Consider the following 211571-nt stretch of genomic DNA (forward strand, 5'->3'; position numbering starts at 1 on the left):
GTCGGGAAGTGCGGCCTAGGGAGCGTCTGAGGGACAGTCATGTTCTCAACCACGTGCAGAGACAGTCACATACACACCGACAGCTTCACCCTTTCTCTGCCCTCCACTCGTGCACACTCGCGCGCAGGCGTCACCAACATCTCAGTCAACAGGGCGGCCTAGGGAAGACCTCACGGCTGAATCAAATGCTGGTGAATGCTGCTGCTTTTATTACACCAAAAGTCTTAACATTTATTTGGAGAGGAACACAAAACTTGGCGTACTGGCATGCATTCTCTACAGCACGGCTTCAGAGGAGCTCAAGACCACCACGGTCCGCTCAGGAGGACTGCGCGGAAGGGGATGGTGATCGGGGGGTGGGGTTGGGGAAGGGGGGACCACAGGTCCTTGATCGCTGGAGTCAGCAGACCACAGGCGCTTCACCACCACAGAAGTCGAGGAACCACGTGTGTTGGGAAGGGGTGTTTCCAACAGCTAAATAGGTGTGACAAGGGATCCGGGTGTGAGTGAGTCCCTAACAGGTACAGCCTAGAATATTTGGGGGAGGGCAAGAATATTCTCCTCCCCAAATGGGCAGCACTGACTACAGTGGGAGGGGGGCATGCTTAGCACTGCATCTGAGCTCGGTGAAGCAAGCAGTTGTCCTCGGTGAAGGGCACCCTGGTTTCACAAGGGAGAGTAAGACATGATGGCGCTATCACAGTAAGGCCACTAAAGTCACAGCAGACGGGGACCTCAGACGAAACTCTCACGACTATGGGAAAGGGGGCTCGACCCTCTCTGACGCCAGGTGCCCCTTGCTGATTAGGCACCTTGCCCTGAGACCGTCACCTGGTTCCTTTGCTGGGCTGTACCACACCACTGAGCACAACGGAGCGGAGGAAGGGGCCACACACGTCAAGGGCACGGGACATCACCACCCAGTGTGGCGGCCGGTTGCTGGCAAGTGTCTCAGACGCCTTTCCCAGTTGGGCCGGGGGCCCCCTGTGTGTCTGCAGAGCTAATCTGAAAAGAGGCTGGCAAAGGACTTCCTCAAGCTCCGGATGGTCTCTGCTTTGGCTTCATCTTCACTGGCTGAAGAGCGCAAGAAGGAAGATTCAGAGAAGCTGAAGGCATTGGTCAGGGACTGCGACTTGCTTGAAGAAGATAAAAACCAGAGAGAATGTGAGATGGTGGTGTTCCAGGAGAGGAAGGGAGGGAAGGTGACACGGGGATACAACAATGGGAGCGCACACTCCCGCCCCAGGGAGACCGGGAGCCAGAGGAGAGAGCCAGCGTGGGGAGGGCTCCCAGCCCTGGGAGGCCCCACCTTCTCTTCCCCTGCAGCGCTGCTGGAGCAGGAAAGGACGGGGCCGCGGGGGAGACAGGGAGAAGAGAGGGGCTTGAGGCTCTTTCTTTTCCTTAATGCTAAAGCACCAACTGGGTGGGTACCAATCCAGGAACCCCACACCCTCGCCCGCTCTCGGATGAAATGCAGGAATGGGGGTCAGTGGGCTCATGTGCTCCCTCTCCCACCAACCGTCCGGGAGCGAGTGGAGCCGGTGTTGGAAGACCTGGATCAAAGTCTTGGTTCCAGCCCTCACTCACTCTTGACCTTGGGAAGCCACGTGCCTCTCTCAGAGTCTTGTTTGCTTTCTTAATTGTGTTCTATTGATGTCTGATAAAATGATCTCTAGGCCTTTTCAGCTGTTTCTAGTTTGCTTTTCTTTCTCTGATTCCTAAAGAACTTCCGGACTTGGCACAAACTCTAACGCCTCCATGGACCACCCTTCAAGTGGACATAATGGCCCTCCCAGGCTTCCTCGGGGAAGAGTTGTGAGGTGCAGGGCGTCTGGGGGCCACAGAACTAGATATCGGGCCCACATGAGGTTACTGGGTAGTTTCCTCAGGAGAAAAAAGCCCGAATTACACACATTTTAGGGACCGACTTTCCCCCGAGACACCAGTGATTCAGAGAGAAAAGCTGTGAAGGCCACAGGTAGAGGGGAAGGCCAGGCCCAGCGCTTAGGAGGGGACACGTGGTCTGGTGTCCCCGTGGCCATGTGCTCTCCTTCTTGACTTCAGCTTGTCTCTTTCCTGCTCGCCTCTGCCTCCAGAACTCCTTTCCCAGAGTCTCAGCACTCCCAGCCCTCTCCTGAACTCAGGCGCTGCCCCAGAAACCACCCTCTACACGAGTGTGAGCCCATCTCTTCTCCCATAGTGACTGGACGGGCACCCTGCCTTTCACTGGATAGGGATGAGCCCCAATACGCCAGCCGCTGGGCAGCGGGGACTCCTCTGCACACACGGGCCGAGGGCACCGGGACCAGCCTCCCACTTGTCTGGCTCAGCCCAGAGGCAGTGACAAACCCAGAGATTTGCCCTCAGACTGGGGCCAGAGTCAGCTCAAGAGTAGGAGGGAGAGATTAAAAGGCTCGCAAGCAGAACATGACTAGGTTGAGGGGAGGCTGTGGGGCAGGCGAGATGTGGAAAGTGCCTGTGTCCCGGGCTGGGGAGCTGGACTGGGGGATGGCCTGCCCATTGTACAGGATTGAAAGACTCAGAGAGGGCAGTCATCGACCACCGGAGCCCTCACCCGGCTCTGTCACTGATGAGCAGAAGGGCTTCAACAAAGAAACGCAGAGCTCTGAGCAGGGTTTTCCCGTCTCTGTACTGACTAGACTGTCTCTGAGTGGCTCAGCGGAGCCCCAGACTCTGCAGCCCCTGTCCTCCGTCCCCGAGAGTCTCATCTCTTTACTAAGATGCCCTCACGGACCACTCCCACTGCCCCGGGCGGTGGGGTCTGAGCTGACAGTGATGACAGAGGTCTGCATTTGGGCTGCTGGAGAGACACATCCCGGGCCTAGGGGAGGCAGGACTGAGTCCTCTGGTGCTACCCCCCCATATGTATCTGTGCTGTTTCCCAGGGGCCCCCGGTTCTGTTTTCTGAGGCCAGACAGTGTGGTGGGAGTCTCTGGGGTCACTGTTGGGAATGAGGGAACCCAAGAGGATGGAGTCCCTCGGGGTCTGTATGTGGGCCTCTCCTTTGATGACCACACCAGAAGCCAACCTCCTTCTGACCAAGCTGAAGGTAAAAAGTTGAGATGGATCTAACTACTTCTCCCTTTTCTTTCTGGGCAGCCTTGCTGATTGGCATACCATGAACTGTGAGTCAGAGGCAGAAAAGAGAACTTTTTTCTTTTTTTAAAGAAAGAGAGAGAGACATACACACAGAGAGAAAAGGAATGGAAAAAAAGAGGGGGAAAGAGGATTAAAAAAAAACAAAACCCAAAACGCAAACCCTAAGTTAGTACAAGAATGGGAGAGGGGGTAGTAACTGTCTTAATTATCTGTCACTCCCCAGGAAGAAAGGGGAGGGTTTGAGTTTCTAGCTAGACCTTAGACTTTCACTTCCCTCTTTCTTACCCTCCCCAGCCAACCCGACCATGCCCCCCTAAAAAACAAAACAAAACAACAAAACAAAAAAAAAACCCCATCGAAACCCAAACCCCCAAAAACCCCCCACAAAAGGGTCTGTGGGCGGAGGTCTGACTGAAGGTGCTTCCTAGCAGCTCGGGAGCCCCAGGAAGAGGGGAGGCGGGGAGCGGCTGAGCTGTCTCTTACTTGAGCTGTGGGTGAGGCTGGGGCTTCTGCGGTGGAGCAGCCGGGGGTGGTTGGGCCTCTGCCAGGGAGCTGCTGCTGGAAGGCGCATCTCCGTGGGTGGTGGGGCCGCCCGGCCGCGGAGGAGCCGAGGAGGAGGAAGAGGAGGAGGATGAGGAGGAAGAGGAAGGTGGCACTGATGGTCCTGGGGGGAGCCGGCGTGGAGGCAGCACCTTGCCTGGGGGTTGCATTCCTTGGGGTTGCCCAGGGCCCCCTAGGTTCAGTACAAGAAAAACTTCATAATTTAACCATATCAAAGGGTTTCCTTATTAGAATCTACGTCTCGAAGGGTGTGGTTATTTAATTACCAGAGGATAAACTCTGTCACAGGAAGCTGCTGGAGCCCTTCAGAGCCACCCCTGGAGGCTGAAGTCCCTGGTTACCCCAAGGACATGGTTCTACGTGTGCCTTCTCAGACGCACGACAAAGCGGTCACAGTGGAAGTGGGAACACAGGGCAGAAACTAGGGGATGAGCAGCCCTTTCAGGGGTGAGCTCTGCTAGAGAAAGCCCCCAGACCACACACAGGGACCACCCCTCCCCCGCAGAGCTTCCTCAGGTGCAGGCCAACCCGGCCCATGGGGTACTAGGGGGTCTCAAGTTCCACATGGCACGCACTGCGTAGGGTGGTGGAAAGAGTCCTGGCCTGGGGATCAGAAAACCCAGACACAGTCTATCAGCAAGTCCTTGAGCAAGTCAGCTGACTTCTCTGGAGCTCAGTGTTTCCAACCAGAAAACTGTGAACAATTAAGACCCAGTCTTAGTTATCTTTCAAGAGGGTAGTGTGTCAAAGATGACAATGGACAAGAACATTCTTCAGAAAGTATTCTGTGCCTTACAACCATCACTGACTTACACTGTGTTGTTTTAGAGTTGGCCTTTGTCCCAACCCACTCCATGCCTGGGTGTCTGGTTGCCACAGCCCCAACAGGGCTTTCTTTTAGCGTCAACTCACGCCCATGACTAGGAACTTCCATGTCTAGGCAATTCTTCTCCCTCTTAGTACCATCCTTAGGGGCTCCTGTCCCTCCCAGGTGTGTGTGGTGAAATTCTCCAAAAATCAAGTCCCATTCTCTCCTGGAGATGTTGTCGGCACCATTTGGCAAAGTAGCCCCCCCCCCACCCCATCTCCCACCGCCCACAGAAAAGGACCAAGATCCCCTTTCTCCCAGAATGAGACAGAAAACAGTCTGGCAACCTGGAGATCTCATTTCTTAGTCTCAGTCCCAGAGTACCCGTACATGTGCCCGCTGGAAGGAGTGTGCTCACAGAAACTCAATGGACAGCTAAGACTTGTAACTTAGTTTTCCAGAAACACAGGGATACCTGTGGCCTCAGGACAGGCAGAATCATACATCTATACCACTGTACATCCACGATTGTAAGCCGGTTTCCCCTCTACATGATACAGATTGATTCCACTTTATCATAAATGACCAATTCATACCAGGGTTAGTTACACATAAACAAGTAAATAAATAAATGGGATTTTGCACGTTGAAGAAGCTCTAGGTTCAAATCAGATAACTAGTAAAGATGACAGATTAGCAGATCATTTCACGTGAACCCGTTTTTGCCTTTTCCAAAGCTTGGCATCGTTTGTACCAGCATTTTCTTGTCAAGTACCACAGGTTGAGAGCTCAGTCTCTTGGACCAGACACCTGAGAGCTTTCCCACCTGTACAGAGATGCTTGAACAGCCAGAAACTACAACTTAACACTGAAGACAGATAAAACTTTTCCTTTATTGCACATTAAGCTGTACAAGAGTCACAAAAAAAGAGGTACTTCAATCACACTTCCAGCATTAAATGAGGTTCTCCCAGCTGGATTGGTACAAAAAAAGGGGGACAACATCAAGAAAAGCAATGGGTACAAAACACCTCAACTGCACTTTTACTGTGATACGGATGCCTCAGGCCACAGCGTTGTCCTTAGCATGCTGCCCGAGGGCACAGGACAGTCAGGGTACGCAGTCAGCTCGCGTCTGACAGCGGGAGGGAGCCCTGGTTCTCCTCTTTCCCACCTGACAAGACCGTGGCTGACACCGCCCTGCAGTCCGACTGAATTCAAATGGCAACTGTGTGTTTGTGGCTCACGAATGTCACATGAAAAGCACCTGGATGTTCACACTGATCACATGCAAAGAAGCAACACCATCATCAGCTCACTGCTTGAACAAAAATAAAATTAAAAAAATAAAATGTATCCCTCCATCCTAGGAAATGTTTCTTTATTCCTTTCTATCATTTCGTCAGATTGGGAGGTATTCTAAGGACCTGATTCTTAGGCAACCCACCTGGGAGCGCATACAATATATGTATCTATTTTACAGCACACTGACTACCCTCGGCATCCACATCCGCTAAGGGAGGAATCGCAATCGAGAACACTCACACTCAGTGCATTTCCCTGCAGTTCAGAACCTGCCAGCAGCCAAGACGGGAAGCAGGGCACGGACCCCTGGACACAGGAACCATGTCACGCACCACCATCACCAGCGATCCTCAGACCTGGCCATCCGGAAAGGCGACATGTCGTGGCGGCATTGAGGGGGAATGTGGAAATAGGGCTCGAAGCACTTCTAAAAGGCAAACAGCTGGCGTGAGACCCCTCGGCCCACGGGCCTAGAGGAAGCAACCCCTCGGCCCACGGGCCTAGAGGAGGCCACTCGGTGCCCCGTCCCGGCCTGGCCAGGAGACGGCAAGAGGAGACACTGACCCGAGGCCTTGTGTAGGAACTGCCGCCTCCCTGCCCAGGAGATGCGTGTCAGAGGAGAGAGGACAAGATGGGTGAGGGCTCTCCCAGAGCCCCGGCCCCGGACACACACAGGGCTAAAATCTGAGACAATCTTTCCTAGGGAAGACGAAGCTCTTCAGTCTCTGGACTCAGGAGGGCTCCTGGAACAGCTGAAAACTAAAGCAGGTGCCCACCTCGGAGTTCAGGAGGCAGTGTACCCTGCTCATGGGAAACGGGACAGTTCCGATTCGCTCCCAAGTTGCCATGCCTCGAAAGAGGCCAAAGGCAGCGCAACCGAGTCCTTCCCAGACTTTCAGCAGCTCCCAAATCGCTAAGGAATCACCACTGTATATGGGTCAAGCTCTGGGGAAAACGAAGCAGCCTCGTTTCCACAGAAGCGCACAGATGGCCAATTCAGAAACAATTTAGGGGGACTGAGATGAACACAGAAAAAATACTCACAAAGTCACTTTGATATTGCACGTCAGCGGCCCCATTTGTTTTTTGTCTAATCTCATAGCTAATTAGTTAATAATAAAACGAAAGGTACACTGGGATGTCGAATACAGAACACACTCCTGGAGATAAGCTTGTTCTTTATAGTTTATGTCATCACTAGAAAACACAAGAGCTCCACGGGCACAGCCAGCCTATTCACAGAAACTCAAATGCACCAAAGTTTAGCAAATGGAGAAAAAGAGAGACGCCTTCAGATTCAACGGATGAAGCGATGGAAACGAGACTTTGGAAATCTCGTAAACTTCTAGCTATTTACCCGAGTCATGCAGAAAGGAAGCGAAAAGCACTGAAGATCCCAAGCACACTCATGGAGGTAAGCAGGGGGTTGGGGGGGAGAGGGGCGGTTTATCTGAGTCTGGGGGAAGAAGGAGGGGAGTCAGGTTTGATCTTGTGGTCTTTGTTTCTCCCCTGTCCACCTCACCCAACCCCCAGGCCTATTGCACCCCGCATTGTGTAATACTTAAAAAAGAAAAGACTACCAAACCACCCAGAGGATAGTCGCACTGAACTTGGGAGAGGCACAATTCTTTTGTACACTGTTGACAAACAGCCCTGGATTCACAAGTTATACAGAGAAACGTTAAGTGAGTGTTACAAGCACGAACAGGAACAGGTGAACAGCCAGACAGAGGCGCGGACACTGCATCGGAAGAACAGAGTCCAGTCAGCACTGAAAGAACGCAGAAACGGCACCAGTGGGAGGGTCCGCTGCTTCCCTCCCCGCTTTCCTTTCTTTCCTTGTTTATTTTTGGCTTAAAATTTCTGCTTTGAAAAAAATTAACTACCCATCGCTTTAAGAAGCTTGGACCTGTTTGGGCCCTACTGCAATGCCATTACAGTCGAGAATATACTGTAAACAACCTTGGGGGGCTGGCCGCTGAGGCGGGGTCTTGCTTGAGTCCGGATCCTTAAGTGTTCCACTCTGGAAGACAAAAATGCAAAAGAGATAAAAAACGAAACTCCAGGCAGATTCCCAAGAGAAACCCTGTGGCTCTGTGGCGGGGCTGCAGTGGGATCCACTGGGACCTGGCCCAAGGGCTTCACCAGTTCTGCAAACACCTCAAGGGGGTTCTCAGCCTTTGGCGTATTGCTGGGACTTAAGTGAAGGCAATCTGGGGCTGAGAACCACTTTGGCGGGTAGTGTCCGAGACCCTTACCCCCTTTTCCTTTCCCTTCCTTCTAGACCCTTTCTAGAAACTTCCAAGAGCATCTGGCTTCTTCTCTGGGGGCTGCCTGAGGGCCAGCTACCCTGGGACTCACCGCCGGCTTCTGGGGGAAGGATCAGCCCCAGCACCAGCGGGGGCTGGGCCAGGTGACGGCTTAAAGCTTCGCGCTAACTCCCGCAGAGTTGGCTGACTCAGGGGTCACAGCCACTCTTTGGGCTGGGCTGGAACTCCCGCAGGGAGAGACCTGAAGGAAGGGGGCCGTCTTTTGTTTCCCAGGACCCTCCTTACCCAGAGGGAAGGAGTAAGACCTTAATGTTTGTAAAAGTGCTCAAGGCCAAGCTGTTTTTCCCTGTCTTAACAGCATAATTGCATTTTATCCAGCACCATGGCTCCACTCCCAGGCTTCCTCTCCTCCCAGCTGTGATTCTGATTATGCCCCGACAGGAGCAGAGACGCCTGTGACTTCAGTTTATCTATGGTTTGCACTGAAGGCAGGGAGCATGTGGAGCCTGAATTCAGCTCAGGGTAGATGCTCCACGAGGCGGGGGCTGCCAAGTGTGCTGACGGTGATGTCAAAGCCCGAGCTTTGGAGGCGAGGCCGGGAGAGGCCCTGCAAGTCCTCAGCATCCCCACTTCCTCTTTCAGTGCTCCTCTCCCTTGTGACAGCCCCCACCCCCCAGCCCTACTCCCACATTAAAACTGTTCCCCATTTCCATGGGCCCCTGATCTGGCCTCCTATCTCCCTTCCTGCTGCTGCAGGCCTGTTTTCAGCTCCACTACTAGGAGAGCAAAAGGGCCACTCTCGCCAGGGTCACGGTCTTTCAACGGCAGCATTGCCTACAGCTGTTCTACCAAGAGGATTTCAGGCAGTAGAAGGCAGGGAGACCCTCTGAAATGTCTTTGGTGCCACTGCCCCAGAGGGTGTCCATTCTATCCACAATCCCGATATCGTACAGATCACAGCAAGAACGCTCACACTTCCCTTTCCCTTCTTTCAAGACTTTCATGGGGCCTTCAAGGTGGGTCTCACCCCTGACCCTGAAATCCTCATACCCAACCAGCTAGAGCCCACACCTTCCAATCAGCCATCAAGACCCACCAGGTTTTCCGTCTTGGCATCCAAGATTCACTATTTCCTCTTGACCAACTCTGGTCAGGTCTGTATCATTTCTTGTTTAAACTACTAGAATAGTCTCTCAATTCTTTAGTCTCCTTTCCAATCCATCTTCTGGATACCTATTATCCTCTTAAACTCCTTCTCTAATTGTTTCACTTTACTGCTCTAAATGGGCTTCCCTTGTGGCTCAGATGATAAAGAATCTGCCTGCAATGCAGAAGACCTGGGTTCTATCCCTGGGTCAGGAAGATCCCCTAGAAAAAGAAATGGCTACCCACTCCAGTATTCTCGCCTGGAGAATTCCCTGGACAGAGGAGCCCAGCAGGCTACAGTCCACGGGGTCGTAAAGACTCAGATACAACTGAGCAAGTAACATTTTCACTGCTCTAAATAATTTACAGCTAACACTATACACATGCCAGGCAACATGATGAACAATGTTATGCAGTATTTCCCTTAAGCCTCACAGCAGCTCTCCAAGGTATCCACATCCCTGATTTTTAGATAAGGAAGCTGAGGCCCAGCTAAGTCAGGTATTACAGAGGCAGCTGGCACGCGAGCCCAGGCAGTCTGACCTCTTCCCGTCGCCCACAGGATGACGTCTGCATTCTTCAGGCTGACACCAGAAACTTGCTTCGTCATGGCTGGACTGGCCCCTTGAGCCTCTGTTCCTCATGTTCTAAACATGCCTGCTCCTTCCAGCCTGACCCTTCACTGCTTGTTCTCTAATCTAGGCCACTCCAGTGTTTATGATAAGTACCCTCCAGAAACACCTTCTCTCCTTTTCAACCAATCCAATCCCACACATCCTGGAGGTCTGAGTCAAATTATACCTCATGTGTGAAATCTCTCTTCTGATTGCCCCCTTTGATTGTGGTTTCCTCTCTGAAATGCTATAACAGCACTTAACAGACTGTCTTGTTATCATCTTGAAGACTGGGATGATGTTTCTATCACCAGATCCTTGACAGCAAGGACGATGAGTCTTCACCTTCTCATGAATTCCTAACAGTTACAGTGCCCATTTTTTCTAAAGAAAAATTGGGATGTATGGCTTGATTTGGTAATTATTTATTTAAAAGGTAAAATAGTTAAGATTGGGACTATTTTGGAAAGTTTAAGACTATTGTCATTCTATCAATGTCACCAAGCACAGGACTGAGCACATAAGAGGTCCTTAATGACTACTTATTAGATAAATAACCACGCGACAACAGTAAAGTCCAAAATGAAGTAGGGTATAAGTCTTTGAAGAGAAAGACGTCATTAAACCATAGATGTCAAACCACCCCGTATCTGGGATCAACTCTGATCAACAGCTCCGAAAATGCTCAGGTTAGAGAATTAGAACATGAGGCTGGCTACCCGTGCCTGCCCGCTCGGTGCAGAAGGGAAATTCAATACAATCCTCAAAGAAGCAGAAATGATCTCCATCAAGACTGCGTAATCCAGTCAAGTTAGTGACACTTCAGGCCCCAGAGTTCTTTCCCACCGTGAGCTCTTCCTCCCCCTGGCCTGGCTGCCAGTTGGAAGAGGAGACTATAGGATGGTGTGTGTGGTAATGGACACACGGGACACCAGGGCTGCCTTTTTAGCCGAGCGGCCTATCAACCCTACCGCCCAACACACACACGCGCGCGCCCGCACACACACACGCACACACACACACACACACCACACTCACACACACACACTCCATTGGGTCCCCGACAGTAAGTCTTTAAGACTGGGCAGCACAGTGGAATTTGGGCCTTGGGGTTAGGAAGACGTTGGGTTTAAACCTAAATCTCCCACTTACTAGCTTGGTGGCCTTGGGCAAACTATTTTCCCCCTCTGCATCTATCTTTCTTCCAATGGTTTCTATGATATAAAGGGATATTATCCACCAGTCGATCTACTACCTATGCATCTGTCTATTGAGATATCTACGAGTATCTGTCCCTGGCAGGTGCTACATAAGACACGACAGATGGCGGTAACAGTGAGACCGATGGGGTCCTTCCTTCTGATGCTCTGTCATCTCTCAGGTCTCACTCTCATTATGGAATACCCCCTTTGGCGTGCTCCTGTTTCTGGGCTTTGGGAAACTTGACTCAGCTGTGATGGTACAGTCTCCTCTGAGCTCCCTGACATGCCACTGGTGTCACAGTCTCACTGCCTGAGATGGAGTGTTGTTGTTCAGTCGCTCAGTCGTGTCTGACTCTTTGTGACCCCTGGACTGCAGCACGCCAGGCTTCCCTGTCCTTCACCATCTCCCAGAGTTTGCTCAAACTCATGTCCATTGAGTTGGTGACGCCATCCAATCATCTCGTCCTCTGTCGTCCCCTTCTTCTCCTGACTTCGATCTTTCCCAGCCTGAGATGGATACTCAGATGAAAGACAGAGAAACTCATGCAGTTTGTGGAACCAGTAGCCTGGCTCTTGATGGTCCCCTCCCCCAGGGCCTCACCTTGTACCCCTGACAGCTGCCCATGAAACACCTCAGACTCTGCTCAGAGCAGCTTAAGATGCTCTCCTCCCAGAGAATTGCTATTTTCAGAGAAAGTTATGGAAGACCACAGGGCACAAGGGCAGAATCAGGGCCAGTGGGCAAAAGCTCTGCAAGGTGGACTTTCAATGACAGGAAGAGCCTCCTATTGTAGAAACAGTGGAAGAGGCATCTTGGGAGGGTGGGCGTGTTCACGCAGAGGCTGGAAAACTACCCGACAGATACAGCAGGGAGTACACCTCTATGGGACACGAGATAGGTTAGATGAACACTACGCTTCATCTTTCAACTCTGAGAACATATGATTCCAGGAAAAACGAAAACTCCCACGGATTAGATTAAGCTCTGATGGTAAAACTCAGAGCATGAGCTGCCAGGGTAATGACACCATGAAGCCTGGCCCTGCCTCTCCTCTCTGTAGCCTCAGAATTATACGACCGAGACCCCCAATGGTGACCTGAGCCCACAAGTTCCCTTCCAAAGGCTGCAGAGGAAGAACTCCCAGGAGCTGTCCTTCACGCTGGAGCCTGGGAATGTGCCTGCGCCACCCTGGTCTGGCGCCTGGGGAGCTTCTCTGGCCCCCGCCCCATGGAGCTTGTGGACTGAAGACTTCCCAGGGGTGATGGGAGGAGGGAGCAGAGTCCCCCAGGACCGGCCCTTGCCAGGCTGAGACTCTCTGGCCCCACCCACAAGCCTTCTGTCTGCTGGGGCTGAGGGCCTGCTCCCTGTGGGGTTTGGCTACCACGGAATCTGTCTCCAGTCACCAAGAGCCGCCTGGGATGCCGAATTCCACAGAAGTCTGGCCACTCTGGCGTCACTGCCAAAGCCTGGCCTGTGGCCAGCCCACAGCAGGAACTCGGGGCCAGACTGAGCAGCAGCATTTCCCTCAGGAAACTGGGTTGACTCAAACAGGTAAGAATGCGAGGTCCAGCGCTTGTGCCCAGCTGCACACAAAGAAGGAGGATAAATGGCCTTGCAGCAGCACAAGGAAAACCCCCAAACAAGCCTGGGCTGACAGAAAGACAAGAGGCTCAGAGGGTGTCAGTGGGCAACGCTGCAGCTGGAGGCGCATCAGTGTCCCAACAAAGGGAGGCCACCAGTCCACTGCTCTTTGGATGGATAAGCCTCACGACAGAGCAGTGATCACCAGGTCTGGGTGCCTCTTTTAAAGGTGGACACCAGCGCAATAAAATGGGTACGTGGAGCAGACAGGATGGTGAGAAGTGTGAAATGACATCTCCCCTCATGTGACTCTGGGCAAGTTACTTAATCTCTTGAGTCTCAGTTTCCCAAATGAGCCAAGTCTAAAGGAGTAAATGTGGTAACTGGGGAAACCCCGAGGACCAGGTAGAAGCTCAAAGTCACTCAGACGTGAATTTGATCAAGGTCAAGGGCTGGCGTGGGCAGGAGTGAGCCTCCTGGCAGCAGTGTTCAAAAGAGCCTGGACAAACTCCTGTCCGAGGAGCGGGGTGGGGGGTAGAGGGGCGGGTGGAGGTGGGGTTCTGCAGTCACAGGCTGTGGCGACTTCTACAGGCTCTGGGCTCCCAATTAGGTCCTCTGTGTACTTTTTTGAGGTATGAGCCAAGCCTTTCTTAGCTGTGGAGGCTTGAGCCCAGCAAGAAGCCAAGGCTACAGGGTGTGAGCAGAGGAGTCCTGCAGGCGCAGGGTTTGAGGAGAGTGGGCTGCTGCTCCCCATCCAAGCCGACTGGGCTCGGGTTCCACTGTGCTTGAGGCCACCAGCGCTGGTGACCAGGGAAGCCAGGGAGGGGACAGCAAGAGAGAGCTGGTCAAGTGTGGAGGTGCCTCCAGGTTGGAAGGTTCAGTGTGGGGCTGAGGAGGAGGAGGGCAAGGGCTCCCCCTGCACAGGGTCCCCAGGGCCAGCTCCCCCACTTCTCACCGTCCCTGAGCTCTAGAGGAGCATCCAAAGGGCACGAAGCAGGGCACTGCAGAACGTCTGTGGAACTGGGGGCCAGAAGACCCGCTCTCCTGCCTAAAAACCTTGGACAGATCGTTTGCACTCTGCTGATATGTAAAACAGAGACAGGAACACCAGCTTAAGGCATCTCACAGAAAGGCTGTGAGGCTCAGAATAATGGCTGTGCTTTGTAAACCTCAAAGTGCCAGGTAAAGTAATGATCTGAGCATCATTACTATTATTTGAATAATAATAAATTATCAGTCCAGAGGAGTGAAGCTTTAATGGTAGGATTTCACGCATCAGTGGAGAAGACACTGCTGGCGGTTTTCTGTCAGCTGCACAAGCAGTGCACAGTAGTTCAGGGTGGGCCGGGTAGGGTGTGGACTCGGGGCTGGGCTGCCCTCTGTGTATCACTGACGTGTTCCAGCAAGGCCTCTGAAGATGCAGTAAAGTCATTTCAAAAACAGTAAATGTTAGCTCCTGAGCTGACTGGAAAGGAAATCACTAGTCTGGGAGAGAAACCAAGTCCATGGAAGAGAATTTGTGGGGTTGTGCCAAAGGCACCCTTCATTCGCCCGCCTGTGGCTTTCAGCAGACAAGCTGTGAGAGAGGAGCTCCTATCGGAGGTCCCAGCAGGCTGGAGAGCTGAGGAAGGAAAGACACTGAGTGACTCAACTCTTAAGGGTTGCTGGCCAGAGTCCAGCGGCCCCCACCACGGAGGAAAGCCTGTGCTTGCTCAGCATATCTGAGACAGGAAATTGGGAAAGGGTCTCAGGGTCTGGCCCCAGGAAAGAGGCCAGGCCAAGCTTCTTGCTGGACACGCCACCGAGCTATTCTGATCAGCTCCCCAGGCCCTGCTCCCCCGGTCCAGGACCCCAGGGGGAATGAGGCAGCAGGAAGGAATGTGGTCGGGAGGTTGTAGGTTCAGCCGGAGCAAAGGGGACGGCATGTTTCCAGGCACCTTGGGACCTTTCTAGGATCACTCCTGCAGTCCCTAGAGCCCACCTTCCTTCTGCTGAGAGGTTACAAAAAGCACCCAGGGACCTGCTCCTCCTCCTTGTGTGAGGGGAGCTGCTGCTCTGAGGGCTGAGGCATGTCCTGGACTGCAGTCCTCCCATGATCAGTGATTTCCTATGGACACAAGAAAGGTCCCGTGGGGTGGTCCATGAGACCTAAGGGGGCCCCGAGGGCTGGGTCACCCGAGGTCAGAATGTCAGCGACAAGTGATTAAAGATGTCCCTTACAAGTTAAGACAGCCTCAAAATAGTCAGTTTCCCTGAATAGTCTGTTAAGGGATCTGGTCACTAGTGACTTTATATGAACCTGCCTCAAATCTCACATTTTCAGCTTACACTCACTGGGGAAAAAATTCCCTAAAGCAGTCTGACTGTGGGAAGCAGGAAGGCCTTTCTTTGCCTGAAATTTACTTTTTCTGAGCTGAGTGAAGCCCTCTGAGGCCTGTGTTTGGGGTCTGAGTTGTGTCTCCTCCCTAACCGCCTAGCCCTTTAGATTCCAATCTTGGACCCCTTCTCAATCTCGGGTCCCCTTGTACTCGAGAGACTTCAGAGCCCTTTGCAGCTGGAAAGGCCTAGCTGGAAACATTTCTGAGTATCTCTCTAGGCCAGAGAATCAGTGAAAAAGGACTTGCATAATGCCCCACCAGAAGCCCAAGGACAGAGGTTATCGGGCCCCAGTCCTTCAATTTGGGACACTCATCATTGCTTTTCCCAGGTCTCTAGCTAGCACACGGCCTGGATCACAGTGTCTCAGACCTGGAAGGAGATTGTTAAGAGCTGCCTGTTAAAACAGCCCTAGCCTCCAGCCCAGCCTTTCACCATGTGCCTGAAGAGTGGCTTGGACATCAGCAGTGATGTGGCAGCCACGTACCGCTTCCCCGAGCAGCCATTTCCTTTCTCAGCATCAGAGACTTTACTCACATCTTCCAATAGGCTTGCTTTTGGCACCTGATCTGCCCCATGACAGCTGTCAGAGAGCTGAGGATATGGAGTCACGGGCTCCTTGAGAATTCTGCTGCTCCACAGCAGCCCTTTTAACTTCTGCTCACAGAACAGATCTACCAAATGCCCCAACCTCTGGGTCTCTCTCCTCTGAGCACCTGCCTTGCTGTGACTCCCGGATGGGAAGCGACATTGGAGGTGTGCTGTGATCAGCTCAAGGTCGAGGCAGAGCCTCATGTTCTTCTTGGACACATTATGTGCATTCATGTTTCCAAAGGCTGAATCTTAGCATCTTAGACCCTCAGGGGTCTAACCCACAGCCAGATAGAAAGACCAGGGGTGTCTGAAATCCCTTCATGAGCAATTCAGTCCTCTGGCTCTGGAAGGTTTTATTGGGGAATAAAAAGGAGAGCCATGTGATGAAATGACAACAACTAGACACATGAGTAAGAGCCCCAGGACACCTTCTCTGCGGGCGTGACCCGAATGGTCTGTCCCCCTGCAGCTCTGCCCCTGTGGTTCCTGGGACCTCAGGAGCAGACCCCCTCCAGGGACCCAGGATGTGATGAGGCCCAGCTCAGATCCCTGCACAGGGAGTGAGAAGGGGAGAGGAGAGCAGGCCTGAGCGGGCAGGCTCTGAAGGCATTTAGCCTGGAGGTTTTGGCCGGCACTGGCCACCAGGTGTCACTGCCACCTTGAGAACAGCACTCCAAGCAGAGGGTCTCTCAGGGCAGCCCTGAAGCTGGCAGGCCAGCCAGGGCGAGGCCAGGATGATAAGGGTTTGCCACTTACTCCTGCTCTCAGCGACTTCGTGCCTCTGACACCCCTGCCCCTATTCCTCTCAACTGGGCCTGGCAGCTGGCCTGGGCCCAGCCCCATGACTTTGCTCTCTGCTTCTTACAATTACTCCATTTAGGTGGCTGGCTGACAAGGTAAGGGAGGCCCTCTGCTCACCTCCCCCACCTCTAACCTTCTTCAGGCTATTTTTTAGAGTCATGGAAACAAACAAAAGCTCTAATGGGGGAGCTGTAGGCAAGGAGAGGAAGGGAGAAAGGGAGAAAGGTCAACAACGGCTAGTCGTAAGTCATGGGACGACAGAGGATGAAATGGTTGGATGGCATCACTGACTCGATGGAGATGAATTTGAGCAAGCTCCAGGAGTTGGTGATGGACAGGGAAGCCTGGTGTGCTGCAGTCCAAACAGTCAGACACGACTGAGCGACTGAACTGAACAGAAGTCTGTCCTGGTCTTGACCTAGAATATGGGCAAGCAGGAGCATCTGCGGCTTATGACACAGGTCAGAGGCTCTCGCAGCCTGAGCTGCCAGAGCCATGGAAGAAAGAGGCCAGGACTGGGAAGCCTGATGGTGAGGAGCGGACAAGAGTTAGTGGCAGCACCCATGGGCTCAGATTGCCATTCAAAGCCCTGGCTGAGGCCCAAGTAAACTCGCTTTGGTTTGCATCTCTTCCATTTGGACTCTACCAAATTAATTCAGAAGATCTCCACCCCAAGTCCAGTGCACTGCTAGGGCTGTTAAAGACACTTATTCCAACCGGGAATTCGTCCAACAAGTATGTATTACACTGGCAGATCAAGGGAGAAGTAAGTGGGAGTGGTTTATCACTGTCATTTATATAGAATGGCTACCACGTAGTGATAATAAAAAAGCAGACAGACTTGGTTTTGTTATTGTCATTGGACTTTTCTACCCACGACTGACTGTACTCTGCAGAGCACACATGCACCGCTCCTTAGTGCAGCCAGGATGCCTCTGCCAGACCTGAGACACAGCAGTTGAGAAAGAATCAGTTATATGATCACAAAGGAGCCAGCCATGCAGAAACAGAAAGAGCACGTCAGAGAGAGGATGCAGCTAACACAAAAGCCCGTACCAGTGTGGTGAGGGCATGGTGGGCATGAGCTAGGACGGTACGAAGATGTTGCATTTATCCCTGTCGCCCCAAGTCTACTAATTTTAAGCACATAGTTTGGCCTAGGCCTACGCTGGTCAGAGAAAACACGGACAAATAAGGCTTGAAAGTATTTGAGAGACATTTGCTAAATTAATTTAATTATGTATGCAGTAAAGAATTTGGCCTTGCCCAAAGAAAGATCTGGCCCGTATTCACAATCCCCCTCCCTGCCTAGGGAAGTAGCCTCTACACTCTTTGGAATTTCCTGAGTGGCAGCAGTGTCTTTGTTATTCAAGGTGGGGGCCCCCTCAGACCACCCTTGATGGTGCATGATAATGAGGTGACTCAGGGTGGGCCCTCAGGCCCTGTGGTATTAGACTGACCTCTAGGGAGGGGAAAGTTGGAGACGCCAGTGTTCAAGGAGATGATCAATCAATCAAGCAAGCTTATGAAATGAAACCCCCAAAACCCCTGAACACTGGAATTCAGGTGAGCTTCCCTGGTTGGCAACACTCCCTGTGCCGTATCAGTGATAGAGGCCAGAGACTAACACATCCTAAGGACAAAAGAGGCTCTGGGTTTGGAACTCTCCTAAACTCTGCCCTAGGCAGCCTTCTTGGGCCTTTATTTTTGCATCTGTGCCCTTTCCCATAATGCACCTGTGAGTACAGTGGCTTTCAGGAAGTTCTGTGAGTCTTTCCAGAGAATTCTCGAACCTGAGGGTGGTTTGGGGGAGTGTCTAAACTTTCTGCTCGTGGCAGGAGTAAGGGCGGTCTGTGGAGGACTTGCCTTTGGATTTCACAGGTGGGCTGACCTCAGGTTTCACGTGACCTCAGAACTGAAAGGGATCTAAAGATCATCTATCCCAGTTCCATTTTACAGGTGAGGAAGCAGGTCCAGAGGTGGGAAGTGACTCACCCACAGTCACGTAACGTCCTGGCAGCCCAGGGAGACTGGCCCCTGAGTGTCTTGACTCCCAACACACTGTGCTTTCTGCAATATCCTGTTGTAACTTCAACTGTGAAGCTCAGTGGAGAAAAACTCACCCTGAAGCCACAAGGGCTTTGCTATAAGGAATTTTTACAGGCGCCCCTGTGTTTAGGGAAGCTCATTCCTTACCAGGTTTCCTGCCTTGACTCTGAAGGCTTTCTCTTTAAAATATTTAAGTTGAAGTATTTAATGTTCACAAAGTAAGGGAATCACATGAAAGAAGAATCAATGCTTTCATTGGGTGAAAACACTTTTTTAGGGAGAAAGTCTTTCTTTGTTACTAAAATTTTATAATTTTCAAATAATTAAATTTTATTGCTAGAAAAGATCTTAGTGAATTTCTTGGTTCAACCCTTCCTTTTACACACAGAGATGCTGAGACGGAGAAAGAAAAGGAAATCTATCCAAGGCGACCTCATGAGTCAGTGGCAAGGAGACCTCAACTCAGGTCTCCTGACCTAGCCTTCAGTCTAGTCAGAATGATTTTGCTGTAGGAGCCAAGAGAGTGTGCACATGTATATAAAAGTCCTGAAGGGACCCTCACAGGGCCCCAGAGCAGCCCATTTTTGTTTATCTTGCCTGGGCAACATTGGCTGTCTTACTCTGTCATAAAGTCTTTAAGCAGCTACCAGATACTCTGTTTCTCAGGGGGTCAGGGGGAAAGGGGACTCTTGTCAGTCTTAGAGGGCAGGAATGAGCAACCATCTGCCAATCCCATCACTGAGACAGCTAGGACCAGAAGACACCTTGATGCCATCAGATTTACTAAATCATAAAATCTACTGCAGGCCTGATATTATTTCAACCAGGAAAATCTTTCTATTACCTCTAGTTAAGCACAATATGTAAATAATGGGCTTGTATCTCTAACAAGCAACTAAGGTGTGTTACCCTAATTACCCTATATAATTATCTAGTGATTATATTCCTAAAGCACAGGAACAGATTTTTGTACTTGTTTAGAGGTCCCCACAGTGTGAGCCATCTAAGAAGTGAAAGTGTTAGTGGCTCAGTGTGTCTGACTCTGCCATCCATGGAGATGGATGCCCGCCAGGCTCCTCTGTCCATGGAATTCTCCAGGCAAGAATACTGGAGCGGATAGCCATTCCCTTCCCCATGGGATCTTCCTGACCCAGGGACTGAACCCTGATCTCCTCCACTGCAGGCAGATTCTTTACCATCTAAGCCACCAGCGAAGCCCTATAGAAGGTGTGTAACACACACAAAAGCTAATCTATGGCAACATCCTGCCTCATGGGGCTACTCTCAACTTGGGCACAAAGACAGCACAGACATACGTTAGTCCATAAGCTCTCATCAGTCAGGATGGAAGGAGAATTCTACTCAAAGAGATCTTTAAAGCTCAAAGGTATTTAGATATCATCTTGTATTAATAGGGGGTGGAGAAAGGGCGGAGGAGACAGATTGAGAGAGGGTACTGACTTACCGTTTGCCATGTTGTTTTATCATAGTCATTTTCTACAGAAACACTTCTTATGCGTTATGTTTCTGGCCTTCTTAACCAGAGTGTGAAACAGCGACTAAAATGCAATCCTTTCCTGAGGGTTCAGGTCCATTGTTATGACTGTAAACTATGTTTCTATGCTATGATCCTGTGATGTTCAAATGATGAGAAGAAAAATGTGGGGGTAATTTGCTTCTATACTAAATAAACCAGACAAGTTTATACTTTTTTTCCTCCTTCTTTTCTTCTTTCTTACCATATGATTTCAAGAATCCAATTACTTGGCTCCTGATTGCAGCATAATCCCAGGAAAGCCCTGATCTTTAGAAAAGGGAGAGATGATCTCAAAGCCGAACACTGGAGGGAAGCCACACCCAGAGGCTGCCTGCTTACGTAATAACACGGGTAGCCTTTATTGAGCATTTATGATATGCTATGCCATAGTTTGTGTTCTTTACTTCATTTGATCCTTATAACAACCCTAGAATACAGATGCTATTGTTCAGATCTCTCCTGAGTCAGAGATACAGTCCTTGCTCAGGGTCACAAAGCCAGTAAACTATCAAACTTGGAGAGTTCTTGCATCAAAGCCCACATTCTGAGTTCGACTCCACCTCCTTAAATGTTTGAAGTAGGATCTTGAAAGCAAGATTGCTGCGAGATTTTCATTTACAAGTGATAAAACCCGAACCCTAGAAAGGGTAGTAACTTCCCCCCAAAGTCACACAGCCGTTTGGAGCTAAACTAGGACTCAGTTCTTGGATTCACTGTTCCAAGGTGTTACAACTCTATCACACAGTGGAGGGAAGAGTTTGGCAATATTTTTGAAAAAGGAGCTACATCCTCGAGGGACCAAAGGCCCTCAGGCCCAGGGTCCCTGCCTTTCTTTGGCCCATTCTAGAGCCACAGAGCTTGAGGTTCCACCAAAGCTTCAGTGTGGATCTCCCACTAGACCTGTGGCTGGAGTACTGTCATTGGGGATGTGACTGACTTGAGTCACACACCACAGGCAACTAGGAAGTTGTCTCGTCTCCCCTAGGGAGGAAAGCAGAGTTCTTATTTGAGTTCTACCTGTTACTCTCTCCCAGAATGAGGGACCCGACTCTCCCCCTCTCCAGACCAGCAGGTGTCTCAGAAACACCCTTCTTTCTCTACAAGTGTGACAGACCTCTCAGGCACTGAGCAGCTAATGAGACCTGACCCAGCCCTTCCTCAAAGAACTCCAGGTTACAAGTCCCAGAGGGAACAGGGTCTGGTTCCCTGGAGTCCTCAAGTTCAGAGGGGAGGGATCTGATACTCCATCTCTGGACAGTTATAAAGCTGATCCTGCATATTGCTAATGAGAAGGTTTGTATTAGGGGTGATGGAAGATAATCAGGTGTCCAGAGGGGAGGGAAGGGAAAGAGAGGGAGAAGGAAAAGACTCCAGAGAGCCCATCCAGACCTGTGGGCATCTGACCTCTGCTCCGTCCTAGAGCCACTGCCGTCTGGAGCAGCAGGCTAGGCAAGGGTTCGTGGCTGCCTTTGTGTCTCCTCCCTGCTTACCTGTGGCTGCTGGGTGGTTAAGGGTCTCTGAGGAGAGAGGATAGGGGTCCTCGACAGCAGCTGGTTCATCTTGCTGACGACCAGCTCAGTGATGAGTTGTCTGTCCTCCACCTGGTGCTCCCCGATCAGCGGCATACTACAGTCCATGACCTGGGGGAGGAAGGGAACTCGGTTAGGAAAGGAGACATCCACGGCCTGGGACAGTCTTTCAGAACGAGCAGGACTTAAGCCAGCAGAGGTAGGTTGGGGTGAAGTGGGTGCTTGTGTCTTCCGTTGGAGGCATGCTCCTTTGCATGCCTCCGTTCCCTTCTCCTGCAGCCTTGGCCTTGGGCCTCCCCAGACTTCATGCAGGTCAGGGCTCAGTGGGACTTCAGTCTGGCGACTGAGGGTGGCGGGGAGAGGCAGAGGGCAGGCAGACAGTCCAGCCCCGGGCTCTGAGGCTGGCAGACAGGGGAGCAGGAACACGGAAGGCCAGGCCCTTAACTCCGGTTAGAAGGCAGTTCTCTCCTCTGTGACTCTTCTCCCACACAACCTCTGTCCCCACTGATACTCTGCCCATTAAACGACTGGCTTCCTGCCTTTGCTCATGACCTGAGATGCCGTCACTTTCGCCACCGAGCCAATTCCTCCTGTATGTCAAGGTCCAGATCAATGTTTTCCTCCTTTAGGAAGTGTCTGCCTGCCCAGGATCACAGACTCCATAGTTCAACTCTCTCATTCAGGGATAAGAAAACCAAGGCCCACCAAGAGGAGGGTAGTATGACCACGTAGAAGTTACATGCTGAGCAGGCCATGGAGTAGATTCTGAAGCCCACTTTGGGCTCCAGACATGAATCCTCCGTAAATACTGCCAACACCTGGCAAGGAGCCTCTTCTGCTCCCAGGAAGACTGGACAGGAATGTGTGTGAAGGACACATATGGCCACTGTCTCTCCCTTTAACATGGGAAAAGGGTCAGCAAGGTTGTGCCAGAGGCCCAGACTCAGTCAAGTGTCTCCAGGGCTCAGAGAAGGGCTAAGAAGAATCTCCTGCATCCAGGAGACCTGAGTTCTAGCCAGGCTGAGACACCGACTCACAGTGTGGCTTTGCTTGCGGCATCAGGCCTCCATTCTCTCACTGGCAGAGCAGACTGGATCCAATGATTCCCAAGGCCAGCTTCCTGAGACTAAGAATGGCAAAACCACTGAAGGCTTCCCGGAGGAGTGGCAGGCTAGGACCCAGGAACGCGGGTCTGGCATCTCTCACCAATGGTGTGGGTCAGCCGGGCTGGTTAGAAACCACAGCTCTACTGGCAGCTGTTTGGCTCTGCACGCTCCCCAGCTGTGTCACTCGGGAACCTTCCCGTGGCTCAGGAGACTCTAACCTAACTGCAGTCCATGCGCCCGTGCAGCTCTCAAGCCAAGAGCTTGGCCTCCAGCCCTAGGGCTCGTCTCTTACTGATATACTCTTTGGGCCAGACTTACCTCAAAAATATAGTCTTTGCCATCTTTGCCATGCACAGCTTTGACAGCACAGATGTCGAGGCCACCAAAGATCTCAGAGCAGGTGTCCACCCACAGCTTGTACCTGGAGTGGGGTGGGGGAAAGTGTCCTGAGGCTGGGGCACTAGCTCCCACCTAGCCCGCTTGTGGTCATGCGATCCTGGCGGCCTCTACCTCTCCTGGCTGCACCCCCCAGACCTCCCCCCATCAATCAAGCACACTGCCTTATCTACTGCACCCTCTTGCTTTGCTCTCTAGACCCTCTCCACCTTCCCAAGCTTAGAGCAGGTCTCATCTACTCTACACAGCCTCCCTCAGCTGTTCAGCCCACAGTAACTCCTCCTGCCCTGGAGCATCTATGGCAAGTCCAGTCTTTATCTCCATCATTCTCATCATATCTCCAGTCCTGCCTGATCTTCTTACTGGGTGTTTGGGCCTTTGTGTTCCATCTGTCTGGCTAGATTAGAGGCTCCCTTTGGGCAGGACTCATTTCTTACACCTCCTCTTCTATGGAAGCTGCCCTCACCAGACAGGGGCGCTGCACCCCTCCCCTCACTCACCGGTCTGACATGGCGATCTGCTCCAGCATTGCAGAGCCAGTGTTTGTCTTCCAGTTCCCTGAGATTGACGTCCTCCTGCAACAAGGCCCCACCAAGTGACAGCTCATGGTCGCTGTCCCCACCTATCTCCCTCACCCAGAGCCTGGGGGCCTGTCTGCTGACCCGAGAGCCTGGCTTCCGCTGCCAACCCCCCAACCGTAATGCTCTCCTCCTTTCTACAAGGGTCCAGCCCAGGTTGCCCTGGTGCCCTGGAGTCTTCCCTGATCTTTTCAACCTGATGAGCACTTGCTCTCCTTACAATTCCTAGAGGACTTTGCCTCCACCTCTCTTCAAATCCTGTGTCTACTTTTTACTTTAGTTATCTGAGCTAAGTCTTCTGTCCACAAATCTATTAACCACTTGAGGATATATATTGTGTCTTGTACTTTGGCCACCTGATGGGAAGAGTTGACTCATTGGAAAAGACCTTGGTGCTGGGAAAGACTGAGGGGAGGAGGACAAGACGGTAGCAGAGGGTGAGATGGTTGGATGGCGTCACTGACTCAATGGACATGAGTTGGGCAAACTCCGGGAGATAGTGAAGGACAGGGAAGCCTGGCATGCTGCAGTCCACGGGATTGCAGAGTCAGACACAACTGAGCAACTAAACAACGACAACAAATTGGGTCTAGTATTCCCATCAGCCCACCCACTTGGTATCTGGGCTGCCTTGGTATGCACAAGCTGAATTCTGTTGGTGCTGGAAACACCCTCCAGGCTCCAGTGAGTATCTTCCCGTGGCTTCCTTACTAGCTCACTTATTCTTTCAACAGTTAACACTGAGGGCCTACAGTATCAGCACTGTGGCTCTGGAGAAGCCGGCTGGCCTCTTCAGGCTTAAGCTGCCTCATCCCTCACGTGGAGCCCATGGAGTCAAGTCCCCAAGGCTTCTCTTCCGTGCCCTGTGTCCTCCATCTGTGGCCACACGTTACATAGACTCAATTGGTGTTGGACTAAGGAGGAGGCAATTGACCTGGTTTCTGGTTCTGGATTTGCTCTTGACTGGCTGGGTGACCTTGGGTGAATCACCTCACCTCTCTGAGCCTTATTTATCCTTGTGTAAACACAGGGTTGCCATGAGGACCAAATTATACAGGTTTTAAGTAAACTGTAAATTAGTCTTCACTGAGACAAAGTCAAGAGGAAGGGGATGGCCCAGGGACAGAAAAGCCACGCTCATCCACTGACAGAGCCCAGTCACTCCCTACACAGGCCGGCCTTGTCACTCACTATGACTGGAGACTGATGATGTGCTTCTCTGCTCAGCAGTTCTCAGGAGTCTCCTCCCTGGAGATCCGATACCAGACACTGGGAACCAAGACATGTGGCAGGTTCTTCAGAGCCCTGCGCCAGCCTAGAGAGCCGAGCCCAACGCCTCACATCTGTACAGTGCTGATTCCCTTGCAAGGCTGCTCCATCCCAAATCCCTTACCAGAGCCTCACTGAAAATTCCCTGGTGTGAGTAGGCTGCAGTTTTTGCCCCACTTTACAGATGAGGAGATTGAGACTCAGAAAGGTTAGCTGACTCGTCCAAGATTGTATATCTAGTCAAACTAGGTTCACATGCTAGCAAGGTAATGTTCAAAATCCTTCAAGCTAGGCTTCAGCAGAACATGAACTTTCAGATGTACAAGCTGGATTTAGAAAAGGCAGAGGAACCAGAAACCAAATTGTCAACATCTGTTGGATCATAGAAAAAGCAAGGGAATTCCAGAAAAACATCTACTTCTACATTATTGGCTACGCTAAAGCCTTTGACTGTGTGGATCACAACAAACTGTGGAAAATTCTTAAAGAGATGGGAATACCAGACCATCTTACCTGTCTTCTGAGAAACCTGTATGCAGGTCAAGAAGCAACAGTTAAAACCGGACATGGAACAACAGACTGGTTCCAAATTGGGAAAGGAGTACATCAAGGCTGTATGTCACCCTGTTTATTTAATTTATATGCAGAGTACATCATGTGAAATGCCAGGCTGGATGAATCACAAGCTGGAATCTAGATTGCTGGGAGAAATATCAACAACCTCAGATATGCAGATGACACCACTCTAATGGCAGAAAATGAAGAGGAACCAAAGAGCCTCTTGATGAGGATGAAAGAAGAGAGTGAAAAAGCTGGCTTAAAATTCAACATTGAAAAAACTAAGGTCATGGCATCCAGCTCCATTACTTCATGGCAAGTAGATGGGGAAAAGTGGAAACAGTGACAGATTTTCTTCTCTTGGGCTCCAAAATCACTGTGGATGGTGACTGCAGCCATGAAATTAAAAGATGCTTTCTCCTTGGAAGAAAAGCTATGACAAACCTAGACAGCATATCAAAAAAGCAGAGACATTACTTTGCTGACAAAGGTCCGTACATCAAGGTGTGTATGTATGGATGTAGTCTTGTATGGATGTGAGAGTTGGTCCATAAAGAAGGCTGTGTGCCAAGAATTGATGCTTTCCAACTGTGGTGCTGGAGAAGACTCTTGAGAGTCCCTTGGACTACAAGGAGATCAAATCAGTCAATCCTAAAAGAAATCAACCCTGAATATTCATTGGAAGGACTGGTGCTGACACTGAAGCTCCAATCCTTCGACTACCTGATGCAAAGAGGCAACTCATTGGAAAAGACCTTGATACCGGGAAAGACTGAAGGCAAGAGGATAAACAGGCAGCAGAGGATGAGATGCTTGGATGGCATCAACAACTCAAAGGACATAAGTCTGAGCAAATTCCAGGAGGTAGTGAAGGACAGGGAAGCCTGGCGTGCAGCAGTTCCTGGAGTCGCAGAGTTGAACACGACTTAGTGACTAAACAACAAGCCCAGGACTCTTGGTGCCCTCACTGGGTTTCGCTTTCCCCTACACCCCACAGCCTAGTTCAGAAAAGATGAACAACTCACAGTTGAGTGGCTTGCTCTATGTGAACAGAAACACAAAGACAGATCAGAGAAAAAATAATGCTGTCTTCCTAGCACTGGTGCTTCATAGGTGTGCTCCTGTGACCAGGCTGGGCAGAGTCCCTCACTTCCTTGTCTGCAGCACAAGGCCATGGTCCATAATAGGGTGTCAGAAACTTTTGAGTGAGTAATAGTAAAGCCCCTTATACTTCACACCTTTCTCTAACAATGGGATGCCAGGCACAGATCCATGAAGGCTACCTGGGGCACACGGGAGCAGAGGGGAACCTGAGAAGCCATTCAGGGACAGCTCAATGGCCATTCAGGACTCACAGGCCATCCGACGTCCATAGAGGGACCCACATTATTGCTGACTGACAGACAGCAGGGGCGGTGCACTCTTCCCACCAAGCCTAGCCATCTCCTGGTCTCTAGGTGAGGGCTTGGGCAGAAGGGAAGAATCTCAAAACTTACCCTGGCTACTGTCAGGTCAGTTCCTTCTTCTGAGAGCAAGAAGATGGCCAAAAGTTTGGGGAAGAGGAGCTGAGAGAACCTAAACATTTGCCCAAATAACTGACAGTCCCTCACAAGTAAAAGTGAGTATTTTCTAAAGCTGCTCTCGTCGCTTACCCCTCATCAGTGGTTGGGGATTCTCTTTTCTTATGCTCCATTTAAGTTGTTTTCAGGAACCTCAATTTTTAAAAATGTGGTTCCTCCTTTTAAGGATCAAGACCCTCTTGCTCTACCATCGTCGATGCTTTTTTGTTTATTTATGGGATTTTAAAATTAAAGGATAGGAAATCTGCTTTCATCAGTACCAAAATCATGGCTTTTCCTACTACTTTTAGCTAGTTTTTATAACGGTCTTTTAAATTGTGCTAAGTCGTGTCCAACTCTTTGCAACCCCATGGACTGTACCCCATCAGGCTCCTCTGTCCTTGGGATTTCCCAGTCAAGAATACTGGAGTGGGTTGCTATTTCTTCCTCCAGGGGATTTTCCTGACCCAGGGATTGAACCTGCATCTTCCTGTCTTATATTGTGCATACTTCCTTATTGTATTTATTTATTTACTTGGCCATGCACAGCACTTGGGATCTTAGTTCTCTGACCAGGGATGGAACCCGGGCCTTCAGGAGTGAGAGTGCAGAGTCCTAACCACTGGACCACAGGGAAGTCCCACATTGTGTGTACTCTTAAAGCAACCTTAAATTCCTTTCTGAAGCAGAATAGCTTTAAATAAAAAACGATAAACTCAGAAAGTAGGAATCTGGCCAATAAAGTTGTAAAAAGGATTTGGTGCCTAAGTTCCCCACAAGGCTTCTCTCTGCATATTCGTTGGGTGCCTCCTAGAAGTCTGCTGCTGCACCAGGAAGCAGGCTGACCAGGAAGCAGGCTGCGCAATGACTCTGTCATTACCACCCAGAGAGCTCAGAGGAGCGCCGTACAAAGGCCCGTGTGCGAAGAGTGCTCAGCTAGAGGTGTGCGAGGGGTTACAAGAAGGGCGCACAGGGACGGGCTCCTAACTCTCTCGAGGGGCAGGGAGTATAAACCCTAAAAAGAAAGACGAGGGAAGAAAAATGAAAATAGGTGGGTGAAGGGGAGGGAAGCTGCTCCACCCTGATGGGAGCTCAAGTCCAGTGTGGCAAAGGTCACATTCATAGATTGTGATGTTCTTTCTTTGTGAAGAAAAATACCACCTTAAATTTTTTTGAAGTGTGAGGTTGAAGTGAAAGTGAAAGTCGCTCAGTCGTGTCCGACTCTTTGTGACCCCATGTCCATGGAATTCTCCAGGCCAGAATACTGGAATGGGTAGCTTTTCCCTTTTCCAGGGATATTCCCAACCTAGGAATTGAACTGCGGTCTCCTGCACTGCAGGCAGGTTCTTTACCAACTGAGTTATCGGGGAAAATGTGAAGTTACTATTTCCAAAATTGGACTTGTAAGCCATTTGTGTTTGGATGTATATTTCAGAAGATCGGGTAGTCTTGAAATCTTTTCTTTTTCTCAATTCTATCGCAGGAAGCCTTTCCCTTCTCATTTTGGCAAATGGACCCAGTTACATGGAACAGTCACCTATTCTCATAACCACAATGCTTTTCACATTCTGTAGTGTCTACAGGGCTACATATTTATAGTTTCTTAGCTTTTTCTGTGCTCTGGCAGCCTCGTGAAGCCTACAGATTCCTTTCGATGTATGAAATACTGAAGATGTATAAGTGTAAAATAAAATACACAGGACAGCAGAAGAACTCAATGATTTAAAGTAATTATCAAAAAAGTTATCAAAAACAATAACTCTCTGATTAGTGTAAAAATATATGTCTTTTTCTATAAATAACAAATGTATTTACAGGTATGAATGTAGCTGCAAGTCTAACTCCCATGACTTGTAAGTAGTGATAAAAGCAATTGGTATTTAAAGGTATTTGCCACAAGCATATGTGACACAAAAACCTCTGTGATGACCGCTGGTGACAAACCACACGTCTGTGTACTAACTACTGCGGTTACTCCAGTCTGCTCACAACTGCGGAGAGCGTCGGGTTTCACTTACAGGCGAATGAAAATAAATATTCATTTTCTGCCTCCTGTCAGTTTGGGAACCCCTCCTCTGCCTTGAAAGGAAGCCAGGCCAAGACGCCCCGATATGCATGGCGCCCTCGCTGTGTTCTCTACCTTGTGGGGCCAGGGGAGGCCAAACTGAGAGCTGGCTGCTGCCTGGAGGCTGAGCATTGTCCCTGAGCTGAGGAGACAGTGACGGGTGTCTGGGGGCCCCCACCTCACTCACATGTAAGCCTTGTAGTTGGTGCCAATCTTTTGGACCCGGATGTCATACTTGGCATCAATGAAAGGCTCTGCAGTGGCGTAGGTCTGGGTGAGGGCCACCACGCTGGCAATGTCCTGGAAATCGTAGTGGTTTTCCACTTTGACCTAATGGTGGAGGAAAGCAGAGAGGCAGAAAGGGAGGTACGCGTGCGCGCACAGTCTCACACACACACACACACACACACACACACACACACACACATACTGAGAGTCACAAGAGCCCTGGGCCCCCAGGCTCATCACGATGCTCGCACCCAGAGGCAAACCTGAGTGCCACATCTCCTTAGGAGGTCCCCACTCTTGAGCTTCCCTTCCCAGGGCTGGGGAGCCACATTTGCTGCAAAGAGCACAGGGACAGTCTGGTGGCCTACACTCTGCTTGCTGCAAGAGGCCTGCCTGGGTAACACTCATGGTTTTAGAGGGGCCATATCATCTTCACCTCGGAAAGAATTCATCAGCAACTGAGGCAGAAGAACAGTCCACAACCGGGCTCCCGGAAAAGCTCCCATTGTGGCCTCAACCCCAGAGCACAGCGGCCCTGGCCTTACCTTGCCCATGCCCGAGTGAGCGTGGCCGATCTTCACCACCACAGGGAACGTGGGCAGAGTCAGCTGAAAACAGAGAAAGGATTGAATTGGTCAGAGTGTACCTGTCTCTCTGGGGAAACCTACAAATATTTTTCTTGGGAACACCCTTGGAAGGGCTCTTTAAAGAACCAGTGCACCCTATTTGCATCAGAAATTTAAGAATTTAAAAACAGAGTGACAGTGACTTGCCTTAGGTCAGAGCATATTACTGGCAGAACTACAAGGAGCCCGTTTTCCTGTTTGGTATTCTCTGCATCTTTAAGACTCATTGCGTCACCCTTCATGTGTCCAGCTTTCCTGCACTGAACCTGGCTTTTCTCCCCTCTTACACTCTCTTCCTTGCTCACCAACACCTCAAACTCAGCATCAAACACAGCTCAGAATGCAAAGGCATATTTCTGCCCAGTTTGGGTTGGAAGACAGCTAACATAAGAATTCAGCATGTTTACCATTCAAAAGAGAAGCTTAAGAGAGTAAATGCTACCTTGTTGTTCAGTGGCTCAGTCGTGTCTGACTCTTTGCGACCCCATGGGGGTGACACACCAGACCTACCTGTCCTTCACCACTACCTCGAGATAGCCGTATTTTAACAGAGAAACCACAAAGACTTAAAAGAAGAAAAGCCACCCCCCAAAGGCAGGATTTCAAGCTGTTACACAATGGCCAAGGGAGAAATAACGTGGTAGAGGGGACCAGACGTCAGGAGACCTGCATCCCAGTCTCTCCGCAACGCCTCCCTGGGCCTCAGCCTTCATATCCGCCAAGGGCAGAGGCCAAACGGGAGGCTTTCGAGAGCCTGTCCAATCCCACATCAGACTGCACTCTGGCTGGGGTTGCACGAAGATCCAACCCGGACGCCAAATCTGGTCCTTTCTAAGTCAGGTCAGTGCTCTCTCAGCTGCCTTCTTTGCAAACATCATGACCACCTCGAGATGAAAAGAAGTCTTTCAGAGGATACACTACTGACTCTGACGAAAAGTCAGATTCCTGTGGGAATCCTGAGTGTGACCAGATACTGGGAGTGCCTGACCTGAGGATTTCAGCACTCCTGGCTGCGGCCAGCTGAGGCTGGGGCAAGGAGCTTCAAGTTCAGTTCGAGGCAAGGGTGTGAAGCGCCTGAGGGAGAGAAGCGGCACCCAGCCTCCTACTGTCCTGTGCAAGACTGTGGAGACTCCCTCCAACCACCCCGAGGGTCTCTACTCGCAGCCTCGGAGCACTACGCTCCCTGTCAAACAGCACAGGCGTCAGTCCACGAGTGCCTCACTCGTTTTCAAAGCGGCCCCGCCCTCTATAACAAGACGCAGTCTCTCGGCTGAGTGGGGCCCTGAGACAGGACATCAGGGTGGCCAAGAGCAGAGAAAGGGCTTTGAGGGCCCAGGTTTGCCCCGAGTGATGGGCCACCCCATGCTCTGAGCCCCTCAAAGAGCACTGTCCTCACGCCATCTGCATGGGCTCGGGGAACGCAAAAGGGTTTCTAAGGCACCGGCTGCTTTCTCCGCTGTCTCTCCCCACCCCCCAGCCAATAGAGCCAAGACACACACACACACACACACACCCCAACTTTCCCTGTCCTGTTCCATTACTGTTTGCTGTTGCTTTGGAGCCTCATAAATAGGGCATTCAAAACACTTCCTGCAGCTGAAAGAAGCCCTGAGGAGCTTGTCTCATTCCCAGTGTGCAGCTCAGCAAGAGGTCCGGCCTTCTCTGTCGCTGTCTCTCTTGCCTGTTGTAATTCTGTCTGCCTCTCTCTGACTCTGCCTGTCTCACTCTTTCTGTTTGAGCCTCTCCGCACTCTTGCTCCTTTTGTCTGAGTCACAGACCCTTGGTCTCTGTGCTCCCCAAGCATCTGTCTCTGTGGCCCTGTCCTTCTGTCCTGACGCCATCCCCTTTCCCGGTGCCTTCCCTCTACTTCGAGAAGGTTCAGGCAGGGAAACAGCACGGGGACTCTCGCGGCTCTCCCCTGCGCCTTACTGAGCCTGCCGGCCAGGAGGGCCGCGGGTCGGCCGCCCGAGGGTGGCCTGCGGCCAAGGGAGGGCGGAGCCCACTGGGGCGGGATTGGCTCTAGGTCCACCTCATAAAGCCAAGGGCGAGGGGCGCGCCGCGCTCTGGAGAAGCCGTGGAGGGGCAGTGTGGTCTGACAGTCCCCGCAGGATCAGTCGCAGCCCTGCGGAGACATGCCCCAGAGTCCCCGGCCCGTGCCGAGCTGGGCGCTGCTGCTGCGGTTGCTGGCGCTGCTGCGGCCGCCGGGGCTGGGCGAGGCGTGCAGCTGCGCCCCTGCGCACCCCCAGCAGCACGTCTGCCACTCGGCGCTCGGTGAGTCCGGGGGAGCCCTCGAGGGCCCCAGCAGTGGGTGGGGGTCTGTGGGGTCGAGGTGGGGCCGCGCCGCGGACTTGGAGTCTCGAGGGAAGGGGTGGAGCTCAAATCCCGCCCCAGTTGCCTCCTGCTGCGACCGGTGGGTTGGGCCGGGCCGGCGCCATAGCAACCATGCAAACGCAGAGACCCGCTGACTTGCCAGAGAATCAAAGACAGTGTAGGGCTTCCCAGGTGGCGCAGTAGTAAAGAACCCAATTGCCAATGCAGGAGACTCAAGAGACAAGGGTTCGATCCCTGGGTCGGGAAAATCCCCTGGAGAAGGGCATGGCAACCCAGTCCAATATTCTTGCCTAGGAAATCCCATGGACAGAGGAGCCTGGTGGGCTACAGTCTATGGGGTTGCAAAGAGTCAGCTACAACTGAGAGAATGAGCCCAAAGACAGTGTAAAGGGCTCCAGAGCGATCCCCTCTCCCCTGCCTACTGCAGTTATGGGATGTCACTGAATAACAAGTCTCCGGAACTATCCAGTGATTATTCTGATCCATTGGTTAGGGGGGTTGGGGGGGAGGGGGTTCAGAGGGTTGGGCTTTCATGATAAACATCCCTCTGTATCCAAGACTATAACTGAGGTTGTCATCACGGCCCCACCCCAACACACACCCTTTACCCTTTCTCTCTGCCTGGAATGCCCTTCTTCAAAAACCCTTAACTTCCTGGCAAACTCCTATTCATCCTTCAAAACCAGTGAGTCTCCTCTTCTCTGAAGGCTTCCTGACTCCTGGTGCTACCACAACATCTCCAACATCTCTGTGCTCCTAGTGTGCTGTGCTGTTGGTCTTTGTAAGAGTGTTCTCCACTAAACCAAGAGTTCTGCAAGGTGGGGGCCCTTCCCTAACCGTGCTTGTGGGCCTAGGACCCAGTGTTAGACCAGGCACCGAGGAAGAACTTCATAAACAGGTTTTGATTACTACCCGAACAACAAAGAGATGAACTACCTCTGTGCACAGTCAGGATATTTATTAATTCAATAAACATTTGCCAACGTCAGCTCGGTCGGGCTCTCTCTGAGGTCCTGGGCTATAGCAGTGGATGACTGCACACTGACTGCCCTCATGTGGCTCCTTGGCCCTGCCCATCTCCACCCGCCTTAGTCTGGGCTACAGAGAACTGGACTCCCCAGAGCAGCAGGCAGAGCGGAGAGACTCGAGGACCTGGTAGGTCCGAGGGGTTTGGAAGTTCCAGGGATTGTAGAATCTTCCTCGCAACCCACCGAGACCTAAACCCAGAACCCCCCTTCAGAATTCTCCAGAGGGCCACAGGTCACCCAGATCCCAGGAGGATCACTCTCACCGGCTGCTGAAGGTCCCCTCTTTTCTCTTCCTGTGCAGCTATCCGGGCCAAGATCTCCAGTGAGAAGGTAGTTCCTGCCAGCACAGACCCTGCTGACCCTCAAAAAATGATCCGGTATGAAATCAAACAGATAAAGGTACATGGGGGCAGGACAGGGCGTCACCCCCTTGGGCTGTTAGGAGGAGGTGGGGGCTGTGACCTGGGAGGGGTGGGGCTGTGGGGCTGGTGGTTCGGGCGGCCTGGCTCAGTGATGCTAGGGGTATAGATACTGAAGCAGAGTGGATGACATGTAGAAGGCAGGCCATAGGAGCCAGAGGACAGTGCAGGACAGGCCCTCTGTGCTTGTGCGTGGGGCTGCTAGAGGAGCCTCCCTTCTCACTGGAATAAACCAAGGTTTAAATATTTTAGGGAGATAAGACCCAGCGGTGCCATCTGTGCGCAACAAGTCCTGAACTAGACTTTCACTTAACTTTTTTAGATTAAGAAAAAGTTTTTCCTGTTAAGATATAAAGTACACTTACTGACTCAATATTGCTCTTTCGTAATTACCTTTCAGATGTTCAAAGGGTTTGAGAAAGTCAACGATATTCAGTATATTTATACGCCTTTTGATTCCTCCCTCTGTGGGGTGAAACTAGAAGCTAACAGCCAGAAGCAGTATCTCCTGACTGGTAAGTTAAAGACCAGCAGCGGCCCTATGAGTCTCTGCCCTAGGAAGGCAGGCAGGGAGGAGCCAGGCTGACCCTGGGCAGCAAGCTGAGCCGTTTTCTTGGGCACAAGCAGCTGCGTTACTCAAGGCAGCCTGAGTTGGGAGAAGCCTTGGTAACCTCCCTGTCAGTGCCACTGCCTTTCTAGTTCACAGGCTGCTGTCCCAGCCTAGGGCAGCTGGTTCTGTTTCCAAACAGCTTTAAATGATGTAAGATTTTTGGTGTGTGCATGCTCAGTCGTGTCTGACTCTTTTTCAACCCCCATAGACTGTAGCCCACCAGGCTCCTCTGTCCATGGGGTTTCCCAGCCAAGGATACTAGAGCGGGTTGCCATTTCCTCCTCCAGGGGATCTTCCTGATCCAAGGATCGAACCCGCTTCTCTTGCATGTTCTGCATTGGCAGGCAGATTCTTTACCACTGAGCCATCTGGGAAGCCTGAGGTTTTTGGTATCTTGAGCCAAATTATGCCACTCTGAAACTGCCCCTGGTGGGTTCAGCTTTGCCCTCTGTTCCAGGATGACCCTTCAGAGGCCTGAGGACAATAGATACATGCACTCTAGCTCCAGGTTCTGCTGGCCGTGATCCCCAGACCCCTTCCTGTCCTGGCCACTTTCAGCGGGATAGAGCCTGTCCCCGTCCCTCCCCAGCACTGGGCCCTGAACCGGGGACCACACTGCAGGGAGGTCTGAGTCACACAGAACAAAGGAGGATTGTACACTCGCAACCTCACCCCACATATACACAACACACACATAACAGTCACTGTAGCCTACGATAGCATCAGCTTTAGGCGGCCATGACGGGTCACACTCTTGGTTCGTGACTGACTCATACCCAAGGCCTTATTCTGGAAGTGCAGTAAAGCACAGGCCCTAATAGCAGCCTTGATTCTAATATGATTCTGTCTCCAAGACCTTGGGCCCAGGCAGATCTCCTCATCCTCCACTGACTGGGATAAAATAGTTAAAGTACCTCAAAAGAATCTAATCCATAACTGAATGAATGCAATACTGAATTATTTTGTTGTTCAGGGAAGGTATCTGTGTGGTTGTAGACAGGGAAGCCTCACTGTGTAAAGTGAAAGTAAAAGTGTAGTCGCTCAGTCGTGTCTGACTCTTGGAGACCACATGGACTGTAGCCCACCAGGCTCCTCTGTCCACGGGATTCTCCAGACAAGAATACTGGAGTGGGTAGCCATTTCCTTCTCCAGGGGATCTTCCCAGCCCAGGGACTAAACCCAGGTCTTCCACATTGCAGGCAGATTCTTTACCATCTGAGCCACTAGGGAAGCCTTCATTGTGTAAGTGGGATCTAAATTTTCCCTAAAGGATAAAACATATTTAGAAAGAAGGCCAGGAAAAGAGAAACACAGCTGGTGGGGAGAACAGAAGGAGGAATTCCACTCTCTGTCCATCCCTTCAGCAATGAGTGACCACCTCCTCACTGCCTGGCCTGGGGCAGGCAAGTGGAGATGCACTAAACATGCCACAGTCTTCAAGGAGCTCCTTCACAGTTCAAATTTCTAAGAAGTCACAGGTGTTGGAGGCCACGCAGGTGGAGGGCCCCAGGTCTGAGGAATCAAGGAGCTCCTTCACAGTTCAGATTTCTAAGAAGGCACAGGTGTTGGAGGCCACGCAGGTGGAGGGCCCCAGGTCTGAGGACGTGGACTGTGCTGGACCGGGCACCTCTGGATGGGAGAGCAGGGGCAGAACAGGCCCCTGGCATCTCCAGGTCCCGGGACTAGCTGATGGGGCCACCTCCTTCCTGAGCACCTGCCCCCTGCTAGGGGCTGAAGTGCATCAGGGATGCAGACACGCGCTGGCTGCCTCAGGGAGGTCAAGTCCACCCGGAGGTGGGGTTAAGTGACAAAGCACAGGCTTACTGAAAACTCATCCTGGTGCCCATACTCTGCAGCAGCAGATGCAGCCCTTCTGCCTAATACCCTCTGAGAGCAGACCCGCTGACCTCCCCAGCCCTGCCTCCTGTCACTGCTCAGTGGCCGTTCCCAGCCCTTCATTTCCCCTGGGGCTTAAACTACTTGCAGTTGCAAAAGGTATTCTGCAGGGCTGTGTCCGTCCGTCCCAGTGTCCAGAAGTCCTTCCCCAACTTGTCTGGCAGCTGAACTCCTACCCATCCTTTCAACGCCCAACCCAAGTATCATCTTAGACACCCTTCTTGCCCCCACCCCTTCCACAGACAGAGATAACTGTGTTTCCTTTGTTCTTATACCACATCCTGTATAGAATCATACAACGGTATCATTTTCTGCTTGTTTGTCAACCTTGAGTATTCACGGGAAGGACTGATGCTGAAGCTGATGCTGCACTGCTTTGGCCACCTGACGCAAAGAGCTGACTCACTGGAAAAGACCCTGATGCTGGGAAAGATTGTGGGCAGGAGGAGAAGGGAAGGGGATGACAGAGGATGAGGTGGTTGGACGGCATCACCAACTCAATGGACTTGAGTTTGAGCAAACTCTGGGAGATAGTGAAGGACAGGGAAGCCTGGCATGCTGCAGTCCATGGAGTCGAAAAGAACTGGACACAACTGAGCAACTGAACAACAACAATTTGTCTTCCCTACTAGTTTTTAGCTCCTTAGGGGTAGAAATCCTGTCGTGTTTATTTCCTGTATTCCTGGCACCAGGCCATAGTAGTTGCTCAGCCAGTAAATGACTGAATGACTGACCTTCTAAGAGAGGTGAGGGCTAGTATGGCCAGGGATGGCTTTGCAGACAAGGTGGTACTAAAAAGGGTATTTGTAAAATAGGAAAGAGTGTGATATGTAAAGAAGGGGAAGGGGACAGACTCACCAAGATATCACTGGAGCAGGAGAAAGGTTGGAAAAGGTTGAAAAGGAAGAGAGACCTACTAAGTATCGAACATCTTCTATGGGTATTCTCTCATTTAATGTTGCCAATAACCTTATTATTCTCATCTTTCAGCTGAGAAGTTACATGGCTTTCTTATGGTCACACACTAGTAAATGATAGAAAAGAAGGGATTTCCACCAAGATTCTGACTTAAAGCCCACATCCCTCTGTCTGCACCATGCTAATGGAAAGCCCTTTGCCCTACAACTCTCCCTCATACAAACATCATCTGGTAATGGCTTTGATATAAAGACAGTAGAGGTTTTTCTGGCTCCTTCACTGAGCCCCATGTCACCACTTCCACCACAAGATACCGAGGAGGCTGTGATTCTGGGCTCCCTCAAGAACTCCTAGAGCTCCACAAGCAGACTCCTCATGTTGGCTCTCCTCTATCTCTCCTTTAAGGTCAGATCCTCAGTGATGGCAAAGTCTTTGTCCATCTTTGCAACTACATTGAGCCCTGGGAGAACCTGTCCTTTCTGCAGAGAGAAAGTCTGAATCACCACTACCATCTGAACTGTGGCTGCCAAGTAAGGACTGTCCATTTCCAAGGTCTTCGGGGGTGGGGGAAGGGCCATGCAGCCTCACCCTTCGTGTATTCCTTCCTTCCCGTGTGTGTGATCTATTCACTTGCTGTACTATACTTGAGGTTTGTGATGGATCAGGCATCGTTCAAAGCTGGGGGTGGGAAAGCAACAAGGCCCATAGTCCCTGATCTCAATGTACTTGCATTCTGGCTGAGAAGGCAGCCATCATATAAGACACACTGGGATAATACACTACCACTTAAAGAGTCTAGTCTTTTTGTCAGGACCTGTAATGGTTAATTTATTTAAGATATTTAGTCTTTAAAACAAATTTATGAAGAGTTAAGATTTCCATTTTATGGGGAAGAAATTCATGTTATAGGAAGTGAAGTGACTTGCTTAGGTCAGTGGTAGAGTAAGGGCCTTCGGGCCTTTTGGGAGGCAATACTGTATGTGGAGAGTACAGAGGAAAGAGAACTAAGGGAGAAATTTGGAGACTTGCAAGGGCCTTATACGCCAGGGGGCATTTGAGCTAGGCTGTAAGAACATGTAGGAGTCTGAAAGGCAAGAATAGAAAAAGGACACCCTACTCACCTGGATGTTGTGTGGCTATGGCTCTAGATCACCACCTGCTATGCGGTGCCCTGCACCATCTCGGCTCCCAATGAGTGCCTCTGGACAGACTGGCTATTGGAACGGAAGCTCTACGGGTACCAGGCCCAGCATTATGTCTGCATGAAGCATGTTGATGGCAGCTGTAGCTGGTACCAGGGACGCCTGCCCCTCAGGAAGGAGTTTGTTGACATCATCCAGCCCTAGGACGGATCGCCACAACCCTTTGAGAGTCCCGAAGACCAAGCCCTTTTCCTTCCTGGCAGGGCGCTGGCTGTCCCCACGTGCTTCATGGATGCCAGACAAGGGGAAGTACCAGGTGGACGGTGTGGCCAGCATGAGGGCAGGGATGGGGCATGTGGCAGCTTGTGTCCAGGACCCCAGTCCAGAACACGTCGGGCCAAGGACTAGGGAAAGCAGCAGGACTTTTCTCTCCCACCCTCAGCCCTTTATCCCTGCCTCCGAACCTTCTAGTTGAGCTGGTATTTGTTGCTGATTCTGGCTTAGTTTCTTTTTTCAAAGCTAGGACTATTCCTTTTTCTCCCCAGATAAATGTGTTTTCTTTTTATCTTAACTGATCTGACAGGGGAGAAATGATGACTGTTATACATATGGGATGGGGTGGGCTTGTGAGATATAAGAGCAGAACGTGGGTGACAGTATCATAAACAGGCTGATTTGGAGAAATGAAAAGAACAACATCCTCTGGCTGTGTTTCATCTACTCCTCCTGTCTCAACTCATTCTGATCCTCAGATATACTTTCAATCTGTTTAGGGGGGTGACAAAGGGGGACAAGGAGTCGTTCAATGTGAAGCCTACAGTGTAATCCCCTCTATACCATTCTTGGCACAGGGCCTGGCCCAGTTAGCAAGAATAGACTTGGGTATTGTCTCTCCAGGTTAACTATACTTAATGTCCTCAACTGCTGTCCAAAAGGCTTCTTCTCTGTCTCCTTTAGAAAGTCCTTCTCTACTAGATTACTAATGTTTTCATTACTACTTCAAAATCTTTTTTAAGCTTAAAAAAAAAAAAAAGCCTTTCTCTTATAGAGTTGAAATTCCCTCTTCAAGCCTCACAGAGATCTTAGGGGTGAGGGGTGGGTGTCCTCTCTTGAGAGCAAATTTTAGGCTACAGGACAGGAGAAAAAGAACACAAGGGCCCTTGGGGGAGAGGATGTAGGTGAGAAATATACTTTGCAAGTGTTACAGTTCAAGTGGTCAGCCTGCTAGATGCTACAGCAGGACGAAGCCAGCTTCGAGAGCTCCTCGCCCAGCCTTCTGCTCAGTCCTCTCTTGGATGCCCTGAAATCTACAAGCACAGTCCCTGAGGGTTCCTCTGCCTCTACAAGCCTTCCTGACTTGTCCTGAAAGGGAAAGCCCTGATGGAGGTCTTAAGGATTTATCAGGGACAAGTGCTTAAAGTTCCACGGCCTCTCCTGGGGAAGCTCTGGCAAAGATGGAGAAGGTAGTTCTTTCCAAGGCCCCAAAGTTCTATACGGCTTGCTGATAAGCTGGGGCATGCACAAAACACCAGAAGAAGATTCCACAGAAATGGTGCAAATGGAGAGTCCTGGAGATCTCTGTCCTGGAACACAAGACTTGGAAAGCTAAGGCAGAGAGTCTCCACTGGTGGGTTAAGTAGGATTACCCACTGACCACGCAGGCCTGGGGCAGAGAACGTGGGGCCAGAGATGAAGAAGGGGTATAAACATTAGAGGCAGCCTCCGTACCAACCATCTATCCCATCATTCTGCTCCTTCTGCCATCCTGGGATGGCCTCAGAGAAGGTAGAGTGAAAAGCAGAGTGAAACCCTTATCTGAATTTTGAGGAAGCCCAGGGAATGGAAGGGCTGGTAAATAATATCAGGAACAAAAGCTTACATCTGAGGAGCACTCCACACTCCTCACAGACTATTTGCTTAAAGAATCTCACTGAAACCATGCAAGTGTCATATTAGCTATCCTGGCCAGGAATCATTAAGCCCACTCGCCTTTCGGATTGGGATGCTGACACGTGGTGAGGGAATGTAACCGTCTGTGACTTGTGGCTAGAACTGCAAGCAGCAGGATCTTCTGACTGTTGATCCATCTAGGTTGTTACTCTCAGCTTTTGATAAAACGCCCCTGTTTCTGCTCTTTCCTATTCTGTCTCCAAGTTTCGGAGATAGAGGGCTGTCAGCTAAAACCCAGACACTGTGGCCTCACAAAGCAGGTCTGCAGTTCAACCTCAATAGCTTCTCTGGGGTTGAGAGGCTGAGGCACACCTCAGAGGCCCACAGCCAGCACACGGCTAAGCTCAGAGTGCAGACAGCAGAGACTGATGGCCCCTCTCAGTCACCTACCATTTCTTTGTGGTTGGGGTAGTAAGTCTGCTCAATGAGCGGGAACTTTTCTCCTCCCAGTGTCTTGTAGATGGCCACCAGCTGGGCAAACTGCAAAAGAGAAGCAAAGGTTTCAGTTTACCCAGACAGCTTCTGGAACAGACAAAATGGCAATCCATTGAACAAATATTTATTCTGCATTTGCTCCACTGAGGGCTTTGTGCAAAGTGCTCTGAGGATATAAAAGAGGTGTCCCACCCTCTATGTCCCACCCTCTATTCTCCAGGAACATATGCTTCTGTTGGGGAAGGGAAAGAGTGAGCTACTATTCATTCAGTGCCTACTCAGTGTTAATGATATTTCATTTAATCCTCATATCGAACTGATGAGCTAGGGTCTTTATCATCTTCATTTTACATATGAGGCTCAGGAAGGGTAGGTGACTGCCTGAAGCCACAGTGCTGCGAAGAAAGGGATAGCTGGGGTTGCAATTTGGGTCTGTATAACTTTAACCACCATCATCTCTAGAGATGGCAAGTGATGAAGCTGGATGGGGGAACAAGGGGCCCAGTCTTGGAAATTTGAATGCCAAGGAAAAGAAATCATGGAATGTAGCAAAGACAGACGCTGTCTTCTGGACTCACTGCTCATCTAAGAACTGAACTCACTGGATCCTTCACCTATGAGAAGCCCCAGCAGCTCCGGGGAGGAGGGGTGAAGTGCACGTACTTAAGTGTCAGGGTCTGCCTTTGGCGAACATGTAGCGTCCCTGGTGTCCCCTGCCCACCCCTCTGCTTTGTAAGTGGAGAAACTGAGGCCCAGAGAGGTTGTTCACTCAAGGTCACAAAGTAGTTGAGCCAGACTCATAGCCAGACCCCTTTAGTCCTAACCCGTAACTCTTCCTTCTCCTCCATGCAGCTGCCTTTCAGGCTCTAAAGAGACCATGCTCTTCCCACAGGAAACTTTCCAGTTCAGTCCGTTCACACTCATTCCCCACCTCCACACACACCCACCCCAGAGCACTAGCAGCGGCAGTGATCCAGCATCTTCTCTCTGGTGCTACTGGGTTCACACTCTAAGCCACTGATACCTGGAACTGCTGGAAGGAAGAGTTGCCAGATCAAACCGACCTTCTGTTTACTAAGGAAGGGAAAGATAGAACATGTTTCAAAAGCCCAGTTCCTGTTTTCAATCAGTGATGTTAGCACGTGTGTTGGTACGGGGAGACAATAAAAGCCAGAACTGGGTTGTTAGAAAACCAGAGTCTTCTGATTCTTCTTGTTCTGCCTTGAACTTGCTTGTCCTTGGGCAAATTATGTCGCTTCTCTATGCCTCATTTTCTTCATATATAAAATAGACAACTGAATTTGGTCAGTTCTTCAGACTTTTTAACCACGCCAAAAAAAAAAAAAATCTTTTCATTGTATTTCCTCCTAAATTTCATGATGAGACTGCTGTTTAGTGATCATTGGCTGTGGTCCTTTTGTGAGTAGAGACAGAATCTGTTATTTTTGAAATGCTGAGAAACATTGGCGTTTCTGGGTCACTTTCCTCAGTGACATGCCGTTGGTGGCTCTAGATCTCCAAGGCCTCCTCTGGGGCTGCAAGTATGATTGATGGACCCCCAAGGCCCTAAGATTTTATTATTGGAAGAGACTTCAGAGAGTCTCTAGACCAGACATCTCATCTTACAAATGAGGAGACCAAGGCCAGAGAAGCAAAGGGGAGCACAGGCTCCCACGTCGTGCGTGGAGTCGGGGCTGTGCTGGGACAGGGCCCGGGTCCCATCCTGCCCAGTGCGCTCTTCACTGTACCCTGCCATCCCTGCTGGTGTTCTCTGGTTCTTCCACATTCTCTGACTGTCAAGACCACCTCTCAGACCTTTCCTGCATTCTCCAATTCCCTCCACTACCTCACCTTTAGGTCCTGGCTGGCCACTTGGAATGACTGGACTCCTGTTCAGTGTCTGGATACCTCCCTGAGCTCCCGAGGCCTTCCAGCCTCCCCCGCCAGCTGATGCCAGCTCTGCCTCACAACCTTTGTCCTGCTGCAGCCCACGCCCTGGCACAGCACCAAGGCATGTGGGGCCCTATCTTCCCAGCATGTGGCAGAGTTACACAGACACCACGCTGATGCCAAGAAGGCCCCCGGCGGGTTCCCAGAGTCCTGGCACAGTCAAGACTAAGATGGCAGCCAGTTCCCATGCACTAAGCTGGTTCCCCTGGAGCTCACGCTGCCCTCCTCCACCTTCTGTAGTCCCTTCTGCTCAGAGCACTAGACTTGGCATCTAACCCCTGCCTCCTTGGAAGCTCATCCTCAGTCACAAGCACACAGTCATCAATTAAACAAAAGTAATATCTGATAAGGGTCATTTCCTCTCCACATAGACAAAAGAATGCATTTGGAGCTGGGGGTGGTATTGGCAATGAATAGGAAGATAATGCTCAGCATAACCATTTATCCAATATATCAGGAAAGATTTCTCAGATGAAATGGGATTTCAAGATCGGTCTGAATTTAATGTTACCCTTATCCCTCCTGGAAATAAAATGCTTCAACTCTTGTGCATTTGCCTCTAAAAAAACCCCACATACAGTGACAGGATTTTCAGATAAATCTGCAGCAATATGGCAGGCAGAACTCTTGCTCTCCCTGGAATGCTGCTTTCACTGATAGGTCTTACTTCTGCTTCCAAACTCCCCGTGTGCCTGCCCTGGGCAATCTATGAAATAGCCGATGTGCTCAGAGGCAAGGTGGAGCCTTCACAACACGGCTGAGGCCTCTCCTCATGCCAGGAGCAGCCACAGTAGAGACATTTAGAAAACACACACCAAAGTCATCGTCTCAGAGGGAAGCCCCCTTCACAGTCACCAGATTTGTTCATCCCCATGAACAATATATAAAATGCCATTAGTGTGGCAGCTGCTTAGTGAAAATGAAGGGAGAACTTGGTATGTGGCCAGGGAGCCCTGCTGTTCCCCTGTGACGCCAACGGCAATGTGCTGGAACTGTGAACGGGTGAGAATGTGAACCCTCACCAGATCCCAGATCCCAGGAGGGGCAAAGCCCCAGCCCAGGCTCTCTGACCCGCCCCTCCCTGGCCACTGGCACAGTTCTGGAACATGCAGCGCAGAAGAAGTTTCTTTCTGATCCCCAACACTGGGGGCTATAACACCAGGCTGGCAGACTGGTGGCAGGTACTGTGATTACTCCTTGTTTCATGCTTATGCTCAGTCGTGTCTGACTCTTTGTGACCGCCACCACCCCCCCTCCCCCCATGGACTGTAACCCACCAGGCGCCTCTGTCCACGGGATTTTCCAAGCAAGGATACTGGAGTGGGTTGCCATTTCCTTCTCCAGGGGATCTTCCCAACCCAGGGATCAAATCTGCATCTTCTGCATTGGCAGGCAGATTCTTTTATCACTGAGCCACTGGGGAAGCCTCCACTCCTAGTTTACAGACAAAGAAACCAGGGCACAGAGTGGTTTAGGAGGCTGATTAGTGAGATTGCCCAGAAGAAAAGCCGATACTAGCAGAACCACCCTGTGTGGCTATGAGGGAGCCAAATTCTAGCAAGTATTGAAGGGGTGAGGGAGGAAAGGGCTAGGGATGAGTGCAGCACGGAAGGCCGTGTGACTAAGGGGAAACTCGTTGACGGCCTCATACGCGCTCTCCTATGATCAGCAACCCATTCAAATCACATAACTCCGGCAGCTGGTTTGTGCAGAACTCTCGGACTCCAAGTCCTCAGGCCAGACAGAGGGAAAGGCTGAATGAGGGGCCACTACAGCAGCTCCCAGATCTTTCGACTCCTCGCTCACTGGTCTTCCTCTCACACTGTCAGGTCTCCCTGGCTTCCAAGGAAATAGGAAGACTGAGTTCAGGTGTAAGAGCAGAGGTGATGGGTCCTTTTGGCTAAAAAAAAAAAAAACAAACACCCCTGTTCCAGCTCCCTGAGTGGGAGAAGCTTGGGGTCTGGGAACTCCACAATCAGCCACCAGTGCCATGACCCTTGGCAAGCCAGTGTGTGAGAGCTGAAATAACTCTTGAAAAACAAGAAGAGAAGGATGTGACTAGGGGCAGGTGTTTCCTTCTGAGAGGAGCAGCCTGGAGCAGCAGAGTTCTAGGAGCTGGATCCCCTTGGCAGTCAGAGGGAGGCTGGGGCAGCCTAGATCCATCTCAGGCCACTTCCTCTCCCAGCTGCACTCTTCTCTCTGCTCAAAGGCTTCCACTGCCTCCAAGATTTCCAGACTAGCCCAGGAAGAGAACACCAGACCAGCTTCTTCCTCACATGGTAACCCAGCTTATGCCAGGGATGGTGTGAGAGAAATCCTGGCTCTGAAACTTTGGTGAGTTACTGAATCCTCTCTGGGTCTCATTTCTCTGTAAAAAGTGATAATAATGATAATAACACCTTCCTTGTAAAGCTATTATGAGGATTAAATGAAGTTCATGTAGGAAAATCTCTGAAGCTGGCATCACATCATAAGTGGTCTTATACTCCTTACCTTCCTTCTGAAAATGGTCACGTTTCTGCCATGAAGGAATGAGAGCTGATTATCTCAGAGGGCACTTCCAGAGCATAAAAGCGTCTGATTTGGTATGTGTGTGGATGAATCTCATTTTAAGTTTGCTGAGACACTTGGTAGGACTCTGACACTGACATCCCTCTGAAGTGCACCATCCCCTTGGTCCCCACTGGCCTCAGGCCTTTCCAATGGTTAAATCTTTCGGAGGCAAGAAGTAGGTGTTTTTATTGCTGTATCTGATGGCTGCAGACCTGGAAGGGCTCCTTCACAGAATCTTTGTGTGACTCTGCTGTGAGGCCAAAGGTCCTTTCTGCAGCAGAGGCAGCCCAGCCAGTGACAACAAAGTCCTACTGTGAGAGCCTGCTCCACCCCGTGCCCCAGCTGAAGCTCCTCCCACATCTTCTCAGCTGGCCCCTCATGGTGTCTGGATCAACAGAGGTCCTTCTAGGGACCCGGAGACAGAGGATCAGGATGCTGCCCTTTTACCTGAGGGAAGAGGGACTCACTCACCACCCACGGCTTGTCACAGAAGTTGTAAATGGACTCCAGAGAGTTGATGCTGGGGAGGCCTGCGTACTGCATGCCAATGATCAGGTGGCGGAAGTCCTCATTCTCTGCCATACCGAACGCATGCTGCCGGATGAGCACAAAGTCTGGCCGGAAGGACCTGGAAAGAATGCAGAAGCAAGTCTGCCACCAACCAGCACCTCAGGTCACGTATCCTCTTGTCTCCCATCTCCAAAGCCCAAGACAGGGAAGGGGTTCCCTGAGCCAAGACCCTCATTTTGTCATGACTGTTTTCTTATGGACTAGGAAATGCTGTTTTATGTCGGCATTCCTCAAAGGAGATTTGAACAGATTTCTGAAATTCCTTTCCTCTGGAAAAGACCCTGATGCTGAGAAAGATTGAGGGTGGGAGGAGGAGAGGGTGACAGAGGATGAAATGGTTGGATGCCATCACTGACTCAAAGGACATGAGTTTGAGCAAACTCCGGGAAATGGTGAAGGACAGGTGAGCATGGCATGCTGCAGTCCATGGGGTCACTAAGAGTCGGACATGACTTAGCAACTGGACAATTCCTCTAGGTTAAGCACTGACTTTTTCTAAGGTGCAGAAGCCCTCAGGGAGCGGGGAAGAAACACATTTAGACTGCCACACCTTAAGTCAACAACAATTTTCCGTGTCCCTGTGGATGAGAGTGGAAGCTCCTGTGGCTCTGGAGTTGGCACCCCGAGGGGGCCCCAGCAGACTCTGAAGATACTACACTTGGCTGACTTCACTGCCCTGCCCCAAAGATCCCTGACCTCAGCATCCTGCTCTGACTCCTCAAGCTGCTCTTTAAAGATGCCATGCCCTCAGCAACTCCCCAGGTGAGCCAGGGTCCAGGCTGGCTGAGAACAGATGCCAGACACCCCAGTTTTATTCCTCCAAAGCAGATTTAGGGAGGGGCACAAATGTTTCCACAGAGCTGAGGTTGAGCAACTGGCTACAGAAAGCTGAGAGTACAGTGTTCCCAGGCACAGGAAGGCTCCCTGTGTTTCACCTCCAGACAGCAGAGGTCCACAGGATCAGGGCCCCGACTTCATGCCCTGACTCCTGAGGAACCTCACCTTCCCAGACAGTCGGTTCTGTGGCAGCATCTCCCCTCAAGGTTCCAGGCTTTGGCCATTTCACACACGTGCAGTGACAGACCTGGTTCTCTGCCCTGGGACCCACCCAATTCCTGCCTACTGCTCCAGCCCCACCTGGGCTCAGAGATCAGTCTTTCAAAGTAGAGGTGGGAGGACCCCTCCTCAGTCACTCAGGAGAGTGAGCATCAAGTCAGATGGCGTGTGTGCCAACCTCCTTGTGCCCGAGTTCTGGGAAACTGGCTCCGTCTATATGCCTGAGACCAAACCTTATATCCCGGTTACTGAAACTGAGCTCCAGGCTTGCAGTAAGCGTCGGGTCCCCACACTGGTAATGGGAAAGGCCTGCCTTGATTTTGCCAGATCCGTCCCAGCACGCTGATACGGGCCCTCTTGTTGCCACCCATTTGTGTCATGGATCCCTATGACCTACTCTACTTGCAGCTGGGGGAGCCCATCATTGTCTCTAGAAGAAGCTTCCTGAGTGCTCCCCAACCGTGGGTGGGCAGCTCTTTTCTGTCCTCCTCAGTCTCCAGGATGGATGAGCTCACACTCCCTGACATTTGGCTCCAGACACCTGAGTTCCGCCTTCCCTGTCACAGACCAGGTCTGGTTGGATGCTGGTGGCCTCGGGGTCAGGGCAGTGCAGGTTGAAAAAGGGAAAAGGGTGAAGTGAGGACTCTTTCTGGAGCAAGACCCTAATGCCTGGAACCCTGAGGCCACGCTGAGTCCTGGGAAAGAATAACAATGTGGAAACCATGCTCCCTCATCTGGAATCTTCATCACCTCCCACACAGAATTGTTGTATTACAATTGATGACGTCTACACGTCACCTAGCACCTCACCTGCAGCATAAGTGCTTTGTAATTACAAATTTTCTTCCACTCACAGTCAATATCCCTCTGACCCAGGCTTTCCTATCAAGACTTAGGAGTTCCCAGAAATTTGGAATATAGCAGAACACTGGGAAGGGCGTTAAGAGAATTCACATAGTACACAGGGCTCTGCTGCCAACTCACTGAGTGAATGGAAGCAAATCCATGTAAAATGGGAGGCTGGACCAGAGCAGAGATTTTTAAACTCCCCCCCGGGCCCTTTTCTTTTAAAGCAATGGAACCATGTTTTCCAGGGGAAATACACTGAGAGATGAAAGTCCAGAGCTGCACTGGCTAAAGTGGGGCTGGAGTCCTCCAACACCTCTGACGGGAACCATCCAGTGACTGCAAAGTGAGCTCTGCGTCCACGGAGCTTCCTTTACCATGGAACTAAGACATCTCTAAGGGCCAGAGCCAGCGTTCTCTGCTCCTTCCACCACCGCCACACAGCACATCATCAAGGTCGGTACACTACACACGGCACGCCCGAGACGGTGGCAGTGACCCCGAAGACAGAAAGGACCTTACCGGACCACCTTTGTGCCATTCCGGAGCACCTGCATATCCACGGCGTAGGTACCATCCGCATGGGCCACCAGGTTGAGCTCTGAAAATTCTGCCTGGAAAATAACAGGAGGGGATTAAGAGCGTGGATTTCACCTTATGTGTTTCTTACTATGATAGAACATAACTAAATAAAATTAGCAGTAGGGGAGTGAGCCCTACAGTCCTGACTCTGAGAGCGCCCCCCCATAAAGCAGCAGCAGCAGTATCTTTTCCACCAAACATGTATTTACAGTTTGCAAAGCATTTTCCCAAACTGATCCCATCTACTCTCATAGCCATTCTATGAGGCAGGAGGGACAGAAATATTATCCTTATTTACCAAAGGAGCAGTTAAGTGACTTTTCTGGACAAACAAAGCTTACTGTTGGCCGAGACAGGAGCAAAACTCAGGGCTTCCGACTCCCCACCCAGCATCTTTTGTGCTGCCTCTCTGCAGAGCAGGAATGCAAACTGAGGCAAATATGCCCTTTCTCAGTCTCAACACAAAAGCACTAAGTTTTCATTTAGGAAATCGGGTTTCGGTACTGCTCTGGCTCAATGAGATGCATAAGATGTTCAGGCAAGTTACTTATTCTCTCTGGGTGGACAGTTTCTCCCATCAATAAGATGGAAATAATTTTTATCAACCTTGCCTAACAAGTTATTTTAAGAACTGAATGCAGCAATGGATAGAAAGAGTAAATCTGTAAATCCCAGTACACTGTGTAAGGAATGATGAGTAGCTTCTATCGTTACAAAGAAAATACATGTTCTGTGTAAACTGGACATCCCCCCTCCCGCTGACTCAAATGGACCTAATCCCTACTTATCATGAAGCAAAGGGAAGATAAAAAAAATGAGCCTTTCAGGACTTCACTGCATTAAAACCAGGAGGTGCTCTTTGTTCAGTTCTCTCTGAAGTGCAGCCTTGGGCACAGAGGAGGCCTCATTGGAGGCTGCACACCTGAGTGGCAGACATGTATCTACCAAGCAAGGCCTTGCCACCACAGTGGAGGTGTGGCCGTGTCCTCAGAAGACGCTCCTCTACAGTGTTCCTCAGCCCGAGGACCTTGCACCCCCAGAGGCCCTAAGAGCTACACTGCTTGCCTCCCTAGAGACCCCAGAGCCATGAAGAGAAGTCAGGGGAGTTGAAAGATGCAGGCTTCAAGACCGGGTCTCATAGAGAGAGAAATCCTGGAAAGGGTAGGGGGAGGAGGTAGAGAGCCTAGAAGCTAGTGATAGACCCTGATCTTTCCACTTGGCAGCACCAGATTGTTCACTCCAGAGTGTCAAGTGGGCCCCACGATGATGCAGATGCAATCCTGGGCTCCAGGGTGGTTACCTGTTCCACTTTGATATCATAATCTCCAAGGATTTTTTTGCCCCGAAAGCACTTGGCCCTGGAAAAAAAGGAAAAAAAACAAACAAACAAACCCACGCCTATTAGTTTTGTACAGGTGTTTGTCATCAGAAATTCACTTTCACAAAGATGAGGAGGCCGACGGCACACAGAATCCCAGAATGAGAGTCAAGAGACTTGGGTCAGTGTTAGACCTTAGTCTGCTACCGGATCACCATGAGAGAGCCTCCAGGCAAACCATGGCCTTTCCTTTCTAAAATAAACCAAAAGGCCTCTCACTCTCAGGCTGTCCGCTTCTATGAAAACAGTTGCTGTCATGTTTTGGCTACAAGTGAAGTCCAGGAGTAGGATTTCCTGGTGAGACTCCTGGTACAAACCAGGTCAGTTTATGCCTCACTGTAGTCTCCTTATCTTTTTCCCCATCCTGCGTTTCACTCTGGTTTTCTAGTTGGTTTCTACCCTTGGAATTTTAGTTTCTGAAGAAACTAAAACTATTTTACCCCTTCATACCCATACTTCCAGAAAGGATTTGAGGTAATTGATAATTTAAAAAGCAAATATAACCAATAAAACAAGGAGGAAAGGACAGTCAATGAATGAAGCAGAGTTAATTATACCAGAAAAATAGTGTGGGGGCGGGGCGGGGGGGCGGAGAGGCTTCGGAAAAGTACTGTAATTGAACACAAAACCTCTCCTGTGTTTCTGAACAGTCAAGGGGATGAGTCAAGCCTAGATAAACCGTACTTATTGTCTTCCCATTTTGTCACAAGCCAGAGGAACCTCACAGTCCAGCTGCTGGTAAGAGGACTGAGTTTGTGCTTGTATTTATAGCCAGTGCTACTCTGCCCTTCACCTACCCTTCCTCTCATGAGAGTTTCTTATCTGCCTTTTTAGGCTGCTTCTCCATCTGTCAAAAGGGCCTTTCCACCCCGTACCTAGGTTGGCCTTGCTTTCCCAGTGCTTGAAATTTCAAATCAGCACGTCTCACTGGAGGTTTTCTTAAGTCCCTCTCCGAAACAAAGGGCTAAACTAACATTTACTAGGAATCATATTCTAGGAATTATATGTTAGTTGCTTTCAAGAACATCTCATTTAACTCTCATAACTACTTTTGAGATGGGAAGAAGGGCATTCATTTTTGAGATGAGGAAACAGAGACTCAGAGGAAAAACTGGCGTATTCAAGGTCATACAGCAAGTGAGTGACAGAAGCAATAATCACGCGCTAGTCTGAACCCAGAGCTGTCGGCCCTGCACAGCACTGTCTCCCTCTGCTCGTTCATTCTTGCCATCTTCATTCCCACCATTACGAAAACTGACTTGACGTGTATGCTGCGTCACAAGTTTCTTGTCCCATTTTCCTTCTTCCACTGAGAAAGCGCGTGAAGTTGTGAGCGCTAGTTCCATTTCAAATACTTCCCGCCCCAGTTCCTGTGAACTGCCCAGGATGGGGCCAGGCTATTTCCTTTCCTCTCTGGTCCTGGAACAGTCTGTTCCAGGAAGTTGTCATTTGTCCTGTCCAAGTCCCTAGCTACCCTCAAATTGCTCCTCAGAGGCACTCAGCCATCCTAGAACTGGATCACCGAAGTTCATCTCCGTACCTCTGCCCCAGTTCCTTACTGTGCTTCATCAGCTTGCTTCCAGAGCCCCGCTCAACATTCATAGCTCAGCAAGCCCCTCAGGCAAAGGACATGTAGCACATCTTATTTGTGGGTTTAAGTAATAGTCTACGCACTGCTCTATCACTGCTCTGGGGATCTTGTGGACTCTGTAGGTCTTTGTCCACGACTCTAAACAGAAGTAACTGGAATAAAAAATGATCCCATGAGGGTCCTCGCTTGTGTTGGTGAGCTGTTTCTACCTTGCTACCAGCAATGTTTTCCTGATGCTTCCTCCCAGCTTCCCATCTCTAAATACCTGCCACCCCAGTCTTAACCAGTGGTGGAAGAATGGTCTCAGAACTGCTCGTCTCAGAACTGCTTATTTCAGTTTAACAGTAAAAGACTGGTTAATGATAACAATGCATCGTAAACCCTTCAGCAGGAAAGGAGAATAAATGTTTTGCGGACCATTTGTTTTGTGTGTGGCAGTTTTTAGTTTTTAAAAATCAGTACTATTTAATGGAAACAACTTGAAAAAAAATCTGTCACAGAATTTGAGATCCAATTAAAAAAAAGTTTAATGAGAAAAGAGGTCTCCTTCTGTGAGGTATGTCCCAGAGGCATAGACAATAACCTCTCATTTGGTACGACGTCTTGCATTTTCAAAGCACATCTCTTGCCTTATATGTTCCTTACAACTCTGTGAAGTGGCCAGGATAGACTGTGCTGTCCATTTGACTAATGGGGAAAGAAAGCCAGAGCAGCTAAATAATATGCTCGAAATCACAGAGAAGTTCACAGGAGCTAAGCCTAACACTAGTAGTTTATATCTAGGTACTTAGATGCTGCCAAGTTTTTAAATTCACTCATTTATTTTGTGGGTTTTGAACATTGATATTGAAGGTATAATTATAGATTCTGGCTGTGTTTATCTGCCACTTCCTGCACCTGCCCGTTGACCAAGTTGGCTAATGACCCTGTTTTCATGCCTTCTCCCCACCCCCACCTCTCCAATTATCTTAATGTCTTTTCCTGAAGGTAATTTGCCCTGTTGGAAATCTCAGTTTGTGTTTCCTGGCTCCAGGTCACTGACCTCTCTTGGCTGTGCCACGTCCTACAGAACAGAAGCCAAGGTGGCAGGCAATGGAGCAGGCTTTGGTGGCAGCCAAGGTGGCAGGCAACAGAGCCTTCTTGAGGATGAGCACATTCTCCCAGGTGTCTTTGTGGAAAATTTTTTGTAGTTTACAAACAAGTGACAGAATTACTTCCTGATCCTAAGAGAGCACTGTTAGGAAGCAGTGGGCTAGGATCCAGAGGGCTCTGGATCACAGGGCCTAGAATCACAGTTCAGGTGGGAATCCTAGCTGTGCACTTTTTTGGTTCTGTGACTTCTGGCAAGTGGCTTAAATGAAAAAAAAAAAAAAAAGTATGTCAGATGGCTAAACCAAAAACTCTATTTTCAAAAGAACTTAAAAGTATAAGATGAAAAACACATTTTCCCCCTCCCATTCCTCTTATCCATACCCCTCATTACCCCTTGCAAGTATATCCTTCCAGTGTGGGGAAAATGTATGCATATATTTGCCTTCATGTATGCTTCGAACATACACATGGCATCATGCTATATACATTCTTCTTTCTTGCCCCATAATTTTTTTATTGCATTTAAAAATATATCAGTCCTTTGGGGTAGCATATATATTTTAAAATACTAATTCTTCCAATCCATGAATGTGGGATATCTTTTCATTTACTACCTTATAATAACTTTGTATAGAGTATAATTGAAAAAAATACTGAATTAATATGTTGTATGCATGAAACTAATATTGCAAGTCAGTTCTACTTCAATTAAAAAAAAAACAACAAATCTTAGTGATATGCTTTTAGCACATATTGATAAGACTTCTTTCTTTGTAATAGTTCAATTCCATTTCCAGTGTTTGGACTGTTTTTGCTATTACAAACAGAGCTACAATGGCTGACAACTAAAACTATACTTATAAGATTATTTTTTCCAGCTTTACTAAGGAATCATTGACAAATAAAATTGTACTATTTTCAGTGTTCACCGTGATGACTTGATATATGTATGCTTTGTGAAATGGGATAACCACAATCGGGTTAACTGCCACACCCATCACCTCACATTATCACCCTGTGTGTGTGTGTGTGTGTCCGTGAGCGTGCACTGAGAACACTTCAGATCTACTCTCTTAGCAAATTTCAAGTATATGATACAGTATTGGTAACTGCAGTCACCCCATTGTACATTAGAAGGATAATTTACTGTAGAAGTGCTGGTGCAGGGAATAGACAGAAATTTTACTGATGTCAGCACACTGCCTCCCACCCAAGAAAAAGATTATACCACACTCCACAGTGTTTGAGCATCTGGGAAAGTTACTTCACCTCCCTTAATTACTCCCCTCAGTCCCTTGCTTACGTTGGGCAAAGAGAAGGGTCTCAGTAAGGACTTTCTGACTGCCAGTCTTGTCAAATCAATCCAGTTCACTCCCTCATGCTCAATCTAAACAGAAACCAAGATGTACATCCTTGAAGCACAGACTAAAAATATCTATGGTGCCTGGGTTGTCAATTTCCCCCTATTGTCACATTTTCTTAACAAGCCTACCAGCTGAGGATCTATGTGAGTTTAATGGCCTGCAGCTTCCTTGAGGGACGAGGCAATGAACCATCTCCCCTCACTGCTAAAATGAGTAGAGGCTTCTAGATTTAACTCTTCTTACTCAAGGCACAGAACACACTCAGGAATTCCCATCCACCAGCCAACTAGGGCTCATAAGGCTGAGGAGACCTCATCAGAGATGATTCCGCTAAGGCCACCTCAAAACTTGGCCCAACTTTGGCAAGCCCGGCTTAAATACTCCCTCTTTGCGCATGGGAAAATGGAGAAAGGTCTAGAAACAGGAGTTGAGTTCAGGCCTATTTCTACCACTTCTCAGCTGTGTGACTTTGGGCAAGTAACAGCCTTTCTGAGCCTCAGATTTGTCAAGTATAAAATAGGGCTAATAATGATTTTCATAATGATAGTAAACATTCACTACATACTAACCACTATTCTAAGAAGCCCCAAATATTCTATGTATTTTACCTCATTTAATAATACCAGGCTGTTGTGAAGATTTAATGAAGCCAGATAAAAATAAATGACATGAAAGTGTTTTGGAAACTCTGAAATATTATGCAAATATAAAGTTGTTGTTGTTCAGTCACTCTGTCGTGGCCGACTCTTTGAGACCTCACGGACTGCAACAAGCCAGGCTTCCCTGTCCTTCACTATCTCCTAGAGTTTGCTCAAACTCATGTCCATTGAGTTGATCATGCTACCCAACCATCTCATCCTCTGTTGACCCCTTTTCCTCCTGCCCTCAATCTTTCCCAACATCAAGGTCTTTTCCAATGAGTCGGCTCTTCACATCAGTTGGCCAAAGTATTGGAGCTTCAGCTTCAGCATCAGTACTTCCAGTGAATATTCAGGGTTGATTTCTTTTAGGATTGACTATTGGCAAAATGCAACAAACATTCACATACCAGGGATTATTGCTGTCTCACCACAGCCAACAGGATTCTTTCTCTTCTGAACTTTTGTCTCATTTATCATCTACTCATGATATTTGGCTCATGGCCTCATCATCTGATATTACCTTTCAAACTCAGTTATCTAATAACCTGTGTCATCACTCCCCAACTCCAGCCTCAGACCACTAGATTATAGAGCAATACTTCAAAGCAAGGAATATGAATACAAACCTGGATTTTTCATCATCTTGGATTTTAAATATTGATTATGTTCTTCTGTCATATTATGTGCTCTGAGTTAAGGCCTGTACAAATAGAATCGTCCTATCTATAGATTTCCAACTCCTTCCAACTCCTCCTTATTCACAATCAGGGCTTGTTTCTTCACTGGAGATGTTAGGAGTGATGGTGTTGGCTGGAGAGATGTAGAAAGCCAGAACAGGCCGCCTCAGGACTGAGTGGACTGTGTCTCTACAGGTCCAGCCGTTTCCTCCTTTCTTCTCGCATGTGCACATCCCAGGGTGTCATGTTCTTTCTTCCCTCTTCTTCCCCACATGAAAATCTGTTCTCAGTTTCCATCCACACTGGAACTAAAGGATCTAAAAACAGTCTGGAGTGTAAATCCCCCCAGGGTGCCTAAAGTTCTTACAGGGATCAAAACTTCAAGCTAGAAGATGAGAGCACTAATGAAGTACCTAGGGCTTCCCAGGTGGCTCAGTGGTAAAGAATCTGCCTGTCATTGCAGGGGATACGGGTTCGATTTCTGGGTCAGGAAGATCCCCGGAGAAGGAAATGGCAACCCACTCCAGTGTTCTTGCCTGGAATATCCCTGGACAGAGGAGCCAGGTGCGCTACAGTCCATGGGGTCACAAAAGAGCAGGACACGACTGAGTGACTAAAACAAACAGTGTGCTCAGTAGCGCCTGGCACTGATCTGGACATTTAACTCTAACAAGACGCTTAGTTTCTGGCTCTTACTGTCTCTAACTCGGGCCCTATTCTTTTGGCCAAGCATCTCAAGGCATCAAGAAGTTAGAAAATAAACTAGGAATAGTAGAGGAGGCCATCTCCCACCCTACACTCAAAGGCTGACTCAGGCCTGCCCATCTTGGAGAGTCTGTGAGTGCCTGCCGCCACCCCCTGGCAGCAAGTGTACTGCAGACGTGCCTCACTCCCAGCGCAGCCACCCACTGAGTCAGCTCCTCTGGCCCAGTGACAGCCCTTCAGGTGCTTATTTGCTGCCCTGACAAACCATGTCTGAAAATTCACCGTTTCTGCTAAAAAGTGTGTGTCCACACACCCCAAGCTAGAGAGTTGGCTTTCTGCCATCTGTAGAAAGAAAGGATGTGATCTGTGAGTAAATTCAGCAACAATGCACTGAACACCCAGTGGTAGGTACTGGAAATGTAAAAACGCATCAGTAGTTGCCAAGTAGAGAAAGCACAGTCTAGAAAGAGACCGATATTCCTATGGGTAATCGCTAAGGACCCTTTCAACTTTTAAGGTTTATAATGAATATTCACATCCCCGCCGTCCAATCTTTTCCTTTAAAAATATTTAGTGCAGACAACTAAAACAACAGCAATGAAAGCTTCCCATAGCTCAGGAAGACGCACACTGAAAAGGACGCTTCCTCTATTTTCATGAAGCTTGCGGGTTAGCGGGGAACAGAAGCATGAATAAAAGGTGATAATACGTGGTATAAGCAAGCGGTCACAGCGGTGCAGACAAGGCGCTGTGGGAACCCGAAGGAGGAGTTCTCTTTGCCTGCAGGAGCCTGGGAAGGCTCCAGGATGCAGCTGAGCCTTAAAGAATGAGGAGGGCTTTGCCACACAAGAAGCAGAGAGCACAGTGGTTGCCTGCGCACAGAGCTCTGCAGTGCCTAGCTGCCTGGGGGCAGGGCAGGCAGGCTGAGAAGCAAGAGTTGAGGCTCCTTGAAAAAGGGAAGGCCATTAAAGGACTTTAGACTTCAGGCTGAGAAATTAGGATGTAAGAGCTAGCCTCCAAAAGACCTTTTTAAAAATTTTGTATATAAAATTAAAAAAAAATTTTTTTATTATGGAAAATTCTATCTTCGGTAACTAACATTTGGCCAATTTTTTTCATTTATCACCTTGACTGTTGTTGTTGGGACTACTGTTTGAGTGCTCTTTGTTTGTTCTTAATATTTTGTCTGTGCAGTGCAGCAGGTGGGATCTTAGTTCCCAGATCAGGGATTGAACCCACGCTCTCTGCAGTGGAAGTCTGGAGTCTTGACCACTGGACCACCAGGGAACTCTCTGTTTAAGTGTTTTAAGACAAATCCCAAATATCATGTTATTTTTCTTGCAAAGTTTTAAGTAATATCTCTAACTGGTAATGGCTTAAAAACTTTTTTTTCCCCCTGTGGCAAAATACATATACATAACAAAATTTGCCATCTTAACCATTTTCAAGTGTACAATTAGTGGCATTGAGTGTATTCAGTGTTGTGCAACCAAAATCACTATTTCCAAAATGTTTTCATCATCCAAAATAGAAACTCTGCTGCCATTAAGCAGCAACTGTCCATCCCTCACCCCTTCCCAACTCCACAGTCTCTGGTCACATCTAATTTACCTTTTTTTTTTTTTTAATAGATTTGCCTATCTTAGGGTAACAACTTTTTAAATAACAATCAGTATTTAATAATTAATAATAATTTAAAGCATCTCTGTGCTTCGTCGCTCAGTTGTATCTGTCTCTTTGTGACCCCATGGACTGTAGCCCACCTCTGTCCATGGGGATTCTCTAGGCAAGAATACTGGAGTGTATTGCCATTTCCTTCTCCAGGGGATCTTTCCAACCCAGGAACTCTGGTCTCCTTCATTGCAGGCGGATTCTTTATGGTCTGAGCCACAAGAGAAGCCCAAAAATACTTGAGTGGGTAGCCTATCCTTTCTCCAGGGGATCTTCCCGACCCAAGAATCGAACCGGGGTCTCTGAGACAACGCGGCTTCTCAGATCTTACGCACATCTGATTGTGTCACCTCTCTGCTTACAATCTTTGGCAGTGTCTTGGGAGACAGTTGGGAAAACTTGAATATTATGTGTCTTTTCTGAGTCTATATTCAAGTTTTCACAACTATCTCCCAAGACACTGCCAAAGCTTTTAAGCAGAGGTGACATGATCAGATGTGCCTACGATCTGAGAGGCCACATTGTCTGGGACGCAGAAGAGATGGGAGGGAGCCAACCAAGGCTCCAGATCATTTGGGAAGCAGCCGCAGTAATGAGATGTCAAGATTTGCTGTCTTCCTGGTACACGGCAAACCAACAGCTACTGCACAACACTCATCAGGCAACTCAATGGAGCATCTGATTGATTAGGCCTAGGAACTTAGAAGCCAGCTGGCAAACAACACTGATGTTAAGAAATAGGATTTAATTATGTGACAGAAAGTGGTACAGGACAGACACCTCATACAGATGTTCTGGAACAAAGACATAAATGAGAAGTAAAATAGGTGGTAAAGAAAGAAAAGAAAGTGAAGTCGCTCAGTCATGTCCGACTCTTCACGACCCCATGGACTGTAGCCTACCAGGTTCCCCTGTCCATGGGATTTTGCAGGCAAGAATACTGGAGTGGGTTGCCATTTCCTTCTCCAGGAGATCTTCTGGACCCAGGGACTGAACCTGGGTCTCCCACATTGTAGGCAGACACTTTACCATCTAAGCCACCAGGGAAGTCACTTAGTTGGTAAAGTGAAAGTGAAGTCGCTCAGTCGTGTCCGACTCTTTGCGACCCTGTGGACTGTAGCCCACCAAGCTCCTCTGTCCATGGGATTCTCCAGGCAAGAATACTGGAATGGGTTGCCATTTCCTTCTCCAGGGGATCTTCCCAACCCAGGGAAAGGGGTTCTTAAATCCAATTTGGATTTGTAATCTAATTCATAAGTCATAAAACTCTTTTAGTACATGGAAAAACATCTGTTATGGGTAATTGGTTTAGGAATAAGAAAAAAATAGGAAAAAGTGAATAGTTTTCTGGATAAAGGCAATGTTCTGCAGCTGGTCCTTGGTATTATTATTAACTCAGTGATTAAGTAGTTAAATCAAAATCTCTGCAACTTCCTAGATGGAAAGCAAGCTGCATGGTGTTTTCGTTAACAATCATATAAATGATCTGGGAAAGAATGCAATGCCAAGTTTGCAGATGGCATTCAGCTCTTCCAGGGATTAAAATGCCAAGTCGATTAGGGATAAAGTGAAAGAAGATGTGGACGTGGGCAGTAAAGTGGCAGAGGAGTTTTAATGTGACTAACTGTAAGAAAACATATTCAGTGGAAAATGATTTTATCAGGGGATCATGAGTGTTCAACTACGATTCAAAAAAAGAACCTGAAATAACAGAAAACTGTTTCCTTAAGACACTGGTCCTATGAGATGTAAGAGAAAAACACAGAAAGACAGAGATTGAAAGGTAAAAAAAATGTTGATCATCATTAGAAAGTTTATTGGAAACTCAGCATAAAGGGTTTCTTTTACGCTGACTTCATCTTGTACAAGTCACAGTACTTTCATACTTGTGATACGGCATATCAGGTCCACTTGTCTAAACACAAATGACATGAGGGAAGTAGAAATGGCCCAGAGAAAAAGAAAACAAAATGAAAAGTCTCTGGTTTTAGGAAGGGCTGATAGAATGAGTCTTCTTCAGTCTGTAAAGGTCCAAAGGGGACAGAAGGGTCTAAAGGAGGGAAAGAGACCTTGAGAGATGACATACTATGCATCATTTATCCCAGACAACCAAAGTAATCTCCCAATATTTCATGCCTTACAGGAACTCATTTCAATGTTATTGGTTTTGTAGGAAAATGAAGATCAGGTAAATGAAGTGACTTGCTTAAAAGCAGCAGTTAGTAGGAGGCAGAGCTAATAAAATTAAATTTCAGCACTTGGGATGACCAAGTTTAGAAACTATATATTCCTTTATATGGGAATTGTGCATGCTAAGTAGCTTCAGTCATATTCAACTCTTTGCAACCCTACGGACTGTGGCCCGCCAGGCTCCTCCTCTTCAGGCAAGAATACTGGCATGGGTTGCCATGCCCTCCTCCAGGGGATCTTCCCAACCCGGGGATTGAACCCACGACTCTTAGATCTCCTGCACTGGCAGGTGGGTTCTTTACCACTAGTGCCACCTGGGAAGCCCAAGATTTATTTATATTGGCTGTGGAGCACAGCATGTAGGATCTTAGTGCTCTGACCAGGGATCAAACCCGTGCCCCCTGGAGTGGAAACATGGAATCTTAACCACTGGACTGCCAGGGAAATCCCCTGGACATCCATGGGAACTGTGCTCCACTCATTTTTGTGGCCTCAATGCCTGTCCGACTCTTGGACACACCGTAGATGCTCAGGAGACGTTTATGGAGTTATTGGAATGAATACAGCTAGACATTTGGAGGTTAATAGCAGAGACAGAGTAACCATGCTCAGTCTGACAAGAGTCCTGGGCTTGTAGATCTCTGAGGACACCTATTGAGTTCTTCTCTGGAGTTTATAAAATTCCCTCCAGAGACGTGCAGGAAGGCTTTAACCGACTTAGATGGCAGATGAGATCCCTTCAGGAAAAAAAGCCAAGTTCTGAAAATGACTAATTCCTGAGTAAACACACCAGCTGTGACCAGTTGGGAACAGAAAATCACTTTCTCTGAGCAGATTTTCTGAAGATCTCTATTTTTGGGGATAATTAAATGATGCAGTATCACAAGATAACGAGATTATCAAACACTGGTGCGGGGGGGAGGAACAGAATCCTGTAACTCACGACGACACGTGATGGGAAGATTAGACGCATTTGTCTGTGATTACAGTGGAGCTACAGACAGAATGCTTTGGAGTCATAGGACAGTCCTGACCAGCTTATAAAATTAAATCAGGCTGATTTGATACTAAAGTAGGTCGGTACTAATGTATGCTCTGGAGAAAACTTCAAGCAAATATAATTTTGAAAGATGTGATTGTTTTTATACCAGAAAAACAGGGATCCTGGCCTTGACAAATACCCAGGTTTAACTCTAGTGTCAGGTCAAAACTTATACCCATGATCACCACTACCATCAAAGCCATCTATTTCTAGATACACAGACGGGTCCTCCCTGATCTGGCCCCATTCTTCTATGCTAAACTAATCTCTCGGTGTTTCCCTCCTGCAAGATGGCCCCAGAGTCTGCGTGAATTAGGAAAAGGCATTCCTTCCTCCAGTTGGACACTCCTGCTTCAGGGTACGCAGCTTGGCAGGTAGAATGTGCGTTTCACCCCTGTCTCCTTGGTCAGATGCCCTTGTCAGTCAATACCCTGCATGAACACATGCAGCTGCCCTGTCTCGCCGTCGTTCACACACTGAATGCCACCAGTAGGCCAATCTGCCACTCACAGTTTCCCAACCACCTCCTGTCAAACTACCGCTTCTGTGTGTTGGTCCATTTAGAGATCACCCTTTTCTCAGAGTATCCAGTATATGGAAGCAAACTAAATGCCCACCAACAAACAAATGGATAAAGAAAATGTGATATACTGATTCAGCCATTTTTTTAAAAAGGGAAATACTGCCATTTGCAGCAACATGGATGAACCTGGAGGACAGTACGCTAAGCGAAATAAGGCAGACACAGAAAGATAAACACTGCATGATCTCACATGTGGAATCTAAAATAGTCAGACTGAGAAGCAGAGGATAGAATGGTGGTTGTCAGGGGCTGGGGGTTTGGGGGAATGAAGAGATGTCGATCAAAGAGTTCAGAGTTCCAATTATGCGAGGTGAATGAGTTCTGGAGAGCTGATGGACAGCATGAGAGTAAGCAATACTGTATTGGAAAACTTGAAATCTGCTAGGAGTTCCCGCCAAAGAAGACAAAGAAGAATGGGAAGAGGAAGAGCAAGGAAGAAGAGGAGAAAAAGTGGAAAGAGAAGAAGAAGGTAATCTCAAAGGCTGTGCTTTTCTTCTTACATTTGCTGTATGGTGAGACACACTGATTGATATTCAAATGTTACCTGAAACTTGAGTTCTGGGAGGAACTGCATTGGGTCATGACACATGATCCTTTTTATGTATCATATTTGCTAAATGCTGTTTAGCAAAATGTTTAGAAATCCAATTTGCTAAAATGCTGTTAAGAATTGTTGCAACTATGTTTATTGAGGATTTGGGGTTGTGGTTTTCTATTTTTTGTGGTGTCTTTGGTGTCAGAGTAATAATTCTGGCTTCATGGAGGGAGTTGGGAAATAAGAATTTTTGTGGAACTTGTATTATCGCTACCATAAATGTTTGGGAGTGTTCATCTGTAAAGCAATCATAGACTTTCTACTTTGGGTCCAGGAATAAATATTACTTTATCATATATTGTGCTTTTTAATACCTAACTGGATGCAATTAGTTAACCTATTACAAAGAGTGAATGCATCTAGATTTTTTAAGTGCACTGAGACAAATATAATTTTCTCACTGCTCTGATGCAAATTATCGTCAAGGTTATCCTTGCCTTAAGAAAACTGGATGGAGAGGCTTCCATTTTCTTTTCTGGTACAAATTTTATGAATTATTATACCATGTATCCTAAAGCTTGTTTTGTAGTTGTTTTTCAGTTGCTAAGTCATATCTGACTCTTTGAGACCTCATGGACTGCAGCACGCCAGGCTTCCCTGTCCTTCACTATCTCCTAGAGTTTGCTCAAACTCATGTCCATTGAGTCAGTGATGCCATCCAACCATCTCATCCTCTGCCACCCTCTTCTCCTTCTGTCTTCAATCTTTCTCAGCATCAGGGTCTTTTCCAATGAGTCAGCTCTTTGCATCAGGTGGCCAAAGTACTGGAGTTTCAGCTTCGGCATCAGTCCTTTCAATGAATATTCAGGACTGATTTCCTTTAGGATTGACTGGTTGGATCTCCTTGTAGTCCAAGGGACTCTCAAGAGTCTTCCCTAACACCACAGTTCAAAAGCATAAATTTCTGGGGCTCAACCTTCTTTATGGTCCAACTCTCACATCAGTACATGACTACTGGAAAAACCATAGCTTTGACTAGACAGACCTTTGTCAACCAAGTGATATCTCTGCTTTTTAATATGCTGTTTAGGTTGGTCATAGCTCTCCTTCCAAGGAGAAGCATCTTTTAATTTCATGGCTGCAGTTACCATCTGTAGTGATTTTAGAGCCCAAGAAAATAAAGTCTGTCACTGTTTACATTTTTTCCCTACCTATAGACTGGATGCCATGATTTTAGTTTTTGAATGTTGAATTTTAAGCCAGCTTTTTCACTTTCCTCTTTCACCTTCATCAAGAGGCTCTTTAGTTCCTCATCACAGATGTTATTTTAAAATCACCTTGACTATTTATTACTCATCTCCCCAACCAAAATGTAACTTTTCTGAGAGCAGAGATCTTGCTGGTGTAATAACTGCAGTGTCAGTCATCTGTCCAGCTCTATTATAATGCCTGGTACATGTTAGGTACCCAGTAATATTTGTGGAAAGAATTAATTAGTATGTTAAGTAACTAGCACAGTACCCATTCACACATTTTACATCCTTTTCTTCCCTTTTTTTTGTAAAAATCCCTAGGTTAAACAATGTGCCTGTGTGAGTCCTTTGAAATGAAGAGCATTTCAACAAAATGAATTCACTGAATGCTGCTCAGGCATTTATAAATATAGACAGAAATATGGTCATTTATAGGATATTATAGAATTTGAGGACTTGATTTCCATTCCAAGTGCTTCAAGTACAATAAAGAATATAAACAGCCAAGCATTAGAGAGGGATTCCCTGGTGGCTCAGACGGTAAAGAATCTGCCTGTCAATGTAGGACACACAGGAAATGCAGGTTCGATCTGGGAAGATCCCCTGAAGAAGGAAATGGCAACCCACTCCAGTGCCTGGGAAACCCCATGGACAGAGGAACCCGGTCGGTTACAGTCCATGGAGTTGCAAAGAGTCGGACACAACTGAGCGACTAACACTTTCACTTTTACTTCAAGCATCACAGAAGCATAATAAAGTTTTAATTTTTATCACTTTGCTGATGCATTAATTCTGTCTGTGATACTACATCACTGGTGCACAGTTCACACAGCAGACTGAAGGAAATAAGAACACAGCTTTCTCTTCATTCTGCTCTCACTAGCAAAGGAGACTTGACCCTCTTTTCTCAGTCCAAGTGCAAACTGCCACGACTGGTATTATCAGCCTACTCACCACTGTGGCTGGGCAGAAACATCCTTGTACCTCAAGGCAACAACACTTTGGATTTCCAAATTCAAACCCAGGTGGCACATTCCATTCTACAATTTTCCAACTGGCACCAATTCAGGAGGAGATATTATTCACCAGAATGGGCACTGACGACTGAATTTTGGCAGGCTGGGAGAACTGTCGCTGTCCTGGAAGACACATGCCACGGGCTCCCAGGTGCACCAGGGCTTAGTAACATGGAACCAAAGGTGCTTTGAACGGAGAAACAGACCTCAGATGCTGCATTCTCATTTTTATAGGTGAAGAACCTGAGGCTTAAGGGGAAAGGTGGGCCAAGGTCACGAGTGGGAACCCGGTGGGAACTCTGATCTCGTCTCAACAGAGCTCTTTTTGTTATACCAAGTTTAGCTTAGGGTGGATTTGGACAGAAGCTCATGCCTTAGTATCGAAGTATTACTATAACGGTGCTCTCCAGGCTCTCTCCTCTGCAGTGAATTTGTCCCTCCTCTCAACCACCTCTAATGAGTCACTGAGGATACACGGCCCTTACATTCAACAAGTCCAAAGGATAGTTTTAAAAACCAATAATTGTATCCTTAGTGTCTCCATACATTCCTTTGAAATAGTCTACCATCCAGTTTTTATAATGAAATATATTCTATAAACCTTTAAAAATATTTTCATTATTTATTCATTTAACAACGATTTATCAACGTGGGTACCTACTATTTTTCCAGCAGTATGCAAAGCAGTGGGTGAAGGGTAGGAGAATGAAAGACTATAGACCCAGACTTTACCCAGCTCTGCCACAAAGAATTAAAACAGTGTTAACAGAAGTACAGGAGATTATTTATCCCAAAGTCCGAGTATCAGAATTATATCAACTATAGTAAAATTGATACCAGCTAAGCTCAAATACTTTGTCCACCTGATACAAAGAACTGACTCATTGGAAAAGACCTTAATGCTGGGAAAGATTGAAGGCAGGAGGAGAAGGGGACAACAGATGATGAGATGGTTGGATGGTATCACCGACTTGATGGATATGAGTTAGAGCGAGCTCCGGGAGTTGGTGATGGACAGGGAAGCCTGGGCAATGGCACCCCACTCCAGTACTCTTGCCTGGGGAATCCCATGGATGGAGGAGCCTGGTAGGCTTCAGTCCATGGGGTCCCTAAGAGTCGGACACAACTGAGTGACTTCACTTTCACTTTTCACTTTCATGCACTGGAGAAGGAAATGGCAACCCACCCAAGTCTTCTTGCCTGGAGAATCCCAGGGACGGGGCAGCCTGGTGGGCTGCCGTCTATGGGGTCACACAGAGTTGGACACGACTGAAGCGACTTAGCAGCAGCAGTAGCAGCAGGGAAGCCTAGTGTGCTGCACAGTTCATGGCATCGCAAAGAGGCTGACATGACTGAGTGACTGAACTGAACTGAAGCACTAATTACTGACTAGTGACTTTACTCACCTTATTCAATTAACCCTCATATCAGTTATATAAGACAGTTAGCATTATCTCCTAATCGTACAGATAAGATAACCGAGGCACAGAGAATAATTAACTTGTTCAAGGACATATAACTACTTAATGGTTGGATTCAGGATTTGAGATCAGGCAAACTGACTCCAGAGCAGATCTTAATCATTGTTTCACGCTACTTCTAAAATATGGAATTATTTTAAAAACCATAAAAAGAGAATTTAGATTTTTAAATGCTTTTAAGAGGATTTAGATTTTCATGCATGATTTTCTATTTTAGTTTCAAAATAAAAATTTGTAATAAAAGCAATTAAGAGTAACAATTCCTATTACTATTTTTAAATGGCTTCTTGGGAAGTATAATTTTTGTAATAAAAATATAGCCTAAAAAATGGAAAATGAATACAGGATAGTACAGACAACCAACATCTTTAGGTACAGGTTTGTAACCTTCTCACTAATAATCAACCATTGTAAGTATTAATCCCCTTCTTTTTTCCCATAGTGGCATTCAAGAGAAAAATCTATAATTCTTGAAACTGAACTTTCAGTTTTGCTTTTTAGTTAAGACATATATATGTTAAAGCTCTTTTATTTCTTTTATCACATCTTACAGGAAGAAACATCTCTTTATAATTTCTTATGCTCAGTGGGGACTTGGTGATTGATGGATATAAAGATTTTGTTTTGCAAGATGAAAGAGTTCTGGAAGTCGATTGCATAACAACATGAATATGCTTAATAGTACTAAACTGTACATTAAAAATGGTTAGGATGGTAATGTTTACATTACATGTACTTTACCACAATTAAAAATGAAAATTTCTTGTGCTCTTTTAGAATTATAATACTTAAACTTCAATTGCTAACTTTGGACAAATAAAGTCCCAGACATTCCACATATGTGACTTTCTGTTTGTGTTATAGTACAGAGAAAGAAGTGATAAGTTTTTATTACAGGGTGAATAACAGAAATTTTGTGTAGCTTAGGAATTCATCTGAATTGTATTTTCTTCATATGTAATTGATGGGGAAACAGTGGAAACAGTGTCAGACTTTATTTTGGGGGGCTCCAAAATCACTGCAGTTGCTGACTGCAGCCATGAAATTAAAAGATGCTTACTCCTTGGAAGGAAAGTTATGACCAACCTAGATAGCATATTCAAAAGCAGAGATATTACTTTGACAACAAAGGTCCGTCTAGTCAAGGCTATGGTTTTTCCAGTGGTCATGTATGGATGTGAGAGTTGGACTGTGAAGAAAGCTGAGTGTCAAAGAATTGATGCTTTTGAACTGTGGTGTTGGAAAAGACTCTTGCAGGTCCCTTGGACTGCAAGGAGATCCAACCAGTCCATTCTGAAGGAGATCAGTCCTGGGTGTTCATTGGAAGGACTGATGCTGAGGCTGAAACTCCAGTACTTTGGCCACCTCATGCAAAGAGCTGACTCACTGGAAAAGACCCTGATGCTGGGAGGGATTGGGGCAGGAGGAGAAGGGGACAACAGAGGATGAGATGGCTGGATGGCATCACTGACTCAATGCACATGAGTTTGAGTGAACTCTGGGAGTTGGTGATGGACAGGGAGGCCTGGTGTGCTGCGATTCATGGGGTCGCAAAGAGTCGGACACAACTGAGCGACTGAACTGAACTGAACCACATGGTTTCTTTCTTTTTTTAAATTGAAGTATAGTTGATTTACAATGTTATATTAGTTTGGGGTGTACAACACAGTAATTCAATATTTTTATAGATTATGTTCTATTTAAAGTTATAATATTATAGTTTTATATCTATTTTACACCTCCTAGCCAGTACCTCTCAATCCCCTTCCCTCCTCTTGCCCCTCCTTTAAGCACACAGTTTCCAAAGGCATTTTTAGGCTCTGACAGTCTGGGAGTTGGTAGAATTTCAATATGTAACGTGGAAAGGACACTTCAAAAAGAAAACTGACTTAAACAAAAGTATTGCAGCATGAAAGTGTAATTCACAAAGCTCTGCTAAGTGGTGGCGTTGTGATGGTATAATCAGGATATACATACGCCAGAAGGGCTGTGAGGATAAGGTTGAAAGGTAGGATGGAACCAGTTCCTTGCTTCCTGGTTTGCCAATAACCAGGAGAGGAACCGCTGAAGACCCGTGAAGCTAACAATTTGGAATCTTGGGAATGATGAAACAGAAACCTTAAGACACATACTCTGGAAGAGAGATATCTACTTAAATGTTATTTCCCAGGTTCTTGATTTTGTATTATACTTTGGGGATTTTTTTCCAGGATAAAGAGGAAATCCTGAGGCCAAATTAGTTTCCCTCTTCGTGTCAACAGTTCTGATATGTGTCTATGTTCACTTGAATGACTTAAAGACTTAAAAGCCTGTCTCTCTATTATTTATGTGTAGGAAATATAAAACTAGGTCATCAAACCCCACCTCCCATCCCAATGCAGGAATCTATACTATAACGTTCATAACAAGGGGTCAACAGAAAAATTACTATTTTTCAAGTTTCTTTTGTTTTGTTTTCCTTTTCAGGCAGCTGATGGGACAACATTTATTTGAGGACCTTATATAAGTTGTGCTATTCTATATCTGCCTTTAAGTGGCCTTTTTCCAGTTAACCTTATAATTATGACATGTTTTCATGGTAATACATAAAACCTTGGCTCATTTATTATCATTGTGTGACTATATCACAATTTACTTATCTTTTTTCACAATGATGGATACTTAGGTTATTCTGAATGTTATTATAAATTATGCAGAGTTTATCTTTCTTTTAAATGGGGTCCTTTGTGCAAGTCTTTTTCCTTTAATTGTCTGGCAATTACACATTTCTATCCTTGGTGTGGTTACCACCAACTTTTTTTTTTTAAACATGCACATTTTATTTATCAAGTTTAAATTTAATCAGTAGCTTTACTATCCTCCCAAGTTTTAGTATATTTCAAGACTGATCACAGTTCTTCTCTCTTTACTCTCTTTACTCCCTGTCACATATTATTGCCTGATATCTTAATTTCACCTTATTTCCATGCTCTCTAAATTAATCATTATTTTTGTTGTTATTCTGTACTGTCATTTTTTTCTATTTTGATTTGTTTTAGATTTACTCACATGTATACCTATTTCTCTGGGCTTCCCTGATAGCTCAGTTGGTAAAGAATCCGCCTGCAATGCAGGAGATCTGGGTTCAATTCCTGGGTTGGGAAGATTCCCCTGGAGAAGGAAAAGGCTACCCACTCCAGTATTTTGGCCTGGAGAACTCCATGGACTGTACAGTCCATGGGGCCGTAAAGAGTCAGACGTGACCGAGTGACTTTCCCTTTCTTTCACTTTACCTATTTCTCTAGTCTCTATTGTTTTCTTCATGTCACTACTTCCTTTTGTGTTCAATTTCCTCAATTTCCTGCTTCTTCTTTTGTTTAAATATTTATTTATTTGTTCTTTTACTTATGTGGCTGTGCCAGGTCTTTGGTTGTGGCACTTGGGATCTTTGATCTTCATTGATGGATGCAAGGCATGTGGGATCTAGTTCCCTGACCAGGGATCGAACCTAGACCCCTGTGGAGACTTAGCCACTGGATCAGCAGGGAAGTCCTCAATTTCCTGCTTCATGAAGAATATCCATTTTTATTAGTCCTTTTAGAAATTATCTCTGAGATGTAAATTTGATATCTTTATCTGTCTAAAGTTGTCTCTATTTTACCCTCACTCTTGAACAAAGGTCTAACTAGATGGAAAAGTCTAGATTGGGTGGGATTTCTTTTTTCTCTAAGCTTTTGAGGGCATTATTCTTTTGTTTATTTTGCCACTGTTCTTGGCTCAATTGTGATTTCCTGTAGGATATCTCTTTTATCTTTGGATGTTCTTAATACCTACTTTTAATCTTCGCTGCCATGCAGTTTCACCACAGTATTTCTAGAACTGGCTTTATTTCTATTTATCCTTTGGAACTCAGTGTGCTTCCTAACTGAGGTCTTTCATCAGTTTTGGAAAAGTTTCAACCATTACCTCTGAGTATTGTCTCTTTTCCATTCTTTCTATTCTCTCTTTCTAGAACTATTATTAGACACGTATTACATCTTCTCATTCTATCCTGCATGTCTCTTAACTTTGCTTTCATATTTTTCTTTTCTTTTTCTCCTTGAGAGGCATTGTGGGTTATTTCTACCTCATCTTCCAGTTTACCAGTTTTTCTCTTTAGCAGTGTCTAATCTCCTGTTTAAACTCTACTTGTCATATCTACCTTATATTATTCATGGTGTGTGTGTATTAGTTGCTTAGTCATGTCCGACTCTTTGCGACCTCATGGACTATAGCCTGCCAGGCTCCTCTGTCTATGGGATTCTCCAAACAAGAATACTGGAGTGGGTTGCCATTCCCTTATTCAGGGTATCTTCTCAACCCAGGGATCAAACTCGGATCTCTTGCATTGCAGGCAGATTCTTTACCATCTGAGTCACCTGGGAAGCCCCATTATTCCTGGTATCCATTTCTAAACTCATATTCTTAATTTTTTATTTGTTCTTAATTGTTTAAATATATTAATTTTATGTATTAAAAAAATCATCTTATAGTTTTAGATCTTTTATCACCTTAAGAGGGTTTTTTGTTTTATTCTGCTAGGTACCTCAGGGTATATCACTGGCTGAGTATAATTTTTATGTTAATTAATCAACTTTCAGGATCCATATCACATAGGTAGTAGAAATATAAACTCTGAACCCAACTTCAAACAGACCTATCATTTTGAATTCTGAGACAGACTTTTTTCTTCTCAGAGACTAGGCTGAGAAAGACAACTTTCTTGTGTCTATGTATCAAGGAGATTTTTTTTCTAACCACCATGTTACTGAAAGTCCCATCTCACTTGTGGGTTTCAGCTTTAATGCTCGTCTTATGAAGACTCAAGTCTTCATTTTCTCTTCCTGTGTGTGTATTTAAATCCAAGTTCCAAGGTTACCAACACAGATATCTCAAGAGGCCCAATACAGCATCATGTGACACACTTACAGCTCAGTTTGTCTTCATTTTCAGCCGCGGAGAGTCCCTTACTTTCCTGCAAGTTCAGCTATGTATTAGAATGTTGTTACTTTTTATTCAGAGCTGTTAGGAGTTTAGTGGTAAAAGATTTGGGGGTTTGAGTCCAAATTACTGCTGTAAACAGAATTAAGATCATTCTGTTTTTCTGAGCTTCAGATAAGAAGTTGAAAAGTAGACTTCAATTCAGCAAACATTTATTGGTCACTTACCTGATGATGAAATTTTTATGTGTCAACTTGGCTAGGCTCTTGTGCCCTGCTGTTTGGTTAAACACTAGTTTAGCTGTTGCTATGAAAGTATTAGGTAGATGTGATTAAAATTCACAATCAGTTGACTTTAAGCAAAGGAGATTATACTTGATAATGTGTGTGGAACTCACCCAATCAGTTAAAAGCCTTAAAAGCAAAAACCCAGGTTTCCCAGAGAAGGAATTCTGCCTCAAGAGTAACAGAAAAATCTCTCCTGAGTTTCCAGCCTGCTGGCCTGCTCTACAAATTTCAAACTTAAGTGTGCAAAGTCAACTCTTGCCCGAGTTCCTAGCCTGTAGCTTGCCCCACAGATTTTGCCTTGCCAGCCGCCACAACCACATGAACCAATTCCTTAAAATCAATATACACATCTATATATCTCCTATTGGATCTGTTTCTCCACAGAAACCTAACTGATGTATTCATTGTGAATAAGGCCCTGTGATGGACAAAAAGATGAATAAGATTCAATCACTTTCCTTGCCCTCGCAGAACATATAATCTAGTGATAGACAAATAGTTACCCCCCAAAATAAAGTGCATGTTAAGTCACTTCAGTCGTGTGTGACTCTGAGACCCTATGAACTATAGCCTGCCAGGCTCCTCAGTCCATGGGATTCTCCAGGCAAGAATATTGGAGTGGGTTGCCATACCCTTTTCCAGGGGATCTTCCTGATCCAGGGATTGAACCTGTGTCTCCTGCATTGGCAGGCAGGTTCTTTATCACTAGGCTACCTGAGATAACTCAAACCATTATAAAGTTTAAAGGTTTAAGCCTTTAAACCTTTACAAATTTAAAGGTCATATTATAGTTTAAAGGTTATTTGTTCACCTATTCCATAAACATTTATTAAGCATCTGTTGTTAGTGGGATGCTGCTAGTTGCCAGAGATAGAAAATGTAAAGCACATATATCTCCCTTGGAACATTGTCTAGTGTGGGAGTCAGGTACAGATAGATAAAATATAGCATGTAAGTACAAAGGTAGAGACAGGTAGATTCTATTATGTGAGTAGCCGAACTCAGCATGGAGGGTCGGGGAAGTCACCCTGGAAGAGGTGATGCCTGATAGCCCATCCTAAATTTAAATGGGACTTGTCCAGTTAGTCATGTCCAACTCTCTGTGACCCCATGGACTGCAGCATGCCAGGCTTCCCTGTCCTTCACCATTTCTGGAGTCAGGTCAAACTCATGTCCATTGAGTTGGTGACACCAACCAACCATCTCATCCTTTGTTTTCCCCTTCTCCTCCTTCCTTGAATCTTTCCCAGCATCAGGGGACTCAGCTAGGCAAAAGTGAGGTATGGATTCTAGGCAAATGGACAGCATTAGCAAAGAAATGGAAGTAGAAAATAACAGGTTGCAAAGTTCCTGCATATAAAATATGAGGGAGGAAATGGTGGGAGACGGGGCTAAGAAATAATACGATGGAAGGAGGGAGCATAATGTTGAAGGTTTCTTGAAGTGGTGTTTCAACTTGATGGAAAAATGAGTAATATTTTAATAGGTGAAGATGAGGAGAGAAGGAAGAAAACATAGTATTCTGGGAGAAAACACAGGATGCATGAAGGGGACGCTGGAAAATAAGAATACAGAGGTAGATTATGGCCAGACTAGAGAGCTCTGCCTGCCTGATGACTCCCAGAGAAGAGGCTTAAATGTACTCCCTCAGGTAGTGGCTAGAGGCCTGTGACAAACAGAAGCTAATCAGGAAATTGCGGTTATAAACACCTACCACCTCCAAGGGCTTGGAAGGCCCTGAAAGACACACCTGGCCGTGGCATTCAGCTCCCTCGGAACGACCAGGAAACATCTGTGCCACCGTGACCTGCCTGAATCCGCTCTCTCCCCATCCTTCTTGGCACTGCAAAAACTGGGAACAGAACAAAGGCTAAGGCAAGCCCCAGCCTGGGTTCTAGAGAAAAACAATAACAAGAGGGGGGCCAACCTGATTTATTAGCGGAGAAGAAGAGGTGGACCCTGTCAGGTCTCATCAAGGAGAATATAATAAAAGACTCATTGTTACTGTTTTCTACCCTTGTGAAATGGGGCTCTCGACAGTAAACTGTGATTGAATGAACACTGGCCTGGAAAGGAAACCTGGGTTCTAGTCCAGATTCTATCACTAGCTTGCTGTGTGGATTAGACAAATTGTTTCACTTCTGTGGGTCTCTGTTTCCCCATTTACTGTGGCTACTAGAAAAGTTAAAATTTTACATAAGGCTCACATTTGCCATCTGCATTATATTTCTACTGGACAGTGTTGATTTAAACCTCTGCCATGCCCAGCAAAGAAGGTGACAGTATATCTCTTTGACCAATATCTTTAGGATAAAACATGGACCCCTAAACTTCCTCACACTCTACCAAAACACACTTTATTTGGTGCCAACAGCATATGGATTACTTAGAGTTCTTGCAGTGGACAAAGTCTACAAGTGAGGGAGACAAATGAAGAAAGTCATTCTATTTTGTACTTAAATAATGGAGTGCTGTTTCATAGAAGCAAATGAGACTTTCAGCAAGGTTTTTCATCTCTATGCCAGTTTCCCCTACTGTAAAATGAGATAACCCTTTCCACTTTGCTTTTCAATTGGCATTTCCCAAAGCTTCTCATACAATATCTCACTCAACATTTACAACCACTTAGAGATTTAGATTGGAGAAGGCAATGGCACCCCACTCCAGTACTCCTGCCTGGTGGACCCTGGTGGGCCTCCGTCCATGGGGTCGCTAAGAGTAGGACACGACTGAGCAACTTCACTTTCACTTTTCACTTTCATGCATTGGAGAAGGAAATGGCAACCCATTCCAGTGTTCTTGCCTGGAGAATCCCAGGGACGGGGGAGCCTGGTGGGCTGCCATCTATGGGGTCGCACAGAGTCGGACACGACTGAAGCAACTTAGCAGCAGCAGCAGCAGCAGCAGAGATTTAGACAGAGTAGAGATCATTCTCTCCACTTTATAGATGAGTAAACTAAGTCAAGAAAAGGTTCATTTGGTCATGCACATAAAACTGAGCCTTTGAACTTGGGTATTCCAACTGTAAAGTCACTGCTGTCTCCATTACTTGGTGCTACCTGTCACTGCACAAAATTCACTTGTCTTAATGCTCTTCCTCACTATTTAGCTCTTCCTCTGTACCTCCATCTCCTTAACCAGACTACGTTCTTCAAATGTACTACCCATGCCATGTTCACGTCTGAAGCCACAATACGATCTAATGCCCATCATCAGTAGGAACTCAGAATTGAGACTAAGTCAAGTGACTCAGAGGGTAAAGAATCCACCTGCAATGAGAGAGACCTGGGTTTTATCCCTGGCTCAGGAAGATTCCCTGGAGAAGGAAACGGCAACCCACCAATATTCTTGCCTGGAGAATTCCATGAACAGAGGAACCTGGTGGACTACAGTCCACGGGGTCACAAAGAGTCAGACACAACTGAGCAACTAACACAAACACTTAAAATGTGGTACAGAGGGCCAAGACAGGAAGAGCTGGGTGGGAATCCCTGTTTCCCAACACACTGCAGGAAGGCTGAAGCTTGCCTCTAGAGAAGATGCTACAGATTGCTAGGCAGGAGGTTCAGTCCTTTTAAAGAAGGGCAAAAGGCAGGAGAGGATTTAGCTCTGACTAACTGCAACCTCAAGGCAGAGTTTTTAGCAGGTTATATAACAGATTCTGGCACTATCTGCTTATGTCATCCAGAGTGCTGCTGATTCCAGTCCCTGATGTTGTTCAGGGAGGGTGGGCTGGGGAGTAGTTCTCTGTCTCTCAGGGCCTTTGTACACAATGAATAATGAGATCTTATAGAGTCAGCACTGAATGGTACAAAATCCAGAGCAGCACATCTTCAGTAATTTCCAGCATTTCTTTGTAGATTTTGAGATGAGATTTAAACAAAACAGGAGAGTCCTTTTCCTAAAGATTGCACCTTGGTAAGATATAATTTAGGGACTAAATCCACCTTTCTCAACGTTGAATCCAAAGCTGTCACTCAAAAATTATATGCTGAATGACTCAGTAGTAATTATTGAAAGAATGTGCTTTGTAGTTTTCCCTAGGAATAAAAACTGGGTCCAATGATGCTATATTTGGAAGCTTGTGAGCAAGGAGAAATCATGGCGCTGGTACATTTTAAGTGAGTCCTTTTACATATCCATGAAGGTAGGAAAGGGGCATGTGGTTGTAACTAACTGCATTGACTTCATGTAACTACCAGGAAATATATTCACTTTACAGAAAATTCTTGGGTGACACTGAAGCTTCAACGGGTCTTTTCCAATTAGTCAGATCTTCGCATCAGGTGGCCAAAGTACTGGAGTTTCAGCTTCAGCATCAGTCTTTCCAATGAGTATTCAGGACTGATCTCCTTTAGGATGGATTGGTTGGATCTCCTTGCAGTCCAAGGGACTCCCAAGAGTCTTCTCCAACACCACAGTTCAAAAGCATCAATTCTTCGGCACTCAGCTTTCTTTATAGTCCAACTCTCACACCCATACGTGACCACTGGAAAAACAATAGCTTTGACTAGACGGACCTTTGTTGGCAAAGTAACATCTCTGCTTTTTAATATGCTGTCTAGGTTTCTCACAGATTTTCTTCCAAGGAGCAAGTGTCTTTTAATTTCATGGCTGCAGTCACCATCTGCAGAGATTTTGGAGCTCAAAAAAAATAACGTCTGTCACTGTTTTCCCATCTATTTCCCATGAAGTGATGGGACCGGATACCATGATCTTCGTTTTCTGAATGTGGACTTTTAAGCCAACTTTTTTCACTCTCCTCTTTCACTTTCAACAAGAGGCTCTTTAGTTCGTCTTTGCTTTCTGCCATAAGGGTGGTGTCATCTGTGTATCTGAGATTAATGATATTTCTCATGGCAATCTTGATTCCAACTTGTGCTTCATCCAGCGCAGCATTTTGCATGATGTATTCAGCATATAAGTTAAATAAGCGGGGTGACAATATACAGCCTCAACATACTCCTTACCCGACTAGGAACCAGTCTGTTGTTCCATGTCCAGTTCTAACTGTTGCTTCTTGACCTGCATACAGATTTCTCAGGAGGCAGGTAAGGTGGTCTGATATTCCCATCTCTTGAAGAATTTACCACAGATCGTTGTGATCCACACAGTCAAATGCTTTGGCGTAGTCAATAAAGAAGAAGATGTTTTTCTGGAACTCTCTTGCTTTTTTGATGATCCAGCGGATGTTGGCAATTTGATCTCTGGTTCCTCTGCCTTTTCTAAATCCAGCTTGAACATCTGGAATTTCACAGTTCACATACTGTTGAAGCCTGGCTTGGAGAATTTTGAGCATTACTTTGTTAGCGTGTGAGATGAGTACAATTGTGTGGTAGTTTGAACATTCTTTGGCACTGTCTTTCTTTGGCATTGGAATAAAAACTGACCTTTTCCAGCCCTGTGGCCATTGCTGAGTTTTCCAAATTTGCTGACATATTGAGTGCAGCACTTTCATAGCATCATCTTTTAGGATTTGAAATAGCTTAACTGGAATTCCATCACCTCCACTAGCTTTGTTCGTAGTGATGTTTCCTAAAGCCCACTTGACTTCACATTCCAGGATGTCTGGCTCTAGGTGAGTGATCACACCATTGTGGTTATCTTGGTCATGAAGATCTTTTTTGTACAGTTCTTCTGTGTATTCTTGCCACCTCTTCTTAATATCTTCTGCTTCTGTTAGGTCCATAGCATTTCTGTCCTTTATTGTGCCCATCTTTGCATGAAATGTTCTCTTGGTATCTCTAATTTTCTTGAAGAGATCTCCAGTCTTTCCCATTCTATTGATTTCCTCTAAGTCTTTGCATTGATCACTTTAGAAGGCTTTCTTATCTCTCCTCACTATTCTTTGGAACTCTGCATTCAGTTTGGTATATCTTTCCTTTTCTCTTTTGCCTTTAGCTTCTCTTCTTTTCTCAGCTATTTGTAAAGCCTCCTCAGACAACCATTTTGCCATTTTGCATTTCTTTTTCTTGGGGATGGTCTCGATCACTGCCTCCTGTACAATGTCACAAACCTCCGTCCATAGTTCTTCAGGCACTCAGTCTATCAGATCTAATCCCTTGAATCTATTTGTCACTTCCACTGTATAATCGCAAGGGATTTGATTTAGGTCATACCTGGATGGTCTAGTGATTTTACCTACTTTCTTCAATTTAAATCTGAAAATGGCAAAAAGGAGTTCATGATCTGAGCCACAATCAGCTCCCGGTCTTGTTTTTGCTGAGGTAGAGAGCTTCCCCATCTTTGGCTGCAAAGAATGTAATCAATATTGATTTCAGTATTGACCATCTGGTGATGTTCATGTGTAGAGTTTTCTCTTGTGTTGTTGGAAGAGGGTGTTTGTTATGACCAGTGCGTTCTCTTGGCAAAACTCTATTAGCCTTTGCCCTGCTTTGTTTTGTACTCCAAGGCCAAATTTGCCTGCTACTCCAGGTATCTCTTGACTTCCTACTTTTGCATTCCAGTCCCCTATAATGAAAAGGACATCTTTTTTGGGTATTAGTTCTAGAAGGTCTTGTAGGTCTTCATAGAACTGTTCAACTTCAGCTTTTTCAGTATTTATTACTGGTTCAGGCATACTTGGATTACTGTGATAGTGAATGGTTTGCCTTGAAAACAAACAGAGATCATTTTGTGGTTTTTGAGAGTGTACCCAAGAACTGCATTTCTGACTCTTTTGTTGACTATGAGGGCTACTCCATTTCTTCTAAGGGATTCTTGCCCACAGTAGTAGATATAGTGGTCACCTGAGTTAAATTTGCCCATTCCAGTCCATTTTAGTTCACTGATTCCTAAAATGTCAATGTTCATTCTTGCCATCTCCTGTTTGACCACTTCTCATTTACCTTGATCCATGGACCTAACATTCCAGGTTCCTATGCAATATTGTTCTTTACAGCATGGGACTTTACTTCCATCACCAGTCACATCCACAGCTGGACATTGTTTTTGCTTTGGTTCCGTCTCTTAATTCTTTTTCTGTTAATTCCTTTTCTTTCTTAGTTATTTCTCCACACTTCTCCAGTAGCATATTGGGCACCTACCAACCTGGGGAGTTCATCTTTCAGTGTCCTATATTTTTGCCTTTTCATACTTTTCATGGGGTTCTCAAGGCAAGAATACTGAAGTGGTTTGCCATTCCCTTCTCCAGTGGACCACATTTTGTCAGAACTCTTTGCCATGACCCGTCCATCTTGGGTGGCCCTACATGGCATGCCTCATACTTTCATTGAGTTAGACAAGGCTAGAATAGCCTTTCCAATAAATGGTGCCGAGACAACTGGATATCCACACATAAAAAAGTACAGTTGAACCCTTACCTCACATTGTATTCAAAACTAACTCAAAATGGATCATAGCCTTAGTGTAAGACAAAAGCTGTAAAACTCTTATTTTCTTTTAAGAGATACAGAGGGATAAATTTTCATGACCTTGGGTTAGGCAATATATTTTTTTAAGATATGCACCAAAAGCTTAAGTAACCAAAAAAAAAAAAAGGCTTCATGAAGACCTTTTGCGCATCAAAGGACATCATCAAAAAAGTAAAAAGACAACCCATAGAAGGAGAGAGAATATCTGCAAATCATGTATCTGATAAGGGCCTAGGGCCAGATTATAAAAAGAACTCTTGCAACACAACAACAAAAAGACAACCCATTTTTTAAGGGCAAAGGACTTGAATAGACATTTCTCCAAAGAAGACATATAAAGGGCCAACAAGTATATGAAAAGATTTTCAACATCATTAGTCATTAGGGCAATGAAAATCGAAACCACTATGAGATACCTCTTCATACCCACTAGGATGGCTGTAATAAAAAAAGACAGACAGTAAGTGTTGGCAAGCTTGTGGAGATATGGAAACTCTCATATATTGCTGGTGGAAATGTAAAATGGTGCAGCCACTTTGGAAAACAGTTTGACAGTACCTCACAAATTTAACATAGAGTTACCATATGACTCAGTAATTCTACTGCTTGGTATACACCCAAAAGAATTGCAAACAGGTATTTAAACAAATATTTTACATGAATGTCATAGCAGCACTATTTCAATTGGAAAAAGATAGTAACAGTCCCAAAGTTCATCAACCAATGAATGAATAAATAAAATGTGCTATATCCAAACAATAAAATATTATTCAGTGATAAAAAATAATGAAGTACCAATACATACGACAATATGAATGAACCTTGAAAACATGCTAGGCGAAATGAGTTAGACACAAAAGACCACACTGGAGGATTTCATTTATATTATATATCCAAAATAAGCAAATTCATAGAAAAAAGGTTAATGGTTGTGAGGGTTAGGAAATGGGGAGATGTAAAGCAAATGCTTAATGGTGCAGGGTTTTCTTTTGGGGTGGTGAGATGTCCTGGAGTTAGACAGTGGCAATGATGAACAACATTGTAAATGTCAAGGATTTTCTGATTCTTCAACAGTGAACAGTAGTCAATATCCCAGAGACAAATGACTCAATGGAGTGAATCATCACTAAAAAGTTCCAGATTTCTCTTTCTTTAAAAAAAAAAAAAAAAGCCCACTAACTAGGACTACTTGGTAGACTGGTAAAGTGGGCAATAAATTGACACCAAAAGCAAATTCAAAGCTTTTGAGTTAAAGTCCCATTTAAGATGAAGATAAAGATCAGAAAAAAGAAGACCTACTAAAAGAGGAAGATGACTTTCTCTGAGGTATTCTATAGGGCTGCTTAGGAATTGCCAGTTCTTTAAAAGTTCATTTAGGGTTGTCTAAGGACAATAACCTCAGATATGCAGAGGACACCACCCTTATGACAGAAAGTGAAGAGGAACTTAAAAGCCTCTTGATGAAAGTGAAAGTGGAGAGTGAAAAAGTTGGCTTAAAGCTCAACATTCAGAAAACGAAGATCATGGCATCCGGTCCCATCACTTCATGGGAAATAGATGGGGAAACAATGGAAACAGTGTCAGACTTTATTTTTTTTGGCTCCAAAATCACTGCAGATGGTGACTGCAGCCATGAAATTAAAAGACGCTTACTCCTTGGAAGGAAAGTTATGACCAACCTAGATAGCATATTCAAAAGCAGAGACATTACTTTGCCAAAAAAGGTCCGTCTAGTCAAGGCTATGGTTTTTCCTGTGGTCATGTATGGATGTGAGAGTTGGACTGTGAAGAAGGCTGAGCACCAAAGAATTGATGCCTTTGAACTGTGGTGTTGGAGAAGACTCTTGAGAGTCCCTTGGACTGCAAGGAGATCCAACCAGTCCATTCTGAAGGAGATCAGCCCTGGGATTTCTTTGGAAGGAATGATGCTAAAGCTGAAACTCCAGTCCTTTGGCCACCTCATGCAAAGAGTTGACTCATTGGAAAAGACTCTGATGCTGGGAGGAATTGGGGGCAGGAGGAGAAGGGGACGACAGAGGATGAGATGGCTGGATGGCATCACTGACTCAATGGACGTGAGTCTGAGTGAACTCCAGGAGTTGGTGATGGACAGGGAGGCCTGGCGTGCTGCGATTCATGGGGTTGAGAAGAGTTGGACACGACTGAGCGACTGAACTGAACTGAAGGACATGAAGGAGACCCGGATGGGATGATGATAATAACAACAATGGCAACTAACATCTATTTTGGCATCATAATGTGCCAAATAGTATGCTAAGTATATACACACCACAACTTATCATAGGTGTTATAATTATTGCTTCCCTGGTGGCTCAGTGGTAAAAGAATCTGCCTGCCAACACAGGAGACGCATGTTTGATCCCTGGGTTGGAAAGATCCTCTGGAGAAGGAAATGGCAACTCACTCCAGTATTCTTGCCTGGGAAAAGGAAAAACAGAAGTTTCATCAAGATAACTTGCCTTAGCTTGCTCAGCTAGTAAATGATAGGAGCCAGGATACAAATTCATATCTCAATCTTTCCCAAGGTTGAGTCTTTAATCTATACACTTTGTGACCTCTTACAGAACACTTAGATAGGCAGAACTGACCTCTCTCATCTCATATGTACCTCAAACCCTGGAGGTGAGTTGCCCGTATCATTGGGTCTTATTCTCTTCATTACAGAGAAAAAAGACAGTACCAGGAAAAAAGATCAAGACGTTTGGCCACAGGAAAGGAAGGATGGGAGAGATGAAAAGAGAACTAACTGACCATTGAGCAAATATCAGGCACTTCATATATTTCCTTTTACATTAAAACAAAAGTATATTTATTGATTTTCTGATACTATATAATTATCATAAAAATCTCAAGCAAAAAGGAGAAAGTAAAAAACTTTCTCAATCTCATTTCCCAAAGACAAATTCTAACTGGTTTGATGAATATAAAAAATAATGTAATACTATTGATATAATAAACACTTGTACTTTGATTTCTGTAATCTTCATAATCCCGAAGATAGGTAGTATTCTTCATTTTAGAGACAGATAAAAGCCTAGGGAGATTAAATACCTTGTCCAAGGTGGACAAGGTTCAAAACCAGAAAGCATGGTGACTTTAAAGTCCCGGTAACTTTTCAGTACTGTGCCTCTGGCAACTGTATCTTCCGTGCAGGTTCCCTGCCTAACACTTCTCCAAGTTCCCAGACCCCCAGTTTTGTTCCTATCCTGCCTCCATCCTACTCCAATCCAATAAAATACTCCCTTAATTTCTGATAATGGCACTTTCTGATAAGAGAAAACAAGAATGAAAAATCTTCAGCATGTAAAGCTATTCAGGGATGGAATTACAGGCTATAAGCAGGAACAACCTGCAAACATTATTGGGTCTCTGTGGCTTTTTTCAGTTGAACACCTCAATATTAGAAACAGAAGTTGTTGCATTTTCTCCATATAATCTCTCCCCCAACACTTTGCATCTATTTCCTCTCTCTCTCTTTTAACTAGATGGTCAGCAAGAGCTCTGGGAAAATCGGTTTCTAAATGGATTGTATCTTAAAAAAAAAAAAAAAACCTAAGCAAATAAACTAACAACAACAAAACCAAACACTAAAGTATGAAGAGTGCAAGTTTCCACTCATAACACGCAGTACTATAGTGCAGAAGTTAGAAAAGAAGATGGCTGGAGTCTGATAACTTAATAACAGTTTACTCCTGAATGGAGAAGGGAAGATAAGAAGGTTTTACTTAAGACAAGGGTTCTGCACATAAAAAGAATGGAACTAGAGTTGAAAAGAGCTATTTCATAACATTTTTTTTAAGAATGGCAATTCTTTTTTTTTAGAGGAATAACATTTTAAAAACATATTTATTTAGTTATTTGGCTGCCTTGGGTCCCAGTTGCAGCATGAGGGATCTTTCTTGCAGTGCTCAGGTTCAGTAGTTGTGGCCCGAGGGCTTAGCTGTGCTGCACCATGTGGGATCTTAATTCCCTGACCAGGGATTGAACCCACATCCCCTGTATTGCAAGGTGAATTCGTTACCACTGGACCACCAAGAAAGTCCCTTGTGACATTCTTTAAAAAACAAAAACTTCAGTATATTCTTTTAGTCAAAGCCCTCTTCCCAATCCTACCCCCAAACTGAAGCCCAGTCAATGTTAAAGGTATGGTCATCTTTAGCAAAAAAGGGGTTACGGCTCACAGTTGTTAGGCTTATCAGTTTGTTTTAAAATGCATCCTAGTAAGAAAAGCGCAGAAATGAGAGACAAGACATTTGGATTGTTTTCATCCCAGCTTTGCCACCAATTTTCTTGGATAAGTTTCTTCAATCCTCCAGAAACTCAGATTCTCCAGTTGTAATATGGTGCTGTCTGCTGTGCTTGGTCATTCAGTCATGTCTGACTCTTTATGACCCCATGGACTGTAGCCTGCCAGGCTCCTCTGTCCAGCCAAGAATACTGCTGTGGATTGCCATGCCCGCCTCTAGAAGATCTTCCCAAACCAAGGATCAAACCCAGGTTTCCGGCATTGCAGGTGGATTCTTTACTGTCTGAGCCACTAGGGAAGCCCTGTAATATGGTAATTCAACCAAATGACATCTAAAGCTACTTCTAAAAAAGTGCTCTATAACGCTCTAGAGTTAGTCTTAGAGTCTTAGATTATAAAAAAATCAGCCTTTCCCAAGCTGTGTTCTATGAAATTTATTAGGTGTTAGGTGGAAGCTCTTCTGTAGTCAAATGATTTTAGGAAACGCTGGTTTAAGATCCATCCTGCACTGAAAAAGCAGAGATGATGAAAAAGGCATAATTTTCCTCCTTACATGGTATTCTCTGAAATACAGTGTTGTGTTCCAGAAGCCTCCGCGTGAGTCATCTCAAATGGGAACAACCTCTGTGGATGACGATTAGCAACTAATCTAAGCAGAAAATTACATTACCCAGTCTGATTACAGTGACATCATTATACAGATAAGTTCTCTGATAGAATAAGTATTCACTAATCCATTTTTTAAACAGATAATCAATAAGGGCTGAGCTAATATCATTAAATTGCAACAATAATACCCATCACTCAAAACTATAGATTAGAAAGCTACTCAAGCAGGAAGGAAAACATTTACATTTAGAGAGTCCCAGGGTAATAGAATTTCAATTCCAAAGATAAATGTGTCTTGGAACATATTGTTGGCAGCCATCTGGATGCTGGAAGGAAATGGTTAATCCTTCTGATACCTAACTTCAAGTATTTCTTTCTTTACTTGGAATACTTTTGCTGGGTATCTGAAATCGAAATGTTTAAGGCACAGAGTTATGTAAACTATTATGTTTGAATAGTATATGCAATAGTAGAACTGGACAGTGGAATGTAAAAGATTATCCAAGCCAAACTGTCCCCACACTTAGAACATATGCACACACCCGCTACCTATTTCTAGTTAGAGGTAGGGTCAAGATCTAAATCTAACTTTCATTTCCCATTCCAGTGCTCATCACTTTATCAGGAAAAAAATATAGAAGATATTTTTGTGAAAGAGCAATTTTCAAAGTTTTGCTTTTAAAATAGCAATTAAAAATATCAATAAGACTCTATCTGTACTCTATCAATTCATTAAAACTACAAAAATATAACAAATTGGATTACACATGATTTTAGGAAAATATATCATGCTACATAATAACCAGAAGTGTTCATAGCCCTGAATTATACAATTAGTTATTCATTCTTTCATTACTTCATCTAAATATTTGCCAAAATGCTAAAAGTGTTGGTTGCTCAGTTATATCCGACTCTTGTGACCCCATAGACTCCAGCTCACCAGGCTCTTCGGTTCATGGGATTTTCCAGGCAAGAATACTGGAGTGGGTTGCCATTCACTTCTCCAGGGGATCTTCCCCACCCAAGAATGTGCTTTTAAACCCAGGTCTCCTGCATTGTAGGCAGATGCTTTATTATCTGAGCCATATAGTTAAATCATACACTATGTCAGATACTAGGGATTTAAACATGAATAAGATTATAAATCTCATACACAACTTCTAATATTAATTTTTAGTCACTGCTGATGTGAATATCAGTATTTACTAAGCATTATTATTGCAAGGCATTAACTTGTCCTCAAGACTCTTAGGACCTAATAAATGAGATAAAACACATATGAATGTGGTAGGCAGAATTCTAAGATGGCCCCAGCTTTCCCAGGATTCTTGAATATGATGGATTTTATTTCCATGAATAGGTTATTATATAGCACAACTGACTTTAATATAGGGAATTTACTCTGGTGGACCTAATTTAACCACACAAGCCCTTTAAAAGCATAGTTTTCTCCAGCTGGTGGCAGAAGAAGTAGTCAGAGATTTGAAACACAGTTAAGATTTGATGTGCCATTGCTGGATTAAGATTGAGAAGGCCACATGTTAAGAAATCCAAGCGGACACTAGGAGCTGAGAGTGGCCTGTGGCTGTTTGGCAAGGAAACAAGGAGCTCTAAGGCCTACAACTACAAGGAACTGAATTCTGCCAACAAGAATGAGAAAAAAAGCAGATTTCTCCAGATGAGAACTCAGCCCAGCCAGACACTTCGATTTTGACCTTTTAATACCCTAAGCAGAGAACCTAGCTACCCTGTCAGACAGACTACTGACCTACAGAACTGTGAACTAATCAATGGTGTTACACAGCAATAGGAGATTAACACAACAAACCATTACCAAGTACAGGAGTGTGTGAGTGCAGAGCATCTGCTAAGGTGGCGAGGTAGGTCTGGAATAATAATACATAACTGTGTGTGCGTGTGTGTTAGTCATTCAGTTGTGTCTGACTCTTTCCAACCCCATGGACTACAGCCCACCAGAAGTTCCTCTGTCCATGGAATTTTCCAGGCAAGAATGCTGGAGTGGGTTGCCATTTCCTTCTCCAGGAGATCTTCCTGATCCAGGGATTGAATCCAGGTCTCCTGCACTGCAGGCAGACTCTACCATCTGAGCCATCGCATGCTATAATAATAATAATAATAGTAATAATAATAATATATAGTCTCCCTTCAAACCAGGCTAGAAAAGTTTCCTTGTACTATAACAGAGCCCATGTGTTCTCTAGAAATATTGAGAGAAAACTCTCAAGTGTGGCTATATGAATTCTATAGCTAAAGGTCTTGGAGAATATTATAGACTGTTTCACTAGAAGCTTCTGATGCTTTCCCCTTCTTTATGAAGCACAAGATTCGCCCTAGAGCAAGCCTCTTTTCTGCCAAGTCAGGTTTCCTTTCCTTTCCTGGACTATCTGCAACAAAACCTCCTCCTGGAAAGCACGGATCTTCTTTCTCCCTCTTTCCCTTCTATTTTCTCTTTCAAACATTTGTTAGCTGACCACTTTGTGCCAAACACTGTGCATAGATAAAAGACTGCAGTGATTCAGAAGAGATGGAGATTACTTCTGGCTACCTGGGGATGGGGTATATTGGAAAGGTCAAAAATTACTCTACTGGGCTTTTGCATAAGCAAAGAAGTCACAATTCAGGAATCAAGAATGCTGAAGGAAGGGCAGTACACCCAAAATTCGAAAATCTCTATTCCTCTCATTCTTGTTACTGGATGCAAAGCCCTTGTCTAACACTGCAGCTGCTGCATGAGTTGGCATTCTCCTAATTTAAGCCTGATGAACAGAGGAAATCAGATTGCTCATACAATTCAATTATGTTGTCAAAGACACAAGCAGCTCCCTCTCAATTCACAGCAGTGTCTGCAAATTTAAAATAGAGATGAGTTTCACAGGGATGAGCAAGGCTTCAGAACCAGTGATTACATGTATTGTGCTCACTTAGTGCTAGAAATGCTCAAAATAAAGATTTAAAAAGAAAATCGTTAAAAGCCCATCTTATCTGTATTACAAGGAGATCAAACCAGTCAGTCCTCAAGGAAATCAACCCTGAATATTCATTGGAAGGACTTAAAGCTCCAATACTTTGGCCACCTGATGACAACTCATTAGAAAAGGCCCTGATGCTGGGAAAGATTGAAAGCAGAAGGGGACAACAGAGGACAAGATGGTTGGATGGCATCACTGACTCAATGGACATGAGTTTGAGCAAGCTCCCGGAGTTGGTGATGGATAGGGAAGCCTGGAGTGCTTCAGTCCATGGAGTCGCAAAGAGTCAGACACGACTGAGCGACTAAACTGCACTATCTGTATTACACTTACCTGCATCACCAATCTCTTCCTTCTTAGTTGTTTCAAGCTTTGTTTTGTTTTGAAAAAATGTTTCATATGTGCTTTAAGAAGGATGTCTAGTTGACTGTGGAAAAGCATGGTGGGTAAGAGCGTCAATCCTTCGACTCCCTAGCTCAGGGGAAAATCTTTAAATAATACTGTCAGCCTTCCAGACTGAATCCAAGGTTCCACATCTGAGGATTCAACCAACCAGAGCAGTACTTGTGTGTGTGTGGGTGTGTGCTGTGTGTGTGTGCACGTGTGCTCAGCCACTGTCATGTCCAACTCTTTGTGACCCCATGAACTATAGCCCATCAGGCTCCTCTGTCCATGGGGTTTCCCAGACAAGAATACTTGAGTGGGTTGCCATTTCCTCCTCCAGGGTATGTTCCCAACCCAGTGATCCAGCCTGCATCTCCTACATTGGCAGGTGGGTTCTTTACTGCTGAGCCACCAAGGAAGCCTGTTACTTCAAATGTCCCCATTTAGATCCACATGCTATTGCTGTCTGGGATTTTTGTTGTCTTTTTAAAATTCCATAATTATACATCATTCTTATAAAATGTTCATTTAGACTTAAAGAGGAAAGTTTATTCATTTATTTGCTCACCTCTCTTCCCTAGCACTTAGTGAGGTTTGGTATCTTTTCGTGTGCCTATTGGAGATATGTATATCTTCTTTGGAAAAATGTCTATTCATCTCTTCTGTCCATTTTTAAATTGGGTCATTTTTTGTTGTTGAGTATGAATTCTGTATATTTGAAGCATTAATCTCTTATCAGATATATCATTTGCAAATATCTTCTCCAATCTGGTAGGTTGTCCTTGACTGATGGTTTTCTCTGTTGTGCAAAAGCTTTTCAGTTTGAGGTAATCCCATTTGCTTATTTTTGCTTTTGTTTCTCTAGCCTGAACAGACATACCTAGAATGATATTGCTAAGAGCAATGTCAAAGAGCATACTGCCTTTAGGAGGTTTATGGTTTCAGGTCTTTTATTCAAGTCTTTGATCCATTTTGAGTTAATTGTGTATGGTGTAAGACAGTGGTTTTCTTCCTTCCTTCCTTTCTGAGTCAGGAATTTTTCCCTTCTCTTTCATTTTTTGGACAGTTTGAGAAGGATAGGTATTACATGTTCTTTGAACGTGTGGTAGAATTCACCTGGGAAGCAATCTGGTCCTGGACTTTAGTGTTTGGGGGGCTTTCTGATTACTGTTTCAATCTCTGTACTAGTGAGTGGTCTTCAGACTTTCTTTTTTTTTTTTTTTTCAGACTTTCTATTTCTTCCTGATTAGGTCTTGGAAAGTTGTATGATTCTAAGAATTTGTCCATTTCTTATCGATTGCCCAATTTGTGGGTGTATAGCAGCAGCTGTTAATAATATTCTCTTATAATTCTATTTCTGTGGTGTATATTGTTATTTCTTCTCTTTCACTTCTGATTTATCAGGGTCCTCTACTTCTTCTTAGTTAATTTTGCCAATGGTTCGTCAATCTCGTTGATTTTTTCAAAGAACCAGTTTTTAGTTTCATTGAGCTTTTCTACTGTCTTCTATTCTGTTTCATTTATTTCTGCTCTGATCTTTATTATTTTCTTCCTTCTACTAACTTTCCTCTTTGCTTGTTCTTTCCTTACTAGTTTCCTTAGGTGTAAGGTTAGATTATTTATTTGAAGTTTTTCTTATTTCTTGAGATGGACCTCTATTGCTATAAACTTTCCTTAGTACCACTTTTGCTGTATCCTATAAATTTTGGTATGTCATATTTTCATTATCTTCAGATAATTTTTTAATTTCTCCCTTGATTTCTTTGTTGAGTAAAGTTATTTAATAGCATGTTTCTCAGTCTCCACAGATTTGTGATTTTTCCAGTTTTCTTCTTGTGGTTGATTTCCAATTTCATTCCACCACTCTTTTTTCTTTTTCCCAATTCATTTTGCACTCATTTTATATTTCCTTTTTTTTTTTTAATTCATGGAGGGATATGAATGAGGGAAGTTTAGAGACTTCCTTTATGTTTTTGAGGGCCTAGCAATGATTAAAAATGATACTTTAACTGTAGTTTATCAAGGACCTAGTTATATAATGGGAAGGATCTTTAAAATCTGCTGTACCAAGCTGACATCACAGTAAAAATTCTTCCACATTCCCCACCACTGTCCCTTCTATCCCACTCCTGTCCCTAAAGGCAACCAATGTTTTCAGCTTCTTTGCCTCTTTCCAGAGATATTCTATACTTATGTTGTTGTGGTTTAGTTGCTAAGTCATGTCCGACTTCGCATGACCCCATGGACTGCAGTGTACCAGGCTTCCCTATCCTTCACTATCTCCTGGAGTTTGCTCAAACTCATGTCCGTTGAGTCGGTGATGCCATCCAACCATCTTATCCCTCTGTCACCCTCTTTTCCTCCTGCCCTTGATCTTTCCTAGCATTGGGGTCTTTTCCAATGAGTCGGCTCTTTGCATCAGGTGGCCAAAGTATTGAAGCTTCAGCTTCAGCATCAGTCCTTTTAATGAATATTCATGGTTGATTTTCTTTGGATTGACTGGTTTGATATTGCTGACCCAGGGGTTGAACCAGGGTCTCCTGCACTGCAGGCAGATTCTTTACCATCTGAGTCACTAGGAAAGTTCATACTTATGTAGATAACTGAATTTATAATTTTTCTTCTTTTATGCAAATGGTAACAGACTGTATACACTTTGTACTTCATCTCTTTTTTTAATTTAAAAAGATCTTAGAAATTGTTCCATATCAGTACAAAAAGAGCTTCTTCATCTTCTTTATGGCTTCATTTTAAACCAATTTAACAGGCCATCTAAACTCTCACCTGTTCCCTCAGTGCTCTTTACTCCTTCAGGACTATGTCCTCATGAGACTTTTCATCTACTTATTGGTCATGTGTTTATGTTCTTTAGAGAACCATCTTTTCAAATCCCTTGACCATTTCTTTCATTAAGTTGTCTTTTCATTTTTGAATTTTACAAGTTCTTTTCATATTCTATTGATTAGATGCTTATCAGATACATAATTTGTAAATTTTTTGTACCATTTTGTGTTTTCACTTTATTGATAGTGTCCTGTGAAACACAAACATTCTTAATCTTGATGAAATTTATCAGTTTTTTTCTTTTACTGCTTGCTCTTTTGACATAGTATCTAAAAACAGAAACAAAAAAATGCCCATTGTCCAATCCAAGGTTACAAAGACTGACATCTATATTTTCTCCTAAGAATGGTGTGTGTGTGTGTGTGTGTGTGTGCGTGCGCGCGCACGTGCGTGCTCAGTCTCTCAGTCATGGCCAACTCTTTGAAACCCCATGGGCTATAGCTCACCAGGCTCCTCTGTCCATGGGATTTTTCTGGCAAGAATACTGGAGTAGGTTGCCATTTCCCTCTCCAGGGGATCTTCCCTAACTAGCAACTGAACCCATATCTCCTGCTTGGCAGACAGATTCTTTACCACTGTGCCACGTGGGAAACTTATAACTATTGTCAGCAATTAATTCTCTCATTTTTGTTTACCTGGGAATATTGTATTTTCCCCATTTTTGAAGAATAATGTTGTTGGATATTGAGTTCTTGATTGACAATGTTTTAAGTATTTTGAATGTGTCATCCCACTGCCTTGTGCCACTGCCTTCATCATTTCTGATGAAAAATAAGCTGATAATCCTTTTAAAGATTCCTTATAAATGATATGAGACACTTCTCTTTCGCCATTTTCAGACTGCCTTTGGGTTTGGCTTTCAACAAAACTGAATTATGATGTGTCTAGGTATGGATCTCTTTTGAGCTTATCCTACACTTGGAATTTTTTGAGCTTCTTGAATATATAAAATCATGTATTTCATCAAATTTGAGAAGTTTTCTGGCTTTATTTCTCTAGATATTCTTTCTTTTTCCTGGCTTTATTTCTTCAAATATTCTTTCCTTTTTCTGTCACCTTTAAGAACTCCTATTATGTTTACATTGGTATGCTTGTTGATGTGCCAGAAGACTCTGAGGTTCTGTTTTTCTTCTTTTTTATTTCAGTTCCCCAGATTGTATATAATTTCAGTTGACCAATCTTCAAGTTCACTGATTTTATGCCTGCTTAGATCTGCTACTGTACCTCTCTAGTGAATTCTCATTTCTGTTATTGTACTGTAGAATTTCTTTGTATGTGTACACATACACACATATATGCACACAAATTTTCTTTTTATTATTCTCTACCTGGGGAGACATCATACTCATATTTTCCTTTAATTCTTTATATACCATTTGCTTTAATTATTTAAACATATTTAAAATAGCTAACTAAAGGGCTTGTCTATTAAATGTCCCACAATTGGAGTCTTCAGAGACAGTTTCTATTGAGTATCTTTTTTTTTCCTCCATGTATGGGCCATACTTTTCTGCTTATTTGCATGTCTTGCAAGTTTTTTTGAAAAGTAGACATTTTAAGTCATATAATTTGCAACTCTGGAGGTCAGGATCTCTCAGGTATTCAGGTTAGTTGTTGTTCCTGCTGCTGTTTTTTTCCATTTGTTTGTTTAGTGATTTTGATGAACAAGTGCCTGCACTCTTTATTTTTTCATTCATGAAGTTTTTAAAAAGTTTTTTCTAACATTTTCTTTTATAGTAGAGAATAGCTGATTAACAATGTTGTGATAGTTTCGGGTAGACAGCAAAGGGACTCAGCCATACATATACACATATCCATTCTCCCCCAACTCCCCTCCCATCCACGCTGCCACATACCATTGAGCAGAGCTCCCTGTGCTATACAGTTGGACTCTGTTATGTTACCAACCTAAAATACAGTAGGACTCTGTTATGTTACCAATCTAAAATATATCAGTGTGTACATATGGATCCCAAACTCCCTATCCCTTCTCCCCATCCTTCCCCTCTGGCAACCATAAATTCATTCTCTAACTCTGTGAGTCTGTTTCTGTTTTATAAATAAGTTCATTTGTATCATTTCTTTTTTGTACTCTTTGTTTTGTGTGGTCAGTAAAGTCACTGCTTGGTTAGCTCAGTGGTCTCCTAATGACTGGAAATTTCTTTAAATGCCTGGGACCAGTAAGTCTCCTAGACTTTGCTGAGGGTCTGTGTGTGTTGGGCAAGGACTTTGAAACTCAGCCATGCAGTTCACAACTCTGATTTAGCCTATAAACCCTCCGTATACTAAGGCTCGTGTTAGTCAGAGGTGAGAGACTGGGGTCTTATCAGGTGTTTCTGGTATATGCACACAGTCCTGCATATGTGCATGGCCTTCTGTGCTGTGCTTAGTTGGTCAGTCGTGTCCAACTCTTGGCAACCCCATGGACTGTAGCCTGCTAGGCTCCTCTGTCCATGGGGATTCTCCAGGCAAGAATACTGCAGTGGATTGCCATGCCCTCCTCTCGGACATCTTCCCAACCCAGGGATAGAACCCAGCTTCCATATTGCAGGCAGATTTTTTACCATCTGAAGGAATGGTAAAAAGGAAGCCCACATACATTCCCAGAAATGTATCATACAGAAAAGTATGGAGCTTTTTAAAGTCCTCTATAGACATCTCATTCCCTAATGTCTCCCTTTGTTTCACCTCAGGCGGTCATAATGTTAAACAACTGCCACTGATTGCTTTCAATAAATACTCCCAGAGAAAAGGGTTTTCTTACTGGGCAATTTTCCAGTCAGTCAAGCCTTGCAAGTGAAGTCTTACAGGGAACCGTAAGACAAGTCAAGTAATGACAATTCTCTGGCAATGTGGCTTCAAAGGAACTCCATCCTCATTCTACCCATCCAGTGGCTGACAGTCTGCTGGTTCTAATGGTGATTGTAGGCTACTGGTTTTCAAGGCTACAGTGGAGCTGAGGTGTGAGGACTTGAATAGGGCAAGGTACAACACAACAAGATTTTTTGTTCTTATTGAGATTTAGCCATTTTTAAAATGCTCTCTGCATTGCCGTAAGCCTTTAGTTCATATCCATAGTTCTGACTAAGTTGATTCTGACAATCTTTGCCAGTACCCTCATTGCTTTTATGGAGAGGACTGTCAGAGGTCTTTACTCCATCATTCTCACTGAGGCAACTCTTAATTTCCTTCCTGACTTAGGCAATTCTTCTTAACTTGACCCACTCTTCATTTTCTTTATTCCTGTTTCCTCACACTATCTTCTGGTGCATAATTTCTTTCCTCTTGAATCTACAGTCACTGTGCACTTTTATGAGACATTTCCACGTCATCCTCTGATGTATTCTTAAATCTGTGGTCATGTTCTGTTCCTAAATACCCTCTTCCTATTATAGCAAACTCTGGTTCATTCTTATGATCTAGTTCAAATATCAACTCTTCTGTTAGGTCCTCCTCACTCCATCTAGCAATGAACAAAATCAGTCATCCCTGCCCCTCTTCCTATAGCCCTCTTTATATGCATCTATTTATTATAGCTGATATTTAATGTATCCTGTTTCCTTTGTTGTTGTTGTTGTTTGGTCATTAAGTCATATCCGACTCTTTGTAAGCTCATGGACTGCAGCATGCTAGGCTCCTCCATCCTCCACTATTTCCCAGTGTTTGTTCAAATTCACGTCCATTGAGTTGGTGATGCTATCTAACCATCTCATCCTGTCTCCTTTACTAGACTGCAAATCTTTCAGGACAGATACTATACCTTTTCATCTTTGTACACTTAAAATCTCATACAGAGAAGGCACTGAGAAAATGTTTTTTGAACTGATTCTCAGTAAAGAAGTTACCACTCTACTGGCAATAAAAACCAATCTCATCAAAGGCATTGAGTCCTCAGATGAAAGCAGAAGCTGATGGTCACAACTGAATTTTATCATACAAATCTAATAAAAAAAAAAGTCTTATAGTTAACAGAATAAACAGAAAAGTCATGTAATTCCTTTTTATTTAACTTTGAGAAAACATCACTTGGAATCAGATTAGTGAGAACGTCCTTCTGGTGCTCTGGACTGATTCTCTGGACACCTGGGTTCTCTTTCAATCCACCTTCTAACCTGCTGTAGGATTCTGAAGGAGCCAAAAAGAATCTGCCCTTTAATGTGGAAGTGATTAATTTCATCTTTGACCCATACATGCTCTATCAAATTTCTATTTTTTAAGAGCTCTCTTTCCTGTATGGTGTATGGAAAAAGCATTACAAGAAGACAAAGAGGAAGCAGGACAAGTAGATAGGAAGCTACTTCAAAAGTTTAAGGGAAAACTGATGGCAACCTGAACCAAAGTGAAATGAGATGATACGAGAAATTCTGGAGACAGAAAATATTTGATTTGGTGTCAGGCTGAAAGTGAAAAGTGAAGGGGCTTCCCTGCTAGGTCAGACGGTAAAGAATCTACCTGCAATGTAGGAGATGCAAGTTTGATCCCTGGGTTGGAAGATCCCCTGGAGAAGGAAATGGAAACCTGCTCCAGTATTCTTGCCTGGAGAATTCTGTGCGCAGAGGAGCCTGGTGCGCTACAGTCCATGGGGTTGCAAAGAGTCGGACACGACTGAGTAACAATTTCACTTTTTCCCTTTCACTTTTCTTAGATGTGAAGAATAAGGGGAAAGGAGTCAAAGCTCATTATAGGTTGAATGGTTATATTGCAGTATTAATATTATTTATTAAGATGGGGGAAAGTGTTGAGGAGGAGATGGGTTTCAAAGGGAAAATATTTAACGGCCCTGTTTTTGGTCATGAATATAAGACATTAAGTGGAGATGTCATGCAGATAATTGAAACTCAAAGGACAGATATTAAAAATTTGGAAGTTATAAGATCAAGACAGCTATAAAATCTACAGCATTGGTTGAGATAACCTAAGAAAATAATTAACAGAGAGAGAAAAGAGATACGGGTTCACTTTTGAGCCCTGAGGAATCCCAACATTTAGGGATCAGGTAGAGGGGGAATAACGAGGAAATCTACTAAAAAAGAACAGCCACTGAGGTAAGAGAAAGAAATAGGGAGTGGCCAGCTGTGCTGAATGTTGCTGACAGAGCAATTTCAACGAGGACAGAGAAATGCCCACTGTATTTGTCCAGCTAGGAGTGCTGGTCCTTTTAAAGGCGTCTTTTCAGTGCAGTTGAAGGGGATGGTGTAGAAGCCAGACTGTTCTGAGCTGATGAATAAATGGAAGGTGAGAAAGAGATGACTTCATGTACAGACAAATTTCTTGCAATGTTTGTTTCCCCTTGACTTCAGTGACACTATACTTTCCTGATTCTTCAACCTATCTGGCTGCCTTTTTTTGGTCATCTTTGCTGAGTTAGCCTCTACTTACCTTTAAATGTTGAAGTTCTTCAGAATTTAGGTCATCTAATGCTGTTCCCTCCCTTCCACCTAACAGCTTCAGTTACCACATGCAAGCCAGTGACTCCCAGATTTTACACTGGATCTTTGTTTCAGATCTCCCCTCTGAGCTCTAGAATTGCATATTCAATTGCCTGTTCAAGATCTCGAAATTAACCTCCATATTCCCCTTCCATACCTGTTTTTCTTCTAGTGTGTCAAATTCTCTGCAAATTTTATCATTATCTTCTCAGTAGTTCAAGACAGACACCTGGCAGTCATGGTTCATTTTTTTCTCTCCCCATGTACCACACCCAATCCAACAGAAAGTCCTGTTTATTCTACTTTCACATGTGTCTCATTTACAGACTGTCTATGGGCCGAATAGTCAAAGACTCTTCATCTACGTTATCTTTCTCATTAAGGGTCACGAATACCCAGTAGAGCAGGTATTATCCCCATCTTGAAACTGAAGCTTAGAAAGCATAAGAAATTTATTGTGATAGTAAATGGCAGACAAAGAGGGATTCAAGACTAAATACTGTAACTCCACACTACCTCTGGCCCTACCACTCAACCTTTCTGAGGCCAAGTCTCTTCAGGAGTAAAATGGAGCTAATACTAAAAAACCTCTTGATGAAAGTGAAAGAGGAGAGTGAAAAAGTTGGCTTAAAGCTCAACATTCAGAAAATGAAGATCATGGCATCTGGTCCCATCACTTCATGGGAAATAGATGGGGAAACAGTGCAAACAGTGTCAGACTTTATTTTTGGGGGCTCCAAAATCACTGCAGATGGTGACTGCAGCCATGAAATTAAAAGACGCTTACTCCTTGGAAGGAAAGTTATGACCAACCTAGATAACATATTCAAAAGCAGAGACATTACTTTGCCAACAAAGGTCCGTCTAGTCAAGGCTATGGTTTTTCCAGTGGTCATGTATGGATGTGAGAGTTGGACTGTGAAGAAAGCTGAGCGCCAAAGAATTGATGTTTTTGAACTGTGGTGTTGGAGAAGACTCTTGAGAGTCCCTCGGACAGCAAGGAGATCCAACCAGTCCATCCTAAAGGAGATCAGCCCTGGGTGTTCTTTGGAAGGAATGATGCTAAAGCTGAAACTCCAGTACTTTGGCCACCTCGTGCGTAGAGTTGACTCATTGGAAAAGACTCTGATGCTGGGAGGGATTGGGGGCAGGAAGAAAAGGGACGACAGAGGATGAGATGGCTGGATGGCATCACCGACTCGATGGACGTGAGTCTCAGTGAACTCCAGGAGTTGGTGATGGACAGTGAGGCCTGGCATGCTGTGATTCATGGGGTTGCAAAGAGTTGGACATGACTGAGTGACTGAACTGAACTGAATACTTTCCATCTTTAGGCTATTATTTTAAAATTTTAAATAAACTATAAGTTACACATACCTAGTACTGGGTATCAGTTCAATAAATAAGTTCCTTTACAGCCTTTTACTCCTTCTTCTATACATTTTTTTCTGGGGCAAATTCAGCAATATTAGGATTACACAGCTGAACTAAGATTGCTCCTTGCTTTCAAGAAGCCAATATTTTAAGAAGACAAAATGAAAAAAACATAAAACAATGAGACAATAGTATAAGACAGTAGATAACTAAGCATTACATTGCATAGCAGAGTCTTTTTATAATAAAATTTCAGAGAAAGGGGAAAGGGCAGTTGGGGGGAGGGGATGGGAGTGGGCTTCTGCAAAGGTCTATTAGGACAGGAAGGATGTATATTAAGGATATCAGCAAAGAGGGGCAGGACACTCAGAAAATAAAGTTACAGATGTGGAAATGAGAAAAACATGCTCAGAATCAATGATGAGAGCAAACTGATTTCAGCAAGAGGTACTTACTTTTCCCCACATCAAAGTATTTTACTACTAAGTTTCCTTGAAACTATTTAAGTTCCCAATGGAACAAAGGAAAATTTGAGCCCATTATTAAGATCAAATATCTTGGCGGGCAAAGCCATCATTAAACCATCTGCCCACCTTCCCAGGGAAGAGGAACAAGCCCCAGATTCTGACCCACAGGAGACAAAAATAACTCATATGCTGTAGTGTGTTCTGAGAACAACATTACGCTGTCAAAAGGGGCTAATGACATCAATCACATCTTCCTAGCTTGCATCTCTCAGTTGACAGCAAGCAACCAAGACAGCATTCCTTTGTCTAAAGTTTCCTTGGATTAAAAACCCACAGAGACCACTAATACTAATATACCCAGTACATCTGAGGCCTGAATTAATGTTTTAATTATCCAGGGGGCTGTTCAATAAACCAATTTGGCTTCTATGACAATGAAATGGTGATATATAATTTGCTCCACCATTCAGCAAAGCTTCTGGACAATGGCATCATAGAATATTAGAGTTGGAAAGAAAGTTAAAGATTTCTTTGGTTTTATTTTACTAATGAAGACACAGGAGCCCAAAGGGGATAAGTGATAAGTTCAAAGTCAAAGGGACCCTGAAGGAGAGAAGGTCATTGGGATGGCAAACAGATCCTGAAGAAGGAGAGTCACATAGGGCCCCTGGTGAAAAAAGTAATGAAAATGAAGGGAAAGGAAAAATACAGAGCTACTCTCAGAGCACCAATGGTTCTTCAGTACTGATCAAGAAACATAAAAGATTATTCTGAAGTCACCTCAAATTCTGGCTCAACAATCTCTCTTCCCAGTTCCCCATAAGCTGCTGCCTTGCATCTATTTGATGGTCAAGTCCTCTATTCCAATGATCGGCAAGCAGAGATGTCAAGTCATGGGCAAATTATAGAGGCTAGACCACTGTTAAGTTTCCACTAAATCTTGAGATTTCATTATTTTGACAGAAGTAAATATATAGCAGAAATAATACCCATAATCCAGAATTAAATCAGTCAAAATTCAGGTCTTCTGATTTCTAATCCAGTGCTATTTTCCAGTGTAATAAGGGACTAACATATGGAACAAAGAACCTACAAAATAACATATATTATGGGACTACAAAAGTCCCCAGACTTATAGAGCAGCAATGGATATATCTCCTCTTCCCAACCCAGGGACTGAACCTGCATCTCCTGCACTGGCAGGCAGATTCTTTACCACTGAACCACCAGGGAAGCACATTCTTTCCTTGTAGGGCCTAGAATTATGTATATGCTAAGCAGAAGGTGCCTACGTGACCAGCCCAAGGGAAAACTTGGGGTGCTGAGTCTCTAGTGAGCTTTCTTGGAAGACACCATTTCTATTTGTCACAACTGGTGCTGGAGGAATTAAGTATATCCTGTGTGACCCCACCAAGGAGGACTCCTGGAAGCTTATACACAGTTTTCTCCATGCTTCATCTTGTACATCTTTTCCCTTCGCTGACATTGCTTTGTATCCTTTTGCTATGATAAATCTTAGCTGTGAGGATGACTATATGCTGAGGCCTGAGAATCTTCCCTCCTAGCAAATCACCAAAACTGAGGGTTGTTTTAGGGACTCCTGACACACAGATGGAGCCTTTTTCTCCCTTCCTTAGTTTCTGCCCCTTGGTCCTTCAGGTCTACATCTTAGAACAAATGCTAAGTTAATGACAAACCAAGAACCAAACAGAGAACAGCAATGAGCCATAGGAAAGCTCGTTAGAGGAAATAATACCTGTGTTGGGCCTTAAGTAATGAGTAGCATGTAAATAGGTGGAAAATAAATTACAAATCCATCCATTTAGATAATAGGGTAAGCACTTCGACACAGGATAAAGCAGAAGATTGTGGGAGAGGGGCATATTTGGAGGCAGAAGGATGGCTCAGGTGGCTATTAAGGAAAAAAGTCTGAGATTCTCACTCTCTTAATTTTTGAGCACTGTTACAAATCATCAATTTAATTGCAGAACCTTTCCTAATTCAGAAATGTACAAAACACATTCTTTGGGTCTATTACAAAGGATTGTGTGTGTGCTCAGTCATGTCATGTCCTACTCTTTGCAACCCCATGGACTGTAGCCCACCAGACTCCTCTGTCCATGGAATTTTCCAGGCAAGAATACTGGAGAGGGTTGACATTTTCTTCTCCAGGGGATCTTCCTGACCCAGGGATCAAACCCGCATCTTTATGTCTCCTGCATTGGCAGGGAGATTGTTTACCACTCGCACCACCTGGGAAGCCTTATAAAGGACTGATCATTACCAAATTGTCTCAAGTATTCTTTCTGTGATTTGCATTGGTAACAAAAAAAAAAAAAAAAAAGGTAAATTAAGGGAAGAAGCTAGAAGTCCAAATAGCTAAAATGAACAATCTGATAATATGCACTAAAACGTTGTTGTTCAGTCACCCAGTTGTGTCTGATTCTTTGCAACCCCATGGACTGTAGCATGCCAGGCCTCCTGTCCCTCACAATCTCCTGGAGTTTGCCCAAGTTAATGTTCATTGCACTGGTGATGCCATCCAGGCATCTCATCTTCTGATACCCTCTTCTCTTTCTGCCCTTGATCTTTCCCAGCATCATGGACTTTTCCAATGAGTCGTCTGTACACATCAGATAACCAAAATACTGGAGCTTCAGCTTCTCCTTCCAGTAAATATTCAGGGCTGATCTCCCTTAAGATTGACTGGTTTGATCTCCTTGCTGTCCAAGGGACTTTCAGGAGTCTTCTCCAGCACCACAGTCCAAAGCCATCAATTCTTTACTGTCTGCCTTCTTTAGGGTCCAGTTCTCACAACCATACATGACCACTGGGAACACCACAGCCTTGACCATATATACCGTTGTCAGCAGAGTAATATCTCTGCTTTTCAACATACTGTCTAGGTTTGTCATTGCTTTCCTGCCAAGAAGCAATTGCACTCATCTCTCATGCTAGTAAGGTCATGCTTAAAAGCATGCACTAAAATGAGGAATGCTAAAAAAGCAAATCATCTTTCAGCTATATTTTTATTGTAGAAATGCAAAATATCTGGAACAATGGCCCATTCCTTCAGAAACCAACAGAAGGTAACATTACTTATTCCATTTTCCTTTCAAGAAGTTCTTTTTGTGATTTGATATTATGGACATACTTACAGCACTGCATTTGAAAAGACAATTGTGTGTGCTTAAATAAAAGTCAGCTTTTCACTTGTTTATTCAATGAGCATTCATTAAGCATTTATATGCCAAGCACTACCAAGCTAACAGTGCAGATTAACCTTTGACTAAACTTTGTTGTTTACTGGCTAAAAATGCTCTAAAATCCAGATGTGATAAATCCTCTCATCAGCGAAAATACACTAACAGATGATGCTATTTACTTTCTTCACACTATTCAAAAATGTAATTATCTTTCCTCTAAACTATCAACCTTCATATTCTTATAGTTGAACATTTTTCTTCCACCACAATTAAGATGGTAGAAAACCCTAAAACACTTTAAGCTGATTTTGTTTGAAATCTGTAGCCATGTTTGAAGGGTATTCCTACATGAATATTCCTGGGACTGAACTCATCTCTCCCTGGGCCGTAAGGGTGAAGCCACTGTGTTTCCAGAGCAGTGTAAAGGGATGCTCAAGGGCTTTGTAATGACAGAGGTGAAGGCTCAAAGTGCAGCTCTGCTACTAAGGAGCCATGTGATATTTAGACAAGGTATTAAACCTTTCTTAGTCTTGGCGGGAAATAATCCCTCTCCAATAGGATTCTTGTGAGGATTAATCAATACCAGTAAAATACTTGGCATAGTGTCTGGCACCTAGTAATGACTCTTAGCATTATTCCCTGGAAATAATTTTTTCCTTTAGCCTCACTTCTCATGGTGATCATGTTATCATAATATAAAAATATTGGTACACATGGTCTGAATTAAAAAAATATATATATTACTTCTAGGTTCAAAAATCAACCTGAGAAATATACTTTACATGCCCAAACACTGGATTTTGCCAAATATTTTCATGGCTCATGGGACAAGGAGACTATCTGAAATCAGCATCGAGAAAATTCAAGAGCTGTGGTATCACAGGCACTTATTACCTCACACGGGCATTACTTCGTTAGCTTCCTATGAGCCTGCTTTTTCTCACCTTGGAAGGCACCACAGCATAATGAGAACAGCATGCACTTAGAGCATCAGACCTGTATTTCAGTCCTGGCTCCATGACTACCTAGTCATGTGACTTCAGCCTTAGTGACTACATCAGTGGCTGTCTATAGCTGAGAAGGTGAGGAGAGACAGGATGGATGCTAATGGGTACAGAGTTTCTTTTAGGGATGATGAGAAAGAATATATTCTAAGACCGAATAGTGTTGGCTGCACAGCTCTGTGGAAACACTAGGAACCACTGAAATGTATGATTTAAATGGGAAGTTTTTTTAAGAGAAAAAGTAAAATATTGCTGGAAAAAAGGTAGGAAGGTTGGAAGAAAAGTTGAGGAGACCTTCTGAAAGATCCATTTTTAAAAAGCTCAAAGATGGAAAACAGAAGAGAAGAAAATTAAGAAAATTAGCCAAGTGGTTCAGAAGGTTCAACAGTAGCTCCAGAAAGAGAGATGAGAAAAATACGGGTTGGAAATGAACAAAGAAATAATTCAAGAGAATGAATTCAAGATCAAAGGACTTGTTTTCCCAACTGAAAATGCTCCCGAGAGCCCAGCACAAAGAAGGAAAATAGATTCTAATGAAGGTTCAACATTATAAATTTCAGAAGAGCAAGCCAAAGAGAAAATACTTAAAGCTTTTAAGGAAGAGCGATGGGAACAGATCACATAGAAAAGACCAGGAATAAAGATCAGCAATCAAAGTGGCTTTGAACTTCTCAGGAACAATACTGGAATCTAAAAGATAATGCCTTCAACATTCTAAGGGAAAAAGACTTCCAATCTAGAACTCCAAAGCCAGGTAACTATCAATTAAGCACTAGGGTAGTATTTTCGGACATGAAAAACAGAACTTAGGCTGCACCTGTGTGATTCCATATAAACTTTCCCGTGTACAGTTGCAAAATACCTGAAGTGAATCTATCCGGGAGGTAACAGTGCCTCAAGCGCTAGAGGTGATTGTACAAATTATCAAGGAGAAAATCTGGATTCCCTCAGTGCTCTAGGCTCAAGTTACGAGTGTGACTGTGAACTTTTATCACCCATCAGGGGTTTCAGGCAAAGCCTATCATCTTCAAGCACTTAAGCCATACAAGTTCTGGAATGTTCACTCTGGGAAAGGACTGCAAGAATCATCTTGTCCAACTCCTCAGTGTGAAGATGAAGAGTCTAAAGACCTCAGAGGTATAGTGATTTTCCAAAGTTTACAAGAAAGTAAAAAAAGAAAAAGAAAAATCTGTGTAAAATTATTTGGGACCAATAATGTTGGGATTATATTTTTAAAAACCAACTTTATTGTTTCAAAAATAAAAATCAAAGGCAGAGCCAGAACCAGAACTTAGAACTCAGTTTAGTTCTCTTACATGTCCTTCTATCTGCCTTTCATCAATGATAAGACCTTTGTATCTGAGAGAGATAGAAGGGACTTGCTATCTCTTCCCAGAAAGCCTGACATTAATGTCTGCTACAGAGGTTACAGTATCTCAGTTTTGATAAACGGGCCAAATGGAACATCAATGATATGGGACAAGTGCAGCCACTTACTTGCCCTGCAGAAAGCCCCAGGGTATGTGCAAACAGTTCATAATGCCTGCAGCACAGAAAAGTCTGCACTCTGCAGTATTCTGTGAAATAAATCGACCTCCTCATCTGTTAATAAAAATTAGTGGGGTATCAACTTGAAAATATAACCATGACTCCATACACAGAACAGTGCCTGGAAAAATGTTTGATTAAAAAATTTTTGTATTAATATCCCAACAGGTACTCTGCCTTATGTATGACACTCTGCAAGATACAAGAGACGAAGGACAGTTGCTGCTGTCAGAGACTTTCACATAGTGGGATGAGACTGACATACATATTTATTTCTAATGTTCATTTGTTTGTTTATTTACTTGGCTGTGGGTCGGATCTTAGTTGCAGCACACAGGATCTTCACTGTAGCACACGGACTCTCTAAGTTGTGGTGGGCAGGCTTAGTTGCCCTGCAGCATGTGGGATCTTAGTTCCTCAACCAGGGATGAAACCCATGTCCCCTGCACTGGAAGGCAGATTCTTAACCACTGGACCACCAGGGAAGTCCCACGAATTTTGTATCACAAAATGTCCTTAGAAATTGTATAAGATAGTATTCGTTCATATTGCAAGTGGCAAAATGGAAGCTAGGAAATGCAAATAACTAGTTAATGTACCAGATCACTGAGAACCCAAGTCTACTGACTTGCTAATTACTGTTCTCACCATACCAGCTATAATAACCACACACCCACAAGTAATTTTAATGTTTAAACCCTTTTACAAAGGATTTATGAGTGCTTCCTAACATACATACAATAGAGAGAAATGCAAAATAAATTACTGATAGTGTTAAGGCAAGGAAAATCTCTGAGTTTGAAGATTCCCCTGGTGAAGGGAATGGCTACCCACTCCAGCATTCTTACCTGGAGAATTCCATGGACAGAGGAGTCTGACAGGCTACATACAGTTCACAGGGTTACAAAGAGTCGGACACGACTGAGTGACTATGCACACACACATACAACCTAGCTACATCTCACGTGCGTGCTAAGTCACTTCAGTCGTGTCCTACTCTTCATGACGTTATGGACTATAGTCTGCCAGGCTCCTCTGTCCATGGGATTTTCCAGGCAAGAATACTGGAGTGGGTTGCCATTTCCTACTCCAGGGGATCTTCCCAACCCAGGGATAAAACCCTCATCTCCTGTGTCTCCTGTATTGGAAAGCAGGTTCTTTACCACTAGCGCCACCTCCAAAGCCCAACTACATCTCACAATCAGAACTAAAATGAACTTCCTCCCACTGATTCTCACAAAAAGGAAACATGTCATACATGATATGCAATGTCCCAAATAATCAGACTATATATAAGTACTTAAGAGCCAAAGTAGTGACATCAATTGTAGTTAGAGCAATTCAACAGAGACATAATAAGGACTAGAGAGAAACAGAGGTTTCATAGAAGACATGGTCTTGGAGGATGGAAAGAATTTCACAAGGGAAGATCAGACAGTCGAAACAATAAAGGAACAACATTCCTTTTTTATCACTGAACACAACTTGAAGTACATTTTGACATGGATCTGTTCTTTTCCTTTCCCTTGCTACAATTTGCATCTGTCCTTTCTCCCCTAGAGACAAATTTCACAAAACTGGTGAAGAGATTCTGGAAACAGAATATAGTGCTTTACCTTCCAAACGTCTCTACCACATCACCCTGTGATATCAGGGCTCCAGCATATTTATTTCCATATCCAACATGCTATAAACATATTAGTATATAAGTACAGAAATGTTGGGGGGAGAGAGGGACATGTTTGGGCTGAAAAACTCAGTAGTTATGCCAGTACGATGTCCAATTTGCATAAGAATCAGCTGGACTTTCTACGAATGGCCCCAGGAGTTTTGGTGAACATCCTCAATCCATCCTTCACAGTGATTAGGTTTTTCTCTCCCTCTAAATCTTTTTCTTTTTTCAAAAACAACTGACTCCAACTATTCCTGCTTTCATAAGTGAGATTTTGTTTTCACTTCTGATGTTGAAACAGCTGCTTTCCTGTTTTAAAACCAACTCTGTTTTTTAGGACAATTTTAGATCAAAAGTTCTCAAAACCCCCAAGCCTAGCTCTATTAACATTTACATTTGTATGATACACTTATCAAAATTAATAAATTATTTTATTCATTATTATTAACTAAAGTACAAACATTATTCAGATTTGTTTTTTTTCCTTAGTTTACTGAGATATGATTCACATAAGATAAAATTCACCATTTTAAGGTGTACGATTTAGAAGGCAATGGCACCCCACTCCAGTTCTTTTGCCTGGAGAATCCCAGGGACGGGGGAGCCTGGTGGGCTGCCGTCTATGGGGTCACACAGAGTCGGACACGACTGACGCGACTCAGCAGAAGCAGCAGTGTATTCAGAAGGTTGTGCAAATGTCACCAACTATCTAATACTAGACCGTTGGCTGTAATCCAGTTATTATATCAGAGTCCTATTAATGGGGTGGTAAGATAAGGGAGAAGGAAGAGTTCTATAGTCTTATGAGTATATCTCAGTCTTTTAGTAGGATTCTGTCCCTGGACTATGACCTTCACCAGTGTTTCTCAACTTCTTTCTCCTCTCCTCACTTAGGTGAGACAATAAGACATGAGGGGCTGGAGTCAGAGAAATGTCCTTTCCACAGGTGGAACAGGGCTCTGGCCAAGTCTTTTCCCCTGGGAAGCAGACCTTTGTTACAGAGAAGGTTCCAGGTACATTTCATAATAGTTACTCTCTTCTTCTTGCCAGAATCAAGATGGGGTCTTTCTTGGCTCTTCACAGTGAGAACCTGATAAGGTTCTTGGGTGTAAAACCTATGAAAATGTGGGACATGTCTAAGATTGTGGCCCCAGGAGTTTCGCACTCTCCAGCTAGCCTACACTCAGCCTGCAGCAACTCATCTAAATTACCATCTAGGTGTTCCTACCAGTTTATGACTGCAGAAGCTTCTGCCCCAAGTAAGCAGATCTCAACTGTTTTTCTGGATAAGTCTCTCCATACTTGGGGGCAGCAACCTCAGCTCTCTGATAAGAAAACTTACTCATCACTGATTTCCTACTGCTCAAGAAAAGTTACTAGTTTTCATTTTGCTCAGTTGTTTCTTGTGTGAGGATGGGTGTGATGACTTCTAAGCTCTTTGTATATGGGAACTGACACCTGCTGCTTGCATTTTCATCCATATGGTTTAATCAACTGCCCTCTTGAGAAACCACCTGGCAACATAATACTTGAGATGCATGTAACCAGAGAGATAGATTTAAATATGCCTTCTCATCCAAACTGATGGTGACTTAGAGCTCAAGTGCTACCATTAGAGAATTGTTTTATAAGATGAGAAAGTAGTTGGAACCAGCATGGAACTGAAATGAGAAGGGACTCTCAGGGTGTGGGGTGGCATGGGAGATAATAAAGGTAAGTGCTCCTTTTGGAAGCCATTCTCAGCACCTTATGACACTCCAACAGAATCTTTTAACTAGGTCAGGGAAAGTGAAATAATCAAATAGATCTCCAGCGCCCATGTTCCTTTCTGGGCTTTTCTCTGCCCAGGCTGCTGTTCCTGTTTCAGCACTGCCTTCATATTCCCTTCCCCAATACTTTTATCTTGACTCATTCACTGGGTCCACTTTGACAGGCTAGAGCTTAATCATTATCAGAAGAACTGATCCTAGAATAAGTGGAAATAATAGAGGCAAATTGTCCTTCATGGCAAGGAACAGTTTGCTTCAGGAAAGAGCTTCCTGCCTCTGACATATTTAAAGAGAAAGGGAACAACTGCTTGTCAGGAAAAGAAGTAAATTACTGTTATCTTAAGCCACACAGACATACAAAGGTTAATAATGACTGCAATAACTGACACTCGTTCTGGAAAAAGAAATCCTGAGTCTTTATTCCTTTTTTAGTCTATACACAAAGCCTAATAACATTTTAATTTAATGTCTTTGATAATGCAGCTGGGAATCATTCACAAATCATATATTATCATTAAAGAGATCATTAATTTGTTGGAAAGAAAATGTATTTATGCTCTCAATATCTTCCACTTACATCACAAATCTATAAAGTCAACCTGCAGGTGGTCTATTGATATCTATAAGTCATTAAAGACATTATAGGTAAGAAATACGGAAATTGAGAAAAGGATGAAAATCAAATTCTAAACGCATGCACTCATTTAGAAATGCAGAGATCCTGATTCAGAAGGGTTGGAGAAGGACCTATGGAGTATGCTTTTACAATCATGAGCATGCTGGGGCTTTTGACGCAGGCAGGCAGAGTATCACACTTTGACAAGCCATGCTCTAAAATGATTAAAACCGTCAATATATTTCAGGTATATTTATATAACTATTTTTAGTTTTAACATTCTTTTAAAATTAAAACCAGCTCAATTTATATGCTTGATTTAAGCATTTCACAAAATCTCCCCTGATTGTCTTATAGTAACAATAAAGGCATGATAAGGGAATAGAAAGGGCGTCTGGTGGCTCAGTGGTAAAGAATCTGCCTGCCGATGCAGCATATGCAGGTTTGAGCCCTCTGTTGGGAAAACCCCTTGGAGGAGGAAATGGCAACCCACTCCAGTATTCTTGCCTGGGAAATCCCATTGACAGAGGAGCCTGGCAGGCTACATTCCATGGGGTCACAAAGAATTGGACAAAACTGAGCAACTAAACAACAGCAACATGGGAAAGGAAAAGTAGGACAACAGAGAGTAGAAGAGATCAGTTTCCTGTAAACTAAGAGTACAAATAAAGTTATCAACAGATAAAATGCTAAGAGAAATAAATCTAGGTCAAAATTAAATACAAAATAAACTTTAGAAAATCAATCTGGAGTCAGAAAAATAACAGTTTTAATTTTTGTCAATCTATTGGCAAGTCTAATCCAAGTTTATATAGTGTTGAGGGCTAAAATCAACACAAAATGTTAAAAACAATATCTCCCCCAATACACATATTTCTATATGTATAAGACTGTTCTGGCACTGTTCAGAAACTAGACTATATTTGTAACTCATTCCTATCTTTTTTCCATGTTTCACTAGAAAATCAATTCCCCTAAAAAAAGGATATTTAAAGGTAATACTGTATTTTCTTATCTTATGGTATCTTCTTAGAACTATCATTTTTTTCTGTTAGAATGAATAATATAATGAGACATTCTGTATTGATCAGCTGGAGAAAGAGAATTTAGCATACATGTTTCCACAAAATTTTTCATATACACAAAATACTAATTGAAGGACCAACACAATAGAGAATGAATTTAGAGAGAAATCGGTGTACTCCCCACATTTCTGCTTGCCAATATCAAATCAATGGGAAAAACAGAAGTAATCTGTACTTTGGAACCAGGTCAAGTTTGGGCTTTAACTTCTACTCTGCTAACTCACTATAATGATCAAGTTATTTAACCTCTATAAGACTCAGTAAAACAGGGATAGTGGGTTTTGAATATTAAGATACTATCTGTGAAATGCCCTAGCACAGAGACCAGCATAGAGTAGTAAAAAAAAATTAAAAAAAAAAAAAACTTTTTCTTATACAGCTCCCTTGTTTTCTCCACTAATCCTCTTGCTCATTAGTTCAGATCACAGAAAATATGTATAGAAGCTCCAATACTTTGACCGCCTGATGCGAAGAGCCGACTCATTGGGAAAGACCCTGATGCTGGGAAAGATTGAAGGCGGGAGGAGAAAGGGACGACAGAGGATGAGATGGTTGGATGGCATCACTGACTCGATGGACATGAGTTTGAGTAAACTCTGGGAGTTGGTGATGGACAGGGAAGCCTGGAGTGCTGCAGACCATGGGGTCACAAAGAGTCTGACACAACTGAGCAAATGAACTGAACTGAACTAATACCTAGATACATTAATTCACTAGGCATTGCAAAATGATAATATTCTAGTTTTGTCTTTTTTTTTTTTACAAAAATTTACTTGTTTCTATGTGCCAGCAGTCAGTAAATAAAAAATGAATTTCAAAGAATAATGCCATTTATAATAGCAGAAAAAAACCACCAAACACCCAGGGATAAAGGTAATGAAATATGCAAAAGTCTCCACACTGAAAAACTACAAAATGAAATTTAGAGAAGTTACAGAAGCAACACATAAATGGTGGGATACATCATGTTTATGAACTAGAAGACTCATAATTGCAAAGATGTCATTTCTTCCAAAACTGGTCCACAGAGTCATTACAATCACAAAATCTCAACAGGTCTTTTCTGTGTGTATGGAAATCCATTATTTTTTATGTGCTTCTTTTTTCCTTTCAGCTTATTCTCCTCATTTCCTAACTTCATAAAACAGTTCATTCATTTTAAAGATTTCTTACCTAATTTATGTATTTAAAATATGTTTTCCTCAAAACTCTACCTTTGCTTTATCCTTCAAATATTGCTATGTAATATTTTCATTTTCATTCAGTTCTAGGCATCTTAAATTTATGTTACTTATTTGGCAATATGCCTTTCAAAAATTTTTTACTTTATATTAGAATACAGTTGATTAATAATGTGTTAATAATGGATAATTCCAAAGAAAATGCATTTTCCCCATAGTGTTCAGAACTAAAATTCTACTGAAATCTTGTTTCTAAATCAATAGTATATTCAGTGGTGTCACATGGGTAATGGGTAAATATGTTCTGCATATGAAATGAAAAAAAAGTTACAGTCTGCACTCATAGAAATGTGAAGCACTTAAAATGTGAATTTTATTAGACAATTTTTTAAAATGTCAAAAAATAACCTCACAATATTGTGTTAGTTTCAGGTGTACAGCAAAGTGATTCAGTTATACATACACATGTATCTATTCTTTTTCAAATTCTTTTCCCATTTAGGTTATTACAGAATACTGAACAGATTTACCCTGTGCTATATACAGTAGGTTAGCTATACGCTTTTAAATTTTCAACATAAAGAATTTAAACATTTATGTTTTTTGTATTAACTTCTAATTTTGTTAAGTTTGTAGTCAAAGATCATTCTTTATAATTTCTATTTCTGAAACCTTATGTGTTCTTTATGACTCGTTCATATTAATTTTTATAAATGTTCCACGTATATTCTTAAATTGTTTGATACAGAAATCTGTATCACCAAAAGTTCAAGCATTGAGCTTTTCGATTTTCAATTGTGCCTTCTTAACCTATCAGTTGGAGAAGGCAATGGCACCCCACTCCAGTACTCTTGCCTGGAAAATCGCATGGATGGAGGAGCCTGGTAGGCTGCAGACCATGGGGTTGAGACTTCACTTTCACTTTTCCCTTTCATGCATTGGAGATCTCAAAGTAAAATGAGATGCTGTTAAGAAAGAAACAATAATTTTCTAAATTTGGGAGAAAATTACTATTTTCAATCTATAATTCTGTATTCGACAAAGCTGTAAGCCAAATGTATGAGTACAAAAACAATCTTTTTGAACATGCAATTCTCAGAAGACTCATCTCTTAGGCCTCTTTCTTAAAACCTCCTGGAGTATGTGCTCCTGAAGAATGAGGATATAAAAGTAAAGAAAAAAAGCTGAATCCATAAAATAGTGTCTAATCCCCAGGAGAGTATTGAAAGAAAAAGCAAAATCCCAGGATGCAATAGGCCTAGATAGCAAATAATAGATTGAAACAGAACAGAGGGTTCTGGGAGGGAGATCTTCACACAGGAGATGGGAGAAGAGAGTATTAGCAAGTTCAAAACAGCATTTTGGGGTCAAAGGAAGAGAAGAGGGATACGAGGAGTTCAAAGTCACTAAATTACCACTTCTTTGAAGGCTAAACTGCAGGGGTAAAGCTAAGAATTTCAAAAACGCTATGATCCTTTGTATTAAAAAAAAAAATCTCTTTTCTCTTATAACTTCAAAGACATGGCCAGGCCTGGCCCCTGTGGGTAATCTAGATTAAAACAATTTCCTAGTTTGTGTTTCAGCCTCTAATCTCTTTTCCCACTAATCCCTCTAGTTAGTTTAACATTCCTAACCTAACTCTTTCTCATCTTATCCACAGATCAGGAACCTATAATGGCTCCAGATCCCTCAATTTAGTTTCTATCTTCTCATCAGTAAATTGTATTTGTTTCTTTGGTCCACTCTGATTTTTCTTGCTCTCTTCTAACAGATCAACTTATTTTTTTTTCCTTGGGAGTATAACCAACAATTAACTCTTAACCTTGATTAAAGTTTACAGTATCTTTACAAATCTTGACTCCCTCAGACACTGCATGAGTGCCAAAGAACAGCAAACGTGTCTTTTACTTCTCCTAAGTGCTAAGAACAATTCTAATCAGGTGATAGGTATAAAAAAGAAAGAAAGAAAGAAAAAAAAAAAAAAGAATGGAATCGAAGTTATTTAATTTCTTTGAGCTTCTAGTTTCTCTTTCCCAAAATGTGGATAAAACTTGACACTTTTAAAAATGGTATATGCTATACTATGCTAAGTCACTTCAGTCGTGTCCGACTCTGTGTGACCCCATAGATGGCAGCCCACCAGGCTCCCCCGTCCCTGGGATTCTCCAGGCAAGAACACTGGAGTGGGTTGCCATTTCCTTCTCCAATGCATGAAAGTGAAAAGTGAAAGTGAAGTCGCTCAGTCGTGTCCGACTCTTAGCGACCCCATGGACTGCAGCCTACCAGGCTCCTCCATCCATGGGATTTTCCAGGCAAAAGTACTGGAGTGGGGTGCCATTGCCTTCTCTGAAAATGGTATATATGAGAGCATGTAGCTAACATTCATAAATGTTTGCTAAGTCTATATACTAAAATGTGTATAATATATATCTCATATAATTGGTGGGAGGATTAAATAAGGATGTGTCAACAATTTTAAAACTGAAACACCTCAAAGGCAAAGAATCATCATCATTAAAAAGTACAACATAAAGAAACAGAATGGAAGAGGAAACCAGCAGAAAGCCAGCCCAGAGGCAGTAACCCGTATGGGAAATAGAGAGTGAACTTCATAAGAAAATATAGAGTGGACTAAAAAGCTTCTTTCGCGGAGAAGTCAAATGAGTATCTGAGAAAGTTTTTGCCTGAAGACATGCTACCCTATCACCTCAGGCCAGATGCTGTTTCAGGGTGTGCTTCAAAAGAGGTTCTCTGCAACTGACCTATTTAAGGTATATTCCTCTGGTTCAGAAAAGATCTCTGGTAAGCCATTTCCAAGTAGGTCAATGTAAGAACAAGCCTGAGTGTTCAATTTCAGAGCCCCTGAGATACACTTAAAGTTGGAGAGAAGCTCAGAACTAAAAGTACTCCATTAAATTAAGGAGGTAGACCTTAGGTAAGACCCTTCAGCTCTGACATTTGGGTATCTATTTGTACTAAGGAAACTTACTAGAGCAGCAGCAATGTGAAGAACAGACCACAACCACCCTACACTATAAGACCAGTAGCAGCTCTGCAGAAGAAATGATCAGAGCTTGTGCCTCTTCCAGCAGAAAAGGAAATGGCAACCCACTCCAGTGTTCTTGCCTGGAGAATCCCAGGGATGGGGGAGCCTGGGGGGCTGCCGTCTATGGGATCGCACAGAGTTGGACATGAATGAAGTGACTGAGCAGCAGCAGCAGCAGCAGTGCCTCTTCCAGAGATGTAGAACAATGCAGCAATTCACCTCTCAGCACAATACCCTCTGTTTATGTTCCAGTAATAAAAAAGAATATTCTCCACTGAAAGACACCAAGAGTATCTAAAGAAACTGACACTATATATCCCTTAGCTGTAGTACTATGAGGTCATCTTAAACCCTGATTCACTCAGAAAACTATAAGTTCTTGCTACAAATACTGTGTAAGATTTACTACTTCCTTTATTCTTATAATCCGAACTGGTTTTATTAAGAGGACACTTAAAGACAGGTGGCTCCATCACCACACATGAAGCACTGGCCTGTGAGTCAAAAGACTGGATTCTTGTCCAGACCACTTATCCTTTTGCTATTCTCATTCTGGGTCTCTGTTTTCTCTATATTTAAAATTAAGACGTTAGTGAGATGATCCCAAAGATCTTTCCAAGTCTACAAACTTATGAAATAAGTTCAAACTGGAGCCATCATTTTCAAGGAATCTATAGTAAATGAAGGGCATAACTTCAGGATCTGTTAACGTTCTAAGATTCTTGCAGAGAATTACCATCATTGACAGCCTAAGGACTGGTTTGTTTTTGGATCACATGCCCACTTGGAGCTCTCCAGGGTACTGATTCTACCTCTGGCTTATATCTGCCCTCCAGTCCTCTGCACACAAGCATGTTTCCAAATTCATCAGTCACCTAGGCAGAGGTGTGGAACAAACATATACACTGCCCAATGGGCCCAATGGATGTATGAATAAGCAAAAGAGAAGAATTTCATAATAGAAAATATCACAGAACTGTAAAACAAAATTAGTTCCAAACCATGGTTTTCATTCAGCAAGTTCTAGCCAGTTCACAGGAAGTACTGTACCATTTCTGATAAAACCCCCAACCCATCTATAGCACTCTGGTACCAGACTAGAACCTAGATCTCTCAAGCTGCACTCTAATCTTCTTCCCACAATTTATCTCTGCTTCTGTTTTGAGCTCCAATGTTAAAATCTCTAAGTTATGCTAAACCAGTAAGAATTCAGACTGTCTTCCTTAGAACATACTTAGCACAATGTCCTTACAAACCCTAAGTTTTCAATAAGTTTTTGTTGAATATATGATAAAGATGGGGCCGTGAACATTTCTTAACTTCAAGTGCCTCCAGTCTCATCTGCATATTCATAAACCCTGACAATCCCATCTTATATAGAACTCAAAAGAATGACACACAAGCTCCTGGAGCTTAAGTCTGCAGGTGATTGCAAAATTAATAAGGCAGCTGACTCAATGACTAACAGAAGACACTACTATGTTGACTGCTGCAATTCTAGTCTAGTGATTATGAACAGGGGTATGGAATTGGATAACCCTGGATTTGAACCCTAGCTATCACACAGATACTGCCTGACTTGGGCCTATTGCTTACCTAAGCCTTACTTAACTTATTTGTAAAATAGGGGGAATGTAGTGTATACCTTCCTAAGACTACTGAAAGGATTAAGTGAAACATATAAAAACACTAAGTAGGCACTTCCTTGGATTGCCCTGTTTACTGTATAACTGGGACAGTGACTGGCACACAATTAATGCTCAATAAATGTTAGCCATCGTCACCATTATAATAAATCACCAAATTCTATAACTAAAATGAAGACTTTTATTATATGTGAAAAAGTGTCAAAAGTACAAAAAAAAGTTTTTATTTAAAAAAAATAATGAAATCTCATACTCTCTTCATGGGGAAGCAAAACAATGCAAACATTGATTGCCTCATTTTAAAAAGGCACAGAGAGGTTAAATCTTTCATTAGGAATCACAGAAAAAGCTCGATCCACTAGAGACAAATAATGAGCACTTTGCCTGTAAGTCAGAGCAAAAGGCTGGAATACACAAAGTATGTAACCTGTATGTAATCAGGAACCTAGGAAACGAAAGTATTCTTATACCAAGAATTACTTGCTGATTTATTGAGCCACCTTAAATCTGAATGCCTTACTGCAAAAAAAAAAAAAAAAAAAAAAGCATGTTAATAGCTCTCTTCGAATTAAAGAGAATGTTCACATGCTGCCTCCTTATACTCTACAACAATCAAATGAAAAAGGCATCAGAACTTATCCTCCTGTTTTACAAATGAATGCAACTTATGTCTTAACAAATCCTCCAAATGATTCTGATGCACACTAAAGTTTGAGTGCCACTCTCTCCCTCCATTGCTCCTTTCCTATCATCTTCTACCTTTCCACTCAACTTGGATTCCATGACCCAGTATTTCCATAGCCTATATTTCCTTTGCCTTTCATCCTCTCTACCTGGTAAAACTTCAAAACCCCTTGATAAGCTCAATTACCCACCTTCTCCAAATATGTCCCCAAGTTGCTGAGGAATGCCAAAACACCCACATATAACCAGCAGAAAGGACCTCAACAAAGTCTTCAACTGCCAATAAATCACGTGTTTGTCTGGTCAAAAGACAATGGTGACTTCCAATCTTATTCATTCCCTTCAAATAGCATCCCTTCCTTCTCCCTTCTGCCATCTCAGTAGATGACCTAGCCTCCTACTTAACAAAGAAAATAGAATCCACCAGATGGATACGTCCTCAACTTCACACCATTCAGTCCACACAGCTTTCTGTATCTTCCTCTCCATCCCTCTGTACATTCTCCTCCATCCCTTCTGTTAAAATAATAAATCGGGTGGACCTCCTCTAATCTAAGACCAAAGCCACCTGCTGGGGGACCTCATTTCCCCTTTCTCTTAAAGGAAACTCACATTTTAAACTACTCTTCTCTCTCAACTAAGTAGGCCCCACCCTGCTGACCTTATGAGATTAGACAACTGTGGGGGGCGGGGCACATTCAGGGTGGAACTGTATTCAACATCTTGTAAAAACCTGTAACGAATAATAATCTGGAAAAGAAAATATATGTATAACAATCACTTTGCTGTGATCACATCTGTGATAACACTTAAAACTAATACAAAATTGTAAATCAACTATACTTCAATAAAAAAAACAATCTGGGCAAAAACATTTACTTCTTTCTCTCCATGTTATGTACATTTTCCTTAAGATAATTATGCCACATAATTGGTACCTTAGTACTTAAACATGCAGTCATGAAAAAAAGAATAAGGTGGTTCTTTCTGTTCTCACAGTCATAGAATACAATACGCATTCCTGAAGTTCAAACCCATATACCTAACCCCCAGAGTCATCCTCCACTCGGATGTCTCACAGCACTTGAAACACATGTCAGAAACGTGTCTAAAATAACACTCCTCCTCTCACTCTAAAACCTGTTACTTCAGGCTCCTCCAGTGTTCCTCACCTTTCAAGAAACAGCACCCCATCCACTTGGGTGCCTCATCAGAAACCTATTAGACATAGTTGGCCACCTCCCTCTCCTTCATCTCACATCCAATTAATCATCAAGGCCTGATCATCTTATCTAGCAAACATTATACTATTCCACCTCCTTCCATCCCCACTGCCACTGTCTTTGCCCAAGCCACCATCATCTCCCACGTGGGCTTCTGTGAGAGACTTCTAATGGTTTCCCAGGACCCACATTCCCCCTCCTCCAATCCAGTCCCTACTAGACAACTGCTAGGACAGCCATTTCAAAGGGGACGCCTAATCACGGCTCTCCTCTACCAAAACTCCAAGAGCATCCCATTTCTATTAGAATCAAGTGCAAAAGCCTTAGCAAAGCCCATAGGCCTCCGCATGATCTGGCCTCTGCTCACTCCAGGCTCTCTTCACAGCGCTCCTCCCGCCCCTTCTACATTCCAATCACACAGGGATGTGTTTCTTCAAATTAACCAGGCTCTTTCGCCTTCCCAGATGTTTTTTCCTTCAGAACAGTTTCCTCATTATTTGCCTTGCCAACTCCCCTTCACCCTTCAAGTCTCAATTTTAAATATAACATCCTCAGTTAAAAAGTGTCCAACTCCTCAGATCCAGTCAAGCCAATTTTAATTCCCCTTGTCCCAGTTTACTGGGTTTTCATTCATTTATTCATTCAACAAATATTTATTAAGCACCTAAAATGTATTAGTTGCTGTGCTAGGTGCAGAGAATGCAATTGTGAAGAATACTGTAGTCTCTTCCCTGATCAAATTTATATACTAGTGGAAAATACAATCATTAAACAAATACTTATTTGATTACAATTGCAATAAATACTATAGAGGAGAAGAACAAGGGTGCTTTAAGCATGAATCAATGTCTAGTAAAATAGCGGAAGGAATTCAGATTCAGGTCTTCTGACTCCAAGTCCAAGCTTTTTTTCTGCTACATTATGCTTGAAATAGAAGCTTCATTTTTATTTCTAAGCAAATTGATTTTAACTTTTTTCTTAATTCCAACAGATTCAAAGTTCATATAGTTCTGGGAGGCAGCTCTGAGCTCCCTACCACTCAACATGGCAATACTAACTCCACAGGACCCACAAACCAGTTCACTGGGAACACTGTTCTGGAGACTATAGTTGGTGGGGGAGTAAATAACACGTAAAACACAGTGAAGGGTCTGTGCAGAGGTCTATGGGAACACCAAAGACGGAAAGACTCATACGTACAATGCTATGCTACGCTAAGTCGATTCAGTCGTGTCTGACTCTGTGCGACCCCATAGACAGCAGCCCACCAGGCTCCGCCATCCCTGGGATTCTCCAGGCAAGAACACTGGAGTGGGTTTCCACTTCCTTCTCCAATGCATGAAAGAGAAAAGTGAAAGTGAAGTCGCTCAGTCGTGTCCGACTCTTAGCGACCCCATGGACTGCAGCCTACCAGGCTCCTCCGTCCATGGATTTTCAAGGCAAGAGTACTGGAGTGGGGTGCCATTGCCTTCTCCGGATATGTACAATAACATAAGTGAAAGTGCTCTGTGAAGTGTGAAACATTACTCAAGTGTTATTAGTGGTGGTGTAATGTAATCCCCAAAGGACAAGAAAAAAACAAAAACAAACCACCCATTCAAATAGAGAAACAGCACCGCCACTTACTTTTTTAACCCAGGAAAAAAAACCTGAAATATATTCTCCTTGTTCATCCTTAGCATCTCATTTTAAACCATTTTAAATCCAAAATTCTTATTTGCAGCAAAAGGAAAATTAATTTATGCATTTTGCTTTTTATCTACTCTTTTATTGCATCAGAAAAATCTTGAAAGGCTAACAGTCCTAATTTATTATAATCACATCTCAGTCATTAAGCAGTCACTGAAGTTAATATTTTTAAAAAATACTAAAATACTAAATGTAGTAAACTCCCTCTAAACTGCGTTTTTAGCAGATTTTGCTACACCACAAGTACTGCCCCCTGGTGGTGGTACAGTGCAAAGACCCTGGAAGGGAAGGGGACTGTGACTCTAGATTACTAAACATCAGGAGCCCAGGCTGCAAACCCCCAGACCACAGAATCTTTAAGGTATACAATTACAGATTTTTAAATATTCTGGCTCTGCCACTTCTTAGTTGCATGATCTAGAGGTACATTTCTTAACCTGTTAATCTTTCAGTCTCCTCACTCATAAAGTAGGAATGATTTATATACCTGAAACATTGTAAATCAACTATACTTCAATTTTTAAAAATAAGAATGATATCTGTACCTATTTTATAGGGTACCTGTGAGAATTAAACACACAGATGGTCCCCAAATTACGATGGTTTGACTTATAATGTTTTTATTTTACAATAGTGTAAGAGCAATACACATTCGTCAAACCATACATCAGATTTTGAATTTTGATCTTTTCCCAGGCTAGCGACATGTGGTAGGACAGTCTCCCTTGATGCTGGGCAGCAGCACTGGGCCACAGCTCCCCAAAACCTGTCAGCCACACAAACACGAGGGTAAACCAATGATGCACTTACAACCACTCTGCACCTAGACTACCATTCTGTTTTTACTTTCAGTATCGTATGCAGTTACATGAGAGATTCAACACTTGATTTTGCCCAACCGTAGGCAAATGTAGTGTTCTGAGCACATTTAAGGTAGCCTCGGCTCAGCTGCGATGTTCAGGAGGTTAGGTGTATGAAGGGCATTTTCAGCTTACAATACTGTCCATTTGAGCTATTTTTGTCTGTGCTACACTCAGACACTCAGTCATGTCTGACTCTTTGCGACCGTATGGATTGTAGCCTGTCAGGCTCCTCTGTCCACGGTATTCTCCCAGGAAGAATACTGGGGTAGAGTGCCATTTTCTCCTCCAGGGGATCTTCCTGACCCAGGGATTGAAACTCCATCTCACTGGTGCCACCTGGGGGCTCAGTTGGTAAAGAATCTGCTTACGATGCAGGAGACCACCTATGATGCAGGAAAGGCAGGTTCAATCCCTGGGTTGGGAAGATTCCCTGGAGAAGGAAATGGCAACCCACTCCAGTATTCTTGCCTGGGAAATCCTGTGGACAGAGGAGTCTGGTGGGCTACAGTCCATAGCGTCGCGAAGAGTTGGACATGACTTAATGATTAAAACACCACCAGGCTAAGCTGTAATGTGATTCAGGACATCAAGTGTATTAAGTGCATTTTCAGCTTACAATATCCTCAATTTATAATAGATTTATAAAAATTTAATTCCATCATAAGCCGAGGAAGATATTTAATATACGTAAAGAAATCAGGGCAGTGGATAGCACACAATCAGAACTCAATAAATACTTGCTCTATTATTCTATCTCTTTCAGCTCTAAAGTTCCATGATTCTGTAAGCCTAATGCCATGGGGCACAATAAAATATAAAAAACTTATTTGAAGGTATTGTGCTTATTCCTCAATATCAGAAATATCTGTAGTTTACAACAAGAACCACGACCACATGGTTCTAATGGGGGAGGCAAACTGCTCCTCTGGAAACCTCAGTGCCTCCACATACGTCTACAAAGCTAGAGGACCATGACTCAGGATAAAGATTCCTCCTATTTTGAGGGGTTATAATGTTTAACCAAATGTCTTCATTAGATTCCAAATATCTCATATTAATTCCCCTAGTCCTCTCCTCTGAAAGAATGGAAAATAGTTGTTCAAATTGTTTCAACCACAGAGCAAGATAACTATAGACAGTTACTAAATTCTCAGTCATATTTCTGGAAGCCTTTACTTTCCCACAAAGATCTCATTTCAAATCTTTCAGTACCCTAATTATTCATGTAGTGGGAAAGACAGAATGAAACACAATATTCCATCAGGAATCTGAACAAATTTGGCTTACAGACTTTGACTCACTCTTTTTTGCCTTTGCTCACATCATTCATGTTCATGCCTTACCTTCCCTTCCTCTCCTCATCTGAACCCTACCTATCCTGTACCATCAAAATTACACTTCTCTTCTGACCCTCTGATTTCATTCTATCATTTGACTTTGTGAGTTTAACAAGACACCATCAGCATCACATCCTAAAAGAGGAAATTAAACCTCAGAGGCTAAAAGATGTGGTCAAGTTCACAGATCTGATCAATGACAAGGCTATAACTTTATAAATTCACTGAAACATCAGTGGTCAGATTTAACTACAGGGAAACACAATTTAGTAGCACCAAGAACACCTAGACTCTCAATCTGTATAATTCCTGTGTGAAAAAAATCTGTTTTATTTCAAACAGGTATCAACACAGAAGTTAATCTATCTCTTAATGAGCCCAGTCTACTCATTTTAAAGATACTAAAATAAAGGCTCAAAAAAGTTTGTTGAAAGTCACCATTTCAGATGACTTGCAAAAGTAAACTAGGCAAAAAATTTTTTTTACTAATTCACATATATGAAACGTCCAGGTTTTGAGTTCAACAGACTTTAGGGGTTCAAAGGACCTGGTTGCTCTTCATCTCTGTTTTGGTTTCATTCCCAGGCAGAACTTCTCCTGAGGACCCCAATCTTACATCTTCCCAGGTTCATATCCAATATAAAAAGAATACATGCCTTCTGTAAAAAAGAAAAAATTGATCAAAAGTCAGTCATACATGATATTGTACATAGAAAACCCTAAAGATAGTATCAGAAAATTACTAGAGCTAATCAGTGAATTTAGCAAAGTTGCAGGATACAAAATCCACACACAGAAATCACTTGCATTTCTATATACTAACAATGAAAAATCAGAAAGAGAAATTAAGGAATCAATCGCATTCATCATTGCAACAAAAGGAATTAAATATCTAGGAATAAACTTACCTATAGAAACAAAAGAACTGTACAAAGAAAATTATAAGACAATGAAAGAAATCAAAGACAACATAAACAGATGTCCTCCTGGATAGGAAAAATCAATATTGTGAAAATGATGATACTACCAAATGCAATCTACAGATTCAATGCAATCCCTATCAAATTACCAATGGCATTTTTCACAGAACTAGAATAAAAAATTTCACAATTCATTTGGAAACACAAAAGAACCCGAATAGCCAGAGCAGTCCTGAGAAGAATGGAGGTGGAAGAATCAACCTTCCTGACTTCAGATTATATTACAAAGCTACAGTCATCAAGACAGTACGGTACTGGCACAAAAACAGAAATATAGACCAACGGAACAAGATAGAAAGCCCAGAAATTAACCCATGCACCTATGGGTACCTTATTTTTGACAAAGGAGGAAAGCATATATAATGGGGCAAAGACAGCCTCTTCAATAAACGGTACTGGGAAAACTGGAGAGCTACATGTAAAAGAATGAAATTAGAACACTTCGTAACACCTACACAAAGATAAACTCAAAATGGGTTAAAGACCTAAGTGTATGACCGGAAACTATGAAACTCTTAGAGGAAAACATAGGCAGAACATTTGATGACATAAATCAAGAAATCTCTATGACCCACCTCCTAGAATAATGGAAATAAAAACAAAAGTAAACAAGTGGGACCTGATTAAACTTAAAAGCTTTTTCACAGCAAAGGAAACTATAAGCAAGGTGAAAAGACTACCCTCAGAATGGGAGAAAATAATAGCAAATGAAACAACTGACAAAAGATTAATTTCCAAAATATACAAGCAGCTCATACAATTCAATACCAGAAAGACAAACAACCCAATCAAAAAGTTGAAAAAAGACCTAAAAGACATTTCTCCAAAGAAGACATACAGATGGCTAACAAACACATGAAAAGATGTTCAACATGGCTCATTATTAGAGAAATGCAAATCAAAACTACAATGAGATATCACCTCACACCAGTCAGAACGGCCATTGTCAAAAAGCCTACAAACAATAAATGCTGGAGAGGGTGTGGAGAAAAAGGAACGCTCTTGCACTGTTGGTGGGAATGTAAATTGATACTGCCACTATGGAAGGTGGTATGGAGATTCCTTAAAAGACTAGGAATAAAACCACCAGATGACCCAGCAATCCCACTCCTAGGCATATACCCTGAGGAAACCAAAATTGAAAAAGACACATGTATCCCATTGCTCACTGCAGCACTATTTACAACAGCTAGAACATGGAAGCAACCTAGATGTCCACTGACAAATGAATGGATAAAGAAGTTGTGGTACATACACACGATGGGATATTACTCGGCCATAAAAGGGAATGCGTTTGAGTCAGTTCTAATGAAGTGGATGAACCTTGAATCTATTATACAGAGTGAAGTAAGTCAGAAAGAGAAAGATAAATATTGTATTCTAATGCATATATATGGAATCTAGAAAAATGGTACTGAAGAATTTATTTACAGGGCAGCAATGGAGAAACAGATACAGAGAATAGACTTACGGACATGGGGAGAGGGGAGGAGAGGGTGAGATGTATGGAAAGAGTAACATGGAAACTTACATTACCATATGTAAAATAGATAGCCAACAGGAATTTGCTATATGGCTCAGGAAACTCAAAGAGGGGCTCTGTATCAACCTAGAGGGGTGGGACGGGGAGGGATATGGGAGGGAGGTTCGAAAGGGAGGGGATATATGTATACCTGTGGCTGATTCATGTTGAGGTTTGACACAAAACAATAAAATTCTGTAAAGCAATTATCCGTCAAGTAAAAAATAAATAAATTTTTTTAAAAAGTCAGGCATAGATCCAAACTGAGACCACAGCCCGTTCTTACATAATCTACATCATCAGAAAGAATGCAATCCTCTTATTAGCAAGGCATGAGTCACATATGTATCCTTGGAGCCAGGGGTGAAGTGGGCTATGTCCAAAGCATAAGGCCTGAGTTCTAGGGAGGAGATGGAAAACCTGGGCACCGGCATCTAAAAGAAGGAGAAACAGACACTGGAAGCCAAAACCCACAAGAGTCCACTATAACCATGTAACTAATAACAGTCATATCTGGGAGAGGAACTTGCACTGTAGGACTCCCAGTTCGGTGTTCTTTCTCTCATACTATGCGACTCCCCTAGGGGAAGAAACTATAAAAGAGAATCTCAATCACCTCTAAGCTTTGAATTATCTGAAGCTTAAAATGCTTTGCTTTGCTTCTTAAAAGCTATTTTCACGAAAAGACGGCTTCACAAAACTCTCCAGGAAACACTTCTGCTCCATATGGAGGGTTTTGGCATCACTTTTCAAGATGACCTTGGCCTTATGATCTACTTCGCATCTATACCTGGCAAGACTAGCCATATAAAATAAAAGTAACCTATAAGGTTGAATACTTGGGGAATCAAAAGGCTCCGAACTCAGACCTCTACCTCAATACTTGTTAATATGTTTAAAAAAATTCTACCACCAGATTCAACCAGATTTGGAAGGCCTATCAGGTTACCAGTTTTCCTAGAAAAATATAGACATCCTAAGAAGTCTTTAATTTAATTTAATTTAAAAAACCTTTAATTTACTCACTCAATCAACATTTAATGAATGTGAAGCAAAGAGCTAGGCATTTGGGTACTAGAATGAGAGAGGAAAGTTCTTTTCCATTTGAGGAGTTTGTAGTTTGGGAGGCAGACACCTAAGGTGGCCATAACACTGTAACAGTGCTACGATAGGCCTCTTATAAAGTGATTTGGAGCAGAGCACAGCGGCACTTCACAAGAGAATTAAGTGATAGCCAGTGGACAGCAAGGCTCAGAGAAGGGAGGAGGCACACAGAAAAATGATGTCACTGGAAAGGAAGACAGAAGGGAGCCAAAGGCGAACTTTGCCTTCCAAAGGTTGGCACTGGAACCTGAAAACTGGGGAGGAGGAAGAAAAGGAAAGCAAAATTCAACTAATCATTAATTAACAGATGTGACAACTAAGGATTCCCAACAGGTAATACGGAAGACATAAAAATGAACGAGACAAGATCCTCATCTTAAGAAACTGTCAATACACCTGGGAGAGTTAGACAGGCACAAATCACATAATAAAAGATAGACAACAATAAGTGTAATAAAATTCAATAGATAAGCTGCTATGGAGTTTCAGATGAAAAAGAGAGAGAGACAAACACAGAATATTGGGTAAAGAGGAACCTAAGAAAGATTCAGGAAGGCTGTGTGAATATGTAGGTAAGGAAGTTGGGAAAGTGAGGTTGAAAGTCAGGCCCAGAAGAAAGGGCATATGAGACTTTCAGCCCTCGTTTGATTAATCCACCGTTCACATCTTTGACCAACCTAATAAGGATAGACCATCACAGTTCAGTGCCCTGGCACTGTGAGGACCACAAAATAAGCTCCTCAGGCAATCAACAGGAAAGGTACGCAGCTGAAAACAGGATGACAGAATATTTTTAAAACATGAGCTTTCTATTTTACCTTTCAGAGTCTTACTTTCCTGACCATAAAATATGGATAAATCAGCCTACCTACATAAAGTTGTTGAGAGATAAAGTAAAGTAACATATTATAGTACCTAGAACTAGCCTGGTATACAAGAGACTTTTTTTCTCCCCTTCTGTATTAGTTTCCTAAGGCTGCTATAACAAATTAGCACAAACATAATGGCTGAAAACAAGCAAAATTTATTCTCTCACAGTTCTGGAGGCTAAGCCTAAAGTCAAGGTGATGGCAGGGCTATGTTTCCCCTGAAAGTGGTAGGGGCCCACCAGTTGCTTGCTTCTTGCAGATTCGAGTGGCTGTCGGCAGCCCTCACTGCTCCCTGGCGTGCAGCTGCCTCACTCCAGTCTCTGCTTCTGTCCTCACAGGCCTTTTCCTCCCTGCTCCTCTCTGTGCTCTCTTCTCCTTTATGCGGACGCCAGTCACTGACTTTAGAGCCCCCCTAAACTAGGATGATTTCATCTCAAGGTCCTTACCTTCTGCAAAGACTTCATTTTCCAAAAAGGTCACATTCTGAAGTGAAGGCTGGGTATAAATTTTAGAGAGACCCTATTCAATTCACTATACCTTTCCTCTTCAGATCTGTTTGAGTCTGAAACATAACATCTTCTATAACTGTCTAGTTCACAGGAAGACAGTACTTTCTCATTGCACTCACATATATTTCCATGGTATTGAATAACAAATATCTACAAACCCCTTAAAGAAAACTGGGATTTTAAGAAAACCTAAGGCAAGTCGGTATTTTCAACAGAAGTAAAAACTTGGACTCCAGTTCTGTCTACCAGTTAGCAACCATGAGATCTTGGAAAAATTATCTCTCTCTTAAGAGTCAATTTCTTCATCTCTAAATGGGAATATCATAAAATTTCTGGGAGAATTAAATGAAATAATAAATGTGAAAGCACTTGTGAACTCTAAAATTATTAATATACAGATACTAATTATTACAAAAATTACAGTGTTCAATAATTTAACAAAATGTACAGATAAGTGCCAGGTACCACCTTAAATACCATGGGGAAGAGGAGGAAACATGGTCCATAGCTTCAAAGGGCTCTCAGTCCAACACTCATATACAAATAAACATTATGAAACAATTTATCACTACATTATTGAGAAACTACTATATACGTTTATTTATTTGTTTATTTCCCCATGGAAAGAAATGCAAAAAAGCAAAATGGCTGTCTGGGGAGGCCTTACAAATAGCTGTGAAAAGAAGAGAAGCAAAAAGCAAAGGAGAAAAGGAAAGATATAAGCATCTGAATGCAGAGTTCCAAAGAAGAGCAAGAAGAGATAAGAAAGCCTTTCTCAGTGATCAATGCAAAGAAATAGAGGAAAACAACAGAATGGGAAAGACTAGAGATCTCTTCAAGAAAATTAGAGATACCAAGGGGACATTTCATGCAAAGATGGGCTCGATAAAGGACAGAAATGGTATGGATCTAACAGAAGCAGAAGATATGAAGAAGAGGTGGCAAGAATACATAGAAGAACTGTACAAAAAAGATCTTCACAACCCAGATAATCACGATGGTGTGATCACTCACCTAGAGCCAGACATCCTGGAATGTGAAGTCAAGTGGGCCTTAGAAAGCATCACTACGAACAAAGCTAGTGGAGGTGATGGAATTCCAGTTGAGTGCTTTCAAATCCTGAAAGATGATGCTGTGAAAGTGCTGCACTCAACATGCCAGCAAATTTGGAAAACAGCAGTGGCCACAGGACTGGAAAAGGTCAGTTTTCATTCCAATCCCAAAGAAAGGTAATGCCAAAGAATGCTCAAACTACTGCACAATTGCACTCATCTCACACACTAGTAAAGTAATGCTCAAAATTCTCCAAGCCAGGCTTCAGCAATATGTAAACTGTGAACTTCCTGATGTTCAAGCTGGATTTAGAAAAGGCAAAGGAACCAGAGATCAAATTGCCAACATCCGCTGGATCATGGAAAAAGCAAGAGAGTTCCAGAAAAACATCTATTTCTGCTTTATTGACTATGCCAAAGCCTTTGACTGTGTGGATCACAATAAACTGTGGAAAATTCTTCAAGAGTTGGGAATACCAGACCACCTGACCTGCCTCTTGAGAAACCTCTATGCAGGTCAGGAAGCAACAGTTCGAACTGGACATGGAACAACAGACTGGTTCCAAATAGGAAAAGGAGTACATCAAGGCTGTATATTGTCACCCCACTTATTTAGCTTATATGCAGAGTACATCATGAGAAATGCTGGACTGGAAGAAACACAAGCTGGAATCCAGATCACCGGGAGAAATATCAATAACCTCAGATATGCAGATGACCCCACCCTTATGGCAGAAAGTGAAGAGGAACTAAAAAGGCTCTTGATGAAAGTGAAAGAGGAGACTGAAAAAGTTGGCTTAAAGCTCATAAATGAAGATCAGAAAATGAAGATCATGGCATCCGGTCCCATCACTTCATGGGAAATAGATGGGGAAACAGGGGAAACAGTGGAAACAGTGTCAGACTTTATTTTTCTGGGCTCCAAAATCACTTCAGGTGGTGACTGCAGCCATGAAATTAAAAGACGCTTACTCCTTGGAAGGAAAGTTATGACCAACCTAGATAGCATATTCAAAAGCAGAGATGTTACTTTGCCAACAAAGGTCCGTCTAGTCAAGGCAATGGTTTTTCCTGTGGTCGTGTATGGCTATGAGAGTTGGACTGTGAAGAAGGCTGAGCGCCGAAGAATTGATGCTTTTGAACTGTGGTGTTGGAGAAGACTCTTGAGAGTCCCTTGGACTACAAGGAGATCCAACCAGTCCATTCTGAAGGAGATCAGCCCTGGGATTTCTTTGGAGGGAATGAGGCTGAAGCTGAAACTCCAGTACTTTGGCCACCTCATGCGAAGAGTTGACTCATTGGAAAAGACTCTGATACTGGGAGGGATTGGGGGCAGGAGGAGAAGGGGACGACAGAGGATGAGATGGCTGGATGGCATCACTGACTCGACAGACGTGGGTCTGGGTGAACTCCGGGAGTTGGTGATGGACAGGGAGGCCTGGCATGCTGCGATTCATGGGGTCTCGAAGAGTCAGACATGACTGAGGGACTGAACTGAACTGAACTGAACTGATATACATTTCTTAGAGCACAGAAGACAGTGATCAATGTTAGCCTGAAGGAGGAGGAAACTGAGCTAAAACTTACAGGACAGGTAGGTAGGTTTTAGATAGAGAAGGCCAGATATAACACATCTCAAAGGCTTCCCCTGGTAGCTCAAACAGTAAAGAATCTACCCGCAATGCGGGAGATGCGGAATCAATCCCTGGGTTGGGAAGATGCCCTGGAGAAGGAAATGGCAACCCACTCCAGTATTCTTGCCTGGAGAATTCCATGGACAGAGGAGCCTGGTGGGCCACAGTCCATGGGGTCGCAAAGAGTCAGACACGACTGACAGACTCACACTTTCACTTTCAAAGGTAGACAGTAAGCCTAGACTTGATGCAGAGCGGCAGCTACTGGAGAAACCTGAGTGGAGAGTGCCATGATGAAAGTCGGCTTTTAGGAAAAAAGGCCTGGCAGCATTTGCAATCTAAAATGGCAGGGGAGAGACTAAAGGCAAGGACACTAACTAAAAGGCTGTGGCCCTAATCCAGCACATGTTCATCTTCACTGGTTACTAAAATCGTGACTGGCAGCAAGATCTGTCACTTCCAGAAAGCTGCTTACTTCTTAGGCGATAATTCTAAGTCTTTCCCAGGGTTTTTTCCCCCCTATGCTGACCTCACTAAACCAATCATGGACTACATAAGAGCTTCCACTTCACATTTCTCATAATCTCCAGGGAGAAAAAAAGCTCAGAGGACACACGGGCAATTTAATTCAATGTAAAAATCCTCCCTACAGCAACATGGATTGGGGAAGTCATCCACTCCGAGTTGCAGCCTCTGCTTAAACACTTCAGTCTAAGAAATGCCCATTCCACCAAAGCCACTGTCCCTGCAAACAACAGAGGTCAGATACACCAGTTCCTTGACTGAATATGGGGTCTGCCGGGTCCTGGGCAACTCTTCATCCGGGAAGGTTAGAGTATGTCACTGCTAGAGTTGAAGGAGAAATAACACCATCCTGCCGCTTTTGACAGAGATTCAAGCCATTCCCAGCATACCCAGTAGTGGCTGGCTGCAGGGAGGCAGGTCTGAGTCAGTCTGTCAGGTGATGAAATCCTCGCTCCATCTGCTCTGAGGGAGCTGTCTGCCAAGTTTGGTGCCTGGACACACGAGCTCCCACTCCTACACCCTCCACTTTCTCCCCTGAGAAGGAGAAACAAAATCTGTTTCAAAGCTTCATTTTCTTCTCTTCTTCCCAAAGCTTAGCTCTAAGAAATTACCTTTCAGTTATAAGTCATGGAAGAAAAGAGAGAAACATATATCCCCTAATAACTCCAAATGGGCAAGATGACTATAACATGACATATTAAGCAAAGGCCGTCTGGCATTAGTTCCCTGCTGGGACTTGATTCTCTTCCTTTATTCCTCCATCATTTTTCTTTCATCTCCTCCTTTTCTGAAAGAAATATTGTATATATTTTAAAACATGATAAAGTTACTATAAAGTCTACTAATAAAAAGAACACTCATGGATCTACCAGTTGTTTTAAGAGACAGAACTTCCCAATATCATTAAAGCTCTCTATCCAACCCTCCTGCCTTACCCTGGCTTCCATCAGAAGTAATCACTATGCAGAATGTCATGCTTATCATTCTTCTCTCCTGTTCATCAGAACTAGATTAATTTGCTAGTCCAAAGACCTCCTTTCCCACTCTGACATCTACTTTTACTCTTTTCTGTCTGCAGCTACACACTTGCCAGGCAATCCCTCATCAAATTCCAATCATCTTTGGAAGCTGAATCCTCATGAAATCTTAACTCATGGGAATCCAACTGAGAATCTCTGCTGTCAAACACAGACACAAATCTCCCAAATCACCAATCTGTGTCCCAAATCAGCATATTTTATACTTAATCATTCCACACTTCATTGTTATTAACTAAGTATACAATAAGTATTCCAGGCTCCCCCAACACCAGTGCCCACCTGGTTAATGTGGGCATAGCTAGGGACCCAGAACCTCACTGAACAGCTTACCTGTCATCCACACTAGAAAACTAACTATTAATACTTAAGGGCAGGAAACCATGTCTTCTTTAAAACTGAGGCTTAAGGGTTAAGGGGAGAAGGCGATGACACCCCACTCCAGTACTCTTGCCTGGAAAATCCCATGGATGGAGGAGCCTGGTGGGCTGCAGTCCATGGGGTCGAGAAGAGTCCCACATGACTGAGCGACTTCACTTTCACTTTTCACTTTCATGCATTGGAGGAGGAAATAGCAACCCACTCCAGTGTTCTTGCCTGGAGAATCCCAGGGACAGGGGAGCCTGATGGGCTGCCGTCTATGGGGTTGCACAGAGTCGGACATGACTGAAGTGACTTAGCAACAGCAAGGGTTAAGGCCTGACCATTCAGTTCAGTTCAGTCGCTCAGTCGTGTCCGACTCTTTGCGACCCCATGGATTGCAGCATGCCAGGCCTTGCTGTCCATCACCATCTCCTGGAGTTCACTCAAACTCATGTCCATCGAGTCGGTGATACCATCCAGCCATCTCATCCTCTGTCGTCCCCTTCTCCTCCTGCCCCCAATCCCTCCCAGCATCAGAGTCTTTTCCAATGAGTCAACTCTTCGCATGAGGTGGCCAAAGTACTGGAGTTTCAGCTTCAGCATCATTCCCTCCAAAGAAATTCCAGGGCTGATCTCCTTCAGAATGGACTGGTTGGATCTCCTTGCAGACCAAGGGACTCTCAAGAGTCGTCTCCAACACCACAGTTCAAAAACATCAATTCTTCGGCGCTCAGCCTTCTTCACAGTCCAACTCTCACATCCATACATGACCACTGGAAAAACCATAGCCTTGACTAGATGGACCTTTGTTGGCAAAGTAACGTCTCTGCTTTTGAATATGCTATCTAGGTTGGTCATAACTTTCCTTCCAAGGAGTAAGTGTCTTTTAATTTCATGGCTGCAGTCACCACCTGAAGTGATTTTGGAGCCCAGAAAAATAAAGTCTGACACTGTTTTCACTGTTTCCCCATCTATTTCCCATAAAGTGATGGGACCAGATGCCATGATCTTTGTCTTCTGAATGTTGAGCTTTAAGCCAACTTTTTCAGTCTCCTCTTTCACTTTCATCAAGAGCCTTTTTAGTTCCTCTTCACTTTCTGCCATAAGGGTGGGGTCATCTGCATATCTGAGGTTATTGATATTTCTCCCGGTGATCTGGATTCCAGCTTGTGTTTCTTCCAGTCCAGCATTTCTCATGATGTACTCTGCATATAAGCTAAATAAGTGGGGTGACAATATACAGCCTTGATGTACTCCTTTTCCTATTTGGAACCAGTCTGTTGTTCCATGTCCAGTTCGAACTGTTGCTTCCTGACCTGCATAGAGGTTTCTCAAGAGGCATGTCAGGTGGTCTGGTATTCCCAACTCTTGAAGAATTTTCCACAGTTTATTGTGATCCACACAGTCAAAGGCTTTGGCATAGTCAATAAAGCAGAAATAGATGTTTTTCTGGAACTCTCTTGCTTTTTCCATGATCCAGCGGATGTTGGCAATTTGATCTCTGGTTCCTTTGCCTTTTCTAAATCCAGCTTGAACATCTGGAAGTTCACAGTTTACATATTGCTGAAGCCTGGCTTGGAGAATTTTGAGCATTACTTTACTAGTGTGTGAGATGAGTGCAATTGTGCAGTAGTTTGAGCATTCTTTGGCATTGCCTTTCTTTGGGATTGGAATGAAAATGACCTTTTCCAGTCCTGTGGCCACTGCTGTTTTCCAAATTTGCTGGCATGTTGAGTGCAGCACTTTCACAGCATCATCTTTCAGGATTTGAAAGCGCTCAACTGGAATTCCATCACCTCCACTAGCTTTGTTCGTAGTGATGCTTTCTAAGGCCCACTTGACTTCACATTCCAGGATGTCTGGCTCTAGGTGAGTGATCACACCATTGTGATTATCTGGGTCGTGAAGATCTTTTTTGTACAGTTCTTCTGTGTATTCTTGCCACCTCTTCTTCATATCTTCTGCTTCTGTTAGATCCATACCATTTCTGTCCTTTATCGAGCCCATCTTTGCATGAAATGTCCCCTTGGTATCTCTAATTTTCTTGAAGAGATCTCTAGTCTTTCCCATTCTGTTGTTTTCCTCTATTTCTTTGCATTGATCACTGAGAAAGGCTTTCTTATCTCTTCTTGCTCTTCTTTGGAACTCTGCATTCAGATGCTTATATTTTTCCTTTTCTCCTTTGCTTTTTGCTTCTCTTCTTTTCACAGCTATTTGTAAGGCCTCCCCAGACAGCCATTTTGCTTTTTTGCATTTCTTTTCCAGGGGGATGGTCTTGATCCCTGTCTCCTGTACAATGTCACGAACCTCAGTCCGTAGTTCATCAGGTACTCTATCTATCAGATCTAGCCCCTTAAGTCTATTTCTCACTTCCACTGTATAATCATAAGGGATTTGATTTAGGTCATACCTGAATGGTCTAGTGGTTTTCCCTACTTTCTTCAATTTAAGTCTGAATTTGGCAATAAGGAGTTCATGATCTGAGCCATAGTCAACTCCCGGTCTTGTTTTTGCTGACTGTTTAGAGATTCTCCATCTTTTCAACTATAAACAGTATGAAAAGGCCTGACTGTATCTGATATCAAAAAAGGGTAGTCATACAGCCAAGAAAAAATTGTGTTTCTTTCTATCCCCAACGCTTTACCTTACATGAGATGTCTAGCCTAAGATTATACCCATGACAGGTTCAGTTCTGGTATTACATACATAAAGCTAGCTTTATAACTTACGATACATCTTCAAAAATTCTGCTGCTTTTTTAGCTATTGGCTCTGTCTTACTCCTTTTCCTTGCAGTATCAATCCCTATTTAAGAGAAGTGCTGAGCCAAAAAATTTTGCCTCTTTGTTTTCTCATCTTTAAAAGTTCCTTTAAAAGCAAGACAGAGACAATACGGCCTAGAAGTCTAAATAAGAGAAAGACAAGTAAGTCTTTCAGCATTGTGGCAGCACACAGCAGTTGGTGAAATGTGAGGCACCTTCTATTTCTCTCTGTATAATATCAGATCTACTAAAAACACTTTGCAAAAAGCTCCAGCTACAAACAATATGCTAACAAACCAAATCTACCAGTATATAAAAAGAATTATATATTAGCCAATATTTTATAACTATAAACAGAATATAACTTTAAAAAATGTGAATCGCTATGTTGTATATCTGAAACATATATAATATTATACATCAACTAGACCTCAATAAAGAAAAAAAACACTCAAGAGGGAAAAACAGGATTATATATGATGACTGAGATTTATCCCAGCAATGCAAGGTTGATTCAACATATAAATATTAATATAATACACAATAGTAACAAAGGACAAAAACCACATGATCACAGACACAAAGTATTTAACAAAACCCAGTATGTTTTCAAAACAAAAAAACCCCTCAGCAACCCAGGGATCAAAAGGAAATTCCTCAAGCTAATAATAGGCATCTATGAAAAAAACCACAGTTATCTTTATACTAATGGTGAAAGACGGAAAGTTCCCCCTCAAAAATCAGGAATAAGACAAAGATGTCTGCTCTCTCCACTTAGCATGGTACGATTCCAGCCAGGACAATCAGACAAAAAAAAAAAATCAAGGCATCCAGGTTGAAAAGGAAGAGGCAAAATTACCTCTGTCTGCAGATGATATGATCTTATGCACAACAAATTCTAAGGAATACATGCATACATTCTATTAGGGCTAATAAATGAGTTTAACAAGGTTGCAGGATTCAGAGCCAATATAAAAAATTTAGTTGCATTCCCATATACCAGTAATGAATACTTAAAAGTTAAATCAAGAAGACAATTCCATTCATAATAGCATCAAAAAGAATAAAATTATTGGTAACAAATGTTTAAAAAGAAGTACAAGACTGATACATTGAAAACTACAGAATAATTAAAGAAGATCTAAACAGTGGAAAATCAACAGTATTCATGGATTAGAAGACTTAATAGATGCCAAGATTCTTCAAATAAATCTACAGATTCAACATAAACCCTCTCAAAATTCCAAATGCCTTTTTAAAAGAAACCCTGGAAGTCCAGAAGTAAGGATTCAGCCCTTTCACTGCTGGGGTCCAGGTTCAATCCTTGGTCAGAGAACTAAGACCCCACAAGCTGTGTGGCACAGCCAAAAATAAATAAACAAGTTTTAAAAATTGAGAAACTGATCCTAAAATCCATAAGAAAGTTCAATTAACCAAGAATAGCCAAAAGTCTTATAAAAGAACAAAGTTGAAGGACACATACTTTCCAATTTCAAAGCTTACATCAAGGCAACTACAGTGTGGGCAGTGTGATAGTTGTATAAGGATAGACTGCAGATCACTGGAATCCATCTCATCAGTGGAAGAGAACTGAAAATCCAAAAATGAATCTATAATTCAATGAGGAAAGAGGAATCTTTTCAATGAATGTGCTGGGAAATACAGATGTCCACATATGTAAGAATGAAGTGGGACTCCTACCTTATACCATCTATAAAAATTAATTCAAAGTGAATCAAAGGTCTAAATGCAAGAGGTAAAACTCTAAGGTAAGCTCTAAAAAGAAAACAGGTGACTTTGGACTGGCAACAAAAGAAAAAACAGATAAACTTGACTTCATCAAAATTTTAAAATTTGGTTTGTGCTTCAAAAAACCCTATCAAAAGTAAAAAGATAATGCACTAAGTGTGAGAAAATATTTACAAATCACATTCTGGTAAGGTTACTTATAGCTATTACATATAAAGAAAACTCTTACAACTTACCAACAAAAGGACAAACCAACCCAACTAATCCAATTAAAAATGAGAAAATATTTGAATAGATACGTCTCCAAATAAGATACACAAATAATCAATAATCACATGAAAAGATGCTCATCATCATTAATCATTCAGTTCAGTTCAGTTGCTCAGTCATGTCCGACTCTTTGCGACCCCATGAATCGCAGCACGCCAGGCCTCCCTGTCCACCACCAACTCCCGGAGTTCACCCAGACTCACATCCATCGAGTCAGTGATGCCATCCAGCCATCTCATCCTCTGTTGTCCCCTTCTCCTCCTGCCCCCAATCCCTCCCAGCACCAGAGTCTTTTCCAATGAGTCAACTCTTCGCATGAGGTGGCCGAAGTATTGGAGTTTCAGCTTTAGCATCACTCCTTCCAAAGAACACCCAGGGCTGATCTCCTTTAGAATGGACTGGTTGGATCTCCTTGCAGTCCAAGGGACTCAAGAGTCTTCTCCAACACCACAGTTCAAAAGCATCAATTCTTCGGTGCTCAGCTTTCTTCACAGTCCAACTCTCACATCCATTCATGACTGCTGGAAAAACCATAGCCTTGACTAGATGGACCTTTGTTGGCAAAGTAATGTCTCTGCTTTTCAATATGCTATCTAGGTTGGTCATAACTTTTCTTCCAAGGAGTCAGATCAGATCAGATCAGTCGCTCAGTCGTGTCTGACTCTTTGCGACCCCATGAATCGCAGCACACCAGGCCTCCCTGTCCATCACCAACTCCTGGAGTTCACTGAGACTCACGTCCATCAAGTCAGTGATGCCATCCAGCCATCTCATCCTCTGTCGTCCCCTTCTCCTCTTGCCCCCAATCCCTCCCAGCATCAGAGTCTTTTCCAAGGAGTAAGCGTCTTTTAATTTGGGAAATACAAATAAAAAACACAATGAGATACCACTTTACACACACTAAGATGGCTAGAATAAGAATTTTTAAAAGAACAATAACAATGTTGTTGAGGAGGTGGGAAAAAAATGGAACCATCACACATTACTGATGGGAATGTAAAACGGCACAGCAGCTTTGGAAAACAGTTTGGCAGTCCCTCAAAAAGTTAAACATAGAGTCACTCCTATTCCACTTCTGGGAATACACATAAGAAAAGTGAAAACATGTTCATAACAACTCATACACAAATGTGTATAGCAGCATTATCACAACAGCACAGAAGTGGAAACAACCCAAATATCCATTAACTGATGAATGGGTAAATAAAATGTGGTACATCCATACAACAGAATATTACAGAAAGGAACAGAGGAATAAAATTCTATAAAAAGGAACTAAGTACTACTAAGTGCTATTTACTTAGTTCCTTTTTATGTCCATTCTGCAATGCGGATAAACCTTGAAAGCATAATGTTAAGTGAAAGAAGCTAGACATAGAAGAAGAAAAGGTCACATTATGGTGTAATTCTAGACATTTACATCAAATATCCAGAACAGGCAAATTCATAGAGACAAAAAGTAGATAATCAGTTCTCTGGGGCTGAAGGAAGGGAGCAAGGGGAATGGAATGGCTGCTGAGACATACAGGTCATTTTCTTTTTGGAGTGATGAAGACTGTGGAATTAGACAGTGGTGACGGTTATACAATCTCATAAGTACACTAAGGTCAACAAACTGTACACTTTAGAAAGGTGAATTATATGATATGCAAATTATATCTCAGTTGTTTTTAAGTCCCAGCTACATGTCCTATCAATTTCTTGCTCCCTACTCTGCCTCACACTGGATATCCTCTAAATTTAACACTGGTCACAGCAAACCCAAAGTGAGGAAAGTATTAGAACAGCTTATAATTCTTTACTCTCTATATTTTATAAAGGCTACTCTTTTGATTAGCCTTTAGTGTTGATTTTCCAAAGCCGCTCCTCTGGCTCTAATGCCTAAAGCCTCCTCCCTAAAATTTTTCCATCAAGCTACAAAATTCCTATGACTCTATTAGCACAACCATTCTGCTTTCAGAGTCATGAAATGGAAAAAAAAGAAAAAAACATGAGTTTTGAATTCAAAGATTCAAATCTTCACTTATCACTTTCCAGCTATATACAACTTTGGGGAAATTACTTAACTATCTGCTCATACGCAAAATGTTGGTAAGCCCTCTTTTTAGGTGTAAGCAGTCAGTGAGACAATGTACATAAAGTGCCTGCTCCATGAAACTTTTCAGTCACTGTCAGCTCACTCCTCCTCATTGTTCTGTAAAATGGATGAAGCTGACACTACCCCCAAATGGGCAGATATGTGTCCCAATCTGAAATCTGTCCTCAACCAGGATAGGATTCATATGAGATTTAGGGACATCTCAAGGTCACAAATGAGAAAAAGGGGCAAGTGGGTGAGATGCCCCTTCTACATGTTTAATCAGAAACCTAATTCCCAATCCAATGCAATTCATAGGCTCATTATATCAGGCTCTGAGGCTCTCCAAGCAGGAAGACAGCCATCTGACAGGAGAATCAAAAGGCATGGTGCTCCAATTACCACAAATCGAATGCATTACAAATAAACATATGTTTCCAGGGACAGAATCAGGAGATCCATTATGGAGAAGAGCTGTGAAGTCTGAGCCACAAGCCTGACTCTAGTTTTTCACATAGGAGGTAAAATGACAATCTTGCCACTTCCACTCTTGATGATGAATGTAAATGGTAAGGACACTAATGAGTTTATTACAGTGTGGAAAGTCACTGCCCACAAGCACAGCCTCCCCCACGCCTACTCTTTCGTTTTATACAAGTATGACACATATATACCCAGTACTCCTAGCCAATTAAGAAGAAATTAATGCAGATCAGCAAGGTTGCCTCTAATCAAAGTCACTTCTGAGTATGTGAGCATCATCACTGCCATAGCTACCATGCAAAACCACTGCTGTGTGGATCAGGGGTCCTGAGACTAAAGGAGCCCCAGATGAATGAACAGTGCTAATTCAAGTGACATCCACACTTCATTAGTCCTCAAATGTTCAAGTCCCTTCACAAAGAGGCCTCATCACCTGGCCTTCCTCCTTCTTTCTCTTTCCATCATATACAACCTCTACACCAAGAACACAATACTTCTAAAAGAGCAGTGTTTTCCCATATCTTCCTGCCTCATTTCTCTGCCTGAAATGGCTTCTCTCTCCAGTCTCCTAATCTACCTAGAGAAGCTCTACTCTTCCTTTAAGTCCAGCTCAGATGCCTCCTCTTTGATTAATCCTTCCACAACCTACCACCCTGGGCAAAACTCATTATATCTGCCCCACTCCCTTACAGTGGTCAGAGAAGAGCATGAAGGCTTGTATGTGTGTGTGTGTGTGTGTGTATGTAAAGGGTGAAAATTTTGCTCGTTTCAGTTTTGCCACTTATAATCTTTCATAAGGTTTTCACAAAGTGATACACTGACTTAATAGATATCATCTAGTCTAGTGGATTTCAAGCATGTACTTTCATACAATCTTCCACCTTACCTAAAATCTCAGGAAGAAGCTCAATATATACACAACAAAAGTAAAACCAGAGCTGCTCTGTTTAATCACATACAGAGAATTCTAAGTATCTTCTGCTTGAGTCTTCCCGCAGTAAGCCCTGAGGATGACCCATGTAACCACCAACCACAATCCAATCTCCTTTCTAATGAATTAGGAAACCTGGATCAAGAGCAGGTGACATTCAAGAGCATACAATTTAGTATTAGGGTCAGTATTAGTATTTAGTAGTTGGTACTTTGTACTAGGTCTCCTGCCTTCTAGCTCTTTCTATTATATGTCATGTCCGTCTTCCTAGTCTTGGGAGGGGAAAGCTACATGAAGAAAACTGGTGAGAGAGAGAAGTAAGAGGCTTGGCTAGCATTAAAAATTCCATGGGAGCTTCTTCCGTCATCCTGCTAGCTGGAGGACGTGTGTGTCAGAATAATAACTACCCTGAGACAGTCTTAATGACTGGCTGCTAAGAGCTTCAGTGGGGAAGCAGAGAGGGCACAAGGCAGGGGGGTGCCTGGTTGGGAGGCTGCTGTTTACAGGGTCAGCTAAGTCTAAGTCTCAGAAGGGGACTATGTATATGAGGGGACTTCGGGGTCATCAGCAAGAGCCCCCTTTTGCACCAAAAAACCGAAAACGCCTCACTGACAAACTGCAGTTTTATGTGATGTGACTGTTTGGATTCAAGCAGATCTAGGTTGGATTCTGGAAGTAATTATGAGCTGCCTGACCTGTGAGTCTGTTTTCTGGCCTGAAACATCAATGCAATAACACTGAGCTCGAAGTGTACATGAGAATTATCTTGATTAAACTAGACAATGTAAGTAGAAAGCACTGAGGCAGTATCTGGTATGTGGCAGGCCCTCAATAACCAGCACAGTTGGCTCTTTGTACCTGAGATACTGCATCCACAGATTCAACCAACTGGGGTTCAAAAATATTTGGGGAAAAAAATTCCAGAAAGTTCCCCCAAAAAAGCAAAATTTGAATTTGCCATGCAACAGCTATGTACATAGCATTTACATTAATATTGGACTTCCCTGGTAGCTCAGATGGCAAAGAATCTGCCTGCAATGCCGGAGACCCAGGTTCAATCCCTGGGTTGGGAAGATCCTCTGGAGAACAGCATGGCAACCCACTCCAGTATTCAAGGTATTGTATGTAAGTAATCTAGAGATGATTTAAGGTATACAAGAGGATGGGCATAGTTTGTACGGAAAATACTTCACTGTTATTATACAAGGGACTTGAGTATTCATAGATGTGTGGGGAAGGGGTTCTGGAACCAATCCCCTGAGGATGCGAAGGGAGGACTGCAGTCACTTTCTTCCTTTATGCTAGACTCAGCCCTCTCTGTTCAAGTTTCTTATAATTTAAGAGCCTCTGACATTTAAAATACTACGTGCATGAGTGTTAAGTCGCTTCAGTCATGTCCGACTCCCTGCGACACCATGGACTGTAACCTACCAGGCTCCTTTGTCCATGGGATTCTCCAGGCAAGAACACTGGAGTGAGTTGCCAAGCCCTCCTCCACTATATCTTCCTGATCCCGGAGTCGAACCCACATCTCTTACACTGTCAGGCAGGTTCTTTACCACTAGCACCACCTGGGAAACCCCTTAAAATATTACAATGCTGAGTTATTATGGACTCAATGTTTGTGTCCCTTGCCACGATCCCTATGTTGAAGCCCCAATCCCCAGTGTAATGGTATTTGGAAGTGGGGTGTTTGGGGGGTAATTAGGTTTAGATGAATTTTTAAGAGTGGAGAGTCTGTGATAGAACTGGTGCCCTCATAAGGAGTTGATGAGATCAGAGCTGTCTCTCTACCATGTGAAGGTAAAGTAAGCAGGTGGCATCAACAAGCCAAGAAGAGGACTTTCAACAGAACTTGATCATGCTGGCAACCTGATCTGGGACTTCTGGCCTCACAACTGTGAGAAAGAAATAACTGCTTATTAAACCAGCCTATGGTATGTACTGCAGCATCTCAAGCTGACCAAGACACAGGAATTGGTAAGGGACTCTGACATACTGCTAAAAGCAGTGTAAACCAGTAAACTCTGTAAAATGCTAAACTATTTGGTAGTATCTACTAAAGCTGAACTTGCATATGCCCTATAATCCAGCAGATTATGCTCGTGGGTAGGAAACAAAAGCTTACATTTATCAGAAGACATGCACAGGAATTTCTCATAGCAATGTGATTCATAACTTGAATAAATTCATTATTCAGCCTCAAACTGGGAACAACTTATGTGTCCATCAATAGCAGAATGGATAAATAAATTGTGATATATTCATACAATGAAACACAAATGAGCACTGAAAGAGAATGGACTAATGTTCCATACCAGAAAACAGAAAAATCTCAAAAACATAATGTCAAACAAAAGAAGCCAGACAAAAAAGAGTTAGTACCACTTGATTCTGTTTAGAGAAAGCTCAAAACCAGGCAACATTAACATATAGTGAAGGAAGCCAAAACAGTGGTTACCTGTTGGGGAGGGAGAAGTAATGACTGAAGGGGTTATAGAGGCTTGAAAGTGAAAGTGTTAGTCGCTCAGTCATGTCTGACTCTTTGTGACCCTGTGGACTGCAGCCCGCCAGGCTCCTCTGTCCATGGAATTCTCCAGGCAAGAATACTGGAGTGGGTTACCATTCCTTTCTCCAGGGCATCTTCCCAATCCAGGGATTGAACCCAGGTCTCTCGCACTGCAGGCAGATTCTTTTCTGTCTGAGCCGGGACTGGGGCTTATAGAGGCTTAGAGGGTGCTGGTTATGTTGTGTATCTTAACTTGGCTCAGACTTTATACTTTGTAAAAACTCACTGAACTATTATTATTCATGCACTTTTATACTTCAATTTTTAAAGAAGTTTACAGGGAAACAAACCTCTGGGAGAGATAACAGGTGAAAGGTCATAACGTCCCAGAGTTCCTTCAGCTTGGGACCACACTCTCTGACATCCTGTGTTGACCCCTTCTTTTCCACTACCATAGTCCTGTTAGAAGCCTTCAGTGTCTCACCAATGGACAGCCAAAGCATGCACTAAGTTGGTCTCCAGCCCTATCCAAGTTCTTCCTCCTCCCCATTTTGTACACCATCTCCAGATAAATGGGCTTCCCAGGTGGCACAGGAGTAAAGAATCTGCGTGCTAATGCAGGACACGTAAGAGATGTTGGTTTGATTCCTGGGCTGGGAAGATCCCCTGGAGTAGGAATTGGCAACTCACTCCAGTATTTTTGCCTGGAAAATCCTATGGACAGAGTAGCCTGGGAGGCTACAGTCCATGGGGCCACAGAGTCAGACACGACTGAGCAACTAAGCATCCCAGATAAACCTTCCTAAGCACAGCACTGATTGAATTACTCTCCTGTTTCAAAACTTTCACTGTTCTCTACTGACAATGTCTAAGCTTTGTATTCAAGGTCCTCCTTGCTGGATCCTAATCTACTAATCCAGAATCGGCTCATGATTCCTCCACACCTTAACCCACTGCCTCAATCAAATCACTTACTGCCTCTGAACACAGCCATGCTCAGGTTGTTTTATCCTCCCCTTTTGCTATGCTTCGTGCTCTCGGAAAAGGACTTGGGCAGAGAGAAACTAATCATTTGGTCAAAAGCATTTGACAAAAAGCTTAACAAAGTCTATTCAGTCCCTAAAGTTACCCAACCCCATCCTCCATTCTTTCTCACTATTATAATGGGGTGGGGGTGGGGCGGAATAATACTTTAGAAACTTTCATTTTATCTTCAAATGATAAAGACTGACTGTAAAATATGAAGAGGAAATCTAGCTTCTGGCAAAAAAATAAAAGTAACTTTATCCCTCTACTCCTTGGTTTCCGACATGATGGTGATGACAACAATGATTTTTTATTCACATAGCACTTCAGAGTTTACAAAGTACTTTTATAACTTACTTTATTTAAATAAAGTTGCACAAAAAACCTGGAAAGTAAATATCCTTATCTGCATTTATACATATGGACACCAAAGTTCAGGTTATCACTAACGTTACCTTCCTATCCTCACATTCCTGGGATTCTCTACAATAAATGAGGTTTATTCCTGACAACCACCTACCACTCTTCTCAGCATCTCTCTCACTCCCTCTCCACACGTGCATCACTGATTATCCATTTTTCATTCCACCTCTACAGAGTGTTGCTCTCTTGTATTGTGGTTATAATCTCCAATACGTTCCTGAGACCACCACACTCATCCTCCTATAGGTACTCATAAATTCCTAGAGGCATTCAAGATTAGAAAGTCTCTGAGATCCAAAGAATGAATTTTAAATGTTAAAGATGTGAGAATGATATTGAGAAGGAGACTATCCCAAGAAATTCATATTCCTTCAACAATTTTTTTTTTTTTTGAGGCCTCGTATTGGCCAGGCTGCTAAATGCTGAGACAAAGAATAAAACATGACTCTTGCCTTGAAGGAGCTCACAGTCCACTGTAGACCCCACAGGTGTCAGGTCTACACCGAGTACTGATTCTAGCTCAAAGAATCTGATTCTTAATGCTACAACCACAGAAGTTTTTTGTCAAATTAGAGCAAATCCCCAGCAGACATTCTACCACTGTCATCCATTCCTCTTCATTGACAATGAATGTCCCATTCAAAATCAAACCATCAAGTTAGCAAATCAACCAGTAAAATGCCAAAAATCCCAGAGCAGTTGTCTCACATATTTATCAACAAACATTAGGTAAAACATTCAACTCATCTGTACTCATAGAAATATTTGATAAAATATTCAAATACTGCTTGTATATCTATTAACACTTAAAAGCGTAATACTGTGTGCAGAAAAGCGAGATGAATATAGTTGATGGACTGCAAACTGGAAAAACCTTTTATAGGAAACAATATGGCAATATCTACCAAAAGCTACATATATCATCATAATCTTTTTGTTTTTAGCAACACTCACAAGGCATAGCCCCAGGCCCCCGGGGCATTCAAAGTGTCAGTGATCAATGTGTCCTGCAATTTGCATTAATTCTGGCAACTAGCTGTGTTTTACATTGAGATTTGAGCCAAGAGATCCAATGCTGAGTTGTATTATAATATTCAATCAAATAGTTCATTTCCTGAAAAATGAAAATGCCTGTGGTATTACTATGTAATAATGTTGAAAAATTGGAAGTCAACACAGTTCTCTAAAAGAAACATAATTGAGTAATTTATGATACAACAGTTCTTAAAATATATATAATTATTAAGACTGTAATAATATATAAAAATTATAAGTAGAAAAACAAAATATGAAATTACAGCTAAATAACAATCACAATTCTGTAAAAATATGCTTGTATTTAGACAAATATTGGAAGAGAATATAAAAATGCAACAGCTGCTCTATTGCTATGGTGAAATTATGATAGAAACATGTTCTATTTAAAACTTCGCTTAATCATGTTGATATGCATACTTTATTAACACTGCTTGTTTAATTGACTACTTTCCCAAATAAACTATAAGCTTTGTGAAGACAGGACAACGTCACTTGTGTTCAGCATTATAGCACTAGTTCCTTATTTCATGAAAGAATTAATGAGATAAACGGGAAACCTCAAACTAATCCCCAAGAAGGGGTGAAGAAGTGGGTAATTAAAAATAAACAAGGTGGAATTCCATGGTGGTCCAGTGGTTTGGGCTTCATGCTTTCACCGAGGAGAGTTTCTGGGAAATCTAAGATCCCAAAGCACAAGGCCAAAACCAAACAAACAAAAGGGTGGTCTCTATGCTTGTTTTTAAGCTCTAACTATGGGGAAAACCAAATAATCTCACTGAAGAATCTCTGGAAAGCCTCTCTTCCCTCAAGGCCACTGCCAAGACCTTTGCTGTTGAAGGGTCTAGAGAAAGGCACAGGGTTCTGCTAAGTGGACACAGAAGCAGGATGCTTTGCACATTCGGGGAAAAGGCAGAGTCAGAAGGGACAGGAGCTTCATATTCTTTGCCTCCAAACTCGCTGCTCTTGACTTGCAGAACTTTACACGACTCCAGCTGAAACTGAGGTGAGGAAGAGTGGGTGTAGCTCTGGCTAAGAAATAAATTTCCAGATACAAAAGGAAAATAAGAAGCTTTAAAGGAATTGAGCTCTGGAGTGAACATTCTCTTTCCTGACAACTTAAAAGCAGTCTGAAATATACCAGAGGCACCAGAAGGACTGTAAGTCATCAGAATATTATAAGCATTAACAAAATCACGTAGCGAAAGGAGACAATCTTTAAGTTATTTTTCAACCAACCTACGCAGCACCTGTCACAGACCATACAGGCTCTTTTCAGCTTAGGCAAACTTTAATCCGTCCTTGGTGCTTCGAGGCAAGAGCATCGTAACTGACTCATGCAGAGCTCAAAGTTTAGCTGCGTGGAGAATGGGACACTGAGCAAGGAGAGAAGGGTGCAGAGAAAGAAGAATCTAGATTTTAGATACAGCTCTACTTGTTTCATGCTGTAACTTTAAATAAACCACACTCTCTCTGAGCATTGGTTTCCTAATCAAAATAGGCAACCATACCAACTTACCTCACAAGGTTAAGGTGACAATTAAATGAGACGATACATGCAAGTTGAAGTATGTAATACGTTATACATTTTTACTTAAACATAGGCCTTATTACAGAATCACAAATGCTACAATTTCCTTCCAGGGTGAAAGTTAAGGTCAGTGCATTTTTCAGCCTGATCTGACTGTGTAAGTCATCCAGAGGCTACAGGAAAATCGATCTCACCCCTCTTTGCCAAGTCATGATAATTTTTTCTTTTAAGAAGTAGACTTTCCATGTGAGTGGGTGGCAATAAAGTATGATTCTCATTTTCCTCCTATCTTAATGCTAAAATTGCACTGTTCATTACTTAGGGTTACAGAAGATTTTTCTATTTTCCAGATCCTTCTAGGAAAATGCAAAAACCTGTAAAAAGGGATTGTCAATAGCCACTAACAACTCATATTGAACAAAGATTAATTCAGCCTGCTGAAAATGAAAAGCTCAGAAATAAGGAAGCCAACAACAACTTGGCCAGGAATCTCTGGATTTCAAAGAGGTTCCTATCAGCAACCACCATTGTCTTCAACCTCCAAAATGTGTTGGTCGCTCAGTCATGTCCTACTCTTTGTGACCCATGGACTGTAGCCTGCCAGGCTCCTCTGTCCATGGGATTCTCCAAGCAAGACTAGAGTGGGTTGCCATGCCCTCCTCCAGGGGATCTCCCCGACCCAGGGATTGAACCTGGGTCTCCTGCATTGCAGGCAGATTCTTCACCATCTAAGCCACCAGGGAAGCCCCAAATTTCCCCCCAATTTCCATATGTCAGCATCTAAACATCTCTCAAACTATCTTCTTACTGAAAAACAAGACCTCATTCCCAAATTTGTTTTAGAAAATATGTTCACCTCTGGAATGGGTCCTAGGCCGCAGGAGGCCATGGTCAAAGAATGAAAGGCATCAGTGGAGGGGGAAGGTGCAGAAACGTGAAGAAACAGAATTAACTGTTTCCACAGTTCCCACTAGAATCAGCAGCCCTGACACTTGCAAAAAAACTATTTTTCCCTTAAATTCTTACTCCTAATAAAATAGAAAAATTGCCCACGACACTACTTATGTGTGTGCGCTCAGTCACTCAGTCGTGTTCAACTGTTTCCACACCCATGGACAGTAATTCACCAGGCTCCTCTGTCCATGGGATTCTCCAGGCAAGAATGCTGGAGTGGGTTGCCGTTTCCTTCTCTAGGGGATCTTCCTGACCCAGGGATCAAACCTATGTCTCGTGTGCCTCCTGCACTGGCAGGTGGATTCTTTACCACTTGGCCACCTGGGAATCCCATGACAATACTTAGAAGGAAATTAAGTGTGGAATTCTTCCTCATATCTACTCTTAGTCCCACCTGTTGCTACAGTTTCAATACGTATATATTTAAATCTGTTGTGGATGTTACTGCTTGAAATCTGTCCGCAGCACAATTCTATGAAGAAAGCAGAGCAGGTTTTATGACTCCAGTTTTAAGGATGAGGAAACTGAGAGTCAGAGAATAGCAGCTTGCTGTGGCTAAATTAAACCCAGACCTTCTGACTACAAATCTCCAAAGCTGTTCAGAACATCATGGTGCTTCTTGAGGTCTTTTGGCTCCAACCTCACCAGAGAAGATAAATACCAGCCCCAACCTTCCTGCCATCTTTCATGGCACTGTTCACTGGTTTTTTCTGTCAAATATATACATTCAGGAAATGAACTATTTGATTGAATATTATAATACAACTCAGCATTGGATCTCTTGGCTCAAATCTCAATGTAAAACACAGCTAGTTGCCAGAGTTAATGCAAATTGCAGGATACATTGATCACTGACACTTTGAATGCCCCTGGGGGCCTGGGGCTATGCCTTGTGAGTGTTGCTAAAAACAAAAAGATTATGATGATATATGTAGCTTTTGGTAGATATTGCCATATTGTTTCCTATAAAAGGTTTTTCCAGTTTGCAGTCCATCAACTATATTCACCTCACTTTTCTGCACACAGTATTACGCTTTTAAGTGTTAATAGATATACAAGCAGTATACAATCACAGTTTCTGCAAGAGAACCCCAAGGTAGCACTAAAGGGAAATCATTAATCTAAATACTCGTGGCAAACAAAGTTTAACAAATGGCTGGAATAACTAATAATATTGTTCAAATATTGTTTCCTATAAAAGGTTTTTCCAGTTTGCAGTCCATCAACTATATTCACCTCACTTTTCTGCACACAGTATTACGCTTCTAAGTGTTAATAGATATACAAGCAGTATACAATCACAGTTTCTGCAAGAGAACCCCAAGGTAGCACTAAAGGGAAATCATTAATCTAAATACTCATGGCAAACAAAGTTTAATAAATGGCTGGGATAACTAATAATATTGTTCACTTAAATCAAGTTTCTAACTAAATTAGTTAACCAGCTAGCTCTATGGCACCTGCAACTCAGTCCAGGAAGCCCACAGAAAAATACACAAGATCCAAAGACAGAGACCTGGGTGGTAGTCCTGACTGTATCACTTCCTGGCTATTTGACTTTGGGTAACCTTCCCACCTTAATTCCTTCATAGGTAAATTAAAATAACATTAATTACTGCCCCACAAATACTACCATGCACGCATGCTAAGTTGCCTCTCTTGTGTCTGACCAGCTCTTTGCAACCTCAAGGATGCTAACCCACCAGGCTCCTCTGTCCATGGGATTCACCACGCAAGAATACTGGAGTAGGTAGCCATGCCCTCCTCCAGGGGATATTCCTGACCCAGGGATCAAACCTGTGTCTCTTACGTCTCCTGCATTGACAGGTGAGTTCTTTCCACTAGTGCTGTCTGGGAAGCCCAAAGACTACTGTATGGAGAATTAAATGAGACAATGAATGTGACAGTCCTCAAAGTATAATTTCTACAACTGAGCCATCTCAAAAACAACTTATCCCAAGACTGTTTCAAAACATTAGTAATGAGTGTTTTCTCAACCATGTGCAACAAACTACTCCAACCAAAATGAAGGAATATTCATTTAGGTTTGTCCTATTTTTCAAAATTATTTTTAGTGTCACAGAAACCTGTCTACAAATGATCTTACTTGACTCGAAGGCTCCTGTAAATACTCATATGTAAGCTGCTGCCTCAAAGCTGCTATGAAAATCTGCTTGTCAGGATGGAACATTTATTGAACATTTCCCAGGTCCTAGTCACATTAAGCATTTTTGAGAGTTTATGTCAACTAATTTTCACAAGAACCCTTTGAAATATACTTTATTTCCTCTTTATAGTTGAAGAAACTGAAGTTCACAGAGAACAAGACATTGCTCAACATAAAACACGTGTCTGTGACACTGAGGAAAAGAAACACCAACGTGTTCGATGCCAAGGAGAAATTTGGAACATTGTTATCTAGTGATTACAGAACATAGTCTAAAGAGTTGAACTGCTGCTGCTGCTACTAAGTCGCTTCAGTTGTGTCTGACCCTGTGCGACCCCATAGACGGCAGCCCACCAGGCTCCCCCGTCCCTGGGATTCTCCAGGCAAGAACACTGGAGTGGGTTGCCGTTTCCTTTTCCAATGCGTGAAAGTGAAAAGTGAAAGTGAAGTCGCTCAGTTGTGTCCGACTCTTAGCGACCTTATGGACTGCAGCCTACCAGGCTCCTCCATCCATGGGATTTTCCAGGCTAGAGTACTGGAGTGGGGTGCCATTGCCTTCTCTGAAGAGCTGAACTACCTGGGTTCAAATCTCAAATTCACTATAAGTTTCCTCATTTGTAAAATTAGGTTAACAACAGTAATCTGTTTCATAACTTAATAAATGAGTTAATACATTTACTTAGAACACCTTGAGATTTCCCTGGTGGTCCAGAGGTTAAGATTCTGTGCTCCCAATGCAGGGGGCACGGGTTCAATGCCTGGTTGGGAAACTAAGATCCTGCGTGACCCACAGTGCAATCAGAAATAATAAATAAAGAGCAGATGTGCATATGCTGCTGCTGTTTAGTCACTAAGTCATGTCTGACTCTTTGCAACCCCACAGATTGTAGCCCACCAGGCTCCTCTGTACATGGGATTTCCCAGGCAAGAATACTGGAGTGGGGTGTCATTTCCTTCTCCAGGAGATCTTCCCAACCCAGGGATCGAACCCCCATCTCCTGCATTGGCAGGGGATTCTTTACCACTGAGCCACCTGGGAAGCCCCATATGTACACACACACATATATAACACCACCTGGAAAGCCCAAATACTACTGCATGGAGGATTAAATGAGACATGGATGTGACAGTCCTCAAAGTATAAACTGTCTCTACAAATAAGCCATCTCAAAAATAACTTTCTGTATAAAAGAACCCCTATCACATTGTATACCCAATACATTAGATATTATTGTTATCATTTCTCCTGTCATCATTTCACCCTGCTTATCCAAACCTCCCTTCCTCTTTTCCCTGTCCTGAAACGTATATGCTGACTAGCCAGAAGTTCTCTTACACCCATTTTACGCATTACTGCTGTTGTAATTTTGCTTTCTCTTCCTTTTAACTATAATGCCTCTCTCCTTCCTTATGAATACAAATTTCACTCAGCCTTCAAAGCCTAGGTGAGACCTAGCCCTTCTGTGACATTTGTGACTTTATCAGCCCACAGTGATTTCTTCCTTCTCTGAACAACTCTTTATACCATCAAACAATCTCACCTTTAGAAATCAAATTTCTAAAGGACTCTGAAGATAAATGATTTAGCTCTAATCCCTAATTTCTGAAATAGAAAAGGAGGCTTCAACAGTTAAACTGCCTGTGGTGAAACAAAAAGTTACATGGCAGAGGAGAGATGTGAATCCAGATATTTTAAATGTTTGCAATGATCTTTCCACTATACAATGCTAATTTTGTCTTCCCTAAGATTCTATACAAGTTCTCAAAAGTGAAAGCACGCATTATATAATTTATCTAATTCCAAGTTTTTCACTTATTTTGTAGTCTTCGTGGAAACTAACAAACTGGAGTTATTAGCTCTTCGCTAATTGATTAGCAGATCAATCTTTCATTGCTGTCCTTTTCCCCAGGAATTAAAATGTTAGTAAACCTAGGACTCTACAGAACTTAAATTCTCATCATCAGCTATGCCTCAGGATGTGATAGGACTGAAGAGGGAATTATATCCATAGGTGTCCCAAGAGGCACATCACAGGGTCCGATGACAGAAGATTCATTCTATATCACTAAAACTTTGAGGTATAAAAGAAAACACAGTCTTAAGTTGTGTTATTATTAATATTAGGGCCCCTCCAAGGATTCAAGTCCACAATAGAGAGAGGGGATTTCCAGTTTACTCCCACAAAGCCCAAGCCTCCTTTTGTAGGATTAAATCAGGCTCAAGTTACTTCATAAAGTTGTTAGGTCCCCTAAACAAGAACTAGATACACACAATGTCCTGGAAAGGGATTAAAGCTGGGCTTGGGAGGAGTAGAATGGAAGAAAGGTCTTAGACAGAAAGAAAAAAGAAAGACATCTTCATGCCCAGGCTGAGAGAGCAGAAGAGGCAGAGAGCACAATAGCTGTTCTCCAGAAAGGAAGGAAGAGCAAGCATGGGGTGTTCATGCGCATCAAAAAACGACGAGCTGGAAAGCTGAATAGCTATTTAATATTTGGCAAGCAACGACTTTTATGAGCCTGTTTGTTCATCATCATGAAGATAAAATGAGACAATGGGTATGAATATGTTGTGCAAACTGCAACACAGTGCACCCAGCAGGGGTCAAGAAATAAATGCAGTTAGCCAACACTGCGAAATATGTATTCAAATGTTCTTCCATCTATCAGGGAAAGAGAAATTCAACCACAAGTCCCCACTATTGAGGAGGAAACACACACAGTGGGCATTACAGGATCAACCCCTTTTTTGGGGTGGGATTTCAACATTCAGAAAACTAAGATCATGGTATCTGGTCCCATCACTTCATGGGAAATAGATGGGGAAACAGTGGAAAGAGTGTCAGACTTTATTTGGGGGGGCTCCAAAATCACTGCAGATGGTGACTGCAGCCATGAATAAAAGACGCTTACTCCTTGGAAGGAAAGTTATGACCAACCTAGATAGCATATTGAAAAGTAGAGACATTACTTTGCCAACAAAGGTTCATCTAGTCAAGACTATGGTTTTTCCAGTGGCCATGTATGGATGTGAGAGTTGGACTGTGAAGAAGGCTGAGTGCCGAAGAATGGATGCTTTTGAACTGTGGTGTTGGAGAAGACTCTCGAGAGTCCCTTGGTCTGCAAGGAGATCCAACCAGTCCATTCTAAAGGAGATCAGTCCTGGGTATTCTTTGGAAGGAATGATGATAAAGCTGAAACCCCAGTACTTTGGCCACCTCATGCGAAGAGTTGACTCATTGGAAAAGACTCTGATGCTGGGAGGGATTGGGGGCAGGAGGAGAAGGGGACAACAGAGGATGAGATGGCTGGATGGCATCACCGACTCGATGGACGTGAGTCTGAGTGAACTCCGGGAGTTGGTGATGGACAGGGAGGCCTGGCGTGCTGCAATTCATGGGGTCGCAAAGAGTCGGACCCGACTGAGCGACTGAACCGAACTGAACCACATGGTATCAATGCTGTAAGAAAGGGGTACTGAAAGGGGAGTACTTGAAGATGAGCTTTTCATCCAAGGACATGTGAGCCATATACTGACCTATGCCTCCTCTTTCAAAAGTTTGCAAGCATTACCACATAGAGCAAATCATAGAGCCAAAGTCTTTGAAAGAAAAACACACAAAAATGATAACATGGAACTAACGTAGCACTGTAAAGGATCTTAGAGAATGTCTGTGTCCATGCTCTCATTTGACAGGGTTTAGAGAATCAAACTCCAAAGATGCAAAGTGGTTTAACTAAGAATACACAGTGGCACGTTTTAAAATAAGTTTTTATTTATGTCTTTACTGGCTGTGCTGGGTCTTTGCTGGTGCTTGGGTTTTTCTCTAGTTGCACCGAGTGGGGGGCTACTCTCTAGTAGCGGTGCACAGGATTCTCACTGTGGGGGCTTCTCTTGCTGCTGAGCACAGGCCCTAGGACTTCAGTAGTTGTGGTTTCCGGGTTCTAGAGCAGAGCCTCAGTGCTGCTTAGTCACTCAGTCGTGTCTGACTCTTAGTGACTCCAAGGACTATAGCCTGCCAGGCTCCTCTGTCCATGGGATTTCCCAGGCAAAAATACTGGAGTTGGGTGCCATTTCCTTCTCCATCAGGCTCAACAGTGGCACATTTTTAACGGGTAGTGGTACAAACACCTCTAACCACAACATTATTCTTCTGTGTTCCTACAGCATCTTATCCATACTAATTACCATGCTATACTAAAATCCTACTTAAATGTCTGTCCTCTCCCCTTCTGGACTGGAAGATCTCAGTGGACAAGGCCTACGCCCAACTTAAACTTATATTCCCAGCACCTGGCTTGTGTTTAAACACTCAAGTGAACTGAACATATTCCAGTTAACTCTTTTGTAAATTTGAGGGGAAGGTATGAGATTCTGGGAAACTTGCTATTTTGGCCTCCATTCCGAACTTGGGTACAGAAAGACAGTAAACAATCTTAGGCAGACAGGGACACTAAGGTAAAAATGCATCCCTGGGAGCAAGGTCATCCTAATACTACAGTCCTACTAACTTTATTATACTGTTGGATTTTGATGAGTAGGCTCTAAGAGTCTCCTTCAATCATTTTACAATGATCTTTGCTGAAATAACAATAACACAAATAAGAATGAAATTATTGGTGGAGATACAGTGCAATATTATGCTCAAGTGGTTCTTTTTGAAGCATTCACAACTCCACAATAACTCCTTAAAAGAAGTAAACACAACAGAATTTTCAGAGTAAAAGGGTTAAATTTAAGGAATCTACTGATAGAGTAATTAAAGAGTGAGAAGATGAGAATTCTGGTCTCCATTCTCTCACTAACCTCTTATTTGACCTTGGGCAAACCATTCCATTTCTCTGGGCTTAGAAGAAAGCCTTAGAAGTTCTAGATCCTAGTTCTCAGTAAACCTGAACAAGCCACTTTGCCTCTTCAGATCCACATTTCCCTCATTTATAAAATAATCTGGATGATATAACAGCTCTAAAAACTTAGGATTCTAAGCTATAGGCTACTGTTGCTATGAACAATGAAATTCTATGGAATCGGTATGTTTGTATTAGAAACAGGACATATCGATAAAACATCTGGCAGAGAGAAGCCTCAGACCTCACTTGAGCTTCCCACCCCAAGTTTCAATTCAAATATTTCTCTTGAATTACACCCAAGCACTGGTCCAGGCTACTGTACTTTGAATTCCCCTATTCTTAATGAAATGCCCAAAGACAGACCAGAGAAGAATGGAAACACGTGTTTCCCAGATAACACATCAAGCTGGTCTCATGGTGGTCTCCCTCTTTTCTACCAGTGCACTTTGCTTATGCCATCCACTGTCTGGACTGAGCAAACTTGTCTCTTTTGATTTAAATCCTTTGAAGCTCAGTTCAAATCTCACTATTTCCATTCTAGCCCACATCCATCTCTCCCTCTTTCAAACATCCACAATACACCGTTGTAGTAGAGATTAAATGATATTTGTAAAGAACGTGGCACCACACATGACATATAGCAGTGGCTCAAAAAAGGATCAGAGTTGGTGCTTTACCACACCTTTAGCACTAATCACATAACCTTTAATTCAGTGCATCCTAAATTTAATGTGCTTGTGAATCACCTGGAGGTCTTATTCAAATGCAAATTACGATTCTGTAGGCGTCAAGTGGGACCTGATAATCTGTGGTTCAAAAAGCTCCTGCTTAAGAAGGGTTCTGTGCCCATCAGTCTTTAGACAAGTTCATTGCCGAACCATTGTCTATTTGTGCCTTTTAATTAATATTGCTGTGTATTAAAGAATAAGCAAGTCCTAATGCCCAAAGTATATTAAAAGTAGAGGTAGTATGTGTATATGTGTATATGTATATATAAGGCATGTGTGTGTGTGTGTGTGTGTCTTAGTCACTCAGTTGTGTGCGACTCTGCGACTCCAGAGACTGTAGCCTGAGGCTTCTCTGTCCATGGGATTCTCCAGACAAGAATACTGGAGTGGGTTGCCATTTCCTTCTCCAGGGGATCTTCCTGACCCAGGGATCAAATCCATGTCTCTACGTCTCCTGCATTGCTAGGTGGGTTCTTTACCATCTGAGCCATCAGGGAAGCCTATATAATGTATAATATATATATTTTAGAAAATTTATGAATTATTGCCTAGCTAAAACAATTTATGACATTTTGATTCCACTTGTTTTACTTAGTATGAATAGAATGCTAGATTTCTAATTTATATTCACATAAAAAACTTTGATATGGTTCTATGTATTTTGGCATTTAGTATTACTGATAAAAGTAAAGAAAATTTATTATCTTAGTGATTGAAAGGAGAAGGCAATGGCACCCCACTCCAGTACTCTTGCCTGGAAAATCCCATGGACGGCAGAGCCTGGTAGGCTGCAGTCCATGAGGTCGCTAAGAGTCGGGCATGACTGAGTGACTTCACTTTTACTTTTCCCTTTCACGCATTGGAGAAGGAAATGGCAGCCCACTCCAGTGTTCTTGCCTAGAGAATCCCAGGGACGGGGGAGCCTGGTGGGCTTCTGTCTATGGGGTCGCACAGAGTCGGACACGACTGAAGCGACTTAGCAGCAGCAGCAGTGATTAAAAAAAAATTCGAATGAGGCTTGAAACTTCCAACCCAATTCTGAGGATATAAAGAAATACTATGCTGTAAAAAAAAGAAAAAAATCCAGGAAATTAAAAAGTGATACAGTATTATTAACTCAAGTACACATTTTGCTCAAATTTCACAAAATTTTATGCTAGTGTCCATTATTTGTTTTCATACCCTATTCAAGACTCCATATTGTATTCAATTGCTTTGAGCAGCTTCAGTTGCATGCAACAAATTGTGATAAATTCTCTTTTCATTTTTATTCTATTACAAATAGTTTCTAATTTTCCTTGTTATGGCTTCTTAGATACACCCATCATTTAAAAGTAGACATTTAATTTCCAAATACATGGGATTTTGTTTAAAGTATCTTTAATACTAATTTCTCATTTTGATACTAATTTCTCACTTAACTGCTTTCTTCCCTGCAATAACCCTCTGTTTTTTTCAGTCTTTTATTGAGACATGTGATGGCTAAGTTGTGCATTGTGCTTGAAAATATGTGGATTATTTTCAAATATCTTTTGATATTGATTTCTAACATAATTCCATAGTGATAAGAAAACAGACTCCATATGATTTTAATACGTTTAGACCGTGAAACTTTTGCACCTTGTTTTGTGTCCCTGGATATGTTCCAGTGTCTCCCAGTTTACAGTCTATGGGAATTTACATAGAAATTGTAGTTCCTACAAATTCTGTTGTTGTGTAAAAATTGTATACATCTAATTATGTTGAATTGGTTCATAGTGCTTTTAAGGTCTACTATATCCTTCTGTTTCTCTGTATATTCATTCTATTAATTTTTGAGTGTTTGATACTGAAACTTCAACTAAAATCTTACATTTATCTACTTAAAAAAATAATTGTAATACATAGTGGAACTATATGTAACCTTCTGTATTTTCCAAGTCTCCTGTAAATGCGTTACCATACTTTCATAATTAAAAAAATTAAAAACAACAACAAAGACAAAAGTAGAGGTAGTAAGTTCAGTTCAGTTCAGTCGCTCAGTCGTGTCCAACTCTTTGTGACCCCATGAATCGCAGCACGCCAGGCCTCCCTGTCCATCACCAGCTCCCAGAGTCTACCTAAACCCATGTCCATCAAGGTAGTAAAATGATCCCTTAATAAATTTAAAAATAAAAAGAAAAGCTCCTGTTGATGCCACTTCTATTGATCCAAGAACCATAGTTCTAATAGGAGGGGAAGTTTCTGGAAACTTTTTAAAATGTATTTATCTTGTCTATTTACCCAGACAGAAAGATCTTAGAAGAGAGGTACTATGTCTCATTTTTCTTAGCATATATACCCTATACAGAGGTGTTCAATAAACATCTGTGGATTTACCAATCTGTAGTCTCTAGATACTCTAGATAGTCCCTAGAACACCTATACCATCCTGATTTTCAAATTCAAACACTGAGACATTTGATGTTGAAAAAGCACTTGGTCACTGGAATTAGTTTCACAGGAACAGAGGCAGGGAAGAATCTGAGAGAAAACTTACCTCATAACCAGTGAGAATATAATACACAGAAAAAGTAATATATACAATTAGATGCTTGTTCCTTGTTTAAGCACAAAGGTCATTAAAATGCAGTCTTAACTGGACTTCAAATTCAGGTACAAACTGTGAAAGAAAACATGCATTTTCAGGCATGTGTGTGTGTGTGTGTATACACACAATATACATATATATTATTATATATTAATACAGCTATTATCATATAATAGTAATTTCTTAAAATAAATTATTATAATTACAGTAATAATTAACTAAAAGGTATATAATGAGCTTGATATCACTTTTTAGTGGAACAGAAACATTTTTCAATGATTCTTTAATGTGCAATTAATCTCAAGGCCTCAGGCACCCAATGAAAACACATTTGAAGCAAAAAAGAGAGAGAGAAACACCCTCCAATTTTCCCATCAACCTGGTTAGTGATAAGATCCCCAAATTCCATTGCCCACAATTATGCTACAGAAATTCAAAAGAATCCGCTTCTATCAAGGCTGCCTATTTTAAGCCCCCCTTTAGATTTCCAATTATTGAAATACTTGTTAAAACTCCATAATTCAAATGGGACCAAAATTCTTAAATTTTACTGGGAGGCTATACTTTGACTTCCTATTCAAGCACCAAGAAAATAATATCAGGCATGTATGACACTTGCTCACAGAATACTATGTAGGTAGCTTAAACTGTGAGACAAATTTACTAAAATCAACCTTTAGAACAAAAAATACCTTTTAAAGTCACTGAGCTTGTCATAAACAGGCATCTGCTTCTTAACTCATAGAAACTTTTCAATAAAACGACTCAGCAATATTTAACTGAGATGTTTTTAACAAACATAGACACCTTAGAAGAAGACAGACTCTGCAAGTCTGAGAACTGCTGTTAAGCACAGAAACACAGAAGCACAGAACTGTTGTCAAGCACTAGACTCAAACTGGGTTTATGAGTTTTAATAAATCAACATTATTACTTCAGAGAAAACAGTTGGGAGTCAGGCCATAGGAAAATGGCCTCTACTACTTTCATCAGAAGTCTAGTCTCCAAGGCAAGGTAAATTTTGTGGTTCATGCCAGGTAAGTTGTCTTCCTAGAGAATAACACTACCCAAGGAGAGTTTCAAATCTCAAGCCACTGAAGCAGTTATAAACACATACCCATACAAATGAGTATCTTCCTACCTGTGGGTACCTAACTGGTAATTAGATCCAAAACAAATGCCTTCAACAGGGTAGGAGAGCAGGAGCGTGTACAGGAGGATCAGATTCTTGCATAAAAAATGAAGCACTGATTTCATTCTCGTTTCTCCCCTCCTTTTCCTGGCCTTTCTTCAGGACTCAGCCTTTGTGAAGCTTTCTCCAATGACTTTAACTCTCACTAATCATTACATCTATTGAATGCCTGAAACATTAGTCTCAACTAATTATTCTAGATTCCTTTTTCTTAACTGTTTTATGTTTCCATTTTGTCTCTCAAATTAGAGTCTGAGTTCCCTGTAAGGTACACTGCCTAGCCTCTAGAGGGAGCTAATTATTAATATTACTAATAATAAAATAATAATAATAGGAGGTAATATAATGGAGTGGCAATAATGGAGTCAAATAGGCCTAAGCTCAAATTCTAGTCCTACCATTTGAATGTGAACACATTACTTACTTTCTCTAAGCCTCAGTTTGGTGGTAAAAATTTGACAAGAGATCTATTCGAACACCTAGTACAAGGTTTGTCACATAACAATGCTCAAAAAGCTTAGCTACCTTTCCTTCCCACTTAATAAGCACTTGTTGATTTTGAACTGAGTTAGAGTAATTCTCATAGGGTACTGCCAATGGCACCATTGTACACTCTCTTACCTTCCCCATTACACTCTTCCTTGTGTCTTTGTCATTTCCTTACAAAGGTCCCTTTAGATTTTCTACTCTGCCGTCCTAAGAAAAAGCCAACTGCACAAGTCACTCAAGTGACTATTTAGAATGGTCATGTTTACCAGCCAGCAAGAGGGCTTCTCCACATCTACATCTCACTTTCATCACCCCCACGCCAGCACTCTCTCCTTGTAGGTCTCCCAGTAAGAAAATGATAGAGAAAACCAGAGAAGTCAGAAGAGGAAATGGAGATAAATAACTCAGTGGTCCCTCTGTGCCTGCCTCTTGGGAGGAAAGACTTAGGGCTAGTCTCCAACCCCAACTCTAGTGAGGAAAGGAAAAACCACCAACAAACAAGCCAAAAAAAAAAAAACCACAAAAACAAAACGAAACCCTCTCCATGGTCCAGAAGAAAAAGCAACCCCTTTCCCTCACCTCTTCATTTCTTCAAGCCCTTCACCAGTCAATTCCACTATCACCTCCCACCCCAACCATGCGCCCCTGGGTCAATTTCCTCCTCCATAAATTAGAACCTCTTTTAACGAATTTGTCTTAAACAGACCTCATTCATGCTTTTATCAACTAGAGGTCACATAGTGCCCCAACCTTCACCATTCCAAGTTGGAATATCCCTTTTAAAAAATAGAAAAGAAGAAAAGAAGAAAAAAATGTTTAAGTTCCCCATCTACTGCATTAAGGCAGATCTCTTTTTATTTGTGATCCTTTAATGATCCAGAATATTTTACCTCGGTCATCATCCTTTAGACTGGAAAAAGCCACCATCACTTCCACCCCAAAACACTAATACCCCCTTCCAAAAAAGATTTTATTAAGCCACATATCCCGACTCCCCCCCCTCCCCCCCCCCACACACACACACTCACACACCTGGGGCTGCACAAAATACAAGAATCGTACTATTCTTAAACGATTTCCCCATGCTGTACAGGTCCGTGTACACCTGGGCTCCCACATCTGTGATCTGATCAACCCTGATGTCAATACTGACATCAGCCTTCAACCGACCAGGTGAAAAATTACCTTTGCCCTCTCCACCTCACCACCCCGCCCCTCAAAATACCTATTTTAATCCCTTACTCGCCCCCCACCCCCCGGCTTCATGAAGCAGAACCCATTTTATTGGCCTTAAATGTCCCTCCGGGGCCTCGGGACCCTTTTCACCTCAGCTTTTGATGTATAGAGGCAGAAAAGTCTGTCCCCTCCGCGACCCCTCAGAAAGAAGAAGAAGAAGAAAAAAAAAAAAACTACTTCTTACGACTCTTCCCTATTGGATAAAGTAGCTCCAGCATATTATGAGGGATTGAGTCAACTGAGGGGCTGTTTTACCTCAGACTTCACCTTTCGAAGCCGATCACTGCCTCCCCCGCCCCCTCCGCACGCGCGCTCGCAGGACCTGTCCTCACCGCGGGCCCCCAGACCCTGGTTTTCGTCGCTGTGACACCTCCCTGGGCCCCGGAGCAGCTTCCGCGCGGCCCCCGCGCCCCCAGCCCGGAGCCCCTGGCGGCGGCGGCGGCGGCGGCGGCGGCCGGACACCTACCAGTCGGTGTGCGGCTCGTCGACCACCAGCAGCACCTTGGCCTTCCTGGCGGCGGCGGGCGCGGGCGCAGGCGCGTCCACCAGGCCCGCCGAGGCTGCGGTCTGCTTCACCGCCTGGGACAGCGAGCTGAAGAAGCTGCTGCCCACCGACGGCGCCGGGGTCGGCTGCGGCGCGGGCTGCGGCGCGGGCGCCTGGGCGGGCGGCGGCCTCCTCTCGGGGCCGGGTGAGGCGGCCGGGGGCGCCGACGAGGCCGAGGCCGCGCCCGGGCCGGGGGGCGGCGGCGGCGGCTGCTGGGGCTCCGGCCGCTGCAGGTCGGTCATGTAGCCATTGGGCAGGTTGGCGATGAAGCTGCTGTCCGACAGCCGGCGCCGCAGGAAGTTCATCATCTGGCTGAGAGGCTGGGGGCGCGCGGGGCGGCGGGGCCGGGCGGCGCAGAGGGCGAGACGCAGGCGGCGGCGAGGGTCTGAGGCGGCTGAGGCGGCTGAGGTGGCCCAAGCTCAGTCCGCGACGCGCGAGCCCAGCAGCAGCCGGGGAGGACTGGGCCAGGCGGGCGGGGCGGCGCGAGGCTCGGCGCCAGGGAGCGGGCGGGGCCGGGGGCGGGGCCACGGATCGCCCCGCCCCTCTCCGCAGAGCCGGCACCGCCCCCGACTCTCCGCCAATGCCGCTGGCTGGGAGCCTCCGGTCTGCGGGGTCTGGGGACTTGGGGTCTGCGGGGTCTGGGGACTCGAGGTCCGGGGAATGCCAGGGCTCCTGCGACCTGGGCGCGGCTCTGTGGGGAGGGCGTGGAAGCCAGTCCTGCTCCCCAAGAAGTGGGTAAGGGGAGCCGAGAGCCCCTATCCCTTTTTTGACTGGGGGAGAAAAGAACCGTGTCCCACCCGAAATGGAGGCTAGGGAAACTGTCCCCATTGGGAGCGAAGAGAAATGTCAGCTTCCCCACCCTGAGGTGAGAGAGGAGCCATTCCTCTCTCGCGCGCGGACACGCACATGCACACACACACACACACACACACAAAGGCGGGAATGAGAAAGAAAAGAACCACCTCCCTTCCCAAAGCAGGGGAAAAGTGCCATCTCCCCAACCCCCAGGTGAGGGAGAAAGGAATAATCCACCCCCAGTAACACACACGCACGCACGCACGCATACACCCTATAGTGAGAAGAAAAAGAACTATCCCTTGCTCAATGCTGGGAGAGAAAATCACCCCCCACCACACACCCTAAGGTGACAAGACCTCGTGAGGAAGCCAAGGGTCATCTCCTCCACTTTGGGGAGTAAGGGGGTGGGGGATAGGCTCTCTGCACCCATCTTAGAAGGGTGTGTGAGATGCACTTTCAGCACCTGCGCCTTAGAGATGCCTCACCCTAGAGCACGTATCCTCTCTTCCTTCTCTTCCATAAGAGAGAGAAAAGGTGAGAGGCTGGAGATGCCCCTCCCCCAGGAGGAGGCCCCCCAAAGTGAGACATCTAAGACTCACCCACCCCTTCTCTATCCTTGCTAACAGGTGTTGGTACATCCTGTGTTCTGCCAAGAAAGTCTCCTGTTAAAGATCGATGTCTTTTTTCCAGTTCATTTATTGGCCAGATCTGCCTTGACCTCCGTGGAGTTTTTCTGATTAAGGCCTTCTCATGCACATTCCCTAAATTTTGTATGCCCTCCACCCCCAGACCTTTGTTTTCACCTCTCAGGAGATATACTTAGTCCCCACATTGAATTGGAGCAGGCCACAGCATATACACATTATATTCAGACCACTCCGAGTGATGTGTGACCTTTGGCAAAATCAGACCTCCCAGCCTATTTTCCTCAGCTAGTAAAAGGAGATCACGCTTTACAAAAGTGTCACACAGAGCCAGTGAGATCATGTATGTAAAGCACCTGGCACACAGTAAGTATTCCAGGAGTGGTGGCCAGATTCTTACTCTTATTGGAACTCAGTGCTCAGTAAGTTAAGTATATACTGGATTGAATGGAATCACTGAGCAGCTTGGCACTAATGTTGGCAGGCAGTCTTTGCTTCCTACATCCCAGCTGGCACTCAGCTTGAGAGCTGGAGATGCACAGTCCAGCCCTGAGCCAGAAACCCAGTGATGCCCGAGAGGTCTTCGGTCAACTGTAGTAATACAGCGGTCCTCCCGTCTCCTCCCTGGCTTTCCTGATAGCTCAGTTGGTAAAGAATCCTCCTGCAATGTTGAAGACCTGGGTTTGATTCCTGGGTCGGGAAGATCTGCTGGAGAAGGGATAGGCTACCCACTCCAGTATTCTGGCCTGGAGAATTCCATGGACAGTATAGCCCATGGGGTCGCAAAGAGTCGGACACGACTGAGCGACTTTCACCCATCTCCCTAATGACGTGATTAGAAAGTGGCCCCTGTTTGTGAGTTCATTGTCCATGTGGGCTAGAGGAAAGAGTAGGGAGGATCAATCACCACAATAAGATGTGAGAAACACTGTCATACAACAAGGGATTCATTCTGCCTGTGAGGCTTAGGGATGGCTTCTCAGGGGAGGTGGCATTTGCGATGGGTCTCGAGGCAGCTGTAAGAGTTTACCAGCAGAGAAGTGGAGAAAGCATGCAGACAGGGAAGTCCTAGAGGAATGTGCCTTGATGACTCCTCCAGGAAACCTTTCCTCAGTCCCCACGTTGCACTGTTTCATTGCCTGTGCTTGGATTCATCAGAGTCCCTGAAGAAATGATAACAGAATATTCTGATGACTAGAATATAAGCATCTCAAGGATAGGATTGGGTCGTGGTCATCTTTGGACCCCAGCATCAAGCACACTGCCTGATACATAGCAAGGAGTCTGCTGTTTTACAATCCAGCTGTACCCAACTTAGTTCTTGAGTCTGTTGGAGAATAAAACTAGTAAGTCACTAATATGTTAAGTAAATAAACTTTGATTAATATATTGTCCTTCCTAGAAGTACTGTTTTAGAAAGTGAGGGGAATCTTTTCAAAGGCATGAATCTCTAATCTGGGATTTCAGACACTGCATCACTTTTTGTGTGTGTGTGTGGATGAGTGGGTTATATTTCTTTTCATATTTAACTAAGTAATTCCCCCTAACCATTAAGCTTGTAGTGCATATATAATATTCAAAAATCAACGGGTTAACAAACATGCTTTGAGAAACTGATACACACAAAGCATGATACTAGGCACTGGAGGGTAGAGGAGATTCAAGGATGAAGAAAATAGAAGTTGAGCCCATAAGGAGACAACTTTGAAACAGGTGAACACGTAACTAACAACAGCAGAGAAACCTGTGTGTGACCTTTCAATATTCGTTCAAAGGACTGATGCTGAAGCTCCAAAACTGACCACCTGATGCGAAGAGCCAACTCACTGGAAAAGACCCTGATGCTGGGAAAGACTGAGGGCAGAAGGAGAAGGGGATAACAGAGGATAAAATGGTTGGATGGCATTACCACCTCAATGGACATGCGTTTGAACAAACTCCAAGGGATGGGGAAGCACAGGAAAGCCTGATGTGCTACAGTCCACAGGGTTGCAAACAGCTGGATGTGACCTACCCACTGAACAACAACAACAGCTGTGTGTGACCAGAGAGTGGAGCAGGCAGTGAGTGCCAAAGGAGCCAGAGGAAGAGGAGATCTCTGGGGTAGAAGAGATTTCACACGGGAGGGCTTATAAAGTGGGTAGAATTCAGACAGCCAGGACAGGCTGGAGGAGGCAATCAAGACAGAGCAGATGGCAAGAGCAAAGTCAGGGATGATGCACTGGGTAAGCCATAAGAATGTATAGATCTATTCCTTGGTGGCAAAGACCTTCCCTGTATTAACATTGTACTCCTTAAGCCTTAGAATAGCACCTGGCATGTGGAATGTACTCAAATGTCTGTAGAGGTGCTCTGAGGGGCTGTAGTTATGCATATATTTATTTTGTTAGTGTCTCTCCAGCTATTTCTTAAATTTTTAAATATATTTACTTATTATTTGGCTATGCCATGTCTGTGGCACTTGGGATCTTCTGTCTTCTTTGTGGCATGCAGAATCTTTAGCTGTGGCATGTAAACTCATAGGTGAGGCATGTGGGATCTAGTTCCCTGAGCAGGGATCGAACCCAGGCCCCCTGCATGGGGAGCACAGAGTCTTAGCCACTAGACCACCAGGGAAGTCCCTATCTAGCTACTTCTTTAGATGGCAATCCCAGTGAGGAATTCTGTCTCCTAGTTCTCTTAGAATGATCTGCAAAGCCTCATATAATATCCAACACACAAGAAGTTTCCCAGTCTTGAGTGCTAGACCAAAATGTTCCCAGAGAATTGCTTACCTAGAGAGTTCTTCACTGATAACAATAGAGGCCCACAAGACGAGTAAAAATATTTATCAAACATTCCAACTCATTCACAATTATCTTCTGGTTGGTTTTAATAAGATATTACTCTTGCAGAAGAACAGACTATTTTCTTATGATGGGGCATGGGAGGTTATTAATCAGTTGAATAAGGTCAGAAGATTTTCATTTGTTGGCACAACTGTAAATCGTATTTGCTTAAACCAATATCTTCTGTGTTCCTCTGAGTCCTTGCCAAGAAGTGTCTTTGCAGCGTGCAAAGATGCTGCATTATAAATGGGCTGGGATTTTTCATGAGCTGTAATTCAAAGTTGTCCCTTATCCTAACCTGTGGATCTAGGATCCTGATGCAAGGAGAACACAGTGCTCTTCATCTGTCTTGTATGTTAGTCGCTCAGTCACGTCTGACTTTTCACAACCCCGTGGATTGGAGCCCACCAGGCTCCTCTGTCCACGGGATTCTCCACGCAAGCATACTGGAGTGGGTTGCCATTTCCTTCTCCAGGGGATCTGCCTAACCCAGGAATTGAACCCAGGTTTCCAGTATTGGTAGGCAGTCTCTTGACCATCTGAGCTACCAGTGCCTTTTCTCTGGAACTGAAGGAGAAGCAGGAGTAGGAAATGCTGTAAAATAGAAAATTCTGGTGCACTTAGGCCCTTTTCTACCTATCTTCCTCTGAAACCAACCAGCACCATTCTTCGTCTGCAGGGGGAAGGCATTTCTCCCAGAGCGATTGGTGAGGAAGGCAGGAGGTGGCGGGGTGTCTCCCCCATCTTTCTTAATCATTCAGGGATTGACTAAACCAACTGTCAGAATCTCGGATGTCTCTTCCAAGCCTGGAAGCCTAGGACTCTTTGAGGTCCTTCCCTGTGTAATCTTTATCTTCCTACTGAATTGTAAACACAAGCAAACATCTGGCGACTGCAGATGAAAAGAATCCTGCTAAAATCAGGAACCAATTTAAATGCTTTACCGCCTCTTGAATTTCTCTCTTCCCCTTGAGCAACAGTGCAGTGGAGAAGGCTCACAGGCAGCCAGGCTGGCTACAGGAGCGTTCTGCAGGCAGAGCTCAAAAAACTGAGCTTAAAGGCAAACCTTGGCGCACTGTCTCAGTTCCTCCCAAACATGGAAGTTTGTTGGAACATAGGTATTATCCTTGTCCCTCCCTCATGCCTTAGGATCTGGGACCCCATTCAGACCCAGCTGCCCTAAGGCGAGGTAGACTTTGGGTTCAGAAAGTATAATAGGTCCTTGTCCTGGCTCTGTCACTCACTGGCTTTGCAATTTCCAACAAGCTACTCAGCAACCTGGGCCTCTTATGTAAACCGGAAGGAACAGGTCTTCCTTGGGCCTCTCATGAGATAACATGGGAAAACTTCGAAGGTGACAAAGCTTTACTGGAAGAGGCATCACGATTGCCTCCCGTACTATCTTGTGACCTGTCATTTGGAGAACCTGATTGAACTGAGGGTTTGTCATCTGTATTCCGGTAGGCCATCGTGACCATCAGCCCTGTGGATGCCCTTCTCCTCCACCCTGGCGCAGAAGACAGCCATGTCCGCATCTTTGAATTCTCTGAAGGTGGCACATCGCCTGGGCCACTTTGCTATATTTAAGAATCTCACAAATATAAGTTCAACTCCTAAACCTGCCTCATGGTAGCTGTGTCCTGAAGAAGTCACTCTCAGCCTCAGTTTGCTGATCTGTAGAAGAATGGCAATAATTATCACAACGACCTTGAAGGACTATTTGGGGGCCTAAATAAGATCAGGTATGTGAGTGTATTTTATCAGCTGTAAAGCACTGTGCAAATGTTAGCTACTAATATTTCTGATGCCAGGGGAATCATAGAACTTGCCACTAGCACAACTAAAATGCAAAATAAGACCTCTTCTCATACATACGTATCACCACATTACACACCCAAGGGAATTCATAGAAGACACAAGATTCACCTCTGCAGCTACTCCCAGGCTGAGTTATAGCTGCCAAAATAAAGGTTAACAAGCACTTTAACTAATGACTTTGCCTTTCTGGATGACCTTGAAGAAGGAACTTCACTTCTGTCTCCAGACTTCTATTTCCTGGGCTGGAAAAGATGAAGGAGAGGGAACTAAGCTGGGTGATCCCCAAGGTCTGGTGCTGTGAGATTTCTGGGCGGGGCCCCATAGGGGGAAGTAAGCACCTGACGTCACCAGGCTGAGCTGGGGAACACAGGGCCAGAGGCTAAACACTGGCAGATGGCTTTGGGAAGAGAGAGAAGCTGGGGCGCCCGGAAGCAACACAGGTGGCATGAAGTCTAATTCCAAGTCTGCCCTTGACTTAAGGGAGTCAGAGATGGTCCCCTCGCCAAGTCTCCATTTCTCTAACAGTACTGGGGACATAATACTCACTGCGACTGATTAGATGCTGACCGGATACCAGGAACTGTCCATGTGTCACCTCATTTAACCTCTCATAGTGGTGTTAAATATCCCCCTTTTGCCAGTGAAGCAATTAGACTTCAGAGAGGGTACGCCAACTAACGTGAGCTCTTAGAACTAAAAAGTTACAAAGCTGTAAGTCAGATCTGGTTGTGTGCAAGGCCCATGAGATTCTGCATTAGGGTGTATCAACAGGCGTCTTTAGAAGGGTGGCATTCATCAGCAGCTTGCCTATTAAATACATTTATTGGAAGCCATAGAAAAAAATAATAGGCCTCTTGGACTCTCCTCAGCTTCCCTGCCATCTCCCTTTGCCCAAATTCCTGCAGATATAGGAGGCTCAGAATCCTGTATAAACATTCCTGCTCCAGGAACAAGCTGGCCTCAAGCAAGAAGAATCTAGCTGATGAGACACCCCTCCCCCCCATACACCCCACTCCTACTCCCACCAAGCTTGGACCACAGCTCCCCACAGAGCGGCTCTGGCCTCTTGTGGGATGCGGGTGTATTGGCTGTTGCCATGGTGATAGAGGAACATTTCTGTTTCTGTCATGCATGCAGGAGCAGCACAGAGTGGGTTTTTCCCTGCCTGAGAAACTCAGAGAATTCATCAGAGGTTGTTTTGTAGCAGCATCTGCACACCACTTCACAGATAAGTAAAAGAGCATCCCTTCCACTTAGCATTTAACCCCATCCCAGGGACAGAGCTGAGCCTTCTGTACCAAGTCCGCACAGGAGGCAACCCCCTCTCTCTACCTCTGCTACAGTTGTTCTTCAAGGAGGTGCCTTCCAGGTGGTAGGACGAGATATTTACAAGAGGCCAGTAAATGAGCTGTTTACAGAAATAGTGGGAAGTTCTTGACTCCCATCCTGCTCCACCACTCCTGGACTGTGGATCAATTAGATCGTTAGTGTCAGATCCAAGTGGTTTATCCTTTTCCTCAGCCACCTATTAGCCAGGCAGCCTCCTGCAATTTCTTTAGTAAGACTCAGTTTTTTTAATCTGTAAAGTGGGGTTAATCATTCTTTGCTGAGTTACTGAAGAAAATTAAGAGATCATGTATAAAATGTGCCCATTACAGTGTCTGGCACATGGTAAGTACATGTTCATAATAGCAATTATTTCTTAAAAAAAAAAAAAAAAGAGTGTAATGAAACTTATGTTCCAGTTTGGAAACAGACTAGTATTTGAATCCGTGGCTTATCACTTAATAGCTATGTGATATTCTGCAGTCAATTTTTTTTTGAGTCTCCCATTTCTTGAAGAGGTCAGGATGAGATTCATAGACTCTGTGAAGATTTTATTTTGAAAGTATGGTTATAATATCTCTGCCGAGAACCTGAGGATTTGGGCCAGAAAAAAAAAAAAAAAGACATCCTCTTCTTTACTGGTGAGATGGCATGAGGCATTAATGGCTTTACTCCTTAATGTAAATATCTGTACATTGAGAAGAACATTTGCCACCCCAACTCTGACACCACCTTGTATGAGTTCCTGCATGGCTGTCCCCAGGGAAAGGTTCCTCAGTGCCAGGGCCAGCTCTGAGCAGATGGCCCCATTTCTTCTTCTCTTGAAAACAACCAGCTCCAGAGATTGGAGAAAAACAGAGTCATAGTCCAAGGTCAAACACTTGACTGTCGTTTTCATGAGTATGATTCAGCCTGAAAGCCCATAGGCATTCTCTCTCCATCCTCTCCCTATCACCGTGAACATCTGCAGGATGCTGCCAGGACTAGAGGCCTTCTCAAGGGCTGGAGACACCTGGCTGGCTTGCTTGTCTCCCATTCCTGATCAGGAGTCAGTCAGTATTTCTATTTCTTGGTTTTTATCTTCTCTCTACACTGCCACTGTCAAGAGAAAGTCTTTTCTCATCTCCAAAATAGCATCTGGTCCATTTGAAGCAGGCTAGCAGCAGGCTGTCTGCCAGCACCCTCATTTCTTGGAAGATGGAAGGCATTCCCTATCCAATTATCTAAAAGTCCCCTTGCCTGGTGATTCAGCCAAACCCTTCATCAAGAGCCAGTCCTGGGTATCCCAAAGTCACCTTGAATGGATAGATTGTAATTCAAGGCTTCACACATTGCCTTGAATTCTTACACCTCAAAGAATCACAGAGTCATTTAAACAAATGAGGAAAAAGAGGCTCAGAGAGGGGAAGGGACTTCCCCAAGGTCACACAGCCCATCACAGAAGAGCTGAGATTCAGACTCTAATTCCCAGCTCTAGGAGGAAGTGTTAAATACTCACCTGCCAATTGCTTTTCCTGCAAGCCACAGTGAGTGCTTTGGAAAGTGCTCGAGTATATTAGAGAGCGTGACAGCCAAGGGCTTCAGAGAATAAGCTCCTCTGTCATGTATAGTGTGCCCCCCAAGCCTGTGCTCAAGCTGGTCCCTGTTTGGGATATGCTTCCCCAGGCCTGGTGGAACAACCGTAGGCTTTGCAGAAGACGGAGCTGTTCTGGAATCCTTTATGATCTCAGGCAATTTATCCAATCTCTCTGAGGTTTTCTTCCTCTGTAAAGTAGGATTGTCTGCCTCCCAGTTTCGTCATGAGGATTCCAGCTAAAAGGGCCTACTGAGGTACCCGGCAGTTAGCAAGAGCTAGTGATTATAACCAGCCCTTCCCAATGAGCTCAGACACCGCTGTCTCTATGAAGCCCTCCCTGACTACACCTCCCTCCTCCCTGACTACACCTCCCTCCTCCCTGCCCTAACATTCATTCAATTTTTTTCTTTTCATCATTCAACAAATATGTGAAATACATAAAGAATTCAATCACAGTACTCAGCACACAAAACTGTAAGTATTGGGTCATCGTGTTCTGTTTCCCTCATTCGACTGGGAGCTTTCTGAGGGCAAAGGTTTCAAATGAGTCATTTCTGAATCCGGAATGCCTAGTTCAGGGCCTAGGAAGAAGGGAAAGGGAAAAGAAAGAAAAAGGAAAGACAGAAGGAAAAGAAAATAAGGCACAGGTCTGCTTAGCACCACGTGCTCGCCCGAAACGCCTGTCCCCGTGTCCACGCAGACAGGAAAGGCACCTGGTTCCCCCAGCCTCTCTGAGAGCCCTTCCCGGTTCCTCCGTCCTCCATCGACAGGAGCCAGCAACAGGATGAGAATATCAATGACCGCCTGAGTAGGAGGCCTCGGATGAGCCCGGCATTCAGAGAGTGGGGACGGCGGCGCGAAGGCGCAGCTGCAGAAAGGAAAATTCCGTCTGTGCCGCCGCTGGGGACAGACAGCCGTCCCAGGCCTGGAAACGGCGCGTGGGGGCTGCAGGCGGCGCCCCGCCCACCTCCGCTACCTGCGCTGCATCCTCGGCTACCGCTCGGCGCCGGCGCCGCAGGTGGGGGAGGCGGCCAGCATCTCTCCTGGAAGGCTGGAGGCTCGCTCACGTGGGGTGGAGTGTGCTGAGCCCCAGAGCTGGCGCTGGGAGCCCCGAACCCTGGGCAAAAGCGTCAGAGAGAGAAGAGGAAGAGAAGGGCAGGGTCTTCTTCCTCGCTGCTCCCCAGGCAGTGCCCCGGGTGCTGGTGGTTTAGTCGCTCCAGTTGTGTCTGACCGTTTGAGGCCCCCAGCACTACAGGCCACCAGGCTCCTCTGTCCATGGGATTCTCCAGGCTAGAATACAGGAGTGGGTTACCATTTCCTTCTCCAGGGGAATCTTCCTGACCCAGGGATGGAAGCTGCCTCTCCTGCATTGCAGGCAGACTCTCCTGCATTGTAAACGGATTCCTTACCTCTGCGCCCCCCCCCCGCCCCCCCCCGCCAGAGAAGCCCCCAGGCAGTGCCCCTGCCCACCACCAAATCATCCCCGGAACTTCTAAAACATTTCGTTTTAATCCCACATCCTTTCTCCACAAAGGGTCAAGCCACTGGGTACCCCCGCACCCATGTTTCTCCACACTGCCTGACAAGCTCATCTCCCTTGAGCGCCCTTGAACAGCTCTACGGCCATACGGTATTTAACTTCTTTCTGGTCCCCAGACAAGTCATGCTTTGTCATACCTCTGTGCCTTCGATGACACTTTCTTCCTGCCAGGAATGCACTCTGCCCATCCTTTGCTGTATGGGCTTAGTTGCCCAGACGCACACCATGACACCAGGATTTGAGCAGAAATGACAACCCGCTCCAGTATTCCTGCCTGGAGAGTCCCATGCACAGAGGACCCTGAAGGGCTACGGTCCATGGGATCACAGTCGGACAGGACTGAAGCGACTTAGCACGTAAGCAGGCAGTTTGCTGAAGAGGCGATCCCAGGAAGGGATCCAGTGGGGACTTGGACAAGTAGGACAGAAAGGGAAGGAAGCAGAGAAGATGTGTGTTAGGGAGCAAGTTACCCTTTGAGCAACTGGGGCCCAATCCTTTGAGCAGTATTGTAGAACACATTTTGGAACTGTCCCACTAGGTGAGTGAGAATTAGGGCATTTATCCCACTCCAGATTGCTTGAGCACTGCTCCTGGGAACAGTAACTGCCACTGACACCCCTTTCCCACTGCTAACATCCTGCCCTGGGCAAGAGCCAGGCCCAGCCCCCACCAGTGCTAGCTCTCAGGTAAAGCCCAGAGGTCCCAGTACCCTTTGCTACCCTTGCTGAACTGGCTAACTACTCCTCACCTTTGAAGGCCTAGCTCAAAAGCCAAAAGCCTAGCTCTAAAGCCACACTTCCAGTGTTGCTGTTTAGTCGCTCAGTCCTGTCTGACTCTTTGGGGACCCTCTGGACTGTAGTCCACCAGTCTCCTCTGTCCAGGGGATTTCCCAGGCAATAATACTGGAGTGGGTTGCCATTTCCTTCTCTAGGGCATCTTCCCGACCCAGGGATGAACCCACATCTCCTGCTTGGCAGATGGATTCTTTACCACTGAGCCTCGTGGGTATGTATGAATGTGAGAGTTGCACTATAAAGGAAGCTGAGCACTGAAGAATTGATGCTTTTGAACTGTGGTGTTGGAGAAGACTCTTGATCGTCCCTTGGACTGCAAGGAGATCCAACCAGTCCATCCTAAAGGAAATCAATCCTTGGATTGATTCATTGTAAGGACTGGTGCTGAAGCTGAAATTCCAATACTTTAGCCACCTGATGGGAAGAACCAATTCATTTGAAAAGACCCTGATGCTGGGAAAGATTGAAGGTGGGAGGAGAAGGGGATGACAGAGGATGAGATGCTTGGATGGCATCACTGACGAGATGGACTTGAGTTTGAGTAGGCTCCGGGAGTTGCTGATGGACAGGGAAGCCTGGCGCGCTGCAGTCCGTGGGGTCACAGAGAGTTGGACACAACTGAGCAACTGAACTGAACTGAACTGAACTGAGCCACGTGGGAAGCCCAAATCCAAGTAAATTCCACAGCCCCCTCCTCTACATTCCTGTGGCATGTTGAACATAAGTCTATTGAATATTTGTCCTTATTCATTAGAGTGACTTTCTGCCTGTCTTCCCTACTGGATGGTGGGACTTGTAGCTTTATTCATTTCCGTGTCCTCAAATCCCAGCACCAGATGCCACATAGATAATAGATGTTCATTAAATACCAGTGATGGTCAAGAATACTAATGAACATTGATGAATTCCAATACCAGACTGATTCAATTTTCCTGGGAGGACACCTGACACCCTATCACCTTTTGTGATTTGAGGAAAAAATAGCGTAGCATCTTTAGAACATGTAATATTGAATACTGCCTCAGTTTCCTCCAAGTGATCAATTGTTAGGATACCAGAGATAAGTTTATCCAAACGGTTTCAGACTGAAGCAACATAAACTTTACTTTGCTATCTTCTTCTCTGTCCCAGAGGATGAAAAGGCTTTGGATTCATACACATTTGTAATTGTTTATGACATACATAACATCATCAACCTATTTGAGTACCCATGGCACCCATCCTAAAGGCACCTAGCTGTATGGGTAGGGCATTCCCTCTGCCAGAACCCTCAGAATCCAAAGGGTCTGGGTCTTGACTATAGGCTGGTGGAAGGAACTGGAACCTGAATTGGCAACAACTGGAGTTGTTGCTGAGTTCCAACAACTGGAACCCAAGTCAGATGTGAAGTTTCCCAAGATAACTTGCAGCAATACTGTCAGAGTGGAGATTTACAACTGTAGCTAAAATGACATCTAGTTAGGAAATATGATGGAAGGGAAAAAGATATTTATAATGGCAATAAAAATGTAGATTATCCATCCACTCAATATGCCAGCAAATTTGAAAAACTCAGCAGTGGCCACAGGATGGGAAAAGGTCAGTTTTCTTTCCAATCCCAAAGAAAGGCAATGCCAAAGAATGCTCAAACTACCATACAATTGCACTCATCTCACACGCTAGTAAAGTAATGCTCAAAATTCTCCAAGCCAGGCTTCAGCAGTAAATGAGCTGTGAACTTCCAGATGTTCAAGCTGGATTTAGAAAAGGCAAAGGAACCAGAGATCAAATTGCCAACATCCATTGGATCATTGAAAAACAAGAGTTCCAGAAAAACATCTACTTCTGCTTTATTAACTATGCAAGCCTTTGACTGTGTGGATCACAAAAAATTGTAGAAAATTCTTAAAGAGAAGGGAATACCAGACCACCTGACCTGCCTCTTGGGAAACCTCTATGCAGGTCAGGAAGCAACAGTTAGAACTGGACATGGAACAACAGACTGGTTCCAAATAAGGAAAGGAGTACGTCAAGGCTTATATTGTCACCCTGCTTATTTAACTTATATGCAGAGTACATCATGAGAAACACTGGGCTGGAATCAAGATTGCCGGGAGAAATATCAATAACCTCAGATATGCAGATGACACCACCCTTATGGCAGAAAGTGAAGAAGAACTAAAGAGCCTCTTGATGAAAGTGAAAAAGTAGAGTGAAAAATTGGCTTAAAACTCAGCATTCAGAAAACTAAGATCATGGCATCTGGTCCCATCACTCCATGGCAAATAGATGGGGAAACGGTGAAAACAGCGACAGACTTTTTTTGAGGGGGCAGCAGCAAAATCACTGCAGCTGGTGATGGCAGCCATGAAATTAAAAGATGCTTGCTCCTTGGAAGAAAAGTTATGACCAACCTAGACAGCATATTAGAAAGCAGAGACATTAGTTTGTCAACAAAGGTCCATATAGTCAAACCTATGGTTTTTCCAGTAGTCATTTATGGATGCAAGAGTTGGGCTATAAAGAAAGCTGAGCACCGAAGAATTGATGCTTTTGAATTGTGATGTTGGAGAAGATTCTTGAGAGTCCCTTGGACTTCAAGGAGATCCAACCAGTCCATCTTAAAGGAAATGAGTCCTGACTATTTATTGGAAGGACTGGTGCTAAAGCTGGAACTCCAATACTTTGGCCACCTGATGCAAAGAACTGACTCATTTGAAAAGACCCTGATGCTGGGAAAGATTGAAGGCAGGAGGAAAAGGGGATGACAGAGGATGAAATGGTTGGATGGCATCACCGACTCAATGGACATGGGTTTGAGTAAACTCCTGGAGTTGGTGATAGACAGGGAGGCCTGGAGTGCTGCATTCCGTGGGGGTCACAAAAAGTCAGACACGACTGAGCGACTGAACTGAACTGATCCATCCATTAACTTAACAAGATGCATGAAAACTCTATTTGAAAAATTAACATTCCTGAGGGACATCAAAGAACGCTTTAACCAAGAAAGTTAATCTTTTAAAAAACGTATATTTATTCATTTATCTGACTGCATCAGGTCTTGGTTGTGGCTCGTGGCATCGTAGCTGTGTCACTGTGATGCCTGGGCTCCGTAGTTGTGGCACACAGGCGTAGTTGCTCTGTGGCCTGGGAGGTCTTAGTTCCTTGACCAGGAATTGAACCCATGTGCCCTGCACTGCAAAGCAGACTCTCAACCACTGGACTGCCAGGAAAGTCCCAGAAAGTTACATTTCTTCTTAAATAGGATGACTCAACGCATAAAGAAGTCATTTCTTCCTAAATTAATCTGTAAATTTAGTGCAATTCCAATAGGAAAAAAAATAGTTTTGGGGGTCCTAGAGATGGGGGAGAACTAGAGAGATGAATTCTGAAATTCACATGGAAAAGTAAACAATCAGATAGCCAGGAGAATTCTGAAAGGAAGAGCCGAAAGAAAGGGACGGGGTCTCCCAGCCATTAAAACATGATATTAAGCTGCAGTAATTTAAACAGTGTGGTACTTACATCAAGAGACAAACATATCCATAACATGAAGCTCGGAATTAAATATATTGAGAGATCTAGCACAGAATAAATGTGGCATTTCAAATCGGTGAGGAACAAAGGTTATTCAATAAACATTGTTGGAATAACTGGCTTGTTATTATGAAAAACTTAACTTGAATCCATATCTCATTACAGCAAAAAGTTTTCAGATGGATCAAACCCAAAACAGTAATAGAAGAAAACGCAGGGAATTTTGTTTTATAATCTTGGAGTGAGGTGTAGCTGTCTGAGAATGGCATATCCCAGTCATAAAATTTAAAAATTGACAGATTTGACTGCCACAATGTTTCTCCGTGGAAAAAAACCTTCACATTTTCAAAAGGCAAAAGAGAAACTGGGAAAAATACTGGCAATTCATACCACAGGCGTAGGACTAGTTCCCTTCATATATTAGAAGCTTCTATAACACATTGCAATAAGGAAAAAAACAATTCTATAGTGAAGGTGGTAATTGACATGAAAGAAAGAAAATACAAATGACTTCTAAACCTCATCATAATCAGAGGCTGGGTAATGCGGAAACAACACTTGTATGCTCTTTTGTGTCTCTAAATTTTGTACCATTTGGCTATATTACCCAGTTTAAAAAAAAAAAAAAAAACTGAGCTCAAAAAAAAGGGGGAAAAACAAAAACTATTTTAAAATAATACTCAATAAGACTCCGGGTACTAGTTAAAAGGACCACTGTGAGCATCAAAGTCTTATGTGGGAAAATGAGTAATAAAGTTGATAACTGAGAGAGTTTAAATTAAAAGCAAGGGTGGAGGGTGGGTATAGTAGGGTGCTCAATCTGGACTTGAACTTGGTATTCAAGGTCCAGATCTGTTTCGTGCTAGCTGTCTGACTTTGGCAGTTGACTTCATCCTATGACCTTCAGTTTTCTCCTCTGTGAAATGGGAATGATCACAGATTTTCTGAGGTTCAAAGAGGAAGTGCACAATAAATGCTCAGGGCAATGTCTGGCATACAGCAGATGCATGAAGGGCACTTTGCATGTGCTCAGAGGAGAGTGGATGTGACAGCTTAGTTAGTGGTTGCCCAGAATCAGGATAAGTACAGAGTGCTAGATCTCTGACTCCTTCAACTTGCCTGCTGTTGGCCTATGTCTGCACTCCACTGACAGTCACAAAGTCACCTCCTTTTATCTCAGAAGATCCAAATACCCCAAATCCCTTTCCATAGTTATTTTCTTTATTTCCTGAAGCCTCTGATATCCACGAATTACAGATTTCTGTTGACCTACGTGGTGTTCTCTGGCCCTGAGTTCTCCTGGGAAATTCCATTAAGGCTCCAGGGACACTAATCTATCATTGTGGCTCAACTCAGCTCATGGTAAGAATTCAATGTGTGCATTTTACCCTGTGCGTCGGCCATTCTACCCCAGGACTTTTCAATAAGACCATCTCACCCACTCATCATATTCCTGCCAGACCTTAAAAGCAAGCTATAAATGGTGACTGACATGTCAGGCAATCCCACAATGCTCTCTGGTCTATCTGCCTCCCAGGTCTAAACCCCTGGCTCCATTCCCGGATTTCGATCCCTGCCTCTGGCTCCTTCTAGATTTTTGTATCTTGTGTCTCCCCTGGCATTTAGACCTCAGGGTTCCTAAATAATTTGTTATCTGAATAGCCGTTATAGTTGTTAAGTACCTCCATCACTGCCCCTGCCCAAGGGGAACCCAGATAAGGCTAGTGGAATTGGGAAGAAGATACAAATTTGCCTCTAACTCCTTCCCACGCCATCCCAGGGCCCTTGGCCCAGCTTAATGACGCTGTTATCCTCTGGGCATTTTCCATAAAGCTTCTCTCTGCGTTGACAATCGTCAGCACCCTTAAGACACCAGCTGATTAGGTTTACGAATGTTTCTTTACAGCCCCTTTTGCCAAAGAGTTCAGATTTTGGATTTTCCAAAGAGTTCTGAAAACCTGAAATGCCTTCAAGACCCTGTGGAAATTTTTTATTGTATTATCATCTGGTATCCTCTTCTCCAACCTTTTCTTGGAGAAAAAATCCAATAATCCATAATTCATCCACACGGCCACCATGCATTCCCATGACTCACTCTCTTGACCACAGTTCATTGATTTACCTGGCTCAAGCCAAGTCAATTAGTCTTTCTCCTGGAGATTAAAAATAAAGAAAGAAAGAAACTGAATTAAAGAACAATAGTCTTTATGGTGGGTAGAAATTCTAAGGTGAAATACAAGACTTACTCCCAACCTTTTTATTATTTATGTTAGTTCATCTTTTGAAAAGTGTGTACCAAGTGGGATAGACATAGAAGAGATTCCTTAGGGAAACATCTATGGAGGATAGTGGGGGGGTGAGCAGGAGCAAGACAGGGAGAGCAGGCCTGACCTATGAAAAGAGCCAGGAAGGAGAGACGACTGGTTAGGAAAGTCTCTGGCTACAGCACAGTTCTAAGAACGTTTGGGCCGGGCCTATGGGGAGTCACTAAGCCAAAGTTCCCCAATAGAGTATTGGTCCAATATTGACCCCCCCCCACCTGCTCAGTTATTGCTTAGAAACAGTCTAGGGGAACGTGGCCTCAGCAAAATGCAATTGTGGGTCCAGGGGTGAACATCGAGGCCTTTCAGTCACCCTGCTTCCCACAGCAGGCTCTCCTGAAGGAGTCTCTCCATCTAGTCCTTTGAGAAGCAACACATATTTAACAAATTAAATGTTCAAGGAATTTAGCAGGCAAGTTACCAATGACAAACCTAGACAGCATTTTAAAAAGCAGAGACATCACTTTCCTGACAAAGGTCCATCTAGTCAAAGCTATGGTTTTTCCAGTAGTCATGTATGGATGTAGGAGCTGAACCATGAAGAAAGCTGGTCACTGAAGAACTGATGCTTTTGAACTGTTGTGTTGGAGAAGACTCTTGAAAGTCCCTTGGACTGCAAGGAGAGCAAACCAGTCAATCCTAAAGGAAATCAACCCTGAATATTCATTGGAAGGACTGTTGCTGAAGCTGAAGTTCCAATACTTTGGCCACCTGATGCAAAGAGCCGACTCATTGAAAAGACCCTGATGCTGGGAAAACTTGAGGGCAGGAGGAGAAGGGGGCAAACAGAGGATGAGATGGTTGGATGGCATCGTCGACTCAATGTACATGAATTTGAGCAAACTCCAGGAGACAGTGAAGGAAAGGGAAGCCTGGCGTGCTGCAGTCCGTGAGGTCGCAGAGGGAAAGACATAACTGAGCAACTGAACAACAATACAGGTTTCTTAGAGTCATCCTCTTCCCACTCTGTGTCATCCATGAAAAAGTACTCATTGTCTCTCTTTTAAAACCTGAAGTTCTCTTTCAGTGTGTTCTTTAAAGTTATGCTCTGATAAACTTGTATCTCTAACTGGAAGCTCTCTGGCTGGAAAAACATTTTCTTGGTTAACAACTTCCAAACTAGCTGTCAGAAAATGTGGTAATTGGAGAAAAAATGAGTTTGAGGCATTCGTGCAGTCACACCATTACATAAACGGTTTCTTTCTCCTGCTGCTTCACCCAGAGGTGAGAAAGGACCCTTCCAAGAAAAGGACCTTAGCAGGGGCTTCTCTGGCCAAACAGGACAGAAGGACAACTGAGTCTGCTCCACTAATGACCACAAAGCAGGAGAGGGAAATGAACCGGAGGAGCTATTGTGAGTTGAGAACTCTCTAGAAGGACAAAATGGCAACCCACTCCAGTGTTATTGCCTGGAAAATCCCATGGACAGAGTAGCCTGGGGTCACAAAGAATTGGACACGACTGAGTGACTGAGCATGCTTCATGCTTAATGGAGGTGAGAGGGTTGGATGGCATCACTGACTCAATGGACATGAGTTTGAGTAAACTCTGGGAGTTAGTGATGGATAAGGAGGCCTGGTGTGCTGCAGTCCATGGGGTCGCAAAGAGCGACTGAACTGAACTGAATGTCAGCCTTGTTTGACCCCTATCCAGAGTGGAGAAGCTTTTGGAGGAATCCAGGAGAGATTCCGAATGCTTCAAAAATATGTCTACTCAGCAGCCAAATCAATTCTCAAGTGACCCTTGCTGCCTTGCCCCACCTGACAGTAAGTCTTCAAAGTAAAGCCCGGTGGGAGCAGGGTGGAGTGACTCGCTCAAGGTCACAAGAACAACTAAGTCTCCTATTCAGGCTCTTTGAAGCTGTGCTCCACATCCGCGTTGTATCTATAAGTGATCTTAGTGTGAGAAATCGGGTCTGCTCAGTGTCGTCTTTTTCCGCCTTCAAAACAAGAATGTATCATGAACCCTAAGTGTCCCCCTTTAGTCGAAAGCAGTTCTTTAGCACAGTAGTTAGAGAGATTTGCCATCTGGATGCTCAGACCCCACCTCCCTTTTTTTCATGCTTTTCTTCATTCTTCTTTCTTGTCCCAGGACTCATGTCAGTCAGCTCCTCTTCTCTCTCCTGGTTCCCTCTCTCCAATTAAAATCCGCTCTCAGGAAACCGTGCACACACCGGCACTGGAATGCTTGAGCAGCTGCATTTTAAGAAAAACAGGAGAATGGCTTAAAGTAGAGGAATTAATGGTAGGACCTCAGAGATCATCTAATGGAGGGGAAATCTTATCTTGGAGAAAACAAAGTCTTCCCAGGGCTCTCAAAGTCACACCAGTAGGGAATCACCTGTGCGTTACAAACAGATCAATTTCCCCAGCTTTATAGATGTGGGCCCGTTTCAGTAAAAGGCATTTGGTGCATGAGAAACCACACCGAACCAGGAATCGTCCGAAACTTTGCTTTCCTCATGCGTAAGCATTGGAGATTGTATCTTACAATCTCCCCTTGACATGTTAGAATTTAGTGGTAGATTTTTAAAGATCACGGCTCTCCAAATAGACTTGGATTAGGGTGTCATGTCTATCACTTACCATCTGGAAGAACTTGTCAAGTCACTAAACCTCTCTAAGCCTTATTTGTCCCTTCTGTATAATGGGAATTAAATGTATCTGTGTCAGAGGACTTCCCTGGCAATCCAGTGGTTAAGATTTCACCTCCCAATGCAGCGGGTGAGGGTTGGATCCCGGGTCAAGGAGATAAGATCCCACATGCCTTGTAGCCAAAAGAGAAAAAAAATACGTAAGTAATATTTTACCAAATTCAATAAAGACTTTAAAAATTATCCACCCCCCCCAAAAAAAAATGTCAAAATATTACCTGCCTCACAGTATTGTGAGAAATTCAACAAATTGTGTGGTCCATGAAAGGATTCAATAAATATTAGTTATGATAATCATTGGGCTTCCCTGGTAGCTCAACTGGTAAAGAATCCACCTGCAATGCAGGAGACCCCAGTTCGATTCCTGGGTCAGAAGATCCGCTGGAGAAAGGATAGGTTACCCACTACAGTATTCTTGGGCTTCCCTGGTGGCTCAGCTGGTAAAGAACCTACCTGCAGTGCAGGAGACCTGGGTTCGATCCCTTGGTTGGGAAGATCCCCTGGAGAAGGGAAAGGCTACCCACTCCAGTATTTTGGCCTGGAGAATTCCATGGACTGCATAGTCCATGGGGTCGCAAAGACATTGCCTCTCTTTCCTCACAGGGTGATCAATTCTTCTTCAGCCAGCCATCTGTCACCTGAGAGTTGGATATACTTTCACTAACACTTGGGGATGAACTTTCCTTTAGTTTCAGTGAATTCTCTAACCTGAGAGAGAAATTTATGCTCAAGACAACTGAAAGTCTACTGAGAACATGGAAAATAGTTCCTTTCTTAAACAAATGGAGCTTTAGTATTCTAATTTTTTACCCTAGCATTTATGAGTCACTGAAATTAATTGGGTTCAGTATTGAAAGAGGCACATTATCCTCCTCATGTTTTCATAATCAGCTCCCTGGAAAGTATTTTTAAAGCAAAATCAATATGTCACACCTGGTCAGCATTGTAACATGATTAGTTCTTTGATTAACAAGGGGGCAGGAAAATATCACATTTTATGTAGACTTCTTGGGAATAAGGTTGGATTCTAGCAGCTCAAAAGTTTGAGATAATTCAGCACGAACCACACTCAAGAAACTATTCAACGGAAAAGTGTGCATATATTTTATTCATCAAAAGGTAGCATGTTTGGGGTCTTCCCTGGTGGTCCAGTGGTTAAGACTCAGTGCTCCCAATTCAGGGGGTGCAGATCCCCCATGCCATGGGGCACAGCCAAAAAAAATTAACATGTTTATCATATTTTAAAATGCCTCCTCTTACCTGAGCTCCCTACAGTATCGTGGATTTCTTTTCTATATCTTCTCTTTAATTCACAAGTAAATGCAGTTTCTTTATAAGAAATTAACATCAGCAAAAAGAAAAGAGGATCCCCCAATCCAACCATGGCTGGAGCCAGTGTTATTCCTAGAGTCAATAGATTTCATTTAAGTCAGTAGGAGTCAGACCCCTATCATTGACTTCCTAGAGTCCTGACTAACACAGGAAAAGAAGTGTAGCTGGGGAATCTGAAGCCATTCTCTCTCTCACTTTCTCTTTCTCCAAAGGCCCATTCATCTCTGTGTCTTCCTGCATGTCTGCCTCATTCTTTCCCACCTTTGTGTGTAAAACGAAGATCATGGCATCCGGTCCCATCACTTCATGGGAAATAGATGGGGAAACAGTGGAAACAGTGTCAGATTTTATTTTGGGGGGCTCCAAAATCACTGCAGATGGTGACTGCAGCCACAAAATTAAAAGACGCTTATTCCTTGGAAGGAAAGTTATGACCAACCTAGACAGCAAATTGAAAAGCAGAGACATTACTTTGCCAACAAAGGTCTGTCTAGTCAAGGCTATGGTTTTTCCTGTGGTCGTGTACGGATGTGAGAGCTGGACTGTGAAGAAGGCTGAGCACCAAAGAATTGATGCTTTTGAACTGTGTGTTGGAGAAGATTCTTGAGAGTCCCTTGGACTGCAAGGAGATCCAACCAGTCCATTCTGAAGGAGATCAGCCCTGGGATTTCTTTGGAGGGAATGATGCTAAAGCTGAAACTCCAGTACTTTGGCCACCTCATGCGAAGAGTTGACTCATTGGAAAAGACTCTGATGCTGGGAGGGATTGGGGGCAGGAGGAGAAGGGGACGACAGAGGATGAGATGGCTTGATGGCATCACTGACTCGATGGATGTGTCTGAGTGAACTCCGGGAGTTGGTGATGGACAGGGAGGCCTGGCGTGCTGCGATTCATGGGGTCGCAAAGAGTCAAACACAACTGAGCGACTGATCTGAACTGAACTGATGACCATTAAGGTGGAGAAGGAAATGACAACCCACTCCAGTATTCTTGCCTAGGAAATCCCACGGACAGAGGAGCCTGGTGGGCTGCAGTCCATGGGGTCACAAAAGAGTCGGACATGACTTAGCGACTAAACAGACACACATGACTATTAAGCACCTCCCCCTCAACTCCCTAGTTTATATGTCTTCATTTTGAGTGGCCAGCGGACACTAGCAAGGATCCAAATCCAATCCCCAAATTTTCTGGGAGAGAGAATGAGTCACCCAGCTTGTCCAATCCCGATCCAGTCAGCTAAGGCTCGGGGGCCGGCGGGGGCAGGGGGGTTGGCAATTTATATGACTTTCTAAGACCAGTTTCTTCACTGGTAAAATGAGAGTCATAGCAGGACCTCCCTGTAAGTTTATCAGGGGGGACAAAACGAGATCGCACAGGTGAAGTTCTAAGCATAACACCTGAAAGTCTTCATTGTTTAGTCATGTCTGATTCTTTTCGACCCCCATGGACTGTAGCCCACTGGGCTCCTCTATTCATGGAATTCTCCAGGCAAGAATCCTGGACTGGGTAGCCATTCCCTTCTCCAGAGGATCTTCCCAATCCAGGGATCAAATCTGGATCTCCTGCATTGCAGATGGATTCTTTACTGTCTGAGCCACCAGAGAAGCCCAGGATAATACCCAGTGTGTAGCCAATACATGATAAATGTAAGCCGTGGAAATGCTGTTTCACTGGTTAATGATGATGCTCCCGCTCTGTCTCAGTCTCCTTAGATTCTGCCTGAAGTCAGGGTGATGCTGAGGCCACGGCGGGTGACAGAGATCTCAGCTGTGGATATGAGAAGGATTGAGGCAGGAAGCCAGACAGGCGATTACAGTGGTACAGGATTCCACCCGGGAGGCAGCCTCTGAATGTGCTGAGAGAGCGAGAGCGAATGCTTGAAATTCAGCCAAAACTCTCCTCCCTCCAGCCTAGAGAGGCCCATTGAAATAAGCTCTTCTTCCCAAACTGATGCTGCTGCCTTCTGAGAAATTCTCAATCAGCTCAGCCCTAACACCTGGTTTTCCCCTGGGCTTGTCTATACCATCAAGCAGAGTAAAGGACACAAAGGATCTCAACAGTAGTGTCTGAAGCACTATCTCACTGAAGCCTCACAACAACCCCCTGAGATAGGAATTGATATTATTATCATTCCTTTCTCATAAAGAGAACACAAAGGCTCAAAGGGGTTTTGTAGTTGCCCACACCATAAAATTCACCCTAAGCATACAATAAAGTGGGTTTTAGAATATTCACATAATTGTACAACCATCACTACTGCCTAATTCCAGAACAGTTTTATCATTTGTAAATCCTTTGTTGATCCTTTCACTCCGGACAGTAGCTTTGGGTGATGGGTTCCTTGTTTTTCTTTGCCCTCAAAGCTAGGGTGGGGCTTTCCAGGTGGCGCAGTGGTAAAGAATCCACCTGCCAACGCAGGAGATGCGGGTAGGATCCCTGGGTCGAGAAGATCCCCTGGAGAAAGAAATGGCAATCTACTCCGGTGTCCTTGCCTGGGAAATCCCATGGACAGAGGAGCCTGGTGGGCTACAGTCCATGGGATCAGAAAGACTTGGACACAACTGAGCGCGCATGCGCGCATACACACACACACACACACACACACACACACACACACACACACACACAGAGCTAGAGTGACCCCTTCATCCTGGTTTGTCTGGAAGCTTGTTAGCTTAATACTGAAAGTCTCACCTCCCAGAACCCTCTTAATCCTGGGTGTTCACCTTCCCTGCAGGATACGTTGTCAATGTCATGCCTGTAACCCTTTCCACTTGGGTGTGTACCAGCTGCCTTTCCCCTGCCAGCACCTGCATCTCTTTGACTATAGCCTTTCTCAACAGCCTTGAAAGTCTGGTCGGCTCGCAACAGCAGGATGGGATTAAACCCTGCTCTACAAGAGCAGCCCTGATGGCAATTGGAATATCAATACCCCAGCTCTGTCCCCTCTTGGGTGGGACACTTCTGGAGGTGAGAGTTTTGCACTTACTCCTATGGTTTCCCTAGCAAGCTCAGCTCCATTCACCTACAGTGGTACCTAGCTTGATAACATGCCTTTGATTGCCCTCCTCCCCTTGTTTGTTTCACTTCTCCATTCTTGAATCTATCTCAGAGTCTGCTTGTAGTCAAATTCAAACTAAGACAGCTCCCCTTCCAAATCCTTGAAATAGACAACTGATGCTCTCTCAAATATCTGTAAAATGTTATGCAAATGGAACTTCCAATCCCTTCTGCTAAACAGATTGCTGCCCAAAAACACCTCCCACCCCAAATTAGGAATTCTGCAACTGCTACCACTTTGCTGGACAGATCTTGATAACCTCCACCCTCAGTGGTAGAAGAACCCATCTGCCAATGCAGGAGCTGCAGGAGACGTGGGTTAGACCCCTGGATCAGGAAGATCCCCTGGAGAAGGAAATGTCAATCCACCCCAGTATCCTTGCCTGGAGAATTCCATGGACAGAGGAACCTAACAGGCTATATAGTCCATGGCGTCACAAAGAGTTGGACACAACTGAGCACGCACACGTGCACACTCAGTATACACAATCCCTGAAGCTCAGCCCACCTTCAGCCTTTAAATTCCTCCTTTGGGACCAGGGAAGGCCTTTACTCCAGAGAGGAAACTTTTTAGTCGTTGTTGGCTGGGCTCCATCCAATGGCACAGAATTGGATCAGCACTTTTTATTCCTCTCTATTTTCAATGTCAGTTCCTCTTGGCAGACAGGATCACGCCCCTGCCTATCAGTGGAGAGGGCTGTCTGAACCTTTTAAGAAATAATGTATCACAAACTAACTGCAGTGTAAATGCAGAGCAGAGAAAAGCAGAATTTGGAATGCAGGAAGCTAGAGCAAAGAGAACCCCAAGAGCAAGTGAGTCTGATGGGAGACACAGCGAGAGACCCTCCCCACCAAGTGCCTAAGAGCTGTTCCCACAGACTTGTGCTTGAGATCCCAGCAACAGAGAGTTTTGCCAGATTGTATTTTCCAAAGATGACTACACCAATATGTGTCCATCCCACACGCTCTTCTTATAATATGACGTTGATATTCCTGTATTGGGAAGTGAATGGACCTCGGGTACTGCCTCAACCAGTGGGATTAGGCAGAAAAGACACTGTAGGAACTGCAAGACTAGACCATACAAGGCAGTGAGCTCAGGGACTTCCCTGATGGTCCAGTGGCTAAGACTGCACTCCCAATGCAGGGGGCCTGGGTTCAATCCCTGGTCAGGGAACTTGATCCAAGATGCTACAATGAAAGATTCCACATGCCACAACTAAGCAGCAGTCAAAATAATACTTTGGTACAGCCAAAATTATATATATATATTTTTTATTATATGAAAAGAGAAAAAAAAAGGCAATAAATTCTGTCTGGCTCTCTTTTTGGGTTACTTTCCCTGGAAACTGAGTTACCAAATTGAGAGGAAGTTTAGGACACATGGAGAAGCCATGAGGGGTGTTTCCAGCGGACACAGCTCCAACCACAGATGCATAAGTGAAAGTCTTCATTTTGCCCCCAACCTTTGAGTCTCGCAGCTGAGGACCAAGACATTGTGGAATGGAGTCAAGATTTCTCCTTTCTGCCCTGTCTGGGTTCCTGACACACAGAGCTTGTGAGAGATAATAAATGACTGCTGTTGTATTAATATCAAGCCACCAGTCTCAGGGTAATTTGTTACATAGCAGCAGATTACAAATATAGGAATGAAACCCTCCATTGCAGCAGAGAGCAATCTCTGTAAGTGCAAACACACCCAGATGGAGAAACATATGACCCTAGGCATAGTCATCCACACTTCAGCATGAATCACCCATATTTTGGCACCACCATCCTTACGAGAAAAGAGACAAGATGAAAAGTCTTAGGAAATGAGAGAGAGGACCTGGGGAACTGAAGAGACAGAAGTGGAGATGGGGCATTTGTATTAATAGGAAGGGATCTGAACTTAAAGCTCGACAGGATTGGGTTCTCGTCCCATGCCCTTTTCTGATAGAATTTCGTCTGGTGTACAGAACTAGCTCTGATCTGGGCACGGCCTCAGTTCCCCCAACACTTACACTTATCTGTCTCCCAAGATTTCTGGGAAAAGCAAGTAAGACCACTGTTATGAAGACAAATTGTTTATGTAATTAAGAAACTTGCAGGGTGTGGTGGAGCACGTAGGACTCGGCAGATCAGGGTTCTAGCTCAGGCTTGGCAGGAACTCACTCTGCAGCCCTTGACAAAGTAACTCCCCTCTACACTGTAACCCCCCAAAATGCCAGTGTAACATTCACTTCTAGACCCAAGTGCTCCTGGTGTAAAAAGGCCTAGAGCCATCAGTGCCAGCGGAGGATAGCAGAGTCTCCGTCACCAGGCCAGGTAACAAGGAAAGTTCAAGGTCAAGTCAAGGTCAAAGCGAGGTAAATGTAGCAAGGTGAGAAGCCAGTTATAGCAGGGTTAAAGGGGTCCAAGCTGAGTCCTGTTGTCTAAACATTCTCAGCTCTGAGAATGAGATGCAAATGGGGATGTAACTGGTAACTAGTCACAGGATCAGCCACAGGATCAGTATCAAGTGCTGTTTAGGAGCTTAAACTCTGGAGCCAGAATACCTGAGTTCCAAACGCCAGCCCTACTGGCCTTTAGCTATAGCAATCTTGGCTGTGTTACTTAACCTTTCTATACCTCCATTTTATCATCTGTAAAATGGAGCTGATCATTACTTACAACACCTTGTTAATGGGATGGACGTGTGCAGGAAGAGTTCTTTCACACCTGGGAAGTTGGCTCTTGGTGAAGCAATTCTGGCTCATGTTTCCTAAACTGAAGAAAATGGTTACAGGGCAATTTTAGAAGGTAACTTCACAGGCTCTTCAACATAAAATCAATGTCCCCTCTACTCCCACTAAAATCGCTTTTCAATGGTCTCTTGATCTTTCTGACTATACCAAAGAGAAAGTGTCAGGTTGGAGCTAATTAAGTCTTAACACCTCTCTGGCTCCTGCTAATTTGCTAATCCCCCTCCAGAGATGCCAAGTGCAGGGCCTGGAGTTCAGAGCCCTCCCAGGCAAAAGCTTCTAGCTACAATTCAATGATATTTTGCTACTGTTATGTGTATTTTTACAGTTGCTTACTTTTTACGTGAGTGATTCTGACTTTACATTTACAGTTCTCTTTTCTTGAACCTCCAATACTTTGGCCACCTGATGTAAAGAGCCGACTCATTGGGAAAGACCCTGATGCTGGGAAAGATTGAGGGCAGAAGGAGAAGGGGGCGACAGAGGATGAGATGGTTGCATGGCATCGCCGACTCAATGGACCTGAAGTTGAGCAAACTTTGGGAGGTGGTGAAGGTCAGAAAAGCCTGGTGTGCTGCAGTCCATGGGGTCACAAACAATCAGACATGAGTCAGCCACTGAACAATAAAAGTTCTCTTTTAAAGTAAATGTTGTCTTTAAAGTAAGTTTCTTTTCAATATTAAACATATTATGGTATATACCTTCTTCTATATGGAAAAAAAATCCTGAAGGGGGGAAGCATAGTATTAGGCTGCATGAGCAGACATGGCCTCTCCAGGGAATTACATGGATCTACTGACAACTAAATCTCATGTCTGAGGGACTTTCCTAGTGGCCCAGTGTTAAGACTCTGTGCTTCCAGTGCAGGGGACTGGGGTTCAATCCCTGGTCAGGGAACTAGAGACCACATGCCACAACTGAAAGATCCTGCAATGGAGACCATGCATGCAGCAATCAAAATCCGGTGCAGCCAAATACATTTAAAAATCAATCAATCAATCACATGTCCTAAATTGCGTCCCCACAGTCCCCTGGTCTGTTTCCAGAACTCCAGGGCCTCATGCTGCTCTTTAGTCCTTTAGTTAGTTGGTACAAACTCTGGATAATTTGGCAAGTATATCCCCTGGTGGGGGACAAAATGAAATTGTTAGTCACTCAGTCATGTCCAATTCTTTGCAACCCCGTGGACTGTAGCCTGCCAGGCTCCTCTGTCCATGGGATTCTCCAGGCAAGAATGCTGAAGTGACTTACCAGTCCCTTCTCCAGGGGATCTTCCTGACCTAGGGATGGAACCTAGGTCTCCTGCATTGCAGGACAATTCTTTATCATCTGAGCTACCAGGGAAGCCCCCCTATATGTTGGCAATTCCATTTCTATGAATTTAATAAAAATAACCATTGATGTGCTCAGAGATACATGGTTGAGAATATTTGTGACCACATCATTCAGGACAGGGAGAAACTGAAAACCATCTAAAGGGCCAACAATAGAGGACCAGCTTTGCATATGATAGTATTTTCACAAAACAGGCTGATCTAAGAACAGAAATATGGCAAGCACTCTGCACAAGGTGGATATAATTATTAGTAGCTCTACTTTACAGAAGAAGAAACTGAAGCACAGAGAAATTAATTATCTTGCCGAAGGTCACACAGCTAGTAAGGGGTAGAGCTGACACTGAACACAGGCCACTTAGATCCAGAGTCCATGTTCTTCCCCACTAGGCTGTGGTCCTGTCTCTGAAGCTGACATTGTAGACGAACATTTATGGACATGGGAAATTCTTCCCCCAATGTATGTGTAAGCTAAAAAGCAGGTGGGAATGAACGATCTGCAAAACCACACACCTTTCCCCCGATGTATGTGTAAGCCAAAAAGCAGGTGGGAATGAACGATCTGCAAAACCATACACCTTTCCCCCGATGTATGTGTAAGCTAAAAAGCAGGTGGGAATGAACGATCTGCAAAACCATACACCATATGTCAAAAGAAGCTGTTTCTGGTTGGTGGAATTGTATTATTTGTGTTATTTGGTTTGTTTTTCAGGCTTTCTGTTCTGAACGCTTGTTACCTTTATAGTAGAAAAGAAACATGAAAAGATGACTTTTCTTCTTAGTTCTCCTATGTGTTTCTGCTTCTAGAAACGAGACAGTTGGTTCTTCATGAAGACGATAAAAATGATAATGATGATTATAGCCAACATTTAATTGTCTCTTAGTATGCTAAAGGAATAACGAGCACAGTTTCATTTAGCTCATCACTGCCCGCCACGTCCCATGTGCGGTCTCCCAGTCTGTGCACTGCACAACCGCAGGGACTACCACTCAATATATCGCCTACAGTCCAGAGGTCCCCAGCCTCCAGGATCAAATGCCTGACGATCTGAGGTGGAGCTGATGTAGTAAGAATAGAAATAAAGTGCACAATAAATATAACCCGCCTGAATCATCCCAAAACCATTGCCTCCCCTGCCAGTCCATGGAAAACATCGTCTTCCACAAAACCGGTCCCTGGTGCCAAAAAGGTTGGGGACCGCAGGTCCAGACTGTGCTGTGAAACGTGCAGGACACTGACCTTCTGTCCCTGCTCCATCCCCACCTAGCTGGTGACCTTAGCAAAGTTCTTTTTTCGCTCTGGGCTCAGCTTCCCCATCTGTAAACCGAAGGAATTAGACACGACGATCTTTAAGATCTCTCGCAGCTCCGAGAATCTATGATTACAGATGGCATCCCAATATGGGCCCAGAAGCGGGCCCTCCCACTCAGCAGGACCATTCTCCTGCCCGCTCAAGGCAGCATCTCTCCGGCTGACCTACTTTGTCGTGTGTTGGGGGAGAGAAGGGCAGAGAGGAGGCCTGAGGCAGGAGCGAATAACCAAAGGTTTGCCCTCCCAACAAGCCAGGCTCCTCTCCAGCCGCTAATGGTTCTGTCAGTGCCCCTCTCGGAAGCTCCTGGGGCCTCCCTCCCGCCTCTGCAGAAGGCAGCAGGCTTAAAATATCTGACAGGGTGGCAGCGCTGTTTTAATGTGTTGCTTTTAGTTTTTAATCACACTGGTGATTCAGCAGGGTATTTCTCTTACTTTCCCAACATGCTTGGTTAAAGTCATTCTTGCAGGATCTTTAGCATGTTTTATTAAACAAAGAAACCAAGGTGCAAAACAGTGTGCATAGGGTGAGGAAAATTATTTAAATATACATTTGTGCCTGTGTGTGGAGAGAGAGAGAGAATGAATGACTCTGGGAGGACATATGAGATCGGTAACCGTTCACCTTCCGGAAGGGAAACCAGGTGGCTTAAGGGAGGGACAGAGGTAGGAAGGCGGATTTATGCCTTTTGCCCTCGGGTGTATTCTTACCCAGACAATTTTTTTTTAAATTAATTAATTTTTATTTTGGCGGTGCTAAGTCTTGGTTGCTTCGTGCGAGGGCTTTCTCTAGTTATAGCGGGGGCGGGGGTGCGGGGGGTGGGGGGGCAGTTTACTCTTGGTTGCAGCAGCTTCTCTTGTGAGCCTTGGGCTTCCGTAGCTGCAGCACACGGGCTCAGTAGTTGTGCTGCTCGGGCTTAGTAACTCCTTAGCAGGTGGGATCTTCCCAGACCAGGGATTGAACCCGTGTGCCCTGCACTGGCAGGTGGATTCTTATCCACTCTACCACCAGGGAAGTCCTAGACAAATTTTTTTAATGAACAAAAAAAAGACATTCTTCCCCCATCTCAGCAGTGTTTAATTCTGATTTCTCTTTTCTTCAAAGATACTTCTGGCTTTATTAGCTTGCCAGGCTGCCAGAACAAAGTACCAGGTGCCTCAAACAATAGAAAGTTACTGTCTGATAATTCTGGAAGCTAAAAAAGTGCAACACCAAAGTGTCTGCAGGGTTGGCTTCTCCGGAAGCCTCTCCTCTTGGCTTGTAGATGGCTGTCTTCTCTCTTTGTCCTTACCTGGTCTTCCCTCTGTGCAGGTCTGGATCTTAATCTCTTCCCACAAGGACACCAGTTATACTGTATTATATTATATTTGATTAGGGCCCATACACAAGACCTGATTTTAATTCCATTTCCTCTTCTTGGATCCTATCTCCAAATACCTTCGCTTTCTGAGGCCTGGGAGTCAGGACTTGGACACGTGAATTTTGGAGGAGGCAGCTCATGCCACGACGCTGTGCTACACTGATTAACTCACCCATGCAGACCAATGGCCTCTGAGGGACAAGAACAGGTTCTTACATTCAACAAACTTTGATTAAGCTTCCCTTGGGAGGGGAGCTCTGTTTTAGGGGTGGAGATGATGTGAAATTGACTGAGACTTGATTCTGGACAGAAATGAACAGGAAGAGGAGAAAGAGTGAGAGACTGAAAATCAGAACAGCTGATCATCCAATCCCAGCTCCCTGTCTTGCAAACTTAGTCTGGACATGACCTCTAGTCTCCAGTTTTATCATCAAGGGCAGGATGATACAATACACACCTCCAAGGGCTGTTGACCCACTGTCAACCCACGCCTCCGCCAGAGACTCCCAAACACTCACAGGCAAGTCTGGCTCAGTCTCTCCTGGGGTCACTGGTCCTTTCTCCTGGGTCCTGGAGCACACAGGTTTTGTTCGTGCCCTCCACGAGTCTCTGTTTGCACAGTCCTGTGGAAGTTCTGTAATTGAATCCCGCTGACCTTCAAAGTCAGATTCCCTGACCCCGAGGCTGGGAAAGATTGAGGGCAGGAGGAGAAGGGGACGACAGAGGATGAGATGGTTGGATGGCACCACCGACTCAATGGACATGAGTTTGAGCAAGCTCCGGGAGTTGGTGATGGACAGGGAAACCTGGTGTGCTGCAGTCCATGCGGTCACAAAGAGTTAGACGCGACTGAACAACAAAAGAGTTATTGAGAGGATTAAAGGAGAAACCACATGTAAAATACCCAGTCTATAGTCCGTGTTTCATATACAATGCTGCGGTTCATCTCAGCTGCCCCCTGGGCTGGGGCTCCAGGCACAGGGCCCGCGCCTTTTTATCCTGACAGCCCTGGAGGTCACAGTGATCAGCAGGGCACTGGCTGGACAGCTTTGCTGGAGCAGTAAGTACCCCAAACTGATTCATGAGGCCACGTGAATCCACCCAGAGAGACTCTCTGAATTATCATAGCAGCTGCCTTTAAAAGCAGTTTTTTCATCAGGAGCTAAGCCTGGCACTCTGTGTCAACCTAGAGGGGTAGGATGGCGGGTAGGGGTGGGAACAAGGCTCAAGAGGGAGGGAATATATGTTTACGTGTGGCTGATTCATGTTGTTGTACGGCAGAAACCAACACAACCTTGTAAAGCAATTATCCTCCAATTAAAAAAGTTTTTTTAATAAAATAAGCAATATAAATAAATAAAAGCAGGTTTTTTTAATGAAAAAAAATTACAAGTATTAGTGTTAATATGACCTCCTTGGGAATCACAGGCTGATGAAACCCAGGGACGTTTAGCTTTATTTGTCATTTCTGTCTTTGACGCCACACAGATCTTCCCAGGGTAACAGGAAGCACACCAGAATTGTGGACATTTGCTATTTTGACCTGCCAAACCCTGATCCTTCTTCTTCTGTTAGTGGAATCCCACTGCTCTTTGGGTGACCCACCTCCCGGCATTCCTAGCCCATGTGGCTTATTGATTGATTTGGCTGCATCTGATCTTACTTACAGCATGCGGGATCTTCGTTGAGGCCCACAGACTCTCTAGTTTTGGCAAGCGGGCTCCAGGGCGCACGGGCTCAGTAGTTAGAGGACGTGGGCCTAGCTGCTCTGCAGCATGTGGGATCTTAGTTCCCCAACCAGGGTTGTCCTCTGCGTCGCAAGGCAGAGTTTTAACCACTGGGCCACCAGGGAAGTCCCGCCCAAGTGGTTTCAGATGGGCAGACCGCAACTCCAGCTCCAGGAATGAGTACATAGCTCCAGCCTGCCATTGAAAGCGCTACATTCTCTGTTAACTATGGCTCAGCAAGGAGAACATGACCCCAGCTGGGCAAATCAGCAATTCCTGGGAGTCTGACAGGCTGTGTCAGGAAAGACGCGCTCTCTCCTCTGAACTCAAACTTCTGATGGCCATTTTGTCACCTGGAGAAAGCCTGCCTGAGGTCCTGGTTACATTGCTCGAGAACCTGGATTTAGCCTTGCTGAAGCCAGCATAATCCTGAATAACAATAAACTTTCCTCCTTTTTAAATCAGTTTGACTTGGGGTTCTGTCACTTATCAACCAAACAAATGGCACACGGGGTGGAGATGATGTGAAATCAACTGAGATCTGATTCTGAACAAAAATAAACAGGAAGAGGAGAAAGAGTGAGAGAGTTCTCAATAGCTTTTCTCCCTGTGTAACTTGGGTCCTTTCTTTGCAGGCCTAGAACTACACTACTAGAAATCAATTCTTCAAACAACTTGCATTTAAACTCCCTATGGAGTTTATAGACATCTTTCAAAAATCCAGAGGTATGTATGAGAAAAGGTATTGGAGACAGGGAGGACATACGAGAGCTGATAACTACACCTGCCCTGTGCGTGCTCAGTCGCTTTGGTCGTGTCTGACTCTGTGACTCCACGGACTGTAGCCTGCCAGGTTCCTCTGTCCATGGGATTCTCTAGGCAAGAATACTGGAGTGGTTTGCCATTTTCTACTCTAGGGGATCTCCAGACCCAGGAATCAAATCTGAGTCTCGTGTGTCTCCTGCATTGCAAGTGGATTCTTTACCACTGACCGCTGGGGAAGCCAACCACACTTGCCAGGTGGACCCAAACGCTGATTATGGCCCAGCCGGCACAGTTGGCTACAAGGTGGCTGACTGTCTACTTTGGGCCAATGACGTGCTGGAGCTGGCTCGTACCAGCTAACAAGAGAATTTGTTAAATATCTAGAAATTTTGTTGCTAGTTGCTAAACCGTTGATAGTTTGAAATCCGCTGTGCCTATCACCAAGGACTACAAATCAAGTTAATTTTCTCCCCCTGGAGAGTTCATCAGCAAACCTCAGGCCCTGGCCTTGATTCAACAGGTCTGAAAACGACCAGCAAGATTGAGTGCAGGACTTCCCTGGGGGGTCCAGTGGTTAAGAGTCTGCCTGCCAATTCAGGGGACATGGGTTGGATTCCTGGTCCGGGAAGATCATACCTGCCGTGGAGTAACTGAGCCCTGCCCTAGAGTGTGTGCTCAGCAACAAGAGAAGCCACTGCAGTGAGAAGCCCGAGCACCACAGCTTGAGAGTAGCCCTCCACTCATCACAACTGGAGAAAACCTGAGCACAGCAACGAAGACCCAGTGCTGCTGCTGCTGCTGCTGCTAAGTCGCTTCAGTCGTGTCCGGCTCTGTGCGACCCCATAGACGGCAGCCCACCAGGCTCCCCCATCCCTGGGATTCTCCAGGCAAGAACACTGGAGTGTGTGCAGCCAAATATAAATACACTATTTTTTTTTTTTTAATGAGAATGAGTGCTAAAAAAAACGAGGGTAACCAAAATTTATATTCCTACTCAGAACGGCACCGTGCCCCACCAGCAATGCTGTAGAGTAGAAATTATTATTCATATCCTATAGATAAGGAATCCAAGACCTGGGGGAAAATGGCTTTCTTGTGGTCAGAAAGCAGAACTCAGAAATCAACTCAAGTCTTTGGACCCCATGCCTAAAGTTGTTTCCCTTACACCCCAGCAGGAAGTGACTGAAGTATCTAAACAGGGTCTAAACAAGTAATTTGGTCACTGGGGATGGAAAAGCTGTTTCTATAAGAAAGAGCTTTTAACAATTTATTTCTGAACAGAGGTGGCCAATTAGAAAGGCAGCTGCCCGGAGACTAGCAATAATACTACATATTCAATCTACTGGGGGAAACACAGCATCATTTCTAATAAATTATATACCTCACATTTGTACAGAATATTTGGTTGGTTTATAAAACCTTTTCAAGTATGTTGCCTCTGTAGATCAACTCCTTTAAAATGTTCAGACTTAGGCCCTGTGTGGCATACTGATTAACCTAAGATCCACCACTGACATTCTTCTCCCTTAACTGCTGCCTCCACTAAAAAAAATCTGGGGAAATGGAATATTTACTTTTTCAGTCTCCCTTAGAGACCTACAGACATGTTATCTAGCTCTGGCTATGTAGACTTAAGCAATAATCAATTTTCCTGATAAAAAGTGTTGCCTTTTCCTCTCTTTATCCTGCCTTAAAGAAGGATATGATATCCGGTGCTGCAACAGCCATTTTGTAACCATGAGGTGACAAACCAAAAAGCAAAGCACAGCAGAGCAGAAAGAGAGCAAAAGTATGGGTCCTTGATGGCATTATTGAGTTGACTTCAGGCCGTTTCCTCTGAATATTTTATAATGTGGAGAAAAACAAGCCATTGTTATTTGAGTATTCTGTTATATGCAGTGGAAACATTCCTAACATAACTGGAAATTCTACTTCTAGGAATTTATCATAAAGAGCATCTATAATAAAGGAAAACTGGAGTCTCAATGTGCAATAGGAGGCTGATGGAATACATAGCAGAGTGGCTATAGTATATACTATACAGGGACTGAAAATTTTGTAGCAGGCAAAGGATTCTTAAACATGCATTCTTAAACAAGTACCCTTAAATACATCAATACTAGATCCAGCATGTCTCAACCAAAGATCCCACACACTGCAACGAAAATCAAAGATCCTGTGTGTCACAAATAAGACCTGGCACAGCCAAATAAATATTTCAAATCAATAAATAAATACAGACAGGCAAACATTTTTGCATATGCTTTTCCTGGGTGCATGATTCTTTTTAGATTCTCAAAACCTTCAAACAAAGTTTAAGTATCACTTTTTCAAATTAATATTTGTAAGCATAGAAAAATGTTCACAATATATTGGGAGAACAGAAATTGACAAAACAGCATGTTCAATATTCTTCCATATTGAGAAAAATTACATATAGGTTATAAATGTATACATGGTATGCTGTGCCTAGTCACTCAGTTGTGTCCAACTCTTTGCAGCCCTATGGACTGTAGCCCGCCAGGCTCCTCTCTCCATGGGGATTCTCCAAGCAAGAATATTGGAGTGGCTTGCCTTTTCCTCCTCCAGGGGATCTTCCTGACGCAGGGATCAAACCCCGGTTTCCCGCATTGCAGGCAGATTCTTTACTGTATGCATGATGGTGAGCTGAAATTTACAGAATATATACTTGGGAGCCCCACCCCTCGAAAATGAACTTTATTCCTAAAAACCCAACTAATCCTATTATCCCACATTCTTGCTGATTATAGAAAACTTAATCTTGTAACTCAAAGTAACTCTGACACTTCCTAATTTAAGATGGTCAGTTCAAGATCCTCTTTATTTCTTCCTCCTCCCCTGCTTCTCTAGCTCTTCTGTAGACAGATGTGCTGTCCTGGAATCCAGAGAAGTGGCATCTGGTCCCACCCTTCCCTCTGTTCTTCCCTTAGCCTCTGCAGGTCATCTTTTCTGGTCCCCATCATCAAGCTCTGGCGTCTGCTACTGAAGTCTCTGCTGGTCTGGTCCTAATTGTTAGTTGAGAAATGTGTGCACTCCCTGGTCTTCCTGGTCCCAATTTATTTTCAGCCCATTTGGTATCCTTCACAGGGGCCCATGGCGGGAATTCTTAGATGTTTCCACATCTGAAAGGATGCCCTCTGTCTCACCACCTCCACTCAAGCAATGGCTACTTTGCCTCTCAAGGCACCAGGTTTGACATGGAGTGACTTTAATGGACTCATATCCCGGGAGGAGAAGCTCAAGTGCCTCCCGTTTTCCTGTTCTCACTAAACTTACTCAGGATTCCTAAGGCACACAGCCAGTCTCAAGCATGGGGCGGAGCTCTGAGCCCCTCTTCAGAACTGAGGTCAGCTCTGTTCTCAGCCTTCCCACGTTTCCTCTTCTCTCCAGATACCCCACCTCGTTTCTCTTTCTTCAGACCTGCATTCTTCTCCATTCTGGGGCTTATCTTCCAAACACTGTGCTCTGAAGCACCCAGGTTTGCTCTTTCATATATAAAGTCAGGCTATTGCAAATCTGAAGATAAGCTTTTTGTTTTCCATCAAAATCCTGGCTCTTGTGAATCAAATGTACTCTGGCTTCTAAGCTTTTGTCTCTGCTGTAAATTTTCAAGTCACCCTCAGAGTAGCCAAGACTTGGGCTTTTTGTTTTTCTAAACTATTTATTGTCCCTCATGGGTAATGCCTGGAAAAATGCCCAGATGGTGGGTGCAGAACACAAGGTACAAGGTGGCATGTGTTAGGAGGAAACGAAATATTTATCTCTGAAAATATTTTTCTGCTGCCTAGGCATGAGAAAAGATCTGAAAAGATGCATGCTGGGATGTCATCATTCATGATCCCTGGATGATGAGAGTATATTAAAGGAATAGTTATGATGAAAGTTACAGAAAACCCAACTAACAGTGGCTTAAAATAATGAGGGTTTCTTCTTTTCACAAAATGAGAAGTCTGGAAGTGGGTGGCTGCTGGCATTGACTCATCAGCCCAACATTGTCAGGGCCAGCATCTGTGCAGTTCCCTCGGCTTTTCTCCATGGTCTCAAGATGGTTGCAACACCACACGCTACATCCTGCATTCAAGGGAGAAGGGATAGCACAAGCCCCATCTGTTCCTCTGAGCCAGAAAATCAAAAGCTTTACCCTCTCATGTCATTGGCCAAAACTGGGTCACATGGCCACCCCAGCTGCAAGGGAAGCTGGGAAAAACCCAGGGTTGGTTGGCGTGAGGTTAGTCAGCTGATGGTACCTACCACAAGGGACAGTTACATTCTTTTTTCTTCTTGTTTTTCTGTGTCTCCTAATTTTTCCACTGTTGACGCATAATGCTGTCTTTTATCTCTACTTTTCGTTCTCTACCTCTTTCTCTCTGTGACAAGCCTGCAGTGGAGGACAACCTATAACCCCAGCTACAGGCTTAAACATATTTTCATTTTCTTATAAAAGAAGTCTGGATATGGGTAGTTCATGGCAGATGTGATAACTCCATCCTCCGTCTGTGTTGCTTATCTAATAACTTCCATTGGCAAAACCACCTCATAGTGGTAAGAGTGATGCTGCATCTCCAGCCATCACATCTATATTCAAGTAGTAGGAAAGGACAAGGTCACAAGAGGCAACCTTGTTGTCTCAGCACAGGCAACATCCTTGAAAGAGCTTTCCTGGAAGTCCCACCTAAGTACTATCATCTGGCCATTCTGCCTTCAGGGGAGACTGACACATATAATTTTTCACATAGGTACACAACAGAGTCCTGCTCTTAAGGAAAAAGAAAGAAAATTGTAACTGGGTAAGTAGCTAACTCTCATTGATAGCCTATAGTCGGAAAGAAGGAAAGGAGATTGAACATTGGATAGACAGTTAACCATCTCCACTGTTCCATCTTTAGAATTCCTTTTGAGGAAAGTACTGTCCATGGTTGGGAAGAATATTCTCTGATGAACTGTTTGGGTAGATGGGACCCCCAAGAAGCACGGCCCAATAAGTCAGTTCAGTTCAGTCACTCAGTTGTGTCAGACTCTTTGTGACCCATGGACTGCAGCACGCCAGGCCTCCCTGTTCATCACCAACTCCTAGAGTTTACTCAAACTCATGTCCTTTGAGTCAGTGATGCCATCCAACCATCTCATCCTCTGTCATCCCCTTCTCTTCCTGCCTTCAATCTTTCCCAGCATCAGGGTCTTTTCCAATGGGTCAGTTCTTCTCATCAGGTGGCCAAAGTATTGGAGTTTCAGCTTCAGCAACAGTCCTTCCAATGAATATGAAGGACTGATTTCCTTTAGGATGGACTGATTGTATCTCCTTGCTGTCCAAGGGACTCTCAAGAGTCTTCTCCAACACCACAGTTCAAAAGCATCAGTTCTTCGGCGCTCAGCTTTCTTTATGGTCCAACTCTCACATCCATACATGACTACTGGAAAAACCATAGCTTTCACTAGATGGACCTTTGTTGGCAAAGTGATGTCTCTGCTTTTTAATACATTGTCTAGGTTGGTCATAACTTTTCTTCCAAGGAGCAAGTGTCTTTTAATTTCACGGCTGCCATCACCATCTGTGATGATTTTGGAGCCCCCCCAAAATAAAATCTGTCACTGTTTCCATTGTTTCTCCAACTATTTGCCATGGAGTGATAGGACCAGATGCCATGACCTTAGTTTTCTGAATGTTGAGTTTTAAGCCAGCTTTTTCACTCTCCTCTTTACTTTCATCAAGAGGCTCTCTAGTTCTTCTTTGCTTTCTGCCATAAGGGTGATGTCATCTGCATATCTGAGGTTATTGATATTTCTCCTGGTAATCTTGATTCCAGCTTGTGCTTCATCCAGCCCAGCATTTTTCATGATGTAGTCTGCATATAAGTTAAATAATCAGGGTAACAATATCCAGCTTTGACATCCTCCTTTCCAAATTTGGAACCAGTCTGTTGTTCCAAGTCCAGTTCTAATTATTGCTTCTTGACCTACGTACAGATTTCTCAGGAGCCAGGTCAGATAATCTGGTATTCCCATCTCTTTAAGAATTTTCCACAGTTTGTTGGGATCCACACAGTCAAAGGTTTTGGCAGAGTCAATAAAACAGAAGTAGATATTTTTCTAGAACTCTCTCACTTTTCAACAATTCAACTAATGTTGGCAATTTGATCTCTGGTTCCTCTGCCTTTTCTATATCCAGCTTGAACATCTGGAAGTTCACAGTTCAAGCTGAAGCCTAGCTTGGAGAATTTTGAGCATTACTTTACTAGCGTGTGAGATGAGCGCAATTGTACGGTAGTTTGAGCATTCTTTGGCATTGCCTTTCTTTGGGATTGGAATGAAAACTGACCTTTCCCAGTCCTGTGGCCACTGCTGAGTTCTCCAAGTTTGCTGGCATTTTGAGTGCAGCACTTTCACAGCAACATCTTTTAGAATTTGAAATCGCTCAATTGGAATTCCATCACCTCCACTAGCTTTGTTCATAGTGATGCTTCCTAAGGCCCACTTGACTTCAGACTCCAGTCCAATAATTACAGGTTTTTAACTCATATTCTAGGAAGGAGGTTCAGATTAATGCTAGCCTTCCTTCTGCTAGTGAAGGATGGAGATGTGTCAGAGCCGTTCGGCTTGGACAACAGGGAGACTAAATACTGCCAAGAGGACTCCTATTTGTTTTCATTTTTAAAACCCAGCAACATTCAACCTCTTCTCTAAATACCCTTTTAGCAAATATTTGAAGAATAATGGTTTGTAGGAACGCCAAATTATTAGCCTGCCTGGGATAGACATTACTTGTGCTCATGAAAATCTGGTTTTCCTTTTCCTCTTTCTGAGTGCATAGGGAGAGTACAGTTTTGCCACTATACAGGGCCACCTGGCTAGTTCTGGCCAGCAGGCTCAGTCGAGGTGACATGGGTCACTCCCGGGCTAAGCACCCGAGGGCAGGTGGCAGTTCTCTCTGCTTCTGTCCTCCCACCGTGGTGAGTACAGAAGTCTTGGGCTGAGCTGGCGGAGCCACAGAATGGCACCAGCCTAGGTCCTGAGCATCAGCATGTGAAGGACTTTGCCCTTGGGGTTGGAGAGGATTCCCAGGAAACTTTGATCAACCGAGAAACAAATTTTTCCTAATAGCCAGAAAGTAAACCCATTGCTTTCTCTGTAAAAATGTAGACAATGAGTGGAGACACCCATTAACACAAACTGTACACAAAACAGCTAATATTGTGTCACAAATAGTTACCCTCTACATGACAACAACAAAAATAGAGCTTTATTGTCTCACTTAATCATGACAATGGACTTCCTTGTGGCTCAGATGGTAAAGAATCTGCCTGCACTGCAGGAGATCCAGGTTTGATCCCTGGGTCAGGAAGATCCCCTGGAGAAGGAAATGGCAAACCACTCCAGTATCCTTGCCTGGAAAATCCCATGGACAGAGAAGGGCTGCAGTCCATGGGGTTGCAAAGAGTCAGGCACGACTGAGCGACTAACACTTGTGACCTTAATCATGACAACAGGGACCTCCCTGGCGGTCCAGTGGTTAAGACTTCTTCCAATGCAGGTTGTGCCAGTTCAACCTCTGATAGGGGAGATAAGATCCCACATGCCTTCGGGGCCAAAAAACCAAAACTAAACAGAAACAGTATTGTGACAAACTCAATAGAGACTTTAAAAATGATCCACGTCAGAACAAAATCTTTGTTTCTAAAAAAAAAAAAATCCCCGAGAATTGGAACTGAGTGTTTCCCAAATGTACCTTGTTGTAAGAATGTACGTGGTTATAATAATCAACATGGTATAATTACAGATTCACAAACTCTCGCCCTGGACATTCAGATTCAGTGGGGCTGCGGTAAGGTCTAATGATTCTGTTTTCATGAAGTGTTCCGGGGGACCCTTGTGTACAGGTAAGTTTGAGAAACACAGTGGGTGTTATTATTATCCCTACTTTACTGATAAGGAGGGGGCTTCCCTGATGGGTCAGCAGGTAACAAATCTGACTGTGGTGCAGGAGAAAAAACAGGAGACTTGGGTTCGATCTCTGGGTCAGGAAGTTCCCCCAGAGGAGGAAATGGCAACCCACTCCAGTATTCTACCCTGGGAAATTCCATGGACAGAGGAGCCTGATAGGCTAAGTCCACAGGGGCCCAAAAGTCGAACTCGACTAAGCGACTGAGTATGCACGCACTGATAAGGAAAGCTAGTCTTGGACTAGTGCCTCTCCCGTGCACGTTAATGGGCAGGAGAATCACCGGGAGATTCTGATTCAGTAAGTCTGGGGTGGGGCCCAAAACCTAGGAGTGCTGGCAAGCTTCCGGGTGATATCCACTCTGAAGTCCGGGGACCACACTGAGAGCAAGGTTGAGCCTGGAGAGTGAGTTCTCAGGTCCGCAGGCAGCTGCTCTTTGGTGTTGACTAAAAATTGCTGATGCCAGGGTCCTGTCCCTATGGATTCCGAATGTAATTAGTAGGGGTGTGGCCTGGGCATTGGGATTTTTAAAACCTCCCCCAGATGATTCTACTCTATCGCAAAGTTTGAGAACCACAAGCGTCAGTAACAGTCATATAGTTTGAACTCACAGAGCTAATAAATGGCCGAGCCAAGTGTCTTTCTTTTCTTTTTTTTTTTAATTGACTGATCTGATCTGATCTAATTAGTTGATTCACAATGCTGTGTGAATTCTTGCTGCACAGCAAAGTGATTCAGTTACACACACACACACACATACCCTTTTTTGTATTCTTTTCCATTATGGTTTATCACAGGATATTCAGTATAGCTCCCTGTGCTGTACACTAGGACCTTGAGGTTGAGCCATCCTACACGTACTCATTTCATCTGCTAATCCCCACTTCCCAATCCTTCCCTTCCCTACCTCTGTCCTTGGACACCACAGCTCCATTCTCTACGTCTGTGAGTGTGACTCTATTTCATAGATGAGTTCACTTGCGTCGTATTTTAGATCCCGTGTAAAAGTGATGTTGTACAGTGCTTGTCTCTCTCTTCCTGACTTATTCCACTTGGGATGATCATCTCTAGGTCCATCCGTGTGTCTGCAAATGCAAGCCAGGTATCTTGTGAGGCAAGTACACAGTATGGTAACCGATGTCACTAATATTGTCATTATTGGGGGGAACCCCAGAAATAAGGCCTAAAAAGTTATCCTAAGGCTGGAGTCAGAATGTGGAGTTGGCCAGCACCAAGTGGGCCAGGCCAGCGGCTCAAGCAGTGGACAGTCAGGCAGCCAGCGCCCTGCCCTGTTTTCCCAGCTGCGGGCACACAGAAGCAGACAAACGTGGGCGTGGGCCACCCCCTCTCCGGCTGGCAACCCTCCAAACAGCATCAGCGGCAGCTGAGGCCTGAGCTCACCTCACACCCACGCTGACAGCTTCCTCAGGATGGAGACAAAAGCCAGGCTGCCCTGCCCCTGAGATGAGAGGCACAACTGGTCAGCCTGAGAAAACGACCTCAGCCCCTAACTCAATTTCTTACCAATTATCCAGGCAAAAGGTCTCCAAGGTACAGACATCCGCAGCCTGATTATCTAGAACGCCAGACCACCGGAGACAGACAAACATTCCAACCACAAAATTTGTTTGGAACACTCCAATAGAGAAGGGATGTCAAAAGAGACGGACTATAATTTCAGAAGCCGCGAGTGGTACCACTTGACATGAATAATAACAAATAAAAGCTATCATTTATTGAGGGCCTGCCGGGTGCCAGACCCCAGGCTAGGTACTCTCCACGCGTTATCTCATTTAATCTTCACCAGCACCCTATGAAATAGGTACTCTGGGACCCTCTGAATAGGCGAGGAGATTCACGTTCACAAGCCCCAAGGTCACACAGCTAGTAAGTGACAGAGCTGTGGTTCGAAGATTTAAACTCCACCCTTGCTCCGATAAGCACTTTATATTTTCTTTCTCACTCTGTGAAGCCGGGCCTCATAGATCACTGCCTACTTTGGCCTTTAAACAAAGAAAGAAATATTCTTTCTCCAACTCTGCAGCGTAATAATTATCCATTCCTGCTAAGCCTAGGAGACTCAGAGCGCAACTGCTCCTTGGACCTTCATCCATCTCTCTTGAGTGCCTGCTATCCAACTAGGAATGGGACTGGCTTTGCCATCCATCCTTCAGGCCCCCAAAGGGAGAAATGGATGAAAATACTCGACTTTGAAGGGCGCCAGTCACAGAGAGAGTGAGGTTGTGCAGAGCTCCTGCCTTCAGGTTTTCATCAGAGCTTTCTGCTGTTTTAATTTGCCCTGGGGATCTGGAAAGACAAGTCCTCTGTTCTAAAGGTTTCATGCAGAAACAACGGCGGGTGTGGTCATTTAATTTCCTATCATAAAAAAAACATATACATCAGGTGGCATTTTGAACCAGCTGGCAGGTTTTTGTTCTAAAGAGCAGGACCATTACTAGATCTTATTTTGTGTTCTTCCCCGCAGGGCACACCATGGTTCTCTGCCCTCCACCAAGGTGACTCCCAGGATACAGGACTGTCTACCTCCCCTTCTGATTGCTGAAGCCTGAAAACCCTTTCACGGGAGGACAAAAGCTTTTCTTCTATAATGAGCGATGAGGCTTACAGGCAGATGTCCAGGAGAAAGGCAAGGTGAGGGCTTGCCAGCCTATCTACCAGCAAAGACCCAGAATTATCAGGAACCCTGAGTCTGCCCTCTGGCAGCTGACAACGGGGAATGTCTTGGGACGACAACTGTAAGTGAAAAGCTGGGAGCAGTCTTCAATCGTAGGCTTTCAGCTGACTGACAAATTAATGAGCAAAGAAATTGAATTCTTTTTTTTTTTCTTAAACTTGCACACTAATGAGGAAACCTCTTCCTTCAAAGTTCAGAACTAGCTAACAAGCTAGGGAATAACTGGACTCCACCGTGGATTTCCAGCTCTTTTGTTGGCTCAGATTCATCTTGATTTGGAAACACTTTAGCTAGCAAGTAGGCAAGCAAATAGTCCGAGGGACCGTCTTGATTTTCCTTTTTATCATTTTGGCTACTAAGTGAAAGTGTTAGTTGCTCAGTCCTGTCTGACTCTTTGTGACCCCATGGACTGTAGCCCACCAGGCTCCTCTGTTCATGGAATTCTCTAAGCAAGAATACCGGAGTGGGTAGCCTTTCCCTTCTTCAGGGAAACTTTCCAACCCAGGGATTGAACCCAGGTCTCCTGCATTGCAGGCAGATTCTTTATCATCTGAGCGAGCAGGGAAGACCAAACACTAGTCCTTTATCAGTTCTTTCCCTAACCCTAACCCATCTTGAGTTCCACTCTCGTTATTATTGAACTAATAGTGACCAATCTTTTTGAAAAAGTATTTCTTTAGCTGCACCAGGTATTAATTGCAGCATGTGGGATCTAGTTCCTTGAGCAGGGATCGAACCCGGGTCCCCCTGCATTGGGAGCATGGAGTCTTAGCCATTGGACCACAAGGGAATTCACAGTAATAGCCAGTCTGGCAACCCACTCCAGTATTCTTGCCTGGAGAATCTCATGGATGGAGGAGCCTGGTGGGCTATAGTCCATGGGGTCGCAAAGAGTTGGACACGACTGAGCGACTTTACTTCACTTCTTCACTCTTTGCCAGAGATAGTGTTAAGAGTTTTATAGATATTAACTCATTTGCCTTTCTTCATTCTAATTTACATGTGAAGAAACAGAGACACTGACCCGAGGAACTTCTCCAAGGACACAGACAATGAGAGGCTGACCAGTCTGATTCCAGAGGCCACACTCTTTAGTATTTTAACTGGTGAACATTGTACAGAAGAATAGACATGGATCAAGAAACAATACAATCAGACCCCAGAAGTGCCTTCCTGCTCAGCCCCACCCGCTTCCTGCCGCCTAGAGTAACTACCATCCTGATTTAATACCATGAATCACTTTGCTCGTTTCCGAACTTTGCATAAATCTAAGTATAGGATATGTAACCTTTCGTGTTCATCTTCTTTCATTCTCCATAACTGTAAGAGTCACTCAGGCCCTTGCCTCTCCCTCCTATTCGGTCAGCCCGCCTGTCCTTGAGTCCTAATTGCCATCATCTTTGGTTGCTTTTTTACATCTGATGCTTCCCAGGTGGCACAAGCGGTAAAGAACCTGCCTGCCAGTGCTGGAGACCTAAGAGACGTGGGTTTGATCCCTGGGTTGGGAAGATCCCCTGGAGGAGGGCATGGCAACCCACTGCAGTATTCCTTCCTAGAGAATCCCATGGACAGAGGAACCTGGCGGGCCACAGTCCATGGGGCCACAAAGAATCCGACACAACTGAAGGGACTTGGCACGCGTGTGCATTTGATGGTAACAAAAAGCTGTAATAACGAAGACAGCTTTATTCTTCTTCAAAATTGCTTCGGCTGTTTTTAGCTCTTTGCCAAGCTTGTCAATAACTACCAAAATACTTGTTAGGCTTTCTTTTTGTCCTCCCTGGGCTTCATTAAAATTACAAACAAATGTGGTAAGAATTGTCATCTTCACAATAGTGAATCTTTCCAACGAAACATCCTTTCTTTTTTTGAGATTATTTTTCCCCTCAGTAATGTTTTGTAGGGTTTAAGGTATTATACATCTTTCATTCAATTTATTTCCAGGTATTTGACGTCTTTTATGCTATTATAAAGAGATTCTTTAAATTTCTTTTTTCATTTGTTCATTGCTAGTGTTTAGACCTAAAATTATTTTTGTACATTGACCGTGTTTCCAGAGACCTTGCTAAAATTCATTTATTTATTTAATCATTTGTGTAGATTCTTCAGAATTTTTCACATACACAATTACAGTTTCTACAAATGATCACATATTTGTTGCTTCCTTTCCAATAACCATACCTCTTAATCTTTCTTGCTTCAGAGTGCATTACCTAAGTGCCATGCTATAACCCAAATTACTATACAGAACAACAGAGCTCTCTGTAGAATCTGCTTTCCTCTCAAGTCCAACATCCTTTGGACTCCGAAGCAGGTCTTCTTTTCTTGTGTTCACTTATCAAGTTTGGAATGTTTTGTGCCCCCAAAGAAGAGAAAACATGAACTTTGTGGCATAAACAAATAGGAGAGTGTTTGTTTTATTTTGCCTGAACTATCTAATAGAGATTCGAAATAAATGGCTGCTGCAGCTCCAGGCATCAAATCACATTTCAGGCAGGAAGAGGAAGAAAGAGGACAAGTCACCTCTCCCCTCCCCCAGTGCTTATATTCTGTATACCGTCTCAGAAGTATCTACAGTAGTTTACCTGTTAGGGCACATTGACCAGACTAGGGCATATAGTCATTCCTTGACTTCAAGGGAGCCTGGGAAAGTAGGGTATGGACTTATTAGCAATCCATCATTTGGGCCAAGTTCATTGCCTCTTTGAACAAGATGGTAGCTCATTCAGCAAAGAGGAAATGGTACTGGATAGACAACTAGCTGTGTCAACTGCAACTCGAATAGACTCACCTCCACCGTAACAGGCTTCCTTCCACCTGCCTTCTCTCCCTGTGTCTCTTCTTCACAACACCATCTCCTGCCACGACTGAAATCTCCAGGTGGTCAGAGCTGCCCTGCGTGTAGCAGCCAAGTGGAGTTAATGCTTCTTTCCTCCCTTCCTGCCACTCTCTGTTAGAAATTATCACAGAATGTGCTGATCACACTCAAAACATTATAGAATTGTTAGTAAAACAGGTCACTTACAATCCTCTTGGGCAAGGACTTTGAGAGGAGTGTCTGGGGTCCAGCCAGAGTCATGGGGGAACCATGGACATGGCCCCATCTGAAGATAAGAATTTGCTGACCAGCCAAGCTTGTTATTGGAGTAGGAAATGGCTACCCACTCTTGTACTCTTGCCTGGAGAATCCCATGGGCAGAGGAGCCTGGTGGGCTACAGTCCGTGGGGTCGCAGAGTCAGACACGACTGAGCACACACATGCAAGCTTGTTACGCCAGGCGCCCTCTCTCCTAAGGATGACTTCTGTCCCGGGAGGCACTGGTATTCCAGGAAGCCAGGATTCGGATCTGAACCCTTACTAAGGCTTGAGCTAGAACCCGAGCTACTCTCAAAAGTAAGCTAAATACTAGGAAACCATTTCAGCTTTAGAGCACTTTTGAACTTGGATGACAAAGCAGTTCTGAGGGTTTTCTTTTTAGCAAGCTGGCAAGTCAACAAACCTGGGTCTTGACCCAGTCCTGGCATGTTAACCTCAGGCAATTCCATGCTCCTCTCTGGGCCTCAGGGACCCCCTCTGAAAATACAGGCGAGCTGGACCAGATGGCCTCTCACATTTGGCCCCGGTCAGCTCCTCAGAGCCCACCTGATGAGACTGTGCAGGGGGCTACACCCCAGCGAGCCCTCGGTGTCTGTCCCTCGGGGTTTGTCAGCTGAGATCCCGAGTACCCTGAGGGGATCCCAGTGCCATCCCACGCCAAAGATGGGAAACTGCATATCTCGAAGGTGAGGCAACCTACCCACGATGGCATAGCCAGTAAGCAGCGACTGGGGTTTGAACCCAGGTCTGTCTGATTTCCTCCCAGGCTCTGGACCACGACAACAGGTGGCCTCTATCACTGCTGGCCCACACCCCCTGAGGATGGAGGCTCTGGGACCACTGTGCAGAGCCTTGGCTGCAAGGCAAGATGCTCTTACTTCTGGGGGAGTAGAAAGAGCTCCCAGGTGAGGGGCAGGGCCGTCATCTGCCCACTAGCCCTTCCCATACATCGACTGCCTACACAATCACAATTTTCTGCTGAGCATTTGGCTTTTCTTTGCTTTCCCCTCCCATAAGCTTCTTGTTTCATGATTTCCATATAAGTGATTTCCTGGGAATTGTCATTCCCTATAGTGCTCAGCAGAGAAGGCGATGGCACTCCACTCCAGTACTCTTGCCTGGAAAATCCCATGGACGGAGGAGCCTGATGGGTTGCAGTCCCTGTGGTCGCGAAGAGTCAGACACGACTGGGTGACTTCACTTTCACTTTTCACTTTCATGCATTGGAGAAGGAAATGGCAACCCACTCCAGTGTTCTTGCCTGGAGAATCCCAGGGACGGGGGAGTCTGGTGGGCTGCCGTCTGTGGGGTCGCACAGGGTCGGACACGACTGAAGCGAATTAGCAGCAGCAGCAGCAGCAGCATAGTGCTCAGCTGCTACACAAATCGGATTGCCCAAATCTACAGTTAGGTTGAACAGAGGAGATAAATGTACCCTTAGGACTGAGCCAGCTGGCAGCCCTCTGCACGTGCATCATGTCATTTGCTTGGGGCATGTCCCTGGGCCAGCCCCTCAGGAGGCCTGCGAACACCCTTCGCAGAGTCTCCACAGGAGCCTGGAGTATCCATGTCACCATCCCACCTTGGAAACTTTTTGTGAGAACACATGTCCTATTTGAGGAGCTGCCTCAGTTTTCCCAAAAGCAAATCAACCTTTGGGAGGACAAAAGGCCAAAAAAAAAAAAAAAGCAAACAGGAGTATCTGGTTTCTGGACCATTCTCTAAGGCAAAAGGCAGTCAGGACCTCACACTTCTGAACTCTCCACCAGCCCCTTATGGCTACAGGTTCCTGAGGGAGAGTTGTAGAAATGTCAGCAGTAACTGATCCTTGTGACTTTGTTGTCTCCTGTTCTAATAAGCTTGCTGCTCAGTTTAGGAGCAGAAATGACTCCTTTTGCCTGGAGCTCACAGTAAGTGCTTCTCAAAGTCTCTTTGGTGAAGGACTACTTCCTTTCTTCCCTCTCTGCCTCTATCACGGACAGGTAATTTGATAAAATATGATAAAAGTGAATCATTAGAAAAAAATAAGAAAAAACATGCAAATAAGAGCCTGAATGTTTTATTACTGGATTCAACAAACTCAATAGATTCAATAAAGTTACTCTGTCCAATTACTATAAATCTTTCTTGAACACTTAAATCTCAATTTCTGTTCTTCCCTTGTCAGCAGACCAATTTCAAACAGCCTACAGATCAGCCCTGGTCCCCGAACTGTGGCTGAAGAGCACTTGGCAGACCACCGAGGAGCAAATACCTGCCCTCAGCTTCCTGTCCACAGCCAAGCCAGTCACTGGTAACTGATCACAACACTGGTTCTGGAAGGCAATCCCAGACTCCTTCTCAGCACTGCCGGCTACTCCCCAGATCAGACTGGGTGTGCAAAAGAAAAACTATGTGCTCTCCCTGGCTCTTTCTTTCCAGCCCCACACTCTGATCCTGGATCTTCTGACTCTGGGCAGAGCCGCTGTCCTGACTCCCCCAGTACACTGGCTCTTTTCTGCTCTCTCCAACATGGACAGGTCTTCCATTCCAAGGGGCCAGAGCCTGCCTGCAGGGGCGGAAGCCCAGCACTGGATTCACTAGAAAGAAGAGAGAAGTGCAATCCTGAAATTTCAAGGAAAGAAAAAATCTAAGAGATTTTCTCGCACAACCAGTTCTTTGAATGATCTCTTTACACCCCGCTGGCAGTATGTACGAATCACATGCTTTGAATCTGGAGACACCATCTGTGGAGCACCTGCGATGCATCAGACCTCATTTTAAGTGGTTATTTTTGCTGTCTCAGTTCAAAACACGCCTATGAAATATCATTATATCCCCTTGTAACAGAGGGCGAGACTCAGAGGGAGAACAACGGCTCCAAGTCACGCAGCTGTGAGTGACAGAGCCTGGATACGAAGGAGGTCTGTCGCACTCCGAGGTCTGGGTTTTGATTCCATTTACCTTCTCATCTTCATCCAGACCCCGCGTTCATGTCGGGGGAAGACATGCTTGAGCTCTCTCTGGAGGTGACACTATGCAATCCTTCGTCTTCTCCAGAAGGTACCACCAGGCAGGAGAGGCAGCACGTCCCCTCTCTGCCCCTAGGCGGCAGTGGAGAGCAGACCAAGGCTCAGCCCCAAACCCAGCCCCTTATCTCAAAGACCACGTATTAACATACACTGAGGAACTGTCAATAGGATGCCCATTCGCACAGTCCGCAGATGTTGCTAAGGCAGTTAATTAGACGTTATTCATTTGCTTCTCTGGGTCCTGGAATCTTGACATTTTAAGGTGGGAGGCTACAGAATGTCCACGACCACGCCCCTCAAAAAAAAAAAAAAACTGATGGAATGAGTCAGTATTTTATCAAAAGCGTTGGCTGGAGAATTCACCCATCTGGCCTCAGCAATCTGGCCTCCTAGACAACTGCGGAAATAAATAAAACCAAATAAGAAAATGGGGATAACAACTGCTACTATTTATTGAGCTCCATATGCCAAGCTCCGTGATAAGCATATATATATATTCTAAAATATATATATTCCAAAAGTCTAAACAACATTCCTTTGCAATTTCTTCAAGAAGGGAACATTTTCATACTTTGGGAGAGTGATTTTTTTCACAAGACCCTAAAGTCATTTGATATAGAGGCAGATGAATTAGGTGGGTGGTGAAACTGAATCATGGCTTTTTTTTTTTATGGATCCAAAACGAAATGATGACTACAGAGTAACATGATCAATTTCCTATGTGTCTCAGAAATTAGCTTTTAAGACTGCTAGCAAGGGGGCTTCGGCAGATTTTAAGCAGTGGCAGCCTTCCAAAGGAATATTTGTAGTCAAGGTGACTTATTTTTTACTTTTTCAGAAAAGCAGTGTTTATTTGTTTTCTGAATTGCAAAGGCCATTTATCTTTACTGCAGAAAGTAGAAAATAGAAAAGATTGAAAACAAAAGCACAAATTATTCTTAATGTCCTGTTATTGCTTTGTTGTTCCCAATTTTGCTGCTAATAAAATTATGATGCAATAATATTCTCCTATATATCTATTTCTCGCACATCTCTGATTTTTTTCCTCAATACAAACTTTTAGACATAGAACCTCTGGATCAAAGAGTATGTATATGTTTAAAGCTTTCAAAACTCATTGCCAAGTTGATTAGTGAAGATGTTATTTTAAGTTGAATGAATTATTAATAAGATGGAATTTTTTAATAGGTTTATCGTATTTGTTCTTTTGTGTGTTGCCTATTTATAACTTTGGCTTATTTTTCATACTGAAATATTTAGCTTTTTCTTTTTTCTTTTTTTGTGAGGAATGCTTACATAGTAAGGAAGCCAACCCTTTGTGTGTCTTTTCATTTTCCCTAATTTGTCACTGTTTTCAATCTCGAATGATTTTTAAAGTCATATTCTTTTACTTTCAGTTAGCCAAATGCATAGATCTTTTTCTGTGTGTTATCTTTCTTTCTGGGATACCTTTTTTCCTACATACTTTGGCCATGCCACGCAGTTTATAAGATTTCCGTTCTTGACCAGGAATTTAACCCAGCCACAGGGCAGTGCCAGCTCTGAATCCTAACCACTATGCGACCGGGGAATTCCCTTTGTTGGTATAATTTAAAAGCCTTTTCCTCCATGGAGGTAATTATTCATTAAGGAGATCACTTTGCAGGGAACAACAGGATTTGGGATATATTTGTTATATATAAATATTGGTATATTGCTTTGAAAGTCTTCTTTAAAGTTACACTTCTTAATTTATTCAATCATTTTTTTTCCAACCCACATCAGATGAAGCCTTCTATTTTCCAGGCTCTATGCCAGTCGTTGGGTGCAGTGATGAATATTTTAAGAGCTCATGGGTCACCCAACCCCCCTGTAGTAGCTAAAGCCAAACTTGGAAACCCACGAGGCACAGGAAGAAGAAAACGAGGTTGCTGTCCTCAGTCTCCCGTCGTGGATCGCAGTGCATCCCTTAGATTCAGTGCTTCTTGGAGTTCTAGTCTAGCTCTTCTTTTCCTCTCGTTCCTCGTAAGGTCCTAGACGATCACCTCCAAGGACTGTGGGGTTTAAGGATGCCTCCATCACCCTCCCAAGCGTCAGGGTATATGCTACCTTCATCAACACCCACGGGTCCCACAGGCACCTCAGACTCAACTCACTGTCTCCCCACAATCCTCACACCCCTGTTCAGCTCAGTAATGGCCCCAATCTCTCTACTGCTAGCCCCTCTGTTTTCTAACCAGTCACCAGATTCTGACAGTGCTACCTCCTCTCTCATTTCATCCCCACTCTCTTCTTCCACGACCTTACCTTGGGCCCTCTCATCTTGGATGATGTCCCAGCCCCCTGCTAAACTCCAGGCTTCCTGTCTGGTCCCCTTCCAACCTACCTTCCACACAGCAGCCAGAATGATTATTCTAAAGAGCAACTCTGACCATGTCACGCCCTCCTTCAATTGGTCCTCACTGGCCTCAGGATAAAGTCCATGCATCTTAGCCAGCCCTACAAGAACCCCTGGGATGTAGCCACTGCCAACCTCTCTAAACTCATCTTCCATATTCCTTGCCCTCTCCCCATTCCAACCACATAAACTACTCATAGATCCCCAAACGTATCAAGCTTTTTCTTGCCTCCAGATCAGATCAGATCAGATCAGTCGCTCAGTCATGTCCGACTCTTTGCGACCCCATGAATCGCAGCACGCCAGGCCTCCCTGTCCATCACCAACTCCTGGAGTTCACTGAGACTCACGTCCATCGAGTCAGTGATGCCATCCAGCCATCTCATCCTCTGTCGTCCCTGTCTCCTCCTGCCCCCAATTCCTCCCAGCATCAGAGTCTTTTCCAATGAGTCAACTCTTCACATGAGGTGGCCAAAGTACTGGAGTTTCAGCTTTAGCATCATTCCTTCCAAAGAAATCCCAGGGCTGATCTCCTTCAGAATGGACTGGTTGGATCTCCTTGCAGTCCAAGGGACTCTCAAGAATCTTCTCCAACACCACAGTTCAAAAGCATCAATTCTTCGGCGCTCAGCCTTCTTTACAGTCCAACTCTCACATCCATACATGACCACTGGAAAAACCATAGCCTTGACTAGACAGACCTTTGTTGGCAAAGTAATGTCTCTGCTTTTCAATATGCTATCTAGGTTGGTCATAACTTTCCTTCCAAGGAGTAAGTGTCTTTTAATTTCATGGCTGCAGTCACCATCTGTAGTGATTTTGGAGCCCAGAAAAATAAAGTCTGACACTGTTTCCACTGTTTCCCCATCTATTTCCCATGAAGTGATGGGACCGGATGCCATGATCTTTGTTTTCCGAATGTCGAGCTTTAAGCCAACTTTTTCACTCTCCACTT

General features: G+C 44.1%; 2 protein-coding genes across 2 annotated transcripts; one reads left to right on the forward strand and one right to left on the reverse strand.

Annotated features, from left to right (window-relative positions):
- Window positions 1-205: 205 nt before the first annotated feature.
- SYN2 (synapsin II) lies at window positions 206-158506 on the reverse strand. The gene is made up of 13 exons (XM_070360221.1): window positions 157976-158506; window positions 49466-49523; window positions 48106-48197; window positions 45583-45739; window positions 40564-40653; window positions 29799-29861; window positions 29213-29355; window positions 23497-23571; window positions 22919-23021; window positions 21456-21605; window positions 7757-7817; window positions 3604-3853; window positions 206-1136 (listed from the first exon to the last, which is right to left on the reverse strand). Exons 1-13 carry the CDS (start codon window positions 158359-158361, stop codon window positions 1001-1003), a joined length of 1764 nt encoding a protein of 587 aa, XP_070216322.1. The 5' UTR covers window positions 158362-158506; the 3' UTR covers window positions 206-1000.
- TIMP4 (TIMP metallopeptidase inhibitor 4) lies at window positions 31496-43108 on the forward strand. Its single transcript, XM_005902847.3, has 5 exons — window positions 31496-32150; window positions 33540-33637; window positions 34058-34172; window positions 37487-37611; window positions 38230-43108. Exons 1-5 carry the CDS (start codon window positions 32012-32014, stop codon window positions 38425-38427), a joined length of 675 nt encoding a protein of 224 aa, XP_005902909.1. The 5' UTR covers window positions 31496-32011; the 3' UTR covers window positions 38428-43108.
- Window positions 158507-211571: the final 53065 nt, after the last annotated feature.

This window comes from Bos mutus, chromosome 22 (genome assembly GCF_027580195.1).
Source record: "Bos mutus isolate GX-2022 chromosome 22, NWIPB_WYAK_1.1, whole genome shotgun sequence".
NCBI classification, from domain to species: Eukaryota; Metazoa; Chordata; class Mammalia; order Artiodactyla; family Bovidae; genus Bos; species Bos mutus.

What these genes read in the sequence shown, in the direction of transcription:
- SYN2 (XM_070360221.1), bottom strand. Translation starts at nt 158,361, where the DNA reads ATGATGAACTTCCTGCGGCGCCGGCTGTCGGACAGCAGCTTCATCGCC. An exon ending in ATGATATCAAAGTGGAACAG is followed by an intron (nt 48,198 to 49,465) that starts GTAACCACCCTG and finishes GTTATTTTCCAG; the next exon opens with GCAGAATTTTCAGAGCTCAA. An exon ending in ACCCCAACCACAAAGAAATG is followed by an intron (nt 29,862 to 40,563) that starts GTAGGTGACTGA and finishes CTCTGTTTTCAG; the next exon opens with CTGACTCTGCCCACGTTCCC.
- TIMP4 (XM_005902847.3), top strand. Translation starts at nt 32,012, where the DNA reads ATGCCCCAGAGTCCCCGGCCCGTGCCGAGCTGGGCGCTGCTGCTGCGG. An exon ending in ATGAAATCAAACAGATAAAG is followed by an intron (nt 33,638 to 34,057) that starts GTACATGGGGGC and finishes ATTACCTTTCAG; the next exon opens with ATGTTCAAAGGGTTTGAGAA. An exon ending in ATCTGAACTGTGGCTGCCAA is followed by an intron (nt 37,612 to 38,229) that starts GTAAGGACTGTC and finishes CTATGGCTCTAG; the next exon opens with ATCACCACCTGCTATGCGGT.